At 38.6% G+C, this 216485-nt stretch overlaps 8 protein-coding genes and 1 long non-coding RNA gene across 10 annotated transcripts in view; 4 read left to right on the top strand and 5 right to left on the bottom strand.

The window, feature by feature from the left end:
* NGB (neuroglobin) overlaps positions 1–6248 on the bottom strand; it is a 23568-nt gene extending 17320 nt beyond the window's left edge. Inside the window, exon 1 of the mRNA XM_032222002.1 lies at positions 5650–6248. Coding sequence (XP_032077893.1) covers positions 5650–5753 — 104 coding nt within the window. The 5' untranslated portion in view covers positions 5754–6248. The remainder of the gene's footprint in view (positions 1–5649) is intronic.
* Positions 6249–42767: 36519 nt separating this feature from the next.
* POMT2 (protein O-mannosyltransferase 2) lies at positions 42768–72925 on the bottom strand. The gene is made up of 21 exons (XM_032232136.1): positions 72628–72925; positions 70681–70765; positions 69612–69716; positions 67610–67718; positions 66668–66776; positions 62983–63142; positions 60590–60696; positions 59868–59950; positions 58389–58498; positions 57512–57578; positions 55546–55615; positions 55002–55080; positions 53655–53806; positions 52921–53012; positions 52013–52089; positions 50651–50722; positions 49730–49789; positions 49232–49337; positions 47862–48002; positions 47032–47146; positions 42768–45589 (listed from the first exon to the last, which is right to left on the bottom strand). Exons 1-21 carry the CDS (start codon positions 72825–72827, stop codon positions 45484–45486), a joined length of 2205 nt encoding a protein of 734 aa, XP_032088027.1. The 5' UTR covers positions 72828–72925; the 3' UTR covers positions 42768–45483.
* Positions 72926–74845: 1920 nt separating this feature from the next.
* GSTZ1 (glutathione S-transferase zeta 1) lies at positions 74846–102368 on the top strand. The gene is given in 13 exon segments (XM_032232147.1): positions 74846–74933; positions 82793–82924; positions 83449–83500; positions 87300–87367; positions 89977–90057; positions 95421–95485; positions 95487–95544; positions 97253–97328; positions 99040–99092; positions 99827–99876; positions 102053–102063; positions 102066–102098; positions 102101–102368. Coding segments are annotated over 12 exon segments (687 nt in total). The 5' UTR covers positions 74846–74933; positions 82793–82861; the 3' UTR covers positions 102178–102368.
* Positions 102369–127980: 25612 nt separating this feature from the next.
* On the bottom strand, positions 127981–145860 carry TMED8 (transmembrane p24 trafficking protein family member 8). The gene is made up of 6 exons (XM_032232154.1): positions 145684–145860; positions 137946–138015; positions 133946–134069; positions 133370–133511; positions 132038–132331; positions 127981–129377 (listed from the first exon to the last, which is right to left on the bottom strand). The coding sequence occupies exons 1-6, from the start codon at positions 145835–145837 to the stop codon at positions 129160–129162; spliced, it is 1002 nt and encodes a 333-aa protein (XP_032088045.1). The 5' UTR covers positions 145838–145860; the 3' UTR covers positions 127981–129159.
* Positions 145861–146157: 297 nt separating this feature from the next.
* On the top strand, positions 146158–151141 carry SAMD15 (sterile alpha motif domain containing 15). The gene is made up of 3 exons (XM_032232164.1): positions 146158–146527; positions 149356–149454; positions 150465–151141. Exons 1-3 carry the CDS (start codon positions 146180–146182, stop codon positions 150762–150764), a joined length of 747 nt encoding a protein of 248 aa, XP_032088055.1. The 5' UTR covers positions 146158–146179; the 3' UTR covers positions 150765–151141.
* Positions 151142–151865: 724 nt separating this feature from the next.
* NOXRED1 (NADP dependent oxidoreductase domain containing 1) lies at positions 151866–166894 on the bottom strand. The gene is made up of 6 exons (XM_032213762.1): positions 166740–166894; positions 164707–164891; positions 163022–163202; positions 154444–154598; positions 153845–154052; positions 151866–152148 (listed from the first exon to the last, which is right to left on the bottom strand). Exons 1-6 carry the CDS (start codon positions 166892–166894, stop codon positions 151866–151868), a joined length of 1167 nt encoding a protein of 388 aa, XP_032069653.1.
* A 2221-nt stretch (positions 166895–169115) lies between these two features.
* VIPAS39 (VPS33B interacting protein, apical-basolateral polarity regulator, spe-39 homolog) lies at positions 169116–192662 on the bottom strand. The gene is made up of 19 exons (XM_032232194.1): positions 191580–192662; positions 190203–190302; positions 188499–188645; positions 187907–187945; positions 186525–186589; positions 185527–185583; positions 183192–183284; positions 182634–182667; positions 181380–181482; positions 181259–181286; positions 180947–181020; positions 179738–179813; positions 178933–179067; positions 178480–178521; positions 177483–177572; positions 177016–177102; positions 176580–176669; positions 174121–174225; positions 169116–169868 (listed from the first exon to the last, which is right to left on the bottom strand). Exons 1-19 carry the CDS (start codon positions 191691–191693, stop codon positions 169848–169850), a joined length of 1500 nt encoding a protein of 499 aa, XP_032088085.1. The 5' UTR covers positions 191694–192662; the 3' UTR covers positions 169116–169847.
* Positions 188502–193969, top strand: LOC116518687. Its single transcript, XR_004256573.1, has 3 exons — positions 188502–188593; positions 188981–189098; positions 193208–193969. It is a non-coding gene; the product is annotated as an uncharacterized LOC116518687 (long non-coding RNA).
* A 1679-nt stretch (positions 193970–195648) lies between these two features.
* On the top strand, positions 195649–206810 carry AHSA1 (activator of HSP90 ATPase activity 1). 2 transcript variants are annotated; one of them, XM_032232213.1, is made up of 9 exons: positions 195649–195880; positions 200491–200681; positions 200882–200964; positions 201602–201719; positions 202167–202255; positions 202762–202896; positions 203288–203389; positions 206073–206124; positions 206393–206810. In XM_032232213.1, exons 1-9 carry the CDS (start codon positions 195801–195803, stop codon positions 206563–206565), a joined length of 1023 nt encoding a protein of 340 aa, XP_032088104.1. In that variant the 5' UTR covers positions 195649–195800; the 3' UTR covers positions 206566–206810. The 2 variants fall into 2 exon arrangements, with proteins under 2 accessions (XP_032088104.1, XP_032088110.1); XM_032232219.1 differs by lacking the exon at positions 195649–195880 and adding an exon at positions 197934–198030.
* The last annotated feature ends 9675 nt before the right edge of the window (positions 206811–216485 follow it).

Below are 216485 nucleotides of genomic sequence, written 5' to 3' on the forward strand. Positions count from 1 at the left end.
TGCTCCCTTGAATTACAGAAGCCATACTAGGTAGGAAGAAAAATCCAAAATGCAAAATAGAGGCTATAGAAACATATTCCATGCATATTTCTCTTGATGGCAGTTGATGTTGAATTTCTATAAAGTTTTGGTTTTTAAGGATTTTTACTCAAAGGTACATACTGTACTACGTAGCCAACTTTAAAAGCCGCTACAAAACCTTATGCCACCAGATAAAGGCAGAATGCACCAAGTACCACTGCAAACTTAAAACATTAAATACTGTTTAAAATTCCCCTTCTCTGTCCCATATGCCTTAACACCTAAGCTTTCAATGAGTTAGTTGTAATATTTAGTGCTACAAAAGAGACATTCCAAATATGATCAAGAGCATTTTGATATTTTATACCCTGTTTCCCCGAAAATAACACCTCCCTGGATAATAAGCCCAATTGGGCTTTTGAGCGCATGCACTAAAATAAGCCCTCCCCCAAAAATAAGGCCTCCCCAAAATATTGCAACAGAGCAGCAGTCATGATATAACCATGCTCGCTGCTTCCTGCACCTCAAAAATAATAAGACCTCCCTGAAAATAAGGCCAAGACCTTATTTCAGGGATCAAAAGAAAATAAGACCCTGTCTTATTTTCATGGAAACACGGTAGGCTCCATAAATACTCTGGGAAATTAAAAACAAGTTCCTCTTTTAAAGCCTAACTTAAACTAAACCCTGGAGCATCTGAGAGAAATGAAACGGCTTTTCTATATGACCCCGGTCAATTTATATTAATCCTAGATTTCTGTACCCTTCTTATAAAATGTTTTTGTCTTTTCACTTTTTTCAATAAATTACATAAAAAGACATATACTTTTATCAATATTTAAGACAACAGAAGTTTCCAGCAAAAATCAGCCCCCATCCTTTGAGATTACAAACTGAAAAACTCAGTTACTTATATATAATTGCCTTGCTAGAAAAATGCTTCTACCAATATGAAATCCATATGAAAATGTGCTATATACCGGTATTTTGATGTTCATGGTTATTGCCCGTGGTTTCCAGGATGTGTGGGCTGATTACATGCATTTGATGCACATTTGAAGCATTAAGTTGAAAAGCATATTTCCATTAACCCAGATGTTTTGGCAGTTAAAAACATTGGCTATGAAGCAGACAAATTTCACCCTTTAAAGAATTTCCTTACAGTGCTGGTGAACAAAACCGAATTCTAACCGTTCAGATGGTAGAAATGTGAAACATAACAAATCATGATATAGAAGAAAGTCTGCTAAGCTGCTTCAGAGGTCAAGGTACCAGGAGATAATCGACATTGGTTTAATTTGGATTTCTTTTCCAGATTGAATTTTTTGTAAGGATTTTTTAAAATTAGAAAATAACTACCTTGAAATGCAAATATTGGTTTTCAATCTCCCAAATGTATAATTTTATAATCACCGGATTATATGAGTCACTTTTAATGATATTTGCAAGTTAAAGCTTTAAGAACTATAAGATCAACCGTATACTGTACTTTCTATAGAATGTATATCAATGCAACTCCAGTTTTGCCCTTTAAAAGAAACTTTTTAACAGCTTTATCATGTTCAGATATGAAAGAATTCACTTGTATTTTTCATAGCTGTCTCCATCAACTCTTACAGCACTAATAATTGGAGTAGCTTAATTATTTGGAATATTTCAAGCTTTACAATATATTCTTAGTGTAGTTTAAATTGATCGTGTGTTTAAATAATTTATAATTTAAAATAATTTCCATCAGCTTTTATATCACTAGTAAGCTAGTTTCATTTTTTAGATACTTCATAATTCATCTACAGTACAATTTACATGAAATGTGCATATTTTACCCATTTTACATTATAAGAAATCAAGTTCTGTCTTGAGTAATATATAGATATAGATGATAGAGATAGAGATAGAGAGATAGGTAGATATAGATATAGATATATAGATATATAGATATATATATAGATAGATAGATAGATAGATAGATAGATAGATAGAGAGAGAGGGAGGGAGGGAGGGAGGGAGGGAGGGAGGGAGAGAGGGAGAGAGAGAGAGAGAGAGAGAGAGAGAGAGAGAGAGGGAGGGAGAGAGACAATGCAATAGCAGAGTTCGAAAGGACCTTGGAGGTCTTCTAGTCCAACCACCTGCCTAGGCAGGAAACCCTATACCATTTCAGACAAATGGCTATCCAACATCTTCTTAAAGACTTCCAGTGTTGGGGCATTCACAACTTCTGGAGGAAAGTTGTTCCACTGACTAATTGTTCTAACTATCAGGAAATTTCTCCTCAGTTCTAAGTTACTTCTCTCATAGATGGATGGATGGATGGATGGATGGATGGATGGATGGATGGATGTGGAGAGAGAGAGAGAGAGAGAGAGACAGACAGACATATAGAGAGAGATAGAGAGAGATATAGAGATAGAGATAGATAGATAGATAGATAGATAGATAGATAGATAGATAGATATAGAGATGATATAAAGATAGATAGATAGATAGATAGATAGATAGATAGATAGATAGATAGATAGATAGATAGATAGAGGAGGGAGGGGGGGAGACAGACAAAATATTGAAGCAACAGCTCCCCCTCCCATGCCTTGGGAATAATTGATTCTTTTTTATTATTGATCGCCGTTTGACGCAGTTCTTTTGGTTATTTCCTGACATATTTTGCCTTAAAAAAACAAAAACAAATGTAACAGCAATAACAAATGTGAAAAGAAAGGAAACAAAAGGATTAAAAAACAGAAATCATACAAAAGCACAAAAAAGCCCTTATCATTTAAAGATCATATCACTTAAAGATTGAGCAATGACACAAAACATAAAAACATTTCTCTCCAATATCTCTATCTAAAAAGGCACTCAATTTTTTCCAGAGAGATTAATTTATTACAAATTACTTCCCTGATATAATAAAAATATAAACAAACATTTAATTAAAAGTTTCTTTAAGACTTTGCTATTTTTATTCTATGCTATTTCTCTAGGTTTGAAAGACTATTTAGCTAAATAAATACTTATTTTATTTTTCTAATATTTTCCATAGTAAATTAGCAAATTCATAACAAAATAATAAAACTGAACTAATGTCTCATATCATACAATTTATATGTCCTAAGGAAAACTGACAATAAAACTCCAGTACAGTGAATTATTATACTATTGAGAGATACAATGATACGATTATAATTACCTAAAATCAAGCCGGACACTACCAGTTCTTCTGTAGAACCTACTAAGCCAAAGCAGATTTCCTATCAGAAATTATAACCCTATAAAAAAATTTAAATCCTTTTTTCACATACATTTTCCTTATGATAATGAGATTCAGTAAACACTTCTAAGATTCTAATACTATCAAAACCTGTTGTACTGCTGTTTGAACAATTACCATTAGATTCCCCACCCCTAGTATTCAAAAAACACAGAAAGAATTAAATTGTTTATAACAATTCTGTACATGACAATCATGTGACAGCCATATAAAAAGGTATATTGCAAATCTGAATGCATTTCTATGAGCAAGGCCAGGAAATTGTTTTCAGAAGTGGTTTCCAGAGTCCAGAAGAATCCTATTACTTGTGATTAAGTTTGTTTTTTTGATTATAGATAGTTTTGTTCTGGCAACAGTGACCCTCCTTGAATTGCAAAATGCAATTAGAGTTTCAGGAAGAACAGTGAATTACAGAAAGATTTCCTGGCTTGTTCATTAATATGTTGCATTTTTACATGCTAATCTCCCCCCTCCCCCCGCCTCATTTCTTAGGATTTGACATTGAGCAATGCCTCAGGAGTATAACAAACTTCTCAAATTTAGTCTCCAGTGCAAACCATCACACAGTTACAGAACTGCTTCTTCACCTTCAGCATGGATTTCATATTTCAGCAGTTCTTTCTCTTCTGCCTGCTTATTAAAGGAACTGTTTTGGACACAATAACCTTGTAGTAGGTGTGAGTTTCACATTTTTTCAGTGGTAGGGAATGTTGTATTCTGAAGCTTGTATTCTTTTTAGGGAACATTCCAAGGATCTCTATGCTAGTAAATAATTAATAGAAATATTCTGCAATCTTTTATACACATGTATACAGGTACACATGGGTTTTTATAAACAAAACCCATGGGTTTTTTTTTTAATGTATTATATTTGGTCCACCAAAAAGAAGAAAATCTAAAACTGATGTTTTGCACAATTCACTTGTTTCTTGCCTTTCCTCTAGGAACAAAAGTGGTACAACTATCACTCTATCCTCCATTATTCCACCACCACAACAACAATCCTGTGAGGTAGGCTGGGCAGCAACTGGCTCAAAGTCACAGAATTAGCTTCCATGGCAGAGGGCAAATTTAATCCCTAAATCTTCCTGTCAGAGACCAAGCTGTTTTCTGATAAATATCTGAGCTCCATTACTTTTTAGGTCTCTGGTAAGGCTATTTACTGAAGGATAAAGGAGGGCCTAAACTGCTGTTAGTTATTACACTTAATCAGTCCCAAAACACAAGTACTATTCTTTACAAAGGATGTATTAGAATCTCTTCAATCGACATAGCAAGATATTTACAAAAAGTTTGGCTGGATGACCCCAAAGGCCCATCTGGTGAAGGGTTCCATTTTCATCACAGATTCCAGCAAAGTTCAAAGCCGTCTTTTATGTCTTTTATGCAACCCCCCTTTTCTCCAAGTTTCCAGAAACCGCAACTGAAACTTAGTCCACCTCTCTTGCTGGACATACTCCTGGAGCCTCACATCCTCCATAAATTTACCACTGGGCCACATTTTGTGCTTGTAAGTTTCTCAGTTTAAGAACACAGCATGGAAATGGAATCTCTTCTTGTCTTACAGCTCTAAATTGGTTAAAACCAGCTACCTCCTTTCTCTTAACGTTTGAAGATTCTGCTGTCATGCTGTCATATGAATTTAGCCAGGCAGAGTTCTCTCCACTGTGCATCCTGCTCTAAAATCAACCGATGGTGCAAACTCACAAATGATGGGAAATGTGAAGAACAGTTTCTGTTTTTCTCCCCAGACTTTCTGTTTTGTTTTGATAGCTTCCCATAGAGAGCTATCTCTATGGGAAGCTATAGAGAGTTATTTGAATGAGGACAAGAGACACGCAAGAATCAAGAAATGGGGAAAACAGAAAAGGGAGCCTGCTTCCAGCTAGCTAAGAGAGAAGACCAGCCTGGTTTCTAACCTTTGTCCAGCAACCAAAGCCCCATGTGGTGCTCCCAAATAGCCTTTATTCAGAGCACCACCTCTCCATTCCCATCCTCTCCAGCGCAGCAATTTATTAGAAATGATGATGAGAGGAGCTGTAATCCAGCACATCTGGAGGGCACTGAGCAGAGAGCAGATGCCCTGAAAAGGCATTTAGAGGCGGGGGTTAGGTTAAAGAAGGGAAATGGGAAGGAAACCAAGGCTTTAGTCCCAAGTCAGTGGCTGGTCAATCCACGAGGGTACATTCCTGGCGGAGGGAGCTTTGAATTAAGTTCGCTGAGGATGGTGGGCTACTTCCGATGTTTAAAACGCCCAGCCTCCCAACTTGACCAGGCGACCACAACCCGCCGCCCCCCTCTCTCTTTCGTTCAAGAATTCTCACCTGCGCCCTCCGGTCTAGCAACCTATCTTGCCCTACCTGGTGAACAGGACGACGCCGTGCTCCAGGGGGCTGTTGCTCACTTTCTGCCAGCTCTCCCGGATCAGCTTCTGATCCGCGCTGGAAAGTCCGTCGCGCTCCATTTTTCTCCCAGAGCGAAGTGCCAAAGGGGAGCAGCAGCGCTGTTTCGGGAGAAAGCTCCTCTCGCCGCTCAAAGGCTCGGGCTGCCCCCGGAGGAACAGGTGGCCCGGATCCGGATCCCCGAGCAAATAATAAAGAAATCCACTCGCGGGGCTCGACGGAGCTTTGAAAGCCGCTTTCTCGCCCGGAGCTTCCCTTCACATCTTGGCTCCTTTTTTTTTTTAGGGCGCCCCTCCGTTGGGAGGAGGAGGAGAGGCTCCAACTCTGCCCAGAGAAGGAGCCCGAGTGCTCCGGGGAAACGCCATGTTGCTTCTCGGAACCACCACGGGGAGAAGATCCCAGATCCCGCGCCTCCTCGCCTGGCTCTTCCTGATCTCCGATCGGGAACGCGGCCCTGCCCTGCCCCCGTCTCGCCCGAACGGACCACAAGGACGCGAGCGCCTCTCCCCGACGGCAGCACCTTCCCAGCCTCCGGTGGCAACAACCTGGCCACGGGCACTCTTAAAGGCACAGAGCCCTCTTTCAGTCCCCATCAAAAACTATAGCCCCCAAGATACGCCCACTCTGTGTGTTTGGGGTGTGTGTGTCTCTCTGTCCCTGGTGTTGCACTCGTCCCGAATTAGGGGAGGTCTTTTGACTACTTTTATTTTATTTTATTTATCCAGCATTTGAGAGGCTGCCACAAAGAGGAGGGGGTCGATTTATTTTCCGAAGTACCAGAGAGCAAGACAAGGAACTGTTGAAAGAAATGTCCTTCTGGGTTCAGCTCCAACTGGGGAAGAAGACACTGGAGACTGCTTGGAAAGATGGTTTATTGTTGGACAGGGCCACATGGCTTGAGCCCTGACCAGAAAAGGTGATCACATGTTTCAATGTTGATGAAGAGAGAAGGCTGAGAAAGGTGCTTGCTAGGCTTTTTATACCCTGTTTAGTCCCACCTCTCTGTTTCCTGTTCCTGTGTAAGAAATGTATTCTGATTGGTTGTCAGACTCCTATGGTGCCATACAGGGGGCTACTCTCTAGGCTGTGATGAGTTCTCAGATGCCATGTGGAGAGTTGAGTAATGTCCCTTCTCCCTACAGCTGCAGCAGAGAAGTCTTTATTATGTAAAGTGGGCTAGCCTGGCCTTCTTAATGGCCCATTAACTGGGATGGGCCGAAAGCTAGAGGCAACTATTCTGTCTTTTAAAACATGTTTCTTTTCACATCCAGAGAAATATTTCCTGGATATTTCATTTTTCTGGGAGAGAGCTGGATGATAACTTCCCACAATCCCTCCTTTTTTTTTCAAAACATGTGAGTGGAATGCACATGTTTTGACAAAAGATTAAAATTGGTCAGATCAGGGAGACTTAATTCTTCTGATGAAAAGCATTGAGAGAGACAGCAGAAGGATCTCTTCAGTGGCTCCCAGTTAGCTTTTAACCATGAAGGTCTAGCAACCAGGGCACAAATTTACAGTATCCAATTTTCCATGCCAATTAGTTTCAGATATCACTCTCTGTGAGCTTCCAGACAGGTTTTAAACAAGCAGAAATCCCAAAAATTATTCAGCCATGCTTTCCCTTTAAGTTACAGGCTGCCCATTTTAAAAGGGATGGTTCTTGAACCTGCCCTGGCTCTTATTTTAGTGAGGCCAAATTGAGTTTTGATGGTGTGCAATCCAGGTTATCTAGTATTTGTAAAATTACACAGAATGATCCTGGGGACTCCTACTCATGAGACCACCATGCAACATATCCTGCTTTACTGGGCAGCGTGGGTTTTTTTGTTTTGTCATAGTGAGGGCTCGGGGTTGTTTTTGGAGATCCTCTCTGCCCGCTCTTCAACACTCTCTCTCTCTCTCTCTCTCTCTCTCTCTCTCTCTCTCTCTCTCTCTCTCCTCTCTCTCTCTCTCTCTCTCCTCTCTCTCTCTCTCTCTCTCTCTCCCTCCCTCCCTCCCTCCCTCCCTCCCTCCCTCCCTCCCTCCCTCCCCCTCTCTCTCTCTCTCTCTCTCTCCCTCCCTCCCTCCTCCCTCCCTCCCCTCTCTCTCTTTGTGTGTGTGTATGTGTGTAGCTGCTTCTACCATACAGACAATACAGACATTTTGGACAAACTTTCCCTCCCACTAGACAGAAATCTAAGGTGTTCAAAATTGCTGTGCTCGCCATTCTCAAATACAATTCTTACATGAATACATTAAACTGATTACAATATAAATGAGACAAGAAAGAAACCTTACAATGAATTTCTGTGAAGGAAGCAAAGAAAGAAAACTTTAGGATCAATTTTCACCCTCCCCTATAGTCTTTACAGCTGTCTTCTGGGGATAGAAGAAAGTCTTTTGGTCTTTACTTCTCCATCTCAGGGTCCATTCTTTCATATCTGCTGGATGGCATTAGGCTTAGCTTGCTGGTAAGAGTGGTCAGTCAGGCTTGGTAGAGTCTGTCCCAGGCTTGGCTAAGTTTTTTCCCCCTCATGTCAGGTTTTATCAGGATGCAATCACCAGCAGCCAATTCAAGAGTTATGGTTTGAGCTAGCAGTCCTTTGTTTCTGAGGTGAAGAAAAAAAGGGGAGAGGCCAAGTATACAGTTCTTTACAGACATATCTTTAGTCTCATGTTGTGGAATCTCACCCATTCTGTCCAAGTGGAAATCCAAACATTATTCCAGAAGGCAGACGATGTAAATTTCATGGAACATGACATTCCCAATGCTTCTATGATTGAAACACTTTTGCAGTAAAATGAGTAAATTTCCAAAAGGGACAACAACTTGTGTTGCAAACAAACAAACAAAATATCATAGGGTAGAGCACCTTGACTCACAAGCTTTTAAAAATGCACTCAGGTGTAAAAGAGAAAGGGAAGAAAAATAGCCTTTTTAAAAAAATGCAATTAAAAAAAAGAGGTACTTTGAGTCAACACTCCAAAATATTAGATTCCATTCAGATGGAAGCAAATTCTCATCAAGTATGTTAAAACATTTACAAGTGTAAGCAAAATATCTCAAAATCATTTCTTTTTATAGGTTTAATTAAGCATTTTAAACCTCAAAAATTTCCAGAAGGAAAAGAAAAAAAATCAAAATTGTATTCAGAGCAGAAAAGGAAATGTAATTGCATAACTTTTATAGATGAAAAGATAACAGTGAAAGGTAAGGGTGAAGGAGCAGGTCACCCATTTACTCCAAATTTCTCAGAAGAGAGAGGAAAAAAATGGTTAAAGTGAGCAGAAAACTTCAGCCCCTCTTCAATGACCCAAAAGGAATGAGGGAAAGAAGGGGGGGTGGAAATGCACAGAGGCATTCACAGGTATTTCTGGGGGCATTTCATACACACATTCACTGTAAAATGAGCAGACACTCACTCTCTCCACCTTTTCTACTTCCCTCCAAATAATGACCCAGAGGGAAAAAGGGGGGGGGGAATTCACGCAGGCCATCACAGGTCTTTGGATCTCTTCACTTAGCACTCCCTGGGGCATTGAGGACATATACATTCATACTGCAATCATGCTTGCTCATGCCAACCAATCATTATAATTATTTCAGGAAGCTATTTCCACAAGTCACCAAGATTCATTTTATTTTATTAGAGGATCTCACCCTCCCTTCAGGTTTGGAAATGATAACACACAAGCATACACACACATACCATTAAACAACCTTGCAACTTACTATTTCTTTATATGAAAGGAAATCAAAGTATGTTCATACCAACTTTTATCATCTACATACATTTGCACTGCAATCAGACTGCTTGTGTAAATTAATTTCACATACAAAAATATTTCATTCTTTCATTTCATTTCATTCTTTCTTTATACAAAGTAATTATTACAATTATTTCAGGGAGCTGTACATAAGCCAATGAGCTCCATTTTCTATTATTAAGGGATCTCAACTTCCCTCCAGGCTTGGGGGAGGTTCTGTCCCTTTAAATCTTCAATTTCCTTTACTTGGGGAACATGTGGCTCATTCTGCAAGCAGTGGGGAAACTCAGAGAGCAGTTTAAATCCTAACTACTCTTCCCTCCCCCACAGCTTCAAGCCCAAGCTTATTTATTTATTTAGCTAGCTGGTCAAACATATCACCATCAATTCCATTCAATTCTATATGTTATTAGATGCACACCTAAGATTTTTTTTAACAGACATTACATCAAATTAATCAAGTCCAATTACCTAGGTCTTCCCATTCAGTCAGGCTTTACCTCATTACCTGCTAAATTTCTTACTTTTGCTGAAAGTTATGCCCATTCTATCTTCTTAAGCACTAGATTGTTAATATCTGTCTCTCCCTGGGATGTTCCGTTTCTATCTTGATCTCCCAGCAGTGCTGGCATATTTTTAAAGATCAAGATTTATAGAGACAATGTATAGAGATGTTTGTCCACACATTGTTTGCATTGGCCAGGGTTCTAGGTTGGTCCTCCCAGCAGAGCGCTGGAATAGTTTTAAAAGTCCAAACTCTTAGCTTTCCCAGCAGCACGCTGGCATAGTTTTAAAGAGCAAGATATATAGACTTTTATTAACACATGTTTGCATCTGAGTGGGGCTCGAGCTCTACTTTTCTTTTAAAAGACAACTATTAACAGCTTTCTAACATATCCCTGTGGACTCCTTAGTCACTTTGGGGAAGAAACTCAGGTAGAACTTCTCTTCAGTTCATCTGGTGGTGGCCAGAAAATCAGCAAACTTGTTACAAAATCTAAATCAAAACTGTCTTCTAGAGGCCAGGTTTCAAGTAGGTTGGCCAGATAGATGTGCAAAGGGTTTTACTCAGGTTGAAGGCAAACCTTTAGTAGGAATTTCCTTCATCTTATACATGCACACACAAGGCAACACTCTCCTCCTCCCCCCAAAAGGAAAAAAAAATCTATACTCACCTGAAGAGTAAATCTTCCAGGCCTGAAAAACATGAAAACAAGGTTCCCTCCCCCACAGAAAAGGCATTGTTGGGGAATTAAGGGTAAGGGAGGGGCTTGGGGGGGTAGAAAGCTTGCAGGCAGTTTTTTTTTTTTAAAGGTAAAATTATCAGTTACTAAACAGATAAACTGGTAACATTATGGGGATATCACAGATGAGAAATGGGGTCTGGATTCACATGCTTCAGGAAGGAAATAAACAGGTAAAATCATTTAAACACACAAATGCAAGGATTACATTTTCCTGTAAATGAACTTAAAACATTTCCTGGGATGTTACTTTAAGGTATAGGGAAGGAAGGAAAAAAAACTTCTCTGTTACTCTGTTTTTTTTGGGGGGGGGCAACAAACTGAGTGAAGGCAATTTCTGCCAGTTTACTCTTTTCTTTCTTTGAACACTTTAAAATCCTTGTCTTTTGGATTGGAGACATCTTAGTTACAATTACCTTGAGGGTGCACAAAGACTTAGGCACACATTTATACAGAAAACAAGGAGAGGGAAAAAAGAACTCTCAGGTTTTCACATCCTACATTCCCAGCACAAATTTGTTAAATTAGGGAAGGCACAAATCTGCCCCGACCCTATGGAACGAGCTCCCCATGGAGATCCGCACCCTCACCACTATCCAGACCTTCCGCGCAGCCCTCAAGATCTGGCTCTCCCAGCAGGCCTGGGGATAGGCTCCTAATTACCCGCCCGAGTGTTTGTTTGATTGCTGAATGAAAGTTGGGTTTTATTATTTTTCTGTTGTTCACATATTGTTTTGTTTTGACCTTGCACTTCCCCTCCCCTGTGGTTGTAAGCCGCCCTGAGTCCCCTCAGGGAAAAGGGCGGCATATAAATCCCAATAAATACCTAGAAAAATACCTAGAAATCTTAACAAACAAATCACGTGGTTACATAGAAGACAAAGAAAGTGACAAACATACAAGAGAAAAAAGAAACCCCAACATTTTCCCCTTTTCTTTTAAGTACCTTTATGTAGCCAAATTAGTTTTCCTGTATTATCTTTCAGCAAAGCCATTTTCCACATAGATTCCTTGCCTTCTTTCTCAGGCTTCAAGGAAATCTCCGAGGGCATTTTTTTGTGGCACCCACGAGCTAAGGCTTCCCATGACCCATTACATGCAGGGCTCACTTTGGCTTAGCCGGGTGACCACCCACTGCAAGTTTCAGAACGAAAAAAAAATTCTGGGTAGGACTCCGATTCCCCCACGGAGTATTCAGTCCCTACCTCTTGGGGAATCACCTGGGTTTAGAATCAAAAAAGGGGATCCCTGAGGACCCTCTTGCACTTAGTACCAGGTACCTCTACTCTTTTCATTCACAATAGGCCTTTGCTTTCACAGGACAATAGCAACAACAACAAAATTTTCATTCATTTTTCCATCCATTTTCACACACTCTCTCCTTTCCCTAACAGAAGGTCTTGTGCTCTGGCCTGACCCTAATACTTTCCAGGCTCTCTTGGTGAAACACACAGAGGAAACAAGGTCCAGCTGTGATCAGAAGGATCCCACACATGCAGGCATACACACATCTCCCATGCTTTGCCATGCTTTAAATTAAATTTTAGAGAATTAAAATTTAAAGGTACTCACCTTCTTTCCAGGCAGCCTTTGAGCTCAAACTCAAAACCCCTTTAAAGCCTAGATCCAATGGTTAAGGCCAAGATAAAGTCCACCCACAGACTCAATGGGGTCTGTGCCGGCATGGGAGGTTTACCTGGGCCATATCCATTTGTTAGGCTACCTTGGAGTCCCATCTGTGGGGGTGCCAATTGTTGAAAGAAATGTCCTTCTGGGTTCAGCTCCAAGTGGGGAAGAAGACTCTGGAGACATGGAGGCTGCTTGGAAAGATGGTTTATTGTTGGACAGGGCCACATGGCTTGAGCCCTGACCAGAAAAGGTGATCACATGTTTCAATGTTGATGAAGAAGAGAGAGGAAGGCTGCAGAAGGGGCTTGCTAGGCTTTTTATACCCTGTTTAGTCCCACCTCTCTGTTTCCTGTTCCTGTGTAAGAAATGTATTCTGATTGGTTGTCAGACTCCCATGGTGCCATGCAGGGGGCTACTCTCTAGGCTGTGATGAGTTCTCAGATGCCATGTGGAGAGTTGAGTAATATCCCTTCCCCCTACAGCTGCAGCAGAGAAGTCTTTATTATGTAAAGTGGGCTAGCCTGGCCTTCTTAATGGCCCATTAACTGGGATGGGCCGAAAGCTAGAGGCAACTATTCTGTCTTTTAAAACATGTTTCTTTTCACATCCAGAGAAATATTCCGCCTTTTCAATATTTCCTAGGATATTTCATTTTTCTGGGAGAGGGCTGGATGATAACTTCCCACAGAACAATGGATGAAAACTAATCAAGGAGAGAAGCAACCTGGAATTGAGGAGAAACTTCCTAACAGGGAGGACAATTAGCCAGTGGAACAACTTTACCTTCAGGAGTTGTGGGTGCTTCATCCCTGGAGGTTTTTAAGGTGGGGGCAGCCACTTTTTTTGAAATGGTATAGGATCTCCTATTTGAGCAGGGAGTTGGACTAGAAGACCTCCAAGGTCCCTTCCAGTTCTACTCTAATGACTTTGAAGCAAACAGGAGGAATTGGGCTAAGGAGGAGTAGCCAGACAGAAGTTGCAACCAGACATCTCTGACTTATCTCCTGCTGGGGTTGGAAAAGAAAAAAAAATGGGGATTCTCCAATCGCCTAATCCTGAAATCACACCTTTATTCCAAGGCCGAGGAGTGCAGCAACCAAGGGAAGGCAGGAGCTTATTCCATCAGCCCATTTGCTTTCCTTTCTTGGCCCCTGCTTTGCCACTCCTTGCTGTTGGTGCCACCCAGAGAAAGGGCTCCTCCTTTGGTGTTTTCTCTGGGAGGGCAGTAAAGGAGCAGCTCCTAAATTTTCTCATTCATCTGTGCTTTCATCCCAGCCCCCAAAGGAAGAGAGAGGAGAGGGCAAGTAAAGAGGTAGCACCTTCTTCCTGGGTCCACTCCTCAGGGCAAATAAAGAAAAGGGAGCAGCAGGCCACATTCTCCTTTTATCTCCCTTTCCTTCTCTCTCTGCCCAGATGCTCTTTGCTGAACTGTCAGAAAGGTGAACCTGCAAGAGCTCTTTAAGTACTCTACAGTTAGAAGGCAGCTGGCCAGCCAGAGGTGGGTGACAAGCATCACCTGGCCCCACCTTTGCAACAGCAGAAAGTTTGTGTGTATTTGATGCCCAAGGATGAGCTGGCTCTTCATACGTGGTGTGTGTGTGTGTGTGTGTGTGTGTTACCTCTCTGTGAAAATGAGAGGAAGACAATCGATCAGAATGAAGGAGATCCTCAAAAAGAAAGAGAAGTAATCGTCTCATGGCTTGACTACTGCAAAGCGCGCTATCAGGACTGCCCTTGAAGGCCATCCAAATGCTTTAACTGGCATAGGCGGTGATGGGCATGCCTCAGAATGCCCGTATAACACTTCTGCTACACAAGCACTGGTTGACATTTTGCTTCTGGATACAATTCTGGCTGTTACCCATAAATGTAATAAGAGGGCTAGCTGTCTCCCACAGTATCTGCCTGATCAATTTTATACTGCAGGGTTATGTGCTTTATATTCCTTTTATTACTACGGAGCCCACCAAGTGATTGGTGCGATTGTTGTCATCAGGGGTATCGTTATGCTTTGTCAAGACAAGAAAGGGTTTTTGAAAATACAGGTAGTCCTCACTTAGTGACTTCTCGTTCAGCAACCATTTGAAGTTACAACAGTGCTCAACAAGAAGACTTATGGCTGGTCCTTGAAGTTGTGGCTGTTGCAGTGTCCCCACAGTCATAGGATCAAGACTGGGGCACTTGGCAACCGGCATGCAGTTACAATGGCCACAGCTTCCCACAGTCACATCATCACCACTTGTGATCTTCACTGCCAGCTTCCAATAAGTCAAGTCAATGAGGAAACCACCCACCACCTGATGTTGTGCTTAATGACTACACATGATTCCTTAACAACCACAACCAGAACTGTCATTGTACACTGAAGATCGCATTTAATTTCATTGTACAAGGTGCAGTGACAATAAACTAAAATAAATTAAACAATGATATCTCTCTAGCTCCCAGAAACCCGCTTTCTCCAGCAATGCCCTCCACCTGGAATAAAATTCCTCTCCAAATCCAAATGACCCCAGCCCTTCCAAAGACCTGGCTCCTTACCCAGCCTTACCCAGAAAGTGGAGCCCCTTTAGGCTGTATTTTTTGTTTCCCTTTGGTTTTGTCATTTTGTTATCTTTCTTGCTGTTGTCGTTCCTTTCTTGTTTTTAATGATTTAGCAGTTTGTAAACAGCCTAGAATCACTGGGATTCAGGTGGCATATAAATATAACAAAACTATCAAAGGTGCATGATGAAAGAAGGTATGGACATGATCAGAGTAAGAATGATTTGCAAGAATAGAAGGTATGGAGAGAGAGATGCTGAATTGTTGGTGTAAGCTGGATTTAATTAAGTTTCCTTTTTCTGTTTTATGGCTTTACATTTTGAGACTTTCTATTTTTTTACTCTCCTTCCATAAAGTTCCTTACTCCAATAGGGAATAATGCAATCCACATTTATGTATATATGTATGTATTTTAACTAAAATTGCCACAATAATATAGAAAATGGTGTTGTTACAAAAAGTTTCCTTTGTGCTAAGCCTAAATCCCAGTGAATTTCACAGATACCTTCCTGCAATTTTCTTAGCAACTGTACATAAGAGGTTTACCATTGTCTTCCTCTGAGATGTTTTTTGACCTATGAATCCAGCCTATATCCCTGATATACCAAACAGGTCTTTTATCCAGTACTAAGAAGTATTAATAGGTAAGTAGTAGACATGAGTCTGCTTAGCTTCTGAACCTGGAGAAAGAGAGCCAGGCTGCTTGCATAAGCATCTTTGCAAAGCACAGAGAATATTATAACAACAGCAACAATGCTGTTGCGAATGCTATGTCTCAATACAGGATTGCATAATTATTTCAGTACATAACAGAGATCTGACATGGAACTCTAAGTTAGAGCTATCATCACAATATTTGAGCATTGACCCTATTTAAATACGATTTCCAGTTCAAAATCTTGAAAATATGTAAACTTGCAATTATGACTTTTTAAAATAAAAGTAATTCCAGATTCTGATTTTTTTAAGTCCAAAAGTTAAATATGCAGTTAGTGAGTGAAAGCTTTGGTGGGCCAGGTCCAATATAATTCAACAGCTTGTTCTTCACAGTATCAGAAAACTCTCAAGAAATTCAACCCAGTCCAAGGTGTTAGATTTCAGGTGCTCTCAAGCAACTGACGTATTATACCCATTTTGAACAGCCATGTTTCAGGAAGTTAAGGGCAATTCTTTCTCTAAATTTGTAGATTTGTAGATTTGTAGATTTATTATAATTTATAGGCCGCCCTTTTCCCTGAGGGGACTCAGGGCGGCTTACAAAAACACGGGAAAGGGGGTACAAAGACAAAAAGCATAATTAACTTCTCTAGTGTGGGAAGTTATCGTCCAGCCCTCTCCCAGAAAAATGAAATATCCTAGGAAATATTGAAAAGGCAGAATATTTCTCTGGATGTGAAAAGAAACATGTTTTAAAAGACAGAATAGTTATCTGTAGCTTCTTGCCCACCCCCAGCTAATGGGCCATTAAGATGGCCAGGCTAGCCCACTTTACATAATAAAGACTTCTCACTGCAGCTGTAGGGGGAAGGGATATTACTCAACTGACCACAAGGCAACTGAGAACTCATCACAGCCTAGAGAGTAGCCCCCTGCATGGCACCATGGGAGTCTGACAACCAGTCAGAATACATTTCTTACACAGGAACAGGAAACAGAGAGGTGAGACTGAACAGGGTATAAAAGCCTAGCAAGCCCCTTCCTCAGCCCTTCTCTCTTCTTCTCCATCAACATTGAAGCATGTGATCACCTTTTCTGGTCAGGGCTCAAGCCATGTGGCCCTGTCCAACAATAAACCATCTTTCCAAGCAGCCTCCATGTCTCCAGTGTCTTCTTCCCCACTTGGAGCTGAACCCAGAAGGACATTTCTTTCAACACTAGAATGCTTTATTTTTTTTAATTTGTTTTGTTTTTTTCCTCTTGATTTTTTCTACATATAAAAGCCATTTTGTGAATTAAATAGCCACATGGATGAAATATGTCTTATTTAGATAAAATCAAACTTGCCATGGCCTTAATGCTATCTGTAAATAATGCTAATTTTTTTCCAATATCACAGCAGACACACAGCAGAACTTCATAAAATATTTTAATAAGGAAATAGGTTTATATAGCCTAATTGTCTAGAATTGTTCCAAATATATTCCTTTAATCTGGATCACAATCTTGTGTTTATTTTACAGATTGTGAACAGCCTACTAAGAAATTAAAATATTTTCACAGCAACAGTTACATTGAGGATCCTTTGAATTCAAAGTTGAGATTGATTTTGTGCTAAATCCCAAACCTGAGATTAATTAGTATTACTCACTTTGCTGTATTGTATGATTTGATCTCTTATATTTCTATTTGTGCCAACTATGATTTATATAGTTTATTTACTATAGACTGCCTAAAACAGAGCACTGTAGACAAATTCTTCTAATATACTAAATGTGAAGTCTAGATGGAGAAAAGGATTAGGATGTCTTATAGATAAAATTGTCATAAAAGGACCAATTTATGCATGTTAAATTTTATTAGAGGCAGTTCTGGGATAGGCAGAGAAGGATATGTCTAGGGAAACTCGTTGTGGTTTCTAATGGGCACACCCTGCTTACTAATTTGAGGAACTGGGGAGTTAGAAAAACATTGCTGTTTTGGGCTACCATCATCATCTTCATTTAAAGACCCCATAATACCTTGCAGGGTAGAGTCTGGACAACTGAATGGAGCCATCAGAGTGTTTTAATGGCTGTATGCCCTTCTATTGCCATGCTTTGGGCTAGCATGGCCTGCCTATATACCTCCTCCTTTCAATCTATGGTTTTATAAATTAATATACATTCTAAAGCAGTGTTTTTCAACCTTGGCCACTTGAAGATGTCTGGACTTCAACTTCCAGAAGTTGAAGCATTCGCTGGCTGGGGAATTCTGGGAGTTGAAGTCCAGACATCTTCAAGTGGCCAAGATTGAGAAACACTGTTCTAAAGTATCGTGAAGGTCTTCAGTGCCCTTTCTATCAAAGAGAACTTTGTAAAATTTCCCTGAAATTTTGAATAGTGTCAGGAACACAGCATAATGTAAGGAATGTATTATTTGCTCTCAAGTTGCTTGTTAATATGAGTGCATGATACAAAACAAAGAGCAACTCAAATGAGCTTTTATGTGTAGTTAGAACTACAATTTGTTATTGCTTAAAAAAAATTTTTTTAAGCTATGTCACTCTTGCAGGAGAAAAATACAACCTAGAAGGAGATGCTTAGCAACAAAACAAAAACTGGAAACCAGTTTTCCCAGTATCTAGCCTGCCTTTCTAAGTGTTGAATAAAATTAATTCAGTGTTGTCCATTCCTTCTAATGTTTTCAATTTCTTGAAACTTTAGCTTTGGAGTTCTCTTGTTACCTATCCAATTACAGTAACACGTCTCTGGTAACCTTGTCCTCTAAATGGGTGTTCAGGAAGCGGGTAAGAGAGAATTTAGCTAATTTAAGTGAATACATTTTGAAATGCAGCAGACTTTTCCACCAGCCAATCTACTCCATAGATTTCTCTCAGATATTGCCTCTTTCTGGTCTTCAGTTGTTTATTCCCCCTCCAATAATGACCATAAACATCCAGTCTATATCGACAAACCCCAATAAGCTACAGCACCCTCTTCCTTTGATTAAGAATCTGTTCTTTATATATATTTTCCCAAAAGCTGGACATGCCTGCTTCCAGGTATCTTAATTATGAAAGAAACTATTCTGTATTTGTGTAACATTTCAATACGATAGCAGAGTTGGAAGGGACCTTGGAGGTCTTCTAGTCCAACCCCCTGCCTAGGCAGGAAATCCTATACCGTTTCAGGCAAATGGCTATCCAACATCTTCTTAAAGACTTCCAGTGTTGGGGCATTCACAACTTCTGGAGGAAAGTTGTTCCACTGATTAATTGTTCTAACTGTCAGGAAATTTCTCCTCAGTTCTAAGTTGCTTCTCTCCTTGATTAGTTTCCACCCATTGCTTCTTGTTCTACCTCAGGTGCCTTGGAGAATAGTTTGACTCCCTCTTCTTTGTGGGAACCCCTGAGATATTGGAACATTGCTATCATCTCTCCCCTAGTCCTTCTTTTAATTAAACTAGACATACCCAGTTCCTGCAACCGTTTTTCATGTTTTAGTATCCAATCCCCTAATCATCTTTCTAGAGTCTCCACATCTTTTCTACATCCTGGCAACCAAAACTGAATGCAGTATTCCAAGTGTGGTGTTACCAAGGCATTATAAAGTAGTATTAACACTTCACGTGACCTTGAGTCTATCCCTCTGTTTATGTAGCCTAGAACTGTGTTGGCTTTTTTGGCAGCTGCTGCACACTGCTGGCTCATATTTAAATGGTTGTCCACTAGGATTCCAAGATCCCTCTCACAGTTACTACTATTGAGCAAGGGACCACATATACTGTACCTGTGCATTTTGTTTTTCTCGCCTAAATGTAGAACTTTACTCTTTTCACCATTGAATTTCATTTTATTAGATAGTGCCCAATGTTCAAGTTTGTCAAGATCCTTCTGTATCTTATGCCTATCTTCTGGAGTTTTGGCTATTCCTGCCAGCTTGGTGTCATCTGCAAATTTGATGAGGTCCCCATTTATTCCCTCATCCAAATCATTGATGAAGATGTTGAAGAGTACTGGGCCTAAAACAGAGCCTTGAGGTACTCCACTGCATACTTCCCTTCATATAGATGCAGTTCCATTGGGGACTACACGTTGAGTGCGGTTGGTCAGCCAGTTAGGAATCCATTTGGTGGTGATGGTGTCTAACCCACATTCTTCTATTTTATCTAGTAGTAGGTTATGATCTACTTTATCAAATGCCTTACTGAAGTCCAAGTAAATTATATCGACAGCATTCCTCTGGTCCACTAATTTTGTCACTTTGTCAAAGAATGCAATAAGATCAGTTTGGCATTATCTGTTTTTGATAAACCCATGTTGGCTTTTGGCTATTACTTTGTTTACTTCTAGATGTTTGCTAATTCATTGCTTGATTATCTTTTCCAGAATCTTTGCAATAGCAATAGCAATAGCAGTTAGACTTATATACCGCTTCATAGGGCTTTCAGCCCTCTCTAAGCGGTTTACAGAATCAGCATATTGCCCCCAACAATCCGGGTCCTCATTTTACCCACCTCGGAAGGATGGAAGGCTGAGTCAACCCTGAGCCGGTGAGATTTGAACAGCCGAACTGCAGAACTGCAGTCAGCTGAAGTAGACTGCAGTGCTGCATTTAACCACTGCGCCACCTCGGTCTCTGGTATTTCTTGGTATTGAGGTCAGGCTGATAGATCTGTAGTTTCCTGGATCTATTTTTTCCCTTTTTTGAAGATGGGAACCACATCAGCTCTTTTACAGTCCTCTGGCAGTTCCCCAGTGCTCCAGGATCTCAGAAAGATATAGTTCAGTGGTTCTGAGATCTCGTCTACCAGTTCCTTCAGAATCCTGGGGTGTAATCTGTCCGGTCCTGGTGATTTGAACTCATCTAGGGTAGACAGGTGCTCACTTGCCATTTTCTTCCTTATTTCAATTTGTGTTCCTAATCTGATTTTTGTGGTGCTGTTTTTGATAAGTTGGACTATTTTATCCCTTTGTGTAAAGAGAGATGCAAAACATGAGTTAAATAGTTCTGCTTTCTCCCTCTTGCCACTTTCTCCCAGCAATGGACCAATTGTTTCCTTAACTTTTTTCTTGTTTTTAACATGTTGGAAGAAGCTTTTTTTGTTATTTGTTGTACTTTTGTGGCAAGTCTTTCTTCATTGTGAGCCTTAGCTTTCCTTACTTCATCTTTACAGGCTCGGGCTATTTCATATAGAGCTGGCAAATAGAGAGAGAAGAAAAAAATCAAATGAGACCATTAATGGTTTCGTTCCAGTCTCATTTCTCTGTACATCTTCAAAAAAGGGAAAAAGATTGGTGGTTAATACCTGTATTAGGCAAGATCTGTGGTTATTACAGAACACGTGGGTAAGATCATGGATAGGCAGGCTACAATGAACCCAGGAGCCAACATAAGTTTGTGCCCATCAAATTGTGTCAAGCTAACCATGGCAATTTATTTGATGCAGTTACCAATTTAGTATATCAGAGGAATGCTGACACAGAGTATATAGATTTCAGCAGTCTTGTCCAAAATGCTAAATTATATTGTCAGAATCAGAATCTAAAATAGATCTGGAAAAAACCTTGGAGGTCTGCTAGTCTAGCCCCCTACTCGACCAGGAGATCCTATACACATGATGGTGAACCTATGACATGCATGCCACAGGTGGCAGGTGGAGGCATATTTGGTGGCTCTCCAGCTGTCAGCTCCAACATGCATGTGCGCACCAGCCAGCTGATTTTTCACCCTTCTGGAGGGCTAGGGGAGGCCGTTTTTGCCCTCTCCAGGCTTCAGGAAAGTCTCCGGAGGTTGGGGATGGTGACAAACGATCCCAACAGGTCAACCAGAAGTTTGTTCTCAAACTTCCAGTTGGGCCGGTGGGGCCATTTTTAGGGTTAGGGTTAGGTCACCATGAATTCAGAGAGCAGAATGGGCATCGCCAATGTATTTGCAGTGCATAGATATGCTTAGGAGGGCACTGACTTCTCCAGGCTGCCTTATCTACATTGCTAGATAAAATACATGGGGAAACCCCATTGGGAGAAAATCCGTTTAGGATTAGGTTACCATGAATTCAGAGAGCAAAATGAACATCACCAACAGATCCAGGGTGCATAGAAATGCTTTGCCGGGGTGTGTGTGTGTGTGACTTTTTGAGCATGCCTTAACTCCCTTTCTAGATAAAATACAAGGGAAAATCCCATTGGGCAAAAATCCACTTAGGGTTAGAGTTAGATCACTATGAACTCAGAGAGCAAAATGGATGTCACCAATGGATTCATACTGCATCGATATTCTTAGGAGGGTGCTGACTTTTGGAGCCTGCCTTATATATATTTACTTGAAAAATACATGGCAAAATCCCATTGGGGGAAAATACACTTAGGGTTAGGGTTAGATGAGTATGAATTCGGATAGAAAAATGGATATTGCCAAAGGATTTGAAGCACATGGCCGATGGGTTTGCCTTATATACCTTTCCAGGCAAAATACATGGAAAAATCCTATTGGGAAAAAATCCTTATAGGGTTAGGATTAGGTCATCATGAATTCAGAGTGCAAAGTGGACATCGCCAAGAGATTTGGAGCACATGGATATGTTTAATGGAGTGCAGACTTTTATGGCTTACCTTATCTACGTTTCCTGGAAAAATACATGGGAAAATTCCATAGGGGGTGTCAGCCTCCGCTTGCTGCTGCTTTGGCTGCCATTGAAACGGGAAGGGGGCGGGCATGGTATTTGGGAGGGGAATCCTGCTGTGCTGGAGGAAGATTCTAGACGCTATTTGACCATCTTACTGCGCATGTGGAAGAAGGGAGTTTCCCGCCAAGGTTAACTGTCCAGCATTCCATCCTGGTGATGCCTTTTGAAGTTATCTCCCACCTGACAGTTGGGTGCATTATAATTGTACTATGGACTGGGGTGCCAAGGGGAGGGGATTGAGTTATACATGACATTATTCGCTTTCATGCCTAATTAACCAGATTCAGCTAAGCTTTGCAACTGTTCGTTTATAATTAGTAAAAGTACACTTGATTTCAATTCAAACAGAGTTGAGTGGTTTCTTTCCTGATTACTAAATGAAGTCAATGCTGACAGGGGGAAACTACAGTTAGGGATAGGGTTAGAACACCATGCATTCAGAAAGCAAAATGAACATGAGTGATGGATTCGCAGTGCATGGGTATGTTTAGGATGGAGCTGGCTTTTCGAGCCTGCCTCATCTATGTTTCCTTGGAAGATACATGAGAAGATCTCATTGGGGGAAAATACACTTAAAGTTTGTGTTAGGTCACCAAGAATTTGGATAACAAAATGGACATCACCCAGTGGTGGGATTCAATTTTTTTTACTACCGGTTTTGTGGGCATGGCTTTGTGGGCGTGGCAGGGGAAGGATACTGCAAAATCCCCATTCCCTCCCCACCCCACTAACCTGCTTTCCAGCTCCGTTCTCCTATTCAGGGCAACAAAAGAAGATCAACTGGGAGGTTGGGAAGCAGTAGTGGTGGGGCCAACCTATTTGCTGGTTCTCTGAACTACTCAAAATTTCTGCTACCAGTTCTCCAGAACCTGTGAGAACTGGCTGAATACCACCTCTGACATCACCAATGAATCTGCAGTGAATAGACGTGTTTAGGAGGATTTCTCAAGCCTGCCTTATCTACATTTCATGGAAAAATACATGGAAAAATTCCCATATATTTTTTTTAAAAATTCCCATTGTATCATAAAATGGGGCAAAACTCACTTAACACATTTCTCAGCAACAGGAATCCTGGGCTCAATTGTGGTCGTAAGTCAAGGACTACCTAGAATACAAGAATACAATAGCAGAGTTGGAAGGGACCTTGGAGGACTTCTAGTCCAACGCCTTGCCTAGGCAGGAAACCCTATATCATTGCAAACAAATAGCCTGTAGAACAACATTCTTCAAGGATTATTTTTGGGCCATAGGCACTTTGTAAAAGGCCCGGTTCCTGTAATAGAAGAAAGAAGACATGGATGGGGCCACTGACACAAGACGTTTCCAAAACAATTCAGTCAGTGTGACTTAGTTTGATGCTGGTTTGCTGGTAAGACAACTTTCTAAACGATGCTATCCTTCCGTGCAGACCAATATAGTGTATGCCAAAATAGGCAGAGGCTTTACAATCCAGTGAAAAACTATACCTTCTTGGCACCTTTTAAAAAATAATTAAATCAATAAAACAAGGACCAAGGTGTTGTAGCATAGTTTTGACTCCCTTTATATGTGTATCTAACGGACCCACGTGAAGCTTTGATAACAAGTAATAGCAAATCAGTGATGGGGTGCAGGCGGTACGTCCCGGTACAGGTGTACCGGAGCCTGCCCGGAGCATCGGATACCATTCCAGTACGGTGCACCGGAGGGCCCATCCGAGCTCTTACTGGTCTTTTAAGTCTTTGGCACTTATGTGCACGCACATGGAATGTACAGCACCTGCGCGATGCTCTGCTGAGGAGCTGGAGCATTGTGGAGACTTGCAGAGGTGCTAAGATGCATGCACATACTGCATCGGAACCCACCACTGTAGCAAATACATGCAAAAAAGATCTAGCTTTTCTAAACAGAACATTCTCCCAGAAATTCAGAACCATTACTGAGAAATTTAAGACTCGAAATTGACACATTTGGAAAAATCCCGGGTTGGGGAAAAGAAACTTTAGATGCAATTGAAGGACTGAACAAGCAAGGAATGCAACTTCATCTGCTTAAGGTTTCACTTAAATAACTAGTCATAGGGCAAGGGTGTCAAATTCAAGGCCCGCAGGCCAGCTGCAGCCTCTGTGGTGCTTAGATCTGGCCAACAGGGCCACCCTGGAAACAGCAAAGGACCAGGCCACGGTGCCTCTGGTAGCAAAAACAGAGCTCAGGAGGGCTGGCAGAGGGTTGTAGGAGGCCATCACAGCCGAAAACGGAGCTCAGGAGCCCATTTTCACTGGCAGAGTGCTTGGGCCATCACAGGTGCTGACATGAGTGACATCGAGCTCACCACGCCCACCCCAACCCCCAACATCAAACACAACCCTGATGTGGCCCTCAATGAAATCAAGTTTGACACCCCTGCCATAGGGGATCTTCATCTAGATTAGCTATGTCCAAGTAATAGATACAGGTAGTCCCCAACCTATGGCCACAATTGAATCCAAAATTTCTGTTGCTAAACAGGACAGTTGTTAAGTGAGTTTCAGCCCATTTTATGAGCTTTCTTACCACAATTGTTAAGTGAATCACTGCCTTTGTTAAGTGAGTAACACGGTTGCTAAATTAATCTGGCTTCCCCCATTGACTTTGCTTGTCAGAAGATCGTAAACGGTGATCATGTGACCTTGGGACACTGTCAAGTGTCATAAATATAAGTTTGTTGCCAAGCATCTGGATTGCAATCACATGACCATGGGGATACAACAATGGTTGTTAAATGTGAAAATGATCATAAATCACTTTTTCAGTGCTGTTATTACTACAAACAGTCACTAAATGAATGGTTGTAAATCAAGGACTACCTGTACACTGGTGCAATCGATACTCAGCTCTGGAAGCAAATGGAACTTAAAAGCCCACTTCTTGGCTTGCCAAACTGATAACTGCCTTCTTTCAGTGGATAAAAGATGTTTATAGTGGCTCCTCCAAGCTTTGTCATTGTCTTTGGTAAGGTTTTGAGGGTTGACAACTCAACTTTTACAATAACTATAAACTTTTTTTTTTTTTTTTTTTGCAGGACTGGTCAGGGGAAGAACTGTGGATTTTTCATTGGAGTAATTATTAATGCAAATTCCATCATTAAATCAGTGGATATTATAACAGGAAAGATGAGTTCTTCTAAACATTGCGCTAAGATTCCTTTCAAAGGAAGGACCGAGCACCGTGAGGGCGAACCTATGGCATGCATGCTGGAGATGGCATGCAGAGCCCTCTCTGCTGGCACATGCGCCGTCGCTCCAGGTCAGATCTCCGTGGCATTTCTTTTGTGGGCTTCTGTTTCCCTGCAAACGACGAAACAGAAGCTCACAAAAGAAAAAGATTTTGCCACAATGCCGGTGTTAGAATGCCCCACCTCCCACCAGCCATCTGGTCTTCGGGACTCTGCGGCACATGCACGCATGTCCCTGCATGTGCATGTTTGTGCACGTCCATGCATGTGAACGTTTGCGCATGTCTGTGCATGTGCATGCACATGTCTGTGCATGTGCATGTTCACACACGTGCGCACACATTTCAGTTTGGGCATGTGCACATGCACAATTTGAGCACTTGGAACCGAGCGCCCAAACTTCTCCATCACTGACCTAGCATAAAGCTTTTAATCCTTCTGTTTCAGGATGCTGTTTTTGTAACTTGCAGCATTAGACTTTGGATTTAGATTACTGTGCTACATTTCTCCCATGGTTGTGAATGTTAAGAACCTAATCTTTTTTCATAGCTACCGTTTTGCCTCACTGCTCTGAATCTCTTCAGCAACATGCAGAAGCTGTGAAATTCATTATTTCAAATGAATAAATTGGCTCGGCGTTCAAACCCGGGATTACCAGAATGTTAATGCTGTGGATACTTGTGGACTTGTGAAATCAAGCATAGTTATGAGAGGGTGAGAAGGCATCAGATTCAGTTCTCATCTTGCTACAGTCAACCAATGAACTATTGAAGAATGATCAAGAAAGTTGAGTGAGTACAAATATTTAATGGTTCCACCACAAAACCGCGTCCAACTAAGCCGCGTCCGACTAAACCGCGTCGCTGACGTCATCAACAGGGCGACAACAGCGCGGAGACAGAAGCACGCTGTAAACCTTAAACCTAAAATTAACCCCTAAACCTAAACCTAACCCCCTAAAACCTAATCCTAATCCTAAACCTAACCCTAAACCTAACCCTTAACCTAACCCTAAACCTAATCCTAACCCTTAACCTAACCCTAAACCTAACCATAACCCTTAACCTAACCATAACCCTAACCATAACCCTTAACCTAACCCTAAACCTAACCCTAAACCTAACCCTAAAGCTAACCCTTACCTTAAGTTGAATCGGCTTGCTTTCAAAGCACTATTTAAAGCGCCCTTCTTTCTCCGCGCTGGCTGTTGTCGTCCTGTTGATGATGTCAGCGACACGGTTTAATCGGGTGCAGTTTAGTCGAGTGCGGTTTTGACGGGTCACGATATTTAATAGATTATAAATATAGTGCTGTTTGTTTAAGTCGCTATTAATTATGTCCCTTTATTTCTTGATTTTCTAATATTAATTAGAATTACCTTCGCAAAGTTTTCTTTTTGTAGGTGGGAGAATGAAGAGAAACAAACTTTTGGTGTCTGATCTGAAAGCATTTCTCGATTTTTTTTAGATATGACTGCAATATTAAATAGATTTGACTGGTTAACAATTCTAGGTTGTTTTTTTGTATTGTATGACATTGTCAATCAGTTTATTCCATTAATGAAAAATAACATGGCCACTGATTTGGTTTAAGATCAGATGTAGAATGGTGAGAAAAGTTAATTGTTTGTGTAAGGGATGTTAAAGTTAGTGGAAGGATGGATTGATGGGGACAAGGAAATATGGCTGAAAGTTGATATTTGGGAGCAGGGGCAAAAGGGGTCAAAAGACTAGAATTCATCACATTCACCCAGACATCTGTTTATTTGAAGAATAACAAAAGTAAATCATCTAGTAAACATCCTGGATAATTGTCAGTAAAGGTCACACTAAAAGGATTTGAAGTACTGTCTTCCTAGTACTTAAGGTAGCTTCTGCTGTTAACAGTAAGACAGACAATTATTACATCAGGTTTCTAAATATTGTTATTGCAATTAAGCCATTCCAGAGTTTGAAGCTCTAAATTACAAGGAGTTGAATAAGTTTCCTAGTAAACCAGTACTCACCTATGGATCATAGAGCTGAAAGAACATGAGTTTTATAGTAGTTACACAATAGTAGAATTCTTCATTCCCTGTGATGTTGTGGAAAGATCACCAAACAGTAATGGCCATTGTGGTCATGAAATTAGATCTTTTTGATCAACTACCATCAACTAATATATACATTGCTGGCTCACAATTACCTATGGCAGTGGTCCTCAGCTTATGACTCTGGGTTAACCTTCAATGCTGAATATTTCTTCTTAAATGCTAAATTGCAACTTAAATTATAAGTTGCCACATGTTTTGGGGCTTTCTTTTCCTCCTCTCTAGAGCTTACAGAAAATGTGAATAATGTACATGAATTCAAACAGAAACTTTAAAATGTTGGCTAACAAATCATGGTATTGAGCAAACCATAATTGGCTGAGCTTGTAAATATGCACAATTGGTGGTATGCTGTTGGTTTGCACCAGTTGGGGTGAACCAGTAGTGGCAGTGGCACTAGGCTCCACCCACCCACACATCATCAAGGGTTTTCTGCACAGGTGCAGAAGGTTCTATGCATGCACAGACATGCATGTGCTCCAGCTACCAAACAGGTAGTGAAGAAAGTAGAACACCATTACTGGTCACAATCCATTATTTACAAAACAGAATAGCTTGCACATTATGGTTGGTGTAATGTTTGAATTCAGCCCATCCATGAATCTTTGATCTTGGGCAGATATTTTGGAAGGGGAAAAAGGAAAGGATCTAGAAATTATCTGTATCTGCAATTCTGTATATTGTTCTGCTTGCTGCAGTTCAAAAAGGATATAAGAGCCATTAAAAGTGCAAGCAAGGGCATTCAAAATCATCAGAGTGCTCAAAAACCTTCCTGCAAGGAAAGACTATGTTTTAATAGTCTTTCTATGTGGAAAATGTGGAGTGTAAAAATGTGGGGAGCAGGGGGGGGGGAACTAGGCTTAAATGAGGAATAATATATGTGTGTCACACCAATTAGCAAAGCGTGCCTCTGAATTTATAGCAGTGCTATCTAGATAACAGTTTGGTTCAAGAATAGAAGCTGCCGTTTCTGAGGAAGTAGTAGCACACAATTGGGACATGCTATTTCTTGGTTTGTTTGTTTTTTTAAAGAAATTAGGCTGTGATCTAAGAGAAACCTTAAGCACCCTGAAGCTCTTTCAGATTAATTGGATAATAATAATAATGCAGTCCTAGATTCATTTAGAAGAGAGAGAAGGAAGAGAAGAGAAGAGAAGAGTTGAAAGGGACCTTGGAGGTCTTCTATGCCAACCCCCTGCTTAGGTAGGAAACCCTACACTATTTCAGACAAATGGTTATCCAACATCTTCTTAAAAACTTCCAGTGTTGGGGCATTCACAACTTCTGGAGGCAAGCTGTTCCACTGATTAATTGTTCTAACTGTCAGGAAATTTCTCCTTAGTTCTAAGTTGCTTATCTCCTTGGTTAGTTTCCATCTATTTAAAAATAAGTGGGTTGTTGAATTCTCTTACTTCCAGGTAATTGTAGCAAAATTTTATAACCTTTCCCATTTCAAGAGACTAGATGCAGCACTAAGTAGCATTTCAAGAAATGCATTCCAAAGATATCTGGGCTGGGATAGAGGACAAACTGTTGTTCATCCTTCAAGACAGCTATGACCAATGTGCAGCTGCTTTTTGAATTGAAAAGTGTTTGGTAAGCCTAGAAACAGGGAATTGGAAAAGGGAGTTAGCAATAGTTAGACTTATATACCGCTTCATAGGGCTTTCAGCCCTCTCTAAGCGGTTTATAGAGTCAGCATATTGCCCCCAACAATAATCCGGGTCCTCATTTTACCCACCTCGGAAGGATGGAAGGCTGAGTCAACCCTTGAGCCTGGTGGGATTTGAACAGCCGAACTGCTGAACTGCAGTCAGCTGAAGTAACCTGCAGTGCTGCATTTAACCACTGCACCACCTCGGCTCTGAGGAGAGATTGTGGAGAAACTTCCCATAAACAATCCATTGAAAAAATACTTCTTTACTTCATTCTCCTCCTCCTCCCTTTATCTCTTTTTAGTAAGGCTTTTAATCAAAGGTCTAAGTATAGATATACTGTCATGTAGTGTTTTGGTATATATAAATTCTGTTTTGCATTTTTTATTATTTCAGAGCTCTAAAAAGTTGGCAAAATATAAATAAATCAATAATTAACTAAAAAAATGTTACTGCAAACATTGTTCAGATTCCTACCTCCTGGAAACATAAATGGGAACAATGCCACTCTTTTAATTTAAAGCATTGAACAGGGAAAAGCAAGTATTTAATAATGGCTTTTAAACTGCATTACATCTATTCAGTTTCTATCATTAAGTGAAAGCTGATACTTTAAAATGTTATATTGCTTCAGGCACTACTGGTGCAGTTTTAACAAAAGGAAACTAGCAGACAAAAATCAGGCTGGAAAGTTTGAAATAAATACAATTATAAATATTATTTTAAAAAATTGTGTGTGTTCCAGCAAATAGTTTGGTTTTCCAAATATCTGTTATAACTTCAGATAAGAATTGGTATAAATCTTTTCATTTTAAAACGTTTGCTTCTTTGTTGTTATTGTTAGTTGCGTCTGACCCATCTTGATCCCATGGACAACACTCCTCCAGGCTTTCCTGTCCTCTACCATCCCCCGAAGTCCATTTAAGCTCACACCAACTGCTTCAGTGACTCCATCCAACCACCTCATTCTCCATCGTCCCCTTCTTCTTTTGCCCTTAATCATTCCCAGCATTAGGCTCTTCTCAGTGCGTCCATTCTTCTCATTAGGTGGTCAAAGCATTTGAGTTTCATCTTTAGGATCTGGTCTTCTAAAGAGCAGTCAGGGTTGATCTCCTCTAGGACTGATCAGTTTGATTTGCAGGAATCTTCTCCAGCACCATAGTTCAAAGGCCTCAATTCTTTGGTGCTCAGCCTTCCTTGTGTACAACTTTCACATTGTTGCCATACATTGCAACTGGGAAAACCATAGCCTTGACTATGGTCACTTTTGTTGGCAGGGTGATATCTCTGCGTTTTAGTATGCTATCTATTTGCTTCTTAGTGGATGAAAATCAGAAAGTTCTTCTGATCTTAAACTTGTCCATCTGGAAAATACCAAGATACATTTACAGATTCCATAAGAAATCAAACTAATGTTCCTGAAGGACCAATTAACCAATAGAGTTTGACAACTTCTAAGAATCTTCTCAGTCCCAAGAATCAACAAAGTCAACAGATCCAGAATAAGACTTTGAAACATACTATTGTTTACCTGTTTACCTAGACAGTTTCTACTCCAAATTTTGTAATGATTAAAGAAGCTACAATGACAAGAGTAAAAGAGAATTGATTTTTTTTAAAAGCATTCATTGGTCTAATCAGGATGAAAGTTCAGTGATCTTAATCAAAACATATTCATGTTCATGTTTAAATGAAGCATTAGCATACATTTTTTAACAGATACAGAATTTCAGGAATTATCTCAGAGACTGTATTAATGTTTTAAGTATTAAATGTGATTATGAGGAATTCATGTTGAAATGCTCTCCATTTCAGTGCAACATTAGAACAATTAATCAGGAAAGGTAAAATAAAGTCTCTTTCTAGTTGAGTTCAATATCCATGCAATTTACTTTGTGATCTGGATCAGAATCAGAATCCCATTCACTGTTGGAAATTAAATCCTTGTAATTATCAGGTCTGCTTGCAAATGATGAGGTCAAGAATGAATATTACCATATCAATGGGTCTGTTTTTATTCAAGATTACCAGACAATTACCACCTCTGCAATTTGAATCAGCCCTCCAATGAACAAGAAAAGTTCAGAATTCTTTTCACATTGCTTTTTTCTTTTTCTTTCTGCATGTAAGCTATTACAAAAATTAAATCTTTGGAAGTTGCACTGTCACCTGTGCTTTGCAAAGAGCCTTAGAGATTACTAGCTGAATACCTGTGCTTTGCAATGAAATATGTGATCAGGCTATGCAGGAGAAATTTGATTCACAATCTGTTGGCTCAGTAGTGGTCAGTGATTGAAACACATAAGGGAATATCTCTCCCGCCACCTTGAGTACGGAAGCAGTTCCATAGGTGAAAGGCATAGACATTTTGGTGAGGTACCGACCAGGGGTGGGATTCAATTTTTTTTACTATCAGTTCGATAGGCATGGCTTGGTGGGCGTGGTATGGCTTGATAGGCATGGCAGCAATGTTCCCTCTATGCTGCGGCCACGCACGTGGCAATAAAACATCGCGCAGCAGTTTCCAAATGCCGCACAGTGGTTTTTGTGAGATGCCTTCAGTGGTGGGCTTCAAAATTTTTTAGAACCTCTTCTGTATATGTGCGGCCTGCTTTGTGGGAGTGGCTTGCCGGCCATGTGATTGGGCGGGACTGGCTTGCCAGCCATGTGACCGGGTGGAACTGGCTTGCCAGCCATGTGACTGGGTGGGCCTGGCCAACTTGTAAAATGTGGTGAAACTCACTTAACAACTCTCTTGCTTAGCAACCAAAATGCTGGCTCAGAAACTGGCACTTGAAGCATGCAAGTCTTAAAGCTGTCAAGTTACAAGACCCTTGCACCCCTAACCCTTTAGAAAAAAACCCCCAGGGTTGTTCAAACTTGACAGCTTTAAGACTTGTGGACTTCAACTCCCAGAATTCCTCCTCTCGCTCTTCATCTTGATGATGTGCGGACGGGCGGGGGGAGGGAGCTGGAACCGGTTCTAAACAGCTTTGTAGATTTGTGGAACCTCTTCTGTAGAAGAGGTTGGAACTGGCAGGAACCCACCCCTGGACGCCTTCCATGATAATAGGAGAGGAGAGCCAGCCTGGAGACAGCAATCACAAGGCAGAAAGTAGCTGAGAGAAGGGGTGTGGGGGTTGGGAGAAGGCATAGGACGGGCTCCCAGCAGCGGCTTCTTGGATTTGCCATTTGCGAGAGAGAGGGGCGGAGGGAGGGAGGGAGGGAGGGAGAGGGAGAGTGCGAGCGTGTGTATCCCTCCTTCCTTCAGCCCAACACTCTCTCTGGCATCCCGGCCAGACAAGAGGGACTGCAGAGGGTCTCCTCGAATCTAGGGCAGCGAGTCATTCGATGGGAAAGTTGCCTCTTGGAAGGAATGACCCGGCTTGGCTCCTGCTTCGTCTCTCCTGCCTTTTCGCTTCTCCGTTCGGTCGTTGGGCAGCAGGTCAAGATTAGTTAGTTGGTGGGCAGACTTAGCACTTTGTTAAATTTGTTTCTCTGTGTGTTGTGTATATATACATTTCTCCATGGATGCAATTGTGCAAGCATTTTTTTCCTCTCGCCATACTGTTAGATTGATAGGCAATTATGGACTATCTTGATTATAGCCTCCTTAGAAAGAATATGCTACTGTATGGTTGAGAAAAAGATCAAACTTCATTCTATGGAAACCCAACAAAGTTCATAGGGAGGGTTTCTTTCTACGATGGGCTTCTTGGGTCAACAGTGAATATCAGTTATCAAAAATGTAGGTAGAAAATTAAGCAGGCAATAGGCAATTACAAAAAGGGAAGCCAACTTTCTGAATTCTGTTTCTTTGCACTTAGTGACTTATAAATAAACTAATGTTCTGAAAACCTGACCTAAATTACTATATATTTTAAATAGCTGTAAAGCTATGCTGAAAATGTTGTTTTCAAGGTATTGTGATAAATTCAATAAAAAGAAGGGAAATCTTGATGAACTTAAGGAGAAATGAGAGTATTGTATAGTAAATGGACAAATAAAATTACCAATCAAAGAGAATATTTGCACCTCAGGGTTGAAATGAGATGTTCTCTCTTACTCTTTCCTCTTCCTCTCTTCCCTCTCTGTCTCTCTCATCCTCTTTCTCTTTGTCTCTCTTTCTCCTTCTTTTCCATTCTTCCTTCACTTTCTCTCTCCTTTTCCCTTCTCTCTCCTCTTTGTCTCTTTCTGTCTCTCTCATCCTTTTTCTCTTTGTCTCTCTTCTCTTTCTCTCTCCTTCTCTGTCTCTTTCTGTCTCTCTTCCCTCTTTTTTCTTCCTCTCTTCCTCTCTCCCACTCTTTTATCACTTTCTCTCTACCGCCCAACCTGTCCCCATACTTATCTTCGACTGATCATGTTTGCAATAATTTACCTTTTCTAAATAGGTGCAGTTCCCTTACTGGATCCCTCACTCACTGAAACACAGACACACAGACACACAGACACACAGACACACACTTGCACGCACAAAACCATTTTTCTCCATTCCAATTCGGATCCTATAAATCAATTGCTCTGTGAAACATCTGTGAAAAAAATTCAGGTGCTCAGGCATGAAAATGTGCCACTCAAACACTATACTTTTGCGCACACAGTGAAAAAAAATTAGAGGGAACATTGAATGGCAGGAGAAGGATACTGTAAAATCTCCATTCCCACCCCACTCCAGGGGAAGGTTATTGCAAAATCCCCATTTCCTCCCAATCAGCTGGGACTTGGGAAGCAGAGAATAGATGGGGGTGGAGCCAGTCAGATTTGGTATTTACTGGTTCTCTGAACTACTCAAAATTTCTGCTACCAGTTCTCCAGAACGGGTCAGAACGTACTGAATACCACCTCTGGTAGCGATGTTTAGTGCTGTAAGGAGCCCCAGTCTGCTCCTGAGTGAAGAAGTGGAATGCCAATTTGAACTGAGGTAACAGAATGTGAGGCAACTGACAGTTTGGACAGAGTTCTTTTCAGGTGGGGAGGGGGAGTAGAACTCTTTCGCATCAGAGAGTGTTAATTACTGTATAAAAAATACTAATGATCTGATGGTCATTTTGAAAAATCCTTTCTTAGCAAGCACCTAGGAGCCAAGAGGAACATGCGTGCCAAATTTCAAGTTTGTAGCCTTTACGGTTCTGGAGATTTCATGATAATGCATAGTGGTATTTTGCTTTTATATATATAGATTTAACAACTAAAAGTACATTTGTTGTTAGTGTCCAGTCTAAGAAAACAGCAATAAATTATGTTGGTATCTGTTGCAACTTCACAATTTCTGTCTAAAGAGAAATTATAAAAAGCTTTTTTAAAAAATTATATAATAGCTGTTAACTTTAAAACAGTTTTCATTTCAGGAACTTAAGGAACAGACAACATTTGGCTCTTTCAATTTGCCCCAGTTCTGAATTGGAGCAAGTAATAATTCATTTGGTAAATGATTTACCAACTAAAACTGGCTCTAGACACAAGCTAAGCTTAAATGGCCAGACAGATCGCAATAGCAACAGCAGGACTACGGAATTTGTGCTGCAAATTTCTGGATGGTCGCAAAATGGAAGCAAAAGGTTGTGCAGGTTTCTGTCATCTCCTACTGGACATCTGAATTTTTGCAGTTCAGATAAAACACCCAGAGCAATAATGATCCAACAATGGACTGACTTTTTCAAATGTGCAGCAGAAGCTAAAGATCATTTATCATATCATGGTATCATATCATATTGTATCACATCATATTGTAATATTGTTGGGAAATTGATCTAGTCAGTTATTTGATGGTTCCTATTTCCTGGAAGAGGGATTGCTGGCGATGAGACGTCAGCAATAAGATCTTGCTTATAACACGCAGGGTGAGATATAGTGGGAATCTGGAGGCAATCTATTCTCAGGCAAAGCAGAGAAGATGAAAAAACAATCTATTTTTTACCCCCAATGTTTAGCCCTGAGACAGAATCGCAGATCTTCAGTGGCCCTGATCTCTAGAAACCACTATTATTAACTGCTAAATCAGTTTGTATAGTAATAGCAATATCACTTAGACTTATATACCATTATATAAAGCATAGTGCTTTAACAGCCCTTCTAAGTGGTTTACAGAGTCAGCATATTGCCCCCAACAATCTGAGCCCTCATTTTACCATCTTGGAAGCATGGAAGGCTGAGTCAACCTTGAGCCTGGTGAGATTCGATGTGTCAAACTGCTGGCAGCCGGTGATAAGCCGAAGTAGCCTGCAGTACTGCACTCTAACCACTGCACCACCACGGCTGCCCTCCTGCTCTCACCCATGATCTTATTTTGGAAAAAGTGGCCACTCTACTATGTATGATGGAGTCCTGGGTGGGACCAGAGATGGTGTTTCCTTTCAGAAATCTACTCACCTAAATTTGAATGGCTACATTTGGGAAGCCAGGGAAATGGGGTGGGGTAGCTGTGGTCATCAGGAAAGTCCTCATGACTTTTATAAGCATTGCACAAAAGAATCAAATGTAAAACTGGTGGAAGTTGGGCTCCAGCGATCAGCTGAGTTTCTTGTTGGTATAATAGTTTCCCTCATGCTCAGTGACATCCCTACCCGACTTCTGCTGCTGGTTGGCAGGTGGCGCCTCTGAGACATTTATTTATTTCTGGGGGACTCTAATCTGCCCTTGTGTAGCAATTCATCAATCATGGGAGGCTCCGTGGTTTTCTGAAGAGCTTTCAGGGATGAAATGACATAAGAAATATGTTAGTGCCACTGGAGGATAAGAAATGATGATTCAAACCGAATGGCACACTTGTCAGGACTACATTAATTATTACATTATGATGATAAAAGGGGCAAAAGGCGGGTATTTTTCCACTTGTATTTTCAGATAGCCAACCAGCAGCCTTAAGATTATCTATTTTCAGCTGATGATGCTCAATTATTTATATCAATCCTAAACTGACCAAGTAATGCTGTTAAAGCCATGTCTCAATAACTGACAGCTGTCACAATCTGGATTGGAAGAGAAATATTTATGCTGAACCTGGAATGGCTCTGGGTCTCCTGGTTCATCCAGGAATGGGGGGGAGGGGGAGAGATCCTATCAATGTGATTATGTTTTATCTGTCATTGTTTTCAATTTCTTTTGGCTTATACTGGGTTGAATGTTGTTTTTAACAACATTAGAATCTTTCTAAGTTGATTGGCTAATAAATCTGATTCATAAATTAATAAATGATAATATATACAAACACATGAAGAGAAGGTTTGTGTGTATATGTTTCTTTTTCCTGAAAAACTAACATAGACTTGAGCTTACTTCCACTGACAGAAGTAGGTTTGAAAATACCAAAGAATTTTTCAATATTTCCACAGGTATAAACCAGATGATTTGGGAAGTGTCCATTCCAAAATAACAGCTTTGAATAGGCATTTCCCCAAGCAGGGAGATAGGAAGATGACTTAGGAACCCTATTTTATTTTTTATATATTGTATTAATTTTAATTCATATTTCTAATTCCATCATAAGATCCATAATTGGGTACAAATCTTTTGAGCTCTCAGTCAACAACATCAAGCAATTTGCAAAGAAAAGTACAAATACGTTCAAATATCCAATCAACCATCACAAATATCCCTTATAAGTTTATCCATTAATACATTTTACAATCAAAGGGAGACATCAAACATTCTTGATTTGTTGGCTGCTCAGTGTTGAAGCATCAAATTTATTGTAAAAATGCTTTACTTCCATCATATATTGTTCTTATCACATTAAAATAAACTTTCAACTCTTGTGAATTTGTCATATTTTCTTAAATTTTATATTCCTCATTTCAAGCCTATTCGTGTTATATTCTTTGTATAACTCAGTAATGTTCAGTAAATTCTTTTCATTGTCATATCTTGCATTCTGTATTTGCCAAATATTTTCTCAGAAATCCTTTCCAAATTAAAGATTGCTCTTGCCCTCCTTTCCTTTGTATAGGGCAGTAATAAGAGCATTCTTCCAAGCATCAAGCAATTATGAAATCTTCACAAATGTAATAATTCACACAGCCACCCTATAAGGAAACTGCACCGCAATTTTAACATTTCTCCAGTTACACTATACTGTATATACTCGAGTATAAGCCTAGTTTTTCAGCCCACTTTTTGGGCTGAAAAAAGCCGCCTCGGCTTATACTCGAGTCAGTGAAAAATTTGCCCGAAATGGAGGAGAAAAAGGGGCGGGGCCATGCCGCTGGGTGACACTCGTGAATGGCCCAGTGCCCCTGTGAGTTTCCCCTCCCTCTGTGTCAGTTTGCCGCGCAGCGCGCACCGCACCATCCCCCCTCCTCACGTTCTAATGTAATGCAGGGCTGTCTTACGATTCCCCTTCCTCCCCCTCCTGCCGCTCTGCAACGATGTCCCACCTCCTCCTTGTTATGGCAAGCAGCCACATAGCGATGTCCCACCTCCTCTGGTACAGTGATCCAATGATAGGAATCACTGTGCCGTGTGTCATAGGAGGCGGGACATCGCTCCCGCGGCTGCACGGGACATCATCATCACAGCGGGACATCAGCATCATGAGGTGAGTGAAGTATTTCATTGAATACACCGCTAGTTTACTGTTTTTCTTTGAAATAAATATTCAAAAACATTATTGGTATCTATTTTTATTTTTGAAATTTACCGGTAGCTGCTGCATTTCCCACCCTAGGCTTATACTCGAGTCAATAACTTTTCCAGTTTTTTGTGGTAAAATTAGGTGCCTCGGCTTATATTCGGGTCGGCCTATACTCGAGTATATACGGTATGTACTTGCAGTCTTACCATTTTTCAACATTCTCACAGCATTTTATAATATTTGTTTGAATTGCACTCTTTGACATACCCAGAGGTGGTATTCAGCAGGTCCTGATCAGTTCTGGAGAATGGTAGTAGAAATTTTGAGTAGTTCTGAGAACTGGCAAATACCACCTCTGACTGGCTCTGCCCCCATCTATTCTCTGCCTCCCAAGTCCCAGCTGATTGGGAGGGTATGGAGATTTTACAGTATCCTTCTTCTGCCATGCCCACCAAGCCATACCTACCAAGCCACACCCACAGAACCGGCAATAACAAATTTTTGAATCCCACCACTGGACATACCACTATCATTCACATCTTAAAACTACTCCTTTCCACATCTCTTCAGTTGTCATTTCTAAATAATTTCATCATTTTGTTTTTTTCCTTCCATTCATTTTGCTGGAGGCTGTTTGTTCAGATCTCTTTATTCGCTCATCTTAATTTTTGTAATTAAAAAAAAAGACATTGCTTGAAAAAGGAGAGGACTTCATTATAATAACCTCCCAGGCTTTAATAATCTTGAAGAGAATACCAAAGTTTATGGATCATCTCTTTGGGTCAACATAAAGGCAGGTCTTTCCCATGAAGCTACCTCTGTTATGGGATGGCTTCCCATTTATAATATATATGAAGGCTCAGTGTTAACTTGTTCTAGGTATCCTCTTGAAACTTTGCTTTTTATATTGCCCCTTCTTAGTTTATGTTTATATTTATATTTCCTGCTTCTCCAGTTGTTTAAATGGAATACAAGCATTATTGCGTAACTGTGGTGGAATTAAAGTCAACACATTCAGGTAAGCATGTCAAAAAGGGCTAATCTGTTCTTCAGTGCCAGAACCTTAGACAACAGCAGCCATGGCAACTGACTCTGTATACAGAATCAATGAAACAGTAAACTTCCTTCAACCTGCAAGTTGTTAATCAGATGCTAGTGGGAGCTGCAAGAGATTTCACAGTTCAAGAAAGGACAAAGACTTTCTGCAAGTTTTACTTTGTTTTTGAAATATATATGGTTAAAATAGCAATATTTTTGCAGCAAGTTGAGATAGTCCTCAACATATGACCACAGTTGGGACAAGAACTTCCATTGATAAACAATGTGGTCATTAAGTGAGTCATACTTTTTATCACCTGTTTGTTCTGGTTGTTAAGTGAATTATGTAATTGTTAAGTGGCTCTGGCTTTTCCCATTGATTTTGCTTATTGGAAGGCCCATGAGAAGATCACAAAAATGGCAATGATGTGATCTGAAGATGCAGCAACCACTGTAAATATATGCTAGTTACCAAGCACATAGGTGTGGGGAATGTTGCACTGATTATGTGAGGATGGGTCATAATTCTTTTTTTTAACATCATCATAACTTTGAGTGGTCATTTAACAGTCATACTGTAAGTCAAGCACTGTCTGTATTTGAGCACAGAGAAATATACGTAGTTGTCTGAGTGCCGAAGAAAATTAGAAAATTGATAGATGCAAAAGCATTTTGTTTTTTGCTGCTTTGTTCATTATATAGGATACTGCCCTGAGCTGATCTCTTTTGTGCATGTGTAGCTTGGGGTGAGGATCAGATTATTTCCTTTCTGGCACTAAAAGCAACTGATTGACATATCAGGCTGCTAATAATTTCACTCATGCAAGCTGTAAGCTACATAATGGAACCTGCAATCACAACCTTGTTCATACAATATCTTGCGCTAGGAAACCTCTTTTAAAAGTGCAGAAATGGAAGAATGGGTGCAGAATGCAAGCGTCTGACTTTCTTTTTTAGGGGGAGGATCAAACAAATTAAGGCATTTGCCTTAAAATTATATTCCTTCAATTTTGTCTTAAGAGTCTTTTGCATCGGCATGTTTGGTTGCATTAATATTTGTGTTACTGTTTCTATTACATACATTTTGAGAAATCATTACCATTAAAAACTGAAATTATTTAAATGTATAAATGTATTGGGTGGGCCCACATATCAGGTATTATATATACTGGGCAGGAAGGGGGATGTTTTCCACTATGCCAAGAGAATCAACAGTCCGTTCCACTGCACGTAAAAAGTATATTATTAAAGATACTGATTTTGCATTATGCCATGTGTCCATTATCTCAAGTAAAGCAAAATGTAACAACATCCCTATGAAAAGTAATGGGTAAAAGGCCATTACAGATCCAATCTGGAACTAGGGAGAAATTTCCTGATGAGAACAATTAATCAGTGTTTGAGTCCAGAAATTGGGGGTGCTCCATCATTAGAGCTTTTCAAGAAGACATTGGACAACTATTTGTCTGGAAGGGTATAAAAGTTGTCTCGAATGGTCTAAGGCACTGATGGTGAACCTTTTTCACCTCGGGTGCCAAAAGTGTGTGTGTGCGCTATTGCATGCACTCACATGCCCACACCCATAATTTAATGCCCCCTGGGCCATACCCCCTGCGTATGCACACGTGACACCCCCCTGCTGCCCTGTGCATGGCTTTCTTGGAGCCTGGGAAGTGCAAAAACAGCCCCCCCCCGCCACCTTGGAGGCCAGAAACAGCCCGTTTTTCGACTTCCAGTGGGCCCAGTAGGTCCGTTTTTCACTCTCCCCGGCTCGAGACTTTCTAGGAGCCTGGGGAGGGTGAAAACAGCCTTCCCCGGCCCTCCTTAGGGTCAAAAAATCAGCTGGCCAGTGCACATATGTGCACTGGAACTGAGGGCTGCTGTGCCGGCTAATATGGCTCCGCATGTCACAGCCATAGGTTCACCACCACAGGTATAAGGTCTCCTTCTTTTGAGCAGTGAGGTCGACTAGAAGATTAGAATGTCCCTTCCAATCCTGTTATTCTATGTTCAAACTTACCACTATTTCTTAAATTCCCTCAGCTTTTTTCTATTGATCATTTAAATATATTTCCTCTCCTTTTAACTTCACTGAAGCAATGGGATATAGAAGAAAAGCAAATATTTTGCTGAATTATGGTACTACCACTGACTAAATGGATAAGAGGTTGGTGAGTAAAACTTGATAAATGCAATAGAATAAAAAATTAATCGCATCAGTGACTTTTGAATTTGCAAAGTTCTCAACATGATTCTGCATTGCATTAAACCTTTTTATCACTCACCTTTATAGAACATTCACCCACTGTTTCCAGCCGAGTCCCTCAGCTGGATATTAGATAAATAATGAGCACACATTATTTAATTACATCAGTTATTCTTGTGTTGAACTTCTTGTTCCATGAAAAAGCTTCTGCTCTGCATGTAACTGCTTTCTGTAATATAAGCAACATAACTGATTGGTTTAAGATATGCACCTCAATGGCAACTTGGAAGCTTAATACTGAAATGGGGGCCATTTGGAGCCTCCAAATATAAGTGCTGTTCCTTCAATATTAGTTTTTTAGTTTAGTTTAGTTTAGTATACTTTATTCTTATTTCACATGGTACAACAAAAATAAATGCAGTCTTCGGTGTACATTACAATTATAAAAATACAAATATACATCCTTTACATTCTATATAATTGAAATTGAAAATCCAATATTGCACTATACCATAGAATTCAATATGGTTATCACCCTGGCATAGAAGCTGTTTTTCAGCCTATTTGTCCTTGTTTTTTATTATCTTGTACCATCTGTCAGATGGTAATAGTTTTTTTTAAAAAGTGCCTGGGATGAAATGGATCCTTGAGAATGTTTTGAACTTTCTTAAGGCAGCAGGAGCTATCAAGCTCTTGTAAAGAGGGCAACCAATGATCCTCTGGGCAATGATGTTGACCCTCTGAAGTGCTGTCCTATCTGCCACTGTGCAATTGGCAAACCATACACCAATTAAACTTCAAAGAGTAAAAACAAGAAATCTAGTAGTGGTGCAAACTTATATCACATCTATGCATATGCTTATTTTCTCTTGAATCAGAATAAACTGGTGACAAGGTGGTGATATTCACAAACAACAAAACAAAACAAAAAAATAAAGAATGCCCCAGAAAATATAGTGATTCCATGTCCAATGTTAATATTCCTCAGTATTAATTAGTCTTCATCTTCATTCGAGTAAAAAAAAAATCAGAAATCAACAAGCTGTTTGAGACAAAAAAACTTATTTATTAAAAAAATTAAAAGGTAATCTTTTTATCGATTAACCCTCTTTTTAAAAAACAGTGCCAGTTCAAAGGGAGTTTTCTTATATTAGTACTATGTACACTTAAAGAGCAATGACATGTATAAACTTAAAACATACAGGCAGTATTTATATGCAAATTACAACCAAGCACACTAACAACTTCAGTATTAGCAGCATCAGTAAGGAAAATCATAATGTAGGAGACTGAGTTTTACCAAAGGGCAGAGTGTATGTGAAATAATAGCTAGTATTTTTTTTCTTAAATTGTTTATTTCTTATAGAAGCCAGAGACAGCCCGACTGCAAATCTTAAAACCATTTAGTGGAAGAGCTTCATTTGAATGGGCACAACCTCCTCCCACACCCCATGTTAAGACTATGCTTTCAGTGGCATCTATTTCTTCCTTCTTCCCTTCCTGTGTACCTTTTAAATAGATGAAAAATTCTAGAGAAATCAAAGGCTTATTCACTGTTTTGTAACCTCAGAGTTGACATTACTTTAATACAGATTGTATAAAGAAAGGCATAATGGCTCCTATCAATCATGTGACTTTTTCCAGGCATGAATTTCAACAATAACCCAAGGAATAAAAAGCTTTTTAAAGATTTGCTATCAAGAGAGGCTACTACTACCATAGTGACCCCCAATGAGAATGTACAGTATTGCTGACTTCTCCTTCCATATCCCATGTGTGGTGTCATCACTGCAAGTCCCATCCTAGCATGGAAAAATAAGGATTATGCAATTCAAGGACTCAAAACAAAAAGTTTTATTTAGTCATGCCTTCAATCATGGTAAAGTGCTCTGTGTTCCATCAAGACCACAAAGGTGAAGACGAGAGACAATTGTAGGAGCCATATGGTTTTAGTAACTAATAGGAAAGTGAATGATACAAACATTGGAAGAGCAGTGAAACTGAACACTATGAAATAATTGAAATATTTTGCAAAATCACAATGGCCTACTTCAAATGAGATTTTGCAGCCAACTCATTCTTTGGTCTGCATACTTCTTTTAGTACAATATTTAGTACAATATTTCTTTTCCTAAAAAGAAAAAGGCTTCAGAACAAGGAATGAATGATGTTAGTTAATTATATGCAGTAAAAGAAAAAAATCAATAAAGTAGGATTTCAAAGTACAAGAAAACCAATAACAGGTGTGTGGAAAGGCACACTACAGTCGAGACGTAAGCATGTATTAATGCATCACAAGTACAACATACTGAACTAAGGCACATTCACTTAGAATTACTCCTTCCCATAGAAACCGAGTACTTGCAGTGCATTGGTAGAAGAGCTAAGGGGGACTATCTTCATACAGGCAAGAGGCCACCCAGTGCTAGCCTGCAATATTGAAGTTAATGACATTATGCTGGGAAAGACAGCAGTTAATGCCAGATCAGATATCTCTCTTTGCACAATGGTAAACTAGTCTTATTGCATCAAATTCAAAAGGAACTACTGAATACAGGTTCAAAAAAAATGTTCCATGCAATGCTGCCTTTTAGCCACAGCACGTATGTGCTGAATGATCAGAACATCAGGCAAGACTACACTGAACAATTGTCCCCCGGAGTACTGCAGAATCCAGAAGAAAAGGGTCCATCAGCCTTGCTATAATACTATTTTGCACAATATAATTTTAGTTAATAAAAAGGCTGCACTCCTTTAAAAAGCCAAGTACATTCTAATCATTCTATTCATGTTATACAGCACACATACCATATAACATAAATAGTTCAGAACCATTTTATGAGGACTCTCATCACCAAATAATAGATGGATTCCTGCCATAGGAAATATACCAACTGTTACAATGATTTCCTACAATGCTCCATAAGTCACATAAAATAAACCTGTGACTTTTTATTATTATCTAGAGTAGCCTTTCTCAACTTGCTTTCTCAGTTGACCCATGGATCCCAAATATCATAGGGATTGGCTGTGTTTGTGTAATCCCAGTTGTAATCCCAGCATATTTGGAGGGTGTTGGTTTTCGGAAGGCTGCAAATGATAAGATTTGAAACCAAACACAACTCAAATGCACTGTGACAATTATTAGATTAAGACAGACTGTATTTCCTTTGTTTTTTGGATTGGAACATCTAAACTTTACTCAACATAATCACATCATGGGGATATTAGCAGTCTCTGTGCCAACCAAGATAGCCAATAAATGAAGAGTGATGTGGAAAATAGAATTTGGGAGGCTTCAAAATTTCATATGCATGCTAAAGTGAATTACTGGAATATCTCAGTAATCTGTACATGGATGATCAATGTAACTAGAGCTGAAACCAAATTCATTCTTTAAAAAATCCTGGTGCACAATAACTGAGAGTGAAATGTTTTTCAGTTAAATTGTTTTTCAGAGTTACTTTCACATGCAATCACAAACATTCTTCCTGTCCAGCTGAAGAGTTTAGTTCTATTATAAAGTTGCCCTGAAACTACAAAATCTTTCTTCAGATGGCTTAGTATAGGAAGACTTCTCAAAATAATGTATGTCTTTAACAAAGAATAACCCAGTATTACCACTTATTTTGCACAACCTACATTCATTCACGTCAGCTTTCTCTCAGGTGATGGAATAAATTGGATCAATGTCAGCATTAGCAAATGCTCTAAGCTATTATGTAATCTCTTCATTTTGCAACCTTGCTCAAAAGGCATATCAGAGGAATTTAGAGCTTGAGACCAAAAAGTTAACATCACCTCTCTAAAAAATCAGAATAGTGGTGTCATGACGGGAATTTTATAATTTAATAATTCTATGAGTCTGCTAGGTAGTTGTAAGATTTTCTTAACTGCAACTAGTAGCTAGTGCTGAGAGACAGAAGTATTATGCAAAAATAGAAATAACATGTTGCGTTTTGTCTTAGAAGAAAAGAATGCACAGAAACCTCTAATGCTTCAAACAACTGAAGCATTTAAGTCCAATTATTTAAGATCAAAGCAAGAAAGAGAGGACTCTTGAGGGTATAGATGTGTACACACAGAGAGACAATTTCCCTTTAAAAACATCATAAATTATTTGTTCTGAATTATCCCATTTGCAAAAGACCATTTTTTAAAAACACAGTTGATATTCCCCGTTGTCATGTCACACTTGAACAGAGATAGACTGCATACTCTACATCTTTTTGAAACACATGCATCCTCAAAATCACACATTATGACATTGCTGTAGATTGTCTTGATAAGACAGCATGAGTGTTTTAAGTATTGCTTGGATGGTTCAAACTTTAAAGTAGCAGCTGGCTCAAATGACTGGAGCAATGGACCTTTCTGTCAGAAGTTCTCCCACACTGTCGCCTCCTCCTTCAATAGTTCACGGTCTCCACTAAGAAATGTTTAAGAGAAGATTCTTCATAGCCATCATCAAATGGATAGAAATGTTTGACCACATCTATTGTTCTATTTTAATCCTTCCTTTTTTTAAAAAAAAATTGAGCTGGATCTAAAACTCCCATGTTTCCAGCCATTTAAGGCCTGCCATTGAGCTGCTGGGATCAGAAGCCAGAGGTCCCGTCATTCCATAAGACAGAGGATGGAAGAGGTAAAAGCTGTGGAAAATACACACAGACACACATAAATAATAAATTAAATCACCAAAAACACATAAAAGCAGAAGGTATCTCAGCATCCCCTAGATTGGCCTAACTAACAGTACATAACATTTATAACATATGACAGAATTCATTCAATTGTATTGTTCACTGAATTCTGAGTTCAGAGAGAAAATGACAATTGTGAAAGAAAAGCTGTTCACATTACAATATTTAGGGAACATCTCATAGTAGTGGTAATATGATCTGGATTTGGGGAATATTACCATCAATCTCCTGTCATAGATTGATGACTCTTTGTTGGCTTGGAGTTCTGTGGTGTTGCACCCTCTACCAGAAGATGGGATCCATTTAAACAGTCTAAAGGACACTATTCTGTTCCAGTGGGAGCTTGGAATTGTTCCCGGAGTTCTGGAACCTGCTTGGGACAAGAGCGTGGCCATGGCCCTAGATCTAATTGCATCTGTGTAGACTCTCTAGGCACATGGATCATGCAGGGTCCCCTGGTTTCCAGAGGAACTCAGATGATGAAATGGCATAAGAGATGCCTTAAAGTGCTGTTGGAAGAAAATGAAGAGCAAGCCCAATCAAAAGTAAGAGTTTTCCTTGAGAATTATCTTGTGACATTTAAGGCAGCAAAGGTAACTTTTCTCCACTCTTATTATATCTGCAGAGAGATGGCTGGTGGCCCTTTTAAGATAACCCAGTCCCCCAGATTCCCACCAGGAGAATGTTTATAGGCTGCTGTAAGTTTTGTTCTAGGTGTCTGCCTCACAAAGTTACTCAGATTCACTCGGAGTTGGACTCTGATTGCACAGATCCTATGAGGTATAGTCTTGCCCAGTCATTTGGGAAGAGTTTGAATCTGTTGCTCTAATGAAATGAACAAGGTCCTTTAAAATGAGCCATGAATTAAATCATCTGTGTTTTACAGCTATTGGGATTGGCCTGGCCCACCTGTGCTTATGGACCCCATTGGCCTGGTGAGGTCCAGGAGAAGGGCCCCTCTGTCATTGCACCTATCCTCTGGAACATGCCCTCCCCCCACAAAGTAACATTGGCTCCAAGCCTTCCAAACTTCCATCAGAACCTAAGGATCTGGCTCTGCTAGTTAGCTTGGGGCACCAATGGAGAACATCACAATGGAGGTGGTTGATCAATTAACAACAAATCCCCTCCTCCCCATCTTTAATTGGGTTTGCTTGTGTATTAATTTATTTTTTGTTTTTAATTTATACTATTTTTATCTTTTATGATTGTAAACTGTCCAGAGTTACCCTGACGTAAGATGGGCAGTCAGTAAACATTATAAATAAATAAAATAAATGTCCTTTCTGGTTGGTTGCATTTGCTGGGAGGTGACATGTGGTTAGATTTGGACAATTAATTAAATATAATTAATTAAATATATTTTGAGCAGCTCAAGAACTGATTCTCACCTGTACACACTGAGCACAACCAACACTGCTATTCCATAGTTATAAATCTTCCCAGCTTGGATGCTGCTTGAAAAAAACCAAGCACAGAATTTCAGGAATACATCCCACGTAATCCCTGAGGGGAAAAAAAACAAATTAAATTTGATTTGCAATTAAATTAATACAATTTATATGACAACCATTCATGGATTTAATCAGTTTTCCCCATCTCATTAGAAATCACAATTTGGTAGAAACTTCTGGAAGATTTATATGGGGAAAGAAAAATCTGTGGAAAAGAACATGCAGGCCTCAGGCAGGGCATTTGGGGGCAAATGATGGACAGATCATGGGCAAGATGTAAAAAGACTTTAAAAAGAAGTACTGTAATATTTTATATCCTGAGACCATGAATAAGAATATTTAAAGCTGAATTTTTAACAATATTCTTAACCAATACACCTTGAAACCATTGTAAAAATAAAGTATTTCTGCAACACATATGAGGGCAAATTGTTTTAGAATCTTTATCAAATTCCTATTTGTAACCCTGATCATTCTAATGACCATTCTAACATCGACAGTATCAATACAAAAATGATGAGAATAGAGCAGTAGATTGCACAGGGCTATTGAATAACAGCTGGTATTTTGTATCCTAATCTCCTAAATTCAATTCTAGATTACAGTGCTCTCAATACTGATAAAAAATTGTTTCCTGAGAACCTTTTGAAAACATGCAACATGTGAAGCTAAACAGTGTGTGATCTCTTACAATCATGCTTTTCAAGACTCTCTGTAATCTGATTACCATTTTTAATTTCTGATATATAAAGATTTATAAATCTTACCTGTCAACATGATGGAGAAAAGCATGGCAGGAAAGTAATGATGGAAATAGAGCACTCTGCCCATCAGGAAGAAAGGAAAATAATGGAGAAACCATCCCAGGATAATCCTTCCCCCACCATGCTGCAAAACTCGAGCAAGCTCTGTAATATATGCATATACTTAAGTATGTTTTCACTGCCATTTAATCTCAATGTTTATACAGTACAAGCATTGGATCCTTTGAAACATCATAAAGAGATCTAATTCTAGGAAATGTGTAAATACTAAACACTCATATTTACCAAATTAAGGGTTGATTGGACAGAATTATTGCTGAACCTTGCTTTGTGGAAAGCTTTCAAAAAAATCAAAACAAACTACACTATTAATAATCAGATCTATTTTCTTTATGCATGATAGTAAAGGTTACAGTACCATGCTAGGTAAAGAAAGCCACTGGAACAACCATTATGAATAAGTATTTGAAAGAGCATTTTGAAAGCTGACGTGATTCCAAGCAAAAACCACATGAACTTTCATGATTACAAATAGTTCTCGACTTACGGCCACTTGTATTACCAGGTTCCAAAGGTCCAACAGACAGCTCCCTCCCACAATCACATGATTGCATTTTGTGCACTTGGCAACTGGCCCTCATTTATGGCTGACTGTACTGTCTTGTAGTCATGATTTGGGATGTTCTTTGCCCCCAAAAGCAGCATTTACATCAAGTTTTCGGTAAAACTGCCCTATAGCGATAATTAAGCAGGTTTGCTTAATGACTGTGGCTCACCCCATGAGCCGAGGTGGCGCAGTGGTTAAATGCCACACTGCAGGCTACTTCAGCTGACTGCAGTTCTGTAGTTCGGCTGCTCAATTCTCACCGGCTCAGGGTTGACTCAGCCTTCCATCCTTCCGAGGTGGGTAAAATGAGGACCCGGATTGTTGTTGGGGGCAATATGCTGACTCTGTAAACCACTTAGAGAGGTTTATGAACCTATGAAGCGGTATATAAGTCTAACAACAACAACTATATTAGTTTAACAACCACAGATTCACTTGATGACCATGGTAATTCACTAAAGAATCATCATAAAAAAGGCCATAAATTTGGGTCGGTCACACATTAATCCACTTTACAACAACTATCATAATTTATGACCATTTTGTTTTAGTGCTTAAGACACCAGACTAAATGGCTGGAGATCATGTGCTCAGTTTTAGCTTTTTGTATATGCGTTTCTGGATCTCAGCATCAGTGATAATCCCCCTTTTCTCCCTTTTCCAATAATCTCCTTCTGAAGGAAATGTAATATAGCACTGGTTACATAGCATTTGTTGTTTTAAAATTTAAAGCAAGAATTTATAATAAGAAGAAAACTGATCTTACCTTTGTGTTCAGCTGTTAGTTGAACTCCTCGCTTCACAGCCACAGATATAAATATTATCATCATAAGATATAATCCAATAGCAATTAGACTCACCCACCAAATCACCTTTAAAAACAAAACATTGTAATTAAGCCTATTCAGTGCAATTTTTCTTCTTCTGTTCAATTGTGTCCTATTCTTGGAGACTGCCTTTCAAGTCCTTGCAATTTTCTTAACAAGACTTTCCAGAATGGTTTGCAATTGCCTCTTTCCTAGAGCTGAGTGAGAGTGACTGGCCCAAGTTCATGCAATTGACTTTGGCTTAAGGCTGGTGCCTTAGTCACTACACCAAACTGGCTTTTGCAACATAAATAATAAAGAAGCAAAAGATAAAGATTACAATTAGGAAAAAAAAAAAGATTATAAAGAAAACCACTCAAATGGAATAAACATTCCAGGTGGCTCAAGACAAAGATGACTCATCCAATCTCAAGATAAAGAACCAAAATTTTACTTACCGGGTTTCCCAGCAAATAAACCCTATAGTCTGTTTCATTGACACCAGAAAAACGCAGACCCTATGGAGAAATTCATGGCTGAATCAGAAGTGATCAAAGTGTTTAACTTTTAGCCCTAATTTTTTTTTATTAACTGATTTTTCCTTCCATTGTAAGAGAAAAAGGTAAAGGTAGTTCTTGACTTATACTATCATTATAATTGAGGCCAGAATTATGTGCATAAATCATTTCAATTGTAAGTCACCTGAATGGATTTGAATTTATGACCATTTTTCTGCAATGGTGGTTAAGTGAAAGCTGCAGTCATTAAGCAAACATTGTGTTCGTTAAGAATATCCACTTTCCCTAATAAGTGGTTTTTTTTGCCAGAAACCAGAAATAAATGCTAGCAACTGGAAAAAGTCACAAATCATGATCATATGATTGTGTGACAGTGCAAACTGCCATAAAAGTGAGGCAGTTTACAAGCATCCGAAGTACAACCATATGACTGGTGAAGGCTTGTAACTCCAAAAACAGATTGTAAATAGCTCTGGAGAGATTTGTTGTAACTTCAAATGGTTGTTAAATAATCAGTTGTAAGCCAAGCACTACATGTATTTTATATTTATAAAACAATTCAAACTTTCAGTTAAAGTTTGGATTTTAAATGCAGTTAAATATTTTTCAAGAACAGTTTTGCCTGAGCTTCATAGGTCTTTGCTAACTAGCATTCCAGAAGCATCTATTTAGATAACAGCCTCTAAATATAGATTTTTATTAAGCAATAAGAACTTCTGAAGAAAGAAAATGAGATTTGGGTGTACGGATGTCATTTAAACATGCATACTGGAAATATGCAAAAAGAACTAACAACAATTTTTCATGGTTTTAAAAACAAGATGAAGACAGAGCTCTTCAACATTGATGCTGATCACATACCTGGTAATTGATTGGCCAATGCCAAGGTTTTGATGTGACTTCATTCTCCTTTGGTTTAAGGCCACTATTTCCCTTCCGATGAAAAGAAAGGCAGAGTTATCAGTTATATTGCAAAACCTTTGTAACTGTCCATTTACCTTTTGTCTGTCTGTCTGTCATTATACATCCCATATTTAACAATGCACTGTCCATCTAACTCATTTCATATAAGGGTGCATTAGCCACCTCTGGAAAGTTGATACAGACATATGTGCACACACAACACAAATTCAATCTTTTACTGCTCTTTCTTACTAAATATCCTATTTTGCCTTCTGGTGGAGATAGCCTAACCCAGCCGACTTTGAGACTCTGATATCATATTTCAACCAGGAATGCTTGAGAAGATGCTCCATAGTGAAAACTATGGGAATATTTTTTGTTATTGTTCTTTATTCTCAACAATTATCCCTAAAATAGAAATTCATTAACTTTGCTTTAACACCGCTAACGTATCTTTACTTTTACAAAAATAATTATTTTCCCTAAAGTGAATTAGAGTGTTGATTAATAACACTAAGCCCTTATATCATGGTATGTAAGTAGTAAGAAGCCCAATGTAATCTTGGGGTGATACATTCCCCACTCCCTGCTGCTCATGCAAACTGAAATAAAAAGTAAACAGAAAATTATCTTAGGCAGATAATATCCTTCTTCTGCTTACTGACGAATCAGAAATATAAAAAAGCAAAAATGTAGCTCCAATGCACAGAAATGTAACTATCATCCAAAAACTATACTAATCCTCTAATGTGGATAGATTTTGGAATATTGTATAAATAACTGCCTTAGGTAGTACCACACCAATAATGCTTCACACCAATAATGCTTACCATCAAAATGGATTCATACCGAATAGATTACTAGTAAAAGTTCTAACATTTAGAAATTAGAAAACACTATTTATAAATAACTCAGAGCAACTTGATTCTCAGTCCAAATCAGACTGGCAGAAGTATGGATAAAATAATTAGGCTTTTATGACCCAATCTAAGGAGGTATAAAAGACTGAAGACTAAAATACTAAGTTTCCAACTAACTCAGATTAGTTTATAAAAACATTTCCGCTTGCTAAAATATTATTAATAAACTATATCAGATAATTTATCTTTCTTTAAGTATCTACAGTATATTTTGAGGTATATGCTACAATCTAAGATATATTAATCTTCAGCCATCCCAGATCACTGAACAGGCCTTGAAAACTGCTGAATAGAGAGACAGACTTATTGGATTGAATTTTCTGCTATTTTGGCCCAAACTGTTTTTGTTTTGTTTTTTATATTGGAATGTTAAATAATAAGTCCGAAACAATCTACCTACTCGAATCATAACGATGTGAGATTCCAGCAGTATTTCTGGAAAGGAAGGTTTCAAAACATCCAAACTGATATTGGGCACTGCAGAAAAGAAGAGAGTTTAAGATGAATTTTATGCATTAAATCTGCACAATCATTCTCTCGGCACTCAGTTAAATTCAGTGGGCCAGCATTATTGAAATAACAAAATATGCAGCCAAATCTTGACTGGTCAAATTCCCCTCAAGTCCTCATTCTAGTAATATCCGGGAACATTAAAACTGAATCATAGGATGTTCCACTTTTCATTTTTCTAAGTATCTGAAATGAGGAAAGGGGTACCCTAGAGTAGGCGTGCCAAATAATTTAAGACAGCTCTTTTTTTTTTTTTTTTTTTTGTATTACTCTGGTCAACCTGTCTGCCGTGTTTCCCCAAAATAAGATCCAAACAAAAAATAAGCCCTAGCATGATTTTTTCAGGATGCTCATAATATAACCCCTACCCCAAAAATAACCCCGTTAAGATCGTCAGCCAGACAGACACATTTAGTACTTACACCCTAATGCGACACACACACACAGACACGTTGTATTTGTGCTGATAAATAAATAAAGGGAGACTAGTATAGATCTATTTCAAGCTATTTAGCTCTCATCAGCTAGCCATACCCTTACTGGGATTCGAACCTGGGCTGTATTACATATTAGGCACATGTTTTAACCACTAAGCCACAAGGTTCTCCTCCTTTATCAGCTGAGCCAGGGACACTTCCTCCCATATTTGGGCATACCAGGGGTTGTGACACTAAATACATACATACATACATACATACATACATACATACATACATACATACATACATACATACATACATACATATATATATATATATATATATATATATATATTAATGATATGTTACAATCACATACATCTGGAATTAATGTGCTCTTCAATATTCCAAAGTGTATTTGGAGTCTCCTTCTGATATGGAGTGCAAGTGACTTCCACTTGTTCCCAGCCCCTGTGAAAGACAAATAGTTTTAATCAATACACCCCAATTTGCAGCCATATTTCTTGACTCTTTTTAACACATCTTTTTGTAGAGATCTGTTTTTGCTAGGATAAGGTAAATGATGATTTAGCGGAATTATTTATTTTATTTGTTGAACAAGTCACATGGTGACATTTTGTATAATAGGACACACATGGTATTATTATTGTATAAGATACTGTAAATATTACATCTGGAATATTGGGGATAAGTTCTGGGTGCTCATGATCAGAAAAAATAAATTCAAATGGAAAGAAAAGTAGTTCACAGTATAAGCATTGCATGAAGGTCAGCTATGTTCAGTGAGATTTATTTCTAGATAAGTTTCAGCAATGGAGATTTCTTTTAATGTAACAGCAGATATGAGCTCTTTACTTTTTAAAGCCACAACATATTACAAGTATATTCATACAAGATAACAAAGAATTAAATTAGCTATTCAGGCTAAAGGAGGAGTATGTCTCTAAAATACATATGGTTATAAATTAGCTGTTGTTTAATTTAAATTAGAAATTAGAAAACATAATTAGAATAGTAATGAAAAATGGTCTCTAAAAATAACTGTAAAGCCATGTTTTAAGAAAAAGTTAGCTTAGACATTTGAACAGTTACCATTTGGGTAGTGTCTTTCCCGTCGAACCCAAGATACAGGTCGTTGCTAGATGAACCAATCGTATTTGACTTCGCAGGACTTTGATACGTTTCCCATCCTTTCTTCCTACAACTTCAATTCGCCAGAAATCATTGGAGTCTCCAGATCCATTCTAAGAAATATATATATTACAGGATGGGGACAGGGAAGAGACATTAAAAAAATCTTTTTCTCTAAATAGCTAAAATTGATATTCATAGATCACTGTTGTGGCCCAGCAGGAGCCGTTGGAGCTGCCGATGGACTCCGATAGCGAGGAACCCTATGAGTCTGCTATGGAAGATGTGGAGGACCCTAGGCAGGGTTCAGACTCAGAGCAGGGTCCAGAGAGGCTGTTTGGCCACCAGGAGGCACCTGAGGCATGGAGCAGTGGAGAAGATCAAAGGGAGTTTGTCCCTGATGCCAGACAACGAAGGTCGGAGAAACGGAGGCAGCAGTTACGGAGACAGACTCATAAGAGATAATCAAGCCCAGGTGGTTGTGGCTCGGCCCCTCCCAAGAGAGTATATAAGAAGAGACTTTGGGAGGAGTCCTTTTGCAGGACACAACCATTTGTAGTAATCTGGAGAACTCCTTGTCTGGTCTGCCTTGTGTTCCCGTCTGTTGGAGTTTGGGTTGCTGCCAACGTTTTGCCAGTAAGTCGTGTCTGGGCTTTCAGCCAACAGGATTATAATTGTTGTGAATAAAGAGTGGCAAACAGCTACACCTATGTCTGCGTTCATTACCGGACGGAGGGGGGCCAGAACAGATCACCATATCTTTTATCCCTACTACAAAAACATTTACAATAGGTAGAAAAGAAAAAAGAAAAAAATGCCTGGCTTATTCAGCATTTCCCTTTTTTTTAATGTCACAGAAAGTGGAAACTCAGCATCCTGACTAGCTCCTTGGCTTTAGCAGTTATATATCTTTGGGCTTCTTGAAGTGGAATTTCCTGGCACTCACTACAGAGTGCCATTACAGATCACATAGTAAATTGAAAAAAAAAATAAACTATTTAGAAAAGCTAAATGATTTGTGGTCCAAGAAAACAGTATATAAAGTCACACATAAATTCCATAATTGTATTTCAGTGCTTCAATTTATTAAATCCGTTTTCCTCCTTATTTTCTTTTAAGAGTTCTATATAGTTTTTAAAGCAGTATATTATTAACTATAAAATCCCTTGTGACTTCTTCGTTCTTCTATGAAGTATCACAGATTCTGAACAATTTAAAAGCAAGAAAGCCACAACAGAAAAATGCAACCCTTTGCTTTAGCAAAATGTTTATTACAAATGGAAAGTAGAATCCTCTTCATTCACTTACAATGCCATATCCAGTGACTTGAAGATGTTTCCTTGTCAAGGGGGCCTCATGTTGATGACTATGTAGATTTCTTGATGTCCTAAAGTTAAAATAAAGTTAAACTCTTTGATCTGATTTTTAGGATAATCCGAAAGATGAAAAGTGTTAAACAAAATGAGAGCAATATAATAATGTTTTGTTAAATATCTATTTATCCATCAATATACAAATATAATTTCTATACGGTGCTTGTTCATTTCCATGGAAACAATTTCCAAATATCCAGCCATGTTAGCTAGCTGTTTCTGCTCTTATATAAAATTAACCAAAGAATCTCTTTTGCTGATCCTAAGCATTTAAAGTTCAACTGCGTAACTTTACAAAATCCCAGAATACACCTGAAGCACAAAGAAAAGAAATAATAACAAACCAACATCAGCTTCAAAAATTTACTTTAGTCTTGGCTGGCAGATCAAAACTTCTACATTCACCTTCAGTTAGAATAATTAATTCAGGCAAATCTAGAAAATCTTCAACTTTTTTTTCAAATTCCTGTGCAACTTACTCTTTGTGTTCCAGACGGATAATATCTCCATGTTTCACAAACTCCACAGGGAAGGAAGAGTCTGAATAATCTGATGAATAGAAGGGGTCTCAACATCAATTTGAGGAGAACGGGCCAAGACATTAGAGCACTGATATCTAAATATATTACCAAAATAATATAAAGAGGGGAAGCAAACTTCCTAGCTCTATGTTTTCATGCAACTGTAGAAAAACCGAAAATGTATTTATTTTATTGCCCTGTGACTAATCTGCACTTTTCAATTAACAGCTGGAAGAAAAGTTAAGTTGCAAGTTGTAAAACAACCAATTTTTTACCCTAATCCAAATCAGTTAATTATTTCTTTCTTTTATTATAGCAGGTACCCTGTATCTGCAAGACATTTAATCCTCATTTATATGTGCCTATTCCTTGCTGATATTTAAACAAAGCAACTGAGGAGGGAGGGAAAGGCCGCAAGGCTATAAAAATTGCCCAATGAAAGCAACCCATTTCAAATTCTGGAAACTGTCTCTGCCACTTGAGTTCACTGTGGCACGTGTGGCAATTAGGAAAGGACCCTTGGAGCTATAAGTAATTAATGGGGACAATTTAAAGAAACATGTTTTTTTTCTTTAGATTATTATTCCACCCTTTTTTCATATATTCAGTTTGTACATATACAACATTTTGTTTTGTTTGATCCTGGCACTTCTTCAGTATTCTGAAGAAAATTCTAAGTTTGTCAGCAACACAAGAACTTCAGAATTTAATAAGCAACTTATTTAATGTAATACTGAATGATGAATACTTGTATTAGGACACACAAAAGTTTTATAAAATACCATGGTTAAAGAGAAGTATTATTAACATAAATATTTAGAAATGTTAACATTAATTTCAAAAGTTAATACAGCTGATAACAAAAATAGTTGGATTAATATATTTATTTATTATGTGCCTATAATGTACACTTACAGCCAGCAGTTAAAACAGCAATTAATGCTGTAAGCTCTTATGAGCAACAGTAAAATTGCAATGTAAAAGAAACAGCCTTAAAAATAAGGCAGATAACATATAATACATGCAAAATTATAAGCTGTTTGTCACATATCACCAAAATGAAATAAGAAGTTTTCTTTGGCAAGCTTTTATTGGATCCCATATTCCATTCATGCTTTTTGTATCAAATTGTTTGCCCAGTAGAGTAAGCTGTGCACTTCTATGTGTCCCCCTCTTGCCATTATTGAATTATTTAAAACAAAGAAAAGAAAGAGATTGGTGGAATCTGTGAGCTCATCATAAAATCTAGCAAAACTAGTACATATTTTCCAACTCATAAAAAAGTGAACAATAGTCTACAAACAGGGAATTGGATTTGCTGTCCCAAAGATTTTTAAAGAAATCTTTTTTAGTAATGTAAGATCAGCATCATCATCTTATACTTCCAAAAGTAGTTTGCTCCACAGTCTGACAGATTTTCAAAGAAAACGTTTATCCCAAAATTTAATCAAAATCTACTTCACTGAAATGTCTTATCCCTTTTTCTGGCAATACTATCTAGAATATAGGAAAAACACTCTATTTCAACTGTTGTATATTTGAAATTCATTGAAAGCTTCTCATATTTTAATTCAAATCTATTTTTCCAAAGCAAAAACATATGCATTTATTAAATGTACATTAACTTTATCTGAAAAGACCTTTTTACTGTCCCAGCTGTCCTTCTGCTACACTTCCTTTTATTAATGTCCCCCAAATGAGATGTCCAAAATAGATACCCTCTCAAGTGATACAAGCACATTCCATTCTACAACTATGCTTTTCTTTTAAAGAAAACCAAGATTTAAATATAGCATATATTTAATATATCTGGGAAACACCATTGTTACAAGTATGACTGTACATAATCCTGAGAAAAAGACACATTTTCATTGAAGAAAAGTAAAATGAATAATATAATCCATTTGGGTGATTTTCAATTTACCTCTATTCAAGTTATGTTTCCTTATAATCCATAAATTATTTAAGTCTTTGTGTAAATATGCAGTGACCTAGGGATACATAAAGAATTATTAGATTTGATTTCTTAAGTTATGTTAATGAAGCTACAATTCTGTACTCATTACTAACAAATACAATACCTTACATGCAGGATTACATAAAACAAAAATGAAGAAAACAGATTTATCCCACTATTATTCCATAATGTCATTCAAAGTTGTGTTGATTTTGATGGTAGTAAGGATCTTAAGCTACCAAGTATCTTAAGCACAAATCATCAAAATAGTCTCATGAAGGTTAGTTCATGAACCTGTGATGAAACATTGAAGTCTTTACATACATGTTTACAGATTAAATACATATATTGGGTCTATAAGGAGTGAAAAATGAATAATATTATAGTATGCCATTAAATATTTATTAAATAATTGTTTGTACTGTAAAAAAGAATTGCAATCAAAGCTATTTCACACTGGTTACTTAGCCAGTAACATTTTTAGTTGACTAAAACTTTGATATTATGTTTTATTAGAAAACTAATATTTAATAATTTGTCAAGACTAATAATTGGTCTTGACAATGCAAGAAATTTTAGTTTCGTAATATACCAATACAGGTACCAATAAGGTACCAATACGGAGTGAAGAAAATAATTTGGAAGGTTGTAAGTACTCTTCAGGATCCAAGTTTTAGATTCCTGATTTAGAGAGCATGACTAGTAGCCATTTTCCATTCCATTCTTGTAGGCCATCGTACGTAGTAAAAAAATAATTAATGTCCACATGTTTTAGTCATCTGAATGACTTATGGAAATATCAGTAGAATGATTGACAATTTGATGATTTTCACACTTGACTGACCTGCTGCTGCCTTGCTCCCACTCCTTCAGGATACAGGTGCCAGTGGGAGTGAAGGTATCCTCCTGCCATGCGAAGGTTCTTCAGTGTTATCACAGAGCCATATGCTACATCTAAAAAATAGCAATAGCAATAGTTAGACTTATATACCGCTTCATAGGGCTTTCAGCCCTCTCTAAGCGGTTTACAGAGTCAGCATATTGCCCCCAACACAATCCGGGTTCTCATTTTACCCACCTCGGAAGGATGGAAGGCTGAGTCAACCTTGAGCCTGGTGGGATTTGAACAGCCGAACTGCAGTCAGCTGAAGTAGCCTGCAGTGCTGCATTTAACCACTGCGCCACCTTGGCTCTTGGCTCTGCGCCACCTTGGCTCTTGGCCCAAGGGTTGCATTTGCAACCATAGATTACTGCTTTTTTCCCTTCCATTCAATTGTGTCTCATTCTCGGAGACTGCCTGAATAAGATTTTTGGCACATTTTTTCTGAAGTGGTTTACCACTGCCTCCTTCTTAGTGTTCCTTGTTCAGAAAATTGCTAAATAGATATAAAACAGATCAATCTGTCTAGATAATTCAGCCCCATTTGAGCATCTTTCATGTAAACGTAATGCTGTTTGATAACTTCATGAGACTCATCAACCTGATTCATGTATCATATTAACCTACAATTATGGCTTGTTGAATAAGCAGTAACTGGCTGCTTTCTCAAAGACATGCACATTATATAGTGTAATCCATCTGGCTTAAATTTATACAGTTTAAAATTTAGCATTTTATGTGTAACCTAGACTCTTATAAATTATTAAGTCATGATTAAGTTAAACAAGTTGTACAATATGTACAACCACACTGCTGTACAACTTGGGAAACTACTACTGGTAGTTTATTGCTACTTACTCAAGAGTCATAGACATTTGTACAATGAGTGGCTTTGGACTTAATCTGCTGTATAATAACATATGGCTTTATTGCTCAGAAATAGCAATAGCACTTAGACACCGCTTCACAGTGCTTCCCAGCTTACTCTAACCAGTTTGCAGAGTCAGCATATTGCCCCCCAACAATCTGGGTCCTCAATATGCTTAATCTAACACAGATGTATGAAATTCAACTTATCAATATATTGCCCTCCCTTATCAATATATTGCCCTCCCACTTCAAAATTATGAAGTACATAATTTTAAACAAAACATTAACAAAAGCATTCTATATGCCTCTATCACACTTGTGCTTAATTTTACATTCCGTGACCCCAAATCAAACATAACAAAGATTATTTTTTTAGAAATAATTTGGAGGCAGCACATCAAGGTATTTCAAACAATACCAAGCAAAAATTGCCTTTTACAAACCTTTTTCTTAAAAATTATTAATTGGATTTGCTCTGAACGATCTAAAATGTTTCTAAATATAGGAAAATTTTGTTTACTAGAATGTAGAGTTTTCTAGAGCATTTGTCCCTTCAATAACCCTGATACTCACATTCTGGAACAGAAACATTATGAAGATTGTTTCCAATGAGTCGGGATTGAAATCCAGAGCTGAAAAAACCATCACCAGGTCCACTGAAAAAAAAAGTACTTGGGCTTTCAGTATACAGTATGATTAAATAAGGAGCCAATGTAACAGCAAAAGAAAAAATGCTTTCCACTTCTTTTAGATGTCTGCAAGGATCTAATGTCCTGAACCATTAGAACTATCATTTAGTTTAGACATACAATCAGATCAAGCCATGGATTAGACTTGAGAGATCTTTACAACCTGTCATTTCCAGAGGTAAATTATGAATTATCACATCAGTTATCCAACCATAATCGGCAGTAATTTCAAAGCCTGGTTGGCTTCACTATTCACTAAAAATCATGTTTAGCCAGTTTTAAAATAAATGAAAACTCACTGAAAACAAGCTCAACAGTTCATGAGGTTTTCTTGGCAGCAATAAATAAGTAGTTCACTATTCCCTTTATCTTGGATGTGTGTATGTTGTTGTTGTTTTTACTTTTCAGACTACTCTGCATCCTTGAGGTTTCTAAGCCTGTTTAGCTTTGGCCTGGTGCTGCAATTAATCAATGTAAACACTACACTGAAGTCAATTAAATGTCTTTAAGAAAGGCTTGGTATAGGGTCCAAACAAACACTGCAGCAATTACAGTGCACAGGTCCTCAACTGTGTATTTCCTCTCTGACAGAATGAGATGAGATACCTTCTGTTTAACACTGCAAAATGCACTGCAAAAAGAGCTGTGTAGAGGACAAGAGGCAGTACAATGAGGCAAAGTGCACGAGCTAAGAAGTGCTTTCCCAGTGTGACCTGAAATTAAAAAATAATAATAATAAGACAGGTGCATCAACTTTTAGGCAAGATTTTTCTTTATCAAAACAAGTTGTGTCTATATATTTCCAGTGCTGAAGCAACAAAGCCACAAATTTTACACTTACAAATTTAAAATTAGACTGGAACAAAGCATATTCAATTTTTTAAAAAAGTTTCATCTGATGTATTATCTTCCCAATCATGCCAGGAGTACATCAATATGGCAACAGAAAAGTCATATGTCATTTCAAAAACAATTTCATTGAAAATAAATAAAAAAGCTTTTGAAACTGTACATATGAACTGTGGGTACCGGGAAAAAAATCACATGGCATCTATCTAAAAAATAAATACATGAATTAATCAAAAATTTGTTACTCATTCACACTTCAATTTTTCCTAAAAGATTTTCTGATGGGAGAATGAATTGGGGGCTAAATTTTCCATGTTTATTCAATATATCTTATTCCTGAGTACAGATTTGCACTGTTATTTCTAAATAAAGATATAAAAGATTGTACTTTGGGGCTTTTATCTTATGTACATGTAGAAGAATAGCTCTCACTGGTAAAATTCTTTTAGCATTGTTTGCTTACATATCTAACTAAAAACAATTCTGGACAAAATAGATAATTACAATCAAATTCAAGACAGGCTTCTGAAATTACTTATTTTCAACTTCTTCAAAACTCCAAATACTGTGACATACAGTATTCGCTTCTGTTTATCCATTCTTCTATATGCCATTTAGGGGAAAAGGTTGGAGTAAACTACTACATATGGTGGCTAAAACTTCATCCAATTATTCAATATTATAGTACATATTTTCAAATAACCATGCATGAAATGCTGTCCAAATCCACTATTTCCCACTCATCCTTCAAGTATGTTAACTTATATTGTTATTGCAAGTTTTTTTTTCTTGGGTTACCTAAGAAGAATGCAAATGGCAGAAAAGGATTACTGAGTAAATTGAATATCCTATCGGAGGGAAATAATTAATAATCTCGATGTAATACTTTTTCAGTTTAAGTGGTGAAGGGCTAAAAAACAGTTATTCGGACAATCCTGATCTAGAATTATACGCTGCTTTGCATAGTTTAAAATTCAAAGAACTATGTTGGCAATGGTGCGGCTTAAATTTCTGAACAACCATCTGCAAAAGGAGATCTAAGTAACATGGATTTGCTTTATTTCATTTACAATTGATTAATACTTTTTGGAGTAGTTTTTTTCAAAAGCTGAAACTCACATCCTTGCACTACATGTATTTTAATCAAGAAAATAAATCACACAGCAGAAAGAAAAAAGATCACATTTTCATATATAAAAGAAATAGAAACAATTAATAAAATAACTTTAAACTAAAAATGTCATCCAGAGAATACAGGCTTTCAGTAAATTATACATACCAGAAAGCTACTTTTCTTGCTGTTAATGAGCTGCCAATTTAATAATGTCTATTGACACTGTCAGCATACTTCATATCTAATTTCTCCGAAGCACTGCATAGAAATAATTTACTATCCAGAAATAATGTAAGTTCTTTCTACCATGGCAAGCTATTTATGTCCAAAAAATAAATTCTTAGTGATGAATGACTTGCAGTTTTCTTCATCTTAAAAAAAATAACTCAAAATGTAAAGGCCATTAAATCCATCAGGCATAGTTATAAACCAGTAATTTATTGGGATGGGGAGGAATCCAATTTGTAGGGTACATTTGTTGCTTTACTAATGTTCAAACAATTTCCAGGCTTCCTCCCCAGCTCCTCAATACACATCATAGCTTATTAAGGTAACCAATTTAAGGCATTTCAACAGTAAAATTTGTCATATAAAATCACTTCTAGAACTTTACACATGTCCATAAATTTGGGTACTCGAGAACAATGCTAGATATGTATGTGTAGAGAATAAGAGAATAACAGAGGTGAAAGGGACCTTTGAGGTTTTCTAGTCCAACCTCCTGCTTAAGAAGTAAACGCCATACCATTTCAAATAAATGGTTTTCCAATCTCTTCTTTACAATCTCCAGTGTTGGAGCACCAACAATTTCTGGATGCCAGTGTGTGTATATACACACACACATGAACAATATTGTGTTGGAATGAAATGCAAGTGGAAAGTTTATACAGTTCAGCCAACTGTATAGATATGAGTTTGAGGTTGTTTTAATCTGAATTCAGTAACCTAATTGATACATTACAATTTTGTGATCTGTTAAGAATACTATCTTTTTTCATACAAATGTTAAAAAACTAATACAGTTTTACATACTCACCAGTGATAGACTAAGGTCTCCCAATAACTCCCAAAGTTCAGAGATAGTATTCAGGCCAACCAGAAGGACAACAAAAAGGCCAACAAATTTCACCCCCATTGCACCAGCGAGGTTCACCCCAGTCAAACACAGCCAGAACCACCAGGGAGCAGTAAAAGACCTGTAAAATATAGAATTTAACATTTTTCATATTTTTGGGGGAAAAAATGTTTTGTTCAACAATCTATATTAAAATATATTCTATTTATAAATGAAAGAAAATAATTCTGAAAACAGATTGATAGTGACACACTGAGATATAGTAAGAGTTACATTTAATCCAGAGAAAAGGAGGGTGGTATCAATAACTCATAAAGATAGAACCTGGTTCCAAAATTGTTCTTTCCTAACCCTGGTCCACCCAGGTATTTTGACTACAGTTCTCAACCTTGTTAGTACAGCAAAAATAAGGCCATGAATCTTATGTGCTGCACCAAAATTAAAGCACTATAAAAGTACATATTCAAGAAGCTTATTCTACATCAGCCTTCTCCAACCAGGTATTTTTCAAATTTCCTCTGGAAAATATAGGAATTGCAGTTCCAATAAACACCATTTTGGGTAAAACAGTGATCTTTTCTTGGGGGAAATTTCTCTATAATTATACATAAAGCAATCTGATCAAATACTGTTATCACATCAACATGATTAACTCTAATAAGTGCCGAGGTGGCTCAGTGGTTAAGGAGTAGTACTGCAGGCCACTTCAGCTGACTGTTATCTGCAGTTCGGCAGTTCAAATCTCACCGACTCAAGGTTGACTCAGCCTTCCATCCTTCCGAGGTGGGTGAAATGAGGACTCAGACTGTGGGGGAGATATGCTGACTCTGTAAACAGCTTAGAGAGGGCTGAAAGCCCTATGAAGCGGTATATAAGTCTAACTGCTATTGCTATCTTGTTCAACATGGCTATGTTTTTGTACTATCTGTAAAATTAGGCAGACTTTAATTATCCACTGACAACTCCATCGCCAATTGTAATATTTTGTTTTGTTTTATATTTTATTTGTAATTTTCTTTGTAATTCTGTCCATGACCATAATAAAGTAACCATACTAAAAATATCCATTCAAAATCTGATCTATAGAAATCATCTAAGCAACATCTTACTACAGTAGAACCTCTAGCCATGACTATAATTCGTTCCATAACTTTGACCGCAACTCGATTTGATCGTGACCCAAAACAGGAAATTTGGTGCTTACAAAAAAATGGCGCAGAAGGGGAAATTGGCTCCAGCCATGTTTGATCACTTCCGGTTTGCTCGTAGGGTCTTTTTTTGCCCTCTGGAGACTTCAGGGAAGCCTCCTGAAGATCCCTGAAGTCTCCGGAGGGCCTTGGGAGGGCAGGAGAGGCTTTTTTCACCCTCCCCAGGCTCCTATAAAGCCTCTGGAGCCTGGGGAGGATGAAAAAAGGATGCAAAAAATGAGGGGTCATGTCTGTAGTGTACGCATGCACACTGCAAGGTTGTGCATTGCATTATGGGTGCGGCACGCCCGTGCATGACTCCCCTGCGCTCCCCCCACTTATGGCACGTGAGCCAAAAATGGTTCGCCATCGCTGGTATAGTGGTTTCAGGTTGCCTAAGAAAGTAACCAGGAATGTGCTTGGTGAGGAATCAGTGTCTTTTCTATGTATGCACAAAAAATCTAGCTACAACTAAAAAATAATATCTCAGTACGCAGGAAGAAGGAGGCTCAGATTCAAGTACCCACTTTACCACATAAGCTCATGGTATCTGTGAGCCACTGTCACTCTCACACTCTCGCTATTGTGAAAAAACAAATAAGGAGAAACTATTGATTGCCATTTTGTATTCCTGAAGGAAAGGAGGAACACAAACCTAATTAATATAGAAAACTTCATCTACGGACACTTATCAAAACAAAATGTACTCATTTTTTTCTGAGATCCTCTTAAAAATCATTTCACTGTTTATACTTTTAATGCAGGACATTTTATTCCATATGTCACAGTCTTTTTTCCAAACAAGCATGCTTAAGACATATTCATCTACAATAGTAAAAAAAAAAAAAAAATCGCCCACCCATCCCCACAATTTGTGGTTGCCAAAGTAGGTAAAATTGTCAGATAAACTATCTTAACAACTTTCATGGTTTTATTTATTACATATATACTATAAAATACATAAGTATTGCTCAGTGTTATTGCATTGTTGACAGCATTGGGTGATTAATGCAAATAATAAAAGACACAGTACGATGATGTACTTTGGTAATACATTTTTTTTAGAGAGAATGAAAGTAGATGAAAAATGTACAGTAATTCAATTCATAAAACATAATGATTATAAACAGGGTTAAAAAGCTGTGATCTAATATCCAATAAATAGACAAACCAGGGATGCAATAAACTTAATAGATCACTCTGTATCACCACAAACATCCTCTTCTTACTTGCTATCCTTTTCACTTTACTTGACAGGGGAAAGTAAGACAGGGTCCTATTAAAAGCTTCTACAATTTGATTAGAACAATAAGAGTCTACCACAGGAGTGTCAAACTCATGTCATCATGGCGTCATCAAGTGATGTATCATGACTTTTTTCCCCTTCACTAAACTGAGTGGCCAGCACATGACACATCCGGCCCATGGGCTGCGAGTTTGACAGCCCTGGTCTACCACAACAGGAAGCAGAGACTGCCCCCAACTTTTACAACCTTATCAGTATCATATGGCCAATTTTATTAAGTGTTTTTATAAAATAATAGTGACATAGCAGCAAATGGGAAGGACAGCAACACCAATAACTTGCATTAAAGCAATATTTCCTTTTGAAATAAAAAAATTTTTTCCAATCCTATGAGCTGCTGGTTTCAGCAATTGTATTATGGGACCCCAAATGCTTACAATTTGAATGTAATCTATTGCATATTCTATTTTCGCATTTGTTTCCCTTCTTTTTTACATTTTAACCATATAATATATAATGTTATCAAACTTTTTGTTTTAAGCATGTGGCACATGTTAGCCAGGGATCACCGAGGTGGCTGGCAGCCTCTGTGAAAGGAATTTTTTGGGGTGGTGATATCTTTACCCCAGTAGTGGGTTTCAAATCCCGTTCCAACTGGTACGGTTGGAACGGGGCCGGCGATGTCATGAAAATGCTCAGCACACGCGCACATGCGTCTTAGTGCCTCTGCAATGCTCCAGCTGTTCCACAGAGCACTGCACAGGCGCTGTACGCACCATATGCATGCGCGGCAGCACAGAAGCTTTAAAACAGATAAGAAGCTCGGGCGGGCGGGCCCTCCGGAGCACTGTACCGGGGCAACCCACCACTGCTTTCCCCGCAGGATGCCTGAATGCCAGTAAGCAATTGAGGAAGGCTCCTTTCTTGTCCCTACATGGTTTATTCGCTCATGGGAATCGGGCCGCCAATCTCTGCGGTGCGCAGGTCCAAAATCGTACCACGTGAGCCACTGCAGCCCCCTATCAAACTCTTGCTTTTTCTTGATGAATTTTGGTATTATAGTTGCTTTATATTTTATACTGTAAGTATTCCACAGAGCTCTTTGGGGTCATGATGCCAGGTTAAAAGTTACAACATAAATAAATATGAATGCACTGTAAGAGAGATAAGGGGCCCATGTCTAATTCGTAAGAATCAATCGCTGCCATCTTACCTATCAGAATAGCAATTATATTTAACCATACTGAGTACAGCTCCCATAAGGAAGAACATCAAAATGGGGTCAAGAAGAATGTACTGTGAGATTGTAATGAAGCCAGTGTCTGAAAAAAATGAGAGAAACATATACTAGCTTTGTCATTCAAATAATTTATCAATGCTTAGTCGAACATAATCATACTGAATTCTAAAAGTAAATTGTCATCCCAACATTTTCATTTTCAGAAACATTACTGTACTTAGAAAGATATTCTGAGCCTAAGATGATCACTAACTTACTCTCTCTCACAAGCTTGCATACACAAAGACAAGACAGAAAAAAGATGACTGCATCTCAGTGAATCTAAAATAAACATGTTCTTTCAAAGGTGAATTGTTTTGTGAAAAACCTGGCTTTCTTTGAGGGGAAATATGTATTATTTATTAAACAAATTTATAAAGCTGCCCAATTTACACATAGGAGATTCTGAGGGGGCTTACAATATTTAAAAAATCCACCATATAATAAACACCCATTGGAAAAAAAAACCTCACCCCACCACCCATGGCAACTACAACACTAACAAATCAGCCACTTGATTGATTCTGTCTTTGTAGTTCCCAGGCCTGCATGGAAAAAAGCATGTTAGACTAGATACAAAACACAACTCTGATTTCTTAAACAACTAATTAAAGTTTGATCATATGGATAAATATCTGTCAGATTTTCTGCAAAATTGTTGTGAGGCAAAACATCTCTACACAAATTTTTCCATAACTGAAGAGCCACTATAGAGAATCCCTCATAATAATGGTCTGTTATCAGTAAACAGGTTACAAGGTTTGGCATAAGATAAAGTATGAGCAAGATGCATACAGACTTGGCCAATTATCTCACTGAATCTTTCACAATAGAGAAGACCAAACACAGGCCAAGCCATACGAAACAGCTGCTTACCAAAAATCAGGATGGTAGCAGTGATTACTGCTGCAGGCAATGATCTGGACAGCTCCAGCACTGTGAGGTAGCAGAAGGGGATCAAACATGAACCAAGGAAGGCACAGAACTGAATAAAAGAGAAGAAAAGCATTCTTCATAAGGTCATTAAGATTATCCGGCTTCCCCCACTGACTTTCCTTGTGGGAACCTGGTTGGAAAGGCCCCAAATGGCAATCACATGACCTCGGAATACAGCAACTATGGTAAACACATGCTGGTTGCCAAACACCCAAATTTTGATCATGTGACCATGAAGATAATGTGACGATCGTAAGTGCAAGGAATGGTTGTGAGTCACTTTTTTCAGTGCTGTTGTAACTTTGACCACTCACTAAGCGAATGGTTGTAAGTCATGGACTACCTGTACAGTTAGCCTGTTATTTCCCAGGAATTCAGCTACTAAAATTCCAATTTTTGTTCTGTTCTCCCCTTCCCCCCATCTCTCTTCATTGATATCCTCTTTAAACTCTGCTAATGCAATAGCACTAAGACATATAACACTCTACAGTTCTTTACAGCACTTTCTGGGCAGTTTATAATGTCAGCATATTGCCTCCAATAATCATTTTACCGATCTCGGAAGGATGGACCTTAACCTTGAGCCCATGAGGTTCAAATTCCTGGCTGTGAGCAAAGTTAACCTGCAATACTGCCTTATAATCACTGTGCCACGAGAGCTCTATCTAGTGACTGACTGACACTGTCCAATTAATTGTGAATAGAGTATCTGTTTTTAAAAAAATCAAAGTCTGGAATTTGTTCTGCTATACACTGCACACCTTGGTTACAATTCTTCAATTACTCTTCTTCATTTCCTTTATCTTGTACATGAACAGTTCTTCAAATACTGAATCTATTCCTTAGTTCTATTCACTCCACTCTAACATCATTAATATGTATGTCCCAAAATAGTCAAACTGCTTACATAACAATCAGCTCTATTGTTACTACTTGCACAGGAAAAGTCATGAGTAAAGAATGGCATGCTTGAGATAAAGAAAGTTCCACCATAGGTAGATTTAATCCATATTAACAAGATACGGGCATCACAAATTAAGAATTTGCTAAAAAAAAACTGAAGTAACTTTTTAGAGTTTCCTCTAAAAAGCAGCGGTAATGAAATAAACATTTCACCTCCCTTATTTATTCCTATACATTTTAAAACTTTCATTGAAATATTTCATTTTAACATACAGAAAACTATTTAAGAAATATTTCTTTTAAAAATGAGGCTTACAAGCTATTTCAAAATATCTTCTTAAAATCTAAAAGTGGATCTAACATTTCCTTTCCTCATCAGTAATTCAAGACACTCCCAATGATAGATGGTACCATCATACTCAGGGATGGGCTGCTATGGGTTCGCCCGGGTTCGGAAGAACTCGTAGCTAACAATATGGCTGGTTCAGAGAATCTCCAAATCCTACCCCTGGTTGGCCCCTCTCATCCTGCCCCTCTCTTCCCAGGAGTACCCACACAGCCCGTTTTGGATGCAAGGTAAGTGCAGGGCCCCTGCAGAGGCTCAGCGAGGGAAAACAGGCCTCCCGGAAGTACCAGAAGGCCAGAAACGAGTCCGTTTCTGGTGTCCAGAGCCCGGGAAAGGCAGTTTTCACCTTCCCAGAGGCTCGAGGAAAGCCTCCAGAGCCTGGGGAAGGTGAAAATCCCCCCCTCCCCACCATGGTGCAGGAGGTCAAGTAGGCCATGCCAACCATGCCCACACCCACCCAGCAACCTGGTAGAGAACCCATTGCTGAAATTTTTGAAGCCCACTCCTGACCATACCAGTCTTCTAGAACAGGTTGGCAAGAAGAAAGAACTGATAGAAAAAAAACTGTTTCACCACTGAATTAAGAGGTTTTCCAAGACAGGAATCTCAGACATAATAAATTCTGGCTCTAACACTATTAGAACTAAAAAGAAAAACTCCTACTATTCTCCAAAGATATATTTATAACCTTACCGCTCTCATTCCTATATAGTTATGATGTTCATATTTGTCCCCAGGCTTCTGGAAAGGAAAAGTCCCATCATAACCACTCAGATAGCCAGCAAGTCCTATTAACATCTAGGAATGAAAAGGAACAATATTAGTAAAGCAGAAAAAAATTCAAAAGTTTATCAGATCAAAGCATTTATAAGTAAATAAAAAGGCCTACAGCTCATCACTTTTAAAAGTGAAACTTGTGCTTAACTATGTTAAAGAGTAATGATACACTATAAAAACTGGTCTTCAGAAAATAGTTAGCCATAGTGATTTCTCAAACTTCCTATATTATAAAATTTTATGCATGACAAAATTCTGGAAATTCTAATCATTAAACAAAATGTTTAAAAATGCATACATTTTCAAGTCTGGAAATTGAACTTCAAAATATATATGGCTGAAGGTAGGTCAAAAATTTAAAATTAGATTCATATTTACTTTTAAAATTCAGAATTTTGTATGATTACTCTCTAGTCAGTTATTGAATACTTTCTTCCTTTTACAACATTAATCTTCTTTTAATGACCCCATAATCTCTTTATGGGCAAACTGAATGGAACGGAGTGTTTACTGGCCAGATGCCCTTCCTGTCACCAATGCAGAGTTTTGTTCAGCAGATATATTCTCATTGTGCCCGGAGAAAGAAATATCTGCCTCTACCTAGGATTGAACTCACAGCCTCCTGATTGTGAGGTGAGAGCTTCACCTCTAGGCCACCGCACTTTTCCTTTTGTCACATTATAAATTGCAATTTAAAAGCACGCTTCCATTAGACTGGAACTGCATTAAAAAATTTAAAGTTGAGTATTTTTAAATAATAGTTTACCAAGTAACACTAAAACCAATCAGATTGTTTCTCATGTTCAAGCTAAGAATGAAAGAGCAACCAGATAGCAAGATCCAAATTATAAAACAAATACTGTAATTTTAAAGAATATCCACTGAAATGTTTATAATGCTTACAGGAAGTAATGATGTTCCACCAAGAATCTTCAAAAGTATTAACTAAATCTCAAAAAGATTAAATATTATGGTAGCTGTTTACCTTCCCCAAAGGTGGATGGACATCAAAGAAAAATGTCCGGTTAATATAATAACTCCCCATCTTTCCAAAATGTGTTTCATCCCAGCTATAAAAAGACAAAAGTAATGTAAGGTCATTATCAGGGTTTAAACTTCATACTTATTTATATATTTTGTTCTTGTTTACTTCTAATTTGTTAGAATGATGAATTCTTAATAGTTCTGCATGTAATTCATGAAAAAAAGCAGCTGATTTTTCCAAATTAGTTTCTACTAAGGCTAGGTAAAGAATTCTCTTTGATCATATTAATTTATATGGTTCTTTAATTTTACAAATGTGCAACTCCATTACATTGACTTTCACCCCATATCTCCATTTCCCTCAAAAGAGAGTGCATAATTAAGCATCTCTAAAATCTACAAACTTGTTTTTAGGAGGCTGACACGCCCACAAAAATTAAAAACAGAGAATTGTGGTCATAGCTTTCACAAGCATGTCTTATAGCCAGGATATGCATGAAAACTGAAAACTAATCGAAGTGTGCGGTAAAAGTATAGTGTCTATTTTGGAAAAGCGTACTCTCCAATTCATCCTGCTAGAAATAAATAAAGAAATTGTGTCCCAGCCATTGGATCCTATTTATAATTAGACAAACTTAAGTTCATGTTAAGGCACAGGCTTTGATATGAATAACTGTATATGATTCGATCACTCTTATTTACTTTTGTTTACTTCATTATAATACTTACATAAAGTTTGTAAACATTACAAGGTTGCAAGCATCATTTTTGTATGGGAAGACTAACAAAGTGGAAAGGAACCAAGCAAAGGCATTATTCTCCCTTGCCAAACTCCTCAAAAAGCCTTTCAAAATACCTGCAGGGCAAGGGCTGTCCAGATCTAAAAGAGAATCTCATTCCAGGGGACAGGTGCTGCTATAGAGAAGGCATGCTTCTGAAGTCCTGGAATGACACTGTGTAATTAAAGGAACTGTGAAAAACTCTGCAGGATTGAATTAACCAGGCAGATACTTTGGGGCAAGAGACAATACCATGTATTACCAGGCCCTATGTCACTTGCAGTAACTAACAACCAGAGATGGACTAAATTGCAGGACTGTTTATTATAATGTATTATAATATATTAGCATGCCATAATATATTACAATAATCAGCATACCATTTAATAACAGCAAGAAACAGGATCACTGCTGCATAGGGTTAAATGCCATACCTCAAATTTCTCTACACAAGGTATCCTCAATTTAAAAAAAAATCCTAGAATGGACTTGCACAGATATTTATCATTTTTAACAGATGAGCACTTCTTTTACTCCAAAGCCAATGCTTGACCACTGCTACAAATGTTTGTTTACTGAAACAAATTCAGTTCAATGTCTCTGTACTTTCATATTTTCTTTTGTGATGTTTTCAAGAGTGCAACAATGTGTCTTAAAATGTACAATATTGACAGATAAGCAGAAGTGCAAGGAGCTTGGTCATTTCTTTGTGTCAAAAATGCTGTTCTGAACCTTGATATGTTAGAATTTTATTTAACCAGATCAGATTCTTGTATTTCATCCATTCTAGGTTGGCTGTTCCCTCTACATTATGCCACGTATTGGGGCTTACAGCCAGATTAAACCAAAAGCTACCTTTGGACTAATTACTCAAGTCGAACCTAACCCAACTCAACTCATAAGGTTGTTTGGAGGACAGAAATGCAAGAGATGGTGGAGAGAAGAGACCAAAAATGTGACTTTTGCTTTTATTCTGCCTTTCAGGGCAAGCGACCCCAAGGCAGGTTAACTAACAAGTGACTGCAGGAGTCACCTGGAAACAACCACTCTTCTATCTGAAGTGAGCTCTAATGCAGAAGTTTTTTTAAAAAATACACTCTTCCACCGACAAATCCCGCCTCTAAATCAAAGCCCCGCCCCCGTCGCCATGGCATCCCGCAACCCAATACCAGATGTGCGGCGGCTCCCGCAGCCGGTAGAAGCGCGTAGCAAAGCTAAGGAAAGTGACGAAGGCGAGGGGGCTCCAGAACCGCCTTGGACTCGTCGCGCGGGCGGAGGGAGCCAAGACAGGAACACTCGCCAGTCTGAGTGTTTTTCGCTGCCGGAGGCCCAGCACGGCCGGGCAATTCTTGTTCGTGGCTTGTGGCATTCGCGCCCTGATGGGAGGCGCCTCCTGTCGGCTCCCTTAACCGGGCGCAGCGCATCACGGGAAGAAGAGTCCACTTCGAGAGGCATGTTGGGCAAAAGGGTCGGATATTTGCATCCACGTGAGGGAAACAAAAAAAAAAACCTGACTTTTTACAGCATTGTGGGAAATGTAGTTCTTGAAATATGGTTATGAAGTTAAGCCTCAGAACTCATTCCCATCAGCGTCAATGAGCTGGCTCCTTTATATTATTAGGATCGTAGTCTAGTGCCTTAATTTTGTTGAACTGAACAAAACCTCCTTTTGCGTATCTCTTCCTCAAAGTGGGCCAGTGACATCTTTTTCTGGCTGCTACATCTCTGAGCACTCCAAGTGCAAAAAAATAAGGCACTAACCATTTTTGTATGTCCGTTAGAGGAGGAATTGTAATTTAGATCTTGCTTGACACTTTGTATTTAGTGAAATGGCTTGGCCTAAGCTTGCTTTTAATCACAATTTAGTTTGATGGGACTTTCATTTTTAAAAATCCTCTTATAAAAGTAATGTGCTCACTTCATATAACCAGGAAGATGTGAAGGGCCATGCCAAGATTTTATGTGCTGTCATTTGGGTAAGAGATCAGTTGGATTAAGTATCACCTAAATGTAACTTGAAACTTAGAGTCAATATCCAAAATATACAATGCACAATGTTTTTCATTATTAGAGTATAGTGTCTTCATAGTTTCAACACACAACAAACATCTGGCAACCTAGTTTAATTGGAATTTTTTCAGGCCACTTACTTGAATATTCCTGGATGCTTGGCCAATTCTTTTTTTTACTTTTGTCCTTTAAATCATTGTAGGAGGTAGTAGTCTGGGACACGTGGCTGAGTGGCTAAGACACTGAGCTTGTTGATCAGAAAGGTCAGCAGTTCAAATCCCTAGCACCGCATAACGGAGTGATCTCCTGTTACTTGTCCTAGCTTCTGCCAACCTAGCAGTTTGAAAGCATGTAAAAGTGCAAGTAGAGAAATAGGGACCACCTTTGGTGAGAAGATAAGAGTGTTCCATGCGCCTTCGGCATTTAGTCATGTTGGCCAGATGACCACAGAGACATCTTCGGATAGCGCTGGCTCTTCAGCTTTGAAACGGTGATGAGCACCACCCCCTAGAGTCGGGAATGACTAGCACATATGTGTGAGAGGAACCGTTACCTTTAACTTTAGGAGGTAGCAGTAGTGGTGGTGGTGGTGGTGGTGGTGGTTTAGTAAATATTAGTCGATGTCGTTAACCCTAGTTAAATGTAGGCCAAAATCAGGATTCTGGAAGCACTTTTTCAGATATGCTAGCAATCTGAAATAATAAAATGTTAGCCTGAAAAAGTGCTTGCAAACGCCTTCAAATCTCTTAACTGTTTCTTTTGAGTCTACTGCCATATGAAAGAAATCTAATAACATAATTATAATTTCACAAGGATATAGCTATTGCTTGAAATATCTACGGATTAGGAGCCTTTGCCCATCTCAATCCCAAGAAGCAAAGCAAAATCAGCCAGTTTTTTCTATAAGACTCTCAAGCTTTATTCTGTGTAATGAAATCAAGTGCATTTCTTAATAGTGAAAAACATTGATAAAAATAACACTGGAAAGAATCAAGAAAAATAAAAGCACTGCAATTACAGTGGACCTAATGAACAAAGTTGCATTCACTCCCAATAGATAACATATTTACTTTCTGAATAATATATTCACTAATTTAAGCTATACTGTACCAAAATACATAATGCTTCTGTCCAAAGCATATGAGTCATTGACTAAGACGGGTGGCCTTAGAAATTGAACAGATAAATAAAGCTATTAAAAAGGTCCTGGCATATTACAGTATTCATGTTGCTCTTCAAAATTACGGAGAAAAACTGGGGAAGAGATTAAACTACAACTCCCACAATCCCAACAACTCGCCGGAATGGCGTAATTCATTGAGTCCGTTGCTAGCTAAAATTAATATTACAACGCGGAACGTGAGGCGGCCGAGGCCACGCCCATTGTTAAAGGAGCCTGAGTCCCTCCTCCCGACGAGATACGTGTCAATGCGGAGAGTGCAAAATGTGTGCCGCGTTAGCAAAGGTATTTCTTACTACTGCCTTCCTTCCCCCGGCTGCTTCGCGGATAAAATATCACGATGTGGTTGGCTTCTGTCTTCGTGAATACATCTTTTTAACAACCTGACTCCAGTTTGATTATCCAACTTAAAAGAGTTTACGTTAAAGAGTTTAATGGTTAATAGTTAACTTGGATATTTAAAGTAATAGTTAAACCGTTCAGAAGAGGTTAATGCAGATTCTGAAGTCTTTTAGGACTGTGGCCAATCTTTACATGCAGTTGAATGAGGGTTTGAAATCTGAAGCCAGAGGTAGAGGTTGGGTCCATGCAATTCCTAGAATCCAATTCTTCTCCACTGTAGAAGCTACCCTCTACTTGAGTTGGCCCAAATCGTATTATCCATCTTACCTATTGACATTCCTATCCTTCATTACTGCCTTTGCTCTGTCCTGGATTCCTGGTTTATGAGCGTGCTATTATAAAAAAAGATTATTTTTTTCCTGTGGCTTCCTTGCCCTCCTCCTTTATTATATCTACAGCACCAGAGAAAACCTCTGTGAGTAGATCAATGAAACACAAATTAGATCAGTCTTTTTCAGGACTCTTAACTGCCTCTCCTAAAGACAATTTGGGCATAAGAAGAAAAAAGAAAAGAAAAGTGAAAGTTATTAGGGCTGACATAACTAGAAAATCAAGCAGATCCTGTTGTGCAATTAGATACAGGTAGTCCTTGACTTAAACAATCCTTTTAGTGGCCAAAATTACAACAGCACTGAAAAAAGTGACATGACCATTTGTCATACTTATGACTGTTGTAGCATCCCCATAGTCATGTGATTTACATTCGTATGCTTGACAACTGAGACGTGACGGTTGCAGTTTCCCAAAGTCACGTGATCTTTTGCGACCTTCTGACAAGCAAAATCAATGGGGAAACCAGATTTGCTTAACAGCTGTGTTACTAATTTAACAACTGCAGTGATTCACTTAACAAATGGGGCAAAAAATGTCATAAAATGGGGCAAAACTCACTTCAACATAAAATTTGGGCTCAGTTGTGGTTGTAAGTTGAGACAACCTGTAATTCTGTAGCAACTCCTTCTATGCTATTAAGTTAGTTGTGACTGGGTGGACACATCCTTGCAGTTTTCCTTCACAAGATTTCTGAAGTTGTTTGCATTGCCTGCTTCCTAGGGCTGAGAGGGGGTGTGTGAGAAAGTGAGTGTACCTGACATATGCCCCCAAACTGGCAATAAGAGCAAAGCCCGGGAAAAAAAGGACTGCTATGTCCAAAATAACAGTACATTCTAAAGTGCAGGTAAATCAGAGCAGGGAAATACACTTGACTTTCTCAAGTGAAATGGGAGAGGAGGGCTCTCTGCTTTCTTTGTCTCTAAACGACTTTGGAGAAAAAACGTGTGGAGTAGAAGGTTAGCAGACTTAAAATATGTAGGTTTAGGTTTAGGTTTATTGGACTTATATGCCGCCCTTCTCCCAGGAGCCCCAGGTGGCGTACAACATAAAAACACATATTACAAAAGTTTAAAAAAAATATTAAATAGAATATCCAAAAACCAATAGACATTTACAATTAGAATTAGATTAAAATTAACAATTAAAATAAATTAATTTTATTCAGGCCAGGCCTGCTTGCTGGAAAAGCCAACTTTTTAGGGCTTGCCAGAAGGACCGGAGGTCAGGAATATGCGAAGCTCCTGGGGCAGCTCATTCCAAAGGGAAGGCACTCCCCCAGAGAAGGCTTTCCCCATGGGGGTTGCCAGCCTACACTGCCTGGCCGACGGCACCCTGAGGAGGCCAACTCTGTGGGATCGTACTAGATGGTGGGAGGCTACTGGTGGCAGTAGGTGGTCTCGCAAGTACCCTAAGTAATAAAGCACTTTTAAAATCACAATTAACACCTTGAATTGCACCCGGAAAACAACCCAGCAACCAGTGCAAGCCGCCTAAAAGGGGAGCACCTAGGTACCCCCATGACAACCAGCGTGGCCGCATTCTGGACCAGCTGAAGTGTCCGGGTGCTCTTCAAGGACAGTCCCATGTAGAGAGCATTACAGTAGTCCAGGCGAGAAAGGATGAGGGCCGTGAGTGACTGTGCACAGGGCATCCCAATTCAGGAAGGGGTTGCAACTGTCATACCAGGCGAACCTGGTAAAAGGCCCCCCTGGTCATGGCCGTCAGGTGTTCTTCTAAACTAAGCTGCGTATCCAGGAGGACTCCCAGATTGCGGGCCCTCTCTGAGGGGGAAGATTTCTCCCTCTTCAAGGCGGTGGGAAAGAACCCCTCTCTCATTGAAGCATTGGTAATCGCCTGGAGCCAGCCTCGTGTCACCTCCTGGGAAGCTGAAACTAACCAAGAGGGAAACGGGTCCAGCACACAAGGGGTAGCACTAAGTCTCCCCCATAATCCTGTCCATGCCCTTGGGAGTCACTGGGTCAAACTCATCCCAGATAGTTTCCACAAGATTCATCCCCGTCGACTCACCCGAATCTACCCAGTCCGAGTCCAAGCCTGTCCGAATCTGAGCGATTTTATCCTGCAGGTACTGAACAAATTCCTCAGCCCTACCCTGCAAGGGGTCTTCCCCAGTTCCTTGATTAAGTAAGGAGTGGGTCACCCTAAACAGGGCGGGTTGGGCAGTTATCTGCGGATGCGATAAGAGCAGAAAAATGTTACCGTTTTGCTGCTTTTATCACCACTATGTAGGATTTAATATGAATTCTTATTAGTGTTCAGTCGGATTCAGACCGGCTGGCCCTCCAATCACTCTCTAGGTGTCTTTTCTGGCGTTTAATCTCCCGGAGCGCCTCAGAAAACCAGGGAGCTACCAGGATCGGCACTGGGTCAGAGGCTGCAAAGGCACAACGCGGTCCAAGGCCCCTATCCCAGGCTTCCGCTAGGGCTTGGGTCAAGCTGTGAGCAAGGATAAGTCCCAAGCTCCATCAGGAACCTTTCAGGGTCCATCAGGCATCTGGCCAGAAACATCTAATCGGTTCCACCTCCCTGCAGTGAGGGGTAGCAGTATGGAAGTCAAGCCTAAGGAGGAAATGATCAGACCATGACAAGGGTTGGATAGAAATATCCCCTAAATCTAGATCATTCATCCACTGTCCAGAGACAAAAATCAGATTGAGCGTTTGTCCTGTTATGAGTGGGGTCTTGAATTAACTGAGTTAGGTCCATAGCCGTCATGGAAGCCATGAACTCCCGAGCTGACTCAGATTCTTGCCAATGGAAGGCAGATTGAAACCCCCCAGGATCATAAGCCTGGGGAAATCAACACCCAATCCGGCTAACACATTTAGCAGCTCCGACAGGGCCGATGAAACATAGCAGGGTGACAGATACGTAACAAAAAGGCCCACCTGGACTCCAAGGCCCCACTTCACAAAAAGGAACTCACACCCACCTAACTGAGGCACAGTGACCTTCTGAGGTCCAAGACTTTCCCTAATAACCACTGCCACCACCACCCGCCCCTACCTGGGCTCTCGGCCAGTGAAACACCCGGAAACCTGGTGGGCATAATTCAATGAGGGGAACACTCCCCTCATGGCCCACCAGGTCTCCGTAATGCACGCCAGGTCCACTCTCCCCTCTTGTATAAGGTTGTAAATGAGGGGAGCCTTATGTACCACGGATCTGGCGTTAAGAGATACCAGCCGGAGACCCGGGTCCTGTAATCCCGAGCACCCAAGGGTGCAAGAGGGGCAATGAGGGTCGGAGCGCACAATTGCTCTTAAACAGCAAACCCGCGTCCCCGGACTAATTTGGCCCTACGCCCCCACCGTATCTGCCCCTCCCACATACAGTAGAGATGGCAAATCCCCCAATGGAATGGTTTAATGTCTCCCCCGGAATCCCAACCCTTTCCAGCACTCCCGACCCGTGCCCATTAATTAGCTCTGGCCTGTGGTCCTGGCAGACTCCCCCCTAAGCCTGTCTGAGCCATCCGAATCAACCCCCCCTCCACCCCTTAAAAATTGATTTAAAAATCCCTGTAAAAAACCCCCTAACAAGCCTCTTCTTCACATGCCACCTCTCAGGATCCCATTAAGGAAGTGTCTTGATAAGCAAGAAGGCCATCTCCAGGAAAGGGGACTTCCCAAAGGGAATAAAGTTCTGTCGCAGTACATATAAAGTACATATGTACATATAAAGCCTATCATGCTACCTATTCCCTTCCCTTCTGTAGCCAAAGTGCTAATGGAAATGGCAAAGGCTGAGATAGAAGCTGATCAGTGACAAGTAGGAAGGGCTGTTTATGTTCCTTTCAGCGCATCCTTAGTATAAAGTACTTCTAGTCATAGCCACAAGAGTTGATGACTTTAATTCCAAAGTTTTGGCTTCAGGAGCTGTCATTTGACAGTATCAAATGAGAGGAGAAATACTATAATAACAGCACTTTCAGCGCCCTTATTCATAGGCTGAGGATGATATATGGCAAGTTGTGAGTCTGGGGAAGAGATAAAGGCAAAGTTGTGGAGCCAGGCAGGAAGATTGGAGTTGTTGTGTTATTCTGGTTAAATGTAAGTGGGGTAAATGATATTTTATTCAACTATCTCAACCTCTAGTTCCATTATAGATAATGGAATTTTAACATTGTGTGTTTGGCGAATGTCACATGACCATCACTACCAATCTCAGCTTGGCTGCAAGAACTCCTGAGGATTCTGGCTAAGTATCCTAGCTGCAAACCTTCCACTGATTTCCAATGACCTCACTTAGTGTAAAGATTGTTTATGATTAAAATAAATCTGAGGGAAAATTTACCAGAAGATTCCCTCTCAAGTTTATTCCAAGCAAAAATAATCATTGCATCAGGTTTACATAGCTTTCCTTTTAGTATATGAAGCATGGATGTTTGCAACCATGGAACTTAGAAGAGGAATCACCCAACATCATGGAAACCACATTTGGCAGGTGATGTATCATGTGAATATGCCTAGTTAGTTAGGTTCCAACAGTATACAGTATTTCACACAGTAGAAAACAAAATGGATTCATACAGTAATGATGGAAATGCTAGGCCAACAAGTGAAGATTGAAATGCAGGTAGTTCTTGATTTACAATAGTTGATTAGTGACCATTCAAAGTTACAACAGCACTGAAAAAAGCAACTTATGATCATTTTTTCATACATACTTGGTTTCCATGAAAATAAGACCTCCCCAGATAATAGCCCAATCGGGCTTTTGAGCGCATGCGCTAAAATAAGCCCTCTCCAAAATATTGCAAGACAGCAGCAGCCATGGGTGACCACACTCGCTTCCTCTTGCACCTCAAAAATAATAAGACCCTCCCCAATAATAAGGCCAAGAGCTTATTTTGAGTGTCAAAAGAAAAGAAGACCCTGTCTATTTTCGGGGAGAAACACGGTAGACTGTTGCACCATCCCCATTTTCAGGTGATCAAAATTCAGATGCTTGGCAACTGGTTCATATTTATGACGGTTGCAGTGTCCTGGGGTCATGTGATCTCCTTTTGTGACCTGGCAAGCAAAGTTAATGGGGAAGCCAGATTCACTTAACAGCCCTGTTACAAACTTAACAATTGCAATGATTCACTTAACAACAATGGCAAGAAAAGTCATAAAATAGGGCAAAACTCACTTAACTGATGTTTCACTTAGCAGCATAAATTTTGGGATCAATTGTGGTCGTAAATCGAGGACAACCATGCTTGTGAATGTGCTAATAACATACAAGTAGTGATAGGTCTATATGAATCAAGCTATGTATTGTGTTGACTGAAATGAATAAATATGAAAGCAAAAAGCAATGCATCATAGATTTTAATTTATAAAATTAAATGTATACCCGATTTTTTTTAAAAAAATCAAGGCACATAACCTTGTTTGAATCTACAACTAGTTAATGTGTGCGTGATAAATACATGTTTATTCTACTTTATGGGTTATCATGAAGAAAATTTATGTGGTCATTAGAAGCCTATAGCGGCTTGATGGTACGTAATGAAGGGTGATTACATTGAATGAAATCTGTTGGCTCTCACTGCTTTCATTAAAATGGTAAAAAAAATCCTTGAAGCATACATTCAGTGTCACAATGTAGAAAAGGAGTAGGACTTGTATCGTAATGTTGCTTGCATCACTCTGATTGCCCTTTGCTCAATACTGCTGGTTATATTCTGTTTTTCTGGGTTTTTTTATGGAGTTTTATTAGGTTAATTGCTAGTAGTCTGTGATGATTGCAGAGTAACAACTGATGTAAAATATTTGGATCAAGAGGTGTCCAGCATATTGTAGGAAACATGATTTTTAATGAAATGTTTATTTGAAGGAGCAGACGTTGAAGCCAAATGATGAAGATTCCCCACAATTCTGAGCCATCGTCCATCCCACGGTTTTAAGACAAGATTTAGATCTAGTAATTTGTAAATTACTTGATTGGTAGATGATTTATTTCCATAACAATGATAAACAGGAAATGTAGATGTGACTGAAAATCGCCTTGAAGAATCTTGATCTATTTCTGTTTCTCTTTGGCTGAAAAAAAGTAACTACAATTCATACTAAGGCTTCTAGTAGCCTTTTTATCGGTATCCTATTAGAGTCACTGGCAAGAAATCCTTTTTCAAGTCAAATGGTTGGGGGTTTTTGGTATTTTTTTATTTTTTTTCACATAGAAAGTTTTTATTTTCCATTTTCATAGCATATAATCACATTTATACTATTACATAGTCAATATCATGTTGTTTTATTAAGTAATTACATCAATTCATCTTACCATCAATTACCAAAGAAAAAAAAGAAAAACCCAGTTATTGCCTCTTCTGCTCTCCATACACCATATTTATACCTTATCCGACACTTTCAAATGATTTTTTTGTCTAACAAACAAGTAATATAAATGTTTCAACATTGTGGCTAGCAAATCATTTTGATTACTAAACACACATAACCACAAGCTATAGTTTCCAGTAAGAGTATCATAAAGTCAACAGCATACATGTAGTCCTCGACTTACAACAATTCATTAATGACCGTTCAAAGTTATAAAAGCACTGAAAAAAGTGACTTGTGACTGATTTTCACACTTACAACCATTGCAGCAATCCTGTGGTCATGTGATCAACATTCAGATGCTTGGCAACTGGCTCATATTGTAAGAAGGTCACAAAAAGGGATCACATGATTCTGGGACACAGTTGCGGTGTCCCAGAATCATGTCATCCCTTTTTGTGACCTTACAAGCAAAGTCAATGGGGAAGCCAGACTTGCTTAACAATGGTGTCGCTACTTTAACAATTACAGTGATCCACATAACAACTGCAGCACAAAAGGTTGTAAAATGGAGCAAAATTCACTTAACAAATGTTTCACTTAGCAACAAAAAACTTTGGGCTCAGTTGTGGTCGTAAGTCAAGGACTACCTATATAGGAAATTCAATCACAGCAGTAACTTGAGCTTCTTTCTATTTTCCTTTTAAAGAAGTGTCTTTATGCTGCATCATGTGCAGGTTCTGATGCATCTCAGTAAGAAGGGCTGGGAAATTGTAAGAGAAAGGGGGTACAGCCCCTCAATTTCTGCTTCTGGAGATCAGTGCAGAAAGAAAATGATAGATACTCTTCTGCTCCATCAATTCTTTCCTTATGCCTTCTGTTTTGCATTTTCCGGGCTTCTCGGAATGCTTTGAATCCCGTAAGAATTGAATTATGCAATTGAAGGAAATGCAGATAACTTAGGAACGCGGGCACTGTTAGCCAATTCTGTAAAATAACAATGCATTTCTGTTGAGCAGAATATGGCGTTGTTGCCTGTTTCCTCCCCCTCCCCAAAATGTTAGATTAAAATCTGTGGAGGAATGAGCTGTTGTAATTTTTTTGCTCCTCTGCATTCAGACAGCTGTGATTGGCTGCAAGTGAAGCTCCTGTTCCCCGCCCCAGCCAAGACTATCTCAGCTAGCTTTCATGGAATACAGGAATGCAGTACTCTATGTGGACTCTGTACTTAGCATGGAGACTTCCAAAAAGGTGAGAATAAAGTGGGAATTTTTTTTTATACAGCTCACGAGCTGTCATTGCATTCATGAAATGGGTTTTTTTTTAACACTTTCATACTTCTCTGTTTTAGAGCAGTAGCTGCTCTAATCTTCATCCTTTGGCTTCAGAGCCTGCTCCTTTTTAAAGCAGTAGCTGCAACTCTCTCAACAACCTTTTCTATGTATGATCTTCTGTCAAAATTTCATGAAAAACAATGGTGGGAGATTCTTCAAAAATGTAGTATTTCAACTGCCCTTTGTTAGTGACCAGTAATTCAACTTCCCATAGTCAGCATGAAAGTTGCAATTCCATCTTAATAGTATTACAGTTCTGGACTTGCCGTTGGTTTACTGACCTCTTTGCTTAAAAGTCAGTGCTTCTTTGGATTTTTGCTACTTAGGCCTGTTAGTCTCTACAGCTTAACCTTCAAAAAGATTTTTACATTATATGCAATGTGAAGCTTGAAATGAATGAGCTTTCAATTGTAGCTGTCAACTTTTTTCTTTTTCCTACAGCCAGTTCTTTACACTTATTTCAGAAGTTCCTGCTCCTGGAGAGTGCGAATTGGTAAGAATAATGGTTGAATTCTGTTTATAGGAATATTGCTAATATTTTAATATTGTTAAAATCTGGTAGAGATTTTTAGTTACTGCAATGCAGCTAATTGCTTAACTGTATTTAACAATTACTCAAGCGATTGAGCAAATTACAGAGTGGCAGCAAGCAAATTACTGTTTTAGGTGGATTGGAAGAAGTCTCTTCTTTACATTGGGACAGAAATTAAGAACCTAATTCATTACCTCTTAGATGTTTCGCTCTTCAACTTTCAACTTTAGTTCTGACCAGAATGGCTAATAGCAAAGGACTTTGGAAGCTATTGTCCAAAACAACTGGAAAAGTCTGTTAACAGTTAGGAATGGCATGCAATCCAAATGCAAAGTGTTGTGTATTCCACATTTTCTCAGCATGTGTAAGCAATGGAGAATGCAGTATCCCATATGCACACAATATGTAAATATGTTTAACTATGTGATAGGTTGATCAAGCAGAAAAAAGTTTTGTGATATTTACTCCTTTGTTTAATATATATGCAATCTCCATGCATCTAGTGATGTTGAAGTAGAATTTTTCCAAAGGGTTTGTGTGTGGTTGATCCTTCTCTCTTTGGATAATCCTTTTTTTAAAGGAAATTAATTAAGATTACAGTTTTAGCTTAAGTATATAACACAATGCAGATGCTACATTTTCCTCCTTATATCCTCACGTTAAAGGCATACTAGTAAATAGTAAGCTTAAAAGTTGTAACTAAAGTATAATAAACAAGAATGGTTTTAGCTACCTAGTAGGGCTTAGATGACCAAAATGGATAAAAATTTTAAAAGAATACATGGATACATGGCACGACCACACAATATTAATAAAATATTAATATTACAGGTTATATTTAAAAAGCAATGACATGTTTTTATTTAGTTAATTTTATTTTGGAATAAGTAATTTGGGTTTACATGGCAAAGGAATAAACCTAAACGTTTTATAGATTTGCTACTTTACAATGAAAGAGAATTAGCGAAGGATGCAAAAATGATAAGAGCTTCTGGACATGAGAGCATTTCATAGTCTTGACAAGAGTGGATTTTAATGAAAGGAAAGTTAAATAGTGTAAAAAAGTTGAAGAAATCATGGTGAAAGAACTACTTCCAGAAGAGAACAATTTACAGACCACATAGTTTTGTATGAAAAACAGATATTTTTTTTCATGAAACTAAATGGAAAGCAGATGTAAGAAAAGACAACGTAGGAGATGCTTGGAACCCAGTGGGGGAGGGGGGAATGTCTTACCATGTGCCATGGATTTATGTAAATACACAAATGGGAATGTTCGACAGAATAATGAAATGAAAGATGGGCAGAGAATATAAGAGAATAGTTGCTGCAAAAATTAAAAGATAGCAAATAAGTGTGTATGCTTAGAAAAGTTGCAAAAAATATTATCAAAGCAAACATAGACAGGTATTCTGCCCCACAGCAAGAGTTCTAAAGGTGTTTATTCAATCCCCTCAAACAGGTCCTTGGAAAGCACCCCTGTTGCGTAGGTCCACATTCCAAGATCAGTGCAGCAAGAGTAACTGAGTTTAATAGGCACACACAAAGTCCAGGAAAGCAGTCCAAGAGTCAAATAGGCCGGGATACACTGCACGACCACACAAGACACAGAACGGGGCATATTGTTCCAGCAACACTTAAGTCCTCAGGCAGGGTTAAGTAGGCAATGCCAGTGCAACTCTTCATAAAAGACAAGGTTGCCTCCTGACTGGCATTGTGTTTGTCTCCTTTCTTCTCTACGTGACCTTGGATCAGAAGGAGCTGTGAAATCCACTCCTCCTCATTGCTAAAGGCCAGCAGCTGCTCCCGGTCCTTGCCTGGAGTGTCCTGGCCAACTTGTTCCAGCTCATTTCCCTCAGGCTGTCTCTGGTGCAAATGACCCAGCTGATTTGCTGAGTCATGATCCTGACCAACACTCAGCTTCACTCTTTTCTGCAGACTCAAACTCATTCTCCTCCATCTCATATCTGGAGAGGGGTCCAGGGGCGAATCTATGACACTAGGTCTTAACCTGGGCCTTTTTCTCATAGCACTCACCCTATGAAACATTCTCCTTCCAGAGATTAGGATGACCCTGACTCTGCTGGCCTTTCTCAAGGTCTAGTGCTTGTATCAAGGGTCCATTTCCTAGTTGTTCAGTGGCTGTTGACTGATACATGACGGAAATTGTGTAAAAAGAAATAGAATGCTCAACGAATGGTTCAACATTAAACAGGAAGCAAACATTGGGGCATTTATGTAATATTAAGCATATTTTGTACTAAAACAATAACTTTCCCCTACAGAAAGAGGTCGCATGTCCATGAGACAGCAGCTTGTAGCATGCATGCAATAGGTCCCCAAGTTTTAGTCACTGGAATTTATTACTTTATTCTTTCATCAAATTTATATAACTCACTGCTATAAAAAAATAACAAAATTCAGAGAATGAAAAATTATGATTAAAAGGCAAAGTCAGGGTAACAAATATTAAATGCAGTGGAGCCAACTCAGTAACTCAGCAGTCCTTTGTGGCCCCAAGTCTGGTTTGGAGGAACTTTCAAAAAATTAACAGCGAAGGAGCCACCCTCACCTAAAATAATGTTTCATAAGCAAGTGCCATGGCAGAATAAGACCCATCTGAGGGATCTTATCAAATGTAGCACTTTGGCAGACAGGATTTATAACATACTTGGTCAGCGTATTGAAAAAAATAAGCAATTGTAGGATTGCTACTCCATATAGCCAGTTTAAACCAACCTATATTTGCACCTTTGAGCCAATGTTGATGCTGGTAACTCTGAAAAATAAGCTGTGGGCATTTTTTTGATGGTTGCTAATCGCTGAAGTCCATGTGTAAAAAAAAAGGGGGAGGGATAAAAGGTAACCAGATGCTTATTTTTTTAGAGGACTGTCTCTCTAGACATCAACCCGCCCTACCCATCCAGACTTTGATGGTGTAGCCATTTTAATTCACAGGCTTCATTTAATTTCAGTCCCTGGAGTGAGATGGCAATGGGGAAAAGAGGTCAACAGAACAGAGTGTAACCTTATCTATTTTCTGCTATAAGAATAAATGGAATAGCTAGAATAAGATGGAATAAGATCACATTCTGTACTTACTGGGTAAATAGGGAAAACATTCTGCTCACTTACTGAACCACAGAGCAATTTCTCTCCTAGTACATGCCAGCCTTACAAAGTAGATCAGTTAGGAAACATGGTCAGATTAGCTAATTCTGCTTTGTTGTAAAGCTATATTAACAGAATTTTGCAAGTTGAAAGTATAGAGACCAGGGCGAGTTTCTTCTGAGCCTCTTCTCCACTCACTATCCAACAATGGACTGTGCTATCTCTTATCTTACTGTTCCCTTGGCAGTTTCTCTTTGCCCAGACTCCTAAGGTCTTTCATCAGACCACCACAGTAAATAAATGCAGCCATTATTGTTTTGTAAAACATGGGTAATCCAAAAAAACCCAAAGCCTGGCCTGGCTGTTCATTGAATATTTGTAATTAAATTGTGCTTAGCATAGGGTGCAGATTAGCTCATCAGTTTGGCAAGCTGCTAAGAATGAATCAGAAACAACAACTATTGTTTTAATTATTGTACCATCCATTTTACTCAGAAACAAATGGTTTCCATTGCTATAAATTTATTAAGAATTATTGCAATATATTACTGATTTTGTCTGGTTACAATTTAGAACGTTTCACAAAAGTTTAAAAATCTAAACAATTCTGCATTACAGTAAGTAATTGTATTACATTTTCTCTTGGTAGCTTTGGCTCTGAAGGGAATTGCCTATGAACAAGTATCCATAAATCTTATAAAGGATGGAGGGCAGCAGGTAAGGAAATCTCTATTATTATGTTCATTGACCAAAGCAAAACAATATATAACAAAATCTGGAACAAATACCATAAGGACAGCCTTAGCTGTAAATGGTGATCAGACAAAATATTATAAAAACAGTAAAAACAAGATACAATTAATATGAAAACTATGTAAATATTAATATAAAAATGAAGTTAAAGCTATGGTAATTAGAGTGATCAAAAATATGGAATATTAAAAAACACCTGTAACTTAGTGCATTATATAAGTTATAAAATTACTGTAAAACAAAAAAGTTTTTCGCCCTTGCCGGGCTTCAGGAAGAGGCTGGGGAGGGCAAAAAGGGGCCCCAACGAGCCAACCGGAATTTCGGGAACGAATTCTCAATTGGCCAATTGGGCCTGGTTTTTATCCTCCCCAGCCTCCAAAGGCTTTTCTGAAGCCTGGGGAGGGCAAAAATGGCTTTCCCCGGCTCTCTGCAAGGATCAAATCAGCTCGCCGGTGCACACATGTGCACCGGAGCTGATGGCTGGCATGCCAGCAAATATGGCTTCGTGTGCCACTTGTGGCATGCGTGCCATAGGTTTGCCATCACAGTTCTATGATAACAAAAAATCAGAAACATGGTAACACCGAGCCGAGGTGGCTCAGTGGTTAGGGTGCAGTACTGGAGGCCACTTCAGCTGACTGTGATCTGCAGTTCAGCGGTTCAAATCTCACCAGCTCAAGGTCGACTCAGCCTTCCATCCTTCCGAGGTGGGTGAAATGAGGACCCAGACTGTGGTGGCAAGTTGCCGACTCAATTTGCTAAAAAATCTGTAAACCACTTAGAGAGGGCTGAAAGCCCTATGAAGGGGTATATAAGTCTAATAAATAAATAAATAAACACCTTTATTGCTACAGATTTTAATAAAACATTAATTTAATAAAATGCTTTAGCTGAAAAAAGGGCCTCTTGATTTTCTTTAGTCAATTGAAGATAAAATAGATCTCAATGTCCTGGGATATTGACTATAAAAGAGACTTCCAGGGTTCTTAAATATCATTACACATTCTACAGTACAAAAGAAAATGAGGTTGGATTTCAATATCCTGTTTCACATGGGAAGTTCTTCCTGCAGGCAGTTCACTGAGAACAGCACTCATTTTATCCATGGCAGTTTTGTTGTTTAAAAACTTACTGTCTCCTGTAAAATCTCAAGTTCTTTAAAGAGGATTAAAATGACCCTTCCCCGTGTGCTTTGGAGCAGTTTGTTTAATTATTCGTGTCCTATTCATGGGCTTTTCTGAAGCATCTGACCTTTCACTGTGGGAAGGAAGATACAAGATGGAGTTTGTTCTAATCCAGCACCATTCTTCCTCTTTCCTAATCAGAAGCCTGATTTTTGCTCATTATAATTAAGTGCAAGCTAAATGTTCCCTATGGTGCTTTTCAATAATTCAGTTCTTTAACTGAGCCAGGAATATAAATCAGTGGCACTCCATTCTTGCTTGACTGTTTCATGTTGATGGCACAGGGCCTTCTCTGCATTACATGCTGAAAACCATGTCAAAGGGATCAGGAGGTGGAAAGAGCATTGCCTGGATTTGTATGTCTGTGTGCAAGCATAAGATAAAGGTAAAAAAGATGGTCCACTTGCATTTGTTTTGTTCCTCCCAGTAGGTAAATCAACATTTTAAGTCCTTCCGGCATAGTTCACAAAACTTACAAAATAAAATGGGGAGTCTAAAATTCTGTAGGTACTTAAATCACATATTCCTATAATCCTAAAACTATTCCCCCAAATTGACCCCTCCTGTATCTGCCTATTTGATTATCGGAATGTGGTTTCTGATATTCTGTTCAAAACTTAGTACTAGTGGGAATACAACTTGTACACACATTGTATGTGGAATGATATCTATTTGCAGTTTGCATTGTATACATATTCCCATGAGGATTACAGCTTAACGTCTGTGAAATTGGTATTTTGTTCTGGATTTCAAAGGCAAGTATGTGATTTGGCATTTGGAGTTCAGAAGCCATTTCTTGTCTTCTAGTCCCGGATCCTCATCAGTTTACTTTTTGAGATAAAAATTATTATTTGTAATGCCCAATGTAATTGCTATTGGCCAACAGGTAAAAGGCTTCATTATAAGAAAAAAATAAAATCCATAGCACTCAAAATTTAAATGTAGCCATTAACTGGTATATGAATTTTATCTGTGTACAGTATGTGAGCGTTGTATTTCAAAAAGAGTGTTTGAGAGTCTAGCACTATGGTTGAAGCTGATGGCAGCTGTGGCCTGGACTAGGAAGTTGTAAAAACATCTCAGAGAAAGTAGCACAAACCACTTCAGTGCTGTTAGCAAGAAAATTACATGGAGGGTTCATGAATTCATCAGGAATTGAGCTTGTCTTTATCTTTCCTGTGGAATACAGAACTATGTATCAGTGTAAATCAGTGTATGGAAGATATTGTGTAAATGTGATCCTGAAAGGGGAGACATTTAGCTTAGTGAGAGGAGTGACAAATCTATACCCCATGCCCCCTGAACTCTCATCTTTGGAAGAACTTCCTTGAATATGTTTGGCTTAATTTGAAGAATCCAAGGGCCTGAGGAATTATCTTGTTTCTCCAGATGACGTCAGACTTTCAAGCAGTGAATCCAATGCAGCAAGTCCCTGCCATCAAAATCGATGGCATCACTCTCTCCCAATCTGTAAGTAAGCAAATTCTGTTAATTATTTACTTGCTTCTGTTGACTACACGAAAGACTTTGCACTCCATGCAAGATTGCTGCTTTTTTTTTACAAGTAAGGTTATCTTAGCCACGTGAATAAAGCCCATGCTAATCCTCCTTGCAAATTTTATCCAATTTACAATGGCTTCCAGCATGAGACAATACAATACAATACAATAGCAGAGTTGGAAGGGACCTTGGAGGTCTTCTAGTCTAACCCCCTGTCTAGGCAGGAAACCTTACCATTTCAGACAAATGGCTATCCAACATCTTCTTAAAGACTTCCAGTGTTGGGACATTCACAACTTCTGGAGGCAAGCTGTTCCACTGATTAATTGTTCTAAATGTCAGGAAATTTCTCCTCAGTTGTAAGTTGCTTCTCTCCTTGATTAGTTTCCATCCATTGCTTCTTGTTCTACACTCAGGTTCCTTGGATAATAGTTTGACTCCCTCTCTTTGCGGCAACCCCTGAGATATTGGAATACTGCTATCATGTCTCCCCTAATCCTTCTTTTCATTAAACTAGACATACCCAGTTCCTGCAATCGTTCTTCATATGTTTTAGTCTCCAGTCCCTAATCCTCTTTGTTGTTCTTCTCTGCACTCTTTCTAGAGTCTCCACATCTTTTCTACATCGTGGCGACCAAAACTGAATGCAGTATTCCAAGTGTGGCCTTACCAAGGCATTATAAAGTGGTATTAACACTTCACTTGATCTTGATTCTATCTTTCTATTTATGTAGCCTAGAATTGTGTTGGCTTTTTTGGCAGCTGCTGCACACTGCTGGCTCATATTTAAATGGTTGTCCACTAGGACTCCAAGATCCCTCTCACAGTTACTACTGTTGAGCAAGGTGCCACCTATACTGTACCTGTGCATTTTATTTTTCTTGCCTAAATGTAGAACCTTACTCTTTTCACTATTGAATTTCATTTTAGATAGTGCCCAATGTTCAAATTTGTTAAGATCCTTCTGTATCTTAAACCCGTCTTCTGGAGTGTTGGCTATTCCTGCCAGCTTGGTGTCATATGCAAATTTGATGAGTTCCCCATTTATCCAAATCATTGATGAAGTTGTTGAAGATACTGGGCCTAAAACAGAGCCTTGGGGTACTCCACTGCATACTTCCCTCCATGTAGATGCAGTTCCATTGAGGATTACACGTTAAGTGCAGTTGGTCAGCTAGTTACGAATCCATCTGATGGTGATGCTGTCTAACCCACATTCTTCTACTTTATCTAATAGTAGGTTATGGTCTACCTTATCAAATGCCTTACTGAAGTCCAAGTAAACTATATCGATGGCATTCCTCGGTCCACTAATTTGTCACTTTGTCAAAGAATGCAATAAGATTAGTCTGGCATGATCTGTTTTGACAAACCCATGTTGGCTATTCCTTTGTTTACTTCTAGGTGTTCGCTAATTCGTTGCTTGATTATCTTTTCCAGAATCTTTCCTGGTATTGAGGTCAGGCTGATAGGTCTGTAGTTTCCTGGATCTATTTTTTTTTCCTTTTTTGAAGATGGGAACCACATCAGCTCTTTTCCAGTCCTCTGGCAGTTCCCCAGTGCTCCAGGATCTCTGAAAGATGTAGTTCATGGTTCTGAGATCTCATCTGTCCAGTTCCTTCAGAACCCTGGGGTGTAATCCATCCAGTCTTGTGATTTGAACTCGTGTAGGGTAGACAGTGCTCGCTTACCATTTTCTTCCCTATTTCAAATTTTGTCCCTAATCTGATTCTTGTTGCTGTTTTTGATAGGTTGGACTGTTTTATCCCTTTGTGTGAAGACAGGTGCAAAAAATGAGTTAAAAGTTCTGCTTTCTCCTATTGCTTGTCACCTACTTGCCACTTTCTCCCAGTAATGGACCAATTGTTTCCTTAACCTTTTTCTTGTTTTTAACATGTTGGAAGAAGCTTTTTTATTATTTTTTACTTTTGTGGCAAGCCTTTCTTCATTGTGAGCCTTAGCTTTCCTCACTTCATCTTTACAGGCTCAGATTATTTGCTAATATTCTGTTTAGTTATGACCCCCTCTTTCCACTTTTTATACTTATCTTTTTTGTCTTTCAATTTGTCAGAGAGTTCTTTATGCAGCCATGCTGGTTTCTTGTGGGAGCTGTTATTCTTCTTCATTGGTATTGTGTTAGACTGGGCTTTTATAATCACATTTTTCAAAATTTCCCAAGCTTCTTGAGTTGTTTTCCCCTTGAGGATTCTCATCCCTGGCTCTCTCTAAGTTTATTGAAATTAGCTCTCTTAAAGTCCAAGACTCTAGTTTGACTTTGTTCTACTACTTGTGTTTGCATAATGTTGAATTCCAATATTGCATGGTCACTTGCCCCCAGGGTTCCTGTGGCTTCAACACCTTCTATCATTCCTCTCTGTTAGTGAGAATTAAGTCCAATATGGCTGATCCCCTTGTTCCATTCTCTACTTTTTGGGAAACAAAGTTGTCTGCTAGGTTTGTTAGGAACCTGTTGGATTTTCCACTTGGTGCAGAGTTTGTTTCCCAGTTGATGTCAGGTAGTTAAAATCCCCCATTGCTATTGTGTGGCTTCCTACATACCTTAGTTTTAGCTGACTAGCAAAAAGTTCATGTACTTCCTCTGCTTGGTTGGTTGGCCTATAATATAGACGTATGGCAATGTCATCCCCCCCCCCCAACCTTTAATATTGACCCCAAATCATTCAAGATAGTTCTCATCATTGTTGTGCTCTATTTCTGTAGATGTATAGTTATTTCTTATATATAGTACAACTCCACCTCCTCTTTTATTTGGTCTATTTCTTTTAAATAATTTAAATCCTTCTAACTATATTCCATTTGTGGGTTTCATCCATCAAGTTTCTGTAATGGCAACAATATTGTATCTGCCCTCATTTACTTGAATTTCTAATTCACCCTGTTTATTCCTCATACTCTGTACATGGTGTATAGACATTTGAGTCCATTTTGATTGACCATGTGTTTGCTGTCTACATACCTGTGTTATGCCTGACTGCCCCTATTTTCTTGCCACTTGTATGATTTGTGCACATGGTATGGCCTCACTATTAAATGCTTGGTTTTGCTTGACAGCAAGAGTGATAATCTTACCCGCACAAACATCTATGTTACATGCACTGATAACTATGAATTTTAGATTGCTGGAGACAGAAATGTTCTGTATCAATTAATTCTCTGTCCCCGCTGTTCAGTTTAAATGTTTATCCAGAAAATCTGTGAATTTAATGCAAATTTAATGACAAATCACAAGATTCTATGTGGATGGTTTCCAGAAATGGAACTTGCGGTTAGAATGAAAATATTCACCTTTAAGGGTGAAGATGTCATGCCTCCTTTTCCTGTGGGTAGTGAGAAGGCCATGCTAATTAATTAAACAATAAAGTCTAAAGAACTAAGTTAGAAAGAAAGACAACCCTTATACTGAGAGTTTTCGTTTTCTTTAGCCCTGGGCATTTAGTGGTTTATGTTGGAGGAAGCTTTTTGTATTCATGGAATACAAGACCCGATCTGTTCAAAGATTACTGAACAGGTTTTGTAATTCAACAGAAAAAAAGCCTTATTTACAGAAAATACAGGAAATGAGGTGTCCAGAAAAAACTGTATCCAACAGGCTACATCCTCTTAGAAGGAGATCCAAGAGAAGAGATCACCCTTTGATACATGCCTTTGAGCGAAAGGAAAAGAGGAAGACCTTGAGGTTAGAAGTTTGGCAAACAGAGAGAAGGCAGAGTATAAGATAAAGAAGGAACGCAGAGGAATTCCTAATTATCTTGATCTAATGCTCTTGTGTGTCAGTGCATTATGAGATGTTGCAAAACAATGCATCTGTAGTCTGACTGTCAACAAACTCCACACTGGTATTATTGAAGGACAGTGACATGGGTGGAGGAACATCACTCTCCACCCATGTCACTGTCCTTCAAAGTACATGAAAAATGTTCTAAGTATCCTAGAGAGAATAAGCAAATTGATATGTACTATTGTTGTTTTACATCCCCGTTGTGTGCATGTGTTGTTTTGATAACAACACACAAATATTAACCTAATAATTTCTTTTGCTTGCATACTCTGTAACAGGACACTGTTGGAATATCGGCATTTTGTGGGTTTTATTCCTTGACCCACAAGCTCTGGTATGCTCTCATGTTAGTGTCCCCAGTGGACAGCTAAGCTCATTTTCTTCAATTCTGCTACTTTTCAAATAATACATTTGGTTTTGTCATTTGACTTACTGTTAGTGTCCCCAGTGGACAGCTAAGCTCATTTTCTTTCAATTCTGCTACTTTTCAAATAATACTTGGTTTTGTCATTACTTACTTGGGCTCCACAGAGGTGGGAGGGGCAGGTTGCCCTTTGCAGTCCTAGGCTTGGTGTTTCTTGCAACAGAGATTTCATTAGTATTGTGTACACACAGTTATTGGGAAAGAGGAAAGAGGCTGCTTTTAACTGGATATGATGGACATTGCCAAAGATTTGTGCTTGTGGTTCTCCTACCCCACTTACCTTGAAGTCTTCTTTTGGGAAGGATCATTTAAAGTTTTCTAGGGTTGACTAAGTATTTCCAATGTGGCATCTGGTATCCTAAGAAGTATTAGATCAGTAGGAAGGCCACAACATAACTATAGAATCCCTAATACAGACACTGGCCTAAGACAGGCTGAAGCACTTGCCTTAATCAGATTTTGGACTGCAATTGGATGGAATTCCTGGGAATTCCTCGGGCTTTTTTCTTTGATTAACTCCTAGAATCATTGCTGCCTAATGATGAAGAATATTCTTTAAGGGGCTGCTCTTGAAGAAGACTCAGAAATTGTAGCTGATCCAGAATGCAGCAGTTATAGATCATTTCAATGTACACAAGCAATTCCCCCATTACGTGAGCAACACTACTTATGCAGAACCTGCAGAGATACCCTCCATGGCACAGGGACAAAATATTTGTAGGACTGCCATTTTCCAGGTTTGCCCAGTGTCATTTTACAGATCTATATTTTTCTTCTTTCCACATCTGCCCTTTGCAATAGCATTTTCCGCAGGGTCGTTTAGAGAGCCTTACAAATCCTGCTTTACTCACAGACTATGGCTGGGACAGTGGGCAAATTGAGCTGCTATGATTGCTGTGCTGCTCTGGCAGCATAGAGTGGACTATAGGCCCTGCGAATAAACAGATACTTTTAATTCTCTGCAAATTGCCCATTACTATTGGCAGTTGAGCAGCCTTATGAATGGATGGATGGATGGATGGATGGATGGATGGATGGATGGATGGATGGATGGATGGATGGATGAATGATGAATGAATGAATGAATGAATGAATCTCTGTCTATTTCAGCTAGCCATCATAGAGTATCTGGAGGACACCCGGCCACTCCCAAGGCTCCTTCCGCAGGATCCAAAGAAGAGCTGAGGTTCGGATGATCTCAAATCATATTGCTTCTGGAATTCAACCACTGCAGGTAAGTATCTTCTTGCCTTGGCTGCCTTCCTTTCTAATACTATGGATTTCAACTACTGGTATATTTCTGACATTGATATAGAGAATGTTGTCCCAGAAAATGCTGGGTCTGTTGTGCCTGGTGTGCAGTGCTAATTGAGCATACGATATGGAAATTTCTTTAGGAGCGCTATTTTGTACAGAAGAAAGGACACTTGGGATTTGATTTCCAAAGCAAGTATGCCTGCTGGCTCCAAACACTTGAATTTTCACATAGTTTACAAACAGAAAATTATGACTTAAATTATGACATAATTGGTAAATAGAATCTCATTGGTAAGCACTGTTAAACATGTGGCCACAAGATGAGTCCTGTTGCCCAGAAGGTGATTCCGTTGTTGAAGGAAAATATGACCTGGCTGTTGTCTTTTCTATTCCTGCAGGAACGTAGCCATAACCAGAAATAATGTAGAGCAGGTGTGTGAAACTCAGGATCTGTGGGTCAGATTCAGCCTGCAGGGTGCTTAAATCTGGCCCGCAGGGCCAGCCTAGAAATAGCAAAGGACTGGGCCACAGTGCCTCTGGCAGCTAAAACGAGGCATTTGGGGGGGGGGGTGCGTGTGACTGCCGCACACCAATTTTGGCCTAGATGGCTCCTAGAGCTCTTTGCTGGCAAAAACTGGGTGGGGGGGGGGGAAGTGCTCTAGGAAGCTGTCCAGGGTGAAAATGGGGTGCAGCATGGCCGCATTCAGCCCCCCCCCACACACACACACAGTTTTGGCAGGCAAGGTGCTGTAGGAGATGTCCATCCTGTCCCCCCCTCCACCCCCCTCCAACCACCGGCCTGCAGAGGAGAACTATAATGCTGATCAGGACCTCAAAGAAATCCAGTTTGACACCCCTGATGTAGTGAAAGCCATTTGGGAGAGTGTTATTCTTGTACATGTTAGTTACTTTCTCTCAAGTGAAGGCAACAGTCCTTCTTTCCTTGTGGTAATTGCTGCAAAAGGAAATCTGGGGTCTGATTTACACAACAAGCACTTATTTATTTTTAAATTTTATTTCCACCCATTTTGAATCCCAACAACTCTTAGCTAGCACATAGCTGTCTAATGGTTAGGGCTAGAAAGCAGGAAGCCATGAGTGCAAGTCCTGCCATAACCATGAAAGCCACTTGGGTGACTTTGGGCCAGTCAACTCACCTCACAAGATTGTTGTTGTGAGGAAAACAGGAGAAGACAGGTGTGTCAGATATGTTCGCTGCCTGGAGTTACTTGTAAAATAATACGGGTGAGATACAAATAAATAAATAAAGGCTCACTTATGTTCATACTGGATGGAGAGATAAAAATGGCTACATAATGTACATCTTGATTTTTGCAAGAGTTAGTAACCTTTCTGACCTTCAACATCGATTGATATCCTTATTTTTGTTTTGTTTTAATATCATCCATGTCAAAAATATCTTTTTAAAAAGGATGGCCATAGGAGAACAATAAATAATGTCACGGAAAATCATTGTTGGACAGGTTTATTCCACTTGGTTTCATTTGTTCCTGCAAAATAATTCCCACTGTTATCAAGCAAAGTTGAGAAAACTAGGGGCTTTTTATGTATTGTCCCTAGTGATTAGGCGTGTTGGGTAGGGTTGGAATTTAACAACATCTAGAAGGTCATCGGTTCTCTATACCCTAAATCTATATATTTGAGACACTCCTTATGTTTTTCAGAACCTAAATATCCTGCAGCAGATGGGAGAGAAAAAACTAGATTGGGCACAACGCACCATTTCTCAAGGCTTCAAAGGTAAGTTTCAGTATGAAATGTTCATCTGGATTTAAGTCATTTCCAAATGTGACAAAGGCTTTTTTTTTTCTGAAGAAGCCTTTCCTTTTGCCTGTCTTATACTGGGAGACCCTGCAGAATAACTAACCTAATGCAATGCTTCAGGCCTTGCCTGAAGTTCAAAGGGTTTCTGGGAACTTTAAATAGAATATTCCCTTTTCCTAGAGAAACCATCTAGTGGGAACAGATCTCCAGGAAATTGTTCACATAATATTTTATAGTTTATCTTTATAGTCAACCTTTAAAATGCACTATCAAATCCAAGTATGAATTAAGGTTTGCAAAACTCATGGTGAATACTATAAAAGTCTTATTGCTGGTTGAATGAAAACAAGTGAGAAAAAAAAACCTTAATGTTAAAAAGTTTAAATATTTTTGGCAGTGTAATCAACTATTGGGTTCATACTATCATATGTGGTGGACTTGCCCAAAGCTAAAAAATATTGGACAAAAATACACACTTGGTTGGAAAAAATGATAAAGCAGAATATAGACTTGAAACCAGAGATATTTTTGTTGGGCATCCTGCTGGAAAATATGATAAAAGACTGTATGTCTGGTTTTACATATACTAACTGTAGCCAGAATTGTATTTGCACAACAATGGAAAAATGATGAGATTCCGTCAGATGAGAATGTAATTAAGAAAATACTAGAATGCACAGAAATGGACAGACTAATGTTTATTATTAAGGATAAATAAGAAACTGAATATTTTTGACATGGGATGTATTTTATCAATGATTAGACAATAGAAACTGAAGTTAGAAAGGAAGAGATATAAAAAGAGGAAATGTTAATGTGGAGAGAATTTGATGATTAAGATGTTATGTATCATTGCAGTTATATTAATATATAGCTATACTATTAATATTATGTGGCGAATATACCATATGTTTCGAAGTATAAGACCGGAGTATAAGATGCACCAAGATTTTGAAGAGGCAATTTTTTAAAAAAAAACTTTTTGCACCCTGCAGACTTCCCAAAAACGGACCATTTTTGAAGAAACTGGGCCCATTTTTCATCAAAAAGGGCATGCATAACCTTTAGGAGGCTTATAGAGTGCTCCTGGGGCTGGGAGGGCAAAAACGAGCAAAAAACCAGCCCATTTTTTTGTGAAAACAGGCCCATTTTTGTCCAGAAAAGGACATGCACAGCCTTTAGGAGGCTTATACAGTGCTCCTGGGGGCTTGGGGCGCGGAGGGTGGGAATGAGCAAAAAACAGCCCATATTCTCCTAGCTATCTCTACTCCCCACTCCCTTTCCCACAGCTCCATTTAGCCTTGCTGTGGCAACCTTGAAGACACTCAAAGATGGCCCCAGGGTTGACATTAGAAGCTATTCAGTAACACTGGCTGAGAAAAGAGGTGAAAAAGTGTAGGATGCTGAATTAGGCAGACCTTGTTGGTTGTGATTCTAATCAAAAAGATAATTCTGTTACATTTTTATCTTGAACAAGTTGGCAGTATATTTTTCCCACCCAAATAAATGTTTCTACTTCTACAAATCCTACTTTTACATGGTACAACAAATTAAAACAAAATATGTAAGAACTATTTCATTCTTTTATACTGCTTATCTTGTACCAAGAATATTGTAAATAAAGTTTGTTTCAGTTCAACATCCTTCCTGATTTCCCACAATGGTTCTTGTTTTCCTCTTCCTACAGCTTTGGAACAGATCCTGAAAAGAAACAGCTGGCTGCTACTGTGTTGGGATGAGGTATCACAAGCTGAGGGTCATAGGCTTCTGATCATAAAGGAGGCTCAGAAACCTATAATTAGTATGTTACATTAATCAGTGGTTGGGGAATATTCCAAATTCATTCGTCTAAGAAAGGAAGACATCATTTGCCTGTATCCTGCAGCAATGAATAGTTCCAACAAAAAATCCATAAGCAAATAGCATACACAGGTAGTATGATCATAATGGTCTTAAGTTGTGACAATCATAAACAGGTCACCAACATTAGTTGTGAAGGGTGCTGAGCAAATGCCATGGTCATTTAACAATCAACGGACCATTTTTACCAAAAACCAAAAGTAAATGCCAGTTTCAGCAAAAACGTCATAAGTCCATGTGACTGTGGGACGTTGCAATCAGCTGTAAATGCGGGCTGGTTGCCAACCACCCAAAGTATGGTTACATGACTACCAGGTCACAAGTACCCCCCAGGGAGTACCCCCATTATAACTCTCTAAGCTTCCAGTTGTACGTGGAGAACTAGGATCACTACTTAATGTAAGATATTGGAAAAAGATGTAGAAAAAAACGTGTCCAAAGCCAGACCACCAGTCCTAGACAAAACTATCAAAAATCACAATTTTTAAAAACTTCTACATCACTAAATTCCTGATTTGGGGTAGCAGCTTAGCTGTTTTCCCTGGACTGATGCCTTGTAACAGACTTTAGCTCCAAATCTTGAATTGGTATTTATCTGTGCTTTTCTCTTTTAGGTGACCATGGCAGATCTTTGCTTGGTTCCCCAAGTATACAATGCTGAGAGGTAAGGAAAATTAAGTTCCACAAGCTCTAAAGGGCCTATTTGACTGCCTAAGTCAGATAACTTTTGTATCACTGAAGGCTTAAACTATAATCCAATGAGGCATCTAACTGTATAGAGACTGTAGAATACTACTTACCATTCAGTTGAATGGCAGCGCCCATGAATAGAAGACTGGAGAATCTCACGTTTCACTCCCAGAAGTCTCTGAGTCTTCCTACCCTGATCTCAATTCCTGATTTGGGGTAGCAGCTTAGCAATTCCTGTTGCCACCATCTAATTTCCAAGGAATGTTTCATGTCTTTCCCCTCGGCCCCCATTAGATAAACCAGACCAGAAAATCAACTCTGCATGGATGTTAAACTTACATTTATTAAGATTGGCAATAATAACAGGATTTGATTGTCCTATCCCACTTCTCCTGCTCCTTATATGCTCTATTAAATTAGGAGGAGTTTGCCAGAGCACTTCTGAAGGTTGTCTTCTTCTGGACTTTAAAAAATGTTTTAGCATCTGGTTAGGTGACAGTTCCTGCATAGTTCCATCAAGATCATCTTCCTTATTCTCCAAACATTGCCCTTTCTGATAATTAAAAAGAAAAAAAATAGAAGTAATTTCAACAATAACCTTAGTGCCATGCAGTACATAAATATGTAACTAGAGGTGCTGGAGTCTAACAATCGAATGCCTACAAAGAATATAAATCCTTTCATTCCCCATCAGTTAGTTGGAACTGAAGAAGATTCTTGGATGATAAGCAAAACATTTTGAAAGGGAAAAAATCCATGAAAGTCCAGTTGCCTTTTGGGAAAAAAACACCTTTGTATAACTAGAGGTTTGTCCTTCATGCCTTCAGGAGGTAACCAAAATCTTTTTTAAAAAAAAAAGGTAAATATACCCCCCTTTTAACTATTAACTTTAAAGTGAATACTTTCAGTGCTGTAGAAAGGAATTACAGAGTTGCCTGGATCAGATTAGCAACTAAATAGAACATTTAGGGGGGAAATGCAAAACAAATGCTCTAGGCAGACCACAGTAGAAAGTTCTCTATAAAAAGTTAGGGTTCAGATCTGCATCTGCAGAATCTAGTGTGTTTGTCAAAATGACTAAATGAGCAGTGTACTCTGTGTTTCTCCTATTTCATAGAGTGTGTGATATTACAATTGCTTGTTTCAGTATTTGCACACACCCACACACCCCTACCTTATTTAGACAAGAGCTATAAAAATATCTTTCAATTAATTACCAGAGGTTTGATTCAAAACTGATCTAAAACCTAATTTTCCAATTGATGAGAGAAAATAAGAGTATTACATTTCTCTCACAGTGCACAGAAAAAGAAAGTCTATTCTATACCCTATCCACGAGTATTCCTCTTTCTACCAAAATATCCATTTTTTTAAGCAAAGACCCCTGCTTTCTTTTACCTGGACTTTACCATTTTTATTGGCAATCCCATGATAGTGATCTTTTTACCCCACCTCTGTCCACAACTTCTTCAGCTTCTTCTCCAGTTCTGCCCTTGTCTTTTTTTCACTGCCTGAATTCTTCTAAATCCAGATGTTAAGCCACAGTTACAAGGAAGAGAGCTAGATTCTAACAGTTGTGTTAATCAGGTTTATTGCAAAGGAAAAAGGGCTTCCATTACAGAAATCTGGAAAAAGATACACTGAGTGTATTGAAGGGGGAGTTCCTTTTTGCCTTTGCTCCTCTAATTCTCAGAAGATTTAAGAGACAAGATTGTTACCCTTTATGATATGGGCATCAAACTCATGGTGTCATGTTGCTGTCATGTGACGTTTCACGACATTTTTTCCCCTTCATGGAGGAGGAGTGGGTGTGGCCTGCACATAATTCATCCAGCCCACAGGCTGCCATTCGACACCCCTGCCTTAGGAAGTGTGACAGGAATACCCATCTGTTTCTTTTTCTGCAGTATTTTGGAAACATCCATTCCTGTTCTTGTGTTCATATAATAGAGAATTCAATATAAAATTGTATATATGTTGTCATTGATTTCTTCACTTTTTCTTCTTTGCCAATTACTACTTAATGGAAAATATGTTCTTGAGAACAGATTGTAACAGATTTTTGTTTTGCATCCTATTGATTTAAGTGTATCTAAAATACAGTGACTTGGTATTACAGTATTTGCCTAATGCTTAATTTCTCTTAGCAGATTTAAAGTGGATTGACTCCATACCCCACAATAAGCAGAATCACAAAGCTCTCCTAGAATTAGAAGCATTTCAAAGCAGCCATCCTTCCCGGCAGCCAGATACACCTCCAGAACTAAGATCCTAAAGTTCTTCAACTGCTTGTTTACTGTGGAGAAATTAATCCAAAATTAAATGAGAATTTCCTTTTTTAAGATTTTCTGGGGGAAACCTTGAGGGTTTCATCTGGAAAAGTCTGACAAATCTAAGGCTAAAGAAGAAGAAAAGGCACTGTAAATGTAAGCTGGAGTAAAATAAACTTTTGATCATGTGTGACAATTGTAATTCAGTCGTGACGCAGACCAAAAGATAGAGAGCTTGTGGGTGTTTCCTGTGAAGTTCAAAAAAGGCAGTGTTGCTTTGTGTAAATAGCAAAGGTAATTCATCTGTAATTAGACCGTATACAAAGTTTAAAGAACACAAAAAGGCAGCAGTCTAGATATCGGCAAGAAAATTGTAAATGGGCCTGAAACAGAACAGTCACATGTCAAACGTTTGCCAGCTTTTAATCTAATAGCATGTTGTTCAATGCATATGTCCTTTTTAGTGTCACCACAAACTGTTTTAAGAACATTCACAACAGCTTTGGTGTTATCTAAGCAGCAGCAAACTGTATCACTACTTTTTGGAAAAATTTGGTGATGCAGTTGGAGTTGCTTTAGAGCCAAAAGTTGCCTGGTCTTGCCTTACAATGTCCATCATTAGCCAGCATATACCAGCATTTCAGAAATACTGAAAGTTAGGGAACTTCCAACTTCTTCCTTTAATATAGTAAGTATGGTAATAACAACAGAAGTTCATGCAATAATTGGCAGGAGTGAGAGGTTTTCTGATCTTCACAGAGATAGATTTCCCAGGAAAAAGTACACAGATTTCTAAACAGTTAATTAGAGCTGTGCACCTCAAACAAAATCCTATGATCTGCAAAAGGCATATAGAAGCTTCAAAAGGATTGTTTTGAACATGATGATGTTTATTTTCGTATCAATCGCCGAGATCTATATGTTCAAGTTCAACTCTTATGCTTGCTTTATTAGATTTGGCAAAATGTAAACAACTTTCATCTGAGGCATGAGAAAAAAAATAAAATGGGTTGGAGGAAGGAGAAAACAGGAGCAAACCATATGTATAAAAACACATTGGGGAATCCAAACCAACACATTTCAGAGCAATATTAGCAATAGTATAACATTTATATGCTGCTTTGTAGTACTTTTACAGCCCTCTCTAAGTGGTTTACAGAGTCAGCATATTGCCCCCAATAATCCGGGTCCTCATTTTACCCACCTTGGAAGGATGGAAGGCTGAGTCAACCTTGAGCCTGGTGAGATTGAACTGCCAAACTGCAGCTAGCAGTCAGCTGAAGTAACCTGCAAGTACTGCATTCTTAACCACTATGCCACCTCGGCTCTTAATTAAAATATCATTGATCAGTCTTTCCATGGAAGCAATGAGCCATCTCCAAAATACCTATTTTGGTGGTGCTCTCTCTTCTTCTTCACCATCTCAACTGTTGACAAGCTAAAAGTGAAGATGCTAGCTACTGAATTCAGCTGAAACATTAACTGCTCAGTTTTCCATTATGCCATCACAGATAAAGTTGTAGGGGTTAACAACAGAAATAGCTGAGATAATGACAGCAAGCTATCCACCTGCCTCACACCTATCCATGTTAAAAATAAAGGCACAGGCTGACATCTTTGTGGCACACTTTAAATATAGAGTAAGATCTAAGATGGTGTTTCTCAGACTTGGTAACCTTAATGTGTGTGAACTTCAACTCCCAGAAGTTCAGCTCTCAGTCTACGTATCTTAAAGTTGCCAAGTTTGGAGAAACATTGATCTAAGAAATCAAACCTTAAAGCAATTTCTGATACAGCCTCAACAGCCCTGTTCTTTTACATCCTTATCAATTCATTTTATTATTCTGATGTCCAGTTGTTTTTGTTCTTCTGTGTCTTGATCTTGCCATGGAGTCAAAAGAGTTCAGGTGGGCTCTTAAGCAGGCACTCATTTAGTTCTGAAAAGCAAGCTGGAATTTGTTGGTAGTGTTGTAGAACTTGCCGGCATGGTCTGAACCTCCAAAGACAAGCACTGTGCACAGGTTTTTTTTGCTCTGTTTCCGCTTATCCGTGTTTGTCATGTTAGCACAAGTTAAATTGAGCAGTGTGTGGCCTGCCCGGGGCACAGCGCAAAGATCACTATGCTTAATTGCACTCCAACTCAAGGTATCTGCAATGGAAAGAAAAGGATGAGCCCTGGCACATGTTTTCAGAGCTAAGGGGCAGTTTTACGGCAGAATTTTATAACTTACCTAAATGGAAGATAAATGCATCCTGAAAAGCAGCTTTGGCATTATAGCCACCACTTACCAACATTTTTTGATCAGAGATTTGGATAGCAGCATGGAAACTAGAAGTCAAATAGATCATCTGAAAATTAGCCACTTCTAATTAGCATTGATAAGCCTTGAACACTAAGGTACAGGCAGTCCTTGACTTACGACCATAATTGAGGCCAGAATTTCTGTTGCTAAGTGAGACATTTGTTAAGTCAGTTTGCCCCATTTACGAGCTTTCTTGCCCCGGTTGTTAAGTGAATCACTGCTGTTGTTAAATTAGTAAAATGATTGTTAAGTGAATCTGGCTTTCCCATTGACTCTGCTTGTCAGAAGGTCACAAAAGAGGATCACATGTTCCCAGGATATTGTAACCGTCATAAATATGAGTCAATTGCCAAATGTCTGAATTTTGATGAAGTGACCGTGGGCATGTTGCAAGTCGGGTGAAAAATGGTCATAAGTCACTTTTTTCTGTGCCGTTGTAACCTTCAATGGTCACTAAATGAACTGTTGTAAGTCAAGGACTACCTGTATTCATGTATCAGATTTACACTCCATGCCTAGGAGTTATGATCTTTGCTAGTCAGGTATGCCCAGTCCTTTATTTTTTCCAAAAGTACTATATGCTTACCCCCAGATCCTCTGAAACTCGATCCTTTTATATGAAAAATCCTACTAGACTGGAGTAATTGGCTTGACTTGCAATCATAACTGGGAAGAAACTATTGCTGAATGATGCAGTCATTACGTGAGTTGCACCTGATTTTACAAGTATTTTTGCAGCAGTCATTAACAGAATCCAGTGAATCTATGTTAAGTGGATATAGCTTCCTCCATTGACTGCTTGCTGGGAATGCCCTGGGAAGGTAGCAAATGGCAAGTATGACACACAGACACACAGAGGATGCTGCAATTGTTATAAATGCATGCCCTTTGCCAACCACCCGAATTTTGATCACATGACCACAGGGATGCCACAACCGTTGTAACTAGTTGTGATTTGTGATTCCCACCCCAGCTCCACTCTACATTCTAATGTTCATTAAATAGATGCTCACAATTTGAGATGACCCATCAAAACACATTATTTTATTTATTTATATTTCGTATTTCTAATCGGGAGATGCCCCCCCACACTAGATTTGGGTCTAGTGAGGTTCTCAAATTATATAGAGGAATAGGTTTAAGACTTTATTTAAATTTCATTCTAGCCATATTTATATCAGCATCTTTTACCAGCATGTATAGAAGGATCAGCACCAGCAAAGTTTCATAAAAAATGCTTCAGGATTGAGTTTCCTTACAAATTGACAAACTTCCAAAGAGTAAGAGTTTAAAATTCATTCCTTTATCCAAACCTAGAGATGCCAAGATGGGCGGCCATATAAATTTGATTAAAAAAATATAACCGTTTCAAATTTATTTGCTAGCACGGCCCTATTAATGCAAGTGAGTACATATAAGTAACACCATGAGCAGACCTGCGAGCAGAAGGCTGTCCAGAGAGAGATGGAACTGTTTTATACTCCATAAAACCTAGAAGTATGAGATTAAAATAATTAGATGGTGTTTTGGTCCCACACAAAAAAGTCTGTCTCACAGTTTTGTAGCACCTCAAAAAGACCGAGCTAAAGTTCATATTTGCATAGATTAGACACTACTGTAGCAGCAATCACAAAAAGTGAAATAGGCACAGAATGCATCGATACATCATGTATAATACAACCGAATTATTCCGTTCCACAAAAAGTGCAATTAAGCATTGCCATACCTTTTTGCTGTGTGTATTGCCATAAAATTAAGCAGCAGCTTCTCTTTAAAGGAATTATAGTGCAAGGATGCAGTTTTATTTCATTATCCTAGGCATCAATCCTGTTACAAGACCTACAGTCCTACAAGTGCTATTGTCAGATCGTTTTTACTGCCTTTCCCCTGAAGTGAAATTGCTCCCATTTTCTGTCTTTGAATATTCTTGTTTTTTTAAAGAGGCACCTGGACTTTCTGATTTTTCTCTGAAGACATTTCACTTCTCACCCAAGAAGCTTCTTCAGCTCTGTGTCCACGTCTTGGATAAGTTTCTTGGATGAGAAGCAAAATGTCTTTAAAGAAAAAACAAAGTCCAGCTGCCTCTTGAAAAAGCACTTTTGGCACTTCCATTTACTATTCTATAAGGTTTTTTAAGGTGTTGGCAGCTTCCATTTCAGGGTAATCTTTTGTTTTCATCAAATTGAGCTGCCTATATAAGGTGGGTTCTTGACCCTATCGAAATACAGGTGACATTTAAGAAGGCAAGCACTGTATCCTTCTTACCTAGATCAAGGATGTGTGTGTCATTCAGGTATGTAGAAGTCCTCTGGCCTCCAAATATGACTAATTTGTTCTTCAACAAAGTAGCTGAATGACTTTGAGATAAGGGCAGAGAACATACAAATCAAACATACAGGTAGAAATCTTATTCATACATTATTATTTGACACCTTGACAGGAGAAATGCATTAACTAGCCAACATTTTATATTCCATTCATGTTGATTCTTGAATGTTTCTTTAAAATAAAAATCAAAGACACAACCTATCAGAAAGATAATCCGATACTGGGAATGACACTAACTAGCATATTCAAGAGTCCACAATGGCGTTTGTTGTATTAGTGATCCTATTTTTGGTTTGCTGACATTTCTAAATTTCTAAATGGAAGTACCAGTAAAGGAGGAGAGAAGGGGACCAGAGAAATCACAAACTTTCCATTATGAATGAAAGTGTCTTGCCATTCATGACAAATGGATCTTACTTGAAATCCTTCTGCTATTGCTAAGAGATATAACAACTTTGCAGTACTAAGCAATAATAAGTGGGATGGGGGGGGAAAGCAATGGATACAAAAAAGAAATGAGAATAAGTACATAAGTGCATATGATTATTTAAAATAAGTTCTGTAGAAAAACTCAAATGATAGGTTTATCTAAGGCACTCTATATGATTTTGAACTTATGGAAGGAATATACAGTAATACAATAATTAATATATATATAAAGAAACATGCACTTCTATTGTGTTTCCCCAAAAATAAAACAGGGTCTTTCTTATTTTCTTTTGACCCTGAAATAAGCTCTTGGCCTTTTTTTCAGGAAGGTCTTATTATTTTTGAAGTGCAGGAGGCGGCGAGCATGGTCACCTCATGGCTGCTGCTGTGTTGCAATATTTTCGGGGAGGTCTTATTTTCAGGGGAGGGCTTATTTTAGCTCATGTGCTCAAAAGCCCAATTGGGTTTATTATCCTGGGAGGTCTTATTTTCAGGGAAACAGGGTAGCTAAAATAAAAGTGCATGAAAAAAAAATTCCTGCTTCACTTTTTAAGTGGAGAAATAAACCAAGGAAATAAATCTTGTCTATTTCAGAGTCCTCTGAGTTCAAGACAAGATGCCTCACCCAAGCCTTGGCAGAGGTTTCTCCCCCTCCACAATAGGTTGGTACCAAATCTCATAGTCAGGGTTGAAAATAAAAAGTGCATTACTGCAGGCGCCCATCTCCAAGGACAACATTTTAGGGAAAGCTCCTCCAAAGACAAATAATTCCTTGCGATAGACAGTTGCAGTATGAAAGGCCAGAGTGGGCACTTTCCCTTTAGCCTGAGAAGAAAGAAAAATCTCATCACAACCCAAATCAGCAGGCCAATCTGACAACATCAGCAGCAGTGGGTGCTCTCCCTCCAGTTTCTAAATCTAAGGGGCTGGTTTGGACAAAACTCAGCAGCACTTTTTCATGCGGCTGTTGATAAAAAAGGATCGCCAACATCCAATGATGGATATGGCAGAAGAAGAAGAAGAAGAAGAAGAAGAAGAAGAAGAAGAAGAAGAAGAGGAGGAGGAGGAGGAGGAGGAGGAGGACGAGGAGGAGGTGGTGGTGGTGGTGGTGGTGGTGGTGGTGGTGGTGGAGGAGGAGGAGGAGGAGGAGGAGGTGGTCTATCAGAAAAATTTCACCTGCTCTATTTATTCCCTTTTCTGTCTCATCGATGAATTATTCCACTTTTTGCCACTGTATTTGAACTCTTATTTCTTACAAAAAAAGAGTAAGAAGATTGCAAGAACAAAAAATAGGCACATAAAAAACAAGATGAAACTACACTTTTACAGTGCCCATTGTTTGGTTTCTACTCACAAAAACATGAAGCCATTTCCAAGATGTTGTATCCAAAACATAGATGCTGTTGCAGCACCTCCCCTCTTTTATGCCCCCAAATATGTAGATGCGCTTGGTATCTGGGTCAAAAGTGGCACTGTGACCTCGGGAACACTGTGGTATGAAATTTTGTGTTGGGAAATCCATAGGGAACCAAAAGTCATTATCTGTGAATTAGAAGACATACAGTAAACAGAGAAGACCCATAGTCTTGTATTTGTGAAATTCAGAACCACCTTTCCTTTCTTTCAATGCTATTCAATGGAAGTTGATTCCAGTAACTTTAAGCTCAAATTGTAAGATAACTAATGACCCCTTCAATTTAGAAGATTTAGAAAGTTTTCTTCCCGTGACTTGCCAACAAGGCATATCATTATTAGAAGCACAGAAGTATCTCACCAATCTCCAGTTTCCAGAAAACATCTTTGCAGAATTGTTGATTAGATCCTTCACCACCAATCAAAACTGCTGTGTCTCTGTCAGACAAGCACATAGCATGATTCCATCGAGCACTTGGACATGCTGAAGACAACAAGTAGAAGTAGAGTCAGTCAAAAGAACCAAACCATAGAAACCATTTCATTGTGGAAGAATAATTCAGGGGAACCTATTCCTATAAGCTTAGTGCATGAAAGAGACTTGCATGCTATCCTAATTGTATGAAATGGCTATTCTTTACTCATTCTTACTGAAATATCAGTATCAAATTATTGTTCTTCTGTGAAAGGGATGACTTTTTCCTGATCAAATCTGCTGGCCTGATCCAGTCAGTCAGAAAATGCCTGCCCAGGGACTCTCCTTATCAAGAAATGTGACATGAGGGAGAGGAGTAGAAGTTCCCTTCCTATTTCCTGACACAAAAGCTTGGTGATCCCAATTCTTACGGTCTTTCAAAAAGTTGGAAAGACCTGGCTTTTCCTGAGAGCTTTCCAGGATTTATCCGGGCACTATCAATGTTAGTTTCATTTTTAGATTTTATCAGAGATACATTGTTAATATTTTGTGTTACTGTATTTTTATTAAAGTAAAGATGAAAGTTCCTCTTGCACATATGTGCTAGTCATTCCCGTGGTCATGTGACTGGCATGACTAAATGTGGAAGGTACACGGAACGCAGTTACCTTCCCACCAAAGTTGCCCCCTATTTTTCTACTTGCATTTTTACGTGCTTTCAAACTGCTAGGTTGGCAGAAGCTGGGACAAGTAAAGGGAGCTCACTCAGTTACGCGGCGCTAGGGATTCGAACCGCCCAACTGCCAACCTTTCTGATCGACAAACTCAGCGTCTTAGCCACTGAGCCACTAAGTCCCTATATTATTATAACTGTTTAATTATATTGTTATGTTATTTAATTATATATTAAAATTTAACATTCTGAAAAATGAAAAACAACTTCCTAAGTATATCTAGTGTCTTTCTACAAGTAGTCCTCAGTATCCCTGAAAAACACCTTCTAATTCTTTTAGGATTCTTTCTGAAGGTTCTGTAATAAATTAGCGCAAATTTAAATTATTGATTTAAAAGACTGTCCTTGTGTGTTGCATCTTTGCTGCCCCTGAGGGGTAAAGCAATCAGCAGTTTAATGTTTTAACTATTTTTATACTATTCTTCCTCCTGAAGAAAGGACTGAAAACTTGATGAAAAGGACAAACAGAAAACCTTTCTCATCCATAAATATGTAATATCTTTACAATTCCATATATAACTCACACAAGATGGATATTAAACACAACTGATCTAGTCACACCAAGCAAAGTTAAATAAAAAAAGATTTTTTTAAAGCTTCTTTACCTTGCAACTCTTTAATCTCCAAATCTGCAGAAAATAGACAGAAATAAATTTTAGTAAAAAAGCATCTTAATACTATGGTAATACTAAATCTCCATTTTCCTGAAGTTTAGTATGGCCAGGCCCGGGTTCCACCCACATGAACACCTGATGCCTAGAGACTGTATAGATAAATCCATGCAGTTTTCTAAGCATCATTTTCAGAAATAATTTACACTGCTTTCCTTCTTCATTTGGACTGAGACTGAATGACTGGTCCTGGCAGGACTAGAATTTTGTTCTCCTTGCTTCTTGCCCAGCACTTTAACACTTGCATTTCTCAACTTTGAGAACTTTAAGATGTATGGACTTTAAACTCCAGCATTCTCCTTGCTGGCTAGCAATTTTGGGAGATGAAGTCCATACATCTTAAAGTTTCCAAAATCAAAAAATAATGACCTGGACCAAGCTGTCTCTTACGCCAGTATTACGAGACTTTAGATTTATGTGTTTTAGAATGCACATTCAGGATAATTTAGCATAAATTTAATAGCTATTTATATTCATAGTTTTTGATGCAGAGCACTGAAATATTAAATATTTATACGAAACACATGAACCATCACGCTCCCTGTATCATGAATTAGAATGGTGCACAAATAAATCCTTCCATGGTGATACCCAGTGTTTGAAAAGATAGTAATGCGATTTCAGCCATGAAAAATGACTGAGCAATCTAAGGTGGATCACTGTTGTCCAGCCAAACCTACCTTCACAAGGTATGACTCTGAGTCAAAATTGGACAATGGAATGCTATGGCAATAAGGCTATTTAGCTTTGCAAAAAGGTAACTGAAAACCTTGTACCTTCAGATTCATCTTGTCTATGGGTTGCCGAGACTTCAAATAGAGTCCTTCTGGTTTTATTTGATTGAATGTTAGATAGACAAGTTCTCTTCTTAGCCTGTAGCTCTGTAGGGGCAGGTAGCATCAGTAGCTTTTCCATTGGCGGAGAGTAGCTCTTTTCAAGCACAGGTTCTTTATGGCACATTGCTGAACTCTGATTTCCATCCTGCTCATCAGAAAAGAAGGTAGAATTACATTATAAATTATCCAAGTCCTATAAATGGCCTTATTTTTTAAAATGCTACACAAACTTAGATTTCTGAAGATTCCAGAAAGACCCAATGAGCCACTCTGGGAGGGAGCATGTTGAATGTTTTGTCTGATTTGGCAGGTACACATAGAGAGAAGCATCTTGTGACATTAATTTTCTAAAATTACTCTGGGCTCCAAGAACCGCAGACTTTGAACAACCTTCCATAAAGTGAAACCACTGTAGGTATTATAGAGGCCAGAATAACAGAATTCTGTAAAGTACGTTTTCAGATTGCCAATGCAAGGTTATTATTCTCTGAAATTTTCTATATTTAAAAACAAGCATCTTAATTATGAGAACAGGCATACTAGAAAAACATTATCAAGTTCCCTTTTATATGCCAAGAAATGTTTATAAGTGAGAGCACTAAAAAGCCAACGCCCTTCTCTCACCATCATATTCTGATATAATATCACCCAGAATTCTATAGCCAACTGGATGTTGTTTGGCCACACTAAAAGCTGATGGGCAGAAAACCAGAAGACACAGTATTGAGATTTGTTCCATAGGAAAGGTAAAATAAGCGTCTTGGAGCTGAGGCAGCCTTTCTCTAACACAAACCTCAGGGAGCTCCATTTCAGCTACAACGAAAAGTTTACCATTTATTTATTGATAGATGGCAGCACTTCATCAACCTTATCTGGGCCAGGAAACTATATAAAGGTTAGACCTCCACAGACTACCGGAGCTCTAAAGTAGGAAATCAAAAAGTAAGTAACATTTCCTGCCATGACAAGTGCATAACCGCACCTATACTACACTATAAATCAAGTGTGGCTTAAAAATGTCTTATAGAAAGGAAACTGAAGGCAGCAAAGAATACGGATCAACATATGTTAAGAAGTGGTGCTTTAAGCTTGGAGCAATCTTGATATGGGAACACATCCACCAGTCCAACTCGGAAAGACAGAGAATATTTTAACTGTTGAAAGAGAAGCTTCTCCATAACCAAACCAGGTGGCTTGTTTTCGATACAGCCATTCTACTTTAACTCTCCACTCTTACTTAATCTCAAATGTATGTATTTGATATGGTGCAAATAGAGAGAAATAGGATCTGATATATAAAACCTATCATACAGTGTTCCTCCAATCTTTGGAGCGGGCCTTCAGGAAGAACAGGTGACTGTTTGGTTTTTTGTTCCTGAAATATTAAATGGAGGTGCAATGGAGCAGGTTAAAAGGAGGTGCAAACATGAGAATACCAGCTACAACTTTCCCAACATGTGATGTACAAAGGAGAAGTGTTGCTAAAAATAAGAGACATGGGTTGAATAAAAGAAGAGGAAATTAGACCTTATTGGGTTTGTTCTTCAACCTTAAAAGTACTGCAGTTGGTGTCATCTTATCTGTTTGTATTTCTATAGACACAAGATCAGTTCTTAATAAAGAACTAATGATTTGGATCATTAATGGATGAAGCAGCTTATCCTACATTATATTTCTGATTTGCATAAGGAAGTGTTTATCAACTTTAAGATTCATGGACTTGAACTCCCAAAATGTTGAAAGTTGATAAACATTGACATAGAGGCATGGTTGTGCTTCCAGCTAAGTATTATCTCTAAACTATATAGCTAAGCATTAAAATGGGCCCCAAGGATTGGAGAAAACAGGTACTAGGCACCTATAAGACATCTCTCTCTCTCTCTCACCTTCCTCATCTGAGAACCAGTTTTAAATGTCATTGGAGGTTATGTATTATCAATCATCTCCATGTTTTATCTTTTTAAAGATTATTTTACCCAGCCTGTATTGTGTTTACAAATATCTCAAGGCAGTAAACATATCTAATATTCCTTCCTGCTTCTATTTTCCTCACAACAACCCCATGTGAGGTATTGGTATTGGTATTTTATTATTTGTATGCCGCCCTTCTCCGGGAGGACTCAGGGCGGCGAACAATTCAAAGGGGAAAAAAAGGGGGAACATAAAAGACAAAATACAAATAATAAAAGTAGGCAACAGTCGCACAACCATACATGTCGAGAGGGAACTCATCACCCCCAGGCCTGCTGACAAAGCCAGGTTTTGACGGCTTTTCGGAAGGCCTGGAGAGAGGTGAGGGTCCGAATCCCTATGGGGAGTTCATTCCAGAGGGCCGGAGCTGCCACAGAGAAGGCCCTCCCCCGGGTAATAGCCAGGTGGCATTGGCTGGTAGATGGCACCCGGAGGAGGCCAACCCTGTGAGATCTAATGGGTCTGTGGGAGGTAATTGGCAGCAGGCGGTCTCTCAAGTACCCAGATCCAATACCATGAAGGGCTTTATAAGTTACGACTAGCATCTTGAAGCATATCCAGAGACTGATCGGTAACCAGTGCAGCTCGCGGAGGATAGGTGTAACGTGGGTGTACCGAGGTGCACCCACAATCGCTCGCGTGGCTGCGTTCTGGACGAGTTGAAGTCTCCGAATACTCTTCAAGGGCTGCCTCATGTAGAGCACATTGCAGTAGTCCAGTTTTGAGGTCACGAGGGCGTGAGTGACTATTGCGAGTGCCTTCCGTGAATTGGGCTGAAAGAAAGTGACTGGCTCAAAGTCACCCAGCCACCTTTCATGGCTAAGGCAGGACTAGAACTCCTGGTCTCGTGGTTTCTAGTCCAGTGCCTTAACCACTAGACTGTCTTTCTAGATTAATGGAAGTAGAGAATTCTCAAGGTGATCATTTTGAATGGATCTGAACACAGGCCTATTTGGGGTTTCGTGGACGAGAGTTTGAGCACTAAAATCATTTTGGTTATGCTGTGATCTTTGCCAGAACTTTCTAAAGGCTTTTAATGCTACTGACTATGGTGTGGTGCTTCAATCTTGCTGTCAGTGATGTTCTATCTTGGTACTTTCACTCCTCGATGATTGCCATCATAGGTTGATTCCAGGAAATACCTATTTTGATACCACACGCAGGGCTGGGTTTCGACCGGTTCGCACCGGTCCCTGCGATCCGGTTGGTCGCCGAACCCGGAAGTAAGTAACTTCCGGGAACGGCGAAGCCCCCCCCCCCGCGCCCCCGCGCGCCCGCACACCCGCGCCCGCTCCTTACCCGTTTTTTTCAAATTTTGCGCTTTCCACGCATGCGCAGAACGCCTGCACGATCCTCCAGGAGCAGCTGGAGCATTGCGCAGATGCTAGTACGCATGCGCGCGCCGCGTGCATGCGTGAGGATGCCGCTGGCCTCGTTCCAACCGATCCGGTTGGAACGGGGCGAGAAACCCACCCCTGCCATATAGTCACACTTTAGCAATAGTAATATAATTAGGATTCAAGAAATGAACCATCGGAATCAGAAGAGGTTTAAAGAGTAGATCTACTAGCGTTCACATAATAAAGCTTTTAGGGTAGCAGAAAATAGGATATCACTGATGAAACTGATTTAATTGGAAGACATTTTTACTTTTTTTACAAACATGGTAAACGTTTTAAATTTAGAAGGATCAAGTGTCACTAGACAACAAATAAACAAGACATCAAAACATAAAGTCTATTTACCTCTTCCTTAACGGTCAGCAGAAGTTTAATAGGATTGCCATTCTCTGCCTGCTTAAATGAAGCCATGACAATATCAACTCTCCAGTCACCTTCCCAAACCAAACATCTGCTCAAGCAAACACAGAAACATGGATCTAAGATTTATTTATTTACTTAATCCATAAACCACTATCTCATACATGTGACTTTGGACAGTGCACAAAATTAAAATCATAGGAACCAAAGACAAACAAATCCTCAGAACAAATGGGACAGGTAGATATAGCCAGGGAGAGGCCAAATAACCTGGCCCCATGCCATGTACGGCTTTAAAGATCAAAACCATAACATTGAATTAAACCCAGAAGCAGACTGGCAATCAATGCAACTTGCAGAGTAGAGGTATAAAATGTTCAGATCTAGGAGCAGACAGTAGCCTATGCGGCTGTGTTTTGCAGCAGTTAAAGCTTCTGGAAGCACTTCAAGGGCAGCTCTAGGTAGAAACCCTAGAGTAGTTTGTTCAAGTGATGACCAGGGAATGACTGATTGAGAGTAGAGTCCTTCCGATCAAAGAACAAAGTGCAATTGGTACGCAACACAAACTTGTGCAAAACTGATAGTAGCCATGACTGCCAACTGGTCCTTGAACGGAAGTTATGAATCTATAAGGAACAGGATCTATCTGGGGTAGTGCACCAAAGATACTAAATTCTCAGATGCAGCAGACTCCAAAACCTAAAGCCACTCAGTTTTGCTAGGGTTGAGCTGATGTCTGTTGTTCCCCATCCAAATCCCCAACAGACACTTTCAGCAGCATTGCTTATTTCACCATGGTGTAGATATATTCAGCTGGTTATTGTCAGCATACTGATGACACCTCAGCCAGCAGCTTCATGTAGATGTTAAACAAGAATAAAGAGACTACTGAACTTGCAGAATCCCACACAGTAGGAGCACGACCCCACCCTCCCAGTCCACATGATTGGAATCTGCCAGAGAGGAAGGAAGAGGGGCAGCGCAAGACAGTGCCACTTACTCCCAATCCCTAGCACTAATCCAGAAAGATACCATGGTTGAATGATATTGAAAGTTACCAAGAGAACATGCTTTGGTAATGCAAATATGGATGTGCTGACCCCATCCTGTTCCCATCAGAGGTCACCCCAAAGTGTGACCAATGTTATTTCAGGCCCAAGCTGAGGCCTGGGACCCAAGTGGAAGGGACCCAACCCAAAGTTACCTGGTTTCAGAATCCAGCTTGCCAATTCTTTGTGGCTTAATATCTGGATTTATTAATACATCCACAGTAATGCTGGTTTTCTGAGAATAGTGGCTCCAGTTACCCAACCCGAAGATCACAAACTGTTTTGGCAATGGAAGCGGCAAGCGAGTCTGGTAGCATTTCCGATGACAATTGCTTAGGGGATAGAATATAAAAATTACTTTGGAAGAGGACATAGCTGGGCAAACTGAAGAATGAAGTGGGAAGATGTAAGCAAAGCTTATTTTTAATTAAGTAGGTCAACAAAAACATTTGATAATATCTAGGAAGCTAATATAACAAAGTCAATTTTTCTATTGATTCTGTTGTAAGAATCCCTTGTTTTCCCCATTCCCAAATTTGAGAAAAAGTTGAAACAAGCAGTCGAATTGAGTAAATTGAACTGCTGATCTTGTAGTTGGAAGGCAAGTTTTAGTAGAAAAGTGTCTAATGCTTTTTTGGCTTCTATGAACATCTAATACCTTCCAGATATTCAGATATTCAGATATTCAACTTCACCTCTGTATAGCACCAAAAAGGAGGCAACTCTCTCCTACAAAAACATTGCTTTTATAAAATAATAATGATAGTATTAGTAATGGGCTTTTTAAAAGAAATTCTTAAAGTATTACAAACAAGGTTGCAGGATAACTAGCGAAGTAAAATTAAGTTAATATACAGTAGAATGTGTGCAGGTAAATAAGTATAACCATGCTTACTTTCATCTTTGAAGCAACATTTTAAAATCAGGGGGACCTGCTGAACTCATCAGAAGTTTTTCAGATTAACCATAAATTATTCAATTAAACCATTCATGCACCACACAGATGCAAATGAAGCACACTATTACATAATTTCAGAATAATAGAGTTGAAAGGGACCTTGGAGTCTTCTAGTCCAACCCCCTGCTCAAGCAGGAATCTCATATCATTTCAGATAAGTGGTTATTCAATCTGTTCTTAAAATACTCCAGTGTTGGAGCACCCACAACTTCTGAAGGCAAGTTGTTCCACTGATTAAATGTTCTAACTGTCAAGAAATTGGTTGATTGTCTCCTTGATTAGTTTCCACCCATTGCTTCTTGTCCTGTCTTCAGTGCTTTAGAGAATAGGTTGACCCCTCTTCCTTGTAGCAGCCCCTTAGATATTGGAAAACTGTTATATTACTTCTAGTCCTTCATTTCATTAAACTAGACATACTCAATTCCTGCAACCATTCTTGGTATGTTTTAGCCTCCAGTCCCCTAATCATCTGTGTGGTTTTTCTCTGCACTCTTTCTAGAGTCTCTACCTCCTTTGTTTTATATCCTGGCAACCAAAACTGAAGTTGACACGGGAATCAAACTTCATTTGGTACCCAGAGAGTAACAAAAGCATAGTTATCAGGATTGCTTTAAAAACATGGGGAGCGCTCAACGTAAATAAATGGCCAACGATGCAAAGGCAACTCGGTTGGCCTGCTTTGAGTGTTATAGCAGCAACCTAATGTTGCCTTCCCAATTTATCTCCTCGGCGCGGGGCAAAGCACGCCGCCAGGAGACCTCACCTACTCAGCTGCCGGGGCGGCTCGCGGAGAGACCACACAACGTAAAAGTCGACTTTGCTGTTCACAGTGGCGAACTCAGCGCGTTGAGACTGGGGGGCCGAGGAAACTTCTCGATGCCACAAGCCCCCCGCAGCCCAGCTCCAGCGACGGAGGGGAGTTTTCCACCCGTCTAAAGCCATGAAATTGGAGGTAGCAGAATACATGGCCTGAGGTTCAGGTCTGGACGGGGGAAAGGGTGGGGGAGTGGAAGCGGGCGGGGGCTCCTAGATTTGGGAAAACGGCAGTGAGCCGATTCGGTTCAAGGCTGTTAAGGATGGCTGCCGAGCGTCTGTTGCCTCAGGCGTACCTGGGTAAATTTCCTGACATCTTTATTAACTGCAGGTGTAACACAGGCGGCACTGGTTCTTTTGCTTAAAGGGGCTGTGCTGGCTTATGTAGTAAGGGGGCAAAAACCAAGAATTAAATGGCCCAGCGCATGGCTTGAGAGACCTCACTTTGTTGCTTGAATTTTACTATTCATACTGTTTACTTAGTATCCTAGTATGATTTATGCTGCTTGCTTATTTAGTACCCACGGCTATCACTAAGTGTTGTATCTAACATTTTATGATGAATGTATTTTTACAATGACTATGATAACGATCTATTTCTATTGTTGTATGTACACTGAGAGCTTCTGCATTGGAGACAAGTTCTTTGTGTGTCTAATCACACTTGGCCAATAAAGAATTCTATTCTATTCTCAGTTATTGCTTCTAGTGAAACAGGTGGCAATAATATGGCAAGGAGAAATACTGGAATTCTGGAAGTCCATCCATCTTCAAACTACCAAGGTTAAGCAACACTGATTTAGAGGATGAATCTTGTTGTGTGGCTGACTTAGAAGAAATCTTGGACAGTCCTCTGTAGCTCTTCAGATCTTATTTTGGGATTTGTGTGTGCCTAGCCAGATGGACACATTTCCTACCAATTCCAAGAATGGCTATTGGACCTAAAGGCACTCTCAGAGTTAACACGGCCTGGAACCATGTCAGCTTCTCAGCTTCTCCTTTTTTTAAATCTTAAAGTAATTTTTTTAAAGCTAAATGAGGGCAATGGGTTATAAGATGTTCCTCCAAAAGGTTGAGCTGAAAAGAGCAATTGCATCATTTAGGATTCTTTAATAGCTGAAAAAGTGATCCATGATATACTTTTGAGTCTAAAATGTTTTCCCAATATTCAGTCCTACTCAGCTGAAACAAAAATAAAAATAGAACTCCACTAGGCCCAAGCTTCAAAGGGCTGCAAAGAAGAAAACAATATTGCACTGAAGGTGTTTAGCTCCATCTCAAGGTCACCTAGTCCACTCTGCAGCAGGATTACTGTAGCCACAGCTTTTGAGCTGAAATCTGGAGCTGTTGCATTATGTAGGTGGAAAGAATATGCACAATTAGTTTCTATTTGAGTATTGTATCCAGTAGTGTTACTTGAAAACAAGGAAGGTCCTTGGAAAGTGCTTAGAGCCAGTTTGGAAATACAGTACTTTTAGGCCATCAATCACTGTAATACAGTGGTTCCCAAACTTGGCAACTTTAAGACTTGTGGACTTCAACTCCCACAGTTCTCCAGCCAGAAGAGCTAGCTGGAGAATTCTTGCCAAGTTTGGGAACCACTGCTGTAATACAATGTCTCTGTTGCGTTATGTACTCATTTATTTATAATTATTGTAATAAATGCATATTAAACCATCCACATATTTGTCTTGGGAATTTTTTCTTTCCTCAACATTTCCTAGGTTCTCACAAACGTTTGCGAAAAGGAGTCTTACATGAAACATTTATACATTTATATAAGAAGCATTTATACAAACCTTTTTTTTATTACCTATCAGCAATTATTACTTGAACACTTTGAGTTATTTCTGTCAGAAGCAGATATAAATGTTTGCCATTATTAAAAACAAGGAGACAACGCATGACTCTTTCAGATATATTTCCTTACCAGATTCTTCAATGCCTTCAATAGAAATTCTAATGCAGATGTCCCCCCCTACCCAGGCCTATGGACTGGCACTAGTCCACAGCATGCAGCAATCAGGCCGCATAAACAAGTGAAGCCCCAACCGCAGGTTGCAGGCAGTATGCAAAACCATGCCCCTTCCAGTCCATGGAAAAGAATCTCTCCATGGAATCGGTCCCTGCAGAGGTGAGTTGCTGCTAGTTTGCCCTGGATCTGTGCAGCTGGAGTCTCCGCCCACCCTCCTGGATGCTTCTGCTCATGCGCAGAAGTGTCATGTGTGCGCCCGCTCATGAGCAAACTGGTAATAAAATAAATTGGGCACTGGGTCCCTGGTGCCCAAAAGGTTGGGGACCATTGTTCTAATGTACTGCCCTCACTGGAAAAGCTCGGACACATTCAAAGATGTATGTGCCTTGAAAATACCCAAGTTGAACTGTGCAGCACAGTCAACCTTTAGCATAGAAAATGTTTTATGACGTTTTGTGCTATGTCATAAACTCTTTTATGATATTTTTAATGTCATAAAATGTTTTATAAAATTTGGCAAATTTCAATTCTACATGAGTCACGGACCCCAAATTCCAGATATATTCTCTACATTAAATGAGATACGATGGTTCAAAAAATGGTTGCCCTATGATGCACCATTTCACCTAATTAAAGGTTATAGGAACTAGTGTTTTACATAGATAGTTTAGTGTGCAGCAAAAATAACAAAGGAAATAGAGAAATAGTATTTGGATTATTGATACATCAGAATAGCATTGAGAATATAGTATGGTAACAATTTACATCATTTATGTAATGTTGGGTTTAGTAATGTGATTGTTATTATGGTCTAAACGTATTTCTTCTTCATTAAATAATTATTCTGCTAGTCGTAAGAATGGAAAATCTTATGCAAGATACTGAAACTTTGCATGTTCACTATCTCAGCTTCATTATCACCACCAGACAGGATATCCTGCTCAGCCCTCTAACCTCTGCAAGATTATAAAATGATTAACCACACAGGGATGGGTGAAATAAAGTGGTTATAGACAAAGCATGCCTTTGTCTTTTATTTTCTTACTTTGATTTTTATATTTTTAATGTTTTTATAAGGATAGCAGTTTTACATATTTATCAATTGTTTTTAATTTTGTTGCACATGTCTGGAGTCACTTTTGTTGAGCTAGGCAGCTATATAAATTAGCTCTTAGATAAATAATTAAGTAAAACTACATACTTTCTGATCTAACTATTAGAAAGCAATATAGAAAGGTTATTGGATTGATGGCCTCCATATTTATAATTTAAAGACTATTTTCATCCAACTATCTCTAAAGAATTTAGAGATGTAAAACTATAACATCATCAAAAAAGAATATTGATGAGAAATGGTTGTTTCTGTACATGGCCAAGCCTTACAAATGTCATTTTAATATACATTTTGGCAAAAATCTACCCAAATAGGGTAGAATGCCATTTCAGGTTTTTTTCTAACTGCTTTTAAAAAGTTCTATATAAATCCTTGCTTTGAATGACAAAAATCTAAATCCATTGATCCATCTAGCCAATAATAGTTGATTCTTGAAAAGTTACATTTGGGGAGACCAATCTTCCCTTTTGTACCTGTCGAGGTCCGTGATATATTTAAAAATTAACCTGCATGTTGGAAATACCAACTTCCAGTACTATCTTTATTCCCAAGAACACTTTGCAATTTAAATGGGCTACATGAGCTTCCTTTAAAAATTGAAAATGATTAATGGTTGGAAGTATAATTATCTGCAATAAAAAGGCTAGATAAGGAAGGGGTAATAATGTGTGCCGACCTCAGAGTGCACATGTATCACTGCTCCTGCGGGAGCTGCATTGGTTGCCAATTTGCTTCTGGGTGCAATTCAAAGTTCTCGTTGTCATCCTTCATGGTTTGGGACCAGGTTATCTGAAGAACAGTCTCTTGTGGGTCACATCTACCCGACCCACCAGAGCAGGAAGGCAAGTAATGTTGTGGGTCCCATTCCCTAGGGAGATACACTTGGTGCAGTGGTGAGTTCCACATCCTGTTGCAACCGGTACGATGCAATGGGGTCCGGCATCCACCACATGAATGTGTGCATCACACACATGCGTCCTTACCTCTGTGACGCCTCTGCGACACTCCTCGGCGGAGCGTCGCACAGGCACTGTGCGCTCTATGCACGTGCACGGAAGCACCAAAGACCTCAAATACAGGTAAGGAGTTCAGATGGGTGCGCCCTTCAGAGCACCGTACCGGAACAGTACCCGGTGCTCCAGGCAGGCACCAGTACACCTGTACTGGGGCGTATTGCCTGCAACCCACTACTGATTTGGTGGGACCCAGAAGGGCCTTCTCCATGGTGGCTCCTCTCTCTGGAACATCAGTCCCCCAGAGATTAGAATGGCCCCCACTCTGACACTCTTCTGGAAGGCCCTGAAGACTGGGTTTTGCCTGTGGGCCTGGGGAACACAGAGCTTGTATGATATGTTGTTGCTAGGGTGGGGGTGAGAGTTTATTATTTTACTTTATTAATTTATTATATGATTCTTTTATTACTTTTTTTCCCCATATGCTTTTATATTCTTGTAAGCTGCCTTGAGTCGCCATGTGCAAATAGGCAGCAGTATACATCTCCCAAATAAATAAAATAAATAATAAATAATGTCCTGCAAGAAAGTATAGGGAAGACTGAAGCAGCCAAGGTGAGATTCTTGACAGAATTCCTATATAAATACTGACTTTAAAAAGATAGCAACATTTAAATCTTTAAACCGACACATGTAGGGCTTAATTTTTGTGTTCTACACTAGGCTGATTTTTCTGAAAACACATTTCAGGATACAGTACTAAGTCCCTGGAAAGTCCCTATACCTGGAGTGAAATCTAATAGTAGATGGCCTACATCAGGGGTTTCAAACTAGCATTGTCACGGCATCATCACGTGATGCATCAATTTTTCCCTTTTGCTAAACTGGGTGTGGCCACCATGTGACGCATCTGGCCTTGGGCCACAAGTTTGACAGCCCTGGCCTAGAGGGTGTGGCATACAGCAATTTGGTGAATTTGATGTTTTGTAATGTAACAACCAGACATATCTTATTGCACTCTTTAACAAAGTGACAAAATTGGTGGACCAGCCAAATGCTGTAAATGTAATTTACTTGGACTTCAGTAAGGCATTTGATAAAGTACTACTTTATCTTATCAACCTACTACTTGATAAGATAGAAAAATGTGGGTTAGGCAGTAACAGCACCAGATGGATTCATAACTGACTGACCAATCACACTAATGGAACTGCATTTTACATGAAGTATGCAGTGTAGTACCTGAAGTCTCTGTCTTAGGCCAAGTACAATTCAATATCTTCGTCAATGATTTTGGCAAGGGGATAGAAGGGGAACTCATCAGATTTTTCGACATCATCAACTGGCAAGAATAACCAACCCTCCAGAAGATAGGCTCAAGATACAAAGGATCTCAACAGAGTTGAAACTGGGCCCTATCTAACAAAATGAAATCCAATGCTGAGGTTCTACATTTAGGCAAGAAAAACCAAATGCACAGGTATAGAATAGGTTCAATAGTAGTAATTGTGAAAGGGATCTTGGGAGTCCTAGTGGACAATCACTGAAATATGAGCCAGCAGTGTGTTACAGTTGCCAAAAAAGCCAACGCAGTCTTAGGCTGCATTAACAAGAGGGAGAGAATCAGGATCACATGAAGTGATAATACCACTCTCTAATGCCTTGGTAAGACCACACTTGGAATACTGCATTCAGTATTGATCACCATAATATAAAAAAGATGATACTCTAGAAAGAGTGCAGAGAAAAGCCACAAAGGTGATTAGGGGATTGGCTGCTAAAACATACAAAGAACAGTTGCAGGTATTGAATATGTCCATTTTAATGAAATGAAGAACTAGATGTGACATTATCTAAGGGGCTGCCATAAAGTAGAGGGGTCAATCTATTCTCCAAAGCGCCTGAAGGCAGGATAAGAAGAAATGGATTGAAATTAATTAAGGAGAGATGCAATCAAGAACTAAGGAGAAATTTCCTGAGTTAGAAGTATTAATCAGTGGAGCAACTTGCCTCCAGAAGTTGTGGGTGCAACAGTGGAGATTTTAAAAAAGAAATTGAACAACCATTTGTTGATATAAGGTTTCCTGCTTGAGCAGGGGGGTTGGACTAGAAGACCTCAAAGGTCCCTTCCAACTCTGCTATTATGTTATTCTACTAACCACTGCTGAACGGAGAGCTATCTGTTACCTATGTTTCAAGTGTACTTGTAATATATTCTAAACACTGATGTATCTACCAATATAAAAGATGCAGCCTTTTAGCTGATATGTAACACCTGTATAAGATTTCAAAAACTTTAGTGCTGAATGTAATCCACAACCAATCATTTAAATAGGAGAAAAACAGAAGACTTTGCAGAATGATGAAAATCTTTAATGAAATAACTTACAGTCACAAAACCATAGTTCTTAAACAATGTAACAAATATCAATCAAATTCTGAAAAAAACAGCAATACAACTAGACAGACTTCGCTTGACCTGTACTAGAATAATCAACCCAGTGCCCTCACTTGTAACATACCTTCTCCATTTAAGAAAAAAATATTTGGGAGAGTAAGAGAATGTAAACCAAATTGTTAAGAAAATTGTATAAATAACTTCAATACAGAATAAAAAATATATATGGTACAAATAGAATTGAATTTCATCTGAAGGGTATATTTTCATTACAGGCCAATCATTTAAACTACAAACCAGTCTATTTGCTTTATTTCAAAGATTTCATGTTACTGATAAAAGGGTACAGAATAATCCTTTATTTTTGTTCTCAGGGACAATATTGGATATTTGATAAAGCTTAGACCTGCTAAGTATAAGGTTAATTCCACTAAGCCCAGCAAAAAGCAAGTGCTAGAAAGTAATGAGTTATATATTTATTAATTGAATTAATCAAAATGTTATTGAAGTCTATATATTAAAATATTTTCCTTTGATGCTAAACTATCAGAAATACCCATGTACTAGCAGAAGGCCTTGCTAATAGATTGGTATTATATTACAATGTAACTACTTTCTGACATACCATTCCGACATCTTTACAGAGCTCACTTTTAACCATAATTCCTTATAAATAAATTTTATAGAGACTGAGAGACCTGCTCCCAAATTTAGGATTGCATCTATGCATTTCTATACTTATTATTTTGACATTAAACCATTTTAAAAGGCCATATTCCACATTCAAATAAATCTCACTGACTCTTTTAAATCAATATAAGCAATTTCACTGTATTAATACTATTCACTATACTGTAAATGCTTTTGGTCCACCAATTCCAAAAATCTACTCTTGATTTTGCTTACTCAGCCTTTGTGTGCCCTCTAAAAATTAGCCCGTGTGCAGTACAGTTTTACTAGAAAAGTTATCTCAACCCTACAAGCAAATCAAGAGCAGTTATAAAATGTTTTTAAATGTCTCCCTGATTTCTCAGTAATCAATTTAAGATTCAGATTGCATGAATTTTGGTCTTATGTTATGAAGATTAAGGGATAAAACAAAATGCTTCTTATTTAAAATAAGATTTCCCATGAAGTTGTCAGTGAACTCTCTACTTTGAACTGTTCCCAAAGTGCCTTAAGATGGTTTTCATGCTCTGTATCTATAGAATTCTACTAGATTTACGAGGACGATAACAGGAATATGTCTTGAAAATACAGGTCCTCATAGTGCAAGGCTTACAGGAAAATGCTGTACAGGAGGTCTGATTAGAAACAGGCCCAAATTTTAATTGGATTTAAGTGCACTTGGGGCTGAAGCAATCATTTCATATCAGAGTTATTCGTGAACCAGGATTTTGGCAATTAACTCTTAGTTAAAATGAGACAAACAAAGCAGTATCAATAATATCTCCATCTTTCAATGTCTCAGTTTAGCTTGCTTGTCAGTAGTTAAAGAGGAAATACACCAAATTATACCTAATTAAAACCAATACATGGGCTGAGTACATTAATATGATTAAAGTGTGACTTAAGTGGAAATAAAATGAATTAAAAATGCTTAATTTATGTATTGGGACCAAGTAGATCCTGTTCTCCATTTTAAGTTGTCATATACTGCATATACTATTATTTATTTGTGCTACTTTACGCTACCATATGAACATGGCTAAAGTCTGTTATTTCCCATACGTTATATGACAATCATACAATTATTTTATTTTAGTACATTTCTATTACACTTTAACCTCTCAATCTAAAATAATAGCTAATTTATCTCAAGTGAAATATTTCTATTTTCATCTACAACAATACATGTAATGTTGAAAATTTTCTAGAATCAAATTCCGGCAAGGATAACTGCTCACTAAGCATTTTCCACATATTTCATTAGCATGTGGCTACAGAATTTTAGATCTGCAATCCAAGCAGCACATACAGTTTATAATTTTTCATAGTAGAAAGAGAAACAAACCACAGAAATACTTTGACTTGGCCTGAGATTAGATAGTCTTTGGATAAGAGGTACAGATACTGTAAAGCTCATGTGCCTATGTGTGTATATACAACGAACTCATACATGGAGAAGGAATATTACGCACTATACCTGATTCATCAAAAGAGTATAAACTCTAAAATGTGTTCTATCTGGAACTTTAATCCTTCTATTTAAACAGCATTTCATCATTATTTTACAAATTAATTTTCGTAGTCAAATGAGCAAAGTATACATATGAAGGGCAGTCAATTTTAAACTGATAAGTTCAGTAGGAAGAAATCTGAAAGCCACTGTCTTTAAACATAGAATGGAAAGGAAGGCACGAAGGCTTTTGCTCAGCTGATATCTACTGCAGTTGTAACTTGCTCCACATTTCAATCTTTTTCTTTTTTCTAAAAATTCATTCCTCTATTTTCTCCCTTTGCAGGTAGAAATGATACTGTAATTTCAACAGCAATCCACATTAAACCTTTAGACGATACTGTAGGACTTAAGAACAAATGCAGTTGCTTTGCTGCAAAAAATGTTTTTGTTACTCAAGAGTTAAAAATAGAGCTCTGTAATTAAAGTCAACACAAATTTTCACATTTAAAATATATATCTTTTTTTTTGTATTTCTTCAAGAAAACATTAGCCAAAGCAAACAAATCTGTTTCATTTTCTGATTTTAAACAAAGCAAACTCTTTGGGTTGAAAAAGAGGACAAACATAGTGAGCTTCATTTTTTCTACAGTGTGGGAGATCTAGAGATAAGCTTTAATTGAAAATGATTTCAACAATAACATGAATTTACAAATGGGGGAAGGGAGAGAACATTAAATGTTGCTCATGTTTTACAACAAACAATTTGGATTGATTCCTCCTATGGGGGTCCTTCAAGGCTGTTTTCAAAAATCAGCAATTCTGAATCAGAAAATCCATTTGTACTATGGTTTTCCTTCTTCCACCAAATGTTGTTCCTTGCATTTATTGTACTTTAAATGATGTAGTTGTTTCTCTAATCTCATCTTAAATAATTAAAAAATGGAAAGTAGTAGTCATATTTGATTTCCTCTTTAAAGTTAGTAGTACATATTTATCCATTTCCCATTTCAAATCTGAAAACATTGAGTTGATTTCTCAATGTTTTTTTAAAAAGCCTGAGATAGGAGTCAATTTCATTTTGTCTATGTATGTTTCTCACTAAAAATATGGCAGAAATAGAAAAATCACTAAACTTTAACAAAAACACCTCTTAGGAACATTGCCCAAGACCTACTACTTACAATAAATATTTGGTTTAATCATGCAGAGTTAAGCATACTGGATAAACATCACAAGAAATAGCAGCTTTAAAAAGGCCTGCTCAAATCTGCTCCTGAAATCTTAAGTATATTTATATGTTTTCTGCTATAGAGACAACATGAGCTGTACTTATACATTCTATAAAACCTGAGCTATGAAAGATATTATGATTGCCAACTGGTAACTGAAACAGGTAGCTCTGCTATATTATGCTTATGCTACATTAAACATTGGCAGTGATTTTAAAGTCTGAATAAACAACAATAGTGTAAAACAGGCCTGTCAAACTCACAGCCCTTGGGGAGGATGCATCACGTGCTGGTCACGCCCCCGCCTAGTTTAGCGAAGGGGGGAAAAGTCCCAATACATCATATGAGGACACGGGCTTGACACCCCTGGTGTCTAAAGACTCAATATTTTATTGGGGGGGGGGGTTGTGGACACCACTCTTCTGTATAAATTATAAAATCATTGCTGAAAGTAAATACTTGTAAGAGACCAAAGGACTACTTTGTGCCTGCCCATTGTAATATAGTTCAAGATTGCTTTTTGTCATTTGTAACTTGTATCTATCTGGCTATTAGTATAGTAACTATTAGGTGCTTGTGTAATAAATTTAAAATGTGTAAAGTCTTCTTACTCCTGGAAATGTTTGCTTCTAAGACTCTGGAAGCACTATGATAAATATACATAAATTGCTTCCATTTAGTATCTAGATAAATGAAATAGACATTTTCTGCTCTCTGAAATAAACATTTCATGGCTTGGTTTGGTTTTAAATTATGCTCCACAAACATGATGTTTGAAAGAAAAATTTGGAATTTCACCAACTTTTACTATACTTTAATGTTGCAAAATGTTGTCAACAACAACATTTGAACAGCATATTGTGCCCCCAAAACTATGAATTCTGGACCTGGAGAAGCCTTTGTTGATGTCTGCTTCCCAAATAATTCATCAAAAGCAGAACTGGAAGGGTATACTTTTTTCTTTTAAAGTTATGTTGTTCTCTTATTGAAAGAGAATGATGCAGTTTGGATTCCATCCAGCCAAGCTTTAAAATATATACAAACAACTGAGCAGATGACCATTTATGGAAGGAAGATGAGACAAGACAGCCTGCCAGTGGCCTGAGTAGGCAACATGCATACCATTCTACAAGATCTCCACTAAAAAGCATATGGCAGCGTACAATATCACAGTAACAATGTGGTTCTGGCAGAGTTCTATGGCTGTTTTGGAAGCTGATTCCAGTCAGTATTTGTAGCCAGTAGAGTAGAAGGAGATAATATATATACTTCCAAAGAAAAGGCATGTTTTAACTTCAGTTCATGTGTGCAATCAAAAGAAAAAACAGACATCTTATGTCCTGTGACTTGCGTGCTGTTATTATAATTTCAGCTTTGTGTCTGCATACAACAAAGTGGAATTGCTAATGATCATTTCCTTCATTTTGGACAATAGGACAAATAGGAAGGGTATATAAACAAAATTTGGCCATCACAAGATATACACATTAGTCTTGGCAAAAAAACTATTTACTTTTTTAGGTGGTATAATAAACATGAAAAAAAAGAATCTTGTTGCGTAGGAGAGAGTAAGAATTGTCAAATTTGAGCAAGTAGATGCCCTCCCCTGGATAATCATGACTGCCTATTTGCACTTCTTGGTGGCTGTCCCTTCGGTAAACTGGCATGATCTCCCCATAACGGTTTCGCAAATAGCTTTTGGCTCCTTTTTCCACATCACCAACAGGAATAGGACCTGAGAAGGGAAATGCACAACATATACATCATCTATAAAAACCAATAGGAGGCAGCCATAAAGATCCAGGATTGTGGATCTAACTAAAGAAGCTTACACACAGAGAACATCATCACAGGTTTTAAATCATCTGGAGATAAGACTTTTCATACTTACAGGTGAAACTCAAAAAATTAGAATATCGTGCAAAAGTTCATTTATTTCAGTAATGCAACTTAAAAGGTGAAACTAATATATAAGATAAGACTCATTACATGCAAAGCAAGATAGTTCAAGCTGTGATTTGTCATAATTGTGATGATTATGGCGTAAAGCTCAAGAAAACACCAAATCCACAATCTCAGAAAATTAAAATATTATATGCAATCAATAAAACAAGGATTGTACATAGAACAATATCGGACCTCTGAAAAGTATAAGCATGCATATGTACTCAGTATTTGGTTTGGGCTACTTTTTCAGCAATTACTGCCTCAATGCGGTGTGGCATGGAAGCTATCAGCTTGTGGCATTGCTGAAGTGTTATGGAAGACCAGGATGCTTCAATAGCGGCCTTCAGCTCTTCTGCATTGTTCGATCTCATGTCTCTCATCTTTCTCTTGGCAATGCCCCATAGATTCTCTATGGGGTCCAAGTGAGGCGAGTTTGCTGGCCAATCAAGCACAGTAATCCAACAGTCATTGAACCAGGTTTTGGTGCTTTTGGCAGTGTGGGCAGCTGGAAAATGAAGTCAGCATCCCCATAAATCTCGTCTGCAGAAGGAAGCATGAAGTGCTCCAAAATCTCCTGGTAGACGTTGACCCTGGTCTTAATGAAGCACAGTGGCCCAAATTCCTCTTTTCTGATGAGAACAACTTTTGCATCTCATTTGGAAACCAAGGACCCAGAGTATGGAGGAAGAATGGAAAGGCCAATCAAGCACTGTAATCCTACGGTCATTGAACCAGTTTTTGGTGCTTTTGGCAAAACCTGCTCTCATCAGAAAAGAGAACTTTGGACCTCTATTGAAGCATCCTGGTCTTCCATAACACCTCAGCAGTGCCACAGGCTGATAGCTTCCATGTCACGCTGCATTGAGGCAGTAATTACTGCAAAAGGGGCCCAAACCAAGTACTGAGTACATATGCAAGCTTATACTTTTCAGAGGTCCGATATTGTTCTATGTACAATCCTTGTTTTATTGATTGCATGTAATATTCTAATTTTCTGAGATGGTGGATTTTCTTGAGCTGTACGCCATAATCATCACAATTATGACAAATCACGGCTTGAATTATCTTGCTTTGCATGTAATGAGTCTTATCTCATATATTAGTTTCACCTTTTAAGTTGCATTACTGAAATAAATCAACTTTTGCACGATATTCTAATTTTTCGAGTTTCACCTATATACTGGAACCTGAGAAAGTTTCAGTCATGTCATTTAAAAAAAAAACAAGTGACAACCTAATTCCTAAACTTTATAATTAAAGAATATAAAAGACTTATTGAATCTCTAATTGCCATTATTTATATGTATTATTAATTATATGCATTATTTTGCACATTTGCATGGTTGATTAAAAAATAAAATGGGAATGATTTTCCTCCCCTTGTCATTTCATCAAATGAGCCTTATAAGTGGCCCATTTTATTTTATAATAATAAGAGTGATGCTCATCAGTGTAACAGAGGAAACAATAACTAACAGCCTGATCTTCATGTTCCATGCACACTGATTTATTCCAACATTTACATTCCAATTTCTAGCAGGTGAGAGATTTTCTATATCATACTGCAATAGAAGCAAAAAAAAAGTGAGACAATTTCTGCAGTGAATTTATAGAATTTATAAATATTTATATTTATTTATATAGAAGAATTTATATATTTATATTTATTTATATAGAAGAATTTATTTATTTATTTATATAGAAGAATTTATAGAATTCTTCCCTGAGTTACGGGGGAAAGAACTCTTGCTAGTTTTATGGAAAGATGTATAATGTTTATTAATTTCAGAGGACTGTGAAGGTGCTTATAGATCCTATGACTGAGGAATGTCACCAGTAGAGTCATAAGGAATCGTATTGTTATTTAAATTTGGATATCACTCAATTCCCAGCGAGTCTAGGCAATTCACAAAATAAAAAAACCCAAAGTAACAATAAAGCTATATAACAATGAAGAAAAAAAAGTAAAAAGAGGGCAACAATCACAAACATACACGCATAACACCTTAACCAAAAATCCAGGTGTAGGCCTTTTCGTCATTAACCTGCTTCCTTAGAACAGCACCCTCCTTAAAGTCTGAATGGCCCAAACTTTGATGCGATGTACACTTTAACTTTATTTGCAGAGGTTGACATTCAAGCTATTCAGAGTTGCCAATGTTTGGAACCACAACAAATGTCCATAAATGAATGGACATATTTATGAATAAATAAACACACATTTTATCATCAGGATATTTTAAAATTTCATGCTCAATAATCAATAGCTTGTGGAATAGTTTGAAGACTAATGTCACAGTTCAAGTGAACTCAAAGTAGGTAAGAGGTTGAGTTCTTTAACTCAAATTAAAGAGGTTATTTTTGCTTAAGATATCATTTGGGACATAAAAGTTTTACATATTTATTTATTTATTAAATGTATACATCATTATTGAAGACATGACATACCTTCAAATTCTTCTTCTTCGTCTTCTTCATCACTTGATTCACTGACCTGAACAGTAATGGCAGTACTAGTAATAGGGGTCCAATCAAAATAGACTCCAAACCCAATGTCATAATCTTCTGTAGCAAATTCCCAGCAGACGCGCTTCCCATCAGGATGGGTGGGCACCCGGACTGTTAATACCTCACCCCGTTTCACTAGCATTCGGGCATTCTTCTCCTTTGCCATCTTCGTTTTAAACTCCCTTATCTTAGAATTTGTCCAAGTAGTGGGAGGAATCAATGGAGGTGGCCGAACTGGAAGAAAGAAGAAGGGCTTTCTTAGTTTTTATAACATACCATAAATGCAGATAGAATTTTTAATAACACTGGATATTCTAATTACAAGATTTTCCTTTTTCTTTTTCAAAAAAAGAAATTAGGTTTTTTAATCCCTCTCTCAGCTGACAGTTTTTCTTCTAAGAATCTTTTTAACTGGCTGAATCTATTCTTTCAGTGACTCGCCCATACTGCCATACACTGTATAATGATAATTAGACATCTTGGCACAGCAAAGTTTCTAAGGACAAATTGGATGATAAAGGTGTAATAAACAATCACTACAACGTGGGCCATATTTATTTTCCATACTTAAAATTTAAAAAATCCATCAACCATTCACTATGAGATCACTATCATTTTATTCCAAGCATTAAAATTAAGTAATGTAACAGCAATCTCAACTATTTTGGTCCTGCTTAATTTAAGATTTATGTGGATTTCTTTTTCTGCCATAATACTCTTTTATAATAGCAATAATTATTTATTACATCTATATACTGCCCAACCTCCAACAACTCTTGGCAATTACAGATTGAAAATGTTAAACACAAGAAAAAATGCAATAGACAAAAAAAGGTAAAGATTGAGTGACAAAAAACTACGTTGAAACAAAATTTACTTCTTTATTTATTTATTATTAAAGATGTACACCATCCATCTCCCTGAAGGCAAGTCTGAAATAAAGAAACCTACATAGTTCACCCTCACCAAATAAGTATAATGTTAACAGCAACATTTGAAATAATATAAGAGCTAAATAAAAAAGAATTAAAAAAAATAATCCAACCAAGGGTAGAAATTATATACAACACAAAAAATGGAAAAACTAAAAACTAAATTAAATAGCAAAGAATCAAAATCTTTGTTGCTGCTTTCTTAAATATGAACATTTCAAAACTGACTATAATTCTTAGTATATTCTACCACAAAATAGCTCAAAACTTGTAAATTTCTTCAATAGAACGCTAGCTACTAATCCATATATAGACGTAGTAGTGAAAGCATAATCCTTACCTTTCTTCTGTTCGCTTAGAAGATCTGTAGTTTCTAGCTCTGCAGACAGGATGTCTACTGCACCTGTATATTCAGACTGTATCATGATTATATCACCTGGTCCTTCTGGTGCAGAGAATTTTGTCACTTCCAGTATAGCTTCCTATACAGACAAATGTATATAATATACATAAAATACAGTGGTGTTAAGGTACCTTAATTTTTAACAAAAATAGTTTTTTCTCTACATATTTTTATCTGAATCCTTCAACTATTTATTTGCAACTATGTCGTCCTAACTAGAAAAAAAACTTCAGAAGGTATTTCAACATAATATCTTTTGAAGATTTTTTTCTACTCCACCTTTCTTCAAATCTAGGCAACACAGAAATGTAATCAATTAAAATATATTGCATCCCAGAAAAAAATACAATTCAATCATCTTATTGTCTGTACTACATATGAGCTTATTATCTCAAGACAAACATTTCAAAGCATACAGCCGCTATAATGAAAACATCAATAAACATGTTTGGAAACAAAGGATTGTAATGATTGTTTGGCAAGTAGAAATAGGCCAAGAGTCAAACCACCTACCTCCTTTTGGTGCTGAAGTTGATCAGTTAGGATCTCCTCCTCTCCAACTACATCTTGTTCCTCTGGACTCCCGTTAGCACCTGCAGGATCCTTTGTAGTATTTACAGGTGATCCATTCTGCAGCCTCTCAGAGAAAGATAGCACAAGAATGCAGGATGTTTTAAGAACCTGGTATAACAGGTAGGTAAAACGCCAATCAACTGGAAAAATAGAGACTTGTAAGGTGACTTGGAGTCAAATAGAATTCCTCTGGTTTATATTTTATATCCAGATGATTCTCAGCTAAGCCAAAATTCAAATGAGAAATGCTGTGTTGTGTTCCTTTAGGTAGCTGAAAGAATGTTATGTGCCATCAAGTTAGTGTTGATTCTTAAATGACCACATAGGTAGATTTTCTCCAGGATGAGTCATTGCTGAACCTTTTCATAAATACTGGATTTGAACTACATCCAGCACTAAGAAACAATTAGCTATCATAGATAATGTATCCATACAAACAAGGCACAACAATTTGACTGCTTAGTTCAAACAACTTACCTATAAAAATCCGTTTTAAAACATTGTAAAGAAAGAAAATGTACACTATATGAACATATATTTTATAAAAAATAGTTCAATTAGTTATAGCAAGAACTTCTTATCCTTGCCAAATATTCCACAGGTTGATCATTGCATGTGGGCTTAGGGCTTAATGCAAATATTTAAAGTATCTGATACATTGCCATATCACTATCTAATTAAGTATCATTATTCTGATTTAACAAGAGAGAAGCTCTCTAAAGCAGCAGGCAAGGATTTTCTCATGTCTGCTTTGAAGGTTGTTTTCAAATGGAAATGAAGGAGACTGAAGCTGTGCATACAAAATATGTGATGCATTGACTGTTACTGTAAAGGGGAGGAGTCAACTGTATTGTTGTTTATGAGAGCAGGTGTTTTATATACATAAGAGACGAACAAAAGGATAAAAGCATAGGAATAAGTGGCAGTTCTCTTCTCCATATGAATTCCCTAGTGTAGATATATATCCACCTAGGGTAGACCCTGGGGGATACAGCATAATAACTTGCCAGGAAGAAAATTCATCTTTCTAGGAAAAAAATGATTACCCTAAGTGAAGTGTAAAAAGTAATATTCTGGAGAGTGGGCTAAGTAGATGGACCACTTCCACCAAATTCTTTCTTGGTAAATTAATGTTTGTGCAGCTGGCCATTGTCCAATGCATACATCTTATAAATGGGTGGTTCATAACCACCAGGGGTCTCATTTGTGAAAGTGCATGCATTATTTTCTCAAAAATTCAAAATAATTCTACTATAGCCCAAAAAGTACAGGTGCCGTTGCTGTAAAGTTTCTATGCATAGATACATAATGCATTCACAAATAGAAAAAATACAGTGACTGCCTCAGATGAAAGTATTTATATTACATATTTGTTCTCGACTTACAACTATAATTGGGACTGTAATCTTAGTCGTTGAGTGGTCATTAAGCAAGACACTTATGTGACTGCTTCACTCAACAACCGCAATCCCAGCACTTCCAATTGCGGTTATTAAGCGATTCCCAGTCATTAAGCAGGCTGAACAAAACAGCTGCCTGCTGAAGGATTTCAGCTCCACACGGAGCTGAAATGTCAGTCCTCAGCAGGCACCCCTTTTGCTCTCAAACATTGTTGCATCCTTCACAACTTCAGCAGCCCTCCATTACAGAGGGGAAATCCTTCATGGGAAATCTTCAGGATTTCAACTCCAGTTTGCAGCCCACCAAAGGATTTCCCCTCTGTGCATGGAGAAAACCTGAAATGGGCTACAGCAACATTTGTCCTTTGCAATTTTCCCTGCTGACTTTCCCATTGACTGGGGAAACCAGCAGAGAAGGTTGCAAATGGAAATTATATAACTCGGCGGGGGGGGGGGGACGACGACGACTTGGCAACCTGTTATTAATGTGAGCTGGTTGCCAAGCATCTGAAATGTGGTCATGTGATTGCATGGTCAGAAGGGCAACATTTTATGATGCCAGAAGTGTTTTACATGCATTAATGCACCATTTCTGAGGCTGCCATAACCGAATGGTCCTTAAACAACTGGGTTTAAGTCAAGGACTGCCTCTCTATCATATTGTCTCAAATTTCACTAACTGAAAGAAGGAATCAAATTCCAGTCGCAAGGTAAGATAGCAAAATAAAGAATGAGCGTTAAACCCAACCAAATCTCTATATGTTATTTTGTATTAACCAAATTGGTCTACAATATTATTTATTTTCATCTTAAATACTATATTTCCAACTGCGGAATTAGTACAAAATGAATTTATTTTATTAAATGGCATACTTTTCTTTGAATGATATGGACATGCAATGTTCTTTATATTTGGCAGCATTGAGAAAAATAGACAAAAGCAATTGAAAAGAAAGAATACCATGAAAATATTAGAATGAAGTTTTCCGTGTAAGGTTACATGGTTACTACTTAATTGTTTGAGTTTTTAACGTGGTTAAAAACCTATGTACTTGTTAATTGGAAAGGATTAATGTAAATGATATTGTAAATTTTGATAGTCATTGCATAGATATTTGTACCCACATGACAGTTTAAGAAAAGATGAAATGTTCATATATATATATATATATATATATACATATATATATATATATATATATATATATATATATATATATATATATATATATATATATATATATATATATATTTAAAGTCACAACCCCTGGTATGCCCAAATGTGGGAGGAAGGTCACACTTCCACTCTCTGTCTTCGGCTCGTCACAAGAGACCATCCAGACAGAAACCCAATATTTTTTTACTGTTGCCTTTTACAAATATATATATATATAAAGTATGACTAATATCCCTCCCCCCATTGATTTTTTTTTTTGCAATTTCCAATTTTTATACTGTTCTTTAAATGTTTAAATACTTTGTTCACATCCCAGAATTTTTGGGAGTCAGGTGGCATATACACTCGATAAATAGTTATTGTTTAATATAAAGTAAAACTAACTAGACTATTGCCTAGGCCTTACTTGTTTAGTATTCCCTACAAAGCATTTCAGTGGTAACCTGTTGCTCCTTTACCTCTATATGACTTTATGCATGTATCATATTATGTTTGAAATCAGGAACTGATTAAAGCTTCATCACTATTATCCCTCTCTATATTCCATGATATTCTGCAGAATCACATCCCTATTTTTAAAGAACTATTTTAGGATCTATCACGCTGTTTTGCGTAATATTAATTTTACAAAAATACTATAAAACAGTTCTTAGTCCTAGGAACATATTAATGCTAATTCTACTGGTTATTTTAGTAAGATTATTAGATTTTAATAATTTTATTGGAACTAATCATCTGTAATGAGTTAATGAGTAGTGGTTAAGATGCTGAACTAAGACAGAGGAGACCTATGACCAAGTCTACCTTCTGTCATGAAAGCTGCCTGGATGAATTTGGGCAATTACTCTCTCAGCTCACCTACCTCACAGGGTGCTTGTTGTGGGGATGAAATTGGAGGCAGGAATGCTATGATGGCTGCCTTGAACTCCTGGAGGAAAGATGGAATATAAATCTAACAATAAATGCAGCTAACAAATAAAATGTTCACAAACATTTTTGCTGTGATTGTTTTCATTTTTATATATTTAATTTCCGCTTACAGCTAACACTAGTATCAAGCATACAGCTAAGGTTTGAATCATAAATAAAACACCAAACAAATTTAAAAGGTAAAAACATTGCTATTTCTTATCCATATGCCTTAATTATCAATACCAGTTAACAGGAAATATACATGAAGACCCTCTCTAGTGAGCATTCCAAAGGTATTGCTGCTCATCATAGCCAGTGGGAGAAGATGACCTGCCTTGGGAGTACAGAATAGTCCTTTGGATTCTATCTAGCAGCATGTTAGCAAGTAAAAATGAAAAAAAAAGATCAACCCAAATTATTTATATCAAGAGACTCACTGTTATTATCTTACCTGCATGGCAATAGATCCTTCTCTGAAACAGTAGCTTCTTGGACTGATTTTTGAGTGGAATCTTCATTTTCTAGAAGAGAGCAAAGATAATTGTAATAGTTAATGCTGTATCAGCCAGCAGAGTCATGCTATCTACTGCTTTTGGGTAGGGTTGCTATTTCCAAAAGAAATATGAGACAAGCCAATATATTTACTACTTAATATAACATTCATGAATGGAAGAGGTTTCTATTCCAAACAATATACCTGGCCCCAGGAATTTAGTCCTAAACAATGCTAGACAATTATGTTTATAATCGGATTCACAAAGATAGGCATCAATAGGCATCAAAAAGGATGGATCGACTATATTACATTAGTGGGATTAGTTAACAAAATGTTTGTATTTGTGATATAAGATTCAAGACATATAAGAACCATGTCTTATAGTTTATCATTATCATTTTATGACAATTTCATCATTCTAGCAGAATATTGTGATTTGGTCTGGAATGGTACAATATCTATAAATGATAAATTATCTTAGAAATACTATATATTTGCTTATTTAAGATGACATAACTGAAAGCCTCCAAGTAAAAATAACCAACAGGCCTACAATTAACAATTGGAATCATGATGCTCTTCTAAATGAAATCCAGATATTTTAAAAAATCTTTTCCCCCCTTATAGGTGGTATGTCTTCTTAATTTCACATCCTCCACCAGAAATCTGGGAGTTTGAGTGTGCTGCACAATATTGTTAACTGTTCCTAGGACTGATCTCTTCTGGACAGAGTTCTGATATTGTTCCTGCAATGTCTTGGGGCCACCATCCCAGCTTAGAAGTAATAATCCTAACTGCTCCTACCACCAACAGGACCATTCTTTATTTTCCACATATTTCCTAGTTCCTCCTTTAGGACCTGGTACCTCTTCAACTTGTTATATCCCTTTTCTTGATGTTGTGGTCACTTGGCACTGCTATATTTACCACTACTGTTGTCTTCTGGTTCTTATCTACCACCATGATGTCTGATTGATTAGCCAGTACCTGCCTGTTTGTCTGGATCCGGAAGTCCCACAAGATAATCCCTGTTATTCTTCAGAACTTTCTGTGGAATCTTCCATCTGGACTTTTGAAAGTCTAGTCCATACACTATTCAGAAGTTCCTGTACACAATACCTGGTTATGCCATTCAGTGTATGCTTTTCCTGCCTGCATTTTACACCCTGCAACTATGTGTTGGACTGTCTCTCTTCATAGTCTGCCCTCAGGTCCTGACTAATGTGGTAGACCCTTGTGTCTATGAATTTAGTGTTTAGAGACTTATGCAGCAATGATCAATACCTCAGTGCTGTCTCTTAGTGTCTTTCCACTGGTAGGATTTCCTAATATCTGCTAACTCAGCTAACTGTTGATGGTACATCTCATCTGTCGTCCTCTACTTGATCCTCTTCCCATGTCTGCTGCTGCTTCTGGAATTCTCTAAGCAGCTCATCTTTGGGTGTCATCTTTCCAGCTGATGTACAGCTTGGGTGGACTTGGGGTTGACTATATAGTCACAAAACAAATGCATATAACCTAAGCACGTTGGTACCAATAATTTGGTTCAGGTTATCATATTTTCTTGCTTAGAAAGCCCATATCTAAGACCCCCCCACACCCACTTTACGGGCGGTTTCTGTTGCTCCCCTCTGGGAGAAGGTTTCAAAGTATTTCTAGCAGGACTACCCAATTCTGTAACAGCTTTGTTCCCTATGCCATCCATCTGGTAAACTTGCAACATTCGTTTTTCTCACCATGTACATGTATACATCCAAACAAAACTGTGTTGTTTCTCTGTGTCACATAATATATGTGGGTATGTGCATAATTTTGTATTTATTTTGTAATGTTTATGTAGTGTATTTTGGAGGTGGTGACCCTTTGAGAGTTGTATGCAACGAAATTTCATTTAATGTATGCCAATCAGCATCGAGCTCGATAGCCGCCTGGTACTACTTGGTTAATTGGTAAGGGACTTGACTTCTTCTCAAGAGGTCCAAGCTCCAGACCTAATCCAGCATTAACAACTGCACTTGTGTGGTTGATAACTGGGTTTATTAAGCTGGACTCAGGCACACAAATAAGTTCCAAAAAGCAATAAGCACAAGACAGATGCAATCCAGAAGTAAAGTCAGCACTAGGAGCATCCGCCTCCCAGCACGGTTATGTCAGCGAATCATGCCCTCTATCAGCACAGGCCCCGCCCAGAAGGCAGCTGTGTCTCGGATCGGCTGCTTGGATCCCCGCCCAGCTGCTCCACAAGGCCTCACAATTGATCGTTGGGCTTACACCTTTGCCTCCTGTCACAGGTGATTGTCAGGGATTCCTGTTGCCTCATGCTACCTCGCTTCACCACTACGCAGCTGATTAATGCTCCAACAGCAGTTATCTGGCATGCCACTGCATCAACTGGCTTCACAAACCCCCAAATACCAGGAGTTATCCCCCCCCTCTGGGTACGGCAAACCCTGAGGGAAACCCGGGTTTTGACATACTGCTTGTATTTTTTTTTTGTAGTCATGTATTTAATTTCAGCTCTTTGGATGACTGAGAAAAGTTCTAAGATATTTGAGTGAACTTAATCAGGAAATGAAGTAAAGTTGATTTTAGTTTCGATTATTAATATAAACCCAATGGGCTAAATTAGATTAATTTTGGATTGTGGAATATTGTTAGATTCATTTTTTCCTAGAATAGGAGGTTAGTGTCCCCTTGTAAGATACTGATCCCTTTTTTTCAGAGCCCGTACATTCTGTGAGCAAATCTTGTGCCCATGCAAATCAATATGAATGAAAAGTTCCACTTCAAACCATTATTTAATATTTTGCCTTCCTCTAAAACTCCTTAAATAAAATGTGAAAATGCAGTTCTTTTAGAAATGCCTGGTTTAATTATGTATCATACGAAGGAATGAATGAAATAATTGGTGCATGAGATATTGATATATGAATAGATTAATAGAATAGAATAGAATAATAACTTTATTGTCACTTTGAATGTACACTAATCGTTAAATGAATTTCGTTGCATACAGATCTCCAAGGGTCACCACCTCCAAAATACACTACATAAACATTACAAAATAAATACAAAATTATGCATATATCCACATATATTATATGATACAGAAAAACAACAGTTTCGTTCAGATATACACATGTACATGGTGAGAAAAATGAAGTTTACCAGACAGATGGCATAGGGAACAAAGTGGTTACAGAATTGGGTAGTCCTGCTCAAAATACTTCAAGTATATAATTCAAGAGTATATTATCTTCTGAGAATTTTACCTTTTGATGCAGTTTATAATACACACACACACACACACACACACACACACACACACACACAAATATATAGATCCGAATGGCCAATCTGAGACACAGGTGCCTTCTAGGCAAAGTCTGCGCCGATGGAGGGTGTGGCTCGCCTACATAACTGTGGATGCTTCCAGTGCTGAGTTTACTTCCGGATTGCATCTGTCTTGTGCTTATTGCTTTTTGGAACTCATTTGTGTGCCTTAGTCCAGGTTAATAAACCCAGTTATCAACCACATGAGTAGAGTTGTTAATGCTGGATTAGGTCTGGAGCTCGCCCTCTTGAGACAGGTTGGTTTAATTCTTACGAACATCAAAATTCAAAGATTAGCCAGAAATTATTTCATTGAAAAAGTTGTTGGTATTAAAAACTAAAAGTATTTTAGCAGGACTGAATAGTTACATGCACAAATATATTGAGTTATCATATCAGAAAATAAAAAGGGAAAATGTGACATTGTTGTCCCCAAAACTGGGCCCTTGCTTGGTGTCGAAGCAGATAAGTCACCAGACACAAGGTGTGATACAGAATTATAGTTTTATTTTGGTACCAAGATATAAGGACACTGGTTTGAAAAGCGAACCAAGGGCCAAGATTAGAATCTAACAGCAGTTTTTATAGTCAAGAGACAGTCACATTCAACCCTTTGCCCTTCCCCTAATAATGCATGCATAACAGATAATATTAATTGGTTATTTGGATTTCAGCCCCTCCTAAACCCTTACGCTTGTTATGTTAAATAGCTAAATGTCACGTCACCTGTTTTTTATCCAAGGTCACGGATATCTTGCAAAGTGTGCCAGTTATGTGGGTTTGGGGTTTTTTCTTATAAGCGAGCTATTCTTGTTCCTAATATCCTGGCTAGTGGCTTTAAGGTGCTAACTTCTGTCTTTCTGTTAATGTGCAGCCTCCACCCCCACCCCTTCCTATTGCAGAGCAGAATAAAAGAACAAACAGTTTTATCTGAGGCAGCTCCCCCACGACTCCCCTCCTTCTGCAGAGAAAAGTAAAAGCAGTTTAAAACTTTTGTCTGAGGCAGCAACCTCCTTCCCCACCTCTCTGAGAGAGACAGGAAAAAGCTTAATTGTCAAGGCAAAAAAATGAAGACAAGAGAATTTTTTTAAATCAGAATTCATATTCCCCACTCTCATGTCCATTGCATCCACACCTGGGTCCCATCTCCTCTGATCCCCAGGGCCTCATCTATGCATACATTCCATCATATGATCCTTCAACAACATGCTTATTATGCTGATTAATTATCTTGCTTATTTATTTTTATGCAAAATTAGGGAATATTTTCCCCAGAAATATATAATCTATTCTAGTGTATTGGTCCAATTACTGTATAGATAACCTTTGTCTCCATCTATCAAAGAGGAGGGAGGGACAGGATTTATCTGCATGGAAAGAAGTCAAACTGGGCATTAATAAATTTCTGGGGGAGTTAGAGTGTGTTTGATTATGGCACTCAATTTGTAGGGCAAACACTATTTATGTCAATAGTTTTCTTGCTTTTAACAATACTTTGACGTATACTTTTAAACTGTCAAATATGCCTTTTGGCCTCAAACAGATAGGAGCCATTGATCCACACTTTAACCTACTCAAAATGCTAGCTCATGGTTTAATATGTCTTCCAAATCCCCCAAATTGGGCTTTGTACAAACTATGGTTCGGCAACGAGAAAAGATATCATGCAAAAATACCCTACATCAGCCTGTTCCAATCACATGTTCTCCAAATGTACAGAGATTGCAGCTTCTATAATCCTTAGTCAACTTATCTCCTGCTTGGGAATTCTGGAACATATTTCAAAATCCAAAATTTTTGCAAGGTTAAGAAGATTAGTCTAGATTTATTACTATTCAACACTCTATTCATGTCTAATATTTTCATTTTGCAATATCTTTCGTATATTGATAGAGGTTTGACAAAACTAAACAAGTACCATAAATATTGAATAGTCTCATAAGAACATCCCCATTTATACAGCACCTCAAATGAGGTTCATATATATATATATGTGTGTGTCTGTATATATATATACTATATACTATACTATATGTGTGTGTGTAATATATATATATGCATGCATCAAAAGTTAAAATTCTCAGAAGATAATATACTGTTGAATTATATACCTAGTACATGGAATTTAACAACAGGACAGTGTAAATGGATTCTTTGTGCCCTTGTTACAGTTAAAAGACTGATATGGCAGGATTGGAAATATTTACTTCATTTACTCAGTGGATGGAAGATTTGATTGCACTTGCTACTTAGGAGCAAATCGCCTATAGATGAAATCTTTGCATGAACAAATATAATGAAATATTAGACTCATTTATACAAAATAAAGTAGGTAAAACGTAACAGTTCTATAAGTGTATTAGAAATGGACATACATCATGTCTAGTGTTTATATTAAATAATTATGTAATCTGTTTATTGTAACAGCATATTATCCTTTATTTTTTGTTGTAATTTTTCATTCATTTTTATGCATTTGTTGTGCATTTTTTAAAAGTATGTATTTTTGTGTATCTTTTCTTTTTTTCTTTTTTCTCATCTTATTTTAAAAGCAATAACATTATTTTAAACAATGTTACAATTTGCACTAAAATAATTTAAATGGTTAGAAATTATCCACAAATTGGCTATCCTTTTCATATCCTTAAATGAAAAGCTAATACAATGGCTTCCTATATCTGCCTAATTTGTTCATGGTAGTGGAGCAATAATCTCTTGAAGCTGATTTTAATGCCATGAAAGACAGAAACCGCTATTTATTAGTATTAGTAAGCGAAGCGTGCGCTCAGCAAACCAGTAGTAACGCCGGAAGGAACCCACCACTGTTGCACTGTCAAAAAGGTTTGGAGACTACTGCTTTGGAAAATCACATATAAAACCTCAGGCCAGACGCTAATTTTATGTTTCTTCAAACCTCAAATTAGTGAAAACAGTACTTAACTGACATATTGTGACTACATAGGGAAAAAAGCAATAGCTTCTGGTATATAAAATAATAGTTTTATCTCTATTACGTGATGCAACAGTTGCGCCAAGCTACATTAGCCTAATTATAAAACAGCTGGTATGTTAGGGGAAAACATAAAAAATGCACAAGGGAGAATTCTCTCACAAACAAAATTATCAATGTTACAATATAAAACCATTACTGAAAGAAAAATGTCAGTCATATTATTATTCTGTTCATAAATACAACGATACATGATGATATTCTCCCTCAAATTTCTTCATTGGTGGGTATGGTTTTGCTATTTGCTGACTCCTATTTTCTGACATTGACCTTACATTACAATGCAAATTTATTTTTGGTTCAACATAGCAATAGCAGTAGACTTATATACCGCTTCATAGGGCTTTCAGCCCTCTCTAAGCGGTTTACAGAGAGTCAGCATATTGCCCCCAACAATCTGGGTCCTCATTTTACCCACCTTGGAAGGATGGAAGGCTGAGTCAACCCTGAGCCGGTGAGATTTGAACCGCTGAACTGCTGATCTAGCAGTAGCCTGCAGTGCTGCATTTAACCACTGCGCCACCTTGGCTCTTAACATTAGGCTACCAAAATGCAAGAATACAGAAGAAGCACCAATCCCTCCATTAAAATATAGACACAACATGTCCAAGGATACTTCAATGGTGCTCTTATACTTCATCCATCAAATTGCTCTTATACTTCATCGATCAAATACAAGAAGCATCTCTAATAAATCAACTCCCCCACATGCATACAGCTTCTCTGTAGAGATTAACACAGAGCAAGATGACAAGATGGCCTGGAAGTAAAAGATTCTCCAGGTGACAAAGTTTCCAGGGAAACACCTGCTCCATCCTAACTAAAGGCATTATTCTAATAAGGGTTATTTACGTCCGTGGCCTATTACAATGTGCTGCTAAACACTGCATGAAAGGGGCACATTCAAATTGGGTGGGCAGGGAAAAGGAGGAAAGGGCAATTCCCTCTCTTTCTCCCTCCCTCCCTCTTTCCCACTCCCTTTCTTTCTCTCCCTCCCTCTCTCCCCTCTCCCTTTCCCCCTCTCTCACACACACACACCGGATCTCAGTCCGTAAGGCCACATTTACTTTCCCTCAGAGAAGGCAAGGGGTCAGCCAAACACAGGAAATCGAGGACGGTTGGCTGCATCTCACGTGGCCCTGCTGCCAGGAAGGTGTGACCTGTTGAATTCCTGCCTTGCAGGGTCGCAAGGAGGAAACTGAGTGGCGAAGAACCCCTTCTTCACTCGCGTCTCTCGAGCCCACCCTGACCTTCTGCCTGCGGGATCCTCGGCCCAACGGGGAAGCTCAAGGCCCGACAGTCACAACGGTTTCCCCCTCCACTCCTTTCTAACAATCGTCCCGAAAGTACCTGGTGGAGGTGGGAGCGGCAAAGCCGCCACACACTTCGCTTGCTCTTCGGCCACGCTAGGGCAGCAACTGTCCCCGCTGGCTCCGCTTTCCCGGCCTCCGAGCGCGGAGGCTTTCAACTGGGTATCCTCGAGAGCGGCCGCTTCGCCCGACATCGGAAAGCGAGACAAAGAAGCCCCCAAAGCGAGGAGAGGCGAACCAATCCGGAAACAGCCGAGAAAAGCCGAGCTTCCTCTGCTTCCTCTGACAGCGGCCGCTCCTCAGGCCTCCGCCCTACGGAGTTCCCGCCTAAATCCGGCCGCGAACGAGAGCGGTCTTCGTCAGGCTGCGACGGAGCGTTTCCCGATGACAGAGAGCGAAACGAGGAAAGGGAAAACGGCGGCCCTTCCCGGAAGAGCCGGTCGTCATGGAGATCGCTCTCCAGGAAGGACGCGTTGCCATGGCACCGGGAAAGTTTCCCCTCCTCCTCCATTGCTCCCCCTGCGGTCGTCGGAACGATGGACAGTAGCTCGAATTTCCGGATGCATGGCGCGGACGATAAAAACGAGGAGGAGGAGGAGGAGGAAGAAGAAGAAGAAGAAGATGAGTGGGAAGACGACGAAGAAGAGGAGGAGGAGGAAGAGGCCGAGTCGCCACCCCGCCGCCGCCGCCGTCCTTTTCCCCTTAAATCTCAGTCTTCAGTCAAAGAAAGCAGCCGGCCGTTGGCTGAATCCGAAATTCTCGAAGCCGAATCGCTGCTCGAAGCCGAAGTCAAAGCTCCCATCATCGTTGGTCCTTTATATTTATCCTGGACCCCCGAGGAGGTGGCTGAATGGATCGGCGGTTTGGGCTTCCCTCAATACAAGTTAAGGCCGGCTTTCCTTGCAAGCGGAAGGGGAGGATATTCTAGTTCACAGCTCATATTAAGCCATAGTTCCCCCCGAGTAGGTCCCAAACTGGCTTATTTAGGGGACACACACACACGCGTAAATCAAGCCTCAACCCCCCCCCCAATAACTTAACCTTAAACTCTTTAGTGTGGACACACACATACTATTGTAAATCAAACCTCACCCCCCCCCCTAACTTTAACCTTAAACTGTTTAGCGTGGACCTCACCTTTTCCTAAGAGTTCTGTAATGGGGCGTGCATAAGCGCTGGTGCCTACCGTCCCTGTCTAACTGTCCCCATTTATTCATACCCATTTCAGAGGTGGTATTCAGCAGGTTCTGATCAGTTCTGGAGAACCGGTACTGGAAATTTTGAGTAGTTTGGAGAACCGGTAAATACCATCTCTAACTGGCCCCTCCCCCATCTATTCTCTGCCCCCAAGTCCCAGCTGAAGGGGAGGGAATGGAGATTTTACAGTATCCTTTCCCTGCCACTCCCACAAGCCATGCCCACCAAGTCAAGCCATGCCCACAGAACCAGTAGTAAAAAAAATTGAATTCCACCACTGACCCCTTTCCTGTGTTCATGTTCATGTTTATACTTATACCTGTCATCTCGCATATGTTTGACAAACTAAATTAATAAATAGATAAATAAATAAAATGCTGCTTTGCAGTGACTGGATTCAAACTGGATTTAAACAGTGTTTGATCCACTTTAGCATGTTTGGTGAATCCAGATTAGATACATAGTTTATGGTCTGTATAAACATAGTATACTGTATATACATAGATTGTGGGTTCATATGTATGAATCCTACCACTGGTGATTTATTACAGTTAAACAATATACTGCTCAGCATAATGTGTGCATCCATAAGAAAAATAGCATTATTTGAGGCAAGGATTTGCCGATTTTCAAAAATAACCTACATTACTCAGTTCTACAATGCAGCAGTAATACAATAAAGCTATCCCAATGCGAGCTTCCCCCTTTTGCCCTGGTGTTGTGTTATAAAACAAAGGGTGGAATTTGTGTCATGTTTTAATACATTCCACTTCCCAGTGCAGCTAAGGCTGAGTGAGAGCTCAGAATCCAGGTAATCCTCAATTTACAACCACAATTGAGTTCAAAATTTATGTTGTTAAGTGAGAAATTTGTTAATCAAGTTTTCTCCTGTTTTACAACTTTCCTTACCTCATTTGTTAAATGAACAACTGCAGTTGTTAAATTAGTAACATGGTTAAGTGAATTTGGTTTTCCCATTGACTTTGCTTATCAGAAGGTCTCAGAAAGGGATCATATGACTCTGGGACACTGGAACTATTATAAATGTGAGTCAGTTGTCAATATAAAACACGTGTCCATGGGGATGCTACAGTCATAAGTGTGAAAAATGGTCACAAGTCATTTTTTCAGTGCCATTGTACTGTCATGAACTGTCACTAAATGAACTGTTGTAAGTTGAGGACCACCTGTATTCTGTGTCTCCTGGTTGCTATCCTTGTGACTATTCGGATTCTTACAGATTTTATACATTGATCTGAAGTGATAAACTTAAGTATTTTTTTCATAAATAACACTAAATTTCATTTTTTTCATTGAATGAGATGAGAGACAAAAGAGACAAAGGACAAATGAGATGGAGGTTTATTCAGTCACTTGATTAATTGTGTGTTTGTTTGTTTAGAAAATGTATGTGGCTGTCCAATTCATTCACGATGACTATGGGCTTACCCAAATATGCACTCATGCACTAATTTAATTTATTTAAAACATTTTATGGTCGCCCAACTTACAATGACTCCAGGCTTACAAAAATAAAGAGCAACAAAGATGATTAGGGGACTCAAGGATAAAACATATAAAGAATGGTTGTTGGAACTGGATATGTCTAGTCTTATGAAAAGAAGGACTAGGGGAGACATGATAGCAGTGTTCTGATATCTCAGGGGCTGCCACAAAGAAGAGGGAGTCAAATTATTCTCCAAGGCACCTGAGGGTAGAACAAGAAGCAATGGATGGAAACTAATCAAGGAGAGAAGCAACCTAGAACTAAGGAGAAATGTCCTGATAGTGGAACAACTTTCCTCCAGAAGTTGTAAATGCTCCAACGCTGGAAGTTTTAAAGAAGAGATTGGATAACCATTTTTTTGAAGTGGTGTAAGGTTTCCTGCATAAGCAGAGGGTTGGACTAGAAGACCTCCAAGGTCCCTTCCAACTCTCTTATTGTATTCTATATTATAAAATATGCATTTATGCACTAATGCACTGATTATAACATGGTTTATTTGGTTTTGTTAAACAGACTCATTTTAAGAAATGTCATGTTATATGAATTTAGGAAGATGTAGAATTTAGTTTCACATCACGGTCATATCCCTAGAAAGATTACCTTGATGGTGAAATAATTATTCACAAAGGATTTCAGTTATTGGATTCTTTCTATATGATATATAAAGAGGGAAACACTTAAGGTATGCAGAACTGACTTGAGTGTTGTAATGGTCTACAGTGTTGTATTGCAAAAGAAAAAAGAAACAGAAGATAACCAATAAGGGGAAATTGGAACTACTAAATCACTGAAGAGTGCCATCCATTGCTAGATTATTTGGTCTATCAATCTACTGAAGTATAACAATTAGTTCAGAGGCATTTTAAAAATGTAAATATCCCAAAAATTGTCCTTTGGTTATTCATGAATCATGTTTTCATATATTTGTAGGTGCTGCTAGCTAGTTTATTGGAAGAATGGAACATTTGAAGCTAATATTAATAATATTTCTTATTTTATTTTAAATAGGAGTGTTTTACCACAAACTTTATCTCAGGACGCAAACTCATATATGTAAATTGTTCAAATCTGCCACAGCTTGGGATTACTGACTTTGATCATATGAAGGTGAGAGCACATATATATTTGCATTGGTGGTGAAGGATATTACTAGGCACAAAATATATTGTATAATGCCAGAGCTGTATACCAGCTTTTTATAATAGTACATAAGTATGGTATAGTGATTAAGATAGTAGCCTACAAACCAGGAAACTCTGAGCTCGAGTTCTACTTTGGACATGAAAGCAAGGTGGGTGACTTTGGGCCAGTCACTGTTTCTCAGCTCAGCCTTTCTCACAGGGTTGTTGTTGTTATAGGGGAAAACAGAAGGAAGATATTGTCCATGTTCACTGCTCTGAATCACCTATAAAGTAACAAAGGTGGAGTAAAAATCTAATCAATAAATAATATGAGAGAGCCCGTTTAGTGCAGTGCTTAAGGCTTCAGACTAAAAACCAGGAGACCATGGATTCTACTCCCTTACCTAGGCACAAAGTGAGCTGGGTGACCGCAGGCTACTACCTTTCCCTCAGCCTTAGGAAGGAGCAATGACAAAGCATTTCTGAAAAATCTTGCCAAAAAAGCTGTAGGAATTTGCCAAGGGAGTCTCTGAGAATTGCATGTGATTGAACAGAAAAAAAAACCCCATATAGTTATTTTAAACTAAAAGGATCCTATATGGGAGAATCTATTAATTATACTTTTTGTTCACACAGATAGGATGTTACCATGATGCTGTTGACTATTGATGATTTTACTTTTTATTAATTTTGTGGTTTTGTACTGACTTTCTCTGTAGATGTTTAACTTGTGAATGTTAAGAATGAAATGGATTTGTGTGACCATGTTTCTTTATTGTGGCAAAACCCATTTTAAGCCTTTCGGTATATAAAAGATTAAGAACCAAAACTACACATAACAGCGGTGCATTTATATGATAGTGTATACTGCACTGGATTACTGTACATTATATGCCAGCCACCTCCTACTGGGTACTAAAATGACAATTGTGTAGGTTTAGAAAAATGAACATAGCGATTGTTTTCTAGATTTCTCCCCCTCTTTTTTCTTTGCAGGAAATTTCAATGCATGTACGAGAATTGCTGCAAATTGAGGAGCCCCGTTTTGAAAGAAGTATCTCTCTCCCGCCTCGAGATAATATGGGATTGTTCTTAGAACAAAAGTCTCGAACTGGAAAGCGCAGTGATGCTCTTAGTTATTCTCAGTTTGTTCAAGAAGCAAGGTTACAAGATTATGAACCAACGCTTCCAACCCCACCATATGAAGAAATGCAGCCTTCAACTCCATCATATGAAGTTGAATCAATTACACCATATGAAGAACTACAACAAACAAGTTCATTTTTCTCAAAATAATATAAAGTGTTTATTGTTCACATATTTCAGATACTATATTGTAAATATTTCTGCATTTCTATATCAGTTTTCACAGGGAACAAAATTGTATATGGATGGTGTTTAACCAGTATCCTAATCCTAAACTTGGTATCTAGAGAAAGTGCTTACTGATGGATGCAAAACAGAAATTTTTGCACATACATAATGCAAAATAAAGTTATATGTGAATGCAGAGGATTGTTCTTACTGGCATTTATGATGAAGCCTTACCATTTTTCCTGTGAGGACTCTTATAAGAATATATGGGGCTTCAAGACAGCTGCCATACATTAATGAGTTGCTTTAAATATTTAGGATCATTTGACAGCATCCCTTAGAAAAACACTAAAGTCACACAGTGCTTCTTAAAATGTTCCAGTGCCATATAAAATTAAGAAATTTTACCACTGAAATTTGCTAATTTATAAGCAATGTGATTTAGAACTTTCATTTCTTTAGAAGTACATCCATTAATTTCACTGCAGGTTTAATCTTCTTATTCTAAACTGGAACAAATGATCATTATAATGATCAAAAGTGCAACAATGTTTAGTTAAGCCAATTATATTTGTTAATGTTCTTAAGTTTTAAATAAATGCAAAGGCGAAGCAACGTGAAAAATCAAACAACCAAACTTATAAATACAGTATTTAGAACATAATTTATATCTGAAAAGTAGATTTATGAATGCCACGAGGGTAACAATTTCAGATCTAAAAGATACAATAAAACACAAGCTTCAATTAAAAAGCCATATATGACAGGGTATGACATAGCGGAATTTATGCACAAAATGACAGTGAAACATATTACTGTATATTGTATTCATGTGAATGCAACATTGACATGTGTGATAGAAAGGGGGACATAATCCATAAATCATGTGAACTTTTTTTTAAAATTTTCCTTCAATTTTGCATTTATGCCTAATTTTTCACTGCAAAATTTAATTTTCAATTGGCTTTAATTAATATTTACCATTTGAAGTCCTATAACACCATTGTAGACAGTACTCCCAAAGTTCTTTTAATGCTAAAACGGAGAGAAATCCCCCCCCCTCACTTCTAACAGCTGGATAATTTATAAGTCTTCAGAATCAGTACTAGATGCCTCTTCTGTTTTCTTTGCGGAAATTTCATCAATTTGAAAAATCAGTGATTTAGTGGGTTTCAACAGCACTGCAGATAGAGGTGTCTTTTTAGTCATAGACGTCGTCAAATCTTTATTTTTCATGGCCAATGCTGTTAGCATGTTAAAGTAACATGAAGCAATGATTTCTTGAAGAGATGTATTTGTTTCAAGAAGCTGGCTAAGAGGTGAGTCTTTTAGCTGTACAGTTGTTATATCAAACCAGGGGAAGGAACTAGAAGAGAAAAGTCTATTATGTATAGGTCCTCAAGTTATACGATAACTGTTTTGTCACTGCAGAGGTAAAGGAATGGAAATGGGAAGTATATTTAATGATTAAGCTCCAGTCTCTAAAGTTTCTTCAGGCATCTATCATAGTTTCTTTTTGTATGTATGCAATTTATCACTTACTCCAAACAGATCTTCTAGACAGAACTATACTCCCAGTACCCTATTTTGGGGAGGAAAGGGAACTGAAGCCAATAGGTATATAGTTCCCTGAAAAACCTTCATGTGGAGATAACACCAACCCCGCAGCTCCCAAAATATGCATGTGCTGCCCTGGGGGCTTTTAAATTTTCAAGGAAAGCACAGCAATACTTTGTATCTGTCACTGTAAAATATTAGCTGTTAGTTCAGAGTTCTGGTCTAGGGTCACTGAAAAAACCAGTAAAGGTACCAGGAACTAAAAAAGTTTGGGAACTCTGAGTTGGTCCCTTTTCTGATGGCATTCAGAAAGATGTTAAAGACAGAACTTTTCTTAAAGATATTTTAACTAGATTGGGCCATCACTTTTTTATTTTTAAAATATTCATGAGTTGTTTTGTTATATTTTTAGTTGTTATTTGTTTGTTATTATTCAGGGTTGTATTCATTTAGTTGTTATTTGTTTGTTATTATTCAGGGAATGATCTTGCAATGGTTGCCTCTGTGTTCTAGAGATTAACAAGGCACTCTACACAATGGGAAGATAGGAAAATCCCCAATCACTATTCAAAACCCTTGAGACCCATCAGGTACTTGGGGTAGAAGAGCATCTTAATTGACCCTTCTTCTCTGCAGATGTAAGTAGCTTCAGTTAATCCTATTCTCACAAGAAAGTGAGCTGCCCTTGACAAAAAGACTGCAAGAAATATTTCCCCAGAACTAGATCATATTCTATTTTCTCCAAGATAAAGACCAGATGTGGCGGATGGCCAGCCTTGTAGATCAGGCCAGTGATGACATAGCATAAGCCCAAGATTGCCATAATGGCCACCAAAATGCCCAAAGTGCAATTATGTGGCCATAGGTGGGGGAGTAACCATCTGAACTTTAAAATGGGTTGTGACTGCCTTTTACCACGTAGGTTGTAACTTCGAACAATTGCTAAGCAACCAGTTGTAAATCAAGGACTACCTCTATACAGTGCCTCTGTGATGGTCTGATTTACATCACAAAATGTACATAAAATCATTTTTACCTTCAGGATTACTCATAAGAGAAATGCCTTCAATTTTTGACAAAAATGCTACAAATGCAAATTGTGTTTTCAGTAGCCTCCACATGACTTTAGAAGCAGCCCAGTCTGAAACAGGACATGGGACAAATTATGAAAAATGCAGGTTGAATTGTGCAAGGACTCAAATTGTATATACCCAAGAGATTAGGTATTATGCACCGATAGATCTCAAACTGAGGTACAGGAAGGAAGGAGCCAGCATGTAGAACACCATTCTCTTATACCTTTGGAACCTAATGTCTTACTGGGGATTTGAGCTTGTGAGGACAGAGATTCCTGCACTTTGTGACTTTTTAAGGGTGTTACTCATTTCTTTTAAAAAACTAAGCCACTAATTAATCATCAAATCCACAAATGATGCATTATCAATTTTTAAAATGCTGGATAAAACAAGATTAAACAAAACAATTTTCTACTGGATTTTACTTACTCAGCAGCAGCCAAGGTGGAAGCAAAGGCTGGGTTGGTAAAATGTTCACAAACTAGAAATGGAGATGAGGTGGTGGCATTGTCTTCACAAAAACATATTTGATTGAGCAATACCAGAGCCCTTGTATAGGATAAACGTTGTTGGGTATAGCTATTTAAAGCTGTATAAAATACAGCTGCCAGCCACTTCATGTCGACAGTTATTTCGCCTGAAAAATAAGGAAATATTTTCTTTCATTTTCTTTCCTCTTTAATAGCCTTCTTCTACCTGTTGCCCTCCCATCACTCTGAGTCATAATGGCCAATGGAAAACACCAAGTTGGAGAACATTGTTTAAAGCTGAAACTGTAAAATGCAAGCTAATAAAGGTGGGAGATGTTTGCACTGCTCCTGCTTTGAATATTTCTCAATTGGCTTTTCTTTCTATAGCCAGCTTTACCATCTCATTCTGCTGCATGGATAGGCATCACAGGGGCTGATAGCATATTGCATCGTTGAAACTGATACTAATTTTCTGACAGGACACAGATAGTTCTATAAGCCAGAAAAGAACAAGGGGAAAAGTTCCATTTTTCACAAGGCTTGCAATAGTCCACCTACTCTTGGAGTTGCAAGGACATGTCTCCTGGATAACTGCTTTATCCTTGAGGGCTTCCAGAACTGTCCTGTTAGCCTCCCACATACAAAAAGAGCTGTTCTCAGAGCACTTGTACTGTGGCCTCAAGATTGAAGAGGAGCAAATAAGTTGCTTCAACCTGAAAGTAAAAAAGATCTTAAGTTATGCCGTTGGATTAAGCATCAAAAAGCAAGTCTGCAAAAAGTATGTATCTATAAGGTAAAAGGTAAAGGTTCCCCTCGTACATATGTGCTAGTCGTTTCTAACTCTAGAGGGCGGTACTCATTTCTGTTTCAAAGCTGAAGAGCCCGCATTGTCCAAAGACATCTCCATGGTCATGTGGCTGGTATGACTAAATGCCAAAAGCGCACAGAACAGTTATCTTCCCACCAAAGGTGGTCCCTATTTTTTTACTTGCATTTTTACATGCTTTCGAACTACTAGGTTGGCAGAAGCTGGGACAAATAACGGGAGCTCACTCTGTTACACTCTGTGCTAGGGATTCGAACCACTGAACCGCCAACCTTTCTGATTGACAAGCTTAGCATCTTAGCCATTGATCCATGCCCATTTTCAGGTACTTCGTTCAGTCAATTATTGCTTACACACTGTACATACACAGAACGAGCATGTTAGGTACCAGTATATATTGATATCTTGTTCTACTGTACATGAACACAATAAAAAAGATATATGCTCAGTTAGAACCACAGCCCTGTTTATATCTTTGAAAATATAATCACAAAATATATGGATATTAGTTAGAAATGGCAGTAGCCTTAATACTCAAGCCTGGCTTTCACAATTTGACTAAAGAGTCTACTACAATGCCATTTTTATTCTTCATATATAAGACCTAAGATATGTGCAGCCAAATTCAATTTCTGGTGATTGCACTCATGTCAGGTTCATATACTGTATATAGAGGCTCATATATTGAACCGTTCTAAGAATAAACATTCGGGGGGGGGGGGTTATAATATTTTTTTGTTTCCAATTCAAATAAGATACAATATTATATAATAGTAGTAGTAGTAGTAGTAGTAGTAGAAGAAGAAGTAGTAGTAGTAGTAGTAGTAGTAGTAGTAGTTAGGACTCGAGCTGTTGAGCTACCAACCAGCCCAAAGGCTGTAAATCTCACCAAAGATTAACATAATAATAATAATAATAAAAACAACAACAACAACAACTCCGCCATTTCTGGTCCCAAGCCCAGATGAGAAAGGAGGAGGGTTGGGGTCAGGTTGGCAACTGGCCCCATAAAAAAAACCCGCCAACCCATACAATATGGTGAAAGAAACAAATAAAAATTTTATACCGCATCGGTCATCGCGCGGGTTAACAAGGGCCGCGGCGGATGTTGGGGTCCCTGGACATCCGTCGACAAGTGGGCTACAAGTGGACCAGCCAACAAAACGACAAAAATATAGTGCAGATGAAAACCGTGCCATAATGGCCGGTTACTACAACTCAGAGCCAGAAAAAAGAGGCTATTTAAAGCGAGTGTATGAATTATGGAAACAACAATATCCAGATTCAAATGTTAGTGAACAACGACTAGCAGATCAAAGGTGATTTATTATACGGAATAAAGTGTTTAGTGAAGTTGAACTTGAGGAAATTCAGGCAAATTGCAAAACCAAAAAAACAATATCACAAGCAGAAATAACTGATATTCAAGACACAACTAAAGACATTATAGTAGAACTCCCAGAATAAGCTCTCGGGGTGGAAATAACACCCCCACTACTAGAACCAGTTATCACCGAACCGATGAACTAACTCAAAAACAAAAAGAATTGAAGGATTAAGATCATGGAGCATTTTCTGCTTAATGTGGAAAGGCAACGTTTACCATCACAAAAAACTGTGCCTAAGAAAATTTTGGCCCCTATCATGAAAATGGTTAATGCAGTGTTTTCAACAATTGAACCGGAATCCATCTTGGAAACAAAGCAGTTAATGTACAGCGCAGCTGTAATAGTCACTAATGAACTAGGCATTAAAATCAAAGTACCTAGTCACACAACAGAAAAAGCATCAAAGCCAAAGTGGAAAATCCGATTAGAACAAAAAGTCAAAAAAATTAAGGGGAGATGCTAGTAACTTAAAGAACATGCATGAGCAACGGCTTAAAAACAACAAAATCATAGATCGGCTAATCAGAAGATATAGATTGGATACAAGAAACATCAATGAAGCTGTAGAGATTGTAAAACAGCAGATAACAGCAACAGCTAGAAAAATTGAAAGATATGAGGCACGAATCATCCAATATAATGTGAATGGTGACACCAAAAGTGAAAAACCAGAAAAGCAGGCCACAGTTGAATTCTGGAAAGAACTGTGGGAAAATGCAAAGGACTACAATAAGGAAGCAAAGTGGATACATGACTTTGAGAAAAGCATTGGCAACAAGCAAATGCAAGTATTAGAAATAACAACTGAGATGGTCAAAAATCGAGTAAAAAAAGTAAAGAATTGGACATCACCTGGAAATGACCAATTGCATGGTTTCTGGCTGAAATATCTTACCGGTTTACATGCAATATTGGCCATGCAGCTGAATGAAATTTTACAAAAGGGCCAAATTGATGAATGGTTGACAACTGGAAAAACATACTTGTTTCAGAAAGATGCAACTAAAGGAACAATACCTGAAAACTACAGACCAATAACATGCTTGCCAACAACTTTCAAATTATTCACAGGCATTATTGCAGATAACATTATGGATTATTTGGAAACAAATGACATCTTGCCAGTAGAGCAAAAAGGCAACAAAAGAAGGAGCAGGGGCACAAAAGATCAGCTCCTAATTGATAAAATGATATTAGAAAATTGTAAGAACAGAAAAACGAACTTGAATATGGTCTGGATTGATTACAAAAATGCATTTGACTCACTGCCAGATAGTTGGATCATAAAATGCTTAGAAACAACTGGCATTAGCAAAAATATTACATCCTTTACTGAAAAGGCAATGAAACAGTGGAGAACTGAGTTGGCAATAGGGAATGAGAACTATGGAATGGTTAACATCAAGCGAGGAATTTTCCAGGGTGATTCACTTTCACCTCTTCTCTTCACCATCGCCATGATCCCACTATCAGTAATCTTTAAAAAAATGAAATTAGGCTACCAAACAGCCAAAGAAGCTAAAAAAAATTCACATTTTATTTATTTATTTATTTTATTAATTTTTTATTTTATCAATTTCATATATACATTCACAATTATATGATCTCATCACTGTTATTAATAATATGTATTTATAACAATTTTTTCCCTACAGTTGACAATATACTTGAAAATTGCTTTCTTACCATCCCATAGATCCATCTTATCTTACAATGGTCCTACTTCTTCCCTCCCTCCCTCTTTCCTTCCCTCGTTTCTTCTTCCCTACTCTCCTTCCCTCCCTCCTTCCCCCTTCCCTCCCTCCTTTCTTCTCTCCTTCTCTCCTTCCCTCCTTCCTTCCCTCCCTCCTTCCTTTCTTCCCTCCTTTCTTCTCTCCTTCTCTCCTTCCTTTCCCCCTTTCTTTCCTCCTTCCTTCCCCCCTTCCTTCTCTCCTACATTCCCTCCTTCCAAAATTTCGCATTTACCATATATGGATGATTTGAAACTCTATGGAAAGTCAGAAATAGAAATCCAATCATTGACAAACACAGTCCGAGTATTCAGCACCGATATTTCAATGCAGTTTGGCATGGAAAAATGTGCCACTGTATCCATAAAAAGAGGCAAAATCACTGCATGTGAGGGAATTGAAATGCCCAATGGCCAACTAATTAAATGCTATGAAAATGAAGCCTACAAATACTTAGGCATTCTGCAGTTGGATAATATCAAGCATGGAGAAGTAAAAACTATTGTCAGGCGAGAGTGCACCAACAGAGTTAGGAAAATTTTGAAATCTAAATTGAATGGTGGAAATACAATCAAGGCCATAAAGACCTGGGCAATACCAGTTATAAGATACACAGCTGGTATAGTTAACTGGACACAAGCTGATTTGGACATTTTGGACCGAAAAACCAGGAAACTAATGACAATGCACTATAGTTTACATCCACGTGGTGATACTGATAGACTATACCTGCCCCGAAAATCAGTTGGCAGAGGATTATTGCAAGTGAAGCAAACAGTTGAAGAAGAAAAACATGCACTGGCTGATTATTTAAAAGAAAGTCAAGAACATCTATTAATCGAAGTAAAGAACAAAAATCTACTGAAGGCCCAACAGACAAAACAAGAATACAGAAAAGATGTGATAAAATCAAGAATGGAGAGTTGGCAGAACAAAGCACTGCATGGTCAATTTCTGGAAAAAATAAAAGATAAAGTGGACAGGGAACAAACTTGGTTATGGTTAAAAACAGGTACATTAAAGAAAGAAACAGAGTCACTAATCCTGGCTGCGCAAGAACAAGCTATCCGCACAAATGCCATTAAGGCCAAAATCGAAAAATCCTCTGATGATGCCAAATGCAGACTTTGCAAAGAAGCTGATGAAACTGTTGATCACATACTCAGCTGCTGTAAAAAAATCGCCCAGACTGATTATAAATTGCGGCACAATTCAGTAGCACAAATGATCCATTGGAATTTGTGCAAAAATTATAATATTAAAACAGCAACAAACTGGTGGGAACATCAGCCTGAAAAAGTCACCGAAAATCAGATGGTCAAGATCTTGTGGGATTTCCGTATACAAACCGACAAAATACTGGCGCATAATACACCAGACATCACACTGGTTGAGAAAAATAAGGTCACAATCATAGACATCGCAATACCAGGTGATAGCAGGGTCGCCGAGAAGGAACATGAAAAAATCGCAAGATACCAGGACTTAAAAATCGAAATTCAACAACTCCGCCGTTGCCGGTCCCAAACTCCGCCGTTGCCGGTCCCAAACTCCGCCGTTGCCGGTCCCAAGCCCGGATGAGAAAGGAGGAAGGTTGGGAACAGGTTGGCATCTGGTCCCGTAAAAAAACCCCCGCCAACCCATACAATATGGTGAAAAAAACGAATAAGAATTCCATACCGCATCGGTCGTCGCGCGGGTTAACAAGGGCCGCGGCGGATGTTGGGGTCCCTGGACATCCGTCGACAAGTGGGCTACAAGTGGACCAGCCAACAAAACGACAAAAATATAGTGCAGATGAAAACCGTGCCATAATGACCTGTTACTACAACTCAGAGCCAGAAAAAAGAGGATATTTAAAGCGAATGTATGAATTATGGAAACAACAATATCCAGATTCAAATGTTAGTGAACAACGACTAGCAGATCAAAGGCGATTTATTATACGGAATAAAGTGTTTAGTGAAGTTGAACATGAGGAAATTCAGGCAAATTGCAAAACCCAAAAAACAATATCACAAGCGGAAATAACTGATATTCAAGACACAACTAAAGACACTATAGTAGAACTCCCAGAAGAAGCTCTCAGGGAGGAAATAACATCACCACCACTAGAACCAGTTATCACTGAACCAACTGATGAACTAACTCAAAAACAAAAAGAATTGAAGGATAAGATCATGGAGCATTTTCTGCTTAATGAGGAAAGGCAACGTTTACCATCACTAAAAACTGTGCCTAAGAAAATTTTGGCCCCTATCATGAAAATGGTTAATGCAGTGTTTTGAACAATTGAACCGGGATCCATCTTGGAAACAAACCAGTTAATGTACAGCGCAGCTGTAATAGTCACTAATGAACTAGGCATTAAAATTAAAGTACCTAGTCACACAACAGAAAAAGCATCAAAGCCAAAGTGGAAAATCCGTCTAGAACAAAAAATCAAAAAATTAAGGGCAGATGCTAGTAACTTAAAGAACATGCATGAGCAACGGCTTAAAAACAACAAAATCATAGATCGGCTAATCAGAAGATATAGATTGGATACAAGAAACATCAATGAAGCTGTAGAGATTGTAAAACAGCAGATAACATATATATAGATACATATAACATAATAGCAGATAGAAAAATTGAAAGATATGAGGCACGAATCATCCAATATAAACAAAATCAGCAATTTCGATCAGACCAACGGCGTTTTTATCAAAGTCTTAATGTGAATGGTGACACCAAAAGTGAAAAACCAGAAAAACAGGCCACAGTTGAATTCTGGAAAGAATTGTGGGAAAATGCAAAGGACTACAACAAGGAAGCAAAGTGGATACATGACTTTGAGAAAAGCATTGGCAACAAACAAATGCAAGTATTAGAAATAACAACTGAGATGATCAAAAATCGTGTTAAAAGGGTAAAGAATTGGACATCACCTGGAAAGGACCAATTACATGGTTTCTGGCTCAAATATCTGACCAGTTTACATGCAATATTGGCCAGGCAACTGAATGAAATTTTACAAAAGGGCCAAATTGATGAATGGTTGACAACTGGAAAAACATACTTGATTCAGAAAGATCCAACTAAAGGAACAACACCTGAAAATTATAGACCAATAACATGCTTGCCAACAATCTTCAAATTACTCACAGGCATTATTGCAGATAACATGATGGATTATTTGGAAACAAACAACATCTTGCCAGTAGAGCAAAAAGGCAACAAAAGAAGGAGCAGGGGCACAAAAGATCAGCTTCTAATTGATAAAATGATATTAGAAAATTGTAAGAACAGAAAAACGAACTTGAATATGGTCTGGATTGATTACAAAAAGGCATTTGACTCACTGCCACATAGTTGGATCATAAAATGCTTAGAAACAACTGGCATTAGCAAAAATATTACATCCTTTACTGAAAAGGCAATGAAACAATGGAGAACTGAGTTGGCAGTAGGGAATGAGAGCTACGGAATGGTTAATATCAAGCGAGGAATTTTCCAGGGTGATTCACTTTCACCTCTTCTCTTCATCATCGCAATGATCCCACTATCAGTAATCTTTAAAAAAATGAAATTAGGCTACCAAACAGCCAAAAAAGCTGAAAAAATTTCGCATTTACTATATATGGATGATTTGAAACTCTATGGAAAGTCAGAAATAGAAATCCAATCATTGACAAATACAGTCCGAGTATTCAGCACCGATATTTCAATGCAGTTTGGCATGGAAAAATGCGCCACTGTATCCATAAAAAGGGGCAAAATCACTGCATCTGAGGGAATTGAAATGCCCAATGGCCAACTAATTAAATGCAAAGAAAATGAAGCCTACAAATACTTAGGCATTCTGCAGTTGGATAACATCAAGCACGGAGAAGTAAAAACTATTGTCAGACGAGACTACACCAACAGAGTTAGGAAAATTTTGAAATCTAAATTGAATGGTGGAAATACAATCAAGGCCATAAATACCTGGGCAATACCAGTTATAAGATACACACTGGCATAGTTAACTGGACACAAGCTGATTTGGACCTTTTGGACCGAAAAACCAGGAAACTAATGACAATGCACTACAGTTTACATCCACGTGGTGATACTGATAGACTATATCTGCCCCGAAAATCAGGTGGCAGAGGATTATTACAAGTGAAGCAAACAGTTGAAGAAGAAAAACATGCACTGGCTGATTATTTAAAAGAAAGTCAAGAACATCTATTAATCGAAGTAAAGAACAAAAATCTACTGAAGGCCCAACAGACAAAACAAGAATACAGAAAAGATGTGATAAAATCAAGAATGGAGAGTTGGCAGAACAAAGCACTGCATGGTCAATTTCTGGAAAAAATAAAAGATAAAGTGGACAGGGAACAAACTTGGTTATGGTTAAAAACAGGTACATTAAAGAAAGAAACAGAGTCACTAATCCTGGCTGCGCAAGAACAAGCTATCCGCACAAATGCCATTAAGGCCAAAATCGAAAAATCCTCTGATGATGCCAAATGCAGACTTTGCAAAGAAGCTGATGAAACTGTTGATCACATACTCAGCTGCTGTAAAAAAATCGCGCAGACTGATTATAAATTGCGGCACAATTCAGTAGCACAAATGATCCATTGGAATTTGTGCAAAAATTATAATATTAAAACAGCAACAAACTGGTGGGAACATCAGCCTGAAAAAGTCACCGAAAATCAGATGGTCAAGATCTTGTGGGATTTCCGTATACAAACCGACAAAATACTGGCGCATAATACACCAGACATCACACTGGTTGAGAAAAATAAGGTCACAATCATAGACATCGCAATACCAGGTGATAGCAGGGTCGCCGAGAAGGAACATGAAAAAATCGCAAGATACCAGGACTTAAAAATCGAAATTCAACGACTATGGCACAAACCAGCAGTGGTAATTCCAGTGGTAATTGGCACACTGGGTGCTATTCCAAAAGCACTGGAATTACATTTAAAACAGTTAAAAATTGACAAAATCACCATCAGTCAAATGCAAAAAGCCGCACTGCTTGGATCTGCACGCATATTACGAAAATACATTACGACGTCCTAGGCCCCTGGGTGGGGCCCGACTAGTAACCAATGCCAAATCCGGCGAAACAACTGGCCGCTGTGATACAATTGTACAACAACAACAATAATAATAATAATAATAATAATAATAATAATGCACAATACCTAGTCAAAGGGATTGCTGTGACCAGGCTGTATATAATACAAGAGTTTTTGAGAGAACCTTGAATTTCGGAACATATATGTGGAATATGACATGGAAGACAGCAGAGAAAAGCAACATCTGCCCAGCCTACCAGCTGCTTGTTGTTATAGACACATTCAACTCCCAGCTTGTGGAATTCTACTAAAAAAAGATAATGAAAAAAATATTTAATTTCTGCTCCCATAAAACAAAACTTTAATTGAAGAGGCTACAATCTTTAGTTTCCTTCTAAAACTCCAGAAAAATAAGCATGTTAATTTGTTACAATACTGTTGCTCTTGCAGCTTGTTCTTTTAGCTTTTTTAGACAGTAAGATTTGATCTTATAGCACAGTGACCCCCAACCTTTCGGGCACCAGGGGCTGGTATCATGGAGAGGTGTTTTTCTGTGAACTGGAGGGGGCGTGGTTTCTGTGCTGTTTGCATCCCGTGGATGTGGGTTTGCTTGTTTGCGCGGCCTGGTTTCTGCCATGCTGTGGATCAGTGCTGGTCCATGGACCAGGGGTTGGAGACCCCTGTTATAGCAGACCTATACTTCTGGGACTTCTACAATATAAAATAAAACCACACCAGATGAAAATATGAAAAACAAATAGAAGTGGTGATATATGGTTTGGAGGGAGGGATAACATTTAGTTTCTTCTACAGCTAGTCCTTGACTTATGACCACAATTGGGACCAGAACTTCCATTGTTAAAGTAGATGGTTGCTAAGTGAGTCTTTCCTCTTGTTGTTAGTGAATATCTTAATTCAGTGAATCATGTGTTTGTTAAGCAAATCTGGCTTGGCTTCCCTCATTGACTTTGCTTGTCGGAAGCTCCCTGGGAAGGTTGTGAATGGTGATCATGTGACCTTGGGATGCTCCAACCATGGTAAATAGATGCCAATTGCCAAGCACCTGAATTTTGATCACATTACCATGGGGATGCTGTGATGATTGTAAGTGTGAATACTGCTTGTAAGTCACTTAAAACGGTTGCTAAACAAAAGGTTATAAGTTGAGGACTACCTGTACTGCATCGGTTATTACTAAATTATATTTTACTTTGATTTTATAGATTTGTTTTTCCTTCTAAGTCCCAAGAATTCCTATGGTAATGGTGGTGAAAGAAAGCACCTCTGTTTTTACAAATTGGATTTTTCAATGGGAAAGTGGCAGCTAACTGGGCCAGTCTTTAGCAAACACTCATTTTCCTGCTTAGGATAGACTAGAGGATAAACTTTCCCCCAAGATAAAGGTGCCATTTAGATGCAACCAAACAGTATTCCTTTTAAACAAATCCTGAGACTTTTTGTATTTGTTTCCTATAATTTGGCAGCAAGAATTCTTACTGTAACTATAATATATAACTATATAAAAGCATACCATCTCTTGTTTTTAATTGTTATGGGTAACTTTTTATGAATTCTTTTCACAATTACGCTTGGCAACTGTTCAAAGTCAAAAGTTGATAGTAAGAAAAGGAATAATTAAGTTGCTATAATGAAATATAAGTCGAGACTAAGGATGAGTAGTTGCGGAGGAAGATATGCAAAGGATATGCAATGTATTATTAGAACATGAATTCTACTACTATATAGAAAGGGCTTTTGAGTTTTGTGTGTGATAAAGCTTCTTGTCTGTGTTTCATGCACCTGATTCTTACATAGAGTTTCTGGCCGTCTTGTGGAGATCTGGATGTTCTTTCCTGAAATGGCACCCAAATATAACAATGTTTGGGCTAGTTGTTTCCCAAGATGGCCTCCACCAATAATCCCAATGTTCAGTCTTTGATTATCCTTAGGAGCCTGGGAACCAGCGGGTACATCCCCATAATTCTCTTCTTTCTGTCTGAGGGAAACCCTAAAACAGTTATTATTACATATACATACATAAAATTCAAAATGTAAAATATTTGCTATCTATTTCTTAGAGCATGAATGGGCAACTGTGTAGAAAATATCTTGGAATGATAGGCTAAATTTGAGTCAGCAGTCTCATATGTTCATGAAAAAGCCACTTTAAGCTGTATCACTAGAAGTGCATTTGCTGAAACAGAGCGGATTTGTTCTATTCTGCTTTGGTTAAGGTCACCCTGACTACTAGAATCCAATTCATGAAGAATGATGCAGGCTAATGTCAATATGCTCGGTGACAATCAGGAAGAGAAGTTAAAGAATGAGAAAACATATAAGAGCAGATGGATGTAACTTTTATATTTTAACCTTGAAAAGATTGAAAAATTGTCGTACTTACTTGGCTCTCTGCTATTCTATCACATATAAGCCTAGACTGATAGTTCTTTTCAGCAAACAGCAGTCCTAGTTTAGAGCAAAAGAACTATCCAATTTTATAATAGGAAAGGTAAGACTGCTGCTTTTTGTGACTTGGGATCCTCCTGGACTCATGGTTCTTTCACATAGATAATGCTAGCCACAGGGACCACAGTATCAAGTCTTCTCAGTGCCCTACACTCTCTATGGCAGTCTTTTTCCATCTTGGCAGCTTTAAGATGGGAGGACTTCAACTCCCAGAATTCTCTAGTCAGCAAATTGGCTGGAGAATTCTGGAAGTTGGAATCCACCCATCTTAAAGATGCCAAGGTTAAGAAACATTGCTCTATGGAGTAGCAAACCCTGCTGGATGCCTTTCTTCTTGGTTTTTATAAATGTTATTAAAACATGATAGTTTCATCAGTAGCTGGAATGCTGCGAACTTGTTTCTTCTAGTAAAGGAAAGGCTTTTGACTCAAGATTATTGTTCCCATGGGGTTAAATGATATTGTAATTTTATTTTCACTTTTGTTTCTGATCTAATTTATGGAAGTTGGGGAGTATGCCCCTTGAGAATTTTTCACAACTAAAGCATCCTTTTCAATCCCCTAAAACAACATTTTAGAATTCCTAAACATTGCTATTATTTACATTTGAAAATTCAAGATCTTTGTTAATATTGCTATAAATTCTTCAGATGTCTAATAGTAACTCCTAACATATCTGACATTGTCCAATCATGTTATTTTACTCTAAAAATATAATTTATATTTACTTATAATTTCAATTTCTTTGACCACTCATTTGCTTGAGACAAAAGATTAAAAGCCAACTGTAAACAAATAAAATTGCAAATGAAAGTCTTCCGTAGATTTGTCAGAGGAAAACATCCATAACAGATTATCTCCATGATTCATGGAATGTCCTGAAGCAGAGTCAATGGAAAAAGCTAGGTCTATAACATTCTCTTGAAGGACATTACTGTTGGGGCTGAAGGGACATTAGGGAGAATAGTGTTCCAGAGGGCAGTGACAGAGAAAGCTTGCCTCCTGGATCCTCTAAGATGGCATTATTTAGTACAGTGTGGTCTTAGGTCCCTTGGGAGAAGGTCTCCCACGACCTTCTCAGGTATCTGCAAAATTATAATTATTTTCAGCCTATGTTGATTTTTAATTTTTATTTTTATTACGGTAAATGTTAATACTACTCCTTTATGGGTATAACCCATAAAAACTAACATCCTTTTGGGTTTCTCCATATTTTTTTAAGTGGGAAGAGGTCCTACAAACATTTTTTTAAAGATTTATGAAACATTAATTTAATAGATGGGATCAGAAGGGATTGTGCCAGTTCTTATTGAAGGAGTAGGCACAATGGGAGAAAGAAACAGAGAAGGGGAGAGAGAAATATATATTTTTTGCCTTACTTGGTGGCATTGAGTAATTTGCAGAAGAAAAGTGCATGGGCACAAGCATTCACCATCAATCCTTTGGCACAAGACCTCAGATGAAACAGTGGCTCATTCGTCCCAATCCCATAATCTGGCTGGAAAGTCTTTAGGTTTGCCATAATATTGGCCATTTCAATTGTCTGCTGAGAGCAACTGAAATAATAATAGAAATTACTTTTGTTGACCAACTGATGGTGGCCATCTATTGCATTAGTATGTTATTAAAGCAAGAGACAGTTCAGTTGTAGCACATGCTATAAAACATGTACAGCACCTAGAAGTTGGAATGGCTAATGGCAGTTTTTGTTTCTAATCTATTTTATGATGAACATTTATTAATAAACAATTCTCTAGGAAGGTCTCCAAACTTGAGCCTTCCCTGAAGTTTTAGATTATCTATCGACCCCTAAACATTTGTTACATGAAAATTTTATAACTATCACTTTAATAGTACTATAATAATAGCGGGTGTTGGGCAACTATATCAATATCTTTAATAAATACTTCATAAAATATATATTATTTAAAATATGAAAAATATAAGACAACATACCTTTTATTGAAACTTGATATTATTAATGAGAAAGACGTATCTGATAAGCATCAACAAAGGGCACTGATATTTGGTTGGAAATTGGTGGGATAGTCTTGCCCACTAGGCGCGGTGAACGGGAATGCTATACATAACATATAGGGAAAGGGTAGAAGGTCAAAGACACAGTCTGAAAATCAGGCTTGTCAGATGTTACATCTTTTCTATCCTGCTCTACGGAGTGGAGAGTTGGTCTCTGACAGAAAACCATTTGAAGAAACTAGAAGCATTTGAAATGTGGATTTACAGGTGGCTGTTGCATATAAGCTGGGTTGACAAAATCACAAATGAGGTGGTGATAAGCTGCCTGGGTAAACAAAGGGAAATCATCAAAGCCATTAAAAAGCATAAGTTAGACTATTTTGGACACGTGATGCGACACCCAGAAAATACAGCATCCTTCACTTAATCCTCCAGGGAAAAAATGAAGGCAAATAAGGTCCAGGCAGAAGAGGTCATGGCTTCAAAACCTAAGGGACTGGCTTGGACAAAACTCAGCAGCACTTTTTGATACGGCTGTTGACAAAAATAGGATTGCCAACATGATCGCCGGATATGGCACAAGAGGAAAAAACAACAGAGTATATGGTGAATGGAGAGCACAGGCGCACTTTCCCTAATCCAGGAAAGCCCAATCTAGGTGTCCTCCAGATATAAAATTAGAAACACAATTAATCTATGCAGCAGAATAAATAGATGAGTGCCTCAGTTATCAGCCTACCTCCCAAAGGCAACTTATTTAGCTTACAAGGTACTCTAATCCGCTCCTCCTAAAAAGAAACTACATTAAAATGAAGTGCAGACTACAAAAGGAATAATTCTGATAATCCTTGCTTTATACTTACAATATATAGCTTCTGAGAGTGAAGCACCAAACGGAACCAGTGTTCTAGCTCTGACAGTTTGTGATTGGTTCAAAATAAAAACTGTTAAACGGCATAACCTCTAGTTCCTTATCAGAGAGCAAGTTTATTTGAATGTCAGGACAAAACTTTCCTCAACAAAACACCACTTTTGTCAGCATGTAGACAAATGGAAAAGAAAATCTCAGTTACCAGGTATAGAAACCACCAGTTGCATTGCACCAAATTTGTTTAGGTTTCTGGCTCCTTCCCACAAATTACCGTTCTGGCCTGCAGCTAAGGTCATACTCCAAACATAAGGTTGTCACCATGGCAAATGCTTGGTTACGGAACCTGTTTTTAGAACTGTTTTTTTTTTAATTTACTGATTTCATAGTTGCAGCCCTTAAAGGAGACAGCAAATAATTTTTAGCTTCCCATCAGAATCAAAGCAAGAGTTTTCTCCTCTTTTGAGCTTATTATGCAGTTGCGGTCCTTCCGTTCAAATACAGTGTATTAACACTGCACTATAAATTGTTTAAAAAATTGTAACAAATGTTGGTTTGGTTTAACCCAGCATTTTCCCACTTTTTACTTTTTCAATATGTTGGTTATATTAACTGAGAACCAGAGTTCATTACTACCAATAAATCTGCCCCAAAGTATTTTCAGAACATTCCTTGCCTATAAGCACAATTTATAGCTTAATGTGTTGTGTGGATCCAGCCAATTATAACTTAATTCACTCCTGATGGTGAGATTGTCAAATGTATTTAAATGTCAGAGGGTCCAATCCTTGGTTGAGACAATATATGAGTAGTTTCTGTTTCTAAATATTTCATTTTTGGAAAACACTAGCTATTTCTTTTTTACTCATCTTTACAGCCAAACAACAAGAGAAACCAAATATAAGGGAGGTAAAGCTTTATTTACAACATGGAAAGCGAAAGACAACATGAAGCCTAGAAAGAGGATGTAGATTTGCTAACAAACCTTGAAACATAACCAATTATTTTCATTGGAATTTGAGAGAAAATATAATTTAATTAGTTCAGTACACCCTACAAGAAGATTAGTAGTTTCCATGTAGAACTGAACTCACATTCTCACTGGCTGAAGGGCCATGCAGTTACGCACTCCAACTTTTAATGTGGAGTATGTATGTAGGTTTATTCTTAATAATCTTATGCAGCACTTCCCAAATAATTATCCTAGTTAATTAGTAATGGAGGCTAGAATAATGTGCAGGATAGAGTTTTCATATCACTAAGAACAACAGTCTTGCCCCTGAGATTCAAATGAGGGGAAAGCATATTTATTATATTTTTTGTCTTATAGAAAGCTGTCCTGATCATTTCAGATGATTAGACAGTGAAGAGGAAGTGGAAGCATTAAGTTCTTGACTCAAACATGCTTCCCATGTCTATACAATGTTGTCTTCCTCATATGTTTATACTGTGGAGTTCAACTGTTCGGATTTGTGCTTCATTGGTTAAATGTTGGCCAACTCAGTGCCACAGAAGTATCTTTCAGCAAAGGCTTCAGGCAAGTTGACAGTGGACTGAAATCAGTGCAGAACTGGCGTGGCAATCTTTCTCTTTGATCTCAATGGGTCAAAATGAAGTGCTTCAAAAAAAAAAGGAGTTTCTTTCAGTTCTTCCACCGGATTTGCTAAAAGAAAAGCAGAATTGGATGTGGTCAATATCAAATACAATCACATCTCCGGGCTGAGAAAATAATTAGTAAATCTCTAGCTATCAAAGCCAATAGAAACAGAGGCACCTATAAGCAACTTATTAAAAAATAGATAAAATAAGATTTATTTATAGTCAAAACAAGAAAAATATTACTGAAACTAAGTGATCCACTGACATGGCCTAAACTAACACAGCAATACTGATTTAAAGCCAAGAACATATTTAAAAAGGAGAAAAATTACCAGTTTTTCATTTACACCAGCTGGATAAAGTAAAGGGAATAAACAATCATTTCCACAAAAACAGGACTCAGAAATGATTTAATCAGATCCATTTCCCCAAGCTAAGTATTTAAGCGATAGGTCTTTTGAGGATATTTTTCTGCATGCTAAAATCCAAAAGCAGGTGGATGACGCTTCCTACTTGTGGTAAAATAAACAGAGGGAAAAACAAGACAAAGAATAATAGCAAGACTTCTGAAAAGGCTAGCAATTGATCTTCGTGTACGGGAAGATCAGTGATCTCAACTGAGATCGGTGATCTCAACTGACACCAATAATAAGAATGGGAGTAGATATCGGGATATGGATACGAAATTGCATCACTTAACGATACCAACAGTGGCAAAGAAAACATGTAACAAAACAAAGGGGTCCAGAGATAGAGCAACAAAATGTTTTCATTTCCTAGTATCTCTCAACTGCAGGAACAGGGGATGAAGAAGTTAGAACAATTAATCAGTGGAACAGCTTGCCTCCAGTGGTTGTGAATGCCCCAACACTGGAAGTTTTTAAAAAGATGTTGGATAGCCATTTGTCTGAAATGGTATAAGGTTTCCTGCCTAGGAAGGGGGTTGGACTAGAAGACCTCCAAGGTCCCTGACAACTCTGCATTGTATTGTATTGAAGGAGACACAGGGCTTACATTATATTGCCAACTGAGGTATGTGTGGCACTATTCAGTAATGGACCTTTGAATGAAATAACTGAAAATAGTTAATTTGCTCCACTTGATGTTTGGAACAGATTCTGAGATTGAAAGTGTTTAATTTTGCTGCATGTTTTTTGTGCCAGATTGATGGGAGTCTAGTAAAAAGCAAAATAAGTCTTGCAAATCAAAAGCATGTTTATCTTTGCATTACAGAATGCCACTCAGTATCTGGGTGACACACAACAAATAGCGAATGTGTTTTCTTTGCTTTCAGCTTAGCATGTTAGGTACACTTAACTGATTACGGTTCAGTGTGATACATACATCAGGTCATAGGGCCTATTTGGCACACAATAGTTTTTTTTTTTTAAGTAGCAGCCCGTGAGAAATGTTGCACATTTTTTGAAGAACTATATAAAAATATTGCAACTTTGTCCAACTGTACCCACAAAAACATAATTCACTATTTATTCATTTGAATGTATGAGCTACCCAACTGATGGATTCAGAGATCCAACATTGCAGGGTTCATTCCAAATTGCCTCCCCACCTTCGGAGGGCTTATTCTTTTTATAGTTTTTACAAGCAAAACAATGAGCACATACCAACAGCATTATAATTGGTACATTGCCCTTGTCAATCTCTAAGAACATCCCACCCAGGGCAGAGGCTTCACGTAACTCAATAGTTCCTGGTACTGCCTGTTGTTGTTAATTAGGTGAGCTCATAGGTTAAGAGGTAACCAGCCACTGAGATCATGGCAGTGTGCTGTGCATGTCTTTACGTAACCTTTCCTCTATTACTACACCCAACTCCAATACTTTTATTTCTGTTTAAACAGAATGGATAGGTAAATAATGTTAGATACATTAGTTTCAAGTACAACTAGAAATACTTTTATTTGTAAACAAAAAAGTGACCTGAACTAATTTAATAGTTTAATAGTACCGTAACAGTTGTAAGATTTAAAGGAGATCCTTAACTCAGCAGGAATGGACCTAAAGCTAAAGTCCTAAACATATTAATTTGGAATTATAACAGCTTTCTTCTACATTAATAGTTAAATTCAAGAACCTATTATGAAGACCAAGGTTTTTCAAAATGTATCATATGGCTGTGAAAGCTAGACAAGCAGAAAGGTTAAGTGAAGTAACCTGTGATGCTGCAGAATATATTTGAAAATTTGGACTTGAAGTGGGAAAAGGTTTTGTTTTTTACTGGTTTTAATGTGTTTACTGTTTTTACAGTTTTTATTGCTTTAAAATGTTTTTTTTTAAATAATTGTAATATATGTTCTGAACTGTAAACTGCCCTCATTCGCTGTGATGGGTGGCTATAGAAGTTGAAACTAAATCATTCAATATGATTTAAAAAACAGACATATCATAAGAAGAATAAAGAAAACTTACATATTTTGGACATATAATGCAAGAGCAAACCCCCAATGCCTTTAAAAATTGAAAGCAGGAGAAAAAGAGGCTGGCAGAAGACATGACAAGTAGGAGAAGTTACTGACTGTTATATCTTGCAACATGAAGAGTCAGAAGCTACAGAGCATATGAACAACAAAAGTTCATTACAAGAATTTTGGGATGATCCTTGTTTTGCCACCCATATAAAGCACTATGAGAAATCTCTACTATGAAAATCTCAAATGGTTCCAACTAGCCAATCCATCTGATCTTGAACAAGGTCCTTCTCCCATCCTCCATGTTTGCAGGTGCTTTAGCTTGATTGGCTGAAAGCAGAGCTGCCTGGGTTTTAAACCACTGGCACAACAGCTTCCTTTGAAGCACAGAAGCTTGTGTGATTTTGCTTAGCCAGCAGACTCATTGAAGCACAGACATTCTGGACATGTTGCTCTCTAGAAGTACTGTATTTTTCGGAGTATAAGATGCACCTTTTTTCCTCAAAAAAGAGTGCATCTTATACACTGAATACAGCATTTTTTTGCCTCCTGAAGCCCTTGCTCCTTCACCAAAATGGCCGTGCATACCCTTATGGAAGCTTTCAGAGAGACGCTGGGGGCTGGGGAGGGCAGAAATTAGCAAAAAATGGGCCATTTTTGCCCCCCCCCCCCCAGCAACACTCTATAAGCCTCCATAAGCCTCACCACCGTCCAGGCCTTCCGCACAGCCCTTAAGAACTGGCTAGCCCGTCAGGCCTGGGGACAAGGATAGCCGCCCCTCCCGAATGATGAATGTATGTTGCTTATTATTTTTATTATATGTGTCTATGTCATTGTTTGTATTTCCCCCTCCCTGATTTTATGTGAGCCGCCCTGAGTCCCCTCAGGGAAAAGGGCGGCCTATAAATGTTAATAAACATCTAAACATCTAAACATAAGGCTATGCATGCAATTTTTTTGACAAAAAACGGGCCCATTTTTGCGAAAGATGGGCCGTGTTTTGCTAGTTTTTGCCCCCCCCCGGAGCACTTTGCAAGCTCCCCCAAGGCTATTCATGCCTTTTATTTGAAAAAAAAAAAACGGGCCTGTTTTCATGAAAACCGGGCCGTTTTGGGGAGGTTTGCAGAGTGCAAAAAGGTTTTTTTTTCGTTTTGGAAAGCTCTTTAACTGATTGATGAGAATTACATTGATCAAGTGCTGTGCTAGCAGAAACAAAGTCTTAGGTGCTCCAGTGGTTTCCTTCTCCAGCAGATGGATAAATACACCTGGAAACATCTATCTACCTCCCTACTCTCTCTCTCTCTCCCCCAATCTACTGTATTTCTCTCTCTCTCTCTATCCTTCTCCCTACTTACCTACTATATTTCTCTCCCCCCCCTCTATCTACCTACCTACCTCTTTCTCTCCCTACTTATCTACTGTATTTCTCTCTCTCTCCCCCTCTACCTACCAACCTACCTATTCTCTCTGTTCCTACCTACCTACTGTATTTCTTTCTCTCTATCCATCTACCTACCAACCTACCTACTCTCTCTCTCCCTACCTGTATCTCTATTTCTCTCTCTATCCCTCTAACTATCTACCTATCTACCTACACTCTTTCTCTCCCCCTACCTACTGTATTTCTCTATCTTTCTATCTCTCTATTTCTCTCTCTCTCTTTCCATTTATCTATCTACCTAACTACTCTCTCTCTCTTCCTACCTACCTATTGTATTTCTCTCGCTTTCTCTCCCTCTCTATCCCATTATCTACCTACCTATTTTTTTTTTATTTGCCTCTTCAAAACCTTGGTGCGTCTTATACTCTGAAAAATACGGTAGGTGGGGTTTTATTCTTTTCCCCTGGGCTTTAGCAAATACATGTAACCTCATGTGTTCTTTCTTACTGGGTTACTGAGGATAGTGTCGATCTTCTCCTCTGCTGGACAACCCCGTTCAACTTTGCATCTGTATGCCATCAGTTGCTGACGGTCCTTCAAGTCTTTGTATGTCTGGCAGATATCCAAAAGAGAAGCCAATTAAACAAAAAAAAAACTATTTTCTTTTATCAACATCCTCAAAATCAGTGATCTAAACAGTCATCACCCATTCCTTCCCAGTAGCTATTTGGAAATCTTGCTGCTTCTTCCATAGGCTGATACGGATTTAATGGCTACTACAACAAAGATTGGGATTTTGTTTTAAAAAAAGCACCTTTGGAACAATCATGACCTGGATGACTATAGACATTTTGGACTTTCCTTAACATTTTGGATGCAGAAGTGGTCAGTACATTCTATTATTTAGTTCACTGAGTTTACACATTCACTTTTCTATTCATTTAAGTTAACATGTGATAACTTCAATGAAAGATTAACAATAGAAGGTTAACTTTAGCTGATACTTTTCAAGCCAATATTTCATTTCTGCTTTTAGGCTAACATGATAATGGAAATGGGTAACATTTAGACAACTGATGCTGGCTCTTAGAAGTCAATGAATTTACTATCTAGTAAATTCCCCCCCCCGGGGGGGGGCATAATCAAATTGGCTGTGATTATGGCTAAAAGGGGGGCAAGCATCTCTCAAAGGCAGGAAAACTAAAACAAGGTCAGCAAAGAATTTTCCTAATCTTCCACAGAAGATGCCCTTTCCTTGACTTAGAAGGAACACCAAAGAACCTTCTTGAATGACTAGCTACCAACATGACATGAATTCACCTTCTGCTTTATACTTAAAAGAAATCAATCTGGCATGCACAGTACTGCCTAAATATGTGTTGATTTTATATATTTATTACATTTTACTGAATCAATGTGTGTGTGTATATATACAGAGAGTGGAAGTGTGACCTTCCTCCCATATTTGGGCATACCAGGGGTTGTGACTTTAAATATATACCTCTCACCCTGGCTGGCTGATAAGGAGTCGAGCTGTGTAGCTCAATGGTTAACACATCTGCCTAAGAGGCAATAGAGCACAGGTTCGATTCCCAACAAGGGTGTGGCTAGCTGATGAGAGCTAAATAGCTTGAAATAGATCTAAACTAGTCTCCCTTTATTTATTTATCAGCATAAATATAACACACACACACACACACACACACACACACACATATATATATATGTGTGTGTGTGTGTGTTTTTATTTGTGCTGATAAATAAATAAAGGGAGATTAGTATAGATCTATTTCAAGCTATTTAGCTCTCATCAGCTAGCCATACCCTTACTGGGATTTGAACCTGGGCTATATGGCATACTAGGCACACTAGGCAGAGATCTTAGCCATTAGGCCACAGGCTCTTATCCGTTTATCAGCGAAGCCAGGGTGAAAGGTATCTATTAGATTTTTACAACCCCTGGTAAGCCCCAATTATGGGAGGAAGCTAACTGCTTCCATCATCTGTCCTTCGGCTCGTCACAAGAGTCCATCAGGCTAGCTGATGAGAGCTAAATAGCTTGAAATAGATCTATACTAGTCTCCCTTTATTTATTTATCAGCACAAATAAAAAAAACACAAATATAACAAAGGCAACAGTAAAAATATTGGGTTTCTGTCATGATGGACTCTTGTGACGAGCCGAAGGACAGATGATGGAAGCAGTTAGCTTCCTCCCATAATTGGGGCTTACCAGGGGTTGTAAAAATCTAATATATATATATATATATATATATATATATATATATATATATATATATATATAGATATAGATATAGATATAGATATAGATATAGATATAGATATAGATATAGATATAGATATAGATATAGATACAGATACAGATACAGATACAGAGATAGATAGATAGATAGATAGATAGATAGATAGATAGATAGATAGATAGATATAGAGATAGATATATAGATATATAGATATATATATAGATATAGATGCTGGCAATCTTCTGCTGATGTGGAAAATTTAGTGTTTAAGTTGTGAGAACTGATTAACACAGCATTAAAAAAATGAAAAGAAAGTACAAAGAAATAAACTCATAATGTTGGGAAGGCTACTTTGAATACCACCTAGTATTGATTGATTCATTGATAAGTGAGCTCAAACTCGTAATAAAAGCCACATCTTGCCTGGTAGGGTCAAACATAATATGATGATAGTGATATGAAAAAAGGTGCATTCAGAGGTGCAAACAGCTGTTCTGGGATCTCTTTAAACATACCCATCCTGGAAGCAATTTTAATAATAATACTATAAGGAGATTGAGGCAGGCAGCAGCTCTGAAATACAAACTACAGTAATCTGCCAGTGATAGTTCCTTCAAGTATTTCAAGAATAATTTAAGAATTTTTCACTAAAGAATCACTAAATTGTTCCACAATTTCCCACAGAAAATATGCAAAACATACATCTATAACAACATCGTGGCACTTGTATTTCATAGCAAGATTCAGCTTAGTCTCAACATCTTCTATTAAATGCACGTACTCCTGCAGGACCTGTAGGAACAAGACAAGAAAATATCAGCAGAATATTCATGATCTTTTGCTTATCTCCCCTCACTTAATTCCACAGCAGTTTCACCCTGAAGTAAGCTTATTTTATTCCAAATTATATTTCTTCACCAATCACTTTCCAAAAGGTAGTTGGTCCACTCTATAATCCAAGGTGTATGAAAACAAACAGGGCTTACCCCAACTAGAAAAATATTTCTTCTAGTTTTCATGAACAGTGTACAAAAATATTTGGGAAATGGGCACATGAAGAAATTTCACAATGGAGGCAACGTCCTGTTGACCAATGGACTATATCAGAAACAGACTACAGGACAGCTTGCTCACATACCTGCACCGGGGCGTTGTTCCGCTGCAATATCTCCACCACTCGATGGAAACCAATAGGAGCTTTTTTTTTGGTATAGCCTAACCAATTCTGAAATCACAAATTGAAAAAAAAAAAGAAAATAAAATAGCACCAGAGCGTGTGACTGCCTGAGGATGCATTGCTAAACATCACTTAGGAGGGGCAATAGCTGTTCTTGGATATCTCCTCCATTATTATTTTTTTGCATATGTCCTAAAAAGGAAGATGCATTGGCCAAAGCTGCTGTCCCTTTCTGATATAACTTACCTGTAGGATACATTATAAAATTCAAAGAGAATAATTGGAACAAGTCTTTTCCTATAAATTAACTAGTACATTAAGCATTGTATGAGGGCAGAGAGATAAGCACATCACTGGCATAATGAATCATTCTGCCAAGCAGCATGAATCAGGCATACATGATTCAATGAAAATCAGTAGGATCTCACCTTTGTTGTGAGCAAAGCATCCACATCATGCCAAGCTCGGAGTTTGGCACGAGCCGCCAGAGCTGTTAGCACGTACTGTTTGTCTGGAATCTGTAAGGTAAATAAATGGAAATCCTAGAAATGGCTTGAGAGAGCTAGACTGTGTGAAGTAGTGGTTAAAGTGATGGATTAGGTTTCAGAAAACCTAGGCTCATATCCATTCTTAGTTATAGAAGCTGACTTAATGATTTGAGGCTAATCATTCTCTATCAGCCCACCATTCCTAAGTTGTTGCGAGGAAGAACTAGAGGAGGAAGTACTTTGTATGCTGCCCTAACCTCTTGGAGGAAACTGAAATTGAAAATAAAGACAATTAAATTCATTGGTTGCTGAAATGCTTGTAATGAAAGCTCAACTGCATGGGCCTGGGTCTGATCTAGCAAGGATTTCCTTTTTCCTTATCCAACAACACATTATCTGGATGGTTTTCCATAATTATTTTTATTATTTTCAAAAAATTTCCTATTAACAGTGCACCATGTGAAGATCATAATAATAACAAAAATAATAAAAAATAATAGATGATGCAAGCAGTTACCTTGCCTCCAAAATTAAAACATACCACATGTCAGTCAATACTAGCCATTCAATAAGAATGGCAGAAAGGGGGTAATGCAGCTGTAAGCACAACCTGTATCCTTGAACTATACTGCAAAAGAAAATTTCACCCAACATCAGGCCAAGTTGAACATAATCCCAAACTCACAGATACCCTGTGCAGTCCATTGAAGAAAATGTGAGGGGCAAGTGGACATACTTAAGCTCCTTTCTTATATTATGGCTATGAATTCAGTCCCTTAAGATCAGTGCAATGAACATTGGCCAATTAAGCTACTTTAACTAATCCTTGTCACACTTCATGGTTTTAGCAGCACAATCCCTTGAATGCCTTCATTCCATAATACATATCCCCTGCATACATTTCTAGGATCATTGGTCTCTTCTACAAGGTATGTACCTTGAAAGTTTTCTTCAAGTTTGCTGGACTACTGAATGTTCCCTGCAAAAGAGAAGAGATTGCAATTTTTATCAAAAAAATTTAACCAAGAAGAAAATGTTGGTAATAAGCAATATATGTACAATTTACACAACATTTTAGAATTTTCTCCCCAAACATGAATAAAACTATTTTATATATAAACTATTTTAAACATATATTACATATTAGGCTTAAAATACTCCAAGGTTTAACATCCAAGGAAGCCTTATCAAAAGTAGCTGAATTGAGGATAACAGTATTTTTATGTTCAGGATTTTTAAAAACTCTGCAGTATTTGAAGAGTCCATTGTCTAATATACAATACTTCAGATGCCCACTTGCATACGGTGATATATGGCTTCTCCTTTATTCTGAAAAGGCACCAGCTTTACCGATTAACACAGAGATCCCAATTGCTACCGCAGTTCTAACCTCAGTTTCTGTGTAATGGTAGAAGCAGGAATAGAAAAGCGTAGTGACTAATGGCATGTTTAGAATGGAAGCTTTTCTAGGGTGTTTTCGAAAGATTTCCGTCTGCCCAGATGATTCTAAATGTTTGTCATTTGCCTGGAAAAAATCAGAACAAAAAGAGTTCCATAAGGATAAAGACATTTAATGTTACATCAAAACATTTTTTTAAAAAAGTTTCAAAGACAATCAGGATCAAATCCCAACAAGAGGGTTGCAATCCTTGCCATATTTACCCAGAGCTATAAGCCTATGTTCAAAAGTGTTCTCTCCTAAGAAAGTCTGGACAAAATTGTGGTCTCCATGAATTTGTCCTAGTCATTACCCGTTAGCTTCACTTATTCCAAGCCCTACTGAATTTCACAAAGGAGGAATAGGATAAAGATTATATTAGTAATATCTGTATCTCAAAAACGTTCTTTATTTTTCTGAGATTGCATGGCAATAATCATGGAAGCCCAAGAAAATATTTGCCTTCTCTAAGGACTTCTGAAACAGTCACCCAGCATCTGCCATGGTAGCTTCATTATGGCAGGCATGGGCAAATTTTCCAGCCCTAGGATAATCTCTTTCTTTTGTTCTATGTCTATAAGGTTTATGGTACCTGTTTTTCTCCTTAACCCTCTGATCTAAAAGGGGAGGGGGAGAGGATTTAATATTTTGGCCCTGTCTACTTTTCTTTTTAGTCCACATGAAAAGTTTGGTGTTACAACAAGTAGGTGAAAGCCAAGAAGTCTGCCATGTACCCAGTGACAGCGTAGGACCTTACCTCAATGATAATCTGTCTCTCCAAGAGTGTATAATGATCCTGAACATGAGCAGCATCCTCTGATGAAAAGGGCAACCTAGATTGGAGAAGTGGTAGGAGTTCACTTTTGCATTCTTCCTTTGTATAAAACACAATCATATTTATTCAAAGGCAGGTGCAGTGAGGCAGTCTTCGCCAACTGGGTACTCCGCAAGTTCAGTTAACAAACAATAATTCTGGCCCAATGAACTTTACAAGCTATTCACTGAATACAAAAAGAGCTATGTGGGTCCAAGTTAAAGGCGTGCCACCCATTCTATTTGCCAAAAAGGTCAGCTAGACCATTTCTCTACACAGTACATAACTCTGAAGCTACTAGACAACCCATGCCCCACCTTGTTTCAGAGATATTTCCTTCCCTAAATAGAGAAACAGAATGATCAAGGGGCAAAACAGCAGTGGGAACAGGAGCATCTTCCAATTTCCTACCAGCTTCCCCCTAGAATTTCCTTGTGGGAGGTTGGCTGGGAGCTTCTGAAATCTTCTCTCCTTCTCCCTTCCCTCCCCCTTCCTTTTTTCCCTAGGGAGTGGGTGGCATACAAATCCTATTAAATTTGAAATTTCAGCAGGCAGATTAATGGCTGCTGTTAGGTGGGAGAGGGAGTGAGGGATGGCAAGACAGGCTGGGAAATTGTTACAGAAATGAAAAATGAAGATCACATGACCCCAGCAGCAGCCCAGCAGCAACCAGGAAGACTAAAACAGCCACAACTTCCCCAAATTTCAATCCCCTGGAAATCATAGCTATCAGATTTTGGACACATTCTGTAAGCTAACCAATTTGAGATACCTTGGTTCAAAAACTGTTGCTCTGTGATGCACCATTTCACACAGTTAAAAGTCATGGAAAGTATTTTAGTGGTACATCGATGACGTTCTTTTCCTTATTTCTTCTTTCTTCTCCCCAAAGGAAAGCCTCTTCCTTATAGCTTTCCATTGTTTTACTTTGTGGAAAACAATAAGGCTTCCTTCCCATTAATGCAGCAATTACTTACTTCTAAGGCAGGGGAGTCAAACGTGCAGCCCATGGGCCGGATAAGTCATGTGCTGGCCCTGCCCGGTTTAGTAAAGGGGCGGGGGGGAAGTCCCAATCCGTTATGTGATGACGTGAATTTGACACCCCTGCTCTAAGGCTTATTCTCCTTTTATTTCGTCATAACTTTCACTTACCCAATGCAACTTTTCAGAAACTCCCTTCTTTTCTCAGCATCCGAGATAGTCAAATGTTCACGGTATTGGGTCAGCTGGAGATGGTGGCAACAAGACAAAACAGGCTCAGGAGGAGAGCAGATTAAATATTCAATCAAGGTTTGGTAGCTCTGGCCCCATCTACTCAAATGTATTCCTTCCAGAGGAGTTAGGAAGATAATTTCCATTTTTCCTAACTGAGAGTAAGTACCATGTGGCTTGCCTTCAATTTCTCAGCATATTATTGTTTCCTCCCACTAAAAAAAAAGAGTCTAGGCAACATGGGATACTCACAGCAACTTCCTCAGTCCTGCCCAGGAATCTAGAAAGGAAAAAAAAAAACCACCATTTATCAGACCTGTTCAACTTCCTGCTCAGATATCAGTTTTGGCTGTATGCTCACAAGGGCTTTTACCTCAACAGGTCTAGGAGAAGTTTTTGGTCTCCAGCCTCCTTGAGAAAATGTATTAAATGGCGCAAAGCAACTTGCCGCATCTCCAGCTCTCTGAACAGGATCTCTAGTTGTAAAGAGAAGAAGTGCTTGTCTAACAAGATCAGGCCTGAGTAATCCCCTCACTCTTTCTTTTGCTTAAGCATTTCACATCTCTTGGCCATCCTGGAAAGGGAGGATGGGAAGGGTAGTCCTATACTTCTGGAGAGCCCAAGGTTGGGACAAGTCAGCTTACTATATGGTCAACTAACCAGAAGAAATGAAAGGATCACCTCAGCTATGTCAGTATACTGCAGGTCAGTGCCCTGCCTTTCGCTAATTAATGGGACGGAGGCAACACAAGGTTGGCTTATAAGGGAGTATCTAATTTAGAAATTCCAGCTTTGTTGTTGTATTTGTGGCTTACTGCTAAAATATAAATAATCTGACAACTACTATCGTCATTAAAAGGAAACACTGCAATGTAACAGTTAATGAGTCAAAAGAAAGAGGGTTAGCATGGGATTCAATACTAGAATTAAAAATTAATTTTAGCTCAAAACAAAACTGTGTCTGCTATTTCAGTCTGCTATTTCAAGGCTAATTCCCTGTGTTGTCCAAACAGATCAACCATTATTTCAATAGCTGACAAGCTGAGAAAGGATAGCCTTATTTTATATGTGATGGAAAAGATAATTTATGCACTGCATAAGTTCTAACAAGAAAGAAAATCTAATACACTTCAGCTAACCAACATATGATTACAAAAACAGTAAACTTTGAATTTGCTGCCAAAAAGATGCTCTTTATAGAATGTAATATGTAGCATGATAGTATTTATGGCAGTGTTTTTCAAACATGGCAAATTTAAGATGTTGGACTTCAGCTCCCAAAATTCTTCAGTCACCATGCAGGCTGGAGGATTCTGCGATTTGATATCCACACATTTTAAGGTTCCTACACTTGAAAAAAAACTTATCTATGCTGATGAATGGGAACTGGCTTCTATGCTCAGCAGATCCAATTATAATCACTCTCTGCAGCAATGTTTTCCTCACTATATATAAAGACAATTCAATTTAATTCATGAGATTATAAAATCAATTTATACTGCCTAAAATGACTGTCTTGAAAAACACAGTGGATCTGTCAGCTTGTCTTGCATAAGATGAAGTAGGCTATACATACTTTATACAGATACACTTATAAATCTATTTGGGAATCCTGGACATTACATACCTTTCCTTAAGGTTCTTTTTAGAAAAATGAGTATCTGCAGGAAAACAGACAGAACCAGAGTCCATTATACCATTCATTCATCTACAGTTGATTGATTGACATCTTGCCTTTATTTGTACAACTGATAAGCCAGATCTTTATAGATTTACTGCCTGTTTATAGCTGGCCAAATGTCCATTGGCAAGTATTTTGTAAAGGTGTGGCTAACATCCTCCCTAAATTCCAAAAGTGTTCACTACTTTGAAAAAAAAACATTGGGGGGTTCCTGCTTGCTGCATGATCATTTGGATTTTTGGACATTTTACAAATTTAAAAATATTTAAGGGGGTCTCATAAGATTGAATTCACTCATTTCTTGGCGGCAAAAGTAGCAACAAAACAAAAACAAAAAGGTCAACTGCCTCATCTAGAAGATCCCAGCAATTTAGGGGAATAATTTATGAAAAAATAATAATATAAAAGTAACCACATCCTCATATACAGAAATAGAAATTAAATGGGACTCAAAGTGAACTGCCGTTTCCATCTCCCACTGCTTTACATTGGAGCAGGACTTACAGCTGTAATAACATTCCCATCATGCAACGCAACAGCTTCATCCAGCAGCAGTAATTTGTCCTGCAAGGAGTGGAACCTTTCCAAGGAACACACCTAGAGAAGAGTGAGAGTCATAAACAAAAACCATATTGGAAAGATCTATAACTACGTCTGGCTAGCTGATTGTGTGAGCAATTCCAGAGGCAACCAGTGGAAGTGACTGTTTTCAGGGAGACAGATTTAGCCTAATTACAAGCCCCAGAAACCCCAGCCCCTGAGGAAAAACACTTTGTCATTTAGTACTATGCCTCTGGGTTTACATCATCAAGCGCTATCCACTGTAGTAGGAATCCTCTTTCTAGTATTTTCAAGAAAATCTTGAAGTCATTCTAGCCCAATTACAAAGGTCAAGTGTTCAGGCAAAACCCCAGTTATAACTCTGAGGATCCATAAGAAATGGAGGTTCCACTTATGTCTGCATGATAATCCCTCCTCAAGTAATTTCATTTATTTCCTAATCTCCATGGCAAGGGAAAAGATGGGCAGCACCTTCCACTTTGAGGATCTTACTTTAACACCTCTGAAGTACCTTAGAACATCTAAGGTACTTCAGAGGTGTTAAAGCTATGCAAATATGTCTGATATATATGATTAGCTGCTCTAAAGCAACTAATTGTGGATAATCTCTATGTCTACTAAACATAGCTTGCTTTCCTTTGTCATCAATGCAGAATTCTCAAGAATTAAAAACAATATTGATGGATTTTTGTTTTGCTCCGAAGTTGGCAGAACGTAATATATAGTTATAACATAAAATAGATTGTGGCATAAGAACTAACTTCTTAGACCTAGCATAAATTCCCATTGGTCTTCATGCAGAGGAATTCATTTTCTTTTTCATTTCTTTTTCTTGAGAGACCGCCTTCTGCCAATTACCTCCCTGCGACCAATTAGATCTCATAGACTAGGCCTCCTCCGAGTTCCATCTGCCAGTCAGTGCCGACTGGCAACTACAAGGAGGAGAGCCTTCTCAGTAGTAGCTCTGACCCTTTGTAACGATCTCCCCGTGGAGATTCGTACCCTCACCACCGTCCAGGCCTTCCGCACAGCCCTTAAGACCTGGCTAGCCCGTCAGGCCTGGGGACAAAGATAATTGCCCCCACCCGAATGATGAATGAATGTTGCTTATTATTTTACTCTATGTTTTGTATGTGTTATTGTTTGTATATCCCTTCCCTTGATTTTATGTAAGCCGCCCTGAGTCCCCCCAGGGAAAAGGGCGGCCTATAAGTGTTAATAAAACCCTAAACCCTAAATGTCAAAGATCTCTTTCCAGCCAAAAAGGAAACTACTAATAACCATGTTGCCATGTGACTATGCAAAAATAATGTGAGAAACCCAGATAGATAGATAGATAGATAGATAGATAGATAGATAGATAGATAGATAGATAGATAGATAGATAGATAGAAAATTAATAGGTTAGTAAGAATAAAAATATTATTTTATACAGGTTGTTCTCAAGTTACGAAGGCAAATGGGACTAAAACTTCCATTGCTAAGTGACAACAATGACAACAATCCCCTACAGTCCTGGTTGTTGTTGTTAATTGAATTCCATAGCTGAAAGGGCAACTTTCAGCTGACTTTCCACAACCAAGTCATTGGAGAAGCAAGCAGGAACTTGCAAGTCCCAGATGGCTTGCAAGCAGGTCAGCAGGCAGATAAATCACTGCCCGCAAGGTGGGGGAGGGCATGAGGGGGTGGGTGGAGATGCAAGGAAGGCACAGCAAAGCTCAGGAAGCTTGTGGGAATGCATGATGGTGTAGGAAAGGCATAGTGAGTATTGGACAGAGTGCACAGTACTGCGAGGCAGGATCGCCAAGGCTCAGAGACGATGTGCCAAGGTGCACAAGGGGGCAAGGATTGGAAAGGATGTGCAAGGGAGACATAGTGAAGGTTGGGGAGGTGTGTGAGGTGCACAGGAGGCAGAGAAGGTGTGGGAAGGTGCACAAATGGTGAGATACATCAACAACAATTTGCAATGTTCCCTGCCTGTTTCCCCATGGACCTTCTGGAGATGCCAGCAGAAAAATTTGCAAATCACTATCATGTTATTGTTGGCATTCTGCAAGTGGCTATAAGTATAAGCCAAATGCCAAGCATTTAGATTACAATTATATGACTGCAGGATGTTGGTTCAGGAAGAACTCTGGGAACCCGTCATAACTACCATCCATTTAGAGTCCCATTGTAATTCTGAATGGTTGTTGAATGAATGGCTGTAGATCGAGAATTAACTGTAGTTTCTAAATTTTTGGAAGTATAAAATGAACTTTCTGTTTTTACTTCCTACCTTGCCTCTCTGCAGCCGTCTTACTGTATCGTTGGGGCTCCAATCAGAATTGTAATCCTGAAAATAAAATAAAAAATAAAATGTTTTAAATTAAAAATTTAAAAAAAAATTAATTAAAAAAAATAAAATAAAATCCTGAAAATAAAAAGAAAACAAAAACCACTGATAATGCCTTATGGGTTATGAACAATCCGGTTATGATTTGTGACTATGGGGAGAGAGACAAAAAAACATTTCAGGCATCCTACCAGGCGACTCTCAGGGGGCTTGGAAACTTGAAAAAGTAATTTAGGAATGCAACTTAATGGCAAGATAGGAATCCTGGGTTGGAACCCATCTTTTTAATTTGTCACTAGTTTAATCACTGAAAGAGCTAGGGCATGTTTTGCCTGCAAAAGTGAAGCCACGGGAGATATTTGATAACAACTTCAGCAAATAAAAGAGGATATGAACTTGTTCTATTTCATTTTAGACGATAGGACTAGAGCCATAGAACCACTCTACGAAGGTAATAGGGTAGATATCAGATGAGAGCTGTCATCCAGTTGAATAGGTAGTCTCAGGAGACTTCAAACAGAGATTGTATAACCACTGATTTTAGCTGATCCTGCATCAAGGAATAGTTTGAGCCAGATGACAGCTAAAGGTTTCTATGATCTCATCTCTTTTCTCTTCAGACATTAATTAAGAAAAAAAAAACTCTTTTAATCTCTTTTAAAACATAGAACTTGCTGCTAAAGCAATATATTTACCTGGGAAAATACTGTTAGCAAACCATGCTATAATTGCTGTTTTGTAAGCTCCCAATTTCCTTGCCTAGACTTATAGCCCAATTATATGCACAGCGTATGCATATGCACAAAAAGTGTGCTCAGTTGTTTAAGAGTCCTTGGGCAAAAAGAGATGATGTGAGCTTTTATATGTAGGATAAGGTTCTGTCATCTGATTCTAAACTATTTAACTCTCTCCTTCCTTCAGATTCCAATAAATATACTAACCTTATAATCTCCTTTTGGTCTGCGTAATTCTGGAGCATAATGTTTAAATCCTGTGTCTGTAAGAGCTGAAAAAGGAAGAACAGAAAAGGAAAGAGCAAACTTTCTGAATTAAGTTCTCACCTTTCTATGCTTTTTGTCCCTTTTATGGCTCAAAGTCACTAAGTTTGATTCAGCATCAAAGTAACAATAATGCCAGTTAAAGCAAGAAATAAGAAAAATCGTCTGAACGTACAAACAAAAGCATCTGTTTTTAAAAACCAAACAAACAGTGCCAATTTCAAGGTTATTATCTGTCAGAGTCCAAACACTGTCCTGATTCTTAACTATTAGGATGTATGCTTTAAAATATCTCACTGAAATTTTCAAATGTCAATTCGTCCTGCATTCCAACTGGCGTTTCAAAAATCTTTGAAGACCTGGAATTTATGCTATAAGCCGCCCTTAATCATTTTGAAATGAGATGGGTGAAAATAAATTAAATAAATAAATAAAATAAAATAAAATAAAATAAATAAATAAATAAATAAATAAATAACTTCAGGCTTGGGGGTTTGGAGATTGGGTGAGCCATCAATGTGATTTTTGGGGATGACTGTTGTTACATGGATTTGATTAAATTTTCTTTTATTATTTTCTTGTTCTATCTTGTTCTGTTGCTTTTTAATCCCCTGACTACCACCCAGAGATGCAACTAACAATATGAAAAACTATATAAATTAATATAATAAACAAACACATCAATGTGTTTGTGCTCCCCCGCCCCCCAAGAGGCAGCTGAAAAAGTTTCTTGGATGAGAAGCAAAACATCTTCAAAGAAAAACTAAGTCTAGTTGCCTCTTGGGGGAAAAAAAGCACCTTTGGGACAACCATGACCTGGATGCCTGAGAATCTCTACAGACAAAAACATGAATCTGCTTTGTGATGAACGCTTGGTTGCTTCCTTTGGATGCGCTACAAGGAGTGGACTGCAACCCTGCTCTATGGAAAGATATACATACTCTTCTCTTCAGAGACAGCCCCACTCCTGTTCTTCAGTCTCAGCATGGAACAGGGGATGCAACGTCTAGTTGGTATATCCTGGCTTTCTTTCTCTTCTTAATGGCAGGGCCAGACCTGACACTACATCCTGAACTCAATGGAGGGCAGTTTGCCTTCAGTAATTTCTTGAGAGCTTTTCTTTGGAGAGTAAACTCCGAATGAAGTAAAAGGACAACGATTGTAAAAAAAGGCCAGAAATGAGACATTTGTAGAAAAATAAGGTGTGTTATTCCTATGCAATCTTCATGGTTTGTCATATAGAAAAGATCCAACTAATTTTTCCAATGGTATATGAGAAGCAATCTTCCTTTTAACAAGCTTAAGATTAAATTCAGTCTTCTTACCATCTGAAAGTGAATGGAAACTCCCATGCTTAGTTCTTCCTAGAAGTAAAGCACAAATATGAAAGACATCATTTCATCTAACTGGAAGCCTATTCGTCCAATAGCTGTTAAAAAAAAGCCAAACAGCATGCATTAAGATGTATAATTGCACAACATCTATGAACATCTCATTTAACAATGTTAAACAACTGCTGAAAACTGGACAGACTTTTTTTTCCTTTTCTCAAGGACCAATCTTTGCCTATGCTGAATTTATCTTGTTGCCAAAACTGTTAATTCAACTGGAGATAGAAAGAGAAGGAAAACATTGTATTTCATATAAAAACATAGAAAGTATTTTTAAAAGCATAAAAACAGTGACCTTTTGCACACTAAGATATTAGGTAATAAGTGGGTAGGGTGCAAAACAAACAAACCCTTGCACAGACTTGGTACCAAAATTGACAAACAACTGCTCTAATATTCTGCCAATCACAAGTTGGTGAAGAGCCAAAGATGAAGAAATCTTTTGATCAGGCAAGCTGAAACATGCAATTCTGATGCTTCTGAGGTTAGCTCTGTTGAACACACATCCCAGTAATCAATACTCTACCTTTAAAAAAGCTGCTCAGTAGGTATGAAGAAGATTGCTTGGGTATAGCTGCATAAGAAGAGCCCTTTTGCTGATTCGGATCCCTTCCTTCAGAGGTACTGCTGCTACTGCTGCTAGAGGCAGTTTCTTTAATTGACCAAGAAATGCCTATAAAGAGAGAGGGGAGGGGGGAGGGAGGGAGAAAGAAAGAAAGATCTGTGAAAAGGGTATCATTTTTAGCAAAGAAAAATATTATTAATTTATCTATTTTGGAAATGACAAATTTTCAACTAAACAGGAAATTAAACAATTTGCTTAGTATAGGTATAATGATAATTTACAACAGTAGAATAACGTTTTTAAATATTTTTAATTCTTTTCTGCTTGATAACATAGTTTTATAAGCCAGGGATTTCAACGTGTTAAATATATAATTTTAGATATTTGGCATTTGGATTTTTAATTTTTTTCTAATTTTTCTTCTTTTTTTCCTCTTTGTTTAGGTTGTTTGTAGGTTAATATTTCAAAACATGGCTTTATCAGTGGACATGGAGCCCACGAATGGAGACAGAGCCGATCAAGTGGCTGATTTGATTGTGTTGTGCTACCACAGAGGATAGGGTGAGGTTTTTTTTTTTTTAAGAGGTTTTATTATATGGTGGATTTGTTGAATTTTGTAAGCTTACCTATGTGTGAGCTGGATGGCTATATAAATGTATTTAATAAATAATTATTTTTACAATGATCCTTTTTACAATCCAGATTGTAAAATTTTGGGATATGACATAGTATGATATTAACATCATTGACATTTATGGGTTTATTAACTACTTATGAATGTTTAAATGTTATTCCAAAAAGATGCCAGTAAGACCAGCTCATATGAATCTCAAGACCAGCTCATATGAATCAATTAGCGCTAAATATAGTTACACCTCAAACTGAGAAAAGCTGATATCCACTATATTATTTGTGGAGTTCAATAAACTCCAAATAAAAATTTTTATCAATCAATTTCAAATCTGGCAATACCAATTTAAGGTATTCTTAAGGACTTACACTTTGTAACTTTGTAACTTTAATAAAATTTATATGCCGCCCTCTCCCAGGGGACTCTGGGCAGCTCACAATAAAGCAAAGACATAAAATATTAAAAATACAATTATTTAAAACAAAATCACTATTCAGTCACGTGGGGCTGGAATATTACTCAACAGCCCCAGGCCTGCTGGAACAGCCAGGTCTTAGTCGCTTTACGGAAGGCCGGGAGAGTGGTAAGGGTCCGGATCTCCGTGGGTAGCTCGTTCCATAAGGCCAGCGCAGCTACAGAGAAGGCCCTCCCTCGGGGGGCCGCCAGCCGGCATTGTCCGGTCGACAGCACCTGGAGGAGGCCCAACCTGTGTGATCTTATTGGTCGTTGGTCGGCTCTTACAGACATTCATATAGCATTATCAGATATTGCAGTTCTTTAGTTTATAATACGTGGATTTCATTTGAGACTACTGTATATTTTCAATTGCTTGTCTGTATTAGTTTTTGGGCAGAGGAAAATGAATGAGTGAAGCCTTTAGACTTTGTCAGCACCCAAATTTTAAACATGGAACTTCTCCAAAATACATTTAGGGTGCAATTCTGATTGATAGCTGCAACATTAACCACGGTACGTAGACTTATGCTTTCAAAAAAATTTCCCCAATCAAACTGGGGAAATACTATTGCACTTACTGCCCACAGGTTCCCCACTCCAGTTGAACTTCTCAAGGTCATCATCATCATCATCTGTAATATCTGGAAGGCTATTGACAGTTCTCTTGGATTCCTTCAACTAGGAATAAAAACAATGTTAGGATGAAATCCAGGTTAATATACTCTGTGCTGTGATTAGATTTGGCGTATTTAAGGGAACTGCTGTATTTTCTATTGTGTGGGACCACTGTAAGACAGTTCATCCCTTAATACAAACCCCAGATTTTCTTAGCTATGCAGTCCCTATCGGCTTGGGCTACAACTGTTCTTCTCAACAAAATAAATATTAGTTCTGTTATATCAGCTACTCCTAAATTTCTTGAAAAATGCCCTGTATTACACATTCTTATTAAACCTGAGAAACCTGAGCACTTTTTTCATCATTTCCCATGATTAAGTTGAATAAACACCAAGATGTTTCCCTTCTATAGAATAACTAGTCCTTTCCTTTCATCAAACTGCTTTAAAGTGGTCCTGCAGTTAATGCATTCTGAAGCACTTCTTCTGAATCATTTTGAAAACTTGCATAGCCTTACTAATTTAGGTTTAGGACTGGTAGAACTGGAGCAGTACTATACTTTGCTGCCAGGTTGATAAATTTCTAAGCTGGTGGCCTTATTATAGGATTCTCACCCAAGATCCTCCTCCATTATTGGCAGTAAGAACAATATGTTTAGGCACTATAACTAGATTTCCTACACACAATCCTCACTTTTCTGAAGGGGAAAGTCTTAGCAACGTTTGTTTATAGGAGACAATATTTTAAAGATGCCTCCTTATTGAAGCAGCATCAAGCACTATCTCCTGAGGTAGACTAGAACTATTTGAAGATATTTCATGAGCTCAGTGCTCTTCCCAGCCAACGCCTTAAAGAGTTGATATCATGCGCAAACCAGATTCTTTCCTATATAATGTGTATTAAAATAAATTCCACAAATTTTCACTTCAATAGCTTGAGTACTTCCTCAATCATACACACCAGGAAGAACTAACTTTTGTTATTCTGTTGAGACACAAAATTAGAATGTATTCTGTGTGCATCACATCTTTTTAAAGATTTATTCATTCCTACAGCCTCATCTGCAAACATTTCAGTGAACTTATAGGAGACAAATGCATCTGTTAGACTTGTACAAATGGCAAATGAATTTGTCTGTTGCATCCAAAGTCTCTCAAATGAGATACAGTAAATCATGGGTGTAGTGTACATATTCACAGACAAATTCTTTCATATGGAATGGAAATTTAAAACTATAGGAAAACAAATGCTTTTTCATGCATATATTCTTTTTCATCTCATGCAAATGTACATGCAAATGTACTCTTTTCACCATTTTTTCGTGATAAAAACTATACCTGAAGCAGTTCATCATCTTCATCATCAAAAGTAAAGGCCTTACATTTGGAACTGTTCCAATATTCTTCTTCATCAACCTTCATCTTGCTCATCTGCAAAATAAAAATTATCATTTGGATTGCAATTGCAATGTAGATATCTAGAGAACAGCATTATTTATTATTTTATTATAGCCAAATTTTCAGAGAAAGATTTGTATGCTGAATATTCTCAAAACTATAATGCATAACCATCAAAACAAAAGTATCAATCTAACTAGTAGCTATGAATAACATACTGAGAGGCAGATCCCCCCAAAAAGTGACAGAATATCCTTCTACTGATGTTCTAATCCTATTCTACTGACATTGCCATTTATATATATCACTTGTCAATACATCCCGAACAATATTTACACATTTACAGAACTTCTATTTCCATACATGAAATACCAATTGCTAAAGGTATCCCTATAGTGTCTCTCCACAGGATGCCAGCTTTTGTACCAAGATAAAAGCCAAATTCAAAACTATCAAATTTATATTTCTCAAAATACTTTAATATTCCCTTTTTAATAAAGATTCAATGAAACATAGATAAACGGAACGACTTGGTTGGGTCTCCGGCTCTCGGTTGGGTCCCCGGCTCTCGGACATAGCTATTAAATTGGTTCCACAAGTTTCCCTCATTATTTTTAAAGATTCAATGGATTTGTAGCATAGCAGTTATTGCTAACAAATACATTTTCTGAATACCATCTGTTAAGTAAGGAAATAAGTAAGTGTAGAACAAATTAGCACTCCACTTTTAAAGGGATTGTTTTATTGGAGATTTAGTCACTAATTTGGGGCCAATTGCCCTCATATGGAAAATTGATTTATATGCTGTTCTCAAGATACTTTATATCTATTCTATACCTTTTGCAGCAGTTCAACAATGGTAGATTTCATACATGTACACTTGTCTGCATCTGTGATGAATTGGACAAAAAAGGCACATCTAGGGACTATTTCACTCTAAATATTGTTACTTGTGAAGTCGTGTCCGACCCATCGCGACACCATGGACAACATTGTGAAATTTTAATGTTTGTTTTTTAATTTTTATATGTCCCCCCCCCATTTTTATCTGTAAGCCGCCCAGAGTCTCTAGGGAGTGGGCGGCATACAAATCCTAATAAAACCTAAACCTAAACATTCCTCCAGGCCTTCCTGTTCTCTACCAACATGCCTACTGTCCCTGTCCTAATGTTTCTTTATCCATTTCATGTATCTAAAATCATGTTTATACTTATATACGTTGTCTAATACATGTTTGAGGAAATAAATAAATAAATAAGTCCATTTAAGCTCAGACCTACTGCTTCGGTGACTAAGGAGCACTAATATTCTGTGGCATCGCCAAAACACAGCTGTAAATAAATTACTGGATTTATTCCTGACGTTTAATCCATTCACCTCCTCCTTATTAGGATCTTGGAGGGAAGGCCCTCGTTTCCTTTCATTTTCATCCTCAACTGCAATTATATTTGTAATAATATTTTAACAATACGGGGGAGGCGGGGGACAAAATTGCATTTGCCGGCCGTTTCCCCAGTTCTCTGCTTGTCCCAAGTGTAAATGGGGATATATGTGTGTCTTCCACCTAGGCGAATTACACGGGATGATCCGTGGAGCAGCTACTCCCCCGCCCGGAATCCAGCTTTTACCTTCTCGACCCTAAACTGATGGGAGGAAGCGATTCGCCCCCCACCCCAACCTAGGAACAAATGACGCCCCCAGAAGAAACAAGCGGACCCAGGTACCCTCGGAGAAGCGGCCAGACCACGAGAAACGAGAAGGAGCGAACCGGCCAAGTCTCCGATCATGCGGGGCGGCGGTCCATGTTCAATAGCGAATCCGCCCTTTTCCCGGCGGAACGACTCGGTTGGGTCCCCGGCTCTCGGATACCGCCGTAGCCAGGGAGAGCAGGCTGCCTCCGAAAAGCATCACGGAGTGATGTTTTCCAAGCTGTGGCTTCGCCTTTGATATATCAAGAGGTTGTTGCTGCTTAAGGAAACTACAAATCCCAGCACGTCCTCATGTCTTGGTTTCCCGGGATGAAATGTCTTAGAAATCGAACAAGTTGAAATATAAGATCCATGAAGCCATACGTCCTTTTCCGCTTCCTGCTTTACTTCGCTTTCCTGACTACGGAAACACAGAGGAGTCAATACTCTTCCGCTGCGCGGTGCTGGAGTCAACTAGCTGAAGAGCCAAAAAGCGTTAGCGATCAAGGCACTCCTGATTGGCGGAACCATGCATAGCTGAGACCGCGGAGATACAGCAAGGAGAAACCTATGGAAAGTAATGAAGAAATGTGCATAAAGGACAGGATTTTGAGTAAATAAAATTAACTTTGGGATTATGAATGAATGAATGAATGTGCTTTAATTCGCTTGAGTCTAAACCCATATGTGAAATATAGCCACAAAAACAATATACATAATAAAACTTCAAAAACCGTATACTTTAGGATGATCCCATTGGAGGTATATTTAGGAAAGCCTTATACACTGTTGGAAGAAATGTCCTTCTGGGTTCAGTTCCAAGTGGGGAAAAAGACACTGGAAACATGGAGGGTGCTTGGAAAGATGGTTTAATGGTGGACAGGACCACACTTGAGTCCTGAACAGAAAAGGTGATCACATGCTTCAAGATGTTGGGTGAAGAAGAGGCTGAGATGCTGAAAGTTCCTGGTTTTATGCCTTCTCTCACTTTTGACCTTGACCTTGTATTCTGATTGGTTGTCAGACTCCCATGGGGCCATGCAGGGGCAACTCTGTAGGCTGTGGTTTGAATCCAGGTTTGGTTGCCTTGCTGGCTGCCATAATTTTCCCAGGTGCCTAGTGGTGTTTCTGTAGAAGGCTAATATTACCTTTGTTATGTAGAGTAGACCAATATAATATAATATTCTGCCTTTTTAATATTTCCCAGGATATTACAATTTTCTGGGAGAGGGATGGGTTTTAACTTCCTACAACATTAAAAAGGAGGACTTTGCTATAATATGTGTCATCTTTAAATTCCTATTAGCCAAAGAATAATACATGTGAAATTGTCCAGATAGTTGTGTTTTTAGGGCTGTGAGTGTCTTGGAACAGAACTGGCATTAGAAAATCATTTTCTTTTCCTAATACAGGTAGTCTTCAGCATACAACAGTTCACTCAGTAACCATTCAAAATTACAACAGCACTGGGAAAAGTGACTCAGGACCATTTTTCACACTTATGACCGTTGCAGCATCCCCATGGTGACATGATTTGCATTCAGATTGCATGACTGATTCACATTTATGACGGTTGTACTGTCCTGGTGACATGTGATCCCCTTTTGAGACCTTCTGACCAGCAAAGTCAATGGGGAAGCCACATTCACTTAACAGCCGCATTACAAATTTAAGGACTGCAGTGATTCACTTAACAAACGTGGGAATAAAAGCCGTAAAATGGGGCAAAACTCAAATGCTTGAGAATATGTTGCTGAGTGAGAAATTAACACATTTCTCATTTAGCAACATAAATTTTGGGCTCAATTGTGGTCGTATGTTGTGGACTCCCTGTATCTCACTCACAGGCTGCCTTTCAAGAGGCTTCCTACGCTATCCTGCATTCTTCGTTTGGTCGCAGCAGCTGCTATGGGGGAAGACTCGTCGGACTTTCAGCTTAGCGTCTTCTCTCCCCCCCCCCCCCGCAACCCTCCGGCCCGCTCAGGTCGACCAGGTGCTGCCACCCGACTCAGCTGAGCAGCCCGAAAAGACTGGGAGAAATGGTTCCCGCGCGATGTCGGTTCAAGGGAGAGGAGTTTTTGCACCACGGAGAAGCCCCAACCAAACGGCACTTGATAGAGAGGGGTGTGTGTGAAATGGCAAGAGCGGCACCGCGTGTACTTCCACGGCGTTTCCCACCCACCTTCCGCAGCTACTTTCGCCCCGCCCCTCCAGCGCCTCGCTCCATTCTACGGCGGCGGCCGCTCTCTCCCCCACGCCCCCTCCGTTTCTATGGCACTTCTATGGCGAGGAGAGGAGAGGAGGAGCGGAGAGGAGGAGGGACGGAAGGAAGCTCGGCCGGTGACGGAAGTCGGGAGGCGGCGCGGTGCCGGCGCTTCTAGTAGCTTCCAGAGAGGCGAGGAAGAGGACGGCAGCGCTCAGTTTGGACGGGAGCGGACGCGGCGGTGGCGGGAGCTGCTTCTTCGGGGCGCCGATGGCCAAGTGGGGAGAAGGGGACCCGCGCTGGATCGTGGAACAGCGCGCCGATGCAACCAACGTCAATAACTGGCACTGGTGGGTGAGAGAGAGGGGGAGAGGAGGACGCTGCGGGGCAGCCCGAAAGGGGCGGCTGCTTTCAGTCTCGGGGGCTGCTGCAGCAGCTGCCGCCGTCGCCGCCGCCTTGAGCTCCCCACGTTCCTTCGCCTGGGCTTCCTCTCTCTGTCTCTCTGCCTGGCGTTTTTCTCCGCAGGAACCTTGGCCGGGATCCGCGGGGACGTCTTCCCAAGGACGGGCGCGATTTGCACGGGCTTGACAGTTCACCAAAAAAAAAAAAGCGAGAAATCGGGGCGGAGGGAAGGCAGGAAGGAGGGAAACCCCACATGGCCGGGGTATCTTTAGTTATTTTGCTGCCGTGAATTACAGCATTTCTCTTCTCCAAAACCAGAAATAAGCTGAGCCCCAAAGGTGCTTTTTTTTTTTCAGGAGACCAACTGGACTTTTCTTGCTCTTTTTCTTTCTTTGAAGACGTTTCGCTTCTTATTCAAGAAGCTTCTTCAGCTCTGACTGGATGGTGGGGTTAAGTGCCTCAAAGGCTCCCTAAAAAGGATACAAATGAGCAGCTGTCTGCAGGGAATATAAATCCTTCCATTCCCCATCATCCAGTCAGAGCTGAAGAAGCTTCCAGGATGAGAAGCAAAACATCTTCAAAGAATAAAAAAGCAAGAAAAGTCCAGTTGGCCTCCAGAAAAAAAGCATCTTTAGGGACAGCCATGACCTGGATGCCTGAGAATCTCCATAGACAGAAATAGGCTAGTTTCTCAGAAGTGTGCAAAGTTCTTTTAATATCATTTACCTGCACAATCTGGTAGGTTTTTCCTGACATAGAAAGAAGTCCTGTTTTCAGATAACACAGGGTCTTATTTTCTTTTGATCCCCAAAATAAGCCCTTAGCCTTATTTTCGGGGAGGTCTCATTATTTTTGAGGTGCAAGAGACAGCGAGTGTGGTCACCTCATGGCTGCTGCTGTGTTGCAATATTTTCGGGGAGGGCTTATTTTAGTGCATGCGCTCAAAATCTCAATTGGGCTTATTATCCAGGGAGGTCTTATTTTCGGGGAAACAGGGTAACAAGCTGCTATATCAATCGAGAGCGGGACTAGCTGTGTGCATGTATAGCATATGTCTGTGTTAGCAACTGTATTGGGCATACAGATACAAGTGTTCATTCAGTCCGTTCTTCCTGTCTCGGGGACTTGCCTACAGCATGAAAGATCAGCAATGCCAAAGATAAGTTGTGGCAGAAATTTTAATAGTTTTAGGTTCTGCAAATGTATGCAGCATGCCTTGTCTGGGTTTTATTTTCATGTCATACTGAATTTTGTTATGCCTGACCTTTCAAAATCATTTAGGCTATTACAGGTAGTCCTTGATTTCCAACCGTTTGTAGAGTGACCGCTCAAAATTACAACAGTACTGAAAAAAGTGACATGACCAATTTTCACACTTATGACTGTTACATCATCCCCATGATCATGTGATCCACTTTTGTGACATTTGGACAAGTAAAATCAGTGGGGAAGCTAGATTCACTCAACAACCGTGTTACTAATTTAACAAGTACAGTGATTCACTTAACTAGTGTGGCAAGAAAGGTTGTAAAATGGGCAAAACTCACTTAAAGAATGTTTCACTTAGCAACAGAAATTTGGGCTCAATTGAGTTCATAAGTCAAGGACAACCTGTATTTTGACAGACTTGCTCACTTACTAGCCAGAAAGGTGGTATTAAATGGATGGAGAGAAACCATCCGCTCTATAGTTTATGAGTTTAATTGTTATTTAGGGAAGCAGTTTGAGAACAAGGAAAACATTTGACACATTAATATGAAGTTAATTACAAAATGTAGAAAATGAAGAATTCTGCTTATGGTAAAAGCAAAAGACCAGTTCATTAGGGGATAGAGACATTGTATTTTATCATAAACATCTACCTTAAGATGTTTATGGATTTTTCTGTAAGAAAAGAATTTCCTTCCTAGATTATATTCATCTAGTACAATATTCTGTGACCAGAAATTGCTGGATTATACAAATCAAATTAATTTTATTGCAGATTAATCCATTGTTGATTGGACAATCTCCATAACTACGCAGCACCTCTTTGTACAATTATAGTCTATGTGCCAGGTTCCAGTAACAAAGAGAACAACTGTTATCATCATACTGTGTAAGTTTTGTCAAGAGCCACTTTTGGAGACAGAATATTGAATTATACGAATCTTGGATTAATTTTGATCCGGTTTAGGAAGGATATTCTTTTATTGCTGAAAACAAAAATGCTTGCAAATTCTATACATGTAGAACAGTTATTCACAATCAGTTAGCCTTGCACATGGATTTTCATGTCAGAAGTTCAGATTTTGATCTTTTCTTACAAGAGGTAGGCGCACCAAACAAAACCTGACTGATCTTGGAAAAAGCTAGGCCATATTTATACCTGAAAGATAGACCATAAGGAAATATCATATGTATAGACTAAACCCTAGAAAAAGTCATTGGCAAACTCCTCATTGTTGCCAAGGTAACAACATTGGAGGTGTCCATGAGTCAATAAGAGTTAAGCTCAATCAAAGTGAGACTTTGTGCTTACCTGCTGACATCATTGTAATCAAAATAAAGATTATGCAAATTTGGCCCATTTAGCTCTTCTTACTTAGTGGGAAAGGCTAAATCATGAAAAAGTTTACCTATAATAACATGCAAACCAAGAGTTCTGGCTTTTTCCCATCTTAGCAAGCAAGAGCCAAAAGCTATCATATTCCTTGTCTTTCAGTTCCTTCTTGTTTGGAGAAGTTTAGTTTAGTTTTATTGGTCTTGTATGCCGCCCACTCCCGAAGGACTCCGGGCGGCTTACAATAACAAAGGAGGGGGGTAAATAGACAAATAGACAAACAACAATTTAAAATTGAGAGACCGCCTGCTGCCAATTACCTCCCACAGACCCATTACATCTCACAGGGTTGGCCTCCTCTGGGTGCCATCTACCAGCCAATGCCACCTGGCTATTACCCGGGGGAGGGCCTTCTCTGTGGCAGCTCCGGCCCTCTGGAATGAACTCCCCGCAGGGATTCGGACCCTCACCTCTCTCCAGGCCTTCCGAAAAGCCGTCAAAACCTGGCTTTGCCGGCAGGCCTGGGGGTGATGAGTTCCCTCCCCTCTCGACATGTATGGTTGTGCGACTGTTGTCTACTTTTATTATTTGTATTTTGTCTTTTATGTTCCCCTTTTTTCCCCTCTTGAATTGTTCGCCGCCCTGAGTCCTCCCGGAGAAGGGCGACATACAAATAATAAAATACAATACAAATACAATACAAAATACACAACATTCATAGTTGGAGATGGAATTGGTTTCCAGGTTCACAACATGCAATAAACAAACTGCAGAAGAGGTTTCTGCAGTTTATTTAATGTTCCTACTAATAGAACAGAGCCACATCTTTGAGCATAATGTACTATGAGACAGAATTTTTGGAAAATTCTTATTGTGACTTGCAGCACTTCCAACATGTAGTGAAAAATGAATTTTGAATAATTTGGCAGATTCATTTATTGGCAAAAAACAAAATGAGCAATATTTTTTAAGGGTTGACGTGCATTAGATTACTTGGGTAAAAATGCTTTTTGTAATGTAAAGCGATTATGTTAAACTATTTAGAGACAGCAATAGTTATCAAAACAAGATAGGTTCCATGCAAGCATGGCTATAGATGCTGCTTGCTTCTTGCCCTGGGGATCTTCAGTCCTGTTGCTTAGCACATTAAATGCAGACTATAGTCCATCTTTGGATAACTAGAAACATGAGCACTATTAGTATATACTGTATTTTTTGGAGTATAAGACACACCTTTTTCCCTCAAAAAAGAGGCTGAAAATCTGGGTGCGTCATATACACTGAATACAGCATTTTTTGCCTCCTGAAACCCCGCCCCCTTCACTAAAATGGCCGTGCATAGCCTTTAGGAAGCTTTCAGATATCATCTGGGGGCTGGGGAGGCCAGAAATGAGCGAAAAACGGTCCGTTTTTTGCTCAATTTTACCTAGCCCCCAGCAGCACTCTATAAGCTTCCTAAAGGCTATCCGTATCCTTTTTTATATATATATAAAACGAGCCAGTGTTTGCAAAAAAATTAGCGCTGTTTTGGGGAGGTTTGCAGAGTACAAAAACTTTTTTTAAAAAATTTGCCTCTTCAAAAACCTTGGTGCGTCTTACACTCCAAAAAATACGGTAATGAGGGAATTGTAGTTATTAGTCTGTGGGATACCACAAAAGAAGAAAGAGTGAGACAATTTTATTAAATAAGGTTATAGCACAGGAAATAGTAAGGGGTCCTGTATCTTTTGAACCCAATTGCCAATTCAGTCCCAAGGAAAATGTGTAGAACCATTAAGGTTGTTGGCTGTTTTTTCTATTTTTCCTGCCCCAACATTAAGTTGAGGAAGAAAGCTAATGTAAGTGAACCAATAGCAAAATTTGCAGACGTGAACAAATTACAAACTCTTGGTACAATTCAGTGCACAATACTCAACACCGCATGTTTAAGCAAATCCTATTTGAAGGATTTTATTATATATGAGCATAAATGCAAAGTGTGTGCTATTGCACTTTTTCTTTTTTTCCCCCTCTTAGGACTGAAAGAGATGCATCTAACTGGTCATCAGAGAAGTTGAAAACACTTTTTCTGGCTGTTAGAGTAGAGAATGCAGAGGGGACTTGTGAAGTGACAGAAGTAAGCAAATTAGATGGGGAAGCCTCTATCAACAATCGCAAAGGAAAACTGATTTTCTTCTATGAATGGAATATTAAATTGTCTTGGAAAGGTGAGTTACTATTTTATTTTAATACAAGACAAATGTTGAATAGTAGATGATATCTACTAGTTCTCTGAACTGTTTTCAAAGAAATACAAATGGGATTGAAGCATTTATATTTCAATGTCTAGAATGCCAAAACTTGTCAAAATTTGTTGGGAAAATGACATTGAATCAAGGTTTTAATTTAAAACATTTCTGTTTTATAGGTACCTCAAAAACAGGTGTAATATATAAAGGTCATGTGGAGATTCCCAATCTTTCAGATGAAAATGATATAGATGACATTGAGGTAAACTTGATAGTTCTCAGAGCTATTTCATTGGAAAAGGAATTGCGGATCTCATTACTGTTGTTTTTGAAGGAATGTGGTTCCCCTTTATTTCTCTGCTTGATATTCTCTCCCCCTCTTTCCCTCCCTCCTCCCTTCATTCTCCTCATCCCTTCCTCCATCTCCCCCCTCTTTCTGTCATAAAAGAAGTGTGCTTAAAATACGAAATATAGTATTTTCTACGCTCAGCATTCTGGAAGTTTTATCAGACTGTTTTGGATTGGCCCACAATTCGTCAGAAATAAAACTTGGAATGTTTAGCTTTGTTGTAGGTTTCATCTAAAACAACATCTGGAGGGATTCCAGACTGGTTGTACAGGGCAGGGTAGGTAGGCTAAGCTATGAATCGCCTTCTTTGTCCCCTCAGCAACTCCCAGAATAGTTTATCCCTGTTTCGGCCCAGACCTCCTAAAGGAGCAATCATTTGCACAGGATGGTTCATGTATGAAATACTTTACACAACTTTATTGCTTCTGATATACAAAGGCATAAACTATTTTGATATTTTCTGATTTTACGAAGCAATATAATGCAACATATATGGTAAAAGCAGATATGTTCTGTTAAGACAATATATCTTTTTTTCTGCTAATCTTAGATCAGTGTTAGTCTTGCAAAAGATGAACCAGATACAAACCTGCTACACTTGATGAAGCAAGAAGGTGCAAAGCAGATCAGCAACGCTATGGAAACTTACATCAGCACTCTTAAAACAGGTACAGATGGACCCAGAAGGGACAAAAGGGGCTTTATGCTGAACTGTTAGTTTTTAAAAGAAAAAGAAGAATGGATATAGGAACATGGTTTTTATATGAAATCGTTAGAGAAATTGAGGTTATATTCATAGAGAATCTCTTATAGCCGAGATGGCGAACCTATAGCACGTGTGCCACAGGTGGCACGTGGAGCCATTTGTCAGGGCACGCGAGGCATTTCCCTGTCAGCTGGCCACTGCGCATGCACGCGCTGGCTAGCTGAGTTCAGCCTTTTTTAAAGCCATTTTTTGCCCTCCCCAGGCTCCAGAGGCTTTATAGCCTGATGGTTCCTGAATGCTTGGAGATGAGCACCACCCCCTAGAGTCGGGAACGACTAGCACATATGTGCGTGGGGAACCTTTACCTTTTATAGTAGTTTTCTGAACACCTGTTCTTAATATTTTTCAGAATTTACCCAAGGCATGATTCTGCCTACAGTAAATGGTGAACAATCAGAGTCACAGAATCATCCTGTGCATAAAGCAGATAAGCATAAGGTAAGCTTTAGAGTACCCCGTTTGTCATCATAGGTGTTTAGAAAGTCTAAGCAAAATTGTTTTAAAGGGTTCTTTTCTTAGTGCTTTTTCTTAAATGGCACCCAAAAGATAGAGAATATTTTTACATTACATATTAAATAGTGTTTAATAAAGTTATCCTGAGCTTTATAGATTGCTGTCTCTCTCTCTCTCTCTCTCTCTCTCTCTCTCCTTCCCTCCCTCCCTCCCTCCCTCTCTCTCTCTCTCTCTCTCTCTCTCACACACACACAGACATTATATTCTGTGATTTGAATTATTCAAATTATGTAGCCAATGCAAAAGCTGGGCTGCTTTGTACACTATCATATATATATAGCTTGCTATCAGGGTGTGGTGGGTTTCAGCCAAAAGCAAGGTTAGTTGCAAGTAATGTAGCAATTATTTTTATCTGGAGGAGCTTTGGGATGGCTGTAGCTCAGAAGCAACTAAGGGGTGTTTTAATTATGTGATGTGTGATACTGTTTTAGATTAATGAACAAGTTGCTGGCAACAGTTCTGCATCTAAATCAGTTGGAGTTAAGATTCCTACCTGCAAGATAAAGTTGAAGGATATTTTCCTCACATCCCCAGAGGATCTCTACAGAGTATTCATTACCCAAGAGGTAGGTTAATTCTGAACTTTCTGCAGATGTTTTGTGCCATTTCTTGCTCAATATATAGGGTTTTTAGTATGGTTTGCCACCAGTGGCCTTCTCCTTCTCGGGTATCCTACTTAACTGTTACAGTCAGAGAGCAGTAATCAACTTGTTATAGCAGAAATGCCTTCAGAATATTCCAAGGAAAAGAGTTAGCATTATATTGTCTCAGAATTAAATGATCCTGATTTCAAGCATCCTTTCCCTGATTTGAAAATACCATGAGAAATGAGAGGAGCTACTATTTCTTCATCCATGAAACTGCTCTAATCTTTAAAAGAGTCAGTGAGAGGCAGTAGATGAGTCTTTTACCTGGAAGCTAGAAAATCTAACAATAGATTGGATTTTATTTTTGTAGATGGTGCAAGCTTTTACTCATGCATCTGCTGTTGTGGAGGCTGATAAAGGAGGAAAATTCCAACTGTTAAATGGGAGCGTCACTGGCGAGTTCATTGAACTAGTAAGTTCACTAGTAGTAAAGGGTCCTTTGTATGTCATTTGGAAGATGGGCAGTGCCTTTTCTTTGGACAGTTATTTCCCTGCCCACATGATCTCACCAAGTGTGTAAATTGTATGAATGAAGGCTAGTGCACGTATATTCAATTGATTAGGTAATGGTAAAGATTTCCTGTCCAGTTGTGTCTAACTCTAGGGCACGGTGCTCATCTCTGTTTCTTGGCTTAGAGAGCCAGCCTTATCCAAAAACATTTTCCATGGTCATGTGGCCAGAATGGGATGCTGATACCCTCCCACCAAAGTGGGAGGGTATCAGCATCCCATTAATTAATCTACTTGCATTTGCATGCTTTCCAACTGCTAGATGGGCAGGAGCTGTGCAAAGTGATGGGAGGTCACACTTGCACGGAACTTGAATCTTGAATCCAGGCCTGTCAGCTCTCTAGCTGACAAGCTCAGTGCTTTTAATCGCTGAGCAATTGTGTCCCTTGTTAAATAATTAGCATATCATAATTGCAAATATTGCTTTTGACAGCCTACAAAAAGACTGCAAGATAAGCTGGAAACAAAGTGGAGAAAGTGGGAAGGAGAATTAACAATATTTTACAATCTCTGAGAAATTTAATACATTCATATTTGTGAGAGATAGGGAATTGAATTCAGTTTATTCTTTACTAAGAAAATGAGAGGTGAATTCAGAAACATAAGGAAAGCAAGTAATTTTGAGAAGAGATTAATGGGGCATATACTGCACAGAGTGGAGTAAAAAATAAAAATAGAAGGATGTGGCATGAAACCTTCTGGTCATAGCAAAAGAGAAGAAAAAAATCTTGTTAAAGCAAAAAAGTGGCAACAAGAGATTTAAAAGATGAAACAGTATATTCACAAACAATTCTTCAATGCTAAAGAAATAGGACTTGAACCCATTGAAGGGCACACTTATCTTGGAATAGAAAGCAAAGAGAGAAGTGTTTTTCTTGGAAGGAAAAGGGTAAAGAGATTTCAAGTTGAGAAGAAGTGAAGAGAAGTACCTTTCTGGGCAGTGCTGGGCCTTCATTTTGGTTGCTGCTGTATGGAGTTATACAAGAAGATGCAGGATCCCAGGTGAAAAGTGGAGCATTTGGAAAGGGACATTATGATGAGTTGAAAGGAACAAGCCTGAGAAAATCTGCAGAAGTCAGGCTCCATTGAGAGAGTAAGAAAAGGAATACAGGCAAAAATAAAATGGGGAAAGAGAAGGTGGTAGAAGCTTCGCAAAGAAGTTAATTGCCAGTTCTGGCTTCTCCGATATTCTGATGCAGCCATCCTTCTGCTTAGTCTTTTCAGGGTTTTCTCAGGGCCAAACTATCTGCCCACCCTTAGAATCAAGTAGCTGTCACTTGCTTTAAAATATTATTCCCTAATGCTACTGTAGCCGAGAAGGGGATTCTCTGGAGCCACCCCAGCTCTTGGGGCTCTTTATTAGCCACCTAAACTTACCCACCTACCTCCTGCTGTGAACTTTATTATTGTTCTGACCGAGGCTTCCCAAGAGCACGAAGGAAACTCCTTGTCCCGACAAAAAACCCTTTTATTAATTTACTGTGAATTCTGCTCATTCACATCCAGCAAAGTCTTTCAAGGGAGGATTTACAGTCACAGATCTTATCTGGCTTGGAGGCAAGCAGTCTCAGAGAATCAGGAACCAATTAAGCGAACTAACTGTCTCCTGCAAACTCTACTCCTGTTTCGCTCCTCTTTTATTTCATCTGGCAGGGGCCATTCATCATCTGGCCTTACTCCCAAGTTGACCCCTGTTCTTTAGCTGTTTCCATCGTCTGGCAACTTTGCGCATGTGCACTTTGGGAACAGGCTCCAGCTGTTCATCTTCCTCACTGATGTCTGAATCTGAAGGCAGCTGATAACTGGCATGCGGCTCTGGCCCCCTCTCTGCCTCCGACACAGAGCCCTCATCAGAGCCTTCCCCAAACTCCAGGACTGGCCCATGTTCCTCCCCAACCTCCTCACTGTCCGAATCTGCTGCCAGTTCCACTGTTTGCTGGCAGGCTACAACAATTATAAAAACAAAAGGCTTGTTGCAAACCATGGCTTGGCCTTATTTCTTGAGTAGAGCAGTGAGGCTCTGCAGGCATTGGCAAATCAGGGAAGGAGGAATACAGTTTATGGAAGAAGGTAGCAATTAAGGAGCAGCTTATTTTGAGCATATAAGCCATGTTTACATTGGAACCCAGCTGTGCCTTTGGGAAAATAAACCATGATAGTTTTATCTCAGGCTTCAAAATCCTGAGAACATTTGGGAACATGAACAAAATGGGGAAAGTGTGTTTGTTTTTCCATATCGGGTAAGGGAGAAGTCATTGTCAGGTAAATTCAGTGGGTTGCAGCAAGATTTAGACATTCAGTAGAGACAAAGCATCATGTGCTTTTATTAAGCAGTGCAAAGCAAGAGGTTTTAACTCAAGTGCAGCTTTACTTTGCTGAGCAATCTGAGAGTGATGCTTTTCCTTTTCTAAGGGAAATGCTCTTTAGCATTGTGTGTGCCCAGCAATTCAACACCTCAGAGACACTTTATAGCAGGACCAGATATTTGACTTTTACCTAGGTAACACAGGCTTTCTGACGAAGTCTCTCCCCTTTGGGATATCCACATGAATATTTCGTTGATAAATAAATTCTTTCTTTTTTAGGTTTCTGCAAAGCAGATTGCTATGAAATGGAGATTTAAGTCCTGGCCAGAGGGTAAGTTATTTGGCCTCAAATATCAAAGCAAAAGATGTCTAAGTGGATATGGTGGGATGCAGATAAATTTATTCTGAATGCCGATAGGAAAAATAACCCTGCCAGCCTCAAGGGGCTTGGCTTAGATAAATGCCCTGTTCCATTCCTTAAGGAATTTTTCTGGAGATAGACTTCTACAAAAGTGTCACCAAATCAGTGTGTGGCTAGTTTTCATGTATTTCCCACTGACGCTACCTGACTGATTGTGGAATTTATTTGGCTCTCTTAGGACACTTTGCAACTATCATATTGACCTTCGTCGACAAGGGTGATGAAACAGAAGTCTTCCTAGAAGGGAAGGGCATCCCGGCCAGTGAAGAAGAGAGAACAAAAGAGGGCTGGCAACGTTATTATTTTGAGGGTATTAAACAGACGTTCGGCTATGGAGCCCGATTGTTTTAATGCTGGTGACTGCGGAGTCTCTGTCCAAAGATTCTGCCCTGTGAACTGATTCACTACTTGTCTGTTCTTTCTTATCCTCTGTATCACTATTGTGACAAGCAGGATGGCCCTGAAGGCCACTGAGCAGCACCAATTCCAACCCTTCCCTGCCTGTGCAGGTATCCTATTTCATGGGTGTCAAAGGTGGATTCTCATAAATGTACATATACCTTGTATTGCTAAATAAACATAACTTAAAGAAGAGATACCAGCTCTCTTATCTGAGTAAAGAAATCAAAAGAGCTTTTAAGCAAAGGCCAGAATAGCAGTAGACTTATATACCGCTTCATAGGGCTTTCAGCCCTCTCTAAGCGGTTTACAGAGAGTCAGCATATTGCCCCCAACAATCCGGGTCCTCATTTTACCCACCTCGGAAGGATGGAAGGCTGAGTCAACCCTGAGCCGGTGAGATTTGAACCGCTGAACTGCTGATCTAGCAGTAGCCTGCAGTGCTGCATTTAACCACTGCGCCACCTCGGCTATCCATGAAGAGTTCGGACTCTTCATGGATAGAGACGATCTTAATTCAAAAGATATCTGAAACTTTGGAGGATTTAACTAATGGGAACATAAGCGTTTAAGACACATCATTATGTAAGGACAACATTTTATTTTTACTTTTCAAAAATTGCTGCTCTACTACTAGCAGAGCAGTTAACGGCAAAAGTATTCTAAACTCTGTTGCTGAAATTTCATGCCTAGCAGTTGATCTGCTCTCATAGCCATATTATCTTTCAATTGGCCTATTCTCTGAGAGTGGACCTTTGTAATGGAAAACAGCACTCCCTCCCCCCCCCCAAAAAAAAATTCCATGTAGCACTTTCAAAAATCAGTACTGTAGAATGAAAGTGTACAATGTACATAATAGCATTTTAAGTATGTTGGAATCCAGAACAAAGACTATATCAGAAGAGAGAGCACATCTGCCTAAAACCAGCATTCAGTTTTAAAGTTTGGTACCTTACATCATTAGCTTTGAGAATACAATTGTACTCTTAAGAAGAGATTTTCAGAAGCAAATTTCACTTTCTCTGTTCTGAATTTTTCATTAATTTTTAAATTAATTTTTCAACATTACAATGAGACTAATAAACAGATCATAGCACATTAATTACACCTATAGATCTGAAGTTCCTTCAGGAAAATTGAGTTGCTTGTAGGTCGAGCTAGTAGTAGTTGTACATACAGAATTTGTGTTTAAAAGTTGATTGCTTCCTTTATGTTGTTTTTTTTGGGGGGGGGGTGAGAGATTAGAAAGGGAAACAGTAATGTTGCTATTTGGTCTTTTCTTGAACTGATAGATATATCCCAAGAAAATGCAAACTTGGCTTTTCTTTTAATCTAATTTGTTTACTTGGGAGGCATGTTTGATCCTAAATTTAAGAACTAATTTATACATGATTTTTATAATCTAACATAGCCAAACACTGATAAGGAAAGTATGCATCATTTAAAAGTAAGCTGTTGCTTTTGAATTTCCATGCAACATATCCTCTTACTCCAAAGTGCCTCATTATTTCTCTATTAATCTTTATGTTTTGATTTTGAAAATGATTGTTTGATTTTTATAAAGTGTTGGTCCTGATAGAAAACAGCAGTGGGCCTCAGTTTTAAATTTCCAGGCGACCACATGATGGCAGCAAGGTCTAATATACTAGAGCTTGAGTTTCTAATAACAGGCGTTATTGCTGTCAACTTCTTCAAACAGCTGCAGTGGGTCTAGTTTTGCTTATGTTCTTACATTTTGGAAGAACAAATCTGGTCTAAAAATGGAGAGTGCAGCGTTTTAGAAGTTCCAAATCACTATCTGGAAAATTATTTTGTAGCCATTAGGTAGTCACCTCATCTGCAATTCTGCTGCCAGTTGACAACACTTCCCAGATGTAAATCCAATGCATATGAATAATGTCACAGATGGCTTTGTGAGATATACATAATTATTGCAGTGGATTCATATGTTAAAGTCTTACTACTGAGACTGCAATGTCTAAACCTTAAGTATGTTTAACAGACAAAATAATTTTTCCAGAGTGTATTAAGATTTATATTATACTGGTCTAATTATTGTTCCAAGCTTTGGAATGGAGGCTTTTACCCCTCAAAGTAATCTATATGCTCCAAGATTGGTAGTTGCTGAGAATTTTTTTTGTTGGAAAAAAAGAATTTAACTTTATAACATACACCCAGAACAAGAATGAATTATCTGGAGTTGGGGATGATTTGTGAGGGATACTATGTAAAACCAAGGAGAAATGTGCCCTCTCAAATACTTGCTTAAAATGAGCAAGACTTGTTCATAAATGTGCATACATTGAAAGTATTAATACAGGATGACAAGAGGTTCTCTAATCAGCTTCACCCTTATCAACTACTAAAGTAAGTGATGAAAGAATTTGTACAAGTTAAACAACTTGCAGTCAGGTTTGGGTAAGAAATAACCCACCAATCAAAATAGACAAAATTTTCATTATACTTTTGGTTTTATTGTACAGTAAATCACCATCAGTTTTCCTTTTCCCATCCAACAAAATCTCTTTCATTTTCTGTTAGATATTGAAAAAAAGGACAAAGAATTTTGATGTTTGCTTGTCCATATACCGGCACTTCTATAATTTGACCCACCCCAATGTTGCTGGGATTGGTGAATTATTTTGACAGAAGAGAAGACATAATAGGTGGGTTTAGTCATCTCTAAACTCACTTAGAGCAGCTCCTTGCCTTAATTCTGAGTCCGCTGTGTGCTTCCCCAAACATAGTAGGAGTGCAGGCAATACTCGGTCTAAGCTTTGCTTCCTGCATTGCTTGATTAGGTTTAAAAATGTTTTGCCACGACTGGGGAGGAGTTGCTGCTCAGAGTTTTGAGAAGCCTGTGTTATGTTTGAGATTTTGCTGAATTTGGAGACAAAAATCGATCTTGGAAAAAGATAGAAATGCTAACAGCCTATAAGCACTTGGTAAATAAAGTGTCCTAGAAACCCATCATGTCACTTGAGAATATTTTAAGCCACGTTATTTCTGTATAGCCAATGAGGCACCCTGTGGGATCATAAAACAAATGGTGTGGTCTGCTGTATTTGTAGATACAGAATGTAAAAACTACAAAGAAAGCCTCTCTCCAGGAAGTAAATGGGGAAGGGTGGCAGTGGTTCACCATCTGAGAAAGGTGGGGCAGCATTTATTGCCCTGGTAATTCTATTCTCCCTGTTATTTGGCAAATTTGGAGCTTCCGGAAGGAATATAGTGCTTGATATTAGGTTCTTGAAAAGGCCAGAAAGCTGTTGGGTTTTCTTTTACTCAATTTTCTGAGGTAAAGGCAGAGGTTGGGAAGGGGTGATCTGCCTTAGAAAACAGATTCCAAACTCAGGAAATAAAATCTGTTCTGAATACAGCAGTGCTGTCTTTCATTCTGATTTTCTAAAGATGAATGAGCAGGAGGAAAGAAAACACAACCTGAAGGTCTCTTCCATCCACAAAGATGTTTGGAGGCAGCTGCCATTGAGCCATTTGCCAGGAAAATCGGAGCAGGTGAATCAACATGTTTTCCTTAACCCACAACGAAGTTAACAGCGGCTCTAATGTGCACCCTAAAGTAACCATAGTTTTTATACAAGGCTGTAATTACTGCTTGTTCCCCCATGCAATGTGTAAACCCTGCCATTGTCTTTTCTGTATTGACTAAAAAAAATTACTATCAATTAGCCTTTTTAACCTTGTTCATTCACAATTGCTCTGATCTCAAACTTCACTCGTGTACATGGTTGAGCTGTACCAAATTCCTGAGGTAGAAATACAGATGGCAATACTGCATTTCTTTACATAGATACCACAATGTGGTTTGGGTGTTCCATTGACTACCGTAATCATTTATTTTTGATTTTTTTTTTGTACCAATGACACAACAAGGGCAAGACTGCTGCAGAACTGTAACAGGAGGAGAAGGGAGACAGCAATAAGATTTGGAGCTTTTAACCAAGAAACTTAACAGCCTGCAAAAAATCCCGTTACAACCTTTCTGCAAAGGCTTTCAGCTACATAATATGCAGTAAATCAACTGAAAACCCATGCTCTCTTGAGAAACGCTTGGTTTATAGACAAGGTTTGGCTTTCTTTTTGGGTCTGTCATCAAACTTTTCAATAGCACCTTGTTTGAATACACACCCTCTCCTAAGCAGCTGGATCTTGCTTTGTAGTCTTACAGAGAACTTTGAAATCTGATGCTGGCTACATTTAGATGCTGGCTCACACTCTTTACTTGGTCCCAATCGGGAGTGCTTTGCATTCTTAGTTGAAGGCGCCCTGTAGGGCTGACTGACCCTCATTGACAGACTAAGCTTGGCTCAGCTTCAAATGCTTGTCCCTGTGCACAGCTGCAGTCCAGCTGTGAGTTTAACCTGTTTAAAGACCAACTGGTGAGGAGTGTGGCTTTCACACAAGCCTGCAGCAAAAGACCAGCTGTATTTCTGTAGCAAAATAAAAGACTTTCGTAATACAAACTGTTTCCAGCTAGTAATAGCCATTGGCAGTGCTCCATACATTCACGGAGACATCTATATTTCTTTTATTGGCTTCTTGGGATAACATAACCATAAAATGTGCTAAGAAAAGGGACCATATGTGTCCATCTTTGATGGATATTATAAAGATAGAATTCAGAGGCTCGCTGTTGTCCCACACAACTATAGAACAGTAGACTGGGAATAGTAGTTGATAATAACAGCATCGTGATCTGTATAAATCAGGCGTGTCACTTGCGTCGTCATGTGATGTATTGGGACCTTTTCCCCCTTCACTAAACCGGGTGTAGTCAGCGCCTGATGCATCTGGCCTGAGGGCAGCAAGTTTGACAGACCTATATATGATAGAATTAGGGTGGACAACCTTAGACCCTATGTATCATTCTTGGGCACCCTGAAGCCCACCAACATCCCTTTAAAAGGAATGAAAATTTCACCTGTGTCATAGTTCCAGCAGTCTTTAATCTCCCTCCCTCCCCAAAGTATTTAAGAAGTGCCATTTCTGATTGTCCATAGTTATGCTGGAGAATTTTCAGTTTCCAGTCTAAAACTGATTAACGTTCTTCATTTTCAAGTGCAGAATAATGAGGCAGAAGTATACCAAGTGTATCAATAGAGTTTATTTGTAACAGAAGAACCTGAATTCTTGCTTCCCTTTTGGCATTTCATACATATACTGTATCCTCTGAGATCAAAGTCCCATTCAGCCTCCTGAATATCTCCATTCCTTAAGATATTAAGTATTACAAACAATAAATATAATACAAGAGAAAATCTGGGAACAGACTGATCCATAATTTTCATTCTACTGAACTGGGGTAGAGAATTAGAATAAGACGCCATTATATGGTTTTTGGATTATGACTCCCATCAACTCACATGGAGGTTTTAATCCAGTAAACAGAGATTGTGGATGATTGTAATTCAGAAGGATTTTGAGGACTACTGATTTCTCATCCTGCCATTGACGGACTATATCTAAAACACTCACTCGCTAGAAAAGTTCAGAAAAAAAGGACTGATTTCTATCTAAGCTTTAATTTTTGAAAGGAAACACTAGGGTGTCCCTTTACTTTGAGATTCACTCATTAAAATTAAAATGCAGACAGGAGAGCAAACAGTAGCACATTCTGGATCCTTAATGATCATGTTAATAAGATTCAGTTCCCTAAAGATGTAGCATTTGGCAATGTAGTATAGCCTTTATTGTCATTGTACATCATGTATACAACAAAATTGGTTGTGTATTCTCTTTCAAAATCAACTGAATGACCGAGCAACATAAAACCAAATAATGTTGATCACAAACACATGCAATTTGAAATAAAGTGCTTTTATCTATAGTCAGATAGATTTTTTTCTCATAAATGCTATTAAACCTTTATTCAAAAGAATATTGAAATAACAAATAAAATTATGAAGGAACAATATACATACAATACTTTAAAAATTGCTTAAATAGAAATGCAGAGAATCTTAATTACCTGGTATAAAAATAAAATTCATCCCGTATCATTTTCTTGACCAAATGAAATTGTAAAGCTTCCCCAGAGTGTAAGGTGCTTTTGATACCAGCAACATTGGATACACTACTAGAAGTAGACAGCCCCAACTCCTTCCAGGCAGTTGTGATTCACAGATTCCCACCTTTGTTGACAAGTTGTGAATTTTCTCATTGGACCTGGGCGCCAGACTACCCTGTGCCTCACAGGCAAGCATTGTTGGCAATGGATCTTTATGTCATGATGGGATACTGAATTTTAGTAAGCAAATGGACTTATTAATTTGAAGGATCTACATAGCTTCCTTGGAAAAAAATAAAACTAGGGCAAAGTTCTGACCAAGAAGAAAGTAAGTTAAGAAAAACCATTAAAATGTAGGAAGAATTATGTTTGTTCAGGTCAAAGGTATTCTGTCTAGATGTAGTAAAAGGCTCAATAAACCCTACTGGTAGCCTAAAACTCTTTAGATTCATCAAATTCCTTTTTAATACTCCAGAAACCTAACAGCCATCAGCCCATAGTGGATTCTGTAGTGTAAATGTAGACTAACACCTAACTATGAGCATCAACTGCAATATACCCAATTGCAGATGCCCTGTCAATTTTTTTGTTTTTGGTGCATGAATTAGATGAAGCAATGGTGGCCCTTCTTAGGCATCCAGGGACCACTGCAAGGTGGGTCAAATCTTACTTTGTGGCACCTATTGTGTGAATTCAGGTAAGAAGTAGCAAAGATTAGTGTCACTTATCGCTCATTCCTGGTTGCCAGGGGCATGCCTCCCTACTGCCTCTCTAGCCAGCCTTGCCTACTGCTATTCTATTCCTATTTCCCTACGGAGTTGGATACAACAGTGAGTAGAATTTAAGAAAAAAAAATCCCAGGTATTCAAAGAGCATGAAACAGGATAATAGTGAAACATCTTGGGAAGCAGCCTAAAATAAGATTGTACATATAACCATTTCTTCCCTACCCTAGGGAGCTTACTAGAGGATGGAAGAATCTGCAGGCAAGCATGTGTTGCCTATAGAAAGAAAGTTTGAAAAGGAAAGAATTCCTAAGGAAACGTGCTGCTTGTGAATCTTAAGTTTTTAATGTTTTCTATTCAGCTCATGGTACAAGAAAATAAAGTGAAAGGAGGAAGGGAAGAAGTCCACAGATGATGGATGGAATCCTCTAGCCAGCCTACTCTCTCCCCTGCCCATGTTTCCTGTTGCAGTACTATAATTACTTGCCTCCAGAAGTTGTGGATGGTCTACCACTAGAGGTTTGAAAAAAGGACCGGCATTTGTCCAGAATGGTATAGGTTCTTCTGCTTGAACAGGGGGTTCATTAGATCTCCAAGGTCCCTTCCAACTCTGTTATTCTATATTAGGGGATGTCTTTCTGCAGGCTGAGTCATGCAGGAGGTAGCAAAGGAATCAACCAATTACTTTGATTCAACAAGGGCAATCAAGGAAGGATGGAGATGAGTCCTATTATGCTATTATATTTCTGCTGCCTCAGAGATGGCAGAGGGCACTAACCCAGCAATAGGGAAAGGCCCTATATGTTATGGAAAGAAGTTGTGGAGGAAGACTAGAGCAGTGGGTGAAGGAACAACCACACAAATTATCTACTTGTTCCTTTTTACGCAGCATTTGTGGAGAGGAAAGGTTGAGTCAACCTTAAGCCTATCAGGATAGAATTCCAGGCTGCAGGCAGTTTGCCTGCAATATAAATTCTAACCACTGCACCACCAGGCCTGATCCATAAATATGTCTCTTTTGAAAGGAAAGAAGAGAGGTCAGTTCTGGCTGAAATCTGACAGGCAGCTTTCCCAAATCCTATCATCTTTCTCCACCATTACCACGCGGACTGAATTGGTTTGAGCATCTAGATTCAGTGGTACACTAGGCTACTATTCTACAGTGGCTGCTACTTAAATGTAGCAAACCACTTTCTCAAACCTGACTACGCTAAGCACACTGAGAGTAATTTAACCTCACGCAAGTTCACACCAGAAACTTTTGTCATTTGTTTCCCTTATTTCTGTGCACACACACACACACACTATTTTATATTGTGGGAGCCTCGGCACCAGATCTTCAGGATATGTGAAAATAAAGAGAAATCCCATTTGCCATTGGAATCTGCTTTTGCATGATTTATTCATGATGCTCAACTATGAAAAAAACACCTGTAGCAGTTTATTTGCATTTTTGCACGTTATATCTATCTATCTCAGGGGTATCGCACCTGATTTCATTGAGGGGCGCATCAGGGTTGTATTTGACCTTGGGGGGGGGGGGCGAGGTGCGTGGCCAGGATGGGCATGGCCAGATCAAGATCACTCGTATCAGGGGTGCCTGTGGTGGCCTGAATGTTCTGCCAGCAAAACCGGGCTCCCAAGCTCTGTTTTCAGCTGCGATAGCCTCCTGCAACCCTCTGCCAGTGAAAACGGTGCTCGGGAGGACCACAAGCAGCCCTATTTTCACTGGCAGAAGCCCTGTGGGCCGGTCCTTCGCTGTTTCCAGGGCAGCACCACGGGCCAGATCTAAGCACCCTGTGGGCCGGATCTGGCCCCTGGGCCTTAGGTTTGACACCCCTGATCTATCTCAAAAGTGTTAAATAAGACAGTTTGGGCCATTTTCTCACTTAATCACTTATACCATTTTCAAGTTTCATCCAGAAATTGTTGAGGTGTCATTTTCACTATTTTATCAGAGTAACAGTAGTTATGCAAAATTTTAAATGGTTAACAGAGATAGCATTAACAGCCACCTTTTGCAGGGCAATACAGCAGCTTTGCCAAAGTTGGTTTTTGAAAGTGGGATAAACAGTCAAGATATATCAAGTCATAGCCTTAAATGTGACCCAACCAGCCATGAGTTACTGCCTGAATCTGAGATTCACAAAGGACTGAGACTTATACATAAGCAATTGCAACAGCTCAGAATTAGTTAATATATAGTGTTTCCCATCTTTTCCCAATGCAGAGGAACCTTCTAACTATGCCTGTCCAAAGGGAATGCCACCAAAAAGGATAAGAGCCAGAGGAGCAGATGGTTATGATCTAAAAGGCAATAAGAGTAACATCCACAAAAAGGATTGTAAGACAATCATCACATCTGGATATAAGTTGTATAATCAGTTGCTTAGCAACCAGTATTTGTATTTTAGGTGATAAATCATTAATACCTCCTTTGGAAAAGTACGCCAAGCAAGTTATTTAAATAGTTTCTGGACCCTTCCTCAGTTTTTTTCCCCTCATTTAGACAAATTACAATGATCTCTTGTTTACAAGCTGGTCTAATTTTGATGTGACAAACATAAGGTCATTGTCAACAAGAAAAAAAGCAGGTAAGTGATAGAAAATGCAGCAGCTATGTGATCCTTACCATTTCAACACTAAGACAACAAAAGGATGTGGGGAGCTGTAGATCAAGAATGATCTCCTTGATATATATTTTGAATTTGGATGCTTTGAGCTTGAGCTTAGACTTCTATATGTTCTCAGATTTCTCTTCTTGCATATCAAGTTCCCAAAAAATAGCAGCATAATCTATTGCAGTATTTTAAACACATTGTGTCATATGGTGCTCTTGTTACTGTATTATTATTTTATATGTTAGAGAAGAAAACAGTGAAATCAAAAAAAGAAAAGATGAAGAAAACCCAGAAGACCCTGAAACAAAGTAAAACAGTTAGCAAGTTTCAGTGAGGATTGAAGGAGTAATGACTTCAGTAATTCATCCAGCAGAATCCCAGGGGGAGTGGGGGAATGGAACATAATGGGAAATGACAAGCAAAAACTTAAGGAACCAACTGCTGACAACTTCTGAAACTTGAAGATGAATATTCAAACTAAAATGTCAGTGGCCACAA

The sequence above is a fragment of the Thamnophis elegans genome, chromosome 1, assembly GCF_009769535.1.
Source record: "Thamnophis elegans isolate rThaEle1 chromosome 1, rThaEle1.pri, whole genome shotgun sequence".
Taxonomy (NCBI): Eukaryota; Metazoa; Chordata; class Lepidosauria; order Squamata; family Colubridae; genus Thamnophis; species Thamnophis elegans.

What these genes read in the sequence shown, in the direction of transcription:
- AHSA1 (XM_032232213.1), top strand. Translation starts at nt 195,801, where the DNA reads ATGGCCAAGTGGGGAGAAGGGGACCCGCGCTGGATCGTGGAACAGCGC. An exon ending in ATGATATAGATGACATTGAG is followed by an intron (nt 200,965 to 201,601) that starts GTAAACTTGATA and finishes TGCTAATCTTAG; the next exon opens with ATCAGTGTTAGTCTTGCAAA. An exon ending in CTGGCGAGTTCATTGAACTA is followed by an intron (nt 203,390 to 206,072) that starts GTAAGTTCACTA and finishes TTTCTTTTTTAG; the next exon opens with GTTTCTGCAAAGCAGATTGC.
- NOXRED1 (XM_032213762.1), bottom strand. Translation starts at nt 166,894, where the DNA reads ATGGCCAATATTATGGCAAACCTAAAGACTTTCCAGCCAGATTATGGG. An exon ending in ACAGCAATCCCTTTGACTAG is followed by an intron (nt 154,599 to 163,021) that starts GTATTGTGCATT and finishes TTTTACTTTCAG; the next exon opens with GTTGAAGCAACTTATTTGCT. An exon ending in ATGTCCTTGCAACTCCAAGA is followed by an intron (nt 154,053 to 154,443) that starts GTAGGTGGACTA and finishes CTTATTTTTCAG; the next exon opens with GCGAAATAACTGTCGACATG.
- VIPAS39 (XM_032232194.1), bottom strand. Translation starts at nt 191,693, where the DNA reads ATGATAATTTTTATTTTGCAGATGAGCAAGATGAAGGTTGATGAAGAA. An exon ending in AAAAAGAACCTTAAGGAAAG is followed by an intron (nt 181,483 to 182,633) that starts GTATGTAATGTC and finishes CTTTACAACTAG; the next exon opens with AGATCCTGTTCAGAGAGCTG. An exon ending in ATGCTTTGCTCACAACAAAG is followed by an intron (nt 177,103 to 177,482) that starts GTGAGATCCTAC and finishes TTGTGATTTCAG; the next exon opens with AATTGGTTAGGCTATACCAA.
- TMED8 (XM_032232154.1), bottom strand. Translation starts at nt 145,837, where the DNA reads ATGTCGGGCGAAGCGGCCGCTCTCGAGGATACCCAGTTGAAAGCCTCC. An exon ending in AACTTCAGCACCAAAAGGAG is followed by an intron (nt 133,512 to 133,945) that starts GTAGGTGGTTTG and finishes TTGTCTGTATAG; the next exon opens with GAAGCTATACTGGAAGTGAC. An exon ending in TCTAAGCGAACAGAAGAAAG is followed by an intron (nt 132,332 to 133,369) that starts GTAAGGATTATG and finishes TCTTTCTTCCAG; the next exon opens with TTCGGCCACCTCCATTGATT.
- POMT2 (XM_032232136.1), bottom strand. Translation starts at nt 72,827, where the DNA reads ATGCCACAAGCCACGAACAAGAATTGCCCGGCCGTGCTGGGCCTCCGG. An exon ending in AGAGCACATTAATTCCAGAT is followed by an intron (nt 52,090 to 52,920) that starts GTATGTGATTGT and finishes TCTTTTCTGCAG; the next exon opens with TGCCCAATATCAGTTTGGAT. An exon ending in ACTAACAGCTGAACACAAAG is followed by an intron (nt 48,003 to 49,231) that starts GTAAGATCAGTT and finishes CATATATTACAG; the next exon opens with AGCTTGCTCGAGTTTTGCAG.
- SAMD15 (XM_032232164.1), top strand. Translation starts at nt 146,180, where the DNA reads ATGGACAGTAGCTCGAATTTCCGGATGCATGGCGCGGACGATAAAAAC. An exon ending in TGGGCTTCCCTCAATACAAG is followed by an intron (nt 146,528 to 149,355) that starts TTAAGGCCGGCT and finishes TATTTTAAATAG; the next exon opens with GAGTGTTTTACCACAAACTT. An exon ending in CTGACTTTGATCATATGAAG is followed by an intron (nt 149,455 to 150,464) that starts GTGAGAGCACAT and finishes TTTTCTTTGCAG; the next exon opens with GAAATTTCAATGCATGTACG.